The sequence below is a fragment of the Ochlerotatus camptorhynchus genome, unplaced genomic scaffold, assembly GCF_037179485.1.
Source record: "Ochlerotatus camptorhynchus isolate MF236.1 unplaced genomic scaffold, CSIRO-AGI_Acam_v1.1 ptg000498l, whole genome shotgun sequence".
Lineage (NCBI taxonomy): Eukaryota > Metazoa > Arthropoda > Insecta > Diptera > Culicidae > Ochlerotatus > Ochlerotatus camptorhynchus.
In genome coordinates, this window is record NW_027040983.1 from 468,954 (window position 1) to 743,389 (window position 274,436).

A 274,436-nucleotide genomic window follows, 5' to 3' on the forward strand; every position below is an offset into this window, starting at 1 on the left:
TGCATCATAGAGTTAAAAGTTGGAAATACGCCATGTAAGAAGAAACGTTTTTGATGATTTGAAGTGATATTTTCTTCTACATTTTCGTGTTTATCGAGTAGTTTGTGAACTATTCTCTCTATATGTGGCAAAATATGGTTTGTTTACATTTTGGCTCTTACGCCCCTTTCAAATGTTAGTCTAGATTTATAGAGTGCTCTTTTTTTTTTTGTTTATCCCAGCTAAATTCCCCCCCGCTGAAAGCCGAGTGCGAAGAGTGAAGAGGTGAAGGTTTCTAATTTGCCTACTTACCTATCATTTTCGGTAGTGTGGTGCTGCGGAAAGGCAAAAATCGAAAAGAAAAGAGTGAGCGAGTGAGCCTCCCGCGAAGAAAAGAAAGAAAGCAGTGTTTTTGGTGAGAAATTTCCGAGTGTGCCAAACGTGTTTTGTGTGACACAAATTCCGCGAATCTTCTTCCAACGTTTCGCAGCAGTAGTAGCGGGGTAGGTTGTGAGAGGGGCCCGCCCGGATTGTTGCTCAATTAAGCGGCTGAAATTGCGGAAAAAGTGTGTGCTGCAGCAGTAGTAGAAGCCTTCGACGAGAAAAACCTCCCGTTTGTCTCGGAGAGTGCGAGGGAAGAAGCGAGTGATTCAGGGAAATTGATAATTTGTAGCAAATTAAAATACGAGAAGAGTGTTTTTCTGGGTGCTGACGAAGACGAGAACCAACAACGACGACCGCGTCGGTGGGGGAATAGAAATCACCACAACAACACACACCCGACGACACAGACGACGGGACGGACGTCGCGCACCCAGGAGAAGAGCGGCAGCAAAAAAGATAACAAAAATGGCTTCCATTCGACGCGGCGGTGGCGGCGGCGTGAAGACCCTGTCGGTGGAGGAACGAGCCGAGATGAGGGAAAAATTTGAAGAAGTGAGTACCTAATACCATCCAAATCTATCCTACATTGGATGATGATGATGAAGCTGATGCCCATCACACGCCACTTGTCTCGAACTACCATGAACAACACTACTGTTTGCATTATTAACAACTGCATCATGCTCATACAAGCAGCAGCAGCAACATAGTAAGAGATAGTCGAGTCGAGTATAGACCAACAGCAACGCTGACGCTGCCGAGTGTTGTGTAGATATAGTTTATAAATAAACCCAACAAGCATAGGGAAAATCGATTTCGGCGGAGTCCCGTTTTCTTGGCTCTTGCTTTTTGTTTATGTTTCGAGAGAATTTGAACCGCCGTTAAAGAGACGAACGCTTTGCTTCCTCTTTATCGGTGCTTAAATTCCATTCAGTTCAGTTACTTCTACAAAATAATACTCCCTGCCGCGGGCTGGTCCGCTGGATGCGAATGACCACCACTCGACGGCTCTCTATCAGAGTATTGGTGACGATGGGGGTTATCCTCCTCGCATAAAAGCTGATCTCATCCCCGTTCCAAAGCTGGTCCCGTCCGTCGTCGTGCAGTTCTACTCGACTTGATTCGACTTAAAATTGATTTGAATACGCTTGCTCTGGTGGTGGATGGAGAGGCAGAATCTTTATCGCCACCGCACACACGTAAATAAAAATTAGTCGTGATAAACAACGCTTGCATCGGAAGTGGAAAGTCTGCGGGGCAGGGGAGGAGTTCTTTGCGCTTTAGCTCGACGACGACGATGACTGGTTCTGGTTTTGCTCACAGAAGGGTTCTTGAGAGAAGCGAACTATACGAGATATCGCCATATGTCTGGATTTATATGACGATTCGGGCACACATCGGTGGGTGCCTATAGCACACGGTATGGGCACATAAAAAAAGTTTTAAGTGATTCGTGACTGAGACGTAAAAAAAATGGTAGCGAGAAATGCTGTTCAAATGGTGCTTTTTCTAGCATATTTTTTACAGTCCTCACAGGCCATCATTTCGAATCAGAACCCTTAAGGAATCTCTTCTAGAAAACTCTTGGAATTCGTATTCTTGAATCATTCTGCCAGCAAACCGGTAACCGGGAAAACCGAGGAATATGGTTACCAAATTTTAAGATTGAGCCAGTATTTGAAAGGTATGACTATCTAGCTTCAAACGAAACAGACTGGGTTCCGATTGGACCTGTGGTTTGCCAGTCGCTCCGGGAAAACCCGTGAGAGGTGGTTCTGCGGAAATTCGAATTCACCGCGGGAAAATGGTCAATTCCAAAAAAGTAGACCTGGAGATCTGCGATTTTTTTCTAATTGTTATGCAATCATAAGCATAGAGGAAATATGCCATCACCATATCGATTCTGCTACCGTGTGGCCAGAAAACGGACCTCTGGATAACCGGAACCACTGGCAAAATGGTCAATTCCTGAAAGTAGACCCGCGATTTTTTTTTCTGAATTGCATACAATCATGACTTTAGAGGAAACATGTCATCAACATACCGATTCTGCTACCGCGTGGTCAGAAAACGGACCTCTGGATATTCGGAATCACCGAGAAAATGGTCAACTTCTGAAAGTAGACAGAGATTCGTGAATTTTTATAAATTGCATACAATGATGAGTATGAGTATATAAAAAATGTGCCATCACCGTTTCATCATGACCATTTTCCTGGTTATTCCGGATATCTAAAGGATCATCGGTAGTAGAATCTTTATGGTGATTGTATATTTCCTCTATGCTCATGTTTGTATGCAATTTAGGAAAAAAAAAATCGCGGATCTCCAGGTCTACTTTCAGGAATTGACTATTTCTTCGGTGGTTCCGGATATTCACAGGACTCCACCTGGTTGCAGAATCGATATGCCGATGGCATGTTTTCCCTATGCTCATGACTGCTTCCATTTTTAAAAAAAAAATCGCGGATATCTAAGCCTACTTTCAGGAATTGACCATTTTCCCGGTGAATCCGAATTTCCGCAGAGGCACCTCTCACGGGTTTTCCCGTTCCGACTGGCTAACCACAATGTCCAATCGATTTCCTGTCTGTTCCGTTCGCAAAGAGGCTCAATCTTAAAATCGACATGCCACAGGAGCATTACGGTTGTCCACAATTCGAATTGTCAAACGAGCGATTCAAATTGTCAAACGAGCGATTCAGATCTGTCAAATTAGCTGAGACACAAACCAAGACAATATAAATTATAAGTGGATTCGTGTCCTTGATCATGGTATGACGCGATCGGATGAGTGTAGATGTCAGTAGTGTTTAACGTGTTTGAAATATGGCGTCTTGAGCATGAATTTGAAAATAGCTTGTATATGCTGTCACGTCGGTTCGTCGGTGACAAAATTGCCGAGAACCAGTCATGTCTACATGAATCGACACGCATTTTGCTAGGGACTTTTTCGGATTTTTACGTTCCGACTGGCTCAACTCCCGATCGTTGTAATCTTCGAACCAATTCTCCAAAGCGTTCTTTTGCAATTCGAGCTTCTTCTGAAAGTTCTGATATTCCTGGGTCAGCTTGGCCTGGGCTTGAGCCCGTGGGACTTCCTCCTTGGTCTGTCCGGGAACATGCTGCGACGAGGTAAGGAATTCAACGGGTTCATTTTCAATCTGTCGCTTTTGAAATCAATGCAATAAATCATAGCTTCTTACAACTGTGCCATAACAACGGTATACGTCTAATGCAAAAGATGCAAGCGGTGGTCACTCTACACACTTATTTTGCGCCAACATTTTTCTAAGTATGCCTCACGTGTGCCGGCAGTGCCGAGAGTGTCATCGGACTGATTTTTTTGTTTGTATAATGCTAAGAGGAAGAGGAGACAACTGGCTTCTTACTCTTTTATCTATCTCTATCTCTATCTTACGTACTTCAAATCGGCCAATCACGAGCTGGTTCGCGTTTGACAGGGTATTGTCTCCTCTTCCTCTTAGGTATAATGGTATGTTTGGCAACCCGGTTAATTTGAAATATGCAGTGGAATCCTATCCTAGATCCTAACTGTCGTGGAATACACTGAACCTAATAAGCAATGAACTCGGCCACCGAATCGAAGCTTCGAGCGAGAACGTTCTCCGGGAGAGGCACTTCCAATTTCCGACAGGACAATAACTTCTACTGGATTGGAGTATGAACCACAGAAGAGGGTGGTAAGTAGACGAAGCGAGCGTGCCCTTCAGATTCTGATGAACCCGAGTGGGTGTTTCAACCGGAATCAGACTTCCCTGGTAAAGGTAGGGTTTAATATGTCCACACGGTCAGACAGTCCAACGATCGGACAAATGGAGAGAAGTATGATGTCTCTGGTGGAAAGCAGTGCCGGCCAGAGAACAGTTGTAAAAGCAGCTGGGGCACTGTCGATGGTAGGAAAGCAAACACCGGTGAAGATTCTACCGCCGAACATGGTGCGAGTGTAACGATGAGGAACGAATCATGGAACTGAATGTCGGTTGAAAGGTCAACGAAGTGGTGAAGCGTTATAGAATCAAATATGGTAAACGGCCACTGATAAAACTACTACGGCCAGATGGTGGCTTTTGTATGGATTCCATAATTAACTCGTACCTCATAGAGTTCGAAAAGCTGCGTTCGTATCCGTTCTACGAGGATTATTGCAAGCATCGCGATAAGGAAATTCTTACCGAATTGCTGGGCACCATGGAAAAAAATCGGTCAGTTAACTTACACTTCGCCGGGATTTATTCTCCGCCAAGCCTGTAACTATTCTATTTCAAGCGCTGAGATTCCAGGGTCGTGTCCGAGAGCTAAGCCTATCCTTGAACCAACATCTTACAATTCTGCTTAACCTCCTTCGGTTGTGATTTTAGCTCCGTCACGAATCTCCTCGCCCCAAATCGATCCACCAACGTCTTCAACGTTCCCTTCACTTCCTCCTTCCCCACTAAACCAACTCACTAATCACATTCCGAATCGGAATTATGACCAGTAGCAGTCCCTTCATGGTCATCTTTTCAATCAGCTTCCGGAACGATGCCACCCCCTTCCCAACTTCGATCAAACTGTTCTGAAACACCAAAGCCTTCCGCACCAGATCCTTGAACAGTTCGATCGTCTTGAGTGGAGGTTCTCCGATCTCGAAGTCTTCCGGTAGCGACTCCAGCACCATCCGGAAGAATTCCAGTATCACCCCCAGATTACAGTGGTACTTGGCAAAATTGAATTGTTTCAACACCAATGATTAACATTTTAACACATGCACAGAGCAAGTGAAGATGTAGTACAGTGTTGCCAGTAACTTTGAATATCATGATAATTTCTAACCATGGGTGCCAATTTGCGATAAATTCTACGTAAAGTTGACCGATAATACAAAACCATCCATGGATCTTACAGACTGCCATAACCATTACCATTAAAGTTCTCAAACCATAAATACAATGGTTCTAATATAGTTCTCTTGAATGGTAATGGTTCTTAACAACCCATTATGTATAAGGTTCACTTCCAAAAAACCATAATACATAAGGTTAAAACTTTATATATCATCACAAAAACGTTCATGTAGAGTTCCATAACCATTTCAGTTAAAGTTTAGCAGGGATTATAAACAATATTCAACCATTTTCAGTAAGGTCAAGTTATGAAGTTTTAGTGCGACAATTTATTAGCTAGAGAAAGTCCTGAACAGGATAGATAGTCCTGAACAGGAGAGTTCCGTTAGAGTACGGCAGTGTGAAAAAAGGAACCGAAGTTGAAATTGAGCAAAGGACCATTAATGCGACAGTACTAATCAAACGCACACTCCTTTAGCTAGCTCATACATTGATGGATGAGGGGATTTGAGTTATGTCCTCAAATTCACAGGCAATAGTTCTAGTGACGTAGCAGGTATTAGCAGCAAATCTCAACGTCATTTCGTTCAGTAGCTTATACCCTACTGCTACATATAAAATTTACAGGGCCCTTGGATCCCCCTGTAAATTTTATATGTAGCAGTAGGGTATAAGATGCCTAATAAATTTTCAAAGAAAGTACCAATGTTCAATGTTTTGTTATGTTTGGTTGTTTTCATGACTGTAAGTATGTACATTAGGGTGGGTCAACTTTACAACCCCCTCACTGATTTGAACAAATTAGGTTATAATCTCGATTCGCGAGAGAATTTTAAATTTTGTATGGGAAACAGAACGATCCTATTCATTTGCTTGCCAAAAATCCGAATATTGCGTAAATTTCACCAAATCTCAGACTTAGAATAATAATACTATACCAAACAACTTTGTCAAAAACTGTAAATCGATTAGACTTCTGAGATAAAAGTTTATTATTGTATTAATTAAACAGAGAAAATCACGATATTTATTTATTCTTTAAGTCCTACAGTCTTAATGGATTATCGGACCACTAAAACTCTTCGCAATCTTAATAAATTTAAGTTTTAATTGTTTTTTTTATTGAGTTTTTCAAGTAAATGCATATTTGTAATCTGCATTAAAAAGGGAACCCAAACCCAAAATCTCATCAATTTTGGTACACTGGAACTATTTTAAATAAGAACGATTACATTTGCAAAAATCACCTTATTAGCGCCCCTCAGTGTCACTTTGTATGGGAGCGAGCTATCAGTTTGTCAGTTTAGTGTCAAACAGTTAAGTTATTATTTTTCTTTAAATCTTGATTTAAAACTCGAGATGAAATTTTCCGTGCTGATCACCAATGCTACCGACGCCAAGAAGGCTGCTTTACTGTGATCCTGAAATATTGATGATATATTGAAACACTCCCCGCCCCACCGTGTTAAAATGTGGCGATGAAGACATGTGAAGACATTTTATCGATCTTGTTACAGACTTTTGACGTAGGATTACGTCTTTCGGCAAGATATTGGGAGTGCAATTTCAAAAAACCAAAATCGACCGCGTTACGAAAAGTGGTCAGGTTTTGACCACTTATAACTCTGTCAATAGCGGATGGATATTAATTCTAAACAAGCCAATCGATTGGAATGTCATCTACGAATCTGCTAGAATAAACACTATCAATTTTCAAAAGGTCACTATTGAAAATTGCACGAAACTGCCACTGTTGCTATAATAATGAAAATTATCACCTGCGAAAAGCGGTTTCCCTAACACAGATTTAAAAATCGAATGCACTCCGGTCTCACCGAACGGTGTTTATTCAATCAGTGGTGGTGTACAGTGGTTATCATCAGCAGCAACAGCAATGCTTTCGGTGCGTGGCGTTGTAGATTGTTCTCTAGTACACGACGAAAGGCTGTCCGGAAACGCGAGCTGCAGGCCACTGAGCAGTTCATTCGCCGAAAAAGAAGGAAGAAGTTGCACCGGTACTGATCTGATTTCAGTTACTCGTCGTGAGCCGCTGTGGGCCATCTATGCCAAGCGCGTCACTGTTCTAAACAACATACAGCTTGCCAGACTTATCTGTGTAAAACACCTTAATAGCTCAGCATTCCTCAACCATCAAGTGGTCACCAAACTGTTCACTAATCGATCCAGGTACAAGGCATGTACGGCTATCATCTCCAAGCACTCGAGGAAATAATTCCACAGCATTGTTCTAAACTAGATTCCAAGCAACCCATCGATCTTTTTCAGGACCACAAATGACTGATAAAAAGAGTTAACTAAAAGCTTCAAGTAAGAGCTTGTATCCAAGACACATCGTCCAGGATTAGCTACATAGACAACGACAGAGCAGCTCATAAACAGAACTCTCAAACTGTTTCTGAATTTCAACCTATCGAACTTTTTCACTTATAACAAGATGAGAAATCAATTTAATATTTACTATATTTTTGCTGTGACATCAAAACTACCTTTCGTAATCCTACGTCAAATCTACGGTCGTGTCTTGGTTACAACCTTTTATTGCAAATTCAGAGAAAAATTAGCATTTGGCGTCAGATTATCAGCTTGAATAGCATGCTGTGCCTGTCAGTTGCGTCGAATTATTTTTACTGAAACAGCAATACTTTTTCTAAAACCTTCTGGCAACCCTGCTCAAACTTTCTGTTGAAGACCAGTAAACTAGCCTACTACGATAGACGCAGCTTACTGGTCGTCAACACTCCTCCTTAAGCTAGCATCTTCAAATATGCAATCCCATTGCTGTTTGGTTACGTTCAAACGCAGTTTAATAATTTTCCGATCCAACGCATCACGGATGTAATGGTGCCGGATATCAATGTGTTTCGTCCGGGGTGTGTATCCGCCGTTTCGTGCGCCAAACTGCGACACCAGTCCTCGCCACCATGACGCCTCTTGTACCGCAGCAGACACGGTCATCTACTCCGCTTCACATGTTGAGAATGATACAGCAGGAATACGTATCCACGCGTTGACCTTCTGTCGTCGAGATCGGGCGCCCAGTCTGCATAGGAATAACCAACGAGCTTCGAGCCGCCGGTCGCAAAATATGCTAATGTTATTTTTGATGTTGAATTCAGGAAACGGGGCAGTTGTTGAAACGACTCAACAAGTTCACGGCGAACAGTATGTCTGGACGCGTACACTATGCCAGCTACATCGAGCATCCGACAGCTTCCTGTTACGAAACATTCTTCATCCGCTCGGCGACATCACCTTTGACAGCTTTTCAGCGGTGTTCATTGGAGTGGTTACGGCCTTCGCATGCTGCATGTTGAATCAACGCAAGATAGAGTCGATGTAAGTCTCCTGGTCCAACGAAACTGAGCCTTGCGTACGGGTGATACGCATGCCCAAGCAGCTCGTCGCAGGTCCTAAATCCCTCATCCGGAATGTACTGCATAGCTTGGCCTTCAGGCCGTTCTTCACCGCGACATCGTTGGAGAATATCAGCACGTCGTCAACGTACACCGCAACGAACAAAATCTTCCCATCTTCGATCCAGTAATACAGGCACGCTACTGGATTGCTTAGAGCGCTTTGTTCAAACGACATACCAGTTGATGTCCTCCGGTTTTCACGAAACAAGGTGGTTGTTCCACGAAAATTTTCTTGCAGGAACGCGGTGATGGCATCCATCTGGTCCACCTGCAGATCGTACACCCCCATTTGCTGCGAGTATCCCTTGACCACCAAGCGAGATTTTTAGCGGTCAACCACTGGCGTCGTGCTTTGTCTTCTAGACCCACTTGAACTTGATGGCTATCCTGCCTTTCGGTAGCTCCGTCAACGTTCAAATTTTGTTGTTTATCAGCGCGTCGTACTCCTCGTTCATCGCCGTCTTCCAGCGTATGGAGTCGTCTCTGGATAGTGCCTCATGGTGTGTCACCGAATCATCATCCATCCTCCTAGCGTCGGCTTGAATTGCGAATTCTGCCATTCCGCTGAACTGACCCTGGTTGGCGGTGCTCATAGACGGTCCACCGCCATCGAGATTGGTATCAGGGGTGGTTCTCTGTGGGGGATTAATATGCGGCAGACCTTTGCTTGACAATTGAAATTTATCATACTTGCCTGGTAGCCTGTGCTCCCGTCCGCTGCGCCTCAACACCTGTGATTGAGATGGATGGGAGCACGGAAGTCACGTCAATCACGGAATCTGTGGACATGTTGCTCTCACTGCTGCTGTCTTCACTCTCGTCGGTTGCTTCACAGTCACTGAAAAAACGTCTGCTTCGGACTCATTGGGCTGTGGTTGCAACAGGGCTTCGTGTACAGACTGCGAAACGACTTCCTCGATGGCTAGCTGGACCAGCATGCGACGTCGTGTGACTTCGCTTTGTTACCTTCACAATTGACTTCTCGGCTCTTGATTATGTTTCTGGATTTTGGATCGTACGCTTTGGGGTCCTCGTCAAAACCAGTCAGAATACACTCGCGGGATTTCGGATCTCACTTCTTCCGCTTCGGCTTCGGAACGAACGCCATCGTTTTGGTTCCAAATACTCGAACGTGGAACAGGTTCGGCTTTTTCCCAGTCCAAGCCTCTTCAGGAGTGACATCGTGACCATACGTTGGAGATCGATTCTACAGATATCGTGCCAGCTCGTTCTGTTCCGGAGTGTAGTCGTTCGTCTTTTGATGCCGTATGTCGTGCTGCTTCAGATAGCCTTCGGAACCATGGCTACCATACTACTTCCCGTTGTCGGTGCGAAACACTTCAGCTTCAATCCAGATTACCGCTCAGCCATTACGTGGAATTATTTGAATGCCTTTAAAACGTTCGTTTCAAACTTCGATTTGAGGTAGTTGAATTAATAGATCTTCCTCTTAACTTCTAACCGTCAACCGAACCAGACGTTCTCATTGTCTACTCCTAATACTTTCAAATCAATTTATAACACGGAGCGGATCAACTCCAACTCTGTATCTTTTATTTTAGCTTTACACGATGCTGCTCTTTAATTTTGGATGTGTGATGTACACTGACTTTTCACATCCACGTACTTCGACGACAAAGATTTTAATCAGCCGAGCGCTCGAGGTGAGGTTCTGGATCGATTCCGGCGACGGTGGACGATGAAAAGACCTTGATAAATGGCGGTATACTATTGACTATAATGGGATGGCGGTTCGACTTATTTCGGACAGATTAGGAATCAATTTTGACTACCACCTTCTTGAAAATCGGACGACCAACACCAGAGGGATTTTCGAACATAACAATTTTCTTTCGAAGCGTCAAATGTTATTATATTATGCACCACCACCAAGAGAAAATCTCAAGCTATCGGTGGACCCCCGCACACGAAAAAAAGAGACCCAAGAAGATTACTTTCATCCCACAAAGTTCCGCCCTTTTTCTCTGCCTTCTCCGCAATCTCGACGTCGACACCAAGATCCCTCCTGACTCAGGTCATGCATATTGCAAAGTTTCTGGGCAAAAGCAGCGCGGAGAGGAGGAAGGCAGAACAATTCGTGGAAGCCAATTTGAAGGGACAAAGCTGTCAAAGTGGCCGTACTGAGGCAAACAAACTTAAGAATTTCATAAGGCATGATTTAAGAACCTGGAAAAAATTCGTTTCAAAAGACACTTATGAATGATTATCGCACTAAGAGGTGGCTCTTATACGCCTTGAGCGCCTGAATGCGCATGGTTCGAGTCCAATCTGCTGTTATATTGATTTTGTTATGTTTAATAAGCTGACTTATGAATTTAATTGTTTTTACTTATGAATTATGTTTCAAAACTCAATCTTATGATTTCCATTATAAATCCTTGTGGCGAAAAATCATAAGTGGTTCTTCTGAAATTCTTAAGTTTTTTTTTGCCTTTGTAGCTTGAATCAATATGAATAACCTTAAGAGAGGCCTTGGTCGACACTTCACATATGTTCAACTTTTTTTATCGCTTCATGCAATACTCCGTCTTTTTTCTTCTTTCCTATAGCCAGAGCGCATTCTTCAGAGTGTGACCCTTGTGGGGCGCGCGCAGCTAATTCCGTTGTTTACAGATGCCCGTCCGTCGGACTCCTCTCCGTCGTTGCTGTGACACCGTTATCGATTGATAGTCATTGTTGAACAATCCAACGATGGCCGAACGAACGGACGGACGACCGGCCGGCCGAGACACCGGACACAGAAAACAGAATCAAATCAATGCAGTTGACCTCATTTCGTTGCACGTTTTGCCACAAACGACTGACGGCCAACACCCTCCTGTGTCGCGTCGCCGTCGTCATCGGCGGTGGCGACAATGACGATTATGATGATGATGACGGAACGAGAGCCGGCTTTTACTGCTTCTTGAACGCACACAGGGCAGCACCAATACAGCCGTGTTAGGTCGGATACAACCCAAAACGGAAGCATCGTAGTACGCATGCCGTACTTGCGGGTTGTTTACATCGTACACGCCCTGCCCTGCCCAGGCAGGATCGTCGCCGGGACCGGCTTTTCCATTATTAACATTGTGGCAGTGGCAGAGACGTCGTGAGGGTTTACTACGCCCTGGGTGAATCTCGTGCAGGACGTCCTTTCCTAATTGTTTCAATCAGTTTAACAAAAAATAAAGGCAATTTTTTCAATGGATTCTCTATATTTCTAAATTTAAAATGTTAGCTGAGCCCAATGTCCCCAATTTGTTCAAAATTGTTTGACCCTGCATTTTAAAATTTGTCCTCGGTCTGGATTACCTTTATAATTTTGTTTGAGCTCTTCACAGGTTTCCTTTGAGAATTTTCTTTGAATCATCCCTCACTTTGCTCAGAGTTACTGACAAGAACTATCTTGGAATTCTATTATAAAATGCGAAATTCTCTCCTAACTCAACTTTTTCCCAAAGCTCAAGCGCTCTTGTAATTACTCGCTTCTAATGTTTCTACATTTTTTTTTTATTCTCCCGGAAAATTCCTCAGAATTCCTTTACAACCGGATCAGTAGCGAACATCAACTTTGCAGGGTTGTTGTCCGGCATTCTTGCAACATGCCTTTGGCTTTGGCCACCTTCTGGATGCTTAGTTCGCCGTAGAGTGCAGCGAGCTCGTGGTTCATTCTTCGCCGCCACTCACCGTTCTCCTGCACACCGCCGAAGATCGTCCTTAGCACACGTCGCTCGAAAACTCCGAGTGCTTGCAGGTCCTCCTCGAGCATAGTCCATGTCTCGTGTCCATAGTGAACCACCGGTCTTATTAGCGTTCTGTACATGGTACATTTGGTGCGGGGTGAATCTTTTTTGACCGTAGTTTCTTCTGGAGCCCGTAGTAAGCACGACTTCCACTGATGATGCGCCTTCGTATTTCACGGCTCACATTGTTGTCAGCCGTCAGTAAGGATCCAAGATAAACGAATTCCTCCACTACCTCGAAAGTATCCCCGTCTATCGTGACATTACTTCCTAGACGAATCCTGTCATGTTCGGTTCCGCCTACTAGCATGTACTTTGTTGTTGACGCACTCACCACCAGTCCGACCTTTGCTGCTTCGTGTTTCAGGCGGGTGTATAGTTCTGCCACCGTTCCAAATGTTCTTGCAGTAATGTCCATGTCGTCCGCAAAGCACACAAATTGGCCGGATTTCGTGAAAATCTGTGAGCCCGGCTCGTCACATTACACCTTCTAGAGCGATGTTGAAGAGTTCGCATGAGAGTCCGTCACCTTGTCGCAGTTTTGCACACCGTCCATCGTTGCTTTGATCAGTCTGATCAGCTTCCCAGGAAAGCCGTTCTCGTCCATGATTTTCCATAGCTCTGTGCGGTCGATACTGTCGTATACCGCCTTAAAGTCGATGAACAAATGATGCGTTAGGACCTGGTATTCACGGCATTTCTGGAGGATTTGCCGTGCGGTGAAGATCTGGTTCGTTGTCGATCTTCCGTCGATGAACTCACGAACTCGGTCATTTTAGGTGATAGACGACGGAAGATGATCTGGGATAGCACTTTGTAGGCGGCATTCAAAATGGTGATCGCTTTGAAGTTCTCACATTCCAAATGGTCGCCTTTCTTGTGAATTGGGCAGATTACCCCCTACTTTCACTCCTCCGGTAGCTGTTCTGCTTCCCAGATCCTGACTATCATCCGGTGCAGGCAGGTGGCCAACTTTTCTGGGCCCCTCTTGATGAGTTCGGCTGCGATACCATCGTTACGAGCTGCTTTGTTGTTTTTGAGCTGCTGAATGGCATCCTTAACTTCCCTCAGCGTGGGAGTTGGGTCAGTTCCGTCCTCTGCTGCACTGACGTAGTCGTTTCCTGGTCTCCCGTGCCTACGTTCTGCTCGCCATTCAGGTGCGCATCGAAGTGCTGCTTCCACCTTTCAATCACCTCACGTCCGTCCGTCAAGAGGCTCCCGTCCTTATCCTTGCACATTTCGGCTCGCGGCACGAAGCCGTTGCGGGATGCGTTGAGCTTCTGGTAGAATTTCCGTGTTTCTTGGGAACGGCACAGCAGTTCCATTTCCTCGCACTCCGCTTCTTCCAGGCGGCGTTTTTTCTCCTGAAAGATTCGGGTCTGCTATTTCTGCTTCTGTTTATACCGTTCCACGTTCTGTCGGGTTCCATGCTGCAGCATTGCCGCTCTCTCCTCCAAAATCGCTCTTTACTCCTCGTCGAACCATTCATTCCGTCGACTTCTTTCCACGTACCCGATGGTGCTCTCGGCTGCGTCGGTGATGGCTGCTTTTACTGTACTCCAGCAGTCCTCTAGAGGGGGCACATCGAGCTCGCCCTCCTCCTGCAACGCTGCCTCGAGATTCTGCGCGTATGCTAAGGCGACATCCGGTTGCATCAGTCGCTCTAGGTTGTACCGTGGCGGGCGTCGGTACCGCACATTGTTGATGACAGAAAGTTTTGGGCGCAGTTTGACCATCACCAGGTAGTGGTCAGAGTCGATGTTAGCGCCACGATAGATCCTGACGTCGATAATGTCAGAGAAGTGCCGTCCATCAATCAGAACATGGTCGATTTGCGATTCCGTCTGCTGTGGTGATCTCCAGGTGTAACGATAGGGGATGCTGTGTTGGAAAAAGGTATTACGTATGGCCATGTTCTTGGAAGCGGCGAAATCGATGAGTCGTAGGCCGTTCCCGTTCGTCAGCTGGTGGGCGCTGAACTTTCCAATCGTCGGTCTGAATTCCTCCTCCTGGCCTACCTGAGCGTTTAGGTCTCCTATGATGATCTTGACGTCGTGGCTTGGGCAGCGATCGTACTCGCGGTCGAGCTGCGCGTAAAATGCGTCCTTGTCATCATCAGTGCTTCCGGAGTGAGTGCTGTGCACATTGATTATTCTGAAGTTGAAGAATCGGCCCTTGATCCTCAACCTGCACATTCTTTCGTCGATCGGCCACCAACCGATCACGTGCTTCTGCATTTCGCCCATCACATCATCGCCCATTTTACGGCTGGCTCGCAGGCCCTAACTTTCCGGAGGACCAGGGTTCACAGTTGTGCTTAGAGTCCTTCACTGGCACTCGAACGTAGATCAGCCGCCCCTAACATGGGAACAGACGCTGTTGTGAGCCGCTCCTCATGGAGAACAGACGCTCAGGCGGGCCGAAGCAACCCCCCCCCCCCCCTTTCCTGACAGCCTATGACCAAAGTTCCCACCGGATTTGGTTACCCGATCTTCCCTAAGGTTGCTCACACTTCCCGGCCGGTACCACGGGGAGGTAGGGATAGGAGTTGCTGGGAAGAGGCTAGTGATCTCAATGGGATCTGTATTGCGCATTACCCAGCATTTACCGACCATCTCCCCTTGGAATAATTGAAACACAAGATTTATTGAGAGCTTATCAAACTTTTCAATATTCCTAAAATTTATTTGATACCGAATTAGAGAGGCTTCCTACTATGCCCGCTCTGTATATGTCAATGAATTAAATGACAGTGGAATGAATTTCATGGAAAATTCTCGCGTTACTTTTCAAATAGACCAATCTACGTTGGTCGATTCTCTTCATCGACTTTTTCTTTGGATCGCCACGGCCGTGTTAAGATATTTCCGGATATTTTATACACACAGTTCGATGGAAGAAGCAACGATCTAGCACGACAAAGACGACAGGAAGAGACGAAAGAGAGAGAATCGATCAATGTAGATTGGTCTATTTGAAAAGTGACACGAGAACTCATTTTCACCACCCCCTCACTACACCCCTGTGCAGTGGCGCGAAAAAAGAAAAAGGAGATGAAGAAGCGTTTACATCCTGCCGGTTAGTAGATCGCACCCAGGCCACCGTGTGATGAAAGAGGTGATAAAACAACGTGCGCCCGGCCCTGCCCTACCCTGCCCGGCGGCGACCAGACACGACTTCAGGGAGGAAATGAAATGGATTGTGGAGCACCACCTCCCAGCAGAATACAGCGGACAAAATGTAATGCAATTTGGAAAGTGGCTTATTTTTCTGCAAACAGCCTCAGCAGCCGCGCGGCAGCAAAGGAATGCGGAGGTGGTTTGGTTCAGCGGGGTTGGCTCGCAAGGAGGGCAGAGATTGTTATGCCAGGACGGCAACGAGGACGTTCAACCAGGAAGAATGTCATGAGTGCAGCGAATAGAACGACATTTCATCCTACGGAGTAGGAAGAATGGCTACATCCAAATTCTGAATGACAAAACGGCGGAAGTATGAAATGATCGGTCAAATCAAAGGAAAACCTATTGATGTCCTACAGCTCAGGCAGAAATAGATCGATAGTTGAATTGCGCTTAAAACATCAGATTAGATCTGCGCCAGAGTTCATAAGAATATGTTGCCCCGATTTGTCTCCGACGAACTTGTTCCTCGGACTTGTTTATTACTCTCTCCCAACCCATGTTCCAAGAGTCAACCAAGACAGAACGAGTATTCATTCATTGCTGTGTCCTCTAGCGCACGATGGTATGTGTGCTTATAGATTTTCCTTGTTGAAATTCGAGCGACATTTACACCCAACTAAAAACCGCAATGTGTGTCCAAATCATTCTATCGAATCGAATCTGAGGAATTTCTTCACTCCCTAAACTTCAATTTCAACATTAATCAAATCCCCCCCCCCCCCCTTTATCCCTCCCCCGCGGATTCCATCTTTACAATTCTCAATTAAACCCCTCCCGGGCGGGGTATGGTCTTTTTTTCGGATGATTTCCCAAAGTCGCGGGCCAAGTCAATCTCAATTGTAACCCGGTCTCTCTATGATGGAAGTTCGTCCGAAAAGAAGTCCCACATCCGTCCGGTTTCTGCCTCAATTTACGAGTTGTATACCTCCTCTGCCTCTTTGAAGTTTCATGATGTTTCTTCGTCGTCGGCTTGCGTTGTTGGTCGTTTGGTTTGTGTCCGGTTCACGTAATGCTTTTGTCATCTCTTTTTTTCTGGTTTGAATTTCGATTCGGATTTTCTTCTGTGGAGCTGGTTTTTTTTTTTGGTCCGCTTTTTCGCTCATTGTTGAACGCCGCGCGACTGTGGTTTGTTGGATGTCGTGCGCCGCTTTTTTTTTTCTATAGGTGTGAAAATACGGTCGTGCATGCAAAAATGGAGAATGAAGTGCCGTTTGTAAGTTCGTGGAGTGGTTATGGTTTTGAGAGGGGATTTTTTTTATTTAATCTTGTCACAACGTTAAGAGGTAGAAAACATGTTTTCTCAGCAAAGTAGCTTGAAATAATCTCAGCTAGAATTTTGCTGAAGAAAATGTTCTTCAATTAATTATGTTTGTATTACTCCATGCGTGAAGTTAACGATTTACATAGTTGAAGATGCTTAAAGGAGTTGATTAACCCGATTCGTGCCTTCCTCAATCTGAGGACGAATTTCGTGAATTTTTTGGAGTGTTCTTCAGAGAATGCCTAAACTGTTATACGAAAAGGGACTCGCAGAGAGAATCTCGAATATACTTCAGAAGAGCTCTGTGAAGAGAAATGAATTTAAGGGAAATGCTTGAGAACAATCAAATAAAATCCTGTTAAGTAATGAGCGAATTTTCATAGCCAAATTTTGAGGTCTTCGACGCAGAACCAAATTCAAGATTCAGAGAAAATGCTGCTGTCTTTACCGTTTCAATCCCAATTTTTCCAAAGACTTATTTCAGGGAACTTTTTGTGCTATGTATTTAGTAGAATTCAGCTATAATAGTACATAAAATAATGAAATAGGGGAAATGGCTCTAATGTTGGCCATGGATCTAAGATCGCTAAAAATCTCCTATTTATCAATTGTATCTAGATAAACGCGTCATTGGGACGGTACTAATGAATACTTTTGGTTGCTATTGAAAATTTAGTCGATATCTGAATTTATGTATGGGCTTAAATTAGGGACACTTAGCCTAAGTGACTTTGTGGCCAACATTACATAAATTTCCCCTATCTGAAGAAATCGCAGTAGGCCGCACTTGAAAGCTGACGTGTTTTTCTTTTGATGCGTATTTTTCCTCAGCGAATTAAACATGTTTTGCTTTGATTTGTTAATTTGTGTGCTGAAATTTAGTTTCAAGTGTTCATAAAGTTGCCATTTATATCGTGTTTTGCCTGTGTTGAGTGACTCGGTTGACGGTTGATACAGCTTCAGTTCCATTGTTCGGTGTAGGTTTTCATTGCCTCCCGGGAGCCTGGTTCTCCAAGTTCGGATGCCACACTTTCGGCGTGTAGTTCTATTGAAATATTCGTCACCGTGGGCGAATTCGAGCCAGGTCCGGTTGATGAATTAGCCAGGGAACCTGCTGGTTACGTGTCCGTCGCGAGTTTTAGTGATGATTCGGTGGCCGACGTTGCAGTGAATCAGCTAGTTTTCCGCTTGCAAAAGTGCTCGGCTGCTGGTCGCTCGCCGGTGTCGGAGATTGCGAGCAATCTGTAAGATGCCTTGCTGGATACGCACAAGACTAGACGGGTGGCTGGTGGCCGCGAACGGTTCCTGGGGAAAGCACTAATCGCGAACCTTCTCCCAGATGACCATGGCAATGCAAGAAAATTTTTTGTTCGTTGAAGGAAGTATTACGTCAAAGGTGAATCACGAAATGAGATGCAAAGCGTAGAGAAAAACAAACCTACGGAACTCATGGATTGAAGGATCAAATGAACATGGTGAGACCAGTCCAAATACTTTTTACAATTAAAAAAAAAAAACAAACTAATAAGTGCCAGGATTTAGAAGAACATTTTGAAACTGGAAGTTTGTTTGTGTAATACTAATATCCAATACATACATGCGGGGCTTATTGTCAATGAAAGTAACCTCGGAATGGGCGTGACTCTCCAGACATTCTGAAATGGGTTGCTGGATCTGCAACAGAGCTATCACCTTCTATAAGTCCCGGACTAAAGCTGACTACAATGACCATAAATGCGACATTGTAGAAAGAGTTCTTCCATAATATCACTGCCGGCCAGTGGGGGTTATAGGGAATATCAGTGCTAACATTTGAAAACGGCACAAAAGCCATTTGTAAACAAATGGTTTGTGGGCCCTTTACTCACTACTTGAAGTACACCAACGCGACACAACAGCAACATCGGGTAGGGGAAATTTTCCCCTTCCTGACGATGCTGTTGGTTTACGTGGGCGTTCTTCGGGTAGCGAATAAAGGGCCCACAAACCATTTGTTTACAAATGGCTTTTGCGCCGTTTTCAAATGTTAGCACTGATATACACACATACACACATCTCAGCAATAGTCGTTAGGAAAGTCAACCTAAAATGCTACGTCATTTATGCATTTTGTAAACCTGGTTAGCTCGGAAAATAAGCTTCTCAGTCAAGTTTTAATATTTTGATGCTGTTGAGATGGAATTAACTAACAGAATTTTAGAGGTGAAAGTGCTTTTTCGATTTCCCACCGGAGAAATCCGGCTGTGAATTGGCGTTTGGTAAAGTGCATATACTATAATTTTCATGCTCAAAGAAAAACAAAATTATAATGGGATTAAAGACAAGTGTTTCATATGCAAGATGTAGGGGAACTGAATGAATTTCTGCCCCTAGCGTGGAATTCAAATACAGTTAGAAAAGAACTTCTAAGGGTGAGAAAATGTCCAGAACTTGCTGAAAACTGTATACGATTAAGCAAGCGTTTTTTTATTAGATTGATATCGAGATGGTTGCAGTTTCCTTCACACATCGCTGTCAATCATAGTAACATCCCGGTTACTGCTTACACTTATTACCTACCAACGTACCACGTTTTAAATTTGTGAATTTAGAAAAATATGGTACCTCCCCACGTGATTTTTGTCTTTTATGCATTCCATAAAATGTATCAAACACTGTATTCAATTTGAGATTGTACTGGACCATTCTTCATGGGCTAGATGTCCATGCGCTATTTCATAAAAAAAAAATGTCCAGAAAACACTAGTACATATATGAAGAAAGCAATAGCTGATGAGTGTTGCCAAAAATTCTACTGTAAAATCAGGGAATATCAGGAATTTTGCTTATCTTCATTGATAGACACCCTGTTGATGATCTACAGGCTCATCGAAGTATTTTATGACGTTCCAGCAGACCATTCGAGTTTGTAGAGCAATGTGATTACATTACATTACATTACATATGTTTTGTCAAAACAGACTACTAACATTCGAAGGTTTTCTAAATCTTCAAAATATCGTGGAATTATCAAGACCGAATCCTCAATATAACTTGGATATCCCAAAAAAATGTCATTAGAACTACATATTCCATATTCTGAGTTCGCTTTCAGCTGTGGACACACCAGCAGTTGTATCTCGCGGTATCGATAGATCTATCGACAGTTTTTTTTTACTCGATCAGGTCGTTGTTCGGTGCGTGCAATGTCTTTACCCGTATGTCCGAAGAATATGTGCTCCATACAGTGCTGCATAACCCTGAGCAATTAAATTTTCCATTATGATGAGTCGAAGTGCGCATGTTGAATTTGGGGGAATATGCCCTATATATGCCAGTATAGGATCTTCCACCTGAAGTTCCCGGCAATGATCAAGCGTTGGTGCTTAGGAGATACGGTGAAGTAAAGCGTATTGTCCGGTTGAAATTTCCAGAAAAGCTGTGCTTCGACATGTACATTGGTGTACGCGTTGTATATATGGATGTGAAAAAGAAAATTCCTACATCACTGAATTTCCTCAATCGGAAGGGGAATTAATTCTATCAAGGGAATAAGAATGTGTGTTTTCTGTGTAAGACAGAGGGGCACTGGATGAATTCCCAAAAAAAAAATGGAATTATCTAAATGCACTGTTCACGGTGTGTTTAAATAATTTTCGGAACGTTTCACGGTCGAGAGGAAACCGAGAAATCAAGACCAGCAATTGAAATGGCCTTAACTCCATTTTGTAACAAACCTTGTAAGGCCATTTTCTCGCGAACCGAAACCTTCATTTGCAAACCTTAACCACAATCGGGTAGAGAAGAATTTCCCCTATCTGTTCATTATGTTGGTTTGACTTTGCGGACGTCGGTTCGCGAGAAAATGGCCTTACAAGGTTTGTTTTCAAAATGGAGTTAAGGCCATTTCAATTGTTGGTCTTGAAATGATTGAAACATTGGACGTGCTGATCCTGTAATGAACCGAAAGGTGGAGAGGATATTGAAGGAAACTCCGAATCTCTCTGTTCGAACGGTGGCTCGTAAAAAAAAATAGGTATGTCACCTGGTTTTGTCCAAAAATCAAAACAGCGTTTGGGACTGAAGTCATAAAAGTAAAAACAGTTCCAAATCCCAACGAAAAACAGGATTTGACAGCAAAATCACGGACTCGGCGTTTGTACACTGTACCAAACCACCGTCCTTTGTCGGATAAAACCTCAGAACATTGAAATCGAAACCTCGAAATCGCCTTTTCGAATGATAGCTGCAACCGGATGGCGGTTGTTATGAAATCAGACGATTTTCCTATTCGAGAGGAGGGCCTTCATTTGGAATGTGTAATGCTCTCTGCAGAATATAGTCATCTTAAATTGAAATTCATTCGGTATTGGTTCAACGGCGCCGGTGGTGTAGTGGTAAGCGTGATTACCTCTCACCCCAGTAGGCCTGGGTTCAATCCCAGTCGGCGCCGCCGGGATGTTCTGAGGCATAACATCTCTGATCACGCCTTCCTTCGGATGGGAAGTAAAGCCGTTGGTCCCCGGTTCATGAGTTGATGGGTCGATAGATAGGGTCCAGGTGTGGGAGCTGCCTTCCTGGCACGTCGGTCGCATTGGTGCTCAGCACGGAAAACAAGATCGACGGAAAAAACAAACCAAAGGTATTGGTTCAGTCCCTTAACGCAAATCATTCAAATCGATCATGTAAATAATTCTATCTAACGACATTTCCTGATCTGAGCAGATAAACGAGGTGGAAGCATAGCCATCGTTATCAGAGGTGGTACGAACATTGGTAAAGCGTGGAAACCGTAAATTGTCTATTTCGTGATGGAAGAAGTTTCCTCTACCAACAAGTAATTTTTGTATCCATGATGAATGGCTGTTCATGGCTATTCAATATGGAAATGTAAACAATCGAATTAATAATCTAAATAATCTAAAGCATTTTCAAGTCATCCTATCCTTAAATTGTTGTTCTCTGATCCTTGTATGTTCTACAGACAATTTTCAAATAAATATCAACCTTTATTTAAAGGACAGTCACATGGATGCCCATCAGTTGATAACGAATTCAACCATAAGGAAATCATCCAAATTTCGACAGCATATTATTGAAGGGCTCGAGCAATACAATAATCAGTCGAAGTATTGCGGATGTTTTCGTTCATGCATTGTTATGGACGATTAAACTCTTATGTCTTGGAGGATCTCAAGCAGTTTCCAGGGCTGGCTTTCTATCCTGATATGCCCAAAAATGCTACAGCTGAGTATTTCTAGACGAATAATTGCACGTGTGGCCGAAAGAGTAAATCTTTCGTCACTACAGGCGCAATCAACTAGGAGATCTACCAGAAAGAGTGCCTGCAGAAGCGATTGCTCTCCTTTCATCAAACGCCACAAAGAAAACCCTTTGTTTTTGGCCCGATTTGGCATCATGCCATTATGCTAATACCAACCGATGGAATCTAACGATTTTAAATTGGCTCACTACTTGACTAGCCTATTGGTCCCAAGCTCACTTCTTGACTAGCCTATTGGTCCCAAGGTCCATTGACGTACCCAATTCTAGTCGAAATTCTAGTACAACACTATGTTTGTTTTGATTCGCTATGAAAGTTTGACAGATAAAATGAGGTACTTGTGGATTTTTCTATGTTTCGAGGGGTGAATCGATTAGCTTGGGACCGAAGAGAGTACCAGAGTTGAGCCAAAAAGGTAAGTACGTTTCGTCGGGACCTTCTGGTCTTAGAGTTACCTCTATGCTAATACTGCGATGGAGTGATACGAAGCAAATCAAGTGAATATTGTGCCAAATTGTCCAGAGTCTCGCCCAATCGAGAGATATTGGGCTCTGATGAAGCGGAAGCTTTCTGGAAAGAAACGAGGAATCAAAGATATCAAACACTTCCAACCAATTCGAACCAAGACGGCCACCACGGTATCTGAGGGGTCTGTACAAACCCTAATGGATGGAGTTGAGCGCAAAGTTCGAAAATTGTATGCAATCATATCCCATGAATCTGAAATAAACAACTACAATTGAAATATAATGCGAAATTTGTGTTTTAATGAAGACATCATATCAATAAGACTGGCAACTCTTCCGTTTTCTTTTAAGACTACTATGAGACAGGTACAATCGCGTCATCTGTCGCTCAAAGGTAAATGCTCCAAGGGAATTTGACAGCAAAGATTCCAATCTCAGAAGAATGGTTTGTGTATTTGCTAATTTTTCTATGTGTTGCTCGAGTGTAGCGCCACTGTATCTGTCGGTTAGATTCTGGCAAAGTTGCCAGTCTTCTTGATATGATGTCTTCGTTTTTATGTGTCCGGATTATTATGGATACAGACCTTAAACATATTTCAAATTTTGGATTTGATCACTGGAGTCTCTTTTTACGCGGATTTTGGAATTTACACGGATTTCGGTGTTTACGTGGATTTCGGAATTTACGCGGTTTTTTTTTGTTTGAATTTAGTTAACTTTTAACGTTTTGATTTTTTTTTTCCCGGGGCTTCGAAAAACAAAATCCCGATTCCCGAGATTTTTTCAAACTCGAAAGCCCCTTTAGATGTATAATGTTAGGGAACGTATGTTAGTAACATAATACGTAGAACTTCCGGACTGATAGCGAGTCACTTTTTAGTGACTTGGTCACTTTTTTCAAGCAAGTCACTTTTTCTTGTAATCAGTCGCTATTTTAAACTTTTTTTTTAACATGATTGATCATTCTTCTTGCAGTGTGTAGGATAGGCCTACATTTTGTTCTAATTTTTGAACAATTCGAAGTTGACGACCTTGTATAGAGTTTTTTTTTTACGTTTAATCGTCTTTCTCTGTCTACAGGGTGTTCACTCATTCGGCTAAATAAAGTTCCCTGAGTTTTCCAGGTTTTTCCATAACTTTGGCTGATAATTTCCAGATGAGTAATAAGAATGCTATGTATGAAATGCGTTAAAAATATGATTTTTTTTTTGTAAAACAACAACAACAATTAACCCAAACGTTTTTAAGACATGACAATCAGTTTTAAAGAAACAGCTTTCCTTCATTTTAGTAAGTCTAAGAACACAACATTTTTATTAGCAAAATTGTGGAAACTTTTAAGAAGTTCTAATCATCTCATAAAAACTAGATCTAGAGATCATGAAGAATTCCAGAGATCGTAAACGGTAGTCCCCGAAATTTTATCCCAGACTATTGGATTGGTTTAAAAATCTATAAGCGTCAGTTTAGACAAATTCAGGATAATTCCGTGATGTGCTGAACGAAAATCGAGAACCCTTAAGATGTTCCGAGGGATTCAGTACAGAGACCTTCTGAAAATTTATGAAAACTTCAGAAATATTTCAGGAACTTCACAGAAAGCCACAGAAAGGGATGTTTAAAGGTGTTCACACGAGAATTCCATTTATTTTAAGGCAGAACAGAGATCTCCATTAGAATTGAGAGCTTTGGGGAAGCTCCGAGAACCACATGATGGCAAGACAGATGAGAGAATTAAAGGGCAGTTCAAAAAGTTCCAAGGAAATTGCAGAAATCGGAATTTCCGGAAACTTCGGTTCGCTCAGAGAAAATTTCTCGAGGGCAATAAAAATTATATGAACATCCGGAAAATGTGAGGGTATTTCAAGGGTGTTATATCATGGAAATTTCAATATCTGAAGATAATTCGAAAATTTAGCTAAGTTGATTAGAGAACATCAATGAAGAACTTTTAGCAAGCACCGATATTTTCAAAAAATTCCTGAGAACTTCTAAGAAATTTAGATTTTTTTTTATTGTTTCATTATATTCAGTGAAGTTCCGAGGACGATCAGATAATCACAAAATCACATTAACTTAAGGAAATTTTCAGTGACTTACAAGGTGTTCCTTAGAATTATGGGATATTCCGAGAATTCTATGATTGATCCGAAAACTTTAGAAGCTTCAGGGAATTATAAATATATATCAGAAAATTTACCGGAACATTTGATCAATTTATAGAAATTAAGGTAATCATTGAAAACTTCTTGCGGGGAAAAATAGTGATTTAAGGCAAAGTTCCGTGAGCGTTTATAAAATTTATAAAACTTAAGGAAAATTGTAGAACTTAAAGGCTATTAAATCAATTCCAGTAAAATGATGGGTTCTTTTTAAAAAAATACTAAGGCTGAACAGCCTAGAGCATTTGAAGGAAATTGAGAAATATTTTGGCAGTTTTTAAAACATCAGGAAACTCTAGACTATTGAACATGTTATGAATTAGTTTCGATAGTTTGAACTTCAGACAAATCTTGAGAACATCAGGGAAAATTATAGAACTATATTAATTATTTCGCTGCGGAAGCCTAAAAAAGGTCCTGAAATTTCAGAATAACTTCGAAATCATCAAAGAAGTACAGAGATCTTCAGAAACATTTCGAGAACTTCATAAAAGTCTACGGAACTTAAGGGAAGATCCGAGAACTTCAGGAACTTATATGGACATAAGTTTAATAAAGCTCCAGAAACAATGGGAATTTCAGGGGAGTTCAGTTCCATTAGTTTCACTAAATTAGCGGAAAATTACAAGAAAGCTTTAGAGAACAGAGAACTTTAGAGATAACATTAGTCCAGAAGCTCACGCAAGCTTAAACATTTTTAGAACAGTTCAATTAAATTCATGGTAGCACAACAAGCTTCTTGAAAACTACAAACACTTTAGAGAAGTTTCGAGCACTTGGAGGAAGATATTGATCTCGCTAATAAAACTCTAAACAAATAAAAACTTCAAGAAAGAACAGATATTCTCAGAGCAGAGATATTCCAGAGCAGCGAAATTACATAAATTTTAAAGAAGTTTAGAGAAATTCAGTGAATTGTTAAAACTTTAGAGAAGATTCATGATCGTTAGGAAAACTGTGGAAACTTTAGAAAGTCCGAAAATGTTTAGAGAAATTAAAAGCAATGATGAGAAATATTGTGAGCATCAGGCTAGTTTCTCAAACTACAAAAGAACTTCATGGCAGTTTCATTTACTTCAGGAATATTTTGGGAACTTTCAAGTTGTTCTGCAGACCTCAGAATAGTCCATTACATATTCAACGGAGATTTCTCATGAAAATTCGCTTGGAGTTCTCCTCATCATTCGCTCGTATTCTTCCGAAACTCTTATGGAATTATTTCAGAAATTCACTTGGAACGCTTCTCTGAATTCTCTAAAAAATATCACAAGAATATAGTTAGAGTACTTCTCGCAACTATCCTCCGAATCAAATTTCCTTCATTTTTTTTCTAAGAATTGCCTTGAAATTCTCCTCAGTAAGAAATCCTATGGAAAGATTCTCAGATTTTTCATTGAATTCATTTCAGATGTCTTATTTAATCTCACTCCTTTCCTTGGAATTCTACTCACATTGAAAGCCTCCTAAGAATTCATTTTCAGTCTCCTCATAAATTGCTTAGATTTCTCCCCTTAATTTGTCTGGCAATCTCTCCTGGAATTATTTTTCGAATTTCTTTGAAGATCTCCTGGAGTTATTCTCAGATTTAATTGTAATCCTCCTTTTAGCATCCCCTTCACCCCCTAAGTATTCACCAAAAAAAAATACGAGAACTTATGCTCCGATTTCAAATTTGTGAATGAAAATAACTAGGAATATATCGAATGTTTTTATTTTAAAATGCATTTTTTTTTCTTTGGAATATCCTTAGTAAAAAACATATTTAATTTCCTGAGTAATGATAAGATTTCCTGAGACTACCAGGTATTTGCAGGAGAAATAGAATTCTCTGTTAATTCGCGGTTTTTCAGCTTTTTCAGGCAGTAAACACTTGGAGGTTTAGTCATAAACTTTCTATTGAATCTTTCGCTTCAAAGGTTCCTATCGTACATATTTAAGTGTTTTTGAGATTTTAATTGAATAAATCTTGGGTCACTTCTTAGTCCCTTTTTACAACTATAAGTCTCTATTTGGTCACTTATCTCTTCAACATGGTCACTAAAATCAGCCCTGTTTCCATAACATTTTGCAGAGAATTTCAACAAAATTTCGATTGGTGTTTAACATTTATATGATTTTCAACTTTAAAACTTATTTTATTTTTAGGTTTAAGATTTTTAACTTTAAAAGGGTTAATTTCATCAGTAATGTTTATCATATCATTCAACATTATACAACACTGTTAGTTATCGAAAAAGTTTTTTATTACAAAATCCTAATGTATTTTTTTCTTGTTCGATTCATTTCAGGTATGTATCCAAGATAATACTCTCCGATCCCAAGGAAAAAAAATGTTGTTCCAATTTAAGTATTGAAATACCTTACTTGTCACTTACCATTCAGGCTAAGGTTTGGGTGGTTCTCCCAGCAGCTGGTGCGATTGAGTTTGAGTTTGGAAATCTGTCTCTGGTTCATCCAATTCACTAAGTACTTTCGAGGGACAAAGAGCGGCCACTGCAGATTTTCCTTTCCGATAACAGGGCAATGGCCTTGAACCATTAATTTCAACAAATGCTAATCATGCCCTGCTTTGAACATAATGTCGTGAATCATCCCGATTCGCTTGAATATGCGCTTTTCGCGGTACAGCTACTCGGAATAACTGTAAATTATGCCCATATCGGTCCACGCACTGTGTTTAACATCTTTTAGCACTTATGGGATTGCAAATTAGTGACCAACCATCTCCGGCTTCGAATCAATTAGCAAATGATCATAGGTGGCTAAAGTTGTTAATCAAAGGGGGGCACTATCTTAATGGAAGTGAATCGTTTATATTCCAGATTTGCTTGTTCATGGACGATGTTGATGCTGGTCGCTTAAATTTCTCTTCATAATTCTGTATAAAAAAAAATACTATATTGAAATCTGCTACTCCCTTGGAGTTGACGTGGCATTCACTTCAGAATGGTTCTTAAATCTTACCCAGAGTCAGTATTGTGAGAATTGGAAATCTTCTGCAGTTTCCCTAGAAGTTCCGCTCAACATAATTTCCGAAAATATGGCAAACAAATCCAAATGATCTTCTATTGGTACTCTTCTCGGAATTCCCTTGAAACTATTTCTTTTGACCTATCATATAGAATTCCCTAGAATTGTCTCCTGAAATTCTCCTAAACACTTCTTTCCTCTCCAGAATTTCTTTAGAGCTCTTTTCAGAGTTTGATTCTTTTAAATTTCTGCTTAAGATTAATTTAATTTATCCTCAGAATGGGATACATATATATTCCTTTTAAAATCGCATCAGAACACCTTTAAATTTGCCAATAATTCTAATCACAATCAAAATTTTCTTCAGAAGATTGAAATGTCCAAGATTCAACATCATTCCAAACCTCTGCGCCTTGATCATTTTCTAAAATCTTAAAATCTTTAAGGTATAAGTATTCCGTATTCCAATTTCAAAATTCACCGGCACTTTCGATAGCACCATCGGAAATCTCCTCCAAAAACGACTTGAATCTCCTCCGTCGAGAATTCAAAAATATCCGTTGGATATCCACTGGAACTTCCGCAGCCACATAAATCTTCATCAAAAACGACTGGAATCTCCTCCGTCGCGAACTTAGAAAACTCCGCTGAAATCCACCGGAACCAGATCTGTCATGGTGATTACTCGTGGTTACTCCTAAAGACTACAATTTTTAGTGACTAGTGTCTTGACTAAATACAACAGAAGGGGCAAGTGCCCCCCCCCCCCCTTGGAACTGCCAGTGCAGATGATGTTCCACTCTTGCTAACGAGATTGTAAGCTCACAAAAAGCTACTCATTCATCATGAATCTTTTCTCGTTTTGATGTTTATCCCAAGATCTGTAGCATATGCTACAGAAAGGCAAATCACTTCTCGATGATGCAAAACCAGTGTATATTGTACAATGAACACATAGCTCCTTCAACCCAGTATGGATCGAGAATCGTGAATAGTTTACGACTGACATCATTCCGCTAGTCGTCGTGCCGAACGGAGCCGTTAAGCCGAGCTGTTGAAGTAGTTACCTCCGCTCCGCGTTCACATTTCTCAACCCCCCCTGCCAGACCAGTGTGTTGTGGAGGATCTTTTTTTATCACCGTTAGTAGAACGAGAGAGACACATTGAGCGACCATGAGCGAGAGAAGGGCCTTTATCTAGCCTGCTTCCGCACACGTCATACGCCGAACGATCCCGGAGAAAAAATGCTGTTTGTTGAAGTTAAACAAAAGCGCCTTTATCAGTGGCAAAACAAACTTACTACTCGGAATTAGGTACGGTTTCCTATTCGCTTCAGGGTCGCCAGCCCGTATGAAATGAAAGCTAACACAATCGTCGAGGATTAGTCAGCACCTGGACAAATCGGACTTAAGCGTAGGCGGACACTGTTGAATCGAATATTGCGTGGGTCCGATCGAATGCTGAACTGGGAGGTCACCGTCGTCGCCAAGAAGATGGCGGAGGAAACGTGTGTTGGCAGAACGGAATGACACATCATCATGAGCTGACCGACCGAGAGCCGAGCATAACAAAGAACTCGTTCATAAGCAAGGGCAAAACACCGTCGTCATCAAAGCATAAGCATTATCTCCAGTTTATAAACCGCGCACCAATACTAGCCAGCAGCACACCTCGAAGACGGACGAGGGATGTTATGCGATGTTCGCTTCTCATTGAGCTCTGTTATGATCAAGCCGGTAAGCGATTATCAAATTGGGCGACTTGCTAGTGGTCTTGGTGGATGGTGGGGTCTTACACAACCGCAGAGTCAGCAATGTGTGAAGAATAAAGTCAAGAACGAATGAATCCGAGAATCATGCTGGCTGGACACAAATTCTGATCGCGCATCTGTCTGTTTTGCACCATACGCCACACTGAAATAAGTCCCTCGTGAAGTCTCAAACCAGTCAGTGGCGCCGAGTTTAGTTGGGAATTTGGGGGTTTTTTTGGGGATCCGTGATTATATTCCAATAGCAGTTCCACGCCAACTGACGAATGGATTTGGTTTTTCCCCCTCGGAATTCCATGAAATTTTGCATAATTGTTCACTAGGGGCAATGAATCATGTTTTGGGCTGCGATTGACCACGCATATTTTTTCCATAAAAAAATTATACTGAGCTGTTAAGGTGTTCAACGCGGATGAGGCTGGTGAGCTGTATTTTGTTTGGAACAAGAATGACGCGCTTGGCATAGATGGCCCACAGCGGCTCATGGCGAGCAACTGAATCCGATCAGTAGCGGTGCGGCTTCTTCCTTTTTCGCAGCCAATCGGTGGTAATTTTAATTATCAAAGCAACAGTTGAACATTCGTGCAATTTTCAAAAGTTACCTTTTGAAAATCGGTAAAATTTTAATTTGAACAGATTCGTGGAAAAATTTCTTATTAAATACGTATTATCTCTGGATCAAAATCGGACCACTTTCATGCCGTGACCGACTTTGATTTTTTAACACTTCCAATACGATGCCTCCGAAAAGTTTGCAATGGCATAGCTTAGACATTTTTTGAAGAATCTCAAAAATCGTGGTACCTCTAGAATCTTGAGGGGCTGTAGATCGAAAAATGGTTGAACATAGGGTCGTCCACTTTTTTAAAAAGCGAAAAGAGTCGTTGCACGTTTTTTTCAAAGGTGTGTTTATGGGTTTAGTAAGTGGCTTAAGATCTATAATTTACGCAATTGAGCACAAATGTTATCCAGAATACAGTCATTATTCCTACTATGGTCCTGCAAACAAAACAAAACGGTCCTCTGGAATATCCGAAACATACGTAAAAGTGGTCAATCTATGAAATTGATCCTAGAGCTCCGCGGTTTTTTTTCGAAAACATTAGGAAATGTAATATAAGAAAGAATTTGAGGTCGTGTCATAAATATGGTCCCAGATGGCCATGGAACCTAATCGTCTTCTGAAAGGTTTACATTTTTCTCTCTACCAACACCTCACATATGTCTCTGTGGCTAGATCTCCACACCACCAGGTTGCACGAATGCAAGTGTATTGCTAAATGTGCACGGACACACAAACACACAGTTAAAGTTAGCTGGTTCAATTCAAGCTTTTTGACTAAGCTTTAGCCATTTTGAAATCCTCAGCTTATGCTGAACACTTTGTTTACATTAAATGTCGAGGAATTTCGTATAAACAATCGTTGGTTGGCTGATGCCCATTGCCATCCGGGTCATGTTTATGTCACATGGCCATATGGATCCATTTTTACGTCAAAACCCAAAATTCCTTCTTATATCACAGTTCCAAGGATTTAAAAATGATCTGCGGAGCTCTATGATCAGTTTCACAGATTTAGCAATTTACGGATGTTCCGGATCTTTTGGAAGACAGTCCCATGGCCTTCCGGGCTCATGTTTATGTCACGATCCTAAATTCTATCTTTTATCAGAGTTCCAAGAGTTTTCGAAAAAACCGTGGAACTCTTGGATCAGTTTTATGGATTGACCATTTTACGGATGTTCCAGATCCTGCAGACGACGATCCCATGGTCATTCGGGTCCATGTATATGTCATGACCCCAAATTATTTCTTATATCACAGTTCCAAATGCTTTCGAAAAAAAACCGTGGAACTCTAGGATCAGTTTCGCGGATTGACCATTGTTAAGGATGTTCCAGGTCTTCCGGAGGACGGTCCCATGGTCTTCTATGTACATGTTTATGTTCCAACCCCCATTACTTTAAATATGACAGTTCCAAGTATTTTCAAAAAACGGAACTCTAGGATCAGTTCCATAGCTTGACCACTTTTACTGATGTTCCGGATCTTCCGGTGGACTGTCCGATGGCCATCTAGGTTCATGTTTATGTCACGATCCCAAATTATTTCTTATATCACAGTTCCTAATGTTTTCAAAAAAATCGCGGAGCTCTAGGATCAGTTTCGTTGATTGTCCACTTTTAATGGTGTTCCGGATCTTTCGGATGACAGTCTCCAGGCCATCAGGGTCCATGTTTATGTCACGACACTCCGGAGTTCTAGGATCAGTTTCATGAATTGACCACTTTTACGAATGTTCCGGATCTTCCGGAGGACGGTCCCATGGCCATCCAGGTCTTCCTCCTTCTTCGGACGCTATTGTGGGCTGCAGCTCGCTGCTTGCGGGCAGCCTTTCGTTGTGTACTGTTCAAAGCCACGCGCCGAAACCACCGACGGGTGATTGAACAAGCACCGTTCGGCGAGACCGGATGACATTCGATTTTGAAATCTGTGGTAGGGAAAGCGCTTTTTGCAGACAATCGGTGATAATTTTGATCAACAGTTGGACATTTTTGTAATTTTCAATAGTGACCTATTGAAAATTTATAAAGTGTTTGGATTGTTTTGTATTAAAAACCCTGGCCATTTTTCGTAACGCGGTCGATTTTCTTTTTTTTCAACTGTACCCCCAATCAGTGCTGCAAAATCTCGACAATGCACGGTGATATGGACAATTCTGCTTTGGTCTCTCATTTGAGCTAACAGTCACAGTCAAGGAAAACCATGTCAATTGTCAATGACAATGCGGCCAGTGACGAACATGTGTAGATTTTTTAATTAACTAAATTTGTAATGAAATAAAATTACTTGAGCAACACAATTACATGGAGCCGTTAATGTGAACAAGCATCTACGTCCTAAACTGCTTAGAAAACAATAATGTGACACAGAATATACACGGCGAATGAGAACGACCCAAATTTGAGTTTAGTTCAATCATAATCGCCAAAAGTGCAGGAACTCAGCGATGAGTAAATTTGCCTCATGTTTTCCCAGGTTTTTCCAGGATTTTCCAGGGAAAAATTCCCGAATTTGGGAAAAGTAAAGATTGGATTCACTCAGTCTATTGGTACTACTCCGAGATTGATTAAAATTTTCGTCAATTTCCTCATTTTCCGGCTGATTTTTTAGGTTTTCCACAGGAGACCATGAGACAAATTTAACTCATCGCTGAGTTCCTGCACTTTTGGCGATTATGAGTGAACTAAACTCAAATTTGGGTCGTTCTCATTCGCCGTGTATGAAATAACACTTGTTGTTACCAGGTGAACCTTTGTCATTGACGAAAAAATGAATGAGATTTTGATGAAGATTTTTTGATGATCAGTCTGTCAGTGACTATGTGACGAACAATTTTGTCAATATCGCGCGAAAGTCTGTCAATGACAAATCTCAGCACTGCCATATGTCGCCGTACTAAAAAAAATCCAATTTGGTCAAAAACTGCCAAAGTTATAGCTTAAAAGTTGATATTTTTATCAATATATATCTATCTATCTATATAAAAATGAATTTCTAACTGTCTGTCTGTCTGTCTGTCTGTCTGTCTGTCTGTCTGTCTGTCTGTCTGTCTGTCTGTCTGTCTGTCTGTCTGTCTGTCTGTCTGTCTGTCTGTCTGTCTGTCTGTCTGTCTGTCTGTCTGTCTGTCTGTCTGTCTGTCTGTCTGTCTGTCTGTCTGTCTGTCTGTCTGTCTGTCTGTCTGTCTGTCTGTCTGTCTGTCTGTCTGTCTGTCTGTCTGTCTGTCTGTCTGTTTTTTTTTTTTTTTTTTTTTTTTTTTTTTTTTTTTTTATAGTAAGGTTTAGGAAAGCTTCAAGAAGCCTGGCCTGTAGTGAAGGTGGCACGGTGTGGTATCCACTAGTTGCCTAGTGCAGCTCCACTAAAACCCATTCCTTACTCTCTCCTCTGCCTGGATCCCCCCGGGACCACTGTGAAGCGACTACTTCGGGGGGTGGCTGTGCTCATGCACTTGTCGTACTCTCAGCGCTAGCTGGCGTTGCTAGATCGCTGCTCTTCTCTCCATTTACGCTGCAGCTCTGACATAATCTGTGTGACTGCCCTGCTGACGGCATTCCAAGAGTCCTCCTCTCGACACATTTCATCAACGACATTCTCCACGTTAAGGACGGGCATCTCCGTTCGCACTGCCTCGAACCTTGGACAGTCAAAGACCACATGCTCCGGCGTTTCATCGACGTTGCCACACTCCGGACAGAGGGGTGACGCTGCGTGTCCGAACCGATGCAGGTATTTCCTGAAGCAGCCGTGGCCAGACAGGAACTGCGTTAGGTGGAAATTGACTTCTCCGTGTTTTCTGTTCACCCAGGTCGAAAGAATCGGTATTAGTCGATGTGTCCATCTACCGTTCTCCGTCGTGTTCCACTCCTGTTGCCACTTAGCCAATGACTCCACTCTCACAACTTTCCGTACTCTTCCGGCTTCTCTCTGCCTGTAGCACTCACTGTCCTCCGCCAGGGTGATGCCGATAGGGATCATACCGGCGATAACGCATACTGCTTCCGACGAGATGGTTCTGTACGCACTCACGACTCGCATGGCCATGAGCCGGAACGTACTGCTCAGTTTCCTTTGGTTCTGCTTCGTTTCCAGCGCTGGAACCCAGGCTGGACCTCCATATCTCAGTATCGATGATGACACGCTGGCCAGAAGACGCCTCTTGCTACTGCTGGGACCAGCGTTGTTCGGCATGATTCTAGCTATCGCGTTGATGGCCTTCGAAGCCTTCTCACAGGCATATTCGACGTGGCTGTTGAAGTTTAGCCGGTCATCGATCATCACTCCCAGGTATTTTAACACACGCTTCGAGGCTATGGTGTGCTCCCCGACGGTGATTTCCGCCCGCTGTACCGCTTTACAGTTACTGACCAATAACACTTCCGTTTTGTGGTGGGCTATTTGCAGCTTCGCTCCTTTCATCCAGTTACCAATCATGTCGATTGCCTCGGTTGACAACACTTCCACCTCTTCCAGCGTCTCGCCTGTTACCGTCAAGACGACGTCGTCCGCAAAGCCAACGATCTCAACTCCTTTGGGCAGTTTCAGCGTTAGCACGCCGTTGTACATCCCGTTCCAGAGCGTTGGACCAAGGATGGAGCCTTGTGGAACTCCCGCTGTGATCCTAATCGATCTCTGTCCCATGTCTGTCTCGTAGACCAGAAGCCGGTTCTGGAAATAACTCCTCAGGATCCTGCACAGGTAGTCAGGGACCCTCATTCTATGCAGTGCTTCGGCGATGGCCTCCCAGCTGGCGCTGTTGAACGCATTCTTGACGTCGATCGTTATGACGGCGCAATATCGATCTCCTCTCCGCTTCTGTTTGGACGCCTTTTCAGCTCTCTCGACCACTGTCCGAATTGCATCCACCGTCGATCTCCCTTTCCGGAATCCGAACTGCCTCTCCGACAATCCGTGCTCACTCTCCGTGTATTTCGTCAGCCTGTTTAGGATGATCCTCTCCAAGAGTTTTCCGAGTGTATCCAGCAGGCATATAGGCCTGTATGATGCTGGATCCCCCGGCGGTTTTCCTGGTTTCGGCAGCAACACTAGCTTCTGTATCTTCCACCTGTCAGGGAAGTGACCCTCGTTCAGGCATTTCTGCAGCACCATCCTGAACATGTCCGGGGATGACTGGATCGCCGCTTTCAACGCTACGTTGGGGATTCCATCCGGACCGGGAGCTTTCTTCACCTTCAATCCTTTCGCCACTACTACGAGCTCCTCGCTGGTGATTTCGACGTTATCTCCCTCTCTTTCTCCGTACGGTGTAGGTGGCCAGGTTGTTGGGTCGTGCTTCGGGAAAAGTCCTTCCACGATGACTTTCAGCTTCTCTGGGCACATTTCAGCGGGCATCGTTGGACCTCTGATCTTCGCCATCACGACTCGGTATGCGTCGCCCCAGGGGTTGGCATCAGCGTCTTGACACAGCTCCTTAAAACAGTTGGACTTGCTCTGCTTAATCACTCGTTTGAAAGCGGCCCTGGCCGCTCGAAACACTTCTCTTCGTTCCTCTCTGTCTGCTTCCGTTCTTGCTCTCTGAACACGTCTTCTGGCTCTGAGACAACTAGCGCGGAGAGTACTAAGTGCCTCGTTCCACCAGTAGACTGGACGCCGTCTGTTATTTGGCTCCAGTTTCCTCGGCATGGTCGTGTCACATGCTCTCACTAACGTTTCTGTCAGCTCGTCCGCATTTAGATCTACGAGACTCCCGTCCACACGAAGTGCCTCAACGAACAAATCCTTGTCGAAAGCTTTCGTCTTCCACTTTCGGTCACAAGTTCTCGTCCTCCGTACTGCCACAGTATTCCGTTGACCGATGCCATATCGTATCGCCTGATGGTCGCTATGGGTATATCCTTCGCACACTCTCCAATCCATGTTTGCCATCAGCGACGGACTGCAGAAAGTAACGTCGATAATGGATTCTCGGCCATCTCTGCGAAAAGTGCTGCTGGTGCCTTTATTGGCCAGCATAACTTCCAGTTTTGCCAGAGCTTCCAGCAGACTGTGCCCTCTTGCATTGGAACACCTGCTTCCCCACTCCACTGCCCAAGCATTGAAGTCTCCTCCGATGACTACCGGTCGTCGTCCGACCAGCTCTTCGGTAAGTCCATCAAGCATCTCGTAGAACTTCTCAATCGTCCATCTGGGGGGTGCGTAACAACTACACATGAAGATTCCGTTGATTTTGGCGATGACGAAGCCTTCGTATGAGCTCGCAACCACTTCTTGAATGGGGTATCTGCCCATAACTTGTATAGCTGCCATCCCAGCTCTATCCGCAACCCAGTTACCGTTATCGGGAGGGACTCGATACGGTTCCGCAATGATTGCAACGTCGCACTTTGTTTCTGTTGTCGACTGCCACAACAGTTGCTGAGCAATGTCGCAATGATTGAGGTTTATTTGGGTTACCTCCATTACTGTTGGCTTGCCATCGCCTTTTTGTATGCTAGGCATTTGAAGCCTCCCGTCGTATGATCGTTACCGTCCTCTTTTTTGCAGAGCATACACCTCGGATGCTTCGTGCAGCCTCTTGCAATATGGCCTTTCTCTCCGCATTTCCTGCACAGATCAGATCTGTCAGGACCATTGCAGTTCCTCGCCTGGTGACCGAATCCCATGCACTTGAAGCATCGCTCCAATTGCTTGGTAACCCGAGGAGTGGCTTTCAGCGAGCACAATGACCAGCCAACCTTGACCTTGCCCGTCTCCAACAGCTTATTCGCTGCAGCTGTCGAAAGCCGTATAACCGCCGTTTGCATGCCGCCGTACGCCTTCCTCATGCGGATTGACATCGGGACATCTCCCAGATCGCAGTGCACTCTCAACGCACTTCTTAGCTCCTCTTCTGTGGTGATCTCGTCCAGGTCCCTGCACTCGACCACTGTCTCCTGGGATAGAGCTCTTACGCTCGCCCCTTCGCCAAGAGACTTTTCGACGAGCTCCTTGAAGGCTGAGCTCTTGATAGCAGGATCCTTCTTCAGCTCAAAGAGGATCTCGCCTTTCTGGGTTCGCCTGGTTTTCACCACGTTCTCTCCTAGTTGCTTCAACTCCGGATCCTCTCGTACCTTCCGGAGGAGTGCTGCATACGACGTTTTGTCCTTAGCTTCGACGATCAGAGCATCGCCCTTACTTCGCTCCCGACGAGTCCTGGGTATCACCTTCTTCTGTTCAGCTTTCTTCTTCATGTCTTTTTCCTTCCGTTTTTTCCACTTCTCCTTTGGCTTCTCGACGGTACGCCAGCCTTCCTCCTTGTTGTCTTCTTTGTCGTTCTTGACTTTTTTCAACTCCTCTTCCTCTCCTGGAGTTTCCCTTTTCCTCTTCTCCGAGCGTGGATTTCGAGGTCCCTTTGGCGTCTCCTGTATTTCAGCTGCTGCTTTCTCCTTGGCCTCGATCAGTGCCCTTTCGGCAGTTACGGACCTCGTCCTCAGCGCATCCTGTTCACGTTCGGCAGCAATAATGGCGGATTTGATGCCCGTCACCATTTCCTTTATTGCCTTGTGGACGTTGCTCTTATCCTTGATGAAGTCATGGAGTTCATTGATCCTCCTCCTGACCTCCATCAATTTGGTCTTCCCAAGCTGCAATCCTTCTTGGGGTGTGCTACTGCTGGATTTCGGTGTGAACACCTGGCTTAGCATAAGACCTAGCTCTCCTTGGTGTCCTTGCTGCTCACCTTGGGGCTTACTGCTGCTGTTGGAACTCGCTGTTGCCTCCAGGTTCAACACTGGTGATCTCTGCAATATCCCGCTCCTTGCGAACACGTTCGCTCCTCCGTTTTCAATTTCTGGCGTCTTGCCGTCGTCCTTCATATTTTTTTGGGTTTTCTCATTTTCTTCTTTTTTGTTTTTTTCTACGTTTTTCTCCATTCTGTTGGGTCCCCCCTCCGGGCCGCTATCTCCACTCGTTGTATGTAGTCGCCTATCGTGATCCCATGGTTATCTATGCAAGCAGGGAGGCCATGCTAGGGTTGACACGGTCCTTCATGGGGGCCGTGTTCAGAGCCAGATCGGCGTAAGTCAGGAATGTTACATCTGAGTCTACTACTCACCAATCACCAATTGGTGACGAGTTTTGAACGTATCCGGAGGCCTGCCAAGGTTTTACCGGGACGGGGGCAGCCGCACTATTAGCCCACTCGCCATTTCAAGAAGGTGTCACCCTTCTTTACTTAGGGAGCAGAATAGCACGACTGTCAGCCCTGTAGCGTGGTATCCAATCCATTGTACCGTGTCGTGTCCATAGTTCCATGCCGTATCCAGTATGCCATAATAAGGATCTTACTGGCGTCGATCCTAATGTGCCGGTTGGCACTCCTGCGGGTTGACGAAGCATTTCCTCGATCGCCGTGTTATGGTTACCGCGCCAGTGTTCGCGTCGCACCCCCTCACTTTGCTATTGTCAGAAGGACAACATTGCCCAGGCTACACCACGGGGAGGTGTGAGGTAGGAACTTGTGAGGACCAGAGATAGGAAAAACGCTCTTCCCAGGTTGTCAATTCACCATTTGTAGCCCTGTCTGTCTGTCTGTCTGTCTGTCTGTCTGTCTGTCTGTCTGTCCTGTCTGTCTGTCCTGTCTGTCTGTCCTGTCTGTCTGTCCTGTCTGTCTGTCTGTCTGTCTGTCTGTCTGTCTGTCTGTCTGTCTGTCCTGTCTGTCTGTCCTGTCTGTCTGTCCTGTCTGTCTGTCCTGTCTGTCTGTCCTGTCTGTCTGTCCTGTCTGTCTGTCCTGTCTGTCTGTCCTGTCTGTCTGTCCTGTCTGTCTGTCCTGTCTGTCTGTCCTGTCTGTCTGTCCTGTCTGTCTGTCCTGTCTGTCTGTCCTGTCTGTCTGTCCTGTCTGTCTGTCCTGTCTGTCTGTCCTGTCTGTCTGTCTGTCCTGTCTGTCTGTCCTGTCTGTCTGTCTGTCCTGTCTGTCTGTCTGATCCTTATAGACTCGGAAACTGCTGAACCAATCGGCGTGAAAATTTGTATGCAAGGTTTTTTGAGGCTGGGAAAGGTTCTTATGATGGTTCGAGGCCCCTCCCATCTCTGTGGGGGAGGGCTCCCATAAAAATGAAACATAAATTTCTGCATAACTCGAGAACTAATCAAGCAAATGTAACTAAATTTGGCATGTGGAGGTATAAGGAGATGGTCATAGGGGATAGCTCCTTAGATAAGAGGGGGAGGGAGCTACATACAATATAGCATGCTTTTTCGGCGCATAAATTCAAGCTAATATTGAATCCCGTGCAAGCCGGGCACACTCACCTAGTTTCGTATAAAAAGTACTTTTTTAAGCACAACAATGTCAGAATGAATCCTCTTAAGTAAAGTCATAAAAAACGTCAAAACAAAGTAGGCCTCTGAAATAACATGTTTTTATGATTCCCCCAATCAAATAATGCGACCATATCTATCTATTTTCTGCTCAGTAAGCAAAAACGGTCGCCATCAGGCCACCGAACCCCGTATTTAAAAAGCTTGAAACATCCCGTATGTTATAATTTGGTATGCCTCCATGTCCGGGAAATTATACATATTCTTCCCATAAAACTGCCGTATTATGAAAACGGTAAAATCCAAAGATTTTCTTTTAATCGCGAAGTGATTTCAAAACTACACAATACATCGGATATTTCCCATAATTATAGCATTGTCTTGCCCTTCACTCCCTCCCCATCCCTTTCTGGTCGGCGCCAATGGAAGCCATTCAGGGAGACTCGATTTATTGAATTACAATCGCTTTAGCCTGCTAGTGCACAGGGCGTTGAATGCGAAGCTTTGTACTCGACTTATTCCCGCACACATCAGCACAAATGAGCGCGAACGTGAACGTGTATATGGGGGCCCCAAGTCTCCAGAGTCAGAGAAAGAAGCGAATAAATGCTGCCGACAAGCTTATGCGATTTGCATACCTCATCGCGATATACAACACTTACTGTCTTTTCGCAACACTCTGGAATATTCTTGCATGCATACCCACACAAACAAATCTAGCCGCACATGTGAAAAGGGCCAATGAGCCAGTCTGCTCTATCAGATAGCGTGGTAAGTTGTCATTCGTGAGCCCTTTTCGCATGTCCGACTAGAAGTATCGTGTGGCCTAACGTATAAATAGGTATAGCAGAGCAAAGTGATTGTGAAATTCTGCGGGCTTCTGGCTGGCGTGGCTGGCAATTAAACGTGTGCGACCTGAATATTGGGAAACATGTACCTTGATAGTACAGCGCAGTCACATAGAGGTAACAAATTGCCAGAAAGTTGCTTCATCGGTAGGTTCTTTCAAGGCCCCCCCCTCTGCAGTATAGCCAAGCGCTGACGATTGATGATGATAGTAGGTAATATTTGCATAAAACTTCACAACCGCGCAACATGCAGTAGAAGAGGCCCATCGAACGAAAATGTAGGTTGCATAATTACACAAATTGTGTGGACCCTAATTACTGCTATCGCAGAGACGGCTTGAGTTGAGGGTGACTCGGAATGGTCTGAAGTTTGAGATGTCAGATGCACTGCTGTTGGCACTGTTTCTTACCTCTAACTCACACTGGAATTGCCTCAGACCAGAGCGATCTCTGGAAAAACCGCTTTGTTTACTTGCGGTGAAAAGTAAACAACAACACCAACAGCTTAAATATTAGCTTTGCAAAACATATTAGGCACAATTTTTGCGCTCGGTTTATTTATTTCCATTCTATCCGTTGTTCATTCTGGTAGGTAGAGGACCGTCATCGGCAGCCACTCACACGGTTAATAGAGTGCAATTTACAGTTTTATCTTGCTTTGCGATAAAAGAAAAAAAGGCTGCACTCGTCGTGAGAGTCCATATTTGGCGCTCCACCAACTACGGCTACTGTCCTATCGCCACATTCGAGGGGGTATCTGTTTGAATGCTTTTAGTTTGTTTGTATGGCCTTATCTATCGAGCAGACGTTGTTCTCGGCCGTCCGATATTGGCATCTATTGGCAATACCGATCGATTATATGCGAAATTCGGTCTTGAATTTGACTTTGTTCAGTCTCAAACATACTATGATAAGGAATATTTGGCTCCGTAATGTGTTTTAAAGAGCCTTATCAGTGAATATTTTAGCTACCCCCTCCACCTCGTAGCGTGTTTTCAAATATGTATATTATATTAACAATATGATCCACTCTTTCACTTAGCTGACGAGTCGAATTTTTAGCGATGAAAGCGCTTTTGTGGTCAAAAAGGCTACCAATGTATTTATATTCACGAGGGGTAAACGTTGATTATTTCAAAATTTAATTCGATTTTTGACATAGGACTACGTCTGTGATTTCTCAATGGTGGTACGCTTTGTGAAAACCGGAAATGGAACATGTAACAAAATTATGAAAGATTTTGAACGTTAATAACTCAGCTGCCCCTGGACCAATTTCAATAATTTTATCACCAATCGATCGGGACAATTTCTACGCATCTGTTAAATTTAAGACTTCATCATTTTTTCAAAATTTCACTATTGAATATTGCACGAATGTGTAACTGCTGCTATGATAGTTAAAATTATCCGCCGATTGCCTGCGAAAAGCAATTTCCCTAACACAGATTTCAAAGTTGAATTCCATCCGGTCTCACCAAACAGTGTTTATTCAATCACCGCGTAATGAGTGGTGATATTCTCCAGTACACAACGAAAGGCTCCCGGCAAGCAGCGAGCTGCAGCATCCATAGAAGGAGGAAGAAGGCGCTCTTTGTGAGTCGCTGTCGCCCATCTACGCGCGTCATACTAAAGAGTATAAACAGAGAGAACCCGCTCAAATTCCTATTCCTACACAAAACACAAGCTTCTTCTGCAGTTAACAAATAAGATTTATTATATAAGACCACGTAGTCCTACGTCACCATTGCGTACAACCACATAGGGCTGTCCCTTGTAGTTATTATTAAATTTTTGGTTAATTTGTCAAGTTGATGAATTTCAAAATCTTGTACAAAATTAAGTTTTACAGGATATATTAATATTCCAGAACCAATAAAAACACTTCAAGCCTCTGAGTTTTTAAAATGTATTTAGTTACTGAATATTAAACCCCTCTGGATCTATAATTGAACACATGAATGGAATTAACAAGGAAAATTAAATGTTTGTATTTTAAAATGCACTATTTTCTAGAGAAACAACAGAAAAGGGCCTATCATCATTTCTAAACAAACTAAATTTATCACGATTTTGGCAAGTACTGCAAAGTTCAGAAGAAATCTGCAAATTTTAGGAAAAATCTGGGAGTTACAGAGAACTCTGAATTTCAAGGAAGTTTGTAAACTTTAGGAAAGTCTGGGAACTTTGAAAATATTCTGACGATTGCAGTGAAGCTAGTTGACTTCAGGAAAAAATAATGACCACTTCAGTAAATTCAGTAAAATCTCTGAACATATCAAAGTAGTTTGTGAACCTAAAAAAACTGTAAATTTCATATAAAACTGTGAACTTCTGGAACGTTCTATAAACTTCTGAAAAAAAAAATGCGAACTTCAGGAAGGTTCAGTAATCTTCAGGGAACTTTTGTAAACCTTAGTAAAATAAACGAATTTTATCTTTGGAGAAGTCTACGAACTTCATAAGAATTCTACGGGATTTCTGTAGATTTCTAAAAATTCATGGATGATTGCAAACTCCAAAATTATTCTGCCAACAATTTTGAAAAAAATCAGAAAACTGTTATTAACTCGAATAAAATTCTGCGAGCTTCAAGAAAGTTCAGCATATTTTTGGAAAGTTCTGCAAACTTTAGGAAAATTCTGAAAATTTCAGGAAAAATCTGGGAACTTCAAGGAAGTGTGTGAACTTCAAGAAAGTTTGTAAACTTCAGAAAATTGTTCCAAATTATAGAAAGTTGGAAATTTGCGAATCTATGTGAAGGCCGTGAATTTCTGGGTATTTTGCTAACTTTAAAAGTATTCGGCAAACTTCAGTAAAACCGGTAAGTTTGAGGAAAATTTTGCGAACTTCAGAAAGTTTCAATGAATTTCTGGAAAATTTTGAAAAGTTGAGGGAAATTTTACGAATTTCAGGAAAGTTCTGCAAATGTCAAGCAAATTCTGCAAACTTCAGGAAAAACTCAGGAAACTTCAGTAAAGTCTGCGAAGTTAAGGAAATTTCTGCAACTAACAGGAAAGTTTTTTTTTTACTTTATTAGCGAGATTTTTAGCTGGTTAGTTCATTTCGTAGTTAAAGGAAGGTCTGCGAGCTTTGAAAAATCTTTAAAATAATGAGGATCAGGGAGGCTATGCTCATCTGTTGTTTTTTATATAATTTCTTATCATCCTACCCAAGTAACATTGTAGGTTTTATCGAGGTTTTATAGCATTCTATAAGTCTAAATCATGGTCTACAGAACCCTCATAAAACCAAAATTGCTACTTGGGTAGTATCATGGGTGAAAATCAGAGATACTTGATTTAAATTGTTGTACAGTTGAAGATCTGTTGAAGATACCTGAAAAACCTGAAGGCTTGAAAATATATCCTGAGGGCAGGCTTGCTGAAACTCCGCAAACTCACTGGAGGTTTTTTAACACTCTTGTGCTGCGAGTTTAGCCAGCCCTCACCTCGAGTGAGTGGCGGCAGGAATATGGAAGAAGTAAACAAAAACACCTCAAGGGAGAGGAAGATTGAACTTCAGCAAGAGGATGATTTGACGTGAGGTGTGCTTTTCGAGACTCCGGATGACTGTTTTGTTCGACGCAAGAAGCTCAGAGTTCACCCAGAGTGAGGGTAAGAGCGTGTGATAGAAAACATGAACATGAATGGCAGCAAACCCCACTCTCATTTTATCCCCCTTCGCTCGCAAGCTCTGAAGCTCAGTGGAATGATTTGGCAGTAGGCATTCTACTCCTCAGAAAAATGCTACGCTTGGCTCATTTCAAACTTGCGAGCGAGGTTTCATCAAGCCTGCCTGAGGGTTTCAGAGAAATCTCTGATCATCTGTAGGTTTTTGAAATAATTTATGAAAGTACTGAATATCTGAAAGACGCTATTTGAATTCCTGGACAGCTGAAGATCTTCAGAATTACACCTAATCAACCTGAAGACTTGAAAAAATACCCTGAAATAAACTTCGGAAAAATTCTTCCCAGAACTCCAGAAAAGTTCTAACCACAACATGAGGCAAGTTTTTCTCAGAACTCCAGAGAAATTCTTCTCGGAACTTTCTTCCCAGAGTATCAAGGAAGTTCTTCCCAAAACTTCTCTTCCCAATACATCAAAGAAGCTCTTCCCAGAACATTAGGGATGTTCTTTCCAAGCATCCGAAAAGAGCTTCTCAGAACTATAGAAAAGTTCTTTCAGGAAAATTTGGTTTAAAAACGTCAGAGATGTTCTTCCCAAAACTTTAAGGAAGTTCTATCCCGAACTTGAGAAAAGTTCTTCCCTTCTATTTATTCTGCTTCTATTTCATATTTAAAGCTTATTGCTGATAGTATATTAGCGTATTGCTTGCTCTCAACTTAGTGTTCTTGATGTAATTCCACAGCTATAAATTGGGAGATTTCGATGCCTGTACCATTTTTGCATTAGTATAATTGTGTGGCAAGTACAATCATGCTCTATTGCCCAGGGTAGTCGAAAAAATGTCCATCCCGAAAAATTCTTAGATCGGATCGGGTATCGAACCCAGCCACCTCCAGCTTGGTCTTGCTTTGTAGCTGCGCCTTCACCGACTGAGCTAAGGGAAGCCAAACAAGCTCTTCTCAGAAGTTCAGAAATGTTCTTCCCAGAGTTCCAGGGAAGTTCTTTCAAGAACTTCAGTAAAATTCGTCAAAAATCTTAAGAGAGAGGGATGTTATTTCCAAAACTGTAGGAAAGTTCTTCCAAGAGCTGTAGGGAAGTTTTTTTTTTCAGAACTTAAGAAAAATTCTTCCCAGAACTTTAGGGAAGTTCTTTCTAGGACTACAGAAAAGTTTTTCTCAGAACTCCATTAAAATCTTCCCAGAACTTGAGGGCAGTTTTTCTCAAAACTTCATGGAACTTATTCCCAGTACTTTAGGGAAGTTCTTCCCAGAACCTAAGAAAGGTCCTTCCAACAAGTTTCACCATGGTCTTGCTTTGTAGCTGTGCCTTCACCGACTGAACTAAGGGAGGCCAAACAAGTTCTTCTCGGAAGTTCAAAAATGTTCTTCCCAGAGCTCCAGGGAAGTTCTTTCAAGAACTTCAGTAAAACTCGTCAAAAATCTTCAGAGAAGTTTTTCCATGAACCTGAGGGATGTCATTTCCAAAACTATAGGAAAGTTCTTCCAAGAGCTTAGGGAAGTTTTTTTTGTCCAGAACTTAAGAAAAATTCTTCCCAGAACTTTAGGGAAGTTCTTTCTAGGACTTCAGAAAAGTTTTTTCTCAGAACTCAATTGGAATCTTCCCAGAACTTGAGGGCAGTTTTTCTCAAAACTTCATGGAACTTGTCCCCAGTACTTAAGGGAAGTTCTTGCCAGAACCTAAGAAAGATCCTTCCTACAAGTTCCACCATGGTCTTGCTTTTTAGCTGCGCCTTCACCGACTGAACTAAGGGAGGCCAGAAAATTCTTCTTAGAACTTAAGAAATGCTCTTCCCAAAGCTCCAGGGAAGTTCTTTCAAGAACTTCAGTAAAATTCGTCAAAAATCTTTAGAGAAGTTTTTCCATGAACCTGAGGGATGCCATTTCCAAAACTATAGGAAAGTTCTTCCAAGAGCTGTAGGGAAGTTTTTTTTCCAAAACTTAAGAAAAATTCTTCCCAGAACATTATGGAAAGTTCTTTCTAGCACTTCAGAAAAGTTCTTCTCAGACCTCCATTAAATTCTTCCCAGAACTTGAGGGCAGTTTTTCCCAAAACTTCATGGAACTTTTTCCCAGTACTTTAGAAAAGTTCTTCCCAGAACCTCAGAAAGGTCCTTCCTACAAGTTCAGGGGACTAATTTCCACAATTTCAGGGAAGTTCTTTCCAGAACTTGAGAAGAAGTTCTTCCCAGAACTTTTTCAGTGAACTTTAAAGAAGTGCTTCCTAGGACTTAAGGAAAATTTTCTCACGTTCAGAAACCCAAACAGCACAAAGCTGTGGCAGGATTTTGCAGCAACTTGATTGTGACCAGGGCTCTACATTTTCGAAGCTCTAAAATGAACTCGAGTTTTATTTCTTTCATACAACGTGTTTTACGCCTCATTTCTTTAATGCCTAGTTAGACTATCAGCACAAATGAAAAGAAGCACGCTTAGATCATTCAATAATAGATAGTTCATCCATATATTCGTACTTTGACGCGAAGCGCTGTGGATTATGAGATGCTCGATGACCCTGAAGGGATCGATTTTGCTTACTGAGCAGAAAATCGTGGTTTTAACCCCAAGCTTATCCACAGCACAATAAATCGCCACCATCATTTGTGTATTTGATATTGAACATTAACCTCGGAAACTATTTGCATATCAAGTGAAAACGTAGTCCTGTATTGTCGCGAAGCGTTATGGTTCTGAGATGCTCGGTGGCCCTGAAGGGATAGTTTTTGCTTACTTAGCAGAAAATCATGGGTTTAATTCCAAGCTCTCCGTCATTAGCTTAGCTTAGCTTAGCTTAGTCTGACTGCACGTATCGATAGTTGCACTCCGTGATTGATCTGAACCAGTGAAATTGTACAAAGAATCAACTGAATGGGGCTTGGTAGTAACCTGCCATTCTCAGTGTACATGTTCCAGTGACTCCTACCTTTAAAGATCAATAACGTCACCGGCCACGTCCTTGCAATCAGGTGGGAGAGGGAAGGAATGTTAGTGTGTGACTTTTGTTGTTTTGGGACCGTGTTTACCTCTGCATCCCACAAAAGTCACAGGAAGGAGGTTTTGTTAGTGGGTTAGGTTCGTTGGATCAGGATTCACCTTGATAAGTGATGCGATCTTTTGTTTTGTGTAGTTATTTATAAGTGTTTTCGATTTATGCTCTAAACAGCCGGCTGTCTAGAGATGTAGATCATTATTAGATGTGTGTATACCGATTTAAACCAACAATAAGGATACTGTTGGGGCCCCTCACAAAGTGTGATGATGGTTTATTTTATTTTATCAATGACCAAAATAATTAATTATAAGCGGTTTGAACCGATTTAAACCAACAGCAAGGATGCTGTTGGGGCCACTCACAAAGTGTGATGGTGGTTTACTTGATTGAATATAAAATAATTATTAGAACCGATTTGACCCGATTTAGACCAACGGCAAGGATACTGTTGGGGCCACTCACAAAGTGTGATGGTGGTTTATTTAGTTCGGAAGAAAATGAATATGTATACTTCTTTTTTTTATATATAATAGAACGAATTTGTACTGATTCAAACCCAAAGCAAGGGTTCTATTGGGGCAACTCACAAAGTGCGATGGTGGTTTATACTATAAGGGCATAAAACAAAATCAAGAGCCATTTCGGTTTCCATAGCTTCCTAGACACTCGGCCGCAAAATAATCTTATCCGACGGAAACGTCTCGATCATCGCTGCACAATGGTTTATTATAGCATTTATAAAGTAAATTTGAATATCCCACTGTCTATTTACTATCCACCCTGACTTGACTTGGCACCGTTCAGTTTTATGATGACAAAGTTGCCTGGAGAAAAGTGACAGTTCAAAATGTTTCGGAAGGGAGTCAGCTAGTGTCGTCCAAGTTCAAGTGCGGAAAAAATGCCATTTAAAGTGGTACAAACAATTGAAAGATGCGAAACACGCCTAACCGTAACTCCTTCTGGTTGGAAAGAAGCTGGAATCCTACACTGGCCGGAAAAAAAAACGCGGTAGCGAAACTCTCTCAAGACGAGTTCTCCACGCCAAACCCAATGTGGGAACGTATCAATTGAGTGAAAAAAAGAGAGTTCAAGACTCGCTTGGAGACTGAAGCAGAACTGGAACAGATGCAGCCAGTTTCGGATACGGAGGCGAACGAAGGGAACAATCCACCACCGTCAAAGAAAGCCCGCCCCGAAGTCCACAAGTCCCCCAGTCGGAAGGGAAACACAATAAGAGACCTTAACGAAGTTTTCCCTATTCCTGGGCAGGAGGCTGACACCCGTGAAGCTGACTGTAAAATCCAGAATCAGATGAGATTATAATATATGCGACACAAATTCACTTTTTTATAGGGGAACATGTGATGTGAATAGAACCCACCATCAGTGCAAGGATTACATATGACTGCAGATACTTCACTGGTTGTAAAGTTCTGCCTGATGGTTTGTTGCAGCTGGGTGAATCAACTTCATTGAAGACCTTTGGAAGACAAACGACAAGATGTACGTCTATCAACACGTGACAAGGGACTGGCAAATCCACGAACACTTGTCCAGTCTACAAATCCATTGAAACCCTTAGGCTGCCCCCCCCCCCCAAACCCAACATATAATAATGTTTGATTGATGAAACGTATTCAAAAAAGGGATATTTAGAGAGAACAATCTTCAACTGGAACGTACTCACCAAATCAATACATCCGGGAGCGCATTCTCGATGCTTAATTTTCTCTAGTCATTTTTAAACAATTCCTCCTCCAGCGAATCCAAACACACAATAACTAAATATCACTTTTCTTCTTCATGTCACTCTGTGCACAAAAGCAATGCACACCGCAAAAACCTAATAATAGATCAGCGCGGTCGAGTCACACTGTCAACAAAGGGAGCGAGAGCACACCAGGCACCAAAGCAACAGGGGAAAAACATCAGCACAAATCATTCTAAATAGAATTATCGCGTCCGGGACATAAAACTATTCAAATGCGAGCACCGAAAAACTACACGGCAGCACAAAGATAGCCCGAGCTCTAAAAAAAAGCACGCAGCGGAGCAAAAACACACAACCGTTCTCGGACGCTTCTCAAAGCGGACTCCTTAATTCCAAGCTCTCCGTCATGACTCTTAAGTTCATGATCATTAAACAAAATTAATATTTTCTTTTGATAGTCGGCTATCGAGAGATTAAATGAAGAACAAATAAACAATATATACTTTTGGTTGCATCGCCAACTTGAGGTGAATCCTAACCGAATACCCTACCCAACCCTCCAACTCCGTAGCACTTATGAGGGTGTCGCTAAGTCGGTGGCCTCTCGTTAAGTAAGTACTACATCAACATTTCCTTCCCTATCTCTAATTATGGTAAAGTTGGGCGTGGCCGGGAATAGCGACAGTCATGCTTCTGTTACTCTTGTTTAGATTGGAACCAATGTTTACTCCCCAGCATTATTCCTGAAAGTAGTCTAACTGAGAATTTCAGAAGAGACGTGAGTGTCGCTAGTATCCAATCTACGAAGTATATCATAACAACGCTAACGCTAACGCTAAATGAAAAGAAGCACGCTTAGAACGAAAGGCTGGTCGTGGATTTTTTCGTCGTTGCTTTGCTCACCCCTTTCATTGAAAGTTTTGTCGATTTTCGAGTGAAACGAAACCTCATTATAGCTTTCAATCCCTTTCACCACTCTTTTTTTATCTAGTTCGTTTATTTGGAAGGCTCAATCACGTTAGCTTTACGGAGCCGATAATTCATTGTTCATTGTTTTTAACGACATTCACTTATTTCTATGTCTAGTAGGAGTTGGGCGTGTAACGCTTTTTCAATTTTTTATGTGTTATGTCCCGTTTTCGTTGCTTTTTTATCAATAAATATTTGGATGGATGTACATATTACGTGTCATGTTCAAGTGTTTTCACGTGAGAAATGCTTTAAATAGATGTTTTCATTTTCAACCAAAAATACGTCATGAAACCTCGGTTGATGTGTTGCATGAAAGACGAAACTATCAAAGTTGAGCGCTTTTTGACTCGTCCGCTTCACTGAAGCTTTAAAGAAAGATGAATGAAGCGACGGGAAAAAGAGAGACAAGCTATGGAACATTTGTTAATAGACGCCGACTGAGCTGCTAGAATGCTGTGAAGTTTCTCGACTTCAACAGAAAAAGAAAGCAAGCAGTCTCTTCGTCGCGTCGATTTTGTCGATTGAAGCTGATATTGTGACGGCCTGATTGTGATTTAAGTAAGTCACATACAAGTTGCCTCATCCGTTTTGTACCAAGTGTGCTGCTAGGGAAGCTTCTTCGCAGAAGCTCAGTAAAGTTCCTCACAAAACTTCTTAAAAATTGTTCTTCCCAAAATTTTATGGATGTTCTTCCCAGAACTTGAGGAGAGTTCTTTCCAGAGCTTGAGGGAACTTTTTCCCAATACTTCAGGGATGAACTTCTCTGAAGTTCCGTCAAGTTTATCCTTGAACCCTAGAAAAGTTATCCCATAAACTTCCACAAAGTTTTTCCCATGACTCCAGGGAAGTTCTTCCCAGAACTTAAGGAAGATCCAATAATTTTAGAAAAAAATCTAAAACTTCTAAAATCCTCGGAATTTTAGATAAATTTACCAAGCTTCATTGGAGCAACAAAATAACGAATTTCAGCGGAGTTCCCATGAATTGTGAAAACTTCGAAGGTTCTTCCAGTAGAGACTAACAGGTTTGAAAAAAATCTGGATTTTATTTTTCAAAATCCCGGCAACATTTCAAACTGTTTGAAACTTACTTATTCCCAAAAAAAATAATGCCTTTATGCAATATCGAAGCTTGATGAAATGTATTAAGACTACAAATTGGACATCTTTCAGTTTTCTCAAAAAAAGATTTTAAAACGCAAAAAGGATTGTTGCTACTATCGGAAAGAGATGATGTAATTTTAGAGCAAATGTTCGAGGAGTCCGATAAAAAAAAAACTCTTTAACTATCCGTTAACGTTGGCTTCATACCGGTTTATACGATTTTCAAAACCGTCTATCAAGCTTCCAATCAACTCATAGGGAGCAAGCTCCCTTTTAAAGAACTTCATCTATCGTTTATGTTTAACTAGTCCCAGCGTCATTGGATAGCTCATGTTTCGGAAAATTGATGTGGTTCTTGTTCATTTTAGCAGCTGTTTATCGGAAGTCAATGATGACAGATTTTTTATGTGAACTAGATCCAACCAACTGTCCCATCGTTCCAGCCAATCCATCCATTCTTAAATATCAGGTATCTCAGCAGAACTTAAGAAGTTATGAAGAAACATCGTTAGTGAAACCAATCTAATACAAAACTGCGCCTTTCAATTATTCCCTCCAAAACCATATTATAACAATTTTGATGAATGTGGAAGGACTTCTATTTTTACAAAAAAAAGAAAAGATGTTCAAATCACCTTCAGACTTTAATAGCTTGTCGACGCCCTCGACTTCATTAACGAATCAAATAGGCTTCAAACCATCGAAGAAGAATTAAATTATCAGCATCTTGTTTTTTGTGATATTCCAACAATTTCGCAAAAATCCCAGTATTCGGGATTGTGTTCCGGGATTTTCCGAGCAGGACTCTCTAGTTCCCAGAACCTAAACGGATTCGTCACAACTTCTTCGGTATTTACAGAACTTTTTAAACTTGAATTCTGAATTCTTTAAAACTTGAATGTAAATCAAAATTTACAGAACAAAAGCAAAAATTCTACGAATTTCAAAAATTTGTAAACGAACTTTTTGAAGTATACAGAATTGTTTTAAGAACTCTAGGAATACTCTGCAAACTTCAGGAAAGTTCTGCAAACTTTCGGTGACTTCAATTTCTGTTTACAAAAATTTATGGGCCTTTTTCAAATGTTACGCATGAAACTCCAAAATACGCGACGAACAAGTGTCACTCACGTCCCGAGCATTAGAAAATAACTAATGAATATTAAGAGCTTTGAGTGGGTTGGTTTATTTCCTTTAAATTCCGTTATAATTGCTTATCTTTTGACAGATACGCGTATTTAGTCTATTACTTGCAGACTTCATCACTGCCGAGTACTCAACACCACTGTGGTATTGAACTTGGCACTGATGAAGTCTGCTAGTAGTAGACTAAATACGCTTATCTGTCAAAAGATAAGCAATTATAACGGAATTTAAAAGAAATAAACCAACCCACTCAAAGCTCTTCATAAAGGGATTCCGTTAAGAGGTTCGACAAATTTAAAGGAACTAATGAATACCCAATTCTGACCTGATACCAAAATTTGGTATTGACCAGCATGACATAAGAGGTAAATATCAAAGAATAATACCAACAAATTACATGCAAAAAGAATACCTGGGATGTATTGTTTTGTTGAATTTTCAAAATTTGGTATGGAAATGGTGCAATGATCAATTCGTGCACTATTCCAATATTTAGGGTGTAGGAGTATACTATTAGACTGAGTGAGACCTTCTCTTAGAAATCTTGTTCCTGGAAAATCTCAATCACTTCTGAGGAAACCCACTTTTGGCTAAATTGAGTTGAATTCAACTCAATTTGAGTCGGTCTCATCGTTCATGCAGCAAGCAACTTGCCAGAAAAAGCGTTTGAGTGCTCAAACAACAAATTCAAGTGGTACCAATTGTTATGACTTCTTAAATGAACACATTCTGTTAAGTAGCGCTGGCCAGCGACCGCCTTGAACCCACCACCTCCCCCCCACTCAGCACTACTCAAATCAATCGTGCTACTCCCACGCTTGAATCACTTGAAGAACACTAAAAATCGGCGCAACCCAAACACAAACCACATTGCTCTTCTGATGGTGGTGTAGCGGCAGTTAAAAGGCCATTTGTCATCATAACAATACCCTCACTGGGTAAAATCCGAAGCGACAAACTCCCGCGGTTGCTTAATTGCTCGTTTTCAAGCAGTTTCCACTTCAAATTTCCCTTGCAACCAACGCCGACAAATAATGTCTAAGAAACTAACCGGCCGTGTAAAAGCCTCTCCTCCAAATATATGGAGCTTGAACATCAGCCATCTAAATCTGTTAGCTGATGAGATGAATCTAGGTACAACCGAAACGGCACTCTATTTGTTTGTGAGTAATCGAGCGCAGCGAACGAGAACCACTCTTGAAGTTTAGCCTACCAGGGCTCAGTGGCATGGGAAAAAATCGACTCCTCCGACGAGTAAAAAAAACATGGAGGCGTCGTGTCGTTGTCATGGTATATGCGAAGCAGGCCGGTCGGGTGTGTATTGTTGATAAACAAATGGCCAGCGTCTCACGATCGCGTTTGGTTCGGATCGCTCTGTTTTGCTTCAGCGATAAGCTAGGTGAGGTGAATGTGACCATCACTAATCACCAAGAAGGTCACGTGTTCGCTGGTAGCGATGCCTTTTGTTTTGAAAATCATATAGCTTCTCATGGACGGTACCGCGGTGAACTGCAGCTCAGACGACAGCGAGCGACCAAAGTCTTAATTGAGTCCCTCCCCCCCCTCCGTCAGTCCGGAGGCGATGAAGACGTTGATAATAATAATAATAATAAACACAGTGCAGGCACAGTTCGCTGTGTAAATACACGGATTTAAATATGTGCGCATTCCAGCGACTGGAAGCTAAGAATTTCTATTTTTACCCACAGTGAAATGTGGTGAACACGACTGACGGAATGTGCCCATTTGCTTTTCTAATCAAAACAGTCATAATAATGGTGATTGTGTTCCATTTTTCCAGGAACAGATAATCAGATATGCATTGAAGCGCCACTGCATGATGCATTGTTCGAAACAAAGGCGGATGTCCAGCCGATCCCCATGCTTGTTATTGTTTTTGTTCTCGAAGGTCTAGACGGTTGTTTTGCGCCCGGAACCAGACACTCTCTGCTGTTATTATTTTCTTAGTTTTTGTTTATGTTTTGATAAACAAAGTGGCATGGGACTAAAAGTAGAAAGATGATTCAGTCGTCGATTTTTGTTTAGAACTACTCGGTGACTACTTATCTATTGTTTCAGTTGGTGGACATTTTCGCTCAACTTTCAACTAGCTCAAAATGGATAAGTTTGAATCGATTAGAAACGCAAAGTCGGTACAACTTTGCGCACCTTCATTCTCTCGTTGCCCGGATAGCTCAGTCGGTAGAGCGTTGGACTTTTAATCCAACGGTCTAGGGTTCAAGTCCCTATTCGGGCGCAGATTATTTTTACCACAGCCATTGTATAGTGATGTCATATCTCTTCGGCAATACTCTGCCTATAATCGCATGTCAGTCAATTTTGAGATAATAACACTATCCACTATCAATTGGCATCTTCTTTCATATGATGTGAAAAATGTGATAACAACATCAGTCAAGTCCCATCAACCAAAATGATCGCATATCATATCAAATTCAGTAGTCCAGAGGTAAAGTTACAGTTGTGTTTCAATGCAACTGATTTTTAAATATTAATAAATTAATATGATTTCTCAAATATTTGCGTGGGAATCACACTTCATAACTTCGACTGTCATTTCCTCATTTCCTTTTTTTTCAATATAGTACTGATATGGGATTATAGGCAGTACTCCCCCCCACATCAGACCAGCAAAAAAATTGTCTGTCAGAAGTGGGATTTGAACCCACGCCCTCAGAGAGGACCAGAATGCTCGGTATTAACCCCTTGTGAGTGGAAGGGGCAAGATTGCTCTTGAGTCTGGCGCCTTAGACCGCTCGGCCATCCTGACATGTTGAAAGTGTTGAGCCAAAGTGCAACCAGCATCTGTTGTGCGGCAGCTTGGGGGACGTTGCCGTGGATATGTGCGAGATTGGCGGCAATTTCATAGATTAACAGGTAATGTTATTATCTACGATGTTTATTTTCAAAGAAAGCAAATAATTCAATTCAAACATTGATGATTATATGGCAACCGGAGCGTGAAGTGGTGGCGATTCAATGGCTGTGAATTTTTGGTTAGAATTGCGAAACATTGTCAATAGTCAACAAGCTGAAATGATACACTTCTAGATAGAGCTGGAATTAGGGCGTAACAGCTTTTGTAAACAATGACTTCACTCAATCATTTCTACTAAATCAAGACTCGCCCACGCAAATCAACATCACCATCGGGTAGAGGAAGACTTCCCCTACCCGATGGTTGTATTGGATGCGTGGGCGTGCCTTGAATTCCTAGAAATCTTCGAGAGAAGTCATTGTTTACAAAAGCTGTTACGCCCTAATTCCAGCTCTATATAGACTTGATCTCTTTGCAGTGTGAATCTTGATTGATATGAGTTTATTATCTTGAGTATGGCAGGATTGTATTCTCCCGTCTTATTGCAATTGCAAATTTTACAAAATATAATAGGGGTAGACGGGGCAAGACGGCCATAGTAGGGTTGACATCATTTGTATATTCAATAATACATTAAAACATTTCATACCCTAGGTCTTTCATCTCTGTTCTAGCACCTATTAATTGATACAATTGAATGTAGGAAATTTGGGATTTTTTTCAATAAATTATATAAGGTTTTTACACCGTTTTTAGACACTCTTGGGCAAGCTAAGCACAATTACGGTGTAAAACGTTCAGCCATAGCAGAAGTTGTGTTCATATGATACTAGCTGAGTGTGCCCGGCCTTGCTCGGGATCCAATATTAGCTTGAGTTTATGCACCAATTAAAAAAACATTCTATATTGTACGTAAAGGGTGTCCACGATGAAATTGCCACACTATGAAATTGCTCTAACTTTTTAACCGTTGGGTAGAATTTAATGAAAATTTGGGTGGATTTAGTTCATAGTGCATTATTTACATCCTGCAAGTTTTAAAGTCATGTGATCAAAACTCGCGGAAATGGAGTCGAAAGAACAGCTCGTGCGTGATAAAATCTTGAGCATTCATCACGAGAACAAGGATCTCTCGCATCTTTCCATCGCTAAAACGTTGGGAATCGCCAATTCCACGGTGTCGCGAGTGATTAAGCGGTTCGAGGAACGGTTGACCACCGATCGGAAGCCCAGAAGTGAAGGAAAAAGTATTCCGTACAACACCAAAAATCACAACCGCGTAGTTGGGGCCTTCAACCGAAATCCGAACGCCTCCGTTAGGGATGTGGCTAAGAAGCTGCACCTAAGCCGAAGTTTTGTCCAGAAGGCCAAAACTAAGGCTGGGCTTCGAACGTTCAAGGTACAAAAGGCCCCTAATCGCGACGAGAAGCAGAACAAGTCCGCCAAAACCTGTGCCAGGAAGTTGTACCTCAACATGCTGACGAAAGTTGAATGCTGCATCATGGACGACGAAACATATGTGAAGGCCGACTTCAAACAGATTCCCGGCAACCTGTTTTTCACGGCCAAGGATAAGTTCAGCGTTCCGGAGCATGTCCGCACTCAGAAGATGTCCAAATTTGCGAAGAAATTCCTGGTTTGGCAAGCCATCTGCACGTGCGGGAAGCGGAGTGCACCTTTCGTGACCCAGGACACGATGAACGGACAGGTGTACATAAAAGAGTGCCTCCAGAAGCGGCTGCTTCCTCTCCTGAAGGCCCACAACGTCCCAACAATCTTCTGGCCGGATTTGGCCTCATGCCACTACTCCAAGGACGTGCTGAAGTGGTATGCGGACAATAAGGTCAATTTCGTGCCGAAAATGTTCAACCCTCCCAACACTCCGGAGCTCCGCCCCATCGAGAAGTACTGGGCGATTATTAAGCAGCACCTTCTTAAACGACCTAAGGTAGTGAAGACAGTCGAGGAACTGAAGAAAGTATGGGTTTACATGCAAAAAACGGTTGATTCACAGGTTGTGCAGAATCTTATGGCCGGGGTTAAGGCCAAGGTGCGGGCATTTGCGTATGGACTGTAAATAAAATACGAGTAAAATGGTAAAATGAAGTTTAATAGTTATTTCTTAATCCCTGAAAATTTGATGGCAATCGGATGAAAACTCGAATTTTGCGAATCAATTTTGTGTGTGGCAATTTCATCGTGGACACCCTTTAGCCCCCTTCCCCTCTTATCTAAGGGACTACCCCCTATGACCTCCACATGCCAAATTTGGTTCCATTTGCTTGATTAGTTCTCGAGTTATGCAGAAATGTCTGCTTCATTTGTATCGGAGCACCCCTTTACAGAGGGGGAGGGGTCTCAAACCATCATAAGAACCTTTCCCTGCCCTTAAAAACCCCTGCATACAAATTTGCACGCCGATCGGGTCAGACAGACAAACAGATATTCATTTTTATATAGGGGAAATTGATCTAATGTTGGCAAACGGATCTAAGATTGGGCCCATCGCTAAAAATCTGCTATTTATCAATTTTATCTAGATCAACGCGTCATTGGGACGGTACAAATGGATATGAGTCCTGTGTCCGGCTGTTTGAATTTAACTTGGTACGTTTTAGAACCTTGATAACTTTTCATGTCACAGAATCTTGAAAATGTCTCCATTCCTTTCCTTCAGAATTCCCATTATGTTAACCTCAGATGTTTTATGAAATTCCTATCAGAATGATCTAGGAACTTTTTTCACAATTCTCCTGCCCATAGAATTCACTTCAGGTTTCACAAAATATTGTCCCAAAATTACCTGGAGAATCACAAAAAAATTCTCAAAATCTCGTTTAGAGAATCTCTTGGAACTTACTTGGAATTATTTTAAAACTCTCTTTAGAATTCGCTTGGAACTATTCTGAAAATTCGATTCCTTTCGGAACGTTCTACCCAACTTCCTTGGAATTCGACTCAGAATTTTCCGAAAATATGCTCAAAGTTCCCTTTGACTTTTCCTCTTTGGATTCCTCCCGAAAATGCTTTGCAGTTCACTCAAAATTCTTCAAAAGTCTTCTGAGAATTCCCTACAAAACTATCTTAAAATTCAGCAAAGAAGTGTTTTGAGTTATCGTCAGAATTAGATTCACTTCGAACTTTTCCTTGGAGTTCATCGGAATTTTTATTCATTTACTCGTTATGTGCTTGATGGGGGGGCGTCTACACAGCTTTCATTTGAAAAACAAACTGCAGGGTTGTTACAGCTGGCGTGTTGTTATAGCTCTGCTGCGCGGATTTTACGGAAAGCATACACACTTAAATTTGTCGAATTTCGGCAATGTTTGCCGAGATTTGCACGTCCCGAGCTCTCGACAATCATTACTGAGATCTTAGCATCTTAGATCTGAGATCATACTGAGATCTTAGCAAAAGTGACGTTTGGTTGCTGACCCGGGAAATTTTTCACTGAACCTCAACAAACAAACGTAATGTTTGCTGAGATCTCAGTAAAATGTGTTGCCGAGTGCTGTACCGAGTGCTCGGCTGTACAAATCTCGGAAAAATATTGCCGAGATAGGAAAGACAAAACTGAGTGTGTATAAAAGAAAATTAAACCATTGTTATCATTGTATAAATGCACATCGATATTTTGCATTTATTCAATGATACAATGATAACAATGGTTTAATTTTCTTTCTTAAATTCGGCTTAAAATAATTTTGTTAAAACTTGCTAAACGACACATTTTTAATTGTGGGTATGACCACTTAAATTGAAAGTGAATTGACAGTTGATAGAATTCACTTTTAATTTAAGTGGTCATACCAACCATTAAAAATGTGTCGTTTAGCAAGTTTATGATCGATATTGTGCGTAATAGTAATATTTAGAAGTAAATGTTAACACAATTTTTGAAAATGATTATATTAGATTAAAATTTATAATTGATTTTAATTTCTAGATACTTATTTCTTATAACTATAAATAAATCTCATCTAAATTACTTGGCTAATAACAAAAAAATTATATTGCAAAAAAATCATATAGGGTAGAGAATTACTTCGGCATAATCGCCCATTTTGGGCCTATCGAGCAGAAAACATCAAATAAATCCATGATTTCAGAGTTAACAAGTCAATTATGCGTTTGATACGATACTTTAGTTAATAAGCTACGGAATGAAGGCAATGAGAACGCGTGATATGAAGGTTTGCAGCAATTATTTCGATAAACAAAAGAAGCGCTCCGACCGAATCAATTTGTATCTTCATCCGAATAGGCCGAAGCGAATTCAATGGCGTTTCAATGCGTTAGGCCGAGTTTAGAATCCGTAGGCCGAGTTTAACGTCAAGAAGCAGTGTTAGACTTTTGACAATATTTCAACGATTGGTTTCTCTTTATCAAATCTTACGGTACATACGGAAAGGTAAATAAATTTGGAAGCCATCAGTAATAATAACATTCCGTTTGGTGCTAAACTGCGCTAGATTAAGAAAGACTAAGTGCGGGTTGTGCTTAGTAGGCCAGAAATAGGGTAGTTAACCCTAGGACTTCAAATTCTATGAATAGTGAAGTTCAAATTCTATGAATAGGGAAGGTTCTTAAATCTTGCATTTCGAAAACTCCTAAAACTTTTGTAAATTCCGGACTTATCGGAACTTAATAAATGCGAGGAACCAGTGGCGTCGCGTAATCTCACTTTTTACCTGTGCACCAACTTTAAAAACCAGATTTAATGCCATATTCATACTCGAATCGGTTGAAAAACACACTTAATCTTCTAGTTAACTCGATATCTATCCATTACAAGCAATATTTTGATAATTGTTTATGTTTTGAGAGTTGGTGCACAGGTAGATTGAGGTTAAGACGACGCCACTGCGAGGAACCTAAAGATATTCGTGAATTTTGCGACTTGAGCTCCAGAAACCCCAGTGTGGTAGACATAGTTGAGTTTTAAACAATCATTAGTAGGGGACGAGGGGGGGAAACGACCACCCTTTGGATTATTGAAATAATCAGCTCTTGAAAAAAACAAATGATGTAGAGTTCGTTGTTATAGTATAGTTGATGATGCAGAACACATTTTAGATTGATAACAGGTGAAACTTCAAAATGAACAACAAAATTAAACGTTGTGTATGGCGGCGGCCGGCACTTATTATTTTGGGCTTACGGAATTTAATGCTTTAAAGTTATTATATCATTTATCATGAGAAACAGAGAAACATATTGCAGCAGCTGTTACAGCTCGACTTGTATCGGGGTAAGATGGTCACTTTTGGATGGTATTTGTATTAAGGTTGGAACTGGATGTAGTAAATAACAATATCTCGTTTTCGAAATACATAAGGCTTTTTTGAAAACATTTGTAGATCTGTTACCAGAATGAATTCGGAATACGACGGGCCCAAGGGGATCCACCAGAAGATCCGCTATATCCGTATAAGTGATCAATTCATGAAACTAGGTTCTGGCTTTCTACGAAGTTTCTGTTTCCGGCAATTTTGATAAGATGAGCAAGGCCTACCAAATGATGATGGTGAACAGGTAAATTTGGAATTCTCTCACTACGCACTGCTAGTGTACATGTGAATTTCCTCTAGGAACTTGCTGTTTTCGCAAACTTGTTCAGTTATCAACGCTTTTTGGTAGACAAATTAGTTCAAAATTTTCTGACCATCAAGAAAGTTGCCATCATCGGCAAAGTTCGTCAGGTGACTAAGACTTTAAAGACATACAAACGCCGTGTAGTGAGAGAAATGTGAACCAATCTGTCTCTCAACCAGAAGATTTCAACGACCTGAGTAAAACTTCCAAAGGCCACAACTTTTTAGATGCCCCTTAACGTAGGTAGATCACCTTTTCGTGGTACGTTACGGGATGTAAGATCTACCACCGATTCCTAGTCTTGACTACTTCAAACTAGGGGAACAGGATTTTTCAGTAAGCAAAGGAACACATATTAGTCCTTGTTACTTTTTATGCCTTGTTGATAGTGATAAGTCCTCGGGTTGCCTGGACCGAGGATGATCTTGAAACAAAGAAAAAATGAGTTAGTTAGTCTTCATCTATGTGATTCCTAATCTTCTATTCGTTGTTCCCTAGCTTGAAGTGGTTAAGACTAGGGTTCTAATGCATGGTCATTATCGGTGTCTTTGCTTGTTTTTGTTGCTAAGGAATCCAATTTGACTGACAAAGGGGCGCGCCTTTGGAGGGTGTTCCAACACTCCGAAGGGTATAAATAGCGGGACCTTTTAATTAGAATCGATTCTTTGCGATGAAGGCAAGAATGACAACTGTATCAAAACCGAATACTTCATCATTTCTCAATAGTGATGGAGTAATACGACATGCACTAAACTAAGGACACGGGATATACTACAATAGATCAAATTACTGGTCGCAGTGGTGTTATGTCCCGAACAGAGAAAAAAAAACTTTTTAGATAATTAGAACATTAGTACACACTAGTGCCACATAGCGGGAGAATTCTGATCTAATCTGCCCACAATGTAAAAGATCTTGGCCAGCTGAGCAATAATCCCGATGACAGGAAATCAACTTGCACATTAGCTCCGCATAGTGCGAAAATTCTGAACTACTGTTCTCTAACCAAATGGGGTTGACCCACTGTACAACTTTGCTCAAGACAGTAACCGTTTATATGGCCAGGATTATGTGATATTCCATGTGGCCGTCTTACCTCTAGGGGTGGTTCGTGATAAAAAAAATCATCAAATGAAAAGAAAATTTCCTGAAAATCCATGTAACAACAGAATTTATTACCAAAATTTTACACAGCTTGGATGAATTTTACTTTAAGCTTAGGGTGGCCGTCTTACCCTTTCGTCCCCTATTTCATACTTCACCCTGTCTACCATACCCAATTTCCGAAATCCTCCACAGTGTTCCAGAAGTATCCTGATTTCTGATTTTAAAGTTTTTTTTAGCATCGAAGGCCCCTTAGGTCCCGGAAGTGTCTGCAGTTTTCGAAGTGGATGATCCTCTGGAACTTCCTAGACATTCTAAATACTTACACAAAAATTTCCGATTGTAAGGTCTGTATCCACATTAACTAACTTTTGAAATATTGCACGCAAGAGTGAAAAAATTTCACTGAGGTTTAGCTGGGAGTCATTAATGAAAAAGACTATGATTGGTGTTTACATTCCATGTTTAATGTTCAAGATGGCGACGAATCAAAAACACGTGCGCGAGCGGATTTTGTACGGACGTAATAGCAAATCCTGACGGGAACATGCAAACAAATTGGATTCACCTAAATCCACTGTTCACTGTGTGCTCAAATCATTTTCGGAACGTTTGACGGTCGAGAGGAAACCGAGAAGTGATAAAAACATTAGACATGCTGATCCTGTCATGGATTGAAGGAAAACCCTAATCCCTCTATTCGAACGGTGGCTCGTAAAATAGGACAGCAAAATCACGGGCTCGACGTTTGTACTGCAAATATTTGACGAAGTTTTTATGCGTTGCTATGAACGATGAAACTTATGACCTGGCGGATTTCAAGCAGCTTCCAGGGCTGGTTTTCTATTCTGCTATGGCCAAAAATGTTACAGCTGAGTATTTTAGGACGAAGAAGATTTACCAGAAAGAGTGCCTGCAGCAGCGATTGCTACCCTTCATCAAAAGCCATAAAGAAAACCCTTTGTTCTGGCCCGATTTGGCATCATTCCCAGTGATGCAAAATATCATGACACTCACTCGACACTCGTCAACGCATCAACCGACTATCGCTGACAGAACGTTTTGTCCCGCAGTGAGAGGTAGAGCCAGGGCAAACAACAATCACCAGTAATGGTCGCTGCTCTCAGGCCAAACGTAACACTCGCTGCTGATGATGTAAAGCACAACAAAAACAGTGAAGACTTCTGAAGATGAGAAAAAGCGCAACGAAAGAATAAAATGAAAACAATGCCTACGCATTCCAAGTTCGTCTCGGCACGTGCGATTGTATGAGTTACAAACAAAACTGTCAAAATTAAACGGAAGCTGTTGGGCTCACTCACCAACACAAGTAATTCTTCATAGGATATCTGTGGAATTTTCTCGTGAATTTCCTTAGAATCACACCAAGATGTCTTCAGAATTGCTTTCAGAATGCCCCAGAATCATCTTATATTTCCTTCTGGCATTCCCTTGAAATTTTCATCCATAACAACCTTGGACATTCTCTACATACCTCTTTAAAAATCCCCTTAGTATTCTCAATAACTCTCGCGATAATTCCTTTAAAATGCTCTCCATAATTTAATTCTCTGTAGAAGGTACCCTTAAGAAAATAAGATTTTCCTAGGTATTCATCTCAGAATTGTCTTGGATATCTAAACAGAACTAGGTTAAATTCTACAAATTATTAATGTTGATTTTTTCGTTAAGCTTATTTTCAAAATTTGTCAAAAAATCTTCCTGGAATCTTCTTGTAATCCTTTGAAAACTACGTATTTTGATCTAACAACTACAGACCGCACTCACATAGGTCAAAAGTTATTCGAGATAATAATAATCTATGTCTCAAATTACAATTTTGGTTTTATCATACTGTTTGTGGATCATGATTTAGACTTGTTCTTTAAAATTTCGTTAAAACTTGTAATGTTACTTGGGGTGTAACACCATATTTTGATGGTACCATTACTTCGGAATAACTATATTAGACAACCGGGAATTTAAATTCCTCAATGCAGAGGCCACCCTTAGGATTCAACAAGACTTACTGCAGTGGCTTGTCTGCAAAACTTAACTTTAGGCGAAGACAACAAATCAAGAAGACTGGCAACTTTGCCAGAATCCAAGCGACAGATACAATGGCGCTGCGCTTGAGTGAAGGTGGAAGCAACGCATAGAAAAATGAGCAAATACACAAACCTTTCTTCTGAATATGTCATCTTTGCTGTCAAAATCGTTCGAAGCATTTACCTTTGAGTGGCAGATGACGCGATTATACCTGTCTCATAGTGTTCGTATGAGAAAATAGAAGAGTTGCCAGTCTTCTTGATTTGTTGTCTTCGCTTTAGGACAAGTCATCGAATGATCACAATAGTTTAATTGTGGCACAAAAGGGCGACGGTGGTGGAGGTTGAGTAATAAGTGTGGCTGCAAGGTCGTCGGGATTTTCTGAGCTGAAAAATCTGCCGCCGGGAAATCGTAAATTAATTCACCTAGCGGTAACACTCGTTTTTCTCGTCCAAGGTGTATAGAAAGGGTAGAAATTGTTGTTGTTGTTGTTGTCTATAGTTAAGACAGGAAAGGTAGAAATAAAATTACACTTATTTGTTCATATATCCGGAACCAAACATCCAATCAGGATACATTTCTTCAATCAAATCGGTTTAACAATACCCGAGAAAACTGAGGGATTTACATACATATATGAACATTTCCCATTTTGTCCCATTTCCCATTGAAACACAGGTCTTAGATCTGAAAATATCCAACGCGTTAAAATGGTATAATTTTCGGAGCCAACAAAGAGCATTCTCTTCTCCACTCTCCAAGAATCAATTTGTCTTCATCAAATCCAACCGTCAACGGTGTGACGGACGGCTACGGTGACATTGGATTCTACAGATTCCATCGCCAATCACTTGAGCTGTGGAAGGGACGTTTCAATTAGTGATTGACGACACATATTGCGCTGACACTTATGAGTGTCCTCGATAATTGTCACTCTATGTGGCTGGACGGAACCCTGCTGCTATCTGTCGATGTCGACGCCGACGGCGACAATAATGTTGCAATGAATTGCACATATCCCTACCAATAAACAAACACAAAGTGCCTACCTATAGATACTTGCTACAAATTGGTACAATGTTGGGATAGTGATAAAAACGTGTGTGTGTGTTTTGCGAATCACGAATCGAACGCGTGCGTACACGCGATCGGTTCGGTGCTCAGTCGGAACAAATTGGGCGGAACAAAGTGGAATTCTTGGCTATGCTGGGTTAAACTTGTTGATTGAGTTAGGCAGAGCGAAGAACGCAATCGAAGACAACCGGCTATTGGAACCGATAGATGACACACATAACATGGTGGTGCTGCTGCTGCTGGAATTTGAGATTCGGTGCCAACCGAACTGGGTTACGCAATGCCACCGACTGTGTTTATGATGAAAACCGAGCCGGAGGAAGATTTGTGTATCTTGCATTCGATTTCCTCTCGTATGGCTAAACCGCAAACTGGTTCCAAACGGTATCGATTTTGTTTAGCCCACCACCGACCGCGGAGATATTGAATGACTTTTGATAATGATATCAAAATGGATAACCTGCGATATTGAACCGCGCTCTCCAGCAATGACTGATTGACTGTTGCGCACTACCAAAACCGCATCCAAGTTCAGAAATATGAGAATTCGGATTGGGGCTCTCTTTCCGAGGAAAACCTGTTCCCCATGGGGCTGCTCGCATTTATTCGCTAAATTTAGCACACAATTTTCACCCTATAATGAGATTATTGCTTCTGATCAAAATGAATATCCAATTGCCGAAGCACGGGCCACGTGAGTTTTACGTGCTTCGGTAATAATTTATACTCAAAGCGTCTTCATCTATCAGCCACAGCCTCTGTACAGGGACGTAGTGAGGGGGTGGTGGAAATTCCCTTCAAGGGCGACAAGCCAAAGGGGCGTATTCAGATAGTTTCTTCATATTCACGAAATTCATTCCACTGTCATTTAATTCATTACCATATACACGACCTTCTCCGATTTGCTTGAAACTTTGCATATTTTTTTGTTATGGGCAATGACTCACATTTTTGCTAGAATTCGGCAATTTTGAAACTTTTAAATTTTTCAAAATGGCGTCTTTGACATTAAAAAAATGTCGAGAAAAATTATGTTTTTTTGGGAAAAATAAACAAAACATTGTTTTAAGTAAGTTCAAGTAAAACGAGATGAACTAGCTAATGAGCTAAAAATCTCGCTGATAAAATTTAAAAAAAAACCTTCAAAAAAAAAAAAAAACAGGTTCAAATAAAAAAAAACTTAAATATTTCAAAATGTACTTGTTCGATTTTTCTAAGCCGACGAGAAATGCAAACTTTTTAATTTTTTTTAAATGATGAACTTTTTTTAAAAATACAGAAATCGTAGAACAAAAACTTTTGGTCATTTATTTAACTTTTTTTAAATACGTTTTTTATGTAAATTGAACTCAGGTAAAATGTACAAAAAAGCGTACTAACAAAAAGTTAACAAATGGTCTTATTCTACGAATTTTGACAGTTCTCACGTGTCCATGGTTTTGAACGTTCCAAAAGTTTTCATTTTTCATAAGCTCAAGCTTTTCCGATTCGTCATTTGGCGTGGAACGGCTCATGATTTCATGGGTATTTAAGAAGAATACTCAAAAAAAGGAAATGTCAGAAATTTTAAGGAGAAGTATGGAGAGGATTCCCCAACAAAAAGTTATTCTAACTAGAATTTCACAATAATTATGGGATTTATAATTCTAAAGAATTTGAAAGGAGAACTTCAGTGCTCTTGCGCTGCGAGTTTAAGTAGCCCTCACCTCACCTCGAATGAGTGAAGAAGTAAACAAAAACTTCCCGAGGGGGGGAGGGGCAATCACAAGCGAGAGGATGATTTGACGTGAGGTGCGATTTTCGAGGCTCTGGATGACTTTTTTGTTCGAGGCAAGAAGCTCAGAGTTCATCCAGCGTGAGAGTAAGAGCGTGTAAAAGAAAACAATAAAATGAACGGCAGCAAACCTCACTCCCGTTTAATCCCCCCTCGCTAACAAGCTGTGAGGCTCGGTGGAATGATTTGTGAGTGGGAATTGTACTCATTAGAAAAATGCTACGCTCGGCTCATTTCAGACTCGCAAGTGAGGCTCCATATTTTTTTTCAAATTCTTTTTTTATAGAGATTTTTAGCCGAAGGCTAGTTTATCTCTTTGGGCTCCATCAAGCATGGAAGTCTAATGTGAGTTTCAACTCAGTTATGAGTAAAATTCCGGAGGAGAGTTCGTAGGAGCAGGGCTGTCATCTGATCACTTCATGCGCGCAATGTACTGATTTTCTGAAATAAACAAAGTGACGCAAAGTTTGTTTGACTTTCACCCTGCGTAAGTGTAAAGCAGCGGAGAATAGGAGACCGACATACATCTAGAAATAACAAAAACTCAATGTGTAGCCATCGCTCTGGCGGCTCCGACGCAAAGAGCGCCACTCAGTGTAGGGTTGCAAATAGGAAACCCAGCCAAAAGAGAAAACTCTTCTTCGTGATGCACTTCTTCATCTCTTATGCATGCAGTCGTGATAAGCAAAGTCTGCAAACCCTGATAAACAAATACGATAAACAAACTGTATCCCGGATGGGTAAACTATCCCACAAATGGTTTGGATGATACCCCGAACACGTCGTTAAGCTCTCTTTTATGGTTGTTTTTTATTAGGGAAGAACTCAATGAAGACAGTAACGCATGTTGTATTATATTCGCTCCCTGTGCCGCACGGAGTGTACCGCTCATTGTGTGGATCGCTTCCCCAAAGATTAGTTGGCAAAGAGTGTGCGAAGGAAATGGGAATAACCACACACTCTTTGTCGAGTGTTGTGAGATGCATGCACAAAGTTGCTTTGCAAACGCTCTGAGGTGCTTTCCAGCCCTGCGTAGGAGAGTTTCAAAATAGATTTCAGTATTCCCATGCAATTCCTATCAGAATTCAGGGTGGCCAACGAAATGGGAAAATCGGGAATTTGAAAATTAGGGGAAAATCTGAGATCTTGGGAATTTTCCAAAATTCCTAATTTTTTATATTTGTTTCAGTCCCAAGTATTCAGTTCTAAGTTGCTTAGGGACATTATCTAAGAATTATGTTGAAATCATGGTCAGAACTTCCTTAGGATTCTTACTAGAATTAATTTGAATAGCAATTCTGCTCAGCATTTCTTTGAATTAACACTTTTAATCCTTTTAAATTCTCCTGAAAATTCCATCAGTATTTTCCTCCGAATTCTATAAATAAAAAATTAGGAACTCTGCACATTCTTGCAGAGCTTTGAAATTTTACCATGATCTAAATAATATTTTTGTTTTTAATCTGTGGTCTTGGAAATTTTCCAAAATTCCTCATTTTGATTTTTTTTTTCCAGTCCCAGGAGCTCCGTTCAGAGTTCCTTAGAAGATTATCCCAGAATTATCTCGAAATCCTGGCCAGAATTTATTTTGGGATTTTTACCAGAATTAATTTTAATAGCAATTCTCCTCACCATTTCTTTGGAATTAACACTTGTATTCCTTATAATTTCTCCTAAAAATGTCATCGGAATTCTCCTCTGAATCCTGTAAAACAAAATTTGTAGGAACTTTAGACATTTTTCGTGGACATAAGAATTCCTTAGGACATTATCCCAGAATTGTCTTGAAATCCTGGTCAGAACTTCTTTTTTATCATAGTTAATTTGAATAGCAATTCTCCTCAGCATTCCTTCAGAATTAACACTTTTATTTCTTTTAAATTCTCCAAAAAAATCCATCAGTATTGTCCTCAGAATTTTATTAAGAAAAAAATACAGGAACTCTGGACATTCTTCTAAGTTGTAGAGCCTTGATTTTTTTCCAGGACCATAATAATATTTTTTTATATCTGGGATCTTGGAAATTTTCCAAAATTTCTCATTATTCCAGAATTACCTTAAAATCCTGGTCATAACTTCGTTAGGATTGTTGCCATAATTAATTTGAATAGCAATTCTCCTGAATATTTCTTTGGAATTAACACTTTTATTCATTTTAAATTCTTTTACATAGGGTAAATTATGGCTTCGGCACCCATTGACTATTTTCGGCAACCGAAATTGAAACGTTAATTTCACTGTATTTTCCCATCAAAACTCTTCACTGAATGTATTAAGCCGATTCCTTACCTTTTCAACTTCAATCTGATTACATTTTTACGACTGTGCAATCCTGTTATGCCATATTTTTCTTTAAATTAAATATACACAGTACAAAATACGGCTGATTTTGAATTGCCGATAATAGAACAGCTGGTTAACACGCAGTTCAAATGGAAAGGGTGCCGAAGAAAAAGAGACTGCCGACAATAGTCACACTCACCTGAGAAGTTTGGAGCGATGTAAAAACATGTTCAACCCGTTTTGATCAATTCTGTCGATTGGAATTGGTAGAACAGCAAGCAGTAGATAAATGTCAACAAACAAACCTGTCATGTATGTGTGTGACGCTGAGAAATCGCTAATAGAAGTTCGGCCGCTGCTTAGATTGACGAGAATACGTAAATTCCCCTATTTAAGTTAACTCCTCAGAATTCTTTAAAAATAATTTGGAACTCTGGACATTATTTCAAGTTGTAGGGCCTTGAAATTTTTCCAGGACCATAATAATGATGTTTTTTTTAATATGGGATCTTGGAAATTTTCCAAAATTCCTCATTTTTGATATTTTTCAGTCCCAAGAATTCAGTTCTGAGTTCCTTAGGGACATTATCTCAGAATTGACCAGGATTAATTTGTATAGTAATTTTGGATATTGTTTACAGTCCCAGAAATTCAGTTCAGAGTTATCTGGAAATCCTGGTCAGAACTTTTTTTTAATCAGAATTAATTTGAATTGCATTTTTTTTCAGCATTTCTGTGGAACTAACACTTTAATTCCTTTTGAATTCTCCTAAAAATCCCTATTGGTATTCTCCTCAGAATCCTAAAAAAATCAGGATATCTGATTTTTTTCCAAGACGCACCCCTTGAAAATTTCCCAGGTCCATCATAATGATTTTTTTTTAATCTTCCAACATTCCTCATTTTGAATATTTTCTAATTTCCCAATTTCGTTTTTTTCTAAATCTAGTATCTTGAAGATTTCAAGCATTCGGCTTGAAGACCTTAAAAATATTTCATGACTCAGCTTCTCAGTAAGTTTTGGGAAACCATTGATCTTCACAATGTTTTGATCGTTTTTCAGTCATCCCACAATTATGGGTTAGCTAATAATAATTATAAACCCTTCAGTCCAGCGTGTAACTGAAGGATTCATAATTATTATTAGCTGACCCATAATTGTTTCCAGTAGCTTTGCAAGGGACGATAATTTTCCTACAAATACATAGGGCTTAGAACTGATATTGAACCTAATCAGCACAACCCGCACTTCAGGTTGCTTGTGTAGTATTTTGTAGAACTATACAAATAAAAATTGGAAAATTTGTTCCTGTGTGTTTGTGAATTAAAGTTGCGGTCTATCACAATCACAATAGTCAAACAGCTGATGGTAGGAACGCTTGGCACATTCCTATCAATGTGCTAGTCGAAGCTCTCTCCATGACCGTCCATCAATTTGACGAAAGAAGTAAAAGGCAACTGGTGAATGTCGTCTTCGGTGGTGATCCATCACCGATCTGGTCATTCCCTACAATCACGATACTCATTTGTGCTCGTTTTGAAGCAGTTGCTGCTATGCTTGCTTATGTGAGTGTGTTGGTGAGTGAGCCCAACAGCTTCCGTTTCATTTTGTCAGCTTTGTTTGTAACTCACGCAGTCGCGAGTGCCGAGAAGAACTTGTATTGCGTAGGCATTGTATTCATTTTCTTCTGTCGTTTCGCTTTTCCTCATAATCGTACTGTAGAAGTCTTCACTGTATTCGTTGTGCTTTACATCATCTGGTGATTGTTGTTTGCCATGGCTCTACCTCTCACTGCGTTCTGTCAGCGATAGTTGGTTGATGCGTTGACGAGTGTCGAGTGAGTGTCATGATATTTTGCATCACTGCATGGAATATTGTGAACAGTAGATGCTGTAAAAGAAGCATATATGAGCAAGAGGAGAAGGACGATGGCGTCTGTAATACCTTGAGACGGAATCTATCGACGATGAGGTTGGTCCATATTATTTTACTCAGTAATTCATTATATATTATATATACCTATGTGCGATTTGGATGGGGAGAGTGAAATTAAAAACTCCCTGTTGTTAACATTTCGTGGATAAAGGGTGGGCTCTTCTCCACACTCATTGGGGCATCGTTCTGTTCGACGGCTTGTTTGTTGACCAATTGGATGGTCATGCTGCTGGAAGAAGATTCTTTACTTTCCCGTGGAGGCGTATAGATGACTTTGCCTATCGATCCACCCAACCCGTTTTCGCCCTTCATATAGTGACATGTTGAGGCCAATCAGAGGCTATTAAGTTTGATCAAATCAAATAGTGAGAAGAGGCCACTCACTGCTATCTGATTTAGTTTCCGTGCTGCAATGAGTGGTAGACAATTATCATCATCCTCATCACCACCAAGCACAACCCGCACTTTACCTCTTTTTTTCGAGCGGATTTTAACACAAAATAAGATGTCGACAGAAGCAGGCCACACTCGATGTGTGTCACGTGATCGCCTGTTTACTCAGCAGCAACTATTGTGTGGTCCTCCTCATTGTTCTTCATCAGCAGTTCTTTCGGTCGATGCGTCGTCGACTTTGGAAAGCAACCGTTTCGTGATCAGTGTGTGAGTGATGACCACGTTTTGCGTCCATTGCTATAATGGAAGCGCTCTGCCCCCCGTTGGCGATACTGTCGTAATTGTACGTGGATCCTATTCTGATGGAGGAGGCTTATTGGATAGCGGAAGATAAAGTGTTTATTGTGTTGTACCTTGTGACTACAGTTTTAAGATTGTATAGTAAACAAGAATCCTCGGGTCTGTAAAGTTAATTATATTGAGCCTTATCAAATAAATTATTTCTAAATGTATGTAGCTTGATGGAGAGTTTGATAGAGAGTCACACATTTTTGAGACATTGTTAAAAATCCACCACTCCTTCTTGATTCCAAATTCGTCCTACCAGTTTCAATTCCGTCGCAACACATTGAAACGCCATTGGATTTCCTTCGTCCTACGGATGAAGGTAAAAATGGATTCGCTTGGAGTGCGTCTTTTGTTTTTGAGAAAAAAAAGGTGTAAATATTCATAGCTTTTGAACTAAGGTGTCGTATCAAACATATAATTAACTCGTTAATGGGATGATGTAAAAGTATCATATTCTTTTCATCACCGCTGGCCATTGGCCAGCGGGGCAAACGACTGGGTAATGCGTACCACCAGTACCGCGGGTACTTGAAGGATAAAATAGACCCCATTAGTGGTCCATTAGCCTCTTACCCAGTAACTCCTATCCCTACCTCCTCGTGGTGTCTCCTGGGATATGAGCAACCTTAGCGAAGATCGGGTAACCAACCCCGGTGGGAGCTTTGGTCATATGCTGACAGGGAAGGGGGCCCCTAGCGGGTTCGGCCTACACGGCCTGAGCGTCTGTTCACCATGGAGGTGCGGCTCAAACAGCGTCTGACTGGCATCCAGCGGCTGAATAAGAAATGCTGTATTGTGTCAGCTAAATCTAAGATGGCAGCCCCATCTACACAATAACTGAGCGTCTGTCCACCATGGAGGTGCGGCTCAAACAGCGTCTGCCTGGCATCCAGCGGCTGAAACAAGAAATGCTTATCCCCGAAAGCTATACCCAAGATGGCAGCCCCATCACGGCGGATAGGAGACCTTAGGCTAACTACCTACTGTCCCCGAAACTTTACAACTGTTACAGAAACCAATAGAGAAAGATCACGGACTGATATTACGGCAACGACTTTTAGCGCAAAACAACGGACAAGAATTGGAACATGGAATGTACTAACGCTAGCCCAACAGGGGAAGCTGGCACAACTCGCCAGCGAGGCTCGACGCATGAAGCTCGAAATCCTGGGACTAAGCGAAGTCCGTTGGCCAAACTTTGGAGAACACAAGCTGCCGTCGGGACAGGTACTACTCTATTCTGGTATTCGAGGTGAAAACGCTCCCCGCCACCGTGGAGTTGGTTTCCTGCTTAGCGCCCAAGCAAATGCGGCGCTCATCAAGTGGGAACCTATCAATGAGAGGATAATCGTTGCCAGATTCAGAACGCGGGTTCGTAACCTAACCATAATCCAATGTTATGCGCCAACCGATGCTGCCGAGTTACAGGACAAAGAGAACTTTTACAGTCAACTGAATGCAGTCGTGGATAAAATTCCGAGAGGTGACATCAAGATCTACATCGGCGACTTCAATGCGAAGATCGGCTCCGACAACACGGATTATGAGCGTGTCATGGGGCGCCATGGTCTTGGCGAAATGAGCGAAAACGGTGAGCTGTTGGCAGAGTTTTGTGGCAATAACGACATGGTGATCGGGGGTTCGCTCTTCCCCCATCGACCAGTGCACAAAGTCACGTGGGTTTCCCGTGATGGACATACCGAAAATCAAATCGACCACATCTGCATCAGCCGAAAATGGAGAAGGAGCCTTCTTGACGTTCGGAACAAACGCAGTGCCGACATCGCGTCTGACCACCATCTCCTCGTTGGAGAGATCCGCCTTCGTATCGCGCGGGTCCAGCGGCGGGAGGAGCGGCTCGGACGGCGATTCAACACACGCCGATTGGAAGATCCAGCAGTAAAAAGGTCATTCGTCGAGGAACTGGAGACCAGAGCTGCGGATATTCCTGATGGTGGCAGCGTAGAAGAGCAATGGACGGCGATCAAGGATGCCTTTACTGAAACGAGTGAAAACAACCTGGGCGAGCTGCGCGCTCAGAGAAAGGAGTGGATCACGGATGACACCTGGAGGAAGATAGAGGAGCGGAGAAATGCAAAAGCCGCGATAGAGCGGGCGAGAACCAGAGGAGCGAAGAACCAGGCCCGCCAACTGTATTCGGCTCTCGAGAAGGAAGTGAAGCGCTCGTGTAGGCGGGATAAGCGAGCGTGGGTGGACTCCCTAGCCGATGAAGGTGAGAAAGCCGCAGCAACAGGCGATATCCGTCTCCTCTACGATATCTCACGACGCCTGAGTGGAGCAAGGATGAATCCTAGGATGCCAGTGAAGGACGCGACTGGTCAGTTGCTCACCGACCCCACTGATCAGCTGAAACGCTGGTTTGAACACTTCGAACAGCTTCTACAAGTTTCGTCGGTCAACCAGCCATCAACATCTCGGCATGAACCGCCAAGAGTGCGACGCATCACTCGCGTCAATTCTGAGGCGCCATCCCTACCGGAGATCGAAGCTGCTATCCGAACCATGAAATCCAACAAGGCTCCCGGGGTCGATCGCATATCAGCAGAGATGCTCAAAGCTGACCCCATGCTATCTGCACAAATGTTGCATCAACTATTCTGCAATATCTGGGACACCGCGACTTTTCCGGCTGACTGGATGCAGGGCGTCTTAGTGAAGGTCCCAAAGAAGGGGGACCCAACTGTATGCGATAACTGGCGTGGCATTATGTTACTGTGTTGTGTTCTCAAAGTTCTATGCAAAGTTATCCTCAACCGGATACAGGAGAAGATCGACGCGACTCTCCGACGGCAGCAGGCGGGATTCCGTGCTGGAAGATCCTGTGTGGACCATATTGTCTCGCTCCGCATAATCTTGGAGCAGGTCAACGAATTCCAAGAGTCCCTTTACTTGGTTTTCATTGACTACGAAAAAGCTTTCGACCGACTCAACCACGAAAACCTGTGGGGCGCCCTAAGGCGCAAGGGAGTTCCGGATAAAATCGTCAACCTCATCGAAGCTCAGTATGAGGCTTTCACGTGCAGGGTGCTGCACAACGGAGCCCTATCTGACCCTATTCGGGTAGTCGCTGGAGTGAGGCAAGGATGTATTCTATCACCGCTACTGTTCCTCATCGTAATCGACGAGATAATGGTTGGTGCGATCGACCGTGTGCCGAACCGTGGGTTGCTCTGGCAGCCTATTACAATGGAGCATCTAAACGACCTAGATTTGGCGGATGACGTTGCTTTAGTATCACAACGGCGTTCTGACATGCAGAGTAAGCTCGACGATCTCGCCGAACGCTCCTCAGCGGCAGGTCTCAACATCAACGTCAGCAAGACTAAATCGTTGGATATCAACACGGGAAATCCATCCAATTTTACGGTAGCTGGTCAGGAAGTGGAGAAGGTTGAAAGTTTCCAATATCTTGGCAGCCAGATAGCGTCGGACGGCGGAACCAAGAGTGACATAGGTGCACGGATCAAGAAGGCAAGGGCTGCTTTTGCGAGTTTACGAAACATCTGGAAGTCAAATCAGATTAGTCTCCGCACGAAGATCCGAATTTTCAACTCTAACGTGAAATCTGTACTGCTGTACGCTAGCGAAACATGGTGCGTATCAGCGGAGATCACACAGAAGCTGCAGGTGTTCATCAACCGATGCCTGCGGTATATAATTCGTGCTTGGTGGCCTCACAACTGGATTTCGAATGCCGAGCTCCATCGACGGTGTCACCAGAAGCCGATATCGACAGAAATTCGGGAACGTAAGTGGAGGTGGGTTGGCCACACTCTACGGAAGAGCGGAAATGAAATCTGCAAACAAGCGCTGGATTGGAATCCAGCCGGACATCGCAGCAGAGGCAGACCCAGGGGCTCATGGCGGCGAAGCCTAAACAAGGAGATTAAGCAAGTCGACCGGAATTTGACCTGGGCCCAGGTCAAGGCGAAAGCAAACAATCGCCCAGGATGGAGATCTTTCACGTTGGCCCTTCGCGCCAGGGATGGCGCTCAGGACACTTAAGTAAGTAAGTAAGTTAACGCCAATATTTTAGGAGTACGTCATGTTTTCTGCGCGAGAGGCCCAAAATGAAGTTAATTTTTAACCTAACTTTAAAAATTTGCACTTGATCACTTTAAAAAAAAAGTAATTGAACAATTTTGTGCTTTGCTAAGTATTGTAAACTGAGATTTTTTTTTGATTTGAACCGGGAAATGAACTGCAGTTTCAAAAGAAAACTTTACTGGCCACCCTGCAGGTAGCTCTGATTCAGATATTTTGAAGAGTTGTTTGGATAATTCGAAAGAGAAATTTGAGGAAAAATAACGAAATTTTTGTGGAAAATTCCTAGGGAGTTTTAGGGAGAAGTTCAAAGATGATTCCAAAGAAACTTCGATACGAAATCAAAAAGAATCTGAATCGAAGCATAGTTTCAAAAGAATTTAAAGAAAAAAAATAAGGGAGCAGTATAACAAAAAACAAAACCTTCTAGGAGCTTATAAAAAAAGAGGAGAAATTATACGAGCCTCTGGGGGAAAATTTAGAGGAGGATGCCATGTGAATTTAAAGGATTACTTTGGAGAGTTCCTAGAGAGTTTACAGAAGAATTCTGAGAAGAGCTCCAAGATAATTCAGAGCAATTCTAAAGAAGAACTCCATGGATATTTGAAAGGGTTTTGCAAACAAGTTCTGAGGAATATTCCAAGAGAATAAAAAACTATATAAAAACATCCAAGATAGTAATGAACCATTTAGGCAAGCCTATTTTTCATACAGATGGCGCTGTTCCATTGGTAGTAAGTAACACGCTTTTGACGCATATTCAGGTCAAAACAAGTTGACGACAATCTTTTCCTCTTAAATTATTGTTAAACAAGCTACAATCAAATTGATTTTTACACGCTTTAGTACCAGTCTCCCGAGAGCAAAAAAAAAAATAAGAGAGAAAATTCTCTCTCACGAGCTCAATCTCACAACATGCCATGTATTTTGATTTGTGAATTCCCTTTCACAGACTTCATAATAGAGTACCTGTTGTCGGTCGGTACCCTTATTTATGCACTTAGATTAACACCCGAAATCCCTCCTTTTTCGCACAGTCGGCACAAAAGATGCTTTCTAAGCCACGCCTCATTCATAAAAACGGCGGGAAATCCTGTTTAGGGGAAAAAAGGAGGAACTTCGGATGCGAATCTAAATGCAAACAGAGGTACCAGATATATTTTGCAGTGTTAGGTACTCTATTTTGTAGTCTGTGAGATTTATAGGGTTTTTGATTGCACTGTTCTCGGTGACTAACTAACGGAAATCAGATTATACGTAATTTCCAACAGATTTCGCTACAAACAACAGCAGTGACATCTGATAGAAAATGAATGCAGATACCTGACTTAATGGTTAATTGCAAGCACGATTAAGCATTAGGAAAGAGTTGTAGAGAGAATTCCAAGAGTTTTCTGGGTAGAATACCTAAATCACAAGAACACATAAAATGTTGACAGGAAGTCTGATTAAATTAAGGGATGAATTAAAGAGAATTCTTGTAAAAAAAAACCTCTCAAATAAAACCTGTGAAGTGCTGAAATTATAATTCAGATATAGGAAAACTTCCAAAAAAGCAAATCAAACAATTTTTAAAATTGTGGGGGCTAAATTGTACAGCCCATCAATTTTAAATTTTAAAATATAGAGAATGGATAAAAAATTCTATTTTTTTTTTTCGAACTGATGTAAACAAATAGGAAAGGGTCGTCCCTTTCACGATTCGTAAAAAAGCGCAGCAAACCCTCGCTACGCCTCTGCCTCTATACTGCTTTGTCAGGGACGACCGAGAGACGAGGGTCTCGCTGTTGTTAAGGTGATCATTTGTGAAAAGGCACACGCGGTTAATGGGTCTCGATGAATTATTTATGACAATCGACTCTTCAACCGACCGAATCTAGTCGTTCGTTAGATACCCATGTATCTTCGTATCGGAAAAAAAATACAACACAGTTACACTAGCGAGCTTCAGTGCCTATTATGCGTTGTTATTGGTACTCTCAGCACCAGGAAAGGAGCGACAGCGGAGCGCGCAAGTGACTGCCAATGATGGAAGATAGGAATTTCTGACTTCTACACACTGTCTCGCTGTAGCCACCCAACTGTAGCATTGACCTTGGCGGCGACAACTGGGAAGGGTCTTTGTTTGTTTACATCGAGAACAGTTTTTGAAAAATTAATTCCACACAACCTTTGATCGCCTCTCTCGATTCTTCTGCGAGTGACACACATCCAACGACAGGTGAGGATCTCGCACAAAGAACAGGTTATGAGTCGTTATTCATTTGCTTTACTGTCAGTGACATGTCTTCCTGGTCTTTTGTTTGTTTTATTTCCATGAAGTTGTTGGTATCTCCGCTTTCCGGACTTTTGAGTTGTACCGTACTTGTTTTCCAAAAGAGGAATGACAACTCTTTTACGTATCTTTCCAATTAGACAGGTTCGGCTTCCAGAGGATCTAATCGCCACTAATTGATTAGGCTTCATATCTATTTATGTGGGGAAAACTGGTTTTCGGATGACTCGGTGACTTGTTAAAGTGCTGGAAAGCCATGTGTTGGCATACTGACCGGAATATTTACTCTGGCAACACTGATGTCGGCATCGAACCAAACCGGACCGAAACAGTAGCCGTTATTCAAATGTAGATCTGGAAGAAATTTAGCACCTTGCATAGAGGAATGTAAAGAAATGCTGAGAACTTAAGTGAGGCTTCATAGCTAAACTGCTGGGACACAAGGGAAGTTAAAATTATGAAAATATGGGGTCAAAGCCGTTCTATTAGCTTCCGGAAAAATGCAGGAACTTTTGAGAAGTTGCTAGAATTTCAGAGAACGAATTTGAAGAAAATTGTGTGAATTTTAGTAGTAGATCTTTGGGGAATTTCAGAAATCTGAAGGCTTTAGTCCAGACTTTTGGAGCAGTTAAACATCTATAAGCGTGAGTTTAGAAAAAAATCCGGATAGTTCCATGATATGCTGAAAAAAAAGATCGAGAACCCTAAAGATGTTCCGAGAATTTCAGGGAAACATTTCAAGAACTTCACAGAAGTCCAGAGAATTTCAGGGGAGTTTAAAGGTATTTATGAGAATTCCAGAGCTTGATGTAAGCTCCGAAAATATCAAGACAGATCAGAGAATCGAAGGATAGTTCAAATAATTTCATGGAAATTTCAGAAATCTTATAGCAGTTTCGAGAAACTCAGGGAATTTCCGGAAACTTCAGCAAAGCTCCGAGAGAATTTCTGGATCGCAGTAAAAATTATACGAACATCCGGAAAATGTGAGAGTATTTTAAGGGAACTAACTTGATTAGAGAACATCAACAAAGTTTCAAAAAAAAATTAAAAAAATGCGAGAATTTTTAGCAAGCGCCGGTATTTTTAAAAAAAAATCCAGAGATCTCTTAAGGAATTGAGATATTTTTAGATACATAGTTTCATGATATTCGGCGAAGTTCCGAGTACTTCGAGTACGATCAGATAACTTCAGAACAATCCCATTAACTTAAGGGAATTTTCAGCGACTTTCATGGAGTTCCTCGGAATTACGGAACTTTCCAAGAATACTATGATTGATCCAGATGCGTCAAAGAATTCTGAATATAAATCAAAAATTTTGCCGGAACATCAAACAAATTTAGAGAACTTCAGGTAAGCATCGAAAACTTCGGGCATGTCCAGATAAGTTCAGGGAAAATTACGGTGGCAATGTTCCGTGAGGGTTTATAAAGTTTATAAAACTTAAGATAAATTGAAATGCAATTAATTTCAGTAAAATTGCGGGTTCTCATAAAAAAAACTGAGAAGTTGAGGGCCGTCCACAGAACTTTAAGGAGATTCAAAAACTTTTAGGCTAAAAAACCTAGGGGTAATCATCATTATCATGAACTTAAATCTAACCGGGATAAGTCACAAATGATAATAATCTTCTTCTATTTATATAAAAATAAATTTCTGTCTGTCTGTCTGACCCTTATAGACTCGGAAACTACTGAACCGACCGGCATGAAAATTAGTATGCAGGGGTTTTTGGGGCAGCTAAAGGTTCTTATCATGGTTCGAGACCCCTCCCCCCTCTGTAAAGTGGGGCTCCCATACAAATGAAACAGAAATTTCTCCATAACTCGAGAACTAATCAAGCAAATGGAACCAAATTTGGCATCTGGAGGTCATAGGGGGCAGTCCCTTAGATAAGAGGGAGGGGAGGGGCCTACGTTCAATATACAGGGTGTCCATCCAACCGGGAAAACCGGGAAAGATCTTATATACTCATCCTAAGTAACAATTTTGATTTTATATTTGTCTTGTGACCATAATTTGGTCTTGAAGAATCCTTTAAACCTTCAAACTTGTAATGTTACTTGGAATCAACTTTCATATTATTTTTTTCTCTCACTCGCAATCTGTTCGCGCCCGGATCAAGCGGTGATTTTGTCGTTTTCGATAGCAAAATTTATATAATTTCATATGGCGTCATTGCTTGAATTCTTTTGCTACAGTTTTCTGAGTGAAGTAGTTCTAGTATAAAGGCTGAGCGAGACATATCCTGTTACGAAGCTACTTCAAGATAGAGAAGCAGATTCATGCCGTCTCAAACTCCTTGCAAACTCCGATCATGCTTGGCATGCAAATGTTCAACACCGGACATAGAGATAAATTAAACTTTAATTTCTGCACTTTGTGCCTACCAGATACCAAGATTAGTACATTTTTGAATACCGAAGTTAGTCTGTAAAACATAAATATCTGAATCCATACCTCTCACTCCAAAATCATTAGATCAAATCTCACCCGGATAAAGCACGAATTATCCGAGCGTGTGAAAATATCTATAAATAAAAAAATACTCTTGGAATCCTGTAAAGATTCTTTCAAGATTATTTCAGTAATCATGATTGGAATTTCCTTGCATTTCTCTTCTCAATTCCAATCCCCAATTGAGAATAACATATTTTGACCTTACTACATATTACATACTGTATTCTTTATGGTCAATAGTTAAGCAAAATAATAATATATGCTTCAAGTAAGGATTTGGGTTTTATCGTGCGATAAAACTTGTCATGGTACTAGGGATATTTTACCATATTTTATTTTTTTTATTCAATTAAACTGGGAAAACTAGGTTAGACAACTGAAAAAAAACCGACTTTTAAATTAACATAGAATGGCCAGAGTGCATTTGTTTCAAGTCCGTTATCTCCAAGAAAAATTAGGACATACAATTCCATTGTCTATGATCTCGAGATATCACAAATTTTCTGAGATTTCGAAAAAAATAAACTCTGGTTCCGATATATCTTTGTCGTTTTTAAAGTTGTCCAAGCCTAATATGTTGAAAAATGGTCTAAGAAACTTTCCAAGCGCTAGAGATTTTTTCAAAGACATGAATTTCGATAAATCTTTGATGGTCGGAAGCATTAGCATCGGCAAACATCGAACAATGATGTAGTAGAATCTTCTTTATTCAGACGTTCTTTCCCAAGCCCATCAAATTGTATTTTCTACAAGTCCGGAATCAGCAAATTTCCAATCCCAGATTTTAGATAAATTCTTTGTTTAAAATCATTAAATATTTTTTATATTTTAGAAACATTAAATTTTTCTCGGACTGTGAACTTACATTCTAACGTATTGTAAGTTATTCTACGCTTTATTATTTGTTTGAATTGAAGATCGCGAATAACTAAGTACCAGCATAAAACAAAGAAAAAACCAATATCTTTACAATGTATACCAGAATCTTACAACATTTTCCTCGTTCCAGAATAATTATAATTATTGATACGATCCAGAACACTTGCCTAGGTTCCAGAGATATGAAAATTTGTCTATGTTTGAAGTTTTACAGAAGTCTCTATATTCGAGATCTTTAAAATTGCTTGTATTAAAATTGATGGATTTGTTCAAGACGTTGAACATTTTTCTCTGCGCCTGAATTTTCTCCAATTTCAAGATTTCTTAATAAATTTCTATGTTCAATCTTTCACATCCCGAAGTTCAACCAATTCGCGATCTGAATCTAAATTCAACTTATTCAACGGTTGATTTCCAATAAATCGTGGCAGAAATGTGAGGAAATGGAGGATACAAATTAACCTATTGATTATCCAATTAATACTGATTATACGAAAACAAATTTATAAGATCCTTCAACCATTTGTTTTATTTAAAAAAAAATCTTGTAAAATGCTCATGGTGGTTTGGAAATTTATCATATTTGTCAAAGCGGATTGCATTAAACCACAGATTTGATCCATATCTTTAATATCTTTCCGATCAATAAATGGTCACTATTTTATTGTTTTAATGTCACTATTTGGTCACTTTTTTCGTTACTTTAGTCAATACTATCGTAAAAAATACCTACTACCAGCCCTGCATATTGTAGAGGAATTCTGCTGACAAAATTTTATCATTATCTCTAAAAGGTTATATTTGAACGCCTTTTTTTGTTTAAGGTAGAGTTTTTTTAATAACCGGGAAAAAACCGGGAATTGAACAATGGAATTTGAATGGACACCCTGAATATAGTTTTTTTTTTTAATTGGCGCATAAACTCAAGCTAATATTGAATCCCGAGCAAAGCCGGGCACACTCAGCTAGTATAATATATAAATCAATAAAAAAAGAATAAAGATCTAAAGTCCAGGAATTTTGGAAAACCTAATATTCCAAACCACCCAAGCAACATTTCCAATTTTAATGTGGTCTTCAAGTCCATTCTAAGCCTATAAGGCCTCTTCAAAACCATGATAAAACCAAAATTGTTACTTGGCCACTCATATTATGGGGCTTCCCGAAGGTTTACCCATTCTATCATTAGGTCGAATCATTGTAAACCTTCTTAAGTCAGCAGAACTTCAAGAACAGATATCCGGGATGATTTGGATAATCCAACAATTGATAATCTTAAATGATATTTCGAACGGAGAATCAAAATGCTCAAAAGTGGAAATCTAACAGGATTTCTATTAACCTGTAAAATATCTCCAATAGAATTTAAATATTTTGGTAACACATCTTTGTATCCCACAAAATGTGTTAAGGCATATAGAACTTCAACATCTAAACTCCTGGATGATTTTAAGAATTTTTAGTACTGCGTATTGATTTATGCTTTTTCCAACATATCAAAACAACATTTAGGCTCATTTTTTGCAGGATACCCTTTGATTTTATACGAATTCATGCTTCCATTACTGGTTCAGAGTTGACCGCCTAAGATACTTCTATGACATCAGCGTGACCGCATCGTTTAGAAAGAACAACCCAGCTTATACTCAAGCGGAAGCAGCATTGCCTTCCCACAGACAAAAAAATATGTCAATTTTGGAAACTCCACTGATAGGAAAGTACAACACCACCACCTTCACTCAGGGTGTGACAATTGATACATCAAATGACAATCATCCCATTCGCGCACCTTTCGACGATGATGATGTCGTCACTTGCGACTGATAATGCAACCAAGCGGTGAATTCTCTTTGAATTTTAATTGGATACATTAGTCAATTGCTGGTAACGTGTCACATTGGCAAATGTTGTGGGTACGACATCGATCGACAGATGACATTGAACGCAATATTGAGTCACGCGAGCAGTACGCACCGTTGAATCAACAGACAAATTGGATAAGTTAGGACTTGTAAGTGGTGCGATCGGTCTCCATATGATTCAACACCTTTCCAGAGTATTAGCGTTACCACCTTTTTGTGCGATGTGGGCTTAGCCAATATTTGAAAATGATCAACCACATCCAGTAATAGTTCACGTTCGAAAAGATGACGTGTTCCCGGCAGTTCGTGACTCATAAATTTCGTCTCCAGTCTAGTTTGGTTGCGCTATGATTTTAAGTGTCGTGATTTTCCTCCACTTGCAATCAATCATCGCTGGCTGTGCACTTCTCTCTGACCTACGATAAGACCGAAAACTACTCAACGCTTCCAGTCGAACAAAGGACGGCACTCATTTTGAGCGACCGAAACACTATAATAGACAGAAACCATATGCGCACCCGGCTCAGAAACCATATGCGCACCCGGCTCTCCTAAGCAACAGCACCACCACAATACAATATGTAATCAAAGTCATCGTCGACGCCTCGGTTTTATTTTTTTATAGCTGTTGACTTGACGCAGCGCTGTTGTATGTCGAAAGTTATTTAAAAGCCATTTATTATAATTGACCACAACAACACGCAGCGGCGGCGGTCGGTCGCCGGTCGCCACAAAAAGATGTCTTGTCAGAAGTGGGATTTGAACCCACGCCCTCAGAGAGGACCAGAATGCTCGGTTTGAACCCACTCTGTGGTGTGGAAGTGGGCAAGATTGCTCTTGAGTCTGGCGCCTTAGACCGCTCGGCCATCCTGACATGTTGAATGCTTTGGTTGTATAACAAGTCACGTCACATTGCATTGTTATCAGTTTGTATGATCGGGTGCTACGGGAACACACAATGCTGGTATTTATTTGATTGCTGGCCGGTCGGTTTCTGCAGCTGTGTGTCGCGCTACACAAAGCTCGAGATAAGTTTTCCTCCTCAAATGAACGGTACTTGGCTGTATGTACTGCGCGCGATAATTACCGCGGCAGAGACCTCGTGCCGCGAGCGCAAGTCTCAATTAATTAGCCACAGTACTGGAATACAAACATTAAAACACTGGCTGCATACCTTCGAGGGGTAGCAGCAGCAGCAGCCTGTGCCATAACCAGTCACATCACAAATTCCATCACGAACCTGATTAACGACGCACAGTGGATCAAAGGGTTTATTTCGGTCATTGTAAGGCCAGGATTTTAAAAATAATTATTGAATAGATCTGTTTAAACACGTTAGTGTGGGTCAATTTGTAGAAATTCCCTGTGGAGTTAGGTATCCACAGGTGTGCGAGATATGGACATGAAAATGAAGATTCCTTCCCTGTTAAATATCCTCTATCGGAAGGGGAATATATTGTATGACGGTAATACAAATAAATGCTTCTTATGCATCATAGATAGGGTTGTCAGTACCGGACCCTTTTTGCGAGTACCGGTATTTCGGTACTGAAAGGTTCTTTACCGGTACCAAGGAATTTTATTAAAATAAATAGATGACAATCAGAAATGTAATTTATTTAAAGGAGTCCATCCTGGTGTACTCTCATGCTCGCTCCCATGCCTAAGATCAGTTGTTTAAATTTGTTTCCCATAAAAGTCACGATCAGGGCCCCACAAACTCACTTTCAATCGAAAATCGTCAAGTGACGATGAAGCTGTCAACCATCACTTTCAATTGGCCACTTTGTCAAGCAGTTTTGGCGTGACTTTCTACCAGCGATTCCACAAAACTGGACCAACTAATTTCTATTTTTTTTTTAATAAACAAATTTTGGCTACTTTTCTCGTGGTTCTAGAAGAAAAAATCTCTAAATAATGTTTTATTTCAAAGTTCGAGTGGTAGTACACGTCACTTTAACTGCTCGAATGAAGTATGTAGTTAATTTAAAGTCAATTTGTTTTCTCTTCGAGCAGATCCCCGTCAACATCAATTTGGACCAGATTTCATGCTGTTTATTTTGGCTTGACTCGTGTTCGTTTCTTCTTTCATTATCAAATGAACTTACTTTCGCATTGATGCAAAGCTGTTCGATCCAAATTTGCGCAGTTTTTATGACTTTTGTTGATTGTTCACTCGGTTCATTTTACCCTCCGTTACTCGCGCCAACTTTTGTAACACGAGTACTCGCGCGTTGTACTTTGTACAACAGTGTGAGTTTTTCATTGCCATTTGGCAGCCGAGCTACCAATCGGTATGAAACCAACGGGTATTCCTTAAAAAACTTGTTTTTAACTAAACAAGTTAAACTTTTATCAAAGTTAACCCCCAAAAAATGCGGATAATAGAGAAAATATGAAAGGAAACCGCGTAAACGGTATCCGTACTACGTGGGATTTGACTGAATTGGTTACAACATGAAAAATCTCGAGATCCTGACCAGCTAGAATGTTGCTGTCTTCGGCAAAGTTGTTCTAGAGATCATAACCTTTTTGCTGGTGGAGAGTACTTCAGAATTTTCTCACTACGTAGCGCTAGAATACATGTGAAATTATCGCATGTGATATATCTCGAGATCATGACCAGATAGAAAGTTACTGTCGTCGACAAAGTTTTTCATGAGATCAAAGCCTATTTCTTGGTGCACAATACTCCAAAATTTTCTCAATACGTGGCGCTAGTATACACGGGAAATTCTCACATAAAATATCTCGAGAACCTGACCAGACAGAAAGGTACTGTCTTAGGCAAAGCTGTTCAGAAGATCATAGCCTTTTTGCTGGTTAACAGTAGTTCAGAATCTTCTCGCTAGGTAGTGCTCGTATACATGTTAAGTTTTCGTATGTGCTACATCACTAGATCCTGACCAGATAGAGAGTAAATGTCTTTAGCAAAGTTGTTCAGGAAGTCAAGATCTTTTCGTTGGTGGACAGTTGTTCAGAATTTTCTCACTACTTGGTGCTAGTATACACAGCCAATTCTCGCATATACAATAGCTCGAGATCCTGAGCAGATAGAAAGTTACTATTTTCGGCAAACTTGTTCAGGGGGTCAAGACTTTTTGGCTGGTGGACAGTAGCCCAGAATTTTCTCACCACGTGGCACTAGTAAACGTGCACAATTCTCGCGTATGCTAAGCTCGATATTCTGAACAGGTAGAAAATTACTGTCTTCGAAAAGTTGTTCATAAGGTCAATGTCTATTGCTTGGTGCACAATAGTTCAGAATTTTCACACTACGTGGCGTTAGTATACACGTGAAATTCTCGCATGTAAAATATCTCGAGATTCTGATCAGATAGATTTCGCTAGTGGACAGTAGTTCAAAATTTTCTCACTACTTAGCGCTAGAATACTCGTGAAATTCTCGCATGTGGCTTGTTTCAAGATCCTGACCAGATAGAAAGTTACTGTCTTCGACAAAGTTGTTCAGGAGGTCAAAGCCTTTTTGGCTGGTAAACAATAGTTAAGAATTTTCTCACCACGTGGCGTTAGTATACATGTACACTTCTAGCATATGCTGTATCTTGAGATCCTGAGGAAAGTTACTGTCTACGACAAAGTTGTTCAGGAGGTCAAGGTATTTTGGCTGGTGAACAGTAGTTCAGAATTTTCTCACAAATTCTAGGCTTTAGCCTCCTGAACAACTTTGTTCAAGACAGTAAGTTTCTATCTGGTCAGGATCTCGAGATATATCACAGGCGAGAATTTCACATTTCACTAGCGTGATAGCGTCCATTTTACTGTCCACGAGCAAAAATTTTGTGATATCCTGAACAACTTTACCGACGACAGTAATCTTCTATCTGGTCAAGAACTTGAGATATTTTATATGCGAGAATTTAACATGTATACTAGCACCATGAAGTGAGACAATTCTGAACTACTGTCCACCAGCCAAAATACCTTGACCTCGTGAAGAACTTTGTAGCAGACAGTAACTTTCTATCTGGTCAGGATCTCGAGGTATAGCATATGCGAGAAGTGTACATGTAAAGGGTGTCCACGATGAAATTGCCACACTATGAAATTGCTCTAACTTTTTAACCGTTGGGTAGAATTTAATGAAAATTTGGGTGGATTTAGTTCATAGTGCATTATTTACATCCTGCAAGTTTTAAAGTCCTGTGATCAAAACTCGCGGAAATGAAGTCGAAAGAACAGCTCGTGCGTGATAAAATCTTGCGCATTCATCACGAGAACAAGGATCTCTCGCATCGTTCCATCGCTAAAACGTTGGGAATCGCGAATTCCACGGTGTCGCGAGTGATTAAGCGGTTCGAGGAACGGTTGACCACCGATCGGAAGTCCAGAAGTGAAGGAAAAAGTATTCCGTACAACACCAAAAATCACAACCGCGTAGTTGGGGCCTTCAACCGAAATCCGAACGCCTCCGTTAGGGATGTGGCTAAGAAGCTGCACCTAAGCCGAAGTTTTGTCCAGAAGGCCAAAACTAAGGCTGGGCTTCGAACGTTCAAGGTATAAAAGGCCCCTAATCGCGACGAGAAGCAGAACAAGTCCGCCAAAACTCGTGCCAGGAAGTTGTACCTCAACATGCTGACGAAAGTTGAATGCTGCATCATGGACGACGAAACATATGTGAAGGCCGACTTCAAACAGATCCCCGGCAACCTGTTTTTCACGGCCAAGGATAAGTTCAGCGTTCCGGAGCATGTCCGCACTCAGAAGATGTCCAAATTTGCGAAGAAATTCCTGGTTTGGCAAGCCATCTGCACGTGCGGGAAGCGGAGTGCACCTTTCGTGACCCAGGACACGATGAACGGACAGGTGTACATAAAAGAGTGCCTCCAGAAGCGGCTGCTTCCTCTCCTGAAGGCCCACAACGTCCCAACAATCTTCTGGCCGGATTTGGCCTCATGCCACTACTCCAAGGACGTGCTGAAGTGGTATGCGGACAATAAGGTCAATTTCGTGCCGAAAATGTTCAACCCTCCCAACACTCCGGAGCTCCGCCCCATCGAGAAGTACTGGGCGATTATGAAGCAGCACCTTCTTAAACAACCTAAGGTAGTGAAGACAGTCGAGGAACTGAAGAAAGTATGGGTTTACATGCAAAAAACGGTTGATTCACAGGTTGTGCAGAATCTTATGGCCGAGGTTAAGGCCAAGGTGCGGGCATTTGCGTATGGACTGTAAATAAAATACGAGTAAAATGGTAAAATGAAGTTTAATAGTTATTTCTCAATCCCTGAAAATTTGATGGCAATCGGATGAAAACTTGAATTTTGCGAATCAATTTTGTGTGTGGCAATTTCATCGTGGACACCCTTTAGTGAGAAAATTCTGAACTACTGTCTGCCTGCGACAAGGCTGGTCAGGATCTCGATATATTCCATGTTGTAACAAATTAAGTCAAATCCCACGTAGTATGGTCACGGTTTACGCGGTTTCCATTAACATTTTCCCTATTATCCGCATTTTTAGATGTTTACTGTAATCAAAGTTTAACTTTTTTGGATCAAAACAAGTTTTTTGATTTCAGATCGATTGGTAACTCAGCAACAAAATGGCAATGGAAAACTCATGTGTGTTGTACAAAGTACAACAGCGCGAGTAACGGAGGGTTAAGCGCATGCGCATAGATCATTTTCGGGTGGTTCAATATGGGTATTTTTTTAATCGTGTGACGTCTAGAGAATAAAAATTGATATGCGACGCCATTTTGAAATACAATATGGCGGCTTCTAGTTTAAGAATAAGTGGGAAATGCTGTCAAATACTTATCAATAAAGGTATTTTTCGAATCGGGATGATGTCTTGAGGATGAAAATCGATATCCAACGCCATTTTGGAATTGAAGATGGCGGTTCGCGATTTACGAATAAGTGGAAATACAGTCAAATACACATCAATATTGGTATTTTTGTAGTCGGTATGAAGTCTACAGATCAAAAATTGATATGCGACGCCATTTCAAAATCCAAGATGGCGGCTTCCGATTTCAGAACAAGTAGGAAATATTGTCAAATACCCATCAATATAGGTATTGGAATCGGGATGGCGTCTAGACGCCATTTTGAAATCCAATATGGGGGCTTCCTATTTCAGAAAAATGGGAAATGCTGATGCCGTTTCATCAATACGGATATTTTTGGAATCGGGGTGACGTCTTGAGATTAGATCAGATGCCATTTTTTAATCCAAGACGGCGGCTTCCGATTTGCGGAAAAGTGTCAAATATCCTAAAATATGATTATTTTCAGAATGGGGATGAAACATAGATGCCGAAAATTGATATCACGCGGCCTATACATCCAAGATGGCGACTTTGGTTCAGACAAACTGTGCAATACTGCCAAATACCGATCAATGTGGGTTTTTTAGGAATCGGGGTGACATCTAGAAGCCAGAAATCGATGTCCGACGCCATCTTGAAATTCAATGATGATGGTTTCAGATTTCAGAAGAAGTGTCAAATCTATCTAGGGTAAACGCTCCTATAGTTGCGGTATGTTAGAAGCGTTAGCGGTATGTTAGAAGCGTTAGGGTCCTATAGTTGTGTATGGAGATTCCGTACACAACTATAGGAACCTAACGCTTCTAACGTACCGCAACTATAGGAGCGTTTCCCCTATATATATATAAAAATGAATTTCTGTCTGTCTGTCTGTCTGTCTGTCTGTCTGTCTGTCTGTCTGTCTGTCTGTCTGTCTGTCTGTCTGTCTGTCTGTCTGTCTGTCTGTCTGTCTGTCTGTCTGTCTGTCTGTCTGTCTGTCTGTCTGTCTGTCTGTCTGTCTGTCTGTCTGTCTGTCTGTCTGTCTGTCTGTCTGTCTGTCTGTCTGTCTGTCTGTCTGTCTGTCTGTCTGTCTGTCTGTCTGTCTGTCTGTCTGTCTGTCTGTCTGTCTGTCTGTCTGTCTGTCTGTCTGTCTGTCTGTCTGTCTGTCTGTCTGTCTGTCTGTCTGTCTGTCTGTCTGTCTGTCTGTCTGTCTGTCTGTCTGTCTGTCTGTCTGTCTGTCTGTCTGTCTGTCTGTCTGTCTGTCTGTCTGTCTGTCTGTCTGTCTGTCTGTCTGTCTGTCTGTCTGTCTGTCTGTCTGTCTGTCTGTCTGTCTGTCTGTCTGTCTGTCTGTCTGTCTGTCTGTCTGTCTGTCTGTCTGTCTGTCTGTCTGTCTGTCTGTCTGTCTGTCTGTCTGTCTGTCTGTCTGTCTGTCTGTCTGTCTGTCTGTCTGTCTGTCTGTCTGTCTGTCTGTCTGTCTGTCTGTCTGTCTGTCTGTCTGTCTGTCTGTCTGTCTGTCTGTCTGTCTGTCTGTCTGTCTGTCTGTCTGTCTGTCTGTCTGTCTGTCTGTCTGTCTGTCTGTCTGTCTGTCTGTCTGTCTGTCTGTCTGTCTGTCTGTCTGACCCTTATAGACTCGGAAACTACTGAACCGATTGGCGTGAAAATTTGTATACAGGGGTTTTTAGGGCCGTGGAAGGTTCTTATGATTGTTCGAGACCCCTCCCCCTTCTGTAAGGGGGGGCTCCCATACAAATGAAACAGAAATTTCTGCATAACTCGAGAACTAATCAAGCAAATGGAACCAAATTAGGCATGTGGGGGTATAAGCAGATAATCATAGGGGGTAGCCCCTTAGATAATAGGGGGGGGGGGGTGCTACGTACAATATAGCATGCTTTTTTTTTAAATCGGCGCATAAATTCAAGCTAATATTGAATCCCGAGCAAGACCGGGAACACTCAGCTAGTAGCCTATAAATGGCATCGAATGTCTATTTTCAGCATCTACGCGTCGGCTCTGTTCCGAAAATACCCAGAGCTTAGGGTATTTGACACTTTTTGTGAAACCCGATGGCCGCCATATTGGATTCCAAAATGGCATCGGATATCGATTTTCGGCTTCTACGCGTTGTCCCTGTTCCAAAAATAGCCATATTATAGGGTATTTGACACTTTTTATGAAGCCCTATAGCCGCCGTATTGGAGTCCAACATAGATAATCCAACGGATATCGATTTTCGGCACTGTCTCCGTTTCGAAAATACCACGTCCGTATTTGACACGTTTTATGAAACTTAATGGCCACTTGGATTCCAAATTGGTGTCGAATATCGATTTTTGGCATCTACGCGTCGTCCCCGTTCTTAAAATACCCATATTGTAGGATATTTGACACTTTCTGAATCCTGATGGCCGCCATATTGGATTCCAACATAGTGTCGGATATCGATTTTTGGCATCTACGCGTTGTTCCCGTTCCGAAAATACCCATATCTTAGGGTATTTGATACTTCATAAAAAAAAATGCCACTATCTTGAATTCAAATATGCCGTCGGGATTCGATTTTTAGCATCTACGCGCCATCCCCGTTCCGAAAATACCCTATTGTAGGGTATTTAACGCTTTTTCTGAAACCCGATGGCCGCCATTTTGGATTCCAAAATGGCGTTGAATATCGATTTTCGGCACCTTCGCGTCGTCCCCGTTCCGAAAATAGCCATATTGTAGGGTATTTAAAACTTCCCTGACCCCGATGTCCGCCATCTTGGACTCGGTAATTTAATTTTCGTTTAATATAAAATATTTTATTATTATTACATACCTATAATCCGTATGCCATCTCTATCGGCAACCGATATTGTTCTGATACTATCCGGAAACTACAGGGGCTACTCAAAGTAACTAGGATAGGAAAATTTTTGGTCAACTTTGGAGCGTTGTAACTTCGTCAAATATGAGCCGATGTTAAATCTTCCAAGAGCATTTGACTGGAAAACTAATATTGTTCTACGATGTAGCCACAAAAATAATCCTGGTCACCGGATACCGGAGATATTCCGGGTTTCCGGAAAACTTGTCTAACATGCAAAATTTTTGGTGAAATTTTATATATGATGCTGGTTAAATATATATATTTTTAGTAAATACAACGAAAGAAAAACCATTTCTAAAGCGAATCCTATGCCAAGAACTAAAATCGGCCTATAATCAACCGAGATATGGCCATTTCCCTGGAATCGGTTCTGGTGGAGGGATGCGGGCAGATCCTTTAATCACTCAAAACATGCCGTGCGACAGCTCTTTCTTCATGGTTTCTCGGCAATAGACTTTCGATAAACTTTAAATGCATCATTGACCACATTGGCCACTCTCGGAACATCCAGTATGTCCCCGGGGGAACCTGGAGCAGAGGACAATTGCATTTTTACACCAAAACATGCCGTGCGACAGCTCATTATTCATGTTTTTTCAAGAATAGGCTTTCCATAAACTTCAAATTAATCATTGACCACATTGGCCGCTCTTGGAATCACGGGATACCCCCGAGGGATCCTGTAGCAGGGGTCAATTGCGTTTTTACACCAATACAAGCCGTGCGACAGCTTTTTCTGCAAGCTTTTTCATGAATTGGCTTTTGATAAACTTTAAATGGATTAGTGACCACATTGGCCGCTCTCGGGACCTCCGGTATGCCCCCGGGGGAACCTGGAGCAGAGGAGAATTGCATTTTTACACCAAAACATGCCGTGCGACAGCTCATTATTCATGGTTTTTCATGAACAGGCATTCATTAAACTTCAAATGGATCAGTGACCACACTGGTAGCGCTCGGAACCACTGGATACCCCCGGCGGAACCTGTAGCAGGGGACAATTTCGTTTCAACTCAAAAACATGCCGTGCGACAGCTCTTTCTTCATGGATTTTCATGAATATTCTTTCTATAGACTTAAAGTGAATCATTTACCACATTGGCCGCTCTCGAAACCACTGGGATGCCCCGAGAGAACCTGTAGCAGGGGACAATTTCGTTTTAACTCAAAAACATGCCGTGCGACAGCTCTTTCTTCATGGATTTTCATGAATATTCTTTCTATAGACTTAAAGTGAATCATTGACCACATTGGCCGCTCTCGGAACCACTGGATACCTCCGGGGGAACCTGTAGCAGGGGACAATTGCGCTTTTACTCGAAAACATGCCGTGCGACAGCTCTTTCTTCATGGATTTTCATGAATAGGCTTTCTATAGACTAGAAGTGGTTAATTAGTTTTCCAGTCAAATGCTCTTGGAAGATTTAAAATTGGATCATATTTGACGAAGTTACAACACTCCAAAGTTGAACAAAAATTTGCCTATCCTAGTTATTTTGAGTAACCCCTGTATATGTTGATGCCTGCGTCATCAGGTCGTGACAAGTCGAATGAGCCCCAAATTGAAGTGAACGTGGAAAAGACGAAGGAAGCAGTTTTCGAGTCATTCATTGCGTCAGTTGGGTTCTTTAGGGGTATTGAGGTAATTGCATATTCGTAATCTGCATTACAAATGGAATCGAAATACAAAACTTCATCAATTTAGGAGCACTGGAACTATTTTAAATAAGTGTGATTACATTAGTTAAAATCACCATCTTAGCACCCCTCGGTGGTACTTCGCATGGGAACGAGCTGTCAGTTTGTTAGTTTTGTGTCAAACAGTGAAGTGATTATGTTGCTTTAAATCTTGATTGAAAAATTGAGATGGAAATAAATGGGATCGAAAAAAATATCGTTGTGCTCAGAAAACGACGCCTTTTCAGATGATGTATGAAAACTGACATATTTTTTAAAATTAATGAACCCAATTGAAACAAGCCTTTGCTTCAAATGAAATGAAATGAAGCACTTGACGAACGAAACAAGCAATAGGCCAGTCATGTTTGAACAGAGGAATGTTCATCGAGACTCTATAACAAGAAACACGATGACTTACACGAACATGATATTGCTCGAAATGAAGCGATTCTGCGGAGAGTTCATTTTCTTTTCTTAGTTTCGAAAATCACGGATTACCTCAAAAATTTCAACCGACTATAACAAACACATAATTTATTTATTCCATCTCCTGAATATCCTATTATCCTGATTATTTAAATTCAAAACGCAGCGTCTCTCATATAAGTAATGAATTTTCAGACAAAGAAAAGTACAAACAGTGCTGTTATGGTAAATTTAGAGCAAGTGACTCACTGTTTTTGCATATGTGCGCCCGGCGCTCACCTCAAATCCATCCACAGTGCAATCGGCAAAACTAATGGTTTGATTATTGGATTTTTAGTTTAACGGTTGATCAAAACGCTTCTTCATGGGATATAAACTTGTATCATCTTCCGTTCAGCGCAAAAACTTTTACGATCAACTAAAACTAGCCCTGATGAAGATCTCAACGCCTGGATCGAAACCCAAACATAATTAATAATTCTTCACGATCTTTCAAGGTCTAGACTTTTCAGAAGTTTGCGATGCATCTCCGTATTTATTGGTACTGCCCTATAGATCTCTAAACGCTCCAAAAAATGTATCTAGACTTCCATGAATTTCTTTGAATATTTTAAAAGTTCCCGCAAATATCCAGAAGTTCATTGATCATCCAGAAGTTCCTAAATTTTCCAAAAGTTTTCGAAACTTAAAGTCTTCGCTTCGTAAGCTTTCGAAACTTAAGGTCAAACTTCCCTAAACTATCAAGAAGTTGTCAGAAGTTCCTTACCGTTCCAGCAATTTTCCTGATATTGATGGAATTCCCCTCCAAACCCCGAAATATTCCTAGAATGCTTGAAACATTCCTGATATTTTAGGAATTATCTATAATTTCTCGGAAATTCTTGAAAATTTCAGCAATTAATTAAAGAATCTGCTTTGAAGATCTTTGATCATCCATCATATACTATGAACATTCCAAAAAATAATGGAAGTGCCTAAAAATCTAAAAACTTCCTTAAAGTTCTCAGGACTTCTCTAAAGATCTCTTTAGAAGTTCCGTTGATTGAACTGCACTGAGTTTCTCGAAGCTAACCGAAGGCTCGTGCAGTTCTCACAAAGTTCTACACCTGAAATATTTCCCTGAAAATTTCTAGACTATTGTTGTTTCCAAAATATGTATGAAGTTTTGTAAATTTTTCAGGAGTTCACAGGACTTCAGTTTCTCGAAATTTTCCTACAATTCATGGTGCTCAATGTATAGAAATTATCATTTACAGATCTTTCCTTAAGATCTCACTAGCTTGTCTGATGGTCTTGGAATTTCTATAAAGTATCCAAAAGTTCTATAGTTTGCTCTGAAGTTGTCTTGACTTCCTTGGCGATCATGTAACTTCTTAAAAGTTGCTACAGTTTCCATGAAGCTGATAGAAACTGAAGTTCTCAGATTTTACCTTACTATACCGCAGCTTGTCCATGAAATTCTCCCGAACTCCAAAGTATTCCCTTTCATTCTTCGAATCTTCCTTAAAGTTCTTAAAAATAAGTGCACCACTCTATTCTCTAATCTATCCTGAAGTTCTCGTTATTCTTGTTTCTGGAACTGAACATCTTAACATCCCGACATTGTTTTGCAGTTCCTTGAATTTATTGGAGCTTCTGTGAAGTTTATTGCATCTTTATTAAGTTCTGAAAATCTTTAATCCGGTACGTCGTGCGCGGGCATATCGGTTCAATAGCTGTGAGTTGTGTGCAGAAAGTGATAATAGTAGAATGGCGCAGTGTGACGGTTGCGAGAGATGGTTCCACTTCTGCTGCGTGCAAGTTACTGAAGGAATAGCAGAAGTTAGTTGGAACTGCCCAGTGTGTCCAGTAGGGCAGAGCGAAGTCCAACAGTCAACCCCAGCGGAAGACGTCCAAGCAGTAGTGCAGGCTGCTAATCCACCCCCAAAAGACTCTGGCGATGCGAAATCAAGCGGAAAGAAAAGCAGCAAACGGAGTGAACAGCTGCAGAAACTCGAGGAGCAGAGGAAGCTGGAACAAAAGTTCCTGGAAGAAAAATAGAAAATCTTGGAAGAGTTGGAAGATGGCAGTGAGACGGATTTGGACGACGCGGATCTCGAGAAGATGTCTACAGTTTCGCAATGGATCAAAGATACGGAACGAGGCGGAGTAGTTCAAGACTCTGGAGTCGAAGAAGAGAATCGTTCGGAAGAACCGAGGTTTCCACCTGGACTCGCCGATCAGTCAGTAGTGGTCGACAACGACAAGTAGGACAGCAACCTCTCAGAATCCAGGATCCTACCTCTCAGCGTTTCTCTACGTTCCCGGCATCCATGTTAAGACCACAGTTTCCCCCGCGATCATCAGTGACCGGTCCAACGCTCACAGCAATGGAAACTGAACCAATTCCTGTCGAGGAGACCATATGTATCCTCAACCGAAGCCAGATGGCCGCCAGACAAGCAGTATCTAAGAACTTGCCTGAGTTCTCTGGAAACCCCGAGGACTGGCCACTTTTCTTCTCGATGTACACCTCATCAACGCAGATGTGTGGCTTTTCCAATGAGGAGAACATGCTTCGTCTACGTAAGTGCCTAAAAGCTACATCCTTCCAACGTGTCTGGTGTCCTTACAACACTGAAGATGCTCTACGACAGGCCAGAAGCGATCGTTCAAGCAGCGATAAGGAAAATTCGTTCATTACCACCCTCGGAGATCGATCGTCTAGAGAGTATGGGCAACTTTGCAACGAAAATTTGGTAGCAACGATAGAGGCCTGTGGGGTACAGGACTTCGTGTACAACGCCTCACTCAAGCTTAAGTTGGTAGATCGATTACCGTCAATGCTGAAGCTGAACTGGGCGAAATACACTAGAGGCAATGCGGCCCCTAATCTAACCAGTACCTGGTTATACTTCATGATGAAGGATGCAAGCGTGGTCATGCAGACCTCCACCAACGCTCCACGAAGTCAAATCAACAAGAAAGATGCATTCATCAACGTCCACGCTGAAACTAGCAACGATCGATCCGGATTTTCTGCAGCTCCAGCGATAGATACGCGTAGCCAATCGAGAGATGCTTCAAAGGAATGCCTTGTCCGTCAATGGTAAGTGCAAACGGTTCGTCGAGCTGAGCTCCGTAGTTGAAGCGGGCAGTAATACGGGAAGCGAAGCTGTGCCGTAAGTGTCTTCGCAAACACAATGGCACCTGCAGACAGCAAAGCAAATGTGGAGTTAGAGAATGTACTTATCTGCATCACCCTTTGCTTCACTCCGAGAGAACCGAAACCTCCAGCAACGGCTCCCGGGTAGAAGCTGCTACCAATACCAGTTGTAACGTTCATCAAGCGCAGACAAACGACGTGCTATTCCGGATTGTTCCAGTTGTGCTTCGCGGTCCGTCGAAGATGGTTCAGACGTACGCTTTCATCGATGATGGGTCCGAGCTTATCCTCATGGAACATTCTCTTGCACTGGAGCTTGGGCTAAAGGGTGATACGGTCAAAATTTGGTCAATATCAACTTGACGTATTTCTTTCAATTTTGCATTTAAAAAACCTGAACACCCCTCATTTTGAAGGTGTGTGTGTGTAGAATGTTGCTCCTATTTTGATTTTGGAATTCACTCTTCAGTTGTCAAAATGCCGTCCAAGCAAGAAGAGCAGCGTATCAAAATTTTGCTCGCGCATCGCGAAAATCCGAGCTACTCGCACGCAAAGTTGGCAAAATCGCTAAAAGTTGCCAAATCAACCGTTTCAAAAGTAATTAAAGTGTTTGGGGAACGTTTGTCGACAGTCAGGAAGTCTGGATCGGGGGGAAATCGAAAACCGGAAGCCGCTGAGACGACAAAGAGAGTTGCCGGTAGTTTCAAGCGAAACCCTAACCTCTCTCTCCGAGATGCCGCAAATAAGCTGGGTGTATCGTCTACAACCGTGCATCGAGCCAAAAAACGAGCCGGACTATCGACTTACAAGAAGGTAGTGACTCCAAATCGCGATGATAAACAAAATACGACGGCCAAAGCGCGATCCCGGAGGCTGTACACGACGATGCTGACGAAGTTTGACTGCGTGGTAATGGACGACGAAACCTACGTCAAAGCCGACTACAAGCAGCTTCCGGGACAGGAGTTTTATACGGCAAAAGGAAGGGGAAAGGTAGCAGATGTTTTCAAGCACATGAAACTGTCAAAGTTCGCAAAGAAATATCTGGTTTGGCAAGCCATCTGTACCTGTGGCTTGAAAAGCAGCATTTTCATAGCTTCCGGGACTGTCAACCAAGAAATTTACGTGAAAGAGTGTTTGAATAAACGTCTGCTGCCTTTCCTGAAGAAACACGGTTGTTCCGTACTGTTTTGGCCGGATTTGGCATCTTGCCATTACGGTAAAAAGGCCATGGAGTGGTACGCCGCTAACAACGTGCAGGTGGTTCCCAAGGACAAGAACCCTCCCAACACGCCAGAGCTCTGCCCAATTGAGAAATACTGGGCTATTATCAAGCAGAACCTAAAGAAGACCAAAAAACTGCTAAGGGCGAGCAGCAGTTCAAGGCAAACTGGCTTTCTGCGGCGAAGAAGGTGGACAAGGTGGCTGTACAAAATCTGATGGCAGGGGTCAAGCGTAAGGCCCGGCAATTCGGATTTGGAAAAGCGAAAGCCTAACTGAATATTTTTCCTGAATTTTATACTAATTGAACTTGAAAAAGAAATTTAATTTGATTTTTTAAATAAACGATTTCACCGATTTACACGCGTTTTCCCTTGACCAAATTTTGACCGTATCACCCTTTACAAGGACCTCACAAAGCACTCTGCTTGAAATGGACAGGTGGTAGCAGAATAATGGAGAACGAATCTCAAAAGGTAGAGGTGGTCATCTCTTCTGCAACAAACACATCCCAAAAGTACAAACTGGCGGATGTTCGGACTAGCTGAAACTCCGCGGAAAATCATGATAGCTTCGGAAATGCAGAGTCAGTATAGTCATCTTACTGGGATCTTCTTCGATTCCTACACTGAAGTAAGTCCACGAATCCTGATTGGACTGGATACCGCGCAACTTGGGCATGCGTTCAAGGGTCGCGAAGGAAAGCCATCCGAACCTATAGCCGTCAAAACCCGTCTAGGATGGATTGTGTACGGGAGTTGTTCGAACAATCATCTCGGAAATCATGTAAACTACCACGCTGTGTGAATGCAACGAAGCTTCTGACAAAAGTCTCCATGCAGCAATGAAAAACTACTTTACTCTCGATAGCATGGGCATCTCTTAGCCTAAGAAGCTACCGCTCTCCGTAGACGACCAGCGTGCTATGGAAATTCTGGAAGCGGGGACACTACCCAAGGCCGGCCGCTATGAATCGGGGCTTCTATGGAAGTATGAAGCAGTGCGGCTTTCCGACAGTAAAGCGATGGCTCTCAGGAGATGGAAGTGTTTAGAGCGGCGGATGAAGAAGGACGAAGGATTGGCGGTGGCACTACGCGCAAAAATGACTGAGTACGTCCAGAAAGGGTATGTCCGGAAATTGACCGGATATGAGCTGAGGCATAGTCAACCGCGTGAGTGGTATCTGCCAGTGTTTCCGGTCTGTAGCCGAACAAACCAAGAAAATTGCAGCAGCTACCGTTCAAGGAATCTCCTTGAACTCGTTTTTACTGAAAGAACCCAACCAATTGATGTCCCTACTGTCAGTCCTGATCCAGTTCCGGGATTTTCGAGTTGCGGTATGCGGAGACTTACGAGAAATGTTCCACCAGGTGTTGATGAGGGTGGAGGACCAGCATTGCCTGCGATTCTACTGGAAGGAAGATGATGACATTCGGCGCCTGCTATTCGCCTACGACAGCCCAGTACGTTAAAAATATCATTGCGAAACGATTCGAACACGAGTGCCCGCAAGCCTTCGATGCCATTGTGATGGAGCATTATGTCGACGACATGCTTGCCAATTCACCGACCGCTCTGGCGTCCCGTCTCGGAGGCAGCAGCGACTAACGAGAAGAACCTCAGTGCTGGAGAAGAAGGAAACGTCACCGAAAAGGTTTTAGGCGTTTGGTGGAATACGACTACGGACTGTTTCACTTTCAAGGTGTCTCCGAGGTACGATCTGCTATCCGGGGACCGTCGACCCACTAAGCGCGAGGTGCTTCGAACACTTATGATGATTTTCGACCCGCTTGGCTTCATTACGCACTTTCTCATGTACCTGAAAGTACTGCTGCAGAAGATTTGGAGATTTTCGGTTGATTGGGAGACACCCCCACTGAAGAACCACAGTTCCAGAAGTGGCTGACATGGTTGAAGATTCTGCCGCAGGTAACCAACGTCCTGATTTCACGGTGTTATAGAGCGTCTGTGTCACTAGGAAGCAGCTGCAAAGTTCAAATGCACACGTTCGTTGACGCGAGTGAGAACGGCTTCGTAGCGGTGGTGTATCTCAGGTTCGAAGAAGGAGGCGCAATCGAAACCGCGTTCGTGAGTGCAAAAGCGAGAGTGGCCCCGTTGAAATTCCTTCCCATTCCCCACTCCGAGCTGCAAGCCAGTGTCCTCGGAGTTCGCTTAACGAAAAGCGTCGCCCAGTCACTATCCGTTAGGGTGTCGGAACGCTTTTTCTGGACAGACTCCAGAGACGTTCTATGCTGGTTGAACTATGATCACCGAAGATACAGCCAGTTCGTAGCATTTCGCTTGAGCTTGATTGACCGCCCACGGTTGCTACTCTGTTATTTAAGTTGTACGACTTGAGAAAATGGATTCCGGATGGTTAAAAATCTTCAATGTGCCGAATTGTTAATATATTTAAACATTACGAACCCACCAAGATCTAGATCTAGCAGTTGAATTCTCAAATCACTTGCAAAATTTACTTTAAAATCTAAACTACCTTGTAGCATTTAGATATCTACCATTTTGATCACAGATATTTGAATGTATTCTGAATCTGAATCTATTATTATTTATTCATATTCATGGTCTTAAAAATTTCCAGGTATAGCTAATATTTAAAACTTATAAATCTTTAATAGATTTATATGGGGTTTTAATAGATTTCTATGGGATATGTGTTGTAGTGGATTTTCTATAACTGCGGTATGGGACTTTTGCTCGAACAATGGTGGATTTTCTTATGTGTTAAATGAAAGGTTTGATATTCGCTCGGAAACGAATAACTATCGAATGGTCGAATTTCAAAAGGCAGCACCCTAGAAGGCCAAATTCCAAAAGCCGGAAAGAGCATACGTGTGACTAATGGACCTTCGCTCGTTACGCTCGCTGCCCTTTTCGGCCTTTGATAAATGTAACTATTATATATTTTAATACAATTTCTGCCTTTTGAAGAATTCCGCCTTTTGAAGTAATCTGGCTTTGAAAATTTCGGCCTTTTAAACGTTCTTCCTTTTGAAATTCTCCCATAAGGTTTTTTCTGCCTTTTCAAATTCGGCCTCACAAAAATTCTGCCTTTCGACCGCGGCCCAAACATTCCTAACACAGACAATTCATTAGCTTTCGTGCAGACCATTTGCAAAACTATGCCATCCTATTCACCAGAACAACTTTACCAAAGACACAAACCTCTATGGCTTGAATTTGAGCAGTTATGAGCTTTTGCCCGTAAATTTCTATGGTCTGCCCACTAGTTTAAGAAGGTGGTATCGACAGGCAGATCACCGTTCAATTAACCTAAAAATGTCCACTAATTCGATCCTTCGAACCACTGTGCCGGACTGGAACCTGTTTCCCCCATTTGCTCTTGTCGTCTCTCTAACATCTATACTGTTTTCTAAGTCTCTGTCTCCTGGAATCCCGAAAAACCGACCCAAAGGCAATCATGCGAGCCTCTCGAGCTGCTGATAATGATACCTGTTTCGCCTCTGCGCTCAAGGTCGTTATGTTGTGGAATTTATGTTAGCTACCTTTCTCGCTCACGCAGTATGCAATATTTGCCAGCTTCCTAACCTCAATCGGATCTTGAAAATCCCGTTCGCGCTTGGTTTCCAGAATGTCAACCTCAATCTTGCGACGCGGCTGCTGGTAGTCTGGAGAAATCCGAAGCTATCCTCTACCAACCTTCATTAGCTTATTTTTCCTCACAAAAACAACGTCGGTTTTTCTCTTTCCACCCCACATATTTTTTTTTTCTTTCATCACTCACTCTTTTCTGTTATTGTTATTCTCCATTCGGATCGCGATTCGTGCTCTATCGGTCGCCGTCCGGAGTGTGCGAAAACGTGTTTTCCTTTTATTATGCATCATCTGTTCGACGGGCGGTTCGTCAAGCTCCGCATGGAGCTGCCGAAAGTCGATCAGTAGATCATGAACTTGTTTATGCAAAAGAAAGCTATAGGAAAAAATTCAACGCTGAGTGCGAACTGTGTATGGTGAGGAGAAGCCCGGTAACAACAGCGACAGGCAGAGAAGTTCATTGTTCTCCGATGAAGAAAAGTGTAAATTGATCGACATTTTGCGCACTGCGACGGACACACATATTTGGAAAGTGGCTGTTCGCTGCAAATCCCGAGGAAAGAACCGGTCTCAGCGATGAACTACTACTGGTGTCAAAGGACGGAAAGTGCATGACAGGCAGGGAGCAGTTACCTGCACGTCAGTCAACCTCAACTGACGGCTTAATCGAACCAAAATCAACCGTTTTCTCTACGTTGTTAAAAATGCTGAACATTTACTAAACGAATTTTTCTCTTTTCCTTTTTTTAGGTAAGCATACAGGATGGAGAATTCAAAAATATTCTTGAACAATTTACCATAAACTGGTATGTAGGTCTTGTCACGCATTTACTAAACTACTGATTTACTAGTTCGAGCAGTTTCTAAAGAATATTAATAAGGTTCATTTTTCTATTGTAATTCTACAATTAGCTTTAGATTTTGGTAAACTCTAAATGCTATGTTCAGACTAGAGAGTTGTATAGTGTTACCAAGGCCCAAAAAAAATATCAGATTCACCGCGGGATTTCAGTAACTAGGAAAATTTTGAGACAACTACCCATTACTTCTCCAAAAATCTAATTTCGATCAATTCCTTCAAACTCAGTCGAAAAACCAGTACAACTTTGCGCACCCCTGCGGCACCGTTGCCCGGGTAGCTCAGTCGGTAGAGCGTTGGACTTTTAATCCAACGGTCTAGGGTTCAAGTCCCTATTCGGGCGCAGATTCTTTTTGCCACACCTGCAATCATCCACTGGAAAATAAGTCTACCATCGTACTATTTTTCCAGCACAGATTGGAAAACTTTAGCCACCTCTTCGCCACTTCTGAGCGCCTGGTAGTCGTTACCGGTTGGGCCAAAAATATTCTTGTCAGAAGTGGGATTCGAACCCACGCCCTCAGAGAGGACCAGAATGCTCGGTATGAACCCACTGAGTGGGCAAGATTGCTCTTGAGTCTGGCGCCTTAGACCGCTCGGCCATCCTGACATGTTGGAGGGGGGCGAGCCAGAATCCAATCAGAATCGATTGTGCGATACATCGGGTGCTATAATGCTTTAAGGTCCAATGCGAAAAAAAAACGGCGGACACAGATTTGGCACAGACCAGCGAGGATTAGTCAGATGAGGTTCTTTGCTGTGGCAAAATAAATCGAATGTAAACAGCGCGCGAGCGAGAAGTGATTCATTGATTGTGAGTCATTTTCGGTGTTTTCTCCACACAAGCACCAAATTTGTATGTTTATTTGAACCGGACTTCAACGATTAACGTTGAATCATATTCAAATAGCAGAAGGGGAGTCATTGTATGATGTGTTGCTTTTATTGGCCAATCACTGATTACAACGATTGGGTATTCCTCGAAAATTTATTGCACTTCTTTTATCTATAGATAACAGATAGGCGAGCTGATTTTTCCTCTGCAGTGCATTATGCACAGCCCGGATAGCTCAGTCGGTAGAGCGTTGGACTTTTAATCCAACGGTCTAGGGTTCAAGTCCCTATTCGGGCGGGTGTATTATTTTTTGATTGTTTGTTGATGGACAGTCATCGTGTTGAATAAAAGGACTAATCGTCGTCTAGAAGATCCACAGATAACACGACGTGTCAGCTCAGCATTTGGTTATTGCGGATGTTCTCTGGGAAATGAATCACTACTTGAAAATATTCCGGAGCTATCGATGAAAAAGGCATGCTTTCTCTTTGGTTCGATTAAAATACAGAGAGGTATCGTTGTTTGCGGAAGGCGTTTTTGGCGATATTCCTTTTTCCCAATTCCAAGCTGCCTAATCTTTGGTACATATTAAAGAATACTGACCACAAATGGTATCATTGTTACCAAAAACCAGGTATCAAGTAAGCCAGAAAAAATACTGGCTAAAACTCCATCCGCAAACAACGGTACCTCTCTGCAGGGGATGGGGTCCTAGAAATTTGTGACAGTACGTGTAAAAGGGATGGGAAATAGCGTGACACATGGTGAGAGGGGGACCTGTGGACGTCATACTTGATTGAATCACCCCTTTGGTAATCATCGTTTTCATTGGAATTAAAATTCCTCGATGCAAACCAGTAAAACACTGATTCATAGGGGAAATGTTTGACACTTCCTGACACTGCACTTATGCACACTGGGGACAAAAACGTAAACATGTCTTAAAATTCAATTGGAACTGGAGAAACTTGATCAAATATAGACTAACATTTGGAAAGGGCAAAAATCACCATATGGAGAAAATCGCTTCCGAATTTTGATGACCTACAGGTTGTTACCCCCCGGATCTTCCACCCTTTGAACTGCCAACACTGGTGATACACCGTGGAAATACACAATCGGGATTTTTTGTCTGTTGATTCTTCGTTCGCAAATTTAGATTTTTTTTTTGATCTTCTTTTTGTTCGTTGTTTACACGTGAGTATCAATCAATTGCTTTTCAAATGACTCGGACGTGATTAGATACTACAGATCAGTATGTTTTGCATATTAAAACAGTATAATTCGTAGCTTTGGTGCAAGGCGTAACAACCAGATGCATCATAGAGTTGAAAATTGGAAATACGCCACATGTAAAAGGAAACGTTTTTGATGATTTGAAAAGATGTCTTCTTCTACTTTTTCGTGTTTATTGAGAAGTTTGTGTACTATATGTGGCAAAATATAGTTTGTTTACATTGTGGCTCTTCCGCCCCTTTCAAATGTTAAATTAGAAATTATTCCTTCTAGCATGAAAAAAATTCTGGAGTCGAATGGAACTGTTTTAATTTTGTGCAGGATAGTGAAAGTTGGGGTTTGACCGTTTTTTCCCCAAAATCCCTTATTTTGAAAAAAATTACTCTCATTGTTGTAACCTTCCTACGGTGTTCGGGTCAATATGACCCGAATCGCACTTTCAAAGCGTCGTAACTTTTGACGGTTATCATTGATCGCTCTCAAATTTTGTGACTTTTAATCTCTTACGGAAAACTCAATTTTTTCATGTAGTCCGAAATTTGTATACGTTTATGAACCGTAATAAGGGCCCGTTGAAATCTTATGTAATGCAAAAAAGTTGATTTTAGAATACCTCCCACCCTCTTGTCACGAACTTTTCGTATACCTAATACATGGTGCCCCTCTTGCGTTACGTAATTTTGGAATGGGCCCTGAACAAATACCATAAACGAACGGCAACCCGGATGGTAGAACTATCCCACAAATGGTTTGGATGATAGCCCGAACTCGTCGTTAAGCTCTTTCTTAAGGTTATTTTTATAAGGGCTGCACAAGGTACGTTTAAGGTGTTCTGGCCATATTGACCCGGATTTGACCCAACGATTTTGGAGCCATTTTTATTTATTTTATTTCGTCAACCAACGTAGACTAGTACAATTAATTGATACAGTTTTGTTTTCTTAAATATATATTTATATAAAAAAGTAGTGTCAGCTTTCTTGTCTTTTCTTTTATGAGTTGTTATTTCTTATGGAATAAAAATATTGCTTTAGTTTATGCCGAGACATTGTAAAGTCAATGGTTTCGCAGTGTTTATTGTAAGAGGCCATCGTGCGGTTTAATGGCCCATATTTTGCATAATTTGTGCGATGATGTTTTATGGCAAATAAATTTCGATTTCGGAGTTGCCGAGTGGGTGCATGGAAATTTAATTTTGATAAAAGTTCTGTTGAGTCAATTCGCTGCGAAACGATATCATTTACAAATGAAACCATTGCATATTCACGACGCTCTTTTAATGTTTGTATGTTTATAAGCATGCAGCGTGCTTCATATGATGGAAGAGGAAATGAAGTCCAACCTAATTTACGAAGAGCGTATAATAGAAATTGTTTTTGTACTGATTCTAATCTTTCTTCGTGCGTGATTGAAAATGGAGACCATACAATGCTGCAATATTCCAGTATTGACCTCACATAGGCAATATATAGTGTTTTAATTGTGTAAGGGTCCTGAAAGTTATAGCAAAAGCGCTTGATAAAGCCTAGCATGTTATTTGCCCTGTGAATAATTGTATTGTAATGGTCTATGAAAGTTAGCTTAGAGTCTAAGATAATTCCTAAATCCCTAACTCTTTCACATTTGTCTACAGTTTGATTTCCTAATGCAATTGAAATATTTGAAGTTGTTCTTTTTCTACTAAATGATATTAAGTTACATTTTTTTACATTCAATTCTAGTAGACTTTTTTTGCACCATATGTAGAATATGTGTATTTCATTCCGGAATATATTGATGTCTTCTTCATTTCTTATTTCCAAAAAGAGCTTCATGTCGTCGGCATAAATAAGCAATTTAAGTTTTTTGAGAATGTAAGATATGTCGTTTACGTATAGAATAAAAAGGAGAGGTCCCAAATGAGAGCCTTGGGGGACGCCTGAAGTGACTTGAATTGGGCTCGATTTCTTTCCGTTGAATTTAATTATTTGTTGGCGGTTAGTTAAATATGATTCAAGCCATTTCAGGAGCCCTGACTTAATTCCAATTTTTTGCAGTTTAAAGAGTAACATTGGTATGTCAATGCGGTCAAATGTCTTGCTAAAGTCTGTATAGAGAGCTTCTACGTGGTTTCCATTATCCATTGCATTCAATGAATAGTCTATAAATTCAAGTAAGTTGGTCGAGGTCGAACGACCCTTGAAAAAGCCGTGTTGCATGTCAGTAATTCTATTTTTGATTTGGAGAAATAATTTTTCGTTGATAATTGACTCGAAAAGCTTAGGAATGCAAGAGATAATGGCTATTCCACGATAATTACGTACGTCAGATTTTCGACCAGATTTAAAGATAGGTACTAGAAATGAGGTTTTCCAAATTTTAGGGAAGGTTCCGGATTCCAGGGACATATTAAAAAGCCAAAACAATGGAGCAGTGAGTTCCATTGCTAGACATTTAATAAATACTGGAGGAATTCCGTCAGGTCCAGGACCTTTTGAGGCATCTAAATTTTTTAAAGCCTGCAAAATGTCCTGCACTTGAAGTTGATTGAGGCCAATGTCCCTTGAAAATTCTGGATAAAATGCAAAATAATCGCGGTCACGATCTTCTTCAGAAAATGTCGTATAAATTTCTTGAAAAAATTTTGCGAATAGATTACAGTTTTTTTCCGAACTATCACCGACATTTTCGTCTAGATGCATTATTGAAGGAAAATTGTCAGATTTTAATTTCGTTTTTACGTAATTAAAGAAGTTCTTCGGACAGGACTTTATTTCACGTTCAGTTTTTGCATTATATTCTTCAAATGCAGTACTGATAGCTAAATTCAGTTGATCGCATAGATCCAAATAAATTAATAAATTATTACTACTATTGTGTTTTTTATAAATTTTATGTGCTTTTTGCTTCCGATTTTTCAAGTTTTTTATTTGTCTGTTAAACCAGACTGGATTTTGTGTGTTTCTGTTACGTCTTTTTTTCTTCAAAGGTATTTCTTCCGAAATTATTTCTGTTAAAATTTTGTAGAACACGTCTATACCAATTTCGACATTTCCTACATTCCTTAAAATTAATTGCCAATTGACACTGTTTAATTTAAATTTTATTTTTTCGTAGTCTGCTAATTTGTATTCAAAGACTTCTTCGTATTCGCAGTCGTTGGGTCTTTGGTTTTCATGCATAAATAAAGAATATTCGATTGCTGTGTGAAACGCTTCATTTTTCCACAGTGGATTTAATGATTCGGTCACACAGAAATCTTCATAAATATTCGTTAGTAAAAAGTCCAAATAGCAATTTTGTTGGTTTTTGATGTGGTTAATTTGGTTCAGTCCTAAATTAGCAGTTTTGTCAAATATGAACTGCAATGTTTCATTATCCCCAACGACTGGGAGTAAGATACATTCATTTTCAGAGTCCAGAATGAAGTCAGCATGGCGTTGATTAAAGTCTCCATAGATGTGAACTTTAACCTCAGGAGGAAGGTCAGATAGAATTTGTTCAGCACTTTGGAAGAAGGCTTCATAAGTGCTTTTATGAGCATGGTCTGGTGGAAAATACACTGAGGCGAACACGTGCGTTTCACCGGCTATGTGTGATTTCACCCAAATATGCTCAAATTCTGTAAATTTTGGTGTAATGATGAGTTCTGAGTTAAAATTGGTCGCAAGAGCTATAAGGACTCCACCGCCTGACTTCTTCTGAGTTGCATGAAAATTTCTGTCGTCTCTGAATACATTAAAGGCATTTCCAAAGATTTCTTCACTTTTTACGCTTTCGTCCCAGCTTGTTTCAGTTGCCAGAATGACCGAAAAGGATGAGCATAATAAATGTTGATAAATTTCCTTCATTTTAGCTGGGCTTTTCATGCGATTGAAATTTTGACAATAAATCAAAATTTCAGTCGCATTCTGTCTGTGTGAAGAAATTGTTGGAAATACGTCGGTTGATAAAGTATGGTCATTGTTATTATTAGTTACCTCAGTCTCATGCCGAGCATCGTTATATAGAAATAATGAGTCTTCCTCGTACTTCCTCCTTTTGAACGGGTGTGTTTTCACAATAGTGGTCGTCAAATGCATCTGCATTGCATTTAAAAAGGTAGAATCCAGGGAAAGTTAGGCTATCCGGTGACTACGGAACTGGTTCCGGAGGCACTGTAAATGTGGCCAATTTATAATGTTCATAAAATCAATCCGTGTGACAACTTAAAATTCGCAGAATTTTACGGAGAATTCATCAGCGACTATGTGTACTGTCTAATTCGACATTGGCCATCTGGCGGTCACGGACCAGGTTCCGGAGGCCACGTAGATGCTACCAGTTTATCTTTTTCATAGACCCAAGCCTTGCGGCTCCTCAAAATTCACAGAATTACATGAAGAATTCATCAGAGACCATGTCAACATGTCCGCATCTGGTGATCTTGCAACAGGTTCCGGGAACCCAGAAAAGTGGACCAATTTATCACTTCCAAAGAACCAATTCTTACGACACCTCAAAATTCGCAGAATTTCATGAAGAATTCATCAGAGAATATGTCAACATGTCCGGTCTTACAAAATGTTCTGAAATAAAGCTTGAGTCATTTAATAACTGGACACACTGTTTATTTTACTGCAGTGCTCCTAGCAGTCGGATCTGGAATGTTTTGACAGTAGTTTGTTTTGAAATGTTTCCTCTTTCAGTGCTGAAAAGTTTGTCAGGATTCATTTTGCTTGAAAGAAGTTATTGCGCATTTTGCACCCTACTGGACTCCGCACTTTGAAAGTGCGGGGATGAAATAAGTGCGGGCCATGCGTATGACAGATAGAGTTGTCAATGTGACAGTTATGCTTATCCGAAGTGAATACAAAAACATTGGCTTTTGATTGTCTGTTCGAGTCACAAAACACGATGTTTTCTACGAACTTAATATTTATTCAAATATTTGTCGTAAATTATACTTATTTACTCCCTGCCGGTAAGTAAATACGTTATCTACAGATCGACCAGTTCAATACTAAATTGGTTGTAAGTTGCTTTATTCATAAATATGTCTGTTTCAGTTGATCATGTCTAATGTTATTCTGGAAAACGTTCGTGGTCGGCGAGCCAGCTGTAATACGAAGTACCACTGCCTATATGGATACTATTTTCTGAGAATTTCAAGGACTAATATATCCGTGATTTACAAGAATAGTAAAACTACAATTTTAAGCTGGATTCTAGCTTACGAGAAGGATGGCTTGGTCACGGAGAGGCAGCGGAAAAAGATTTACAAAAAAATCCGAGCAGAGCACAGATACTGGATTGTACAGCAGTACCAGAACAATCCGGTATAATTTTTGGATGAATGCAGCAATCTATTCTATCGGAACTTCCAGGTGACAATAAGTGCAGCGAGCATATGCAGAAGTTTGCATGCGGAAGGTCTGACATGGAAAGCCCTCGAACGGCGTGCTATCCAAATAAGTGAGCACGAAATCTTTCGTTTTTTTTCGGAGCTCAATTAAATAGATTGGGATTCGTTCAATCTCGTGTTTTTAGATGAAGTGTCTATAGATAACCGCGATATGTTGCGCAACCGTGGTTATGGGGTTAAAGGAGAAAAACTGGTGTTTCGCGGTGAATTTGTTAGGCGTCCAATGAAAACCGAAACGAAAATCTATCTCATGTAGCCATATCTCAGCATTTTCTTCTTACGATTGTACTAAAATTTTCCGGCACTGTGGGTATCTACCCGGGGGAACATTCAATCCTACAGTTGGTTTGTCTAAAACCATCGAAAACCTAAATTTCGAATCTAATATGAGTGAGTAAGTGAAGTAATGTAACAGTTTATTTGGAGTAATAAAACCATGATAAAAATACAGATCCGTATTTATGCATGATCAACATCTTGCATGTCGACAATCCGATCTGCTAATGTGTGGCTTAACTCGTACTCTTCTGGGCGTAGAGTTTCGGACATTGCGGATTCTAAGCTGGCATTTATTGTTGAACGAGACCGTAGTCCATTGATTCATCGTTTTACTCTTTGTCCAACTTCAATCAGTCCTCGGCTTCCAGTTCAGCTAGTTCAGACATAAATCCATCGTTGATCGTGCTTGCTACAGACAACCCACTCCGGGTTGTTTCCATTCTAATAGCTTCTGATAATGGCGCCGATCGGAAGAATTTCAGCAAAAAATTCGGAGGCATTTCAGACATTCGGCGTTCTCGTTCATGTGGAGAAGCCGAGTGAACGTAGTTAGCCCAGAGCCTCCAGGCACTTGAATGTCCGGTGAAATGATGTCTATGAAGATCCTGAAGTTCCTTTGCCAGGTTAGTCAAGGTCTGATTGTTTGGTGCTCCTGAACGATCTGCGTTTTGAAAACGAATTAGTTGCTTGTCAGCCAAATCCCAAAGTGATCTACAAGACACTGCGTTTGAATAGATGTGCACGTGAATCCTTATTTCCTTCTCTCTCCATGATACGAGTAGTTTGCTATCAATTTGATCGATAGTAAGACGTCGCTTCTGGGCTTGATCTTGCATTATGACAAACTTGCTCATTGCACTGAAATCAGGATGATTATCAGTCCATGTCGGAACCTGCACACCGTTGTTTTCAACAAATACGATTGCCCGACACAAGACAGGTTGCAAAATCTTCCAAACACCTCGCATAATTTCCTGGACCGAATTCCCGGTAACTGTTGCAGAAGAGAATTGACTTCCCAAAGTTTCACCAACAAAACGTCGCTTGAAGAAAACTCCACGGAGAGCAAGTTGGCTGCTGGCTGGTTCACGAAGCTCAACGCGTTTTTCTGTTTTCTTCCGTTTGTTTGAAGATTTTGGACCAGAATTTTCCTTGTTGCTGACGTCACTTAGTGGATCTATAACTGTAAGGGGAATTAAATGGAAGATAATCTTGGTTTTGTTATTTCGAAAGCATTCCACTAAGAACAATTCTACAATTGTAGAAAAAATCGATCTTCAACAATTCAGTGTATGAATTAACTAGATAACTTCCAAGAATCTCTCCTTCGAATGGTTATAGATTTCCTTAAGATGTTCACTAGAATCATCCCAAAATGTCTGCAGAATTACTTTCAGAATTCCTCACAATAACCGTATGATTCCTGATTTTGACGTAGGACTACGTCTGTGATTTCTATATGGGGGTACACTTTGTGAAAACCGAAAATGGAACCTGTAACAAAATTATGAAAGATTTTGAACGTTAATAACTCAGCTGCCCCTGGACCAATTGCAATAATTTTATCACCAATCGATCAGAAATATTTCTACGCATCTGTTCAAGTTAAGACTTTATCAAAATGTCACTCTTGAAAATTGCACGAATGTACAACTGTTGCTATTAAAATGATCACCGATTACCTGCGAAAAGCGATTTCCCTAACACAGATTTCAAAGTTGAATTTCATCCGGTCTCATCAAACGGTGTTTATTCAATCACCGTGTGGTGATTGATCGGTTTCAGTTTCAATCACCGTGTGTGGTGGTGTTCGGTCGTCAGCATTAGCAGCAGCCAAATAAAATAAATCTGTATTTGCAGCATTATCTTGTTGAAAAACAAAGTCAGTATCCATCGTGCTCAATCAAACTATTCTGGGACTTCATTCCTGTTGAATTCCACGCCAATGTATGCTTTCTTTGAAAGGAAAGTGCTCTCCAAACTATCATTTTAACATCCGGTTCTTTGCATCAAGGTTGAACTTCTTTTCATCTGAAAAGAGCACGTTTTTCAATTCATTGGTCCAGGAAATATATTGTTTTACGAAATTGAAGCGAAACAGCACATACCGTTCTCGTTAAGTTGGGCTTTCCTTATCTTTAATGTCCCTCCAAGTTCTCGCTGCTTGATAAAATTGGTTCGTTGCAATTAACCACATTCTCCGTGTAAGGTGTAAGCATACTTTTCCTCCCACGTTTCTCGATGCGGCTTCAGTTATCAACATTTTTCAAGAAGCTTCCGACAACCGTGTGTGATCGGAAGAGTTTTCGACCGATTTCTCTACTAGCGAGACCTGCATCCATTGGTCCAAAGTACATCGATAAGCTTCTCCATTATCGCACTAGAATCTGTGTTTGTTTTGATTCGCCTTAGAAATGTGACAGAGTTTAACGCGGGGTTCGTCGATTTTCCTACGTTTAGAGGGGAGTTTCAATTAGCTAGTGATCGAAGGTTTGGTACTTCCTGTGCCAACAAATTGAGTATGTTTCTTCGGGACCCCCTGATCTTAGCGTTAGTCTATGGTCCTTATGAGGGTTCCTAGGAAATTCCAAGATGAACTTTGTGGTTTTCTATCCTGACTAAATAATTAAGGGGGAAATTCCAAGGAAATTTTATTGACAGTGGATTCTATAGAGAACTTTATGGGAATTCCTGGAAGAATGTCAAGGGAATTTCGAGAATAATTTGTGAGGACAACTCCAAGTGATTGTTTATAAGAATTCAGATGAGAACTCTGAGCTGAATTTCAATACATTTCAGATGAGAGCTCTAAGAAGAATTCAAGTCATTTTTTCGATATAGAATCATGAAAGGAAGCTTCAGTGAATGATATGGAGAATCATTAAAAGAGTATTCGAAGAGTGTTTCTAATATCATGGAATTCCAAAACATTTCGGATTGTTCTGCACAAAATGTTTTGATTGTGGACTGTTACGAAGAAAATTACAAGGGAATATTAAAGGGAATCGCATGTTTATTATAAGGGAATTCTGAAAAGAGTTAAGAAGAATAATTCTCAGGAAATGATTGCGAAACAATTTCGAAGCTCTAGAATGAGCTTGATTTTTGTTTCTTTCACACAACGCATCATTTCTATTACGCCTAGCTATCAGCACGAAACGAAAATGAAAAAGAAGCACACACTCGTTGAATACGAAACGTAAGCAACGTCGATTTTCGAGTTGAAACCAAACCTCATTATAGCTTTCAATACCTTTCACCAATACTCTGTCACCGTTATTTCAATTTGTTTAATATGCGTTGCGTTCCGTTTTCGTTACTTTTATTCAATACATATTGTTGTTATGTGTAATCTTCAGATGTTTTCACGTGAGAAATTCTTTAAATATATATTTCCATTTTCCGTCATATACGTCATGAAACCTCGGTTGATGTGTTTCATGAAAGACGAAACTATCAAAGTCGAGCGCTCTGTCACTCGTCCGCTTCACCGAAGCTTGAAAGAAAGACAAATGAAACGACGGGAGAAAAAGAGACAAACGATTGAAAATTGGTTTGTAGACGCCGACTTAATTGCTAGTTGAGCTGACTTCAACGGTTAGCTGAAAGTTATCAGTCTCTTCGTCGCATCGATTTTGTCGATTGAAGCTGATATTGTGACGGCCTGTTTGAGAACATTACAAATAAATTCTGTATAGAGTTCTGAGTGAATTATAAAAGTAGTTAAAACATTTTTTTTTAAGATTTTGTATGAAGAAAAGTTAGACTCCAGGACAATTGCTGCTGTCTTAATTATGACTCATTTTACCTGGAGACCTCTTTGACTCAATCGCATTCGGTTTTATGCTTAAGTATATACCCAATCGGGAAGATTTCCAAAATTCTGGGAACTAAAACGGGACAAAACCGGGAAATTTATAATCGGCAATTGCTGGTCACCCGAGGGGGGCGACTCTATCTAAGATGCAGGTCAATTTTTGCTTTGCTGTTGTGAGATGCGTGCACGCTTAATAGACAGAAAGACTTACTAAAACCCAAGAATATTTGGATAGAAATCAACAGGATCATACAACCGGTAAAAAATCAGGTCATCAAACAGGAGGATGCCCCAATGAGTGGGGAGAAGAGCCCACCCTCTTTTCACAAAATGTTAAAGACAGGGAGTTGGCATTTCCACTCTCCCCATCCCATTTGCCACAATCGGGTTCTAATGTTTCATATAATAAATGATTCAAAGAAATCCATGACATCACGCTGATTTCGAAGAACTCCTATAAATATGTTGCCGTTACTTCTTCAACCGGTGTTAAAAGCAGCTCTTTTGCCGTCACACAGCAGTGGAAACCCCAACAATCACTAAACACACTCTAGCCGTTCCGACTAGGGATCGCAGCAGAGACTTTCCATCACCAATCAATCGCACAACGGCTTCAGTTTGCCAGTACACAGTCTATAAGACCCAGCGCCAGCTCCTCACCAGCCGAATCAACTCGCGACAAACGCCAAAATCAGAAGCGACCGAAAACACTCGCTACTGATAGCGGCCACGGCACACTGCGATTGCATTTCTGAAAAACAACCTCAACGGACAAACACGACGATGACAAAATTCGACAAGCGCCTGTCGTCCGGAAGGCGGAACGCCAGCACATAGCAAGCCAGGGAAGAAAAAATGCACACACAGAGGCACGGCACGAGCTGAACTGCTAACGTTGAAGGCCGAGCGAATTTCAAAAAAAAAGTGCACTAAGGGGAATTAAATGGAAGATAATCTTGTTTTTGTTATTTCGAAAGCATTCCACTAAGAACAATTCTACAATTGTAGAAAAAATCGGTCTTCAACAATTCAGTGTATGAATTAACTAGATAACTTCTAAGAATCTCTCCTTCGAATGGTTAGAGATTTCCTTAAGATGTTCACTAGAATCATCCCAAAATGTCTGCAGAATTACTTTCAGGATTCCTCACAATAACCTTATGATTCCTGATTTTGACGTAGGACTACGTCTGTGATTTCTATACACTTTGTGAAAACCGAAAATGGAACATGTAACAAAATTATGAAAGATTTTGAACGTTAATAACTCAGCTGCCCCTGGACCAATTGCAGTAATTTTACCACCAATCGATCAGAAATATTTCTACGAATCTGTTCAAGTTAAGACTTTATCATTTTTCAAAATGTCACTCTTGAAAATTGCACGAATGTACAACTGTTGCTATGATTATTATAATGATCACCGATTACCTTCGAAAAGCGATTTCCCTAACACAGATTTCAAAGTTGAATTTCATCCGGTCTCATCAAACGGTGTTTGTTCAATCACCGTGTGGTGAGTGATCGGATTCAGTTCCAATCACCGTGTGTGGTGGTGTTCGGTCGTCAGCATTAGCAGCAGCCAGTGATGCCATATTTTATCGAAATTAAATCTGCATTTTCATCGCAAAAAATCTTTTTAAATCTGTATCTGGCTGACAAAAATCTGTATAATTTCTGTACTATGGTCTCAGTGCGGATTTACGCAAATTCTATTCTATTGAGCAAATGCATGGTTCAGAAGAAGTTTGTTCAATGTTTAGAATCATGAAAAATTACTAAAGTTTGCTTTTTAAAGAATTTTTCTATTTTAAAAATCTTGAAATCCTACAATCTTAATTTTTTTATAGTGGTTTGTATATCTTCTACTGTCTGAAAATGCAAAACATTAAGATCCAGTTGTGAGAGACAAATCTGTTTCCGACTGAAAATTTCGTTAATGAAGTAACTATCACAATTCCCTAGATTTCGATTTTTTACTGTCTGAGATTACGAAAACCTCTTAGTTGGACATTGGATATATCACAGAACTTTTACAGGAAGTTTAGTCGAATTGCATGCAGCTTTATTTCTGTAATTACGCTTTTCAAATATAAAAATATCCAGTTGACTCTGCGACTCACAAACTGTAATCAACCACTTTGTGGGTTTTCTTTAATGGCTTGTTTACCGATTTGATAAAAATATATTTAAATAACCTTCGTATCTGTCACCATGTGACATGGTTAATTAAACAAATAGAAAAGGAAACTAATATCCCTTTCAATGAGAAACCAGAACATCTGAACATCAGAAGTCCATTCAAAAGACTCCAAGTCCGTTCGAAGCTAAAACTATAATAATTTATTTACTGAAAAATACGATTTGGGTGTGATGCTCAGATTGAATTCAAGCTACTCAAAAAGGAGAAACGATTATTGATCGGAAATAATAAATACAAAAAACAATACAAAATATATTCCCTTTATTTGAAAAATCTCAAAAATCTGTATATTTTTCAAAAGTCTGTAATCTGTTTACAAAGATACCTGTATCAAAATATTAAAAAAAATCTGTATGATTACACATCTGTATTTGTGGCATCACTGGCAGCAGCAGTGCTTTCGGCACGTGGCGTTGAACATTGTTCTCCAGTACACAACGAAAGGCTGCCTGCAAGCAGCGAGCGGCAGCCCACATGAGCATCCATAGAAGGAGGAAGAAGCCGCACCGCTGATCGGAATCAGTAGCTCTTCGTGAGTCGCTGTGGGCCGTCTATGTCAATCGCGTCATACTAAAGAGTATAAACAGAGAGTACCCCACTCAAATTCATATTCCAAAACACAAAACACAATCTCCTGCTGCACAGTTAACAAATAAGATTTATTATATGAGACCACGTAGTCCTACGTCACCATTGCGTACAACCCCATAGGGCTGTCCCTTGCAGTTTTTTTTTATTCTCTCCATACCTGAAATTCTCAGTAGAACACTTTAAGCATTACTCGCTCAAATTGTTAGTGGTGGGGATGCTGTTGGTTTGGAAAAATGACGCAATTAAAAAAAATATTTTTTTATTGGAATACCAGTGACATCCTAGGAATCGATTTCCTCTAATTTCACCAAAAATAACGTTTCCCAATTCTAATGAAGCGAGTTTGATTTCCTAGGGAACAGGAATGCTAAATGTTATAAATGTTCGCGGTTAAATGCTAAAAATACCATTCTGGGAAAGTTAACTCCATGTAAAACTATCAAGCTGATGGAAACTCTATGGAGCGGTTGGTAGAAACTTCCAAAGGAAGCTGACCGGCTCTGTCGGGAGATAAACGTTCAGGACGGAAGACATTTCCGGGGCAAGTCGGAAGACTCTTTCAGTAAAAGTTTAGTTCCGGGGCAAGTCAGCAGGAATTCTGGTGGAACTCGAAAGATGAATCCATAGGAATTGGTCGGTGTTAGCCAGAAAAAACTTTCAGAAGTCTGGAGAAAAAAAAAACCGGAATAAACTTCATGGAGAAGTTGCAGGAATCTTCCGGTGTAAGTCAGCAGAAAGTTCCAGGGAAAGTCAGAAAAACCTTCCAGAGAAAGTCGTAAAAATCATTCTAATAAAACTGGAACAAGCTTCCACGGAAAGATGGAAGAAAGTTGCGGGGAAAATTCATGGAACAGTCAGAATTGAATTCCGGAAGTAGTCTCAAGGCACTTTCAGGGGATTTCAGAAAAAAATATTCAGGACAAGTTGGAAGAATCTTCCGGAGGAAGTTCAATCCAGAAAACTTCTGGGGGATGAATGAAGAATCTTTCAGAATAAAACAAAAGGTAGTCGGAAGAAACTTTTGAAGGCAGTCAGAAGAAATCGGGGGAAATTATGGAGAAGTCGGATTACACTTTCAAATTGAAATTGTCGCAAGAAACTTTTGGGGCGAATTGAAAAATATATTCCGGGATAAATCAAAATATTAAAATGAAATTGTTAAATTGATTTAATACTTTATGGATGTATAGTTACAAAAATGCTCATAATTTAACCGTTTTGTAACTAACTATCCAAAACTAAACTTATTACCTGAACAAAATATAAACGGATATTCAACCTCCTTTCCTTTCGGCTTAATTTAAACATTCCACGGTGCGTTTCTTACAGTGAACTAAATACAATAAGTCGGTATTCCAAAACAGTCAGGAAATGAAAGAAAATACTTTTTCCTGCGTTCCGGAGCCTACTACACAGAAAATTTTCATCGGGAGATCTAGAGCAAACACATTTTTCATGAATTTTTTCATACAGCATAAATCGCTTGAATTCATCCACACCAAGAACATATGAGTAAGTGTCTTGCATTACAACTCAATTTTATATTTGCCTCATGGTTCTGGGGGAAGGAGGGTTGAACCCTACCTTCCCTTCCATTCCCTGACGTATTTGTCGAATCGTTACTTCTTTAATCGAACGAACTGTATGTCGAAAATATCCGTACATGCATTTACACCGTTTGAACTGCCTACAGCTGTTTTCGTGTTGGCCACAGTGCTGTTTCATTAAAAAAAAAAAACAGTTTGCTACAATCGATAAGACCAAGAAATTTAAACTGTAAAATTAAAATACTTTATTTGTACTAGAATTTGTCTACATAGGTAAAAATATTATGTATTTGCATAAAAAAATAGTCGCTGCCCTACCAAGCTGCTCTATCGCCTATCATTCGGTCTTTCCTCGTATCTGTGACGTTGAATACATGTGATTCAACACCTGTTGAATTCTTCCGAAACATGACGCTTACACAACCAGTAGTGCTCTTAGCAACAACCTTCTTCAAGCCCGGGTAGCTCAGTCGGTAGAGCGTTGGACTTTTAATCCAACGGTCTAGGGTTCAAGTCCCTATTCGGGCGGAGATTATTTTTGCTGAATGTGAATACCCTTCGAATTTCACACGAACACATTTTGTAATTAATAAGGCTGAATCGACTAACCTTAAATCTAAAATAACGGTAACATAGTGTACTGCAGTACCAGCCCCCAAACTCCCATGACCAGGCTTCCAGGACAAGCATTTATAACTATACCTCCTACAAAGAAGTCATTCACGCGACCACTCAACCTTATGCATTATGGTACAAGCTGTATGCACCTTCAGTCTTCATTACTCACCCAATGTCTCACTGCTCACTGCAGTGAGCCGCACAAGTTCACCACTCCACTGTTGTCTGCTAGCTCTCTCTCTCTCTCGACGCTCTCGACTCCGGTATATTCAGACTCCGGATGGGGTGAGCGTGAGTTCCCTTCCTTCGTCTGTACTGCGCATGCGCGCGCTCTCGCTCTTTATGCCACGTTTGTTTCTATCGCGGTTTCCACCATCAATTGACGACCGTGGGTTGCTACTGGAGAAAGCAATTCAAGATATTGGTTGTTTGTCCCATCATTTCTCAAGCCCGGGTAGCTCAGTCGGTAGAGCGTTGGACTTTTAATCCAACGGTCTAGGGTTCAAGTCCCTATTCGGGCGGTAATTTTTTTTTGTTATTGATATTCCCGGGCTGATTCGTGATTATACATATAAATAATCAATCAATATAGATTAAAGCTCAATCTTAACAAACAAAACTATATCAAATGGCTGCTCTTTCTTGTAGCATAAAACGCTTTACGATCTAAAACTAAACCCAGCCCCGATAAAGATCCCCATCCCTGAATCGAAACGTTGGCGTTTATCATCGTAATCAGCACCTTTTCTTGAAGCCTTAAATGCCGAAACAAATTACTAATGCTTCAAGATGATTTAAGTTCCCTGAAATACTTTTCTGGAGCTTATGTGATTCTCGGAAGTTATTGGAGCTGCCCGGAAGATCAGTGTATTTCTTTGAACTTTTCAAAAGTTCCCACAATTTTGCTGATGTCAATTGAACGGTCTTGAAGTTAGTTTTTCCTGTAGTTTTCGAAACTTCTTTTAAGCTCATGGGGCTTTCCTTAAAATCTCTAGACTTCTCTAAATTTATCGCATTTCCATGAAGTTCTCTAAATTTTGAAGAAGTTCTTGGAACTTCTCTATCGTTCCAACTATTTTCCTGATATTCATGGTCTGTTCTGAAGACTACGCCATTCTCCTGTTTTTTGGAACATTCCTGAAATTGTTGGATTTTTTCAAAATTCCTCAGAAACTGCTCTGAAGTTCGCCAATCTTCCTTGAACTACTAAAAACATACCTGTAAACAATGAAACTGCCAAAAATACCAACATACAACATATAACTCAGATTCTTCGGAAATTCTCTGAGTTTATTGAAACTTCTGTAAAATTCCTGCAATTTTCTTGAAGTTAACCGAACTGCCCGGAGGATCTCTGATCTTCCTGATTCTTCTGAAGCTATTGGAACAACTACTAACTTTCCTTGAAAATGCCTGGACTTTCTTGAGATTTCCGGAGCTTTTCATCTTTAAATTTCCAGAAAGTCTGGAATTTCCTGAAGTTATTTGAAGTTATTGAAACTGCCCTTAATGCATTAGGAAAAAATCACACGGTGTTTCCAGCCCAAAAATGACCTCAATGCACTAGGAAGGTTAAGGTCTCTGAGCTTCCCGTAAGGTTTTTGGAATTTATTCAACGTTTCCACAATTTTGTTCAAGTTCTCTGAACTTATTTGAAGTTTCTTAACTTCCCTGAAATTCCCAAGATATTCCTGAAGTTCTTAGCAGTTTCCCTGAAACCGATGGAACACCCTGGAACTGCTCAAGGCTTCCCTAAAGTTCACGCAATTTTATAGAAGTTCTTGGAATTCCCCTTATTACCCCACCGCCTGTTGAACTTCTCAGTGGAATTCTCTGATCTTCTCCTAGAAAGTTCTCTGAACCACTCCTTGACAGTTCTCTGAACTTCCCTTCGGAAGTGCTCTGGACCTCTTCTCGGAAGTTCTGTGAACTTCTCTTCGGATGTTTTGTGAACTTCTCGTCGGGAGTTTTATGAATGTCAGATAATAATATTGTCCGAAGTACTAAGAGCTTCTTGTCGGAAATTCTCTGAGTTCCTCGTCAGAACTCAGAAGTTCTCAGAACTTTTCATCAGAGTTTCTCTGGACTTCTCCTCGGAAATTCTCTGGACTTCTCGTTGGAAGATCTCTGAACTTATCTTCGGAAGTTTTCAGAACCTCTTTTTGGCAATTCTTTGAACATCTCATCGGCAGTACTCTGAACTTTTCGTCGGAACTTCAAGAAATTTTACTCGTCGGAAGAACTTCAGGGAATTTAAATTAAGTTCTGTGAACTTCTCTCTGAACTTGTCGTCGGAAGTTCTCTGAACCTCTCGTCGCAAATTATCTAAACTTTTCGGTGGAACTTCCAGGAAGTTCTGTGGACTTCTTGTCGGAAGATCTCTGAACCTCTTGTTGAAAGTTCTCTAAACTTCTCTATGGCAGTTCGCTGTACTTACAGTTCTAACTTCAGGGAACTTTAATGCTCGTCTGTGAACGTTAGGGAAATTTAATGAAGTTCTGTGAATTTTGTGCTGGAAGCTCTGAACTTATTTGAATTTTTCTTAACTTCCCTGAAATTCTCAAGATATTCCTGAAGCTCTTAGCAGTTTCCCTGAAGCCGATGGAACAGCCTGGAACTGCTCAAAGCTTCCTTGAAGTTCCCGAAATTTTATGGAAGTTCTTGGAATTTCCCTTATTACCCCACCGCCTGTTAAACTTCTCAGTGGAAGATCTTTGAACTTTTCGCCGGAAGTTCTCTGATCTTCTCCTAGGAAGTTCTCTGAACTTTCCTTCGGAAGTCATCTGGACCTCTTCTCGGAAGTTCTGTGAACTTCTCTTCGGATACTTTGTGAACTTCTTGTCGGACGTACTATGAATATCCAGAGTCCAGAATGTCCAGAGAATTTCTGCTCTGAATTCCTCGTCAGAAGTTCTCAGAACTTTTAATTAGAGTTTCGCTGGACTTCTCAGAAAATCTCTGGACTTCTAGTTGCAAGATCTCTGAACTTATCTTCGGAAGTTTTCAGAACCTCTGTTTGGCAGTTCTTTTAGCATCTCATTGGCAGTACTCTGAACTTATTGTCGGATCTTCAGGAAATTTTACTGAATTTTGTGAAATTTTCGTCAAAAGTTCTGTGTACTTCTTATCGAAAGAACTTCAGTTCTCTGAACCTGAACCTCTCGTTGCAAGTTATCTAAACTTTTCGGTGGAACTTCCAGGAGGTTCTGTGAACTTCTTGTCGGAAGATCTCTGAACCTCTTGTTGAAAGTTCTCTAAACTTCTCTATGGCAGTTCGCTGTACTTACAGTTCTAACTTCAGGGAACTTTAATGCTCGTATGTGAACGTTAGGGAAATTTAATGAAGTTCTGGGAATTTTGCGCTGGAAGCTCTGGAAACTTTTTGTCGGAAGATCGCTGAACTTCGCGTCTGAAGTTCAATGAACATCTCATCGGAAATTTGCTGAACTTGTCGTTGGAAGATCTTTAAACTTCTCGACGGAAATACTTTCAGGGAACTTTAATAAAGTTCTGTTAAATTTTCGCTAAAAATTCTTTGAACTTCGGGGAAGTTCTGTGAAATATTTTTCAAAAGTTCTGCGAACTTCTTATCGGAAGTTCTCTGGACGTCTCGTTGGAAGCTATCTAAAATTTTCGTAGGAAATTCAAGGAAGTTCTGTGAATTTCTTGTTGGAAGTTCTCTGAACTTCTCATCGGAAGTTCTCTGAACTGCTCGTCGGAAGATCTCTGAACTTCTAGGACTTTGGAAGTTTTCCGAACCTTTCGTCAGAAGTTCTCTAAACTTTTCATTGGATTGTTAGACTTAAGAGTGAGGACTTGTTAGTGACTTAAGGGTGAGTGTTTTGGACTGGTAGGCATATCGCTGGTTGAGAAGTACGCAAGAGTAGTGCCACCTGACAGTGCAAACCTGTTCGATTAATAAGACTGAGATGCTCCATAGATGACGGTAAATGTCGGGACTCTGATGGTCCGGGAGGGCTTGAAGATCCTGGCGTAAATGTTCCATCTAGATCATTTATAGAGCATCTCACTCTTATTAATGGAACAGTCCTACGCTGTCACGTGGTGCCTCTCCTGCGTACTCTTCAACGTGAGCCAGTGATTTGACGACCAGTCCAAAATACTCACCCTCAAGTCCACGACAAACACTAACAAGTTCGATATCACATTCGCGATTCGTCGGATTATGCGTGATTCGTGATCAATCCACAGTACAGCATCAGCGTAAGAGTTTTTGAAAACAATAACTTCTCGCGATGATTTCTAGGAATTCAAGGCACGCCCACGCAAACCAACAAAACCATCGGGTAGGGTAAGTCTTCCCCTATCCGATGAAGATGATGGTTTGCATGGGCGAGCCTTGACTTTTTAGAAATTATCGAGAGAAGTCATTGTTTACAAAAGCTGTTACGCCTCAATTCCAGCTCTATCTAGACTTTACCCAGCAACCTAAAACACATCGGCATGATCAAAGTTAGTCACACCTCACCAACCACTCCAGAGTTTTATGTTTCTTGGATAGCATCATCGTCCTGGAATGCATTGCGGGTATGTTTTTCTTCAAATTGCACTGCCTTCGTTCAATAAGATAGAAGTAGGTTATCGAAGACGGCTTCCTCCAACGTCGACGGCAGATCCTAAAGCAGCTATGAGTAGAGTATCTAGACCAACAACTGAAATAAGCGGAACAACCAAACGTAAGAAATGGCTTTGAACGCAAATTTCTCGAGAATTAAAACACATCCACGCCATCTAACACCACCATCTGAAAGAGCAAACTCTTTTATCGAATGGTAGTGTTATTTTCCGTAGGTGAGTTTTGATTCGCGAGAAATTAGCGTTTAAAGGCATTGTTTATGTTTGGTTGTTCCGCCTATTTAAATTATTGGTCTAGTACTCTTCTTCCGCCTACTAACTGAATACACTCACACCTTGGTATTTTCTACGATGCGAGAGAGAATGGCTGCGTGCTCTCTAAGTTTTTTCCGAATGGGGTATTGAAATTTAATCTAGATTTTTGAAAATCTGGATTAAATCGCGTATTATCCTCGATGGAGCTTACCGCCATAAGTGTTTCATCATCATTCCAAAAGACCTCCAGGTCTTTGTTCGTATTATCAGCCTTCTACAAGTGTAATTAAGCCAAACGGACCTTGTCAAGCACAGGACTGCAAACAATGAGCTGGATTACCGAGGTGACGCAATCGGCTAAGTTGTGTGAGTGAAACCATTGTACGATACGAGCAATTAGTGACTCTCTGTATCTCATTGGACTGCAACGCCTGTCAGCTGCGAACAACTCGAGTGCTAAGAGGAACCGGAGGCAATTTAACTTTCTGACGTTTATAACACGCACACTTGCGTAATCCCATTTTCAAGTGCGAACTTGGTTATCCTCACTTCCGCTCCAGCCAAAAATGTTGGTTTGTTGTTGTTATCCTCACTTTCGGACCATCAGTACTCGCGCACATAGAATGGACTTGGGGGGCTTTTTTGAACCAATGTTCTGTCAAACGCGAACCAGCGTCTGATTGGTCGGGTGAACGTATAGAAACGCGAGAATTTTTACGACAGGGAATCTATTTTCTTGTATTTTGACAGTCGACTGCGTCGCTGACTGCGAAATAGTTTTTGCACGGTCGTTTCCGCGAGAGAAGAAGAACACGTCATAGACAAAAAGAAGCCAGTTGTTTCCTCTTCCCCTTAGCTTGAGTGCAGCCAAATTTCTCGCGTCACCTTTTAAACAGACCAATCTACATTGATCGATTCTCTTCATGGACTCTCTCTTTCGTTAATAACTTGGCTGCATTCATATTTAGGGCTATTAAATACATCGTCTGTTAAAAGAAAGTATTATTAAGCGTATTGGACGATAAGAACAGCTGAACATGTTTTTGGAGCCGAGTTATGAAAGAGAGAATCGATCATTGTAGATTGGTCTATTTGAAAGGTTCATTTGTCAACTTGTCACTTCCAACATAGTTTACCCATTTTTGGGTTGGTTCAGTTTTGACCGATCTGGGTGAATTCTACCCAAATTTGGGTAGTTTTGAAATAGCGTGTTCATCATGCTTAACTCGACAGTGATCATGCATAAAGGCGTAAACGCGATGATCGATTCTCTTCGTTGATTTTCTCTTTTGTTAATAGCTCGCTAGATTTAACATTTCTAGGTGCGTTTGCTGTTGCTTTTGATAGCCAATACAACCTGTTACAACTCTGCATTACAATATATTATTATACAATTGTTTCACTTAGCTATAGCAATGCAAAGAGAAAATCGATGAAGAGAATCGAGCATTGCGTATACGCCCTTATGCATGCTCACTGTCGAACTATTAGCGAATTCGTTTATTATCGGGGTTGAAACTCAAACCCAGTGCGAAACCGAACTTTTTGTCAGTGCGAACCTCAAACTGAGCCAGGTTTTAAAAACAAACAAGCAAACTGACGTTTGTCAGAAAGCAAGCAGACCCAATCTTGATACCTGATCCAGGAATAATAAACGAATTCGCTATATAACGTTATCTATAGAAAACTATGTCTATTTTCCGCAACGCAGCGCGACATGTACCAAGCTTTTTTTTTAAGGAAAAGTAGGAGCTTTCAAATTGCACCAGAGCACCAGAGAAATCTCGCGTCACTTTTCAAACAGACCAATCTACAAATGATCGATTATCTTCATCGACTCTCTCTTTCGTTAATAAATCGGCTCCAGAAACATGTTCAGCTGTTATTATCGTCCAATTCGACAGTGAGCATGCACAAGGGCGAATACGCGATGATCGATTCTCTTTGCATTGCTACAGCTAAGCGAAACAATTTTCTAGAATTTGTTCAATGCAGAGTAGTAACAGGTTGTATTGGCTATCAAAAGCAACAGTAAACGCACCGAGAAACGTCAAATCTAGCGAGTTCTAGATAAACATTCCAAAAGGTCCAATCTGCATTGATCGATTCTCTTCATCGACTTTCTCTGTTGTCAATAACTCAGCGGCAATACCTTTCCCTGTTGTATTTGACGTTTTGGACGCTAGATAAGAACCTCCTTTATCAAACTATGTGGTGGAATTAGCGCGAAATCTGTTTGCATAGCAGTGGTTATGAAAAGAGAAATTCGATAAGGAGAATCGATCAAAGCAGATAGGACCATTTGAAATGTTCATCGAGAGTTATTAACAAAAGAGAAAATCGACGAAGAGAATCGATCATCGCGTATAGGCCCTTATGCATGCTCACTGTCGAATTGACCAATGCACGGAATTAACTCACGACCAAATTTGACGTTTGAGCGGTGCCGTGTTTACTAAAAATGAACACATGATGTAATGCTCGCGTAGCTTTAGAAAAGGGCCTATCAACTTTATAAACAATTTATTAGGCCCTTTTCACGCGAACCAAAGAACGCCCACGCAAACCAAGAGCACTATCGGAAAGGGGACAATTTACCCTACCCGATGGTGTTGTTGGTTTGCGTGGGTGTACTTCGGTTCGCACGAAAAAGGATTAACAAGTTTTGTGTACAAAAGTTGATAGGCCATTTTTAAATGTTACGCGAGCATCATCATGTGTTCATTTTTTTTAGTAAACACGGCACCGCTTCAACGTCAAATTTGTTCGTGCAGTTCATTCCGTGCATTGGTCAATACGCAAATATGAATGCAGCCGAGTTATTAAAGAAAGAGAGAGTCGATGAAGAGAATCGATCAATGTAGATGGGTCTATTTGAAAAGTGACGCGAGAATTGTGCTCGTCAATTGGGTTCTTTAAGGGTATTGAGGTAAATGCATATTCGTAATCTGCATTAAAAATGGAACCCAAACCCAAAATTTCATCAATTTTGGTACACTGGAACTATTTTAAATAAGTACGATTACATTTGCAAAAATCTTCTTATTAGCGCCCCTCGGTTTCACTTTGTATGGGAGTGAGCTGTCAGTTTGTCAGTTTAGTGTCAAACAGTGCAGTTATTATTTTGCTTTAAATCTTGATTTAAAAATCGAGATGAAAGTGTGTGGGTTCGAAAAAAATATCGCTGTGCTCAGAAAACGAAGCTCTTTCAGATGATATATAAAAACCGATATATTTTTCAAAATTAAAGAACCCAATTCGGAAGCAACTAAATAAATTTGTAATTGACCATTGCGAGAAGTTAATAATGGTTTTGAGGACATTACATTTGATGCCACCTGGCCGCATTCAATGTTACATGATTGGAGCTTAAATGAAGCTTGCTGTCTAGTGTTAGTCCGTGATTCACAACCTCTTTTGACCATTCCACCACCGATCCACCATTCCACTGAGCCGATCTTATTATTAACAGACGAAACAAGTCTAGGTGATTGAGAATGTGGATACGGATATGGATCTTCCAGTTGTTGAACTACTCTCAGACAGGCCTCTAAAGCAAACTTTATAACGAACCAGAAACAAGACGAACCAGCCATGAGCTGAAAGTTTCCTTAATAAAGAAACAATAACAACATCAAAACCTCTCTGAAGTTTAGCAGTTAGAGCTCCGGTGACCATAACCTTGTAGATGATGGATGTTTCATCAGCAAACAGAGACAACGTTCCACCATCTGGAAGAGCCGGAAGGTTAACAGATTGAACAGGATGGGATCAAGGGTACTTCCTTGTGGAACGACCATTTTGGATGATCTTCACGGAGAATATTGGAAGACTATAGCAGATGTTTTAGAGATAGATTTTTTCCGTCTGAGAATATTTATTACTCGAGTCAACTGATGAACAATTGACCGACCTTTTGTAAAACCAAACTGCTCGTCGAGAAATACATATATCAACAAACCTTGAAATTACAGGCTTAACGCTTCTGCTCTTACTGTTGATAGCCACTCCATTTCGTATGTAGCTTGATGAAACAATTATCTGAAAACAACCTGTTTTGTTACAGATCCTAGCAATAGCACGATTGCCCCGTCGACAACACTAGTGTCTAATCATTCTTTCTAAAATTGTAGAAATCCATTTGAAGAATACCAGATAAAAGAACCAACCATTTAAACAATTATAGAGCTAAAATTACAGATTTTTTAACAAATAATAGAATCAAACCCAAAAACAAATGGACGGACCAATCACGGTCCTACGTCAAGTTTTCGTTCGTGTCCATAGACACAGACTCGTCTACTTTAAAAATCAAAAATCGAGCATAAACATTTTAAGATATTTAGGTTTTAACATACCCCCACCCTCTCCCCCTCTGCTCTATTTTGTATGATTTTACAACTTCCCCTCACCCTTTCGTAATTAGTGCACGGCCCCTATCTCTCCCGGTTATAAATAATTGAGTGCTCTAAGCCCTCCTCTCTAAGGCCGACAACAACAAGCAATTGGCAAAGCGAAATGAAGCGACAAGTAAAGCAACCTATGACATAGTGAAAGCGTTTTTGAAAACATTACAGTCGCGCGCGCAGTGCAAAATATTTCAGGCATAACATTTGATAACGGCACAAAAGCATTTGTAAACAAACTTTCTAAGGCCCTTTACACGCGAATCAAAGCACGCCCACGCAAACGAACAACATCATCGGATAGGGGCAACTATCACCTTTCCTAAAGTGGTATTGATTTGCGTGGGCGTACTTTGGTTCGCGTGTAAAGGGCCTTAGAAAGTTTGTTTACAAATGCTTTTGTGCCGTTATCAAATGTTATGCCTGATTTGTTCAAATTTGTTTCAATTAAGCATGAATTCATCCGATGAGGAATATTTCGCTTCCTCAAGCACGATTTATTTCGTAATGAACAACAAAAGAGAGTTTGCAGTTCACCCGATCAATCGAAATAGAAGGCGAGATGAGGAGTTCTTCAGATTGTATGAAGATCTTCGTAAATATCCAGAGAAGTTTCGGTCTTACACAAGAATGGATATGGACACATTCGATCTGATTTTGAATCTAGTGACAAACAAAGATTATCAGTCCACTTGCGTTCGCAGGCGTCAAAACACAACACGAACAGCTCTGTCGTGCTTTGCTGAACGCTGCACACACGGTTAGAAAAAAGTACCCAAAATTAAGTTTTTTTTTCACTCATCTCGGCACTATAGTGCAGGAACCCAAAAGTAGGTAAAGCGGGTCAAAGTAATTTTCATTCATTGTGAGCAGTTCGTATGGAATTTTCCACTGGCTTTTTAACCAAAAGTAAGTTAGTTGTAACAGTAGGTTAATATGATTATACTCAACGTTGGGTTCCCACACTTTACTACCCCTGTTGGGTGGTTTTGCTCCTTCTTTTTTTGACAACATTAGAAGGAGAAAAGGAGACAAAAAAGTCAAAAGTAGGTAAAGTAAACTGGCCGTTGGGTACTTTTTTCTTACCGTGCACCTCTCGCATCGCTTTCACTATGATAGGTTTGAACGATTCCTATAGAACGCTTCTACTATGTTGTCGGCCTAACGCCTAACCCTATCATTATTCTTCACTATTTTCATTAATTAAATTCACACTGATCATCATCCCCCATTCGATGCACAACCTCCTCCTGGACACAGTAAACAAAAAATTCTTGTCAGAAGTGGGATTCGAACCCACGCCCTCAGAGAGGACCAGAACGCTCGGAACACCCTCGGTGAGAGAGGGTAAGATTGCTCTTGAGTCTGGCGCCTTAGACCGCTCGGCCATCCTGACATGTTGAAGCGAGGGGTGCCAAAAGCGCTACCAAATCTGCGGGCTTCACCACCATATTAGCAAAGCATCGCTGCTATAGAGAGAGAAATATGGCGAAATGCGAGAGAGAGCGAAAAGGAACTCACCGAAACACGTGGCTCTTCTGTGGGTGAGTGAGAGCGACCACGCGCGCAAATAGTAAATAAAGCAAGGGGAACATCGCCATTTGGCGAACGTGTTTCCGATGCACCACCCGACGGTCCCGGGGTGGTAAATTTTATTGATTTCTTTTGACCGGCGTAATAAATCTGATAGGTGAATATAGGATACAGAAAAAAAAAAATCAGAGAGTGCAAGTTTTGTCGATTTCGCTTCTAAAATCCAGCGGGTACCTACCTACCATAGGACTAATGAATTAAAGATGGACGGATGATGCCCACGATGATGATGATAATTAGAGATGATTTTGATTTATAATTCTCCTTTTTATTTGCTTTTATTTATTTTTTGGCACTTTCCTTCGGTAGTCGGTAGGTAGTCGAAAGCTGCGCTCTCGTTGACGGTTCACGGTTTATAGTTTAGCCGTCCGTTCGTTGTAACCAAACGCCAGAGGGGTGCCGGTTGGTCTGCACGATTTTTAGTTGGCAATCGACCTTCGAACGGGTCAAAACGTTTTCCCCGCAGACGAGCTTTTCGAAACCTGGCGAGCAGCTGCACTGGACGTTATCACCGAAACCGTATTGCTGCAGCAGCAGCAGCAGATTTTGCGAGTGTAGTGGAGGATAGATACCAGTGTTCACCGAACTGCTATCAATTCAAGTATGAACATCATAATCGAAGTCGCGAAAATGTCGAATCGCCTCCAGCTGCGGTGTTGTGATAACGGAAAACGATTAGTGCGCTAGGTGAAGGCAAGCAGTCTTTCGTCAAAAGTGGCCCAATTTAGACACTGTCAACGTGAACGTGGTTGGAAGAATTTCTGGAAAATTGTAGTGGGTGCCCGCGAGTGACTGATTGAATTATTAAAGACTGAACCTTGAATTGTTAGTTTCGGAATTAAGACGTGAACACAATGGATATCAAGTACGCCGAGAATCACGACCACTTTGAAGAATTTCGGCGGCAGTTTACACCGGAGCTTTTCGAACAAGTAAGCGAGTGCACTCAGCATTTAGACAGTGACATGTCAAGGTTGTTGTTGTTGTTGTTGTTAATTTGAATCCGGAAATAAGCAGCGGGAGTGGCCTCAGACGTATAAACTTCATGACTCATCAAAGGCGCTGGAATTACGTAACTATCGGGTCGCATTTTGAATCATTCGTTGCGTTGCTAGTCCCTGATGGGTTGAATCATCATCGACTCCAGTAGTAGGGTGATTCGACGGTCAAGAAAGGTGCCAGTCAGTCATTTTGCCCAGAAGAGGACACGCCTCCAACTTCCTGGCTATGTGCGGAAATAGTGTGTTTGCTTGGCTTCGATCAACCTGATTTAAGTTTGACACGTACGTTTCACAACATTCATCATTCGAACGACGACGATGCGGACTCTACGTACGCGAAAGAAATGAAGAATGAAGGCGCCAAACTGGTAAAAAGTACCTTTCCGCTTTATTGATGATAATAATTGATTGAACTCGAGCGGTTTACTGCCCCGTTACAAGTCCGATAGGTTTGGCAATCGATTGATAGCGTTGCTTGTGGGGTGTTATCATTTATTTTTTCGATTCACGGCAATTCGAGTTTGATGAATTTGGTATTTGCTGCGGTTTGTATTCAATTTAAAATCTTCAATGCTGTCCCAGGTAATCAGTACGCTCGTTAATTCCTCTTTTTTTGCCACATAAGGCAGACATACGGTCAAAATGGGGCTCAAAACTTTCTATCAGCCGTATAGTGTCTGGAATGTCTAAGGTGACAAAAATGGGGATTACCGGGCGTCAATAACTTTTACGGTAAATAACATGCTTATATCAAGATCAAATTCATAAAGTACTGCTGAAGTAATCCCACCTTGAAATGTCGCTCAGCAGTTGTACAGAATGTAAACAAAACACCACACGCACGCACCACCCACCTAACCCTGAAGGCACCCCAGAGAGCAGTCAACAGCACGTATTGAAGTTTTAAGTGCGAAAACAATCTACGTGAGGCCTCCCACACTCGCCACTGACACAAGAGATGGTCAACTATTGTGGATAGTCGCAGGCCATGCATCGACAAGGAAGCATCCACCACGATCAGTTTAATACAAAATGCCATTTATTGGTCTTGTCAAGTATTGGAACGTGTCGCGCTTCCTCAAACAATTTCCATACTCACTGACATCATAATACGATTCCAGTCGTCGTTTTCGTGACCGTTTGGCTGCGCCACTCACGCTCGTTGTGTAACCAACCACACCTAATGGGTCAAGTAATTATTTACATATTTTAAAACTCCCTTCTATCTGGGTTCATTAGGAGCTTGTGATCCATGTAGCAACCGACAGGAGGCTTCAAAAAGCATTAACATCGGATTTGTTTTAAAAATACTGCCCAATTTTACCGGAATTTTGCACAAAAATATGCGGTAGATTCAATTCGAACTAGGGACTACGGAGAGAGTGTTGTCCGCTTTCCAAACGCCGCTTTGTGAACAACAAAGGGACTGAATTGGATAAAGTGGTGGCATTTCATCCATTTGACAGACTGACTTCTACTTGACTGGAACGGCATTTTCCAAAACTATAATGCAGGGTGTCTACTACCTTGAAAAACCGGGAACAGGGAACCGGGAATTTTATAAAACCTTTCACATTTTTTTTAAATAAGTATTCAAAGAAGTCCAGAGAAATTCACCAAAAATTCCGAGATCTTCAGGAAAATTTTAGGATTTTCAGTGATGTTCTATGAACATTTGGAACATTGCAGGAGCTCTATGGATTTTACCTTACATCTAATATTCAGGGTGGCCACTGAGCCGGGAAAACCGGAAATTAACCAAGAATCAAAAACAACCGGGAAATAATCGGGAATTTGATTTGTTCTTTATCGTTGGGATTTGTTGAGGTCGAGATGTACTAGCCTATGGCAAACACTCTGGTTAATGAAGACTACAAAAAATAAATTTTGGTGCCTTAATCGAATTCTGTTAAAGCCTCGACTTTGTTACTGATTTTTGGTACTGGATATCAAAAATTAACACCGAGAAAGGTCATTTTCCAGAGTCTCAAATGTCTCAAAGATTTCCTTAGAATCATTCTGTAATTTCTTTAAAATTCCCTTTACTTTCAGGATTACCCTCAATAATTCTATAATTCTGTCCGGTATTTCTTAAAAATTGTCTCCATTACAGTCTCGGCCTTCAGCGCAGAATACTTAAGCAATTTCCCAAAAAAAAACTCTCGAAATTAACTCTACATTTATCCTAATAATTCTCTCAAGCATTTGCTGTAATTTCTCCAAAATTGTATTTACAAGTCGTTTGGAATATTCATCGGAAATCTCTTGGCATGCCATTAATAATCCCAACTTTTGCTTGGATTTCGCCTCAGAATGCTTGGGAACTATCTCTGGATTTCCTTCATATTCCACTCAAAATACCGTGAGAGGATCTCATGGATTTTTCTTGGAATTGTCTGGAATATATTCATAGAGTTCCCTTGCAGATTTCATCACAATCTTCTGAAACACTGCTCAGAAAAACTTGGAAATATGTTCAAAATATCCTACCAAATCCTTCCGGAAAAATCTATCTTTAAAAATCCCTCGAAATTCTGATGAATTCTCCGAGGCAGTGGCCAGGATGTCTGTGAAAGGGGAAGGGGGAATGTTTGTAAAAAAATACGTGATTTAATTGATTCAATTTGAAATTTCAGTCTGGCAATAAACTTACGATAGTTTTTCCAAAAATCGTGTTTTAAAATTTTAGGGAAAATGTCCTGGGAAATAGGTAAAAAGGCACAAAGCATTCCTGGAAAATTTACTTCGTATGACACTATCAATAATTTTGGAGAAGTCTGGAAAAACTTCCGGAATAATCCTGATGAATGTGGGTGGTTTAGAGTAATACCAGTATAAAGAAAGGATTTGTAATTTCCATTTAATTCAACTACCTTATTTGCTTATCCTTGACAGATACGCGTCACTGAAGATGTCTGTACATTCTAGACGAAATACGCGTATCTGTCAAGGATAAGCAAATATGGTAGTGGAATTAGATGGAAATCACTAATCCTCCTCTCTTTATTCCGGAATAAGTTCCAAAGAAGCTGACTTGAATCTGTTGGGATATAAACATCCAGGAAATGTCCGGGCAAGTCCGAAGGTACTTCCAGAGAATCCTTTCTATAAATGTCCAGTGAAAGTCAGCAGACACTTCCGAGACAAGACAGTAGGAAATTCGGGGGAAATTTTGGAAGGAACTTCCATGAGAAATCTTAAGAATCGTTCGGTGACGTTCAGAAGAAACATTCAGAACAAGCACTTGTGGGAAAAAGTGGAATAAACTTCCAGGAGTAGTTTCAGGAATCATCAGGTGGACAACAGAAAAAGCTTCCACGGCAAGTCAAAAGTAGCTTCCAGAGGGAGTCATAAAAACCATCATATTTAAACTGGAACAAGCTTCCGGCAAGAGATGCAAGCAAGTTCTGGAGAAAATTCCAAGAACAGTCCACAATAAAATTCTGGAAGTAGACTTTAGACACATGCAGGATGAATCTTCCGGAGGAAGTTTAAAAAAACTTCCGGGGTTGTCTGATGAATATTCTAAACGAATTCACAGAAAAAAGCAGTCTCTTCAGCTCTAGCTTAGGATTCGCATTTAGTTTTCCTTGAAAATTTTCTTAAAATACTTCTCGAAATGGTCTGAAATTTCTCGTCAAATTCTATTGGTTATTCTATCCAGAATTTCTTCAGAATCATCCCTAGAATTCATTCAAACCTGTCATTATAGTTCAAAGTGTCAGCATCCTAAAATTTTGTTAAAATCCAAGAGCCTTGATTTTTTTAAATCTTTAACGCTACACAGTAGGCCTGGCCGCTTTATTGTTTGTTTCACATCCTTGATGTGCAGCAGGCATTAATAATGACAAGAAAAATGATAGATGTATCATTTTCCAGGATTCTTTCAAGTACTGGCTGTGTATGTGTAGACTAGACTAGAGCCTTGATTTTTTAAAATCTGAAATCTTTTAAAACCGCCGTATTGAAGTCAGAAATCTCTCAAAGTTAAACTGGCCTTACCTTAAAATATTGATGTTCACACAATTTCTTAATACGAGAATTCAAATGTCATTCCGTAGATCTCTTTATTTATTTTTTGCTCGATTTATCAATTTGGCGTAGTGCAGGGTGGTCAGTCAACCTTGAAAACCGGGAATTAACCGGGAATCGAAAACAACCGGGAAAACCGAGAAATAACCGGAAATTTGATTGAAACACTAACACATTAGTCTTGTTTTATATACATTCAAAGTCCGATATTACTTAGAATCTTGAATCTAGCTCCATAATCTTGAACAGTTTTCTAATACCAGAATCTTGACATTAGTGGTCAACCGAAGTTGCTGAATTTTGACAATTCGAACTGAACATTGCATTAGGTCCTAAGTAACATTGATCGATTCTCTTTGTCGACTTCCTCTTTCGTTAATAACTTGATAATAGAACCGTTTCCTGATGTGTTTGTCGTATTAGATGCTAAATAAAAGCTTCATTTATTTATTTGCGTGCTGAAAATACCTGGGAATGTCTTTACATAGCCGTGGGGATGCAAAGAGAAAGTCGGCGAAGATAATCTGTCAATGTTATTTAGAACCTAATGCAATGTTCAGCTTGAACTTATGTTAATCTTGAATCTTGAATTTCTAGAACCTAAAATTGAACGGAATTATTTCTTTGGAACTTATCTCAGGATATTTTTGCAAATTTCCCAAGGATTTTCTTGGGATAGTTTCAAAATATCATCAGAATTTATTTTACTTTCAGGATTCTCTCAACAATCCCTCCTATTACCGCTAGTGAGGAAATATGACTAGCTGTCACTAGTGAGGTGACTATAATCACCGCGAGTGAGGTGACTCTCCATTTGATTTGCACGGAGAGTCACCTCATTCACGGTGACAATTGTCATCTCACTTGTGAGTCTCCTCACCTCACTCGTGGTGCAGAATAAGGGGGAATTTCATGACCTCCACCGAAATCGCTCAAAACCTGTTCCTCCGAGAACGCGAGAAAACTCCGTTATCAGTATCGGATATCTCCACCAAAATCGTGCTAAAGCTTCTCCACCGTGAACGCGAGAAAACTTTGTCGAAACTACCTGAATCCTCTGCTGGCAGAATCGGAAACCTTTACCAAAATCGTGCACAACCTCCTCCACCACGAACGCAAGAAAACGCCATCGAAATTTCCTAGATTCTTTGTTGGCAGCATCTAGAATCGTCTCCGAAATTATGCAGAACCTTTTCCGCCAAGAAAAATCCTTTGAAACTTCTCGGAACCTGGCAGCATCCAAAATCACCGAAATCGCGCGGAACAGTAGCAAGACAACTGACGGTAGACTGTGGACTATCCTCGCTGTTCGACTTGATCAACCTGCCATTGTAGCGACGAGCTCCCATAGAGAGATGTTCATGCCTGGTTGTATTGGTGAGCTGTGTGAAACTGGTAGTGAAAATCCGAGGAAAATACATAGCAAACCGCTGTCAAACTCATTTTGACAGATCGAACTACATACCGTTAGTGTGCGTATGCGTTAAACGGCACTAATCTTTATACATGCTGCCGCTACTTCTTCAACCGGTGTTAAAAACAGCACTCTCGCCTTTCCTTCCTCACACAGCAGCGTAAACCCCCATCGACCAAGAAACACACTCTAGCTGCTCCAACTCTAGAGGGACCTCAGCAGAGAAAAACAAAAGGCGACCACTTTCCATAAGCAATCACTCGCGACACAACGGCTTCAGTTCACCAGAACACAGTCCGGCCGAATCAACTGGCGACCAACGTCGTCAACTCCAGTGACCGATATCGTGCGGCACCTTCTCCACAGAAACTCTCTGGAACTTCCGTTGGCAGCATCTAGATTCCCACCGAAATCGTGCGAAACCGACACCGGAAAACTTCGTAGCAAATTAACTGGAATTTCCATTTGCAGCATATCTTCAATCGCAACCGAAATCGTGCGGAACCCCGTTCGGCGAGAATGCGAGAAAATTCCGTCGAAACTTCCTGGAATTTCCGTTGGCAGCACCCAAACTCTTCGCTGGTATCGTACAGAACATCCTTCGCTGACAATGCGTGGAAACTCCGTCGAAACTCCTCGGGGACCTCCGTTGGCAGCATCCGAATTCTCTGCTCCACCAAAATCGTGTTTTGTTTCTTTATCGTCGCCTAATTGCATGTATGTATGTATAGGTGTCAACGAAAATGTGCCGGTGCATGCTTTGTTTTGACGTTTATATCCCACTGAATAGTTGATGCAAATGATGGAAATTGAATGCATTTTTTTTTTATTAAGGCCTGTATAGAGATCGAAGTGAAGTGAAAATCTCATACTAAATACGATTCGCAACTATTTCCCTTCGCTTGGAACTGTTAACAGATAGGACGCTCCATCGAAATCGTTTTTTTTTTTTTTTTTTGCTGCTCCTCTTTTCCCTGGCTAAGACCGTGTGACGGTCCTACTCGCCATCTCGAAATCGAATTTTGTGGATCGCATCTTTTTCGCTTACGGTTACTTTTTTCACGCATGCAGCTCAGCTGCTCGTGAAAAGAACAGCAGCTAAGCAAAAAGTTGACGTTCGAGAAAGAGCGTATCTGTGATTGTAAACTGATCGATTTTGTTCACTGTGAAAAGAGGAATTTGAAATATGTTCCACAACCTTTTTCCGCTAGCGAAATTTCATGATTTTTCACTTGCTTCAAATTTCACTTCGCTTTGAACTGTAAACTAGGCTTTAAAGGCAAATTCAATGGGAACTTGTGAACGGAGTGGGCAGTGGCAGAGGAACTGGAATCCATCCAACCTATACGGTGTTCAAGCAAATTCGACCCGTCCGAAAGAAACGTGTACCGAAACGAAGGTGTAACCTGATTGATGGTGGACGAAATGTTCCTTAACAAAATCAAATCCAGAACCGGAACGGGCGAAAGACTCTAGAAACAACATCCTCGAACCCGTTCATTTGATCGACTCAGAAGTACGTGACCTCGAAGACATCATCCAAGCCTATCGTGTCGCTGATAATGGTATCTCCAATTGCACACGTTCAAGCTTACCAAGTTCACGATCTTATGTAGTTGTGCTACCTTAGTACCATCGATGAAAACCATCACAATTTGATATTTAATATCGCCCTCACCCCCTCACTTCAGATCAGTCATACTTCGGAAATGGTTTGTGATCCAGATAATCTTCGCATCTGCAGTTCTACGGCAGGCAGGACCCGTGGTCGTTGTTGCTCATCTGCACGCCCATGGGCTCTTGGCAAACTGCAAGTTGCTTAGTGTCTACTGTGAACCTGTTGACCCCACCAGATTGAGCAAGGCCTTACAAAAACTGATCGGCAGACCACCCATCGCATCGGGGTCTCTTGACTCAAACTTGTTCAACCAAATTTTTCCTCAGTGTGCCTCAAGTGTGCCGACAGCTTGGCCGACAGTGCCACTCATTGAGCTAACTTTGTTTCTTTGTGAATAATTACAAGCCCGGTATTTTGACAGCTCGAATGTTTTGTTTTGCTCGCTGAAACCGAGAATAATACAGGGGGATTTGCGAAACGTTGCAACTTTCTATGCTGGCGATGGACAACCGCTGTGCAGGAAAGCAATCAGGTGAAAAATAACAGCTGAGAATCACGACGAGCAGCTTCAGTTGGATGGTAATTCTGGCTGGTCCAGTGTTTTGGTTTGGCCATTGACGTTCCGGTAATTAGTCCACAATCAGTTGTTCGTAATGTACGGATCGGATCGATGTATAGATAGAGCTCAAATGAGGAAATGTGGACGGGTTTCGATTTCGATTACGGAGCTGGATGGTATCAAGCTATTTGCCGAGGATTAGGCCGATTAGATTTCTTGGAGGATCTTTTATCTTCAAATCACAACCGGTGCTGTTTGGAATGTGGTATTGATTGAGTGTTGTTATCGTTGTATGTATGCAATGTTGATAATTCAGTGCCAACATTTCAAAGGGGTGTAATTGCATTTGTAAACAATGACTTTCGTCTTCGATTTCTCGCGAATGAAAGCTCACTCATGAAAATGAATGACACCAGCAGGTAGAGGAATGTTTCCTGTCCCAGCTAGCATTGGTAATTTGGAGGGGTGGGCTTTTATTTGCGAGAAATCGACGGCTAAAGCCATTGTTTACAAAAGCAATTACGCCCCTTTGAAATGTTGGCACTGAATTTTCAGCACAGTAGCGATTGTCCTGGTTTTGGTATACGCGGTGGTCCGAATGTGTGAACCCAGGCGGGACTTTCACGGTTGCGTTTTCCAAAAATTGATTATCAAATGTTTGGCACATGCGCACTGATAGTGCAGCGCTACCAGAAACATTAAAGATTTTAAAAAACAGTGCCAAACAGTGCCAGTGAGTGTGCCCGGGTGTGCCCATATAACTGTGCGGAGTGACCAACCCCTTGAGTTCAACAGAAGGCTGATGACAGAGATGGATCTCCAAAATGACCAGATCGTTGATGATGGGTATTAGAAATACTCAGAGGGAGAGATGGGCGGAGAGAATGTTTTGAGCCAAATGAACTGTCAAAATCAGAGCCAAACGAGCACTTACATTCTTACTAGATTAAATGTGAGGCTATTGCAATCGAACAGAAATTCAATCACCTTTATGATTCGTGTGCTTCTCAAATTCAACTAGTTTTTGGAATCAGAAGCAATATTCTAATTCTATGAATTAATTGATCTTTGTTGGTTAATTAATAGCACCAAGAAATGTGCAAAATATTGCGATGCAATCAATTATAATTTTGCACGTAAATCGAATCAAAAACACAAGTCATATGAAATGCTAGCTTCTAGCAAGGGTTGCAAGATAATTTAGGAACAAATCCCTGCAGCCGAATTGTATTTTGTTTTCTCCGCCTATCTCTCCCTCTGAGTATTTCTAATGGGTATGTGCTTGTTGTCGGACTCGCGGTATGGAATGTAATTGCACTGATCTGTTCCTATTGATCCTATAAATAGGTCCAGCTCTGATGGAACATTTTAGGTTAATACGTATCGACATCCCCTAGCAGTACATGAACTTCTATGGGCATCCCCATAAAGTCCTGTGAATTTCCCATCGAACTACACACCCAATTGAAACCAATGACTGGCAAGAATATCTGTGGAAAAACGCAGAGGAAAACGAGAAAATGTCCATCCCGAAAGATCCTTTTTCAATACTAGGATTTGAACCTGCAATCGGATGAGATTTGTTGGTTTTGGCGAGATTGATGGTGCAGAAAATTCTTACAGATTTTTGGAGTAATTGGAGTAATTAAAGTAGTCAACCTTAGTGGCAAAACGTCAACACTCGACAGTGATGCCGTTTTATATTATATTGTTTGTGTCCTGCTTGTCAGCGTGTGCCCTAGCGTGCCGAACATTGTACCATGCTATGTTTCGGCACAGTGTGCAGAGTTGATTACCCCTTGATGGGCACTCTAAAAGTGAGCCGTCCCTAGATTGAATGGCATTATTCACCTAAAAAATCGAGATTTCCGAGAATTGAAAAAAAAAATCATGGAAAAATGAAGCATCTAGCAGGCCGTGAGAAATGTTTCACGCAATTATGAACCGCGAGCAATGTATAAAACATATAAAAGGGTAGGGTTGGATTAAATTTGAATACTTTAGAAGTATAAACTTTTTTAATAAAATTTACACACTTTGATTTTTTTCCCGAGATGGGTACCACCAACAATCAATACGAATTTAACGATTTTAAATTGGCTCTCTACTTGACTAGCCTATCGGTCCCGAGCAAATCGATTAACGTACCCCATTCTGGTATAAATTCCAGTACTACACTATGTTTGTTTTGATTCGCTATGAAAGTTTGACAGATATAATTAGGGGTTCGTGGATTTTCCTATGTTTCGAGGGGTGCATCGATTAGATTGGGACCGAAGATAGTACTAGAGCTGAGCCAAAAAGTTGAGCTCGTTTCTTCGGGACCGTCTGGTCTTAGAGTTACCTCTATGGTACCACCGAGCAGCTCGGCATTTTATTTTGCTGGATCTCAGTTAAAAACTTGCCGAGATTCAGCTAAAAACCGGGAATTTTACAGATGACAAACATAATTTTTGCTGAATGTCGGCTAGTTTTTCACTGAGATCCAGCAAAATTAAAAAGCCGATCTGCTCGGTGGTGCCCATCTCGGCAAACAAATCTAAGTGCGTAAGCGATAGATTCAACCTCTGGTGGTGAAAAAGAGAACGTCAAAAAGAGTGTTGTGAGCAGACATTTTTACCGTGACACATAGGAAGCGGAACACTTTTTTCACATTTCCCGACAAATTGATTCACCTGAGATGCTCCAAAAATTGACCTATAGTTGAACAATTTAATTCTATAACATTTTTGCAAGGATCCTGCTGGTTCAGGAATATTTTTTTTGTGAAAAATTAAAAATTAAAATCAGTTCAGATCTGTGGAAAATCGTAAAATAAGACAATTACTGATGGAAATTGATAAGATTTTCAACGAAAAATGCTTTAATTTGCGTTGGGAAAAATCCTTATTCTGATGTAAACAAACTGTCCTGGCGCACTCTACAGTGGTGGTGCATAAAAAAAGGCCAAAAAATGTTATCGGCGCTACCTCTAAGTTTTGTTTTTCAGAGTTGCCATCTGGCATCCCTGGTCGCAAACGTCATTCGACACTAATCGGATGACTAATTCGTTATCGCTCGTATCAATGTGACATTGACATGTCTGAGAAATTAAATGGAATGCACAACGCAAGAATAAGGAGAAGAGCAAAAAAAATGAGCTTCGTCATTGCAAAACACGTTCAATTGTTTTGTTATGCTTTGTACATAATAACAGCAGCTGCATCATGAGATGCCACATGCAACTATCTTTGTTCTTTACTCCATGTCTATGTAGGAGTGTGAGTGCGTGAAAGAGTGAATGGGTGCGAGATTACGTGTCGGTACGTTGTCTCCACACCAACGGGATTGCGATAACGAAAAGCAAAATTCACATACCCTTGACAAAGTTATACATGGAATCGATAACAAATCGCAGCGGGGGGAACCGGGGCTCGATGGGTTACTCAGCTATGCGTTTAATGAATTCCGATTTCAGAGGTGACGCCGGAAACTAAGCCAGCTACTTCCGTCAGTTAGCAGTGTGAATGTGTTTTCGGTATTGGATTATAAAATTTAGGTTAATTACCATCCGGTTTGAGATCTCATTCGCTTGATCGGCCTTGGTGACGATGGGATGGGTTGTAGACACCTGAAGCTGTGATATTTCATCGAATATAAAATATTATAACACATCCCCGGGGGGGCACTGATCAATCAACCAACTCTGACTTTAATTGGAACATCCGGAGTTGTGCGAGAAAGCACTAATTTGTTGTGATCCACAGGTTCATCGGATATCGTGCCGGAATTCCGATGAATTCCAGTGGATATACAAGACATAACCTCTTTCCTACCTCTCGATTGACTGTTGTTACTTCACAGACCCGCCAACGACGTGTCTTCCGACCGAGTTTTATTGTTGTTATTTCTCGGATATCGCTTCAATTTCACCTTCTGATTTTTTTTCTCTCGAAGAGTTATATATTTTTCGGCTTTAGGTATTATATCAAAACAACGGAAAAAACGACGAAGCCATGAATAATTCATAATTCCAATGAGTCAGTCAGTCGGTTGCGGCCAATGGTTAGCCGCTGTCGTCTACCCGCGGTTGTACATCCGACTTGCTGCCGTGACCCATTCCATACCTTGAACGCCTACATACATATACAACAGTAGGTGATAGTTTCTTGTACGGTAGGTTGAACCTGTTAATCATCGCGTACTGTATTGAATTAATTGAGGTTATCAATCTGTCAATTTCATTTACGACAGGCGAAAGCAGTCAATTTCAAACACTCTTTTTGGTACAGTGTCGTAAAAGTTCTACATCAATCGATCCAGCCTACTGAGGAATAGTGAAGGCGTGCGATAGTTTGAAGTTTTGTAGTAGTTTTATTCCAGTTCAAGTTTCATTGCATTCAGTTCGGAATGACTTTCACTGCTCTAAAATGGCACACTATAGATAAAGCAAATCACTACTTATTTCGGCGCTGACTGCAGCTTTAAACTTTCGATTGAGCTGCATTCCTTAAATCTCTTCCGCCAAGCTTCGCTTTGTGTGGTTCCGAACGAATCAGTAAACAACAATAACAAATAACCCAAAACAACATGGTGTGGATAAAATATGACCGTACAGTCAAAAAGCGTGAGCAGAGCAGCAGTGAACCATCTCGAAAAAGTCCGCATGACTAAGCCTACCAACCTCTACTAAGTAGTGACGCCGGTGGTGAAAATGTGTACCAAATGTAAAAAGCCTCCGAAAACAGAGCGAGAGCGTTTTTATGTCATCGCTGCTCGGGGAACTCGGTCTTTTTTTTAAAGTAGCCTTGGATGAGCTTGTCGGATGAAAGTCGGTCCGAAATCGCAAGTGTTTTATGATGCTGCGCCGGGCTCATCGAAAGAGATGTGTGTGCTGGTGGTGGAGGTCGTAATGCCGCAAACGAACGCAATGGTCGGTGATTGATTAGATTGGATGAATCGAATTTGATCGGGCCGGGCTAACGGCACACGTTATATACGTAATGAGAGAGTTTCTGGGTTCAAGTGAAAGTGATTGTTCGAATCCGTTTTATTGTTGAACTGGATGCGAATAGAAGAGCAGAGCTTTAAGGCCCATGGAACAGATGTTGGAAGCATGCGGCCGACAGGCGTCGGGATAGAGATTGTGAGTTGGCTTTACAAGCAGTTTTACATGATAGGTTATGGTTGGAAATATGACATTTACTATTGCATGGAAACGTCCGTCTTGCGTATAAGTAACCTGGAGAAGGGCCATTAGGCCGAATTTTGACAAGTGAAAGTTGGAACTAGGAGTATTCTTTGGAGTAATTTTTCAACTTCGAAAATGTTCCAAGATCTCTGTCTGGACATACACTACCCGTCATTAGTATGAGCTCGCATAGATAATTATTTCAACATTCATTTAAATATTGCATCACCGTGAACAGTTTAGCATCACTCAATGGAAATGTGTCAAAGTGCTTGGAATTACTTCAGAAAACACTTATTTGAAATGAGTCAGTGTTTTCTGAAGTAATTTGACTAATTTTCATTGACTGTTTTTCATCACTTCGGAAAGTAATCAACCACTTTAGGAAAGGTTTGAATCATATCAAAAAAGCTCGAAATCACTTCGGAAGCACTGAACCACTTGAGAATATTTCGGAATCATTTAGAAAGGTACTGAATCGCTTCATTGCAGTTTGGAGTCACTTCGGAAAGTACTGAATCACTTAAGAAAACAGTTCGAAGTCTGATAGTTTCTGATGTGATTCTACACTTTCGGAAGTGATTTTGAACATTTCTGAAGTGATTCCGAATTTTTCATAAGCAATTCAGCGCTTCCTAAAGTGATTCTGAACATATCTGGAATGATTAAGTTCTTTTAGAAGTGATTCCAATTCAGTACTTTCCAATGTGATTTCAAAGATTTCTGAAGTGAATTAGTACTTTTCCAAGTACCAATAACGCAAGTTTTATCTTCCTCAAGCGTATTCAGCACGTTTGTCAGCTTTTTCAACATGTTTAGGTGATGCAAAACTTTTTGGGGGGTGATGCAATGTTCAAATGAGTGTTGCAATACTTTTCTATGCGAGTCCATGTATGAAAAAAATTATATGCGTTTAGAAATCCTCATCTTTGAAAAATATCAAAATCGCAATTAAAAAAAAGAGAATTTCTAAGTCTGTATCTTTGAATAATTCAAACAATCTCATCCCAAGTAACATCGCAAGTTTTATCACGGTTTTAAAGCATGCTTCAAGTCTAAATCATAGTCTGCAGAACTCTCATAAAACCCCAATTGCTACTTGGGATTCTAAGGTAATCAATATTAGATTCACACTAATTTTTTGCAGCAAATTTTCAAGCAGCTCAACTGTAATATATATTTTAATAATTTAATTATTTCATTTTGAATAAATTACTAAATTACTTACAAGAAATAGTCCCCTCTAATCCCTCGTGCTCCGACGCTGGTTATGCTGCTGGCAATTAATTTTACTTGTTTACGGAACTATTCTGGTGGTGTCTTCCACTGCTGGCTGGTAATCATCCGATTTAGAAATTTAACCGGAATTATTAGCACTAAACTAATAAACTACCACCTCCACAGAAAACTGATTCAACTTTAAATTATATATAATTTTCCAATTTTGTTAATAAACTGAACTTCTCCTTGGGTTTGTTTGTGTTTTTTTCCTAATTCCTAACTTCTGGAGTGATTTGAAATTTGGGCGTAATTGCATTTGTAAACAAATACGTCAGTCGTCGATTTCTCGCGAATAAAATCTCAATTTCGAAAACTAACAACACTATGAGGTAGAGGAATGATTCCTCTATCATTTGGTATAGTTAGTTTACGAGATTGAGCTTTTATTGACGAGAAATCGGCGATTTACGTGTTTGTTTACAAAAGCAATTACGCCCGAATCTCAAATCACTCCGGACTTCTCCACGAATCGACGTAAACATTCAACGACGGTCCTACCACTGTGGACCGGCGCGCATACATCTCGCTTATCACATCTCACTTCACGGCAGGCCGGTCTCCGGTACCCGTTCATCAGTAGTTCCGGATTTACCATCAAGAACTTCCAGCACTGCAAGGTTGGCTACTCCGCACCGGAATACGCCTTTGCTTATCCATACGTCCGGTTGCCTAACTCTGCCATCTGATCCTACCAGCAGCAACTTACGCCAGCGCCATGTCACTTCTACGTCGATCACGGGTTCTGGAAACTCCTTCACTTCATGGTGCAGCAGGTACGCTTTCATTTCCTGCTCAGTGTTTGCATCCGGCAACCTCCAGCAATCTTCTGTTTGGTACAGGAAATTTGGACCATTAAACCACTCTCCTTCTGGATCTAATGGAGGACCTTGTCCCCACTTCGTTAGTGCAGCAGCTACGTTCAGCCGAGATCTGATCCATCGCCAATCCGTTGAGCTGATTGCCTCCAAAATTTCACCAACCCTGAATGCAACGAACTGCTTATATTTTCGTTGGTCCGACCGCAACCAACTCATAACTGTTTGCGAATCCGTCCAAAGAAAACAACTGTTTGTTGGATTTGATCGTGCGCCGAGACCGAGACATCACCAAGGAGCATTTAATTTCACCGCCTACCATAGCACGAAAGTACGCTAGGCTTCCGTCTAGATGTGCAGCTCAAGCCTGTCGATTTCGGATGACCGCGTCTGGCCAACCCTCTCCACTAACGGCAATAGCTCCGTCCATTGCTTGCACTTGACCAAGCATGCATCGTCAACTTTTTGATCCCACTCGCAGCCCGTTCGCCAAAGTCCTGAACCAAGATCTTTCCATGTACGGTGAAGCATGAGAGCAGTCCCAACGGATCGAAGAACCCCATGACACAACTCAGTACAACGCGCTTCGTTGGTGTCTTATGACCCTGCAGATACTCTTGCAGATCTTCGCGATGTTCAGTCGAGAGTTGCCAGTTTGGAATCCAAGATCCAAGATTGTGCGAACCGTAGAAAAATATGAAGGTCATAGAGTAGTTCCACGCCAAATGATGAATCGATCAGACGCGACCTTCTTCGATTTGCGTTGAAATTTGTAGAATTGTTTGTTATGGGTAAATCATTCACATATGAGCTAAAATTCCGCCATTTTGAATCTCACAAAAAAACTTGCTGTTTTATTCAAAATGGCGTATTCTAAAAAAAACCATAACCAACAATGTGTAAACCACCTGCCTGAACTGTTTAGTAAAACTTACTGCAGGTCCCATTCTACCCGAAATGACTCGTAATCGACGCAATTAGAAACCGCAGACCGCAATCAGCGCGTACTTATCGTTAAAAGTCATCACACGCACGCAGCACTAAATACAGCATGTTTACACTGCTGGCCTCCGGCTGATCGCCACTGGGTGGCGGCAGCCATTAAAACCCGTCGAAAATGCAGTGTACCCTTAATACCTGAGTCCAGGTCTAGAAAACTGCTGCCCTTTGCCTAATTTGTATGTGCGCCGTACGCCGGCCGCGGAGCACGCTGATGTTGTTTTATTACTTCCTTGGACGCCCCTTTCGCCTATACACCCTACAACTTGCCTTCAAGCTTCAAATATGCATTCCGTTGCCCCTAAGTCGCACCATCCTTCGAAACGGATCCAATCAAGTCTATTAGTTACGTAAAATCTGACGTTGAGATGAGTTTGGTGGAAGGCCGCTGCGCCCCGGAGAGAGGAGATTGTGCGACGACTGACGTGGGAATTTTCGTTTCCCATCGCCCCGAAACACTCTATTGAGAAATCCAACTTAAACTCATATGCACCTGGTGGCAGGAATAAGCCCTAACCGACGGTGATAAGTCTGTGACAGCCCTTGAAAATTTCATTGATTGTTTGCAAAATTATTTAATTTCAAAGTAATTTCATGAAAATTTCTTGTCAGCATGGATGAATCTTGTACAAAATGCATAAAACTATTTTGTAATGCATTGTTCTTAAATAAAAAGCTACTTCAAGACTTATAAATTACTGAAAACATGTTAAGGTTTGAAATCATCTGCCGATTAAACAACAGACAAAGTTAACCGACTAAATCAATCGACGAAAAACTATTAAATAGGCCGATTGCTCGGTGTAGCACGAGACGAAAAACGATTTAATCTGCTGATTAATACACGGACTGAAATTAATTTTTAAATGGCAATAGATTTAGTCGGTGTATGAATCGGGTGATCTGGATGATGTTTGTTTATTTGGAAGATATTTTCGAAACAAAGCACGATAAAATTCAGAATTATATACCATCATTACGAGTACTACTTTTTTGCTCAGATCATGTTTTGACTCCCACAGAAACTCGCTAGAATAAATACAAAATAATAGTTTTTTGGTTGAAATTTCAAAAATGTATTCAGTTTGACACATTATTTCGGACTTATCACCGCTGCGATTGCAGCGCCATGGTGGCCGATTGAAACTTGGATTTGTCAATAGGCTTGAGACTTCTTTATATAGTCGTAATTAGAATTCGAAGAAACACAGACAAAAACAAACACGACTCGGCGGGGCCCGGTGGTGGTGGCGGCCAGCAAATGGAAGCAAAATGAAAACAATGAAAAGAATGGAATTATAGTAGCTAAACGCATAATTAGATTAAGAATCAATTAAATTCATCTTTCTCGCCGGGCCTGCCTGCCTGGCACACGGACAGCTGTTTCTCATTCAATAGAAGCCCCTATAGAGATAAAGAAATGCGGTTAAGTCGACGTTTTATTGGCGTTTTGCTCTGCTCCTTTTCTAAACTCCTCCCACCCCCCGGAATAGAGGAAAAAAAAATCGAATATAGGCAGTCCCGTGAGATTTTTGTAGCATGATTTGGGATTAATTCCTAGGCTGGGGATAAACGCCCGATTGTTATCGATGACAGATCAGTTTTGAGCTTTGATTAATAGCGTTATAACCGCTTCCAGCTATCAGTAATACCCATCACGCATCCGGTTGAATGACACCGCAACTAATCCGATTATACTTTTTTGCTTCTCCGCAGATTGACACAAACAAGGACGGTTTCATCGAGCTGAAGGAGCTTAAGGATGCCCTCGATCAGGTCGGATTCAAACTGGCCGGCTACCAGGTCCGGTTGATGATCGACGAATACAGCAACAAGCAACGCTCTCAGCATGTAGGCAAACTGTCCTACGATGAATTCGAAGCCCTCTGCATGGACCTTAAGGCAAAGGACGTGGCCAGCACGTTCAAAACGGCCGTATCGAAAAAGGAAAACCTGGAAACCCTGGGTGGTATGTCGGATTCGTCCGCCGCCGGGACGACACATTCGGTGCGATTCGAAGAACAGTTGGCCTTCAGCGATTGGATCAACTCCAATCTGGGCTACGATCTTGACCTGAAGCACCTGCTTCCGCTGGATCCGGAGGGAAAGCATCTGTACGACAAGATCAAGGATGGTATCCTGCTGTGCAAGATCATCAACCACTCGTGCCCGGACACGATCGACGAGCGAGCGATCAACAAGAAGAACCTCACCGTGTACACCAAATTCGAAAATCTGACACTGGCTCTGGTATCGTCGCAGGCCATCGGTTGCAACATTGTCAACATTGACGCGCACGATCTGGCCAAGGGCAAACCCCATCTGGTACTGGGTCTGCTGTGGCAAATCATCCGTATCGGTCTATTCAGCCATATTACGCTCGACAGCTGCCCGGGTTTGGCAACTCTCCTGGCCGATGGCGAACGCCTTGAAGACCTAATGAAACTCTCACCAGAAGCCATCCTGCTACGGTGGGTCAACCATCATCTGGAGCGAGCCGGAATCGCTCGTCGTTGCACCAATTTCCAGAGCGACATCTCCGACTCGGAGGTGTACAGCTATCTGCTGAACCAGATTGGCCCAAAGGATGCTGGTGTTACGCTGGAAGCACTCAGGGTAAGTTAACCCCCACATTCGCACAGCATTCAACAGAACAATCTAAGTCCCGTTTCACCCTTTCTTAGGAACAAAACGCCTTAAACCGCGCCGAGGTCATGCTGCAGCAGGCAGCCAAGCTGAACTGCCGTTCCTTCGTTACGCCACAGGACGTTGTCAACGGTGTCTACAAGCTGAACGTGGCCTTCGTTGCCAATCTGTTCAACATCCACCCAGGGCTGGACCAACCGGACGAGATCGAAGGTCTCGAAGCGATCGAGGAGACCCGCGAGGAGAAGAGTATGTATCGCATCATCCGCTAGTCTTTCCAGCTAATTCTAATCGTGTTCCCCTACCGCCACAGCATACCGCAACTGGATGAACTCGATGGGCGTCAAACCGCACGTCAACTGGCTCTACTCGGACATGGCCGATGGTCTCATCCTCTTCCAGCTGTACGACATCATCCAGCCGGGAATCGTCAACTGGAAAAAGGTCCACCAGAAGTTTACACCGCTGCGTAAGTTTATGGAGAAGCTGGAAAACTGCAACTACGCCGTCGAGCTAGGTAAAAAGCTCAAGTTCTCTCTCGTCGGCATCGCCGGGCAGGATCTGAGCGATGGAAATGCCACCCTCACACTCGGTAAGTGTCATCATGTTACCCTCCCAACCATATCCACTAACATACAACGAATGTGATTCTGTTCTGCAGCCCTCATCTGGCAACTGATGCGAGCCTACACCCTGTCCATTCTGTCCCGCCTGGCCAACACCGGAAATCCCATCATCGAGAAGGAAATCGTCCAGTGGGTCAATTCCAAGCTGCAGAACGCCGGCAAGAGCACCAGCCTGAGGAACTTCCAGGATGGGTCCATTTCCGATGGCAAAGTCGTCATCGATCTAATCGATGCCATCAAACCGGGCAGCATCAATTACGATAATGTCAAGGATGGCGGAAATGCGGAGGTGAGTTGCGATATTCTTTTTTAGGCATTTCGGCTAAAACTACTGGGGAAGAGCCAACAAAATACGAACGTAATCGAATCTATCATGCAGGAGTGATGAATCATTGCCACGCGTTCAGCCCGCCGTTTGAGAGGTGCTTTGGGTAACTCACGCTCTCGAATACGATGAGATTGAGTTACCTTCCTACAATTTTCCCCCGCTGTGAAGTGAGCTCATGCTCTCTCTCTCTCTCGCACTTCGCTCTCTACTTCTATTTTCGTCGCTCGCTTTGGTGTCGATAATGAAGAATCACTTATATCCATGCATTGTCGATTCTCGTTCGAGTGTGGCATGCTGCAGTCCATAGGGTGAGCTATAATTATCGCTTGCCTGAAGCATTCTATTTCCGTTCTTTCCTCAGCGGGAAGCAACATTTAGGAGAGCGTGGGGTGTGCAATACACGGTTGAATCAAAGTGGAGCAAATGTAGAGTTTCTTTTTGATATTCCATTCGCGTCATTTCGAATGTTCTCAAGATTAGATTATAATAGATTTCGTTATTAAAGAGGCTTTCAGCCGTGGGCTGGTTCGCCTCTAGAATGTTCTCAAGCACATCGCAAAGTGACAGTTTCTCTTTTGATTACCACGGCTATGCAAAGAGGTGCTATTTTTGGCACATAATTTGATAAAGGAAACTATATTCTAGCGCCGAAAACATCAAACGCACCTGTCATGGTAAATTTAGAACTAGTATTCACTGATTTTTTTAGAATCTATGCGCCTCCTTTCAATAATTGTGATATAGTATTGTATAGCTGCATGAATACACAATTTAGTTCCCTCTAAATAACAGTGGGAACTTGTCTACAATTAGCTCGCAAAAAGTCTTGAAAATACTAAAGCTACAGACCAGCACAGTTTATCTAGCTTCTAATGTAATCGATTAACATATCTGTGACTGCCGAACTGTGTACAGTCAAAGTGTACAGATTATCTGTGAATGTGTGATCATGGTCTGTTGACAAATTCTTGCTAACTGTACAGACAATTTTGTCTGTTTCTGCAATTGTTCTGCAGAACTTGTCTGTCGGAGATATTTTGACATTCGGCAGTTTGTTTACTTTATTTTCAGTGTTCGTTTTGGATGGTTTGGATCAGAAAGCATTTGGTTGTGTGATCAAAAGCGACGATTGAGGTGAAAATTCAAGCATTGAGTCAAAAACTGCCATGCATTATAGTCGAACATAAGTGCTCGAATGGGGAAACCTTACATTACATTACCGGAATTCTATCACTCAAATTGGAAACAAATTTTTCAAACTTAAATCGCTCTTCCGTTCACTGTCAACCATTAAACTGTTAAACTCGCAGATTGTCTTCCAATGTGATCACGGACTACATAATTTTATCTAGCCTTACAGTGTCATCAACATGCTTAAAAAGTCTGTAACATTCAAAGGAAATTACTGAAAAACATATTGTCTGCCAACTTTGACTGTGCCAGACACTAAAACCTAAAACTTGTAGGTAGTGTTCAAATTTTCAACAGCCAAATATTGACAAGTCTGAGGCAGACAAACTACGACAGAGAAACTGACTAGTCTGATCGTATCTTAACAGAGAAGAGCGCCATTCACTGCCATGCAGTTTTCCAGCTGTTCATGTAATAGTATTGAAGATCCCGGAATTTTCCTGAAGTTCTTGGAAGTACTCTGAAATTCCCGTAATTAAAAATCTCTAAAGTTTCATTAATTTCTCAAAGTTCCCACAATTTCCTGGAGTTAATAGAACTGGCTTAAAAATTCTTTCCATGTTTTCAAAACTCCCCTGATACTCACGGAACTTCCCTTAAAATTGTGTACTTCCCTGAACTTCTCTGGACTTACCTAAAGTTCCCTGAATGATCATGGATTTTCTCTAAAATTAGGAAGTTTCAGAAGCTTGATCAATTTCCAAGTAGTTCTCGAAACTTTTTCGAAATGTTTGTAATTTCCCTAAAATAATAGAACTGCCCTGGGGTCTTCCCTGAAGTACTCTGAGCTTCTCTCAAATTCTTCCTATTTTCCTGAAGCTTTTGGTACTACCCTGAATTTAATAGAAATATCCAAAGAATCCCTTATCTTCCTTGAAAATCCCTTGAAAACTTCTGTGAGGTTCTCAAAACATATCTTTACTTTTCTAAGAAGCCTCTCTGAAGTTTTCAGAATTTCTTGAAAAATTGGGAACTTGTCAGAATTTTCCGCAATTTTCCTTGAATTAACAGAACTGTAATGATCTTCCCTGAGGTTCCCATAAATCTTGAAACTACCCTGAAGCTTAGATTTGAAATGCTCTCGCATTTTTCTAATATTCATTAAACTTTCCTTGAGTTACTGATCCCCAAAATTCTGAACTTCTATGAAGTTTTCGGAGTTTTCTTGAAGTTCTTTGGTGATCTGTGAAGTTCTCAAGATTTCAAGAAATTTCAAGAACTTTCCTGGAATAATTTGGAATTCTCACAAATTTCAATGATGTAGTTTTTTGATTTTATATGAAGTTCTCGAATTATTTTCTGAAGTTCGTGGATCTGCCCTTAAATTATCGAAAGTAATTCTTGAACATTTTAAAACTTCCCCAAAGTTGTGGACATTCCTAATATTTAGCTTGCTTTCCTGATGTTATTAAAACTGCCCATAAGATCTCTGATCTTCACTAAGACTTTCCTGAACCTCACAGTATTTATTTAGAAGTTCCCGCAATTTCGCGCGATTTACCTGTAGTATTGAAAATTTATTTGAAACTCGTGGAACTTCCCCTAAAATCTCTTATTTTACCTGAACTTTTCTGGACTTCCCTGAAGTTGTTGGTACTTCTTTAAAGTTGCCTATATGTTCTAATCTTCCCTAAAAACTCTCAAATGTTCCTGAAGTTCTATGAAATTTTAATATTTCAACGGAACTTCTTGAAAGCTACAGCATTTTTTCTAAAGATAATGGGACTCCTCGGAAGTTCTCTGTGCAAGTTCTCGAAACTTCCCTGAATATAACGAAATTTAATATCTAACTTTCTTGAAAATTTAGAAACATGCTGCCTTGAAGTTCTCTAAACTTCATTGAAGTTCCCGCAATTTTTTGAAGTTCTCGAAACTGCCATGAAAATCACGGAGCGTCCCTTAAAATGATCTCACATTATCCTGATGTTCTGGTAACTTCCCACAGGTTTCTGGAACAACATCAAAGTTCCATCAATTTCCTTGAAATTAATAGAACTGCCCTTAGCGAGGTTCTCAGAGCCTCCCTGAAGTTCTCTCAATTCTGCTGAAATTTTCTCAATTCTCTTGAAGTTCTTCGTACGGTCCTGGAATAGATGGAAATATCCTGAAAACCTTCTCTGAAATGTTATGATTCCGAAATATTATTAATGATTTCTTAAGTTTTTTGGACATTCTTGAACTTCTCGAATCTTCTTGCTAATGGACCTGTATGGAATTGAGTGGAACCTACCCTTACTGATGCGGACTTTCATAAAGTCTTTGGAACTTCCATAAAAACAATGGAACCTTCTTATGATCCCTATGATATTCCTGAAATTGTCCTGAAACTAATGGATTGCCCTTAGGTTCTCTGATCTGTACTGGTGTTTTCAGAGCTTCCCTGAAGTTTTCTAAATTCTACTGAAGTTCTTCGTATAGTCCTGAAATAAATGGAACTGTTCTGAAAACCTTTAAACTACCCTGAAGTACGGAGGCGAACCAGCCTCAGGCTGAAAGCCTCTCTAATGAAGGAAACTTAATTTAAATTAAACAGAGGTTCTCTGAACTTTTGTGATTCCAAAATACTACTGACGATTTCTTAAGTTCTTTGGACATTCAGGAAATTCCCGAATTTTCCTAAGGGTTCTCGAAATTTTACAGAAGCTACAGACCTGTCATGAATTTTGTGGAAACTACCCTTCTGATGCGGAATTTCATGAAGTCTTCCCTAAAATGATTGAAACTTCTTACGATCTCTGTAAACCCCTTACGATCTCTGAAAATTCGTTAAGATATCTGCACCTTATTTGAAGATTCAACAATTTTCTTAGAACTCTCTGCATCTTTAAAATTTTCTGCATAACCCTGAAGTTCTTAAAATTTCTTCAAAGTTCCTGCAGTTTTTCAGAAGCTAATGGAAACGGCTTGAAGCTCTGAACTGCCCAAATGTTCTGAAAGTTTTCGGAACTTCCCTTATGTTCCCGTAATTTGTTTATGAAACTTCCCTAAAATTCTCGGCACTTCCTTACATTCCTCAGAACTTAAAAATTTATACAATTTTTGTGAAGTTAATAGGACTACCTTAACGATCTCTAATCTTTCTTCATACTCACGGAACTTCCCTGAAGTTCTTGGTATTCTCGTGATCATGTTCCTGAAATTGTCCTGAAACTATTGGAACTGCCCTTAGGTTCTCTGATCTGTCCTGGTGTTTTAAGAGCTTCCCTGAAGTTCTTTCACTTCTCCTGAAGTTCTTCGTATGGTCCTGAAATAAATGGAACTATTCTGAAAACCCTCAAACTAGTCTAAAGTTCTCTAGACATCTGTGATTCCGAAATGTTACTGATGATTTCCTAAGTTCTTTGGGACATTCCTAAAACTCCCGAATCTTCCTAAGGGTTCTCTACATTTTCCAGAGGCAAATGGTCCTGTCTTAAATGTAGTGGAATCTATCCTTACTGATGCGGACTTTCATAAAGTCTTTGGAACCTTCTTATGATCTCTGAAAATCCCTTACGATCCCTAGGCCTACGTTCTCTGAACAACTTGGAACTTCTTTGCAATTTTGCTAATATTCAAGCAACTGCCCCAGAGATAGGACAGTTATCCTTTTATGGCCAGTGTAGTATAAGTACAGCCTAATCACTTGAATGCTCTAGGCCAGTGTTTTTTTTACCGAACTCAGAGGACCACTAAATTGCTATGCCATATACACTATCCGTCATAAGTATGGAATGCAACACTCTTTTCAATATTACATCACCTTGAAAAGTTTAGCATCATCCAACAGGGTGGCCAGCGAACCGGGAAAACCGGGAATACCGTGAAATATCCGGGAATTTGAAAAGTAACCGGGAAAACCGGGAAAAACCCGGGAATTCGATGAGAGAACCGGGAAAAATAAATTAGACACACCATAGGAATATATTTTCACACCAGAATTTCAGAATAAACCATTAAAACAGAGTGATTTTTTACCAAATGAATGTCTTTCTCTATTTGCTACATTTTCTTCAGATTCCCGCCTTATTTTTGTTAGAATTTAATCACTCAGCAATATTTCAAATTGATTTTTGCGATTCAATTACAGATGTAAAGTGCATGAGCCTTTAAACAAAATATTGAAGATGCTGGACTTAAGAAACAAATATTTGTAAAAACTGAAACTGAACTTTTATTTCCCGGGTTTTAATTTTATTTTAAATTCTCATGAATTTCAGAATGAACTTGGAATTCTGCTCTGAATTATTATAGAGTTCTTTTAAAATTAACAAGAAAACACTCTGAGTAATAATTACCATTGAATTCTTTTTGGCATTTCCTTGAAACCCCTTCCAAGAAATTGTTTGGAATCCGTCTTAGAATTCACCTAAACCTGTTCGGAGACTTTGATATCATTGAAATCCTTTTCAAAATTTTCTTTTAACTCTAGCATAAATCTTTCGCAATTTGAAATTATTTAGAAACCTCTTGGAGTATTTTAAAGAATTTCTTTCTAATTATTAGCAATTTTTTTGCAATAAATGTTTTTGGAGCTCTTTGATGAATCATTCACACTAGGGTTGAAATTATCGCCAGAACACTCTTAGAACTCTGTTTCTTGTTGAATTCTCATCTTAATTCTCTTGGGATTCTTCAAAAATTACCTTCTCCACAGAAATCCCTCCAAATTCTTCTAACAATTTTTAAGGACTTCATGTCAGAATAATTCTGGAATTCTGCTCTGAACTTCTCCTTCGAAAACTATGTGGGATCCTCCTCAGTAGTTTTTTGAAATCAGCACTTTGAATACTTTTAAATTTTACTGAAAATTCCAGGGTTTGTCCGCAAGATTCTATCGATTGTTCTGTAATTTGTTTTAACTCTTAAAATACTTCCAAGTCTCAGAACCTTGACAATTATGACTGCACGACTGTTTAATACTTTCAAATCTGAGATCTTGGAAAATTTTCAAACTTCACATTTTAACTATTTTTTCTCTAAATCTTGCATCACGAAGATTGTCCTTCTTCTTCTTCACATTTCAAGCTTAGTGCATATTAGCTTATTGCGTGCTCTCAACTTAGTGTTCTAGATGCACTTCGACAGTTATTAATTGAGAGCTTTCGATGCCTGTAACATTTTTGCAGTAGTATAATTGTGTGTATATTGTACCATCATACTCTATGCCAAGGGAAGTCAAGAAATTTTCCAACCCGAAACATTCCTAGACCGGACCGGGAATTGAACCCGGCCACCTCCAGCATGGTCTTGCTTTGTAGCTGCGCCTTTACCGACTGAGCTAAGGGAGGCCCCCACGAAGATTGTTATTAATTCCAAATTTTTAAGAAAAGTTCTATTTTCAGACCCTACACAAATTTCAAAGCCCCAGAATCTTGGGATTCTATCTTTTAAGTAAATAATCTTTCAGTGAATACACATCTTCTCTATCCAATATCACTATCAATTTGCTCCAATTCTCATTTGTACCAAGCTCATTTTTCTGAAATATTATTTAAATTTAATCTCTTATTCTTCACAATTCACCTATTATATAACCTATTCATCCATATAGCATTTGGTCCAGTGAACTTAATCTCTATCACTCAATAAATTCTAAGGCTTTGAAATCATAAGATGTATCGATCATAAGAAGTGGTAGAATTCGATTTATCAAAGTATCTCGAAAGATCAATAAATCGTTTTGAATACATTAAGTGACTCATAGAGTTGAATTTTTCCTATAGCTTTAGAAAACACTTTCTGTAATTTGGCTTTCATTTTTCCCACAAATAACCACTGAAAATTTACAGTTGGCCACGTTTTAAAAAATGCGTACGATTTCGTTTTTTATTGAATATCAACAACCGGGAAATTTTTAAGATTTGAACCGGGAAAACCGGGAAAAAACCGGGAATTTCAAAATGAAAAGTCAGTGGCCACCCTGATCCAAAGAAAATGCTGTTTTAAGTACTTATTCACTAGGCACTGAACCGATTCAAATAAGTTTGGCATCACTTTGGCTAGTACTGACTCGCTTCAGACAAGTTCGAAAGTACTTTGGAACAAGGTTGCAAAGACTCATTTCAGCTAAAACAATGTTTTTCTAAATTATGAAATAATTAGATGCCATGATCAAATTTTGAATTGGTAGGATACAAGAAGAGGTTGCCAAGAATGTGTTTGACATATTAAACCTGTTTATTTCACTTCATGAGAGTCACAATCAGTGATTTTTCACAAACTCACTCACTCACTCACTCACTCAGCGATCAGCAAATCGCTGATTGTGACTCATAGAAAGCAAAATTTACAGGTTTTATGTTTCCAACGCATACTTTGTAACCTCTTCTTGTAAGTTACAAGTAAAACATGCCATCATACCATCTTTTGGTTTTATTATTCCGAAAAACATTATTTTAGCTGAAATGAGTCTTTGCAACCTTGCTTTGGAAGGTACTGAATCACTTCTGAAAGTACTGAATCGCTTTATAAAGCTTTGGAATCATTTCGGAAAGTACTGAATCACTTCATAAAAATTAGAATCAATACGGGAAGTACTGCATCTTTTCAGAAAAAAAAACCCTACGGAAAGTAGTGAATTACTTCGGAAGATTCTGAATCACTTCCGGAACGTACTTTACAAGGACTGAATCACTTAAGAAAAGTTCGTTATCACTTCTGATAGTACTGACTTACTTCATACAAGTTTGGAATCAATTCGGAAAAAAAAAACTGAATCACTTTAGAAAAAAAATTAATACCTTCGGAAAGTAGTGAATCACTTCGGAAAATATTGAACCACTTCAGGAAAGTACTTTGAAAAGGACTGAATCGGTTCAGAAAGTATTAAATCACTTAAGAAAAGTTCGTTATCACTTCGGAAAGTACTGAGTCACTTCAGAAAAGTTTGGAATCAATTCGGAAAGTGCTGCATCACTTTAGAAAAAATTGAATCCCTTCGGAAAGTAGTGAATCACTTCGGAAAATACTGAACCACTTCAGGAAAGTACTTTGAAGTTCATTATCATTTCAGAAAGTACTGAGTCACTTCATAAAAAATTCGAATCAATTCGGAAAGTACTGCATCTCTTCAGAGAAAAATTAAATCCCTTCGGAAAGTAGTGATTTACTTCGGAAGATTCTGAATCACTTCCGAAACGTACTTTGAAAAGGACTGAATCGCTTCAGAAAGTACTGAATCCCTTAAGAAAAGTTCGTTATCACTTCAGAAAGTACTGAGTCACTTCATAAAAAATCAGAATCAATTCGGAAAGTACTGCATAACTTTAAAAAAAAATTAATCCCTTCGGAAAGTAGTTAATTTTTTCGGAAAAATTTGAACCACTTCAGGAAAGTACTGAGTCACTTCATAAAATATTAGAATCAATTCGGAAAGAACTGCATCACTTAAGAAAAAAAAACCCCTTCGGAAAGTAGTTAATCACTTCGGAAAATTCAGAACCACTTCAGGAAAGTAATGAGTTACTTTATAAAAGTTTGGAATCAATTCGGAAAGTACTGAATCACTTTAGAAAAAATTGAATCCCTTCGGAAAGTAGTGAATCACTTCGAAAAGTACTTTGAAGAGGACTGAATCGCTTCAGAAAGTATTAAATCACTTAATAAAAGTTCGCAATCATTTCAGAAAGTACTGAGTTACTTCATACAAGTTTGGAATCAACTCGGAAAAAAAAACTGAATCACATTAGAAAAAAAAAAATGAATACCTTCGGAAAGTAGTGAATCACTTCGGAAAATACTGAACCACTTCAGGAAAGTACTTTGAAAAAGACTGAATCGCTTCAGAAAATATTAAATCACTTAGGAAAAGTTCCGGAACGTACTTTGAAAAGGACTGAATCGCTTCAGAAAGTACTGAATCACTTAAGAAATGTTCGTTATCACCGAGGTTATCACTTCAGAAAGTATTGAGTCACTTCAGAAAAGTTTGGAATCCATTCGGAAAGTGCTGCATCACATAAGAAAAAATTGAATCCCTCCGGAAAGTAGTTAATCACTTCGAAAAATTCAGAACCACTTCAGGAAAGTACTGAATTACTTCATAAAAGTTTGAAATCAATTCGGAAAGTACTGAATCACTTTAGAAAAAATTGAATCCCTTCGGAAAGTAGTGAATCACTTCGGAAAATACTGAACCACTTCAGGAAAGTACTTTGAAATGGACTGGATCGCTTCAGAAAGTACAGAGTCATTTGAGAAAAGTTCGTTATCACTTCAGAAAAGTTTGGAATCAATTTGGAAAGTACTGCATCACTTTAGAAATGTTTTCACTCACTTTGGAATTGTTTTGAATCATTTAATTTCTAAAAGTACTGATTATTTGGCATTAGATACGTTTGCGTCCCGTTGACTTAAGTTGAACAGATAAGCCGTGGGTCAACTGTCAAATCCACGCAACGTATCCATTGTGGTTGGCCGTTTACGTCAGAATTTACTGAATTACTAGAAATGTTTGGAAAGTACTGACTGAATCACTTCGGAAAGTACTGAATCAGTTAAGAAAAGTTTGGAACCACTTCATGAAATACTAAATCATTTCAGAAAACTTTGGAATCACTACCGAAAGTCCTAAATAAATTCCGAAAATTTTGGAGTCAGTTCGGAAATTACTGAATCACTTCAAAACATTTCAGAATTACTCCTGAAAAATTCACCTCCGCAAGAAATGAAATAACTGAATCACTTTAGTAAAACATCGGAATCACTAAGGAAAGTGCTGATTCAATTAATAAAAAAAATTAGATTAGTGCCACACGCACTGAGACACGTTGGATAGTACTGAATGATTTTAGAAAAGTTTGGAATAACTTTGGAAAGTACTGAATCGATTAAAAATGAATTTGGAATTACTTCGGAAAGATCTGAATCACTTTAAAAAAGTTTATAATCATTTCGGAAAGTACTTAATCAGTTCAAAAACTGTCGAAATCACTTAGAAAAGTACATCATAATTCCACTAAGTACCAAGTAGAATCACTTCAGAAAATTTCGGAATCACTTCGGAAAGTACTGAATCAGTTCATAAAAGTTCGGAATCACTTCCGCAAGTACTGACTGACACACTTTGGAAAACACTAAATCAGCTAAGAAATGTTCGGAATCACATCTGTAAGTACTGAATCACTTCATAAAAGTTGGGAATCACTTCAGAAGTAATTAAATCCAAACACGTTTCAAACTAATTCAGTACTTTCTGAAGTGATTCCAAACATTTCGGAAGTGATTCTGTTGTTTCCGAATTGATTCTGAATTTTTCTGAAATGAATCAGTAATTTCAGAAAGGATTCCGGACTTTTTCAATCAAGTGATTCAGTACTTTCCGAAGTGATTCCAATCATCACAGTAGTGGTTCAGTTCTTTCCAAAGTGCTTTCGAACATTTCTGAAGTTAATCAATACGTGAAACCGCGTTCCGAAGACGCCAATTCAATCTTCCCCAAGCGTATTCAGCACGTTTTTTCAAATATTTCAGCAATCTTTAGGTGATGCTAAACTTGTTGGGGGGTGATGCAATATTCAAATGTGTGTTGCAATATTTTTCCAAGTGATTCCATATTTATGACGGGTAGTGTAGTCGTGAGTAGGTACTCGCGGAGCACGATCTAAAAACCTAGGCTCTAGGCGTACAGCGAGTAATGGGGTGGGACGGAAGTAGAAAATCCAAGAACATTCCAAGTCAAATTGTTAGGGAGTTAGTTCAACAATGACAGAAGACTTGTCATAGAATTCTCAGATCTGTGATTTTAAAATTCTCAGAAGATTTTTCCCAAAGGAATTTTCTTATAATTTCCGATGATATTAAAAAATCAGGACTCCTACAGGAACTATCGTAAAATTTCCGGAGGAAACGTCTCCAAATTTCCAGATTAATATTCTCAAAATTCTCGAAGAAATTCTCTCTGAGCGAAAGTTTCTAAATCAATTCTATTCCGATTCGCAAATGAAGAACAAGAATCTCCGTGTGGTTCTATTCTTTCAGATCTCTGGGAAAGTACTCTAAGAATTTCTGAATGTATTCTTCAAACAAAAATATGTTTTTGGTGTACAACTTTTGGCGGAATGTTCTCTGAACTTTCAGAGGTATTCTCACAAAATTCTCAATAGCTTCCTTTTTGAAATTTTGGAGAAATTCTTGCATATTTCCATACACATTTTACCGGATTTCATGAATAAAAGAAAACAACGATTTTCATCAAACATTATAGAAACAATAATAAAAACAAATCATGATCTACGGTACAATAGTATTCTGTTTTTGGAAAAATACAAATTGAGCTGCAAAATTTAACTGAGATATTTTTGTCAAATACGTCATTTTGAATAAAATTACAAGATCCAAAATTTGGCCTGGAACTACTCATCTGTGAAGTGAATTGAAGGGGTTAGAAGGAAAGGGCGGTAAGTGACTTCGATCGATTCTCTTCATCGACTTCCTCAGAATTCTGGATGCTAGATGCGAACCTCCTTTAGCGCAAAATCTGTTTATAAAGCTGTGGCTATCAAAAGAGAAAGTCGATGAAAATAATCGATCAGTCACTTACACCCCTTTTCTTCTAACCCCCTCAATTGTAATATTTATGTACAAAGAAAAAAATTCCGTTTCTGTATCTCAAATGCAAACGCATAGTCAACTTCATCAACCCCGTTCTCCCGTACGTCAATTGATATCTCTTTTGCAAGGAATCCTATAAGAATACAGTCTAAAGTATGTGTCGATAAAGAAGAGTATTGCTCTTTTTTTGCTCTTGGAGGAGGGTAAAATGTTCTTTTACTGACATCTCACAATTAATTATGCATCAACGTTTTTAAACATTACTAAACAAATCTTCCCACTACTTCTTCCAGGAAAACCTCGAGAACGCCAAGTACGCCGTTTCGATGGCCCGCAAGATCGGCGCCCGGGTGTACGCCCTGCCGGAGGACATTGCCGAGGTGAAACCGAAGATGATCATGACCGTGTTCGCTTGCCTGATGGCCATGGACTACGTGCCCAACATGGACAGCGCGAAGAATAATGGAACCACCACCGCCGCCCCTGTCGTCGTTGCTTCGGTGCAAGCTCCGGTGTTCAAGGTGAGCCCTTCCAAGGTGGAAGTGGTGGAACCAGCTCCGCTTGCAGCGCCAACTGCACCAGAAGCCGACGACGTAGCAAAAACGGCGGTGGTTACCAATGGTGGTAGCAACAGCAACGGGGCAGTTACCACCAACGGAAACGGTGCAATCGAAACGGAAGCGTCGACGGTCGAAGTCGTGGTGGACGAGTTTGTCGATTGAAATGGCAAGTAAAAGGTGAAAAGAGGTTAATTTTTTTTTGTTGCGGAAATGCAAAAATGCGAAAGCGCATATTAGTCACAATACATGTGTAGTTGAGGGGTGTACCGACACGGGCGAGGGGAACTAGCTAGGACCATAAGCTATGTTTTTTTTAGTTTTTAAATGGAATTTATTTTCGCTATCAACTTTTTGGTTTTCCAACATGAGGATGCAGTTTCGACATGGGTGACACCTTGTTAATAGTTTTCTTGTGAAGAAAACTGGCCAAACAAGCGTGTATTCATTAGGATTTTCTTTGTGTAGAGTCAGCTACACAATCTGTGTTATCGGTTTACTTTTCTTCCAACTATCGTGTATTTATATAAACCAATAATTAACATAACACGCATTGTATTATATTTTTAAATGTTTAACAAAAATGCATTGTCTACTGGCCAAGGAGAAAAAAAAATTGTTAATTTTCTATATGTTTCGCTTAAAATGTAACGGAAAAGCAAAATTACACTACCCGTAAGCTTCCCGTTTTGCACTGTAGCTATATCGACTTATTTTCGCATATAAATTATTAGGCAAAAGTGTGCCAAAATTAAGCTAAATTTGTCTCTGGGTCAAACACCAGAGCGCGGAAATTGGAAGGGAAATTAAGAAATAAAAAGAAACAAACGAAGCAACTGCGAGTGTGCGTGTGAGTGCTTATATGTAGGTTAGTGTTGGATGTGAGAGTTCGTGATCCCCCTCCCCCTCCTTATCCACCTGGCTTCGTCACTTGTTATCATTATCAACTATACTATACTTATGTAAACGTGCGTATGTTAAAGAAAAAAAAAACAATATCTCAAAACTTTTCTCCGCAATATTGACACTCAAGAAGCGAAACACGCGTATTCATGCTTCTTCTGACCCCGCAATAAAATCGTACTATTTTCAAACGTAATCTATGTTTCCAAATATTGTATCTAAGTCGATTTCTTCTTTCCTTTCGTCGCCGATAACCGGACCGACACACATTTATAGCAGAACGATTTTTCCCGTTCCCGGTTGATGATTGTTTTCTTATTTTTTTTTCTGTTTGTAAATCAAATTTATAAATATAGGTGTAACCTATAAAGTAGCGACGTAGTGTATCTTAATTAAGTAATAACTTAGCGATCGAGGAAACATTTTAAACACCACCCTAACAATTAGATCTACAAAACGAGGAATTTTCCGCTCTGATCAATTGAACAATATACCACTGGCAAACAACCAAGTATAACTATTACTAGTAATTACAGAACAATAGCATTTTTGGAATTGAAGTTTTACTGCATTTTATGGTATCAGCCACCATGCGTCGCTCTCCAATCTCCAAGCAAAGTTAATCAGCGAAGTATTCGAAATCATAATAAAGCATTAATTTAATAACTGAGCTGCCCCACTTGAAAGGAGAGCGCGATATACCTAATCCAACCAATATCTCTGCCGCCTACCGAAAAACTGGAGACTGGGAGTGCATAACTTTACAAAACTAGTTATTGGCTAAAACGTAACGTAAACGTAACTATCGAAAGGTAATATACCGCAACAGGCTAAAAAGTGAATAAATTCAATAAAAATAACCGGAATGTGGGTGTTACTTGATCCGAACGTGTCCTTTATCCCTACTAAATAAGCTAACTGTTTAGAAGAGTTTTGAAGAATCGCTCCAACTAAGAATCCGGAAACCCAGTAACGCCTGGTAGATTACCTTTTCGTGGTGCACTACTGGCATTAAGATCTACCACCGAACCCTTGTCCGAACTACTTCAAACCTGGGGAACAAGAGTGTTTTTGTAATCAAAGGAACACACCTTAGTAATTTTTACTTTGTATGCTTTGTTGATAGTGACAAGACTCGGCTTTGTGCACCGGTGTTATTGCTTGATTTTGTTGATTCTACGAGAAGCTAAATAGTTCGCGCAAAGGCTACGTGCCCCAAGCCGATATGTGCAAGGACTTGGACGGTAACCTTCTCACGAATGAGTGTGAGGAGATTGAGAGGTGGAAGCAGTATTTGGGCCTATTCTGCGCGGCGTGTGAGGTGAGGTGACAGTGAAGTGATGGTGAAGTGACAATTGTCACCTCTGGTGAGGTGACTCTCCATTTAATTTACATGGAGAGTCACATCACCCGAGGTGACAGTTGTCACTTCACTGTCACCTCACCTCACACGCCGCGCAGAGTAGGCCTAACTATGACGAGCACCTCAACGGTGATGCAGCAGAAAACGAAAGTGGCACGGCAACAGACCTTGGAGCACGCGCAGAAGACGACAGGCTACCGGCCCCTGATCTTCAAGAAGTTGAGGAGGAGATCGGACGACTGAAGAACAACAAAGCAACTGGTGTAGATCAACTACCAAGTGAGCTATTAAAATACGGCGGTGAAACACTGGCTAGAGCGCTGCACCCAAGATTTGGTAGGAGGAGACATGGAAGGTGTCGTCAATCTACAAAAAGGGAGACAAGCTGGATTGCTGCAACTACCGCGCGATCACACTGCTGAGCGCCGCCTACAAGGTACTCTCCCAAATTCTATGCCGCCGCCTGTCACCATTTTCAAGAGAGTTCGTGGGGCAACATCAGGCGGGATTCATGGGCGCCCGCGCTACCACGTTCCAAATTTTCGCGATTCGGCAGGTTCTGCAGAAATTCCGCATATAACGTGCCAACACATCATTTGTTCATCGATTTCAAATCCGCATACGACACAATCGATCGAGATCAGCTATGGCAGATTATGCACGAGTACGGATTTCCCGATAAACTGATGTAATTGGTCAAGTCAAGTGATGTGCGTTGTTCGAGTATCGGGGACACTCTCGAGTCCCTTTGAATCTCGAAGGGGGTTACGGCAGGGTGATGGACTTTCGTGTCTGCTATTCAACGTCGCGTTAGAAGGTGTGATCAGAAGAGCTGGAATAGACACGAGTGGCACGATCTTCAGAAAGTCCATCCAGGTTCTTGGCTCACCAATGACATTGACATCATGGCACGGAACTTTGAGATGATGGCGGAAACGTACATCAGACTGAAGGCTGCAGCTAGGCGGATTGGACTTGCCATCAACGCATCGAAGACGAAATACATGAGAGGAAGAGGTTCTAGAGAAGACATTGTTAGCCTCCCACCCCACTGGTGACTGCCGAAAATCATACCAGCAGAGAAATTCAAAGACGCTGATTAGCCCGGTTTTCCTCTACGGCCAGGAGACCTATGCTCGTGGAGGAGGTGTTTTCTGTGCCGATTATTCCGATCCGTAATTCTTTCTTCGGTATTTGCAACTTTGTTTTTTTTCAGGGCCGCTTGTTGGGCCTGCCGGGGGACCATCGTGCACAGCCTCTTCTCTACTTCTCACAGAATTCTTTCGAAATCCAGTCATCGACCGAAATTTGTTTGCCTACGAACCTCTTCCGACCGGTGGAAACTAACGATTTTAAATTGGCTCACACTGGACTAGCCTATCGATGAACGTACCCCATTCTAGTCGAAATTCTAGTACTACACTATGTTTGTTTTGATTTGCTATGAAAGTTTGGGACCCAAGAGAGTACCAGCAACCGGTGGAAACTAACGATTTTAAATTGGCTCACTACTTGAGCTGAGCCAAAAAGTTGAGCACGTTTCTTCGGGACCTGCTGGTCTTATAGTACGTTCAGACTACAGAGTTATAACATGTTATAGCACTATCTTGATGGTGGTCTCTGTGTTGCGATTATTTGACAACCGTTAAAACATGTTATAACCAACAATCAATACAAAACTAACGATTTTAAATTGGCTCACTACTTGACTAGCCTATTGGTCCCAAGCAAACGATTAACGTATCCCATTCTAGTCTAAATTCTAGTACTACGCCATGTTTGTTTTGATTCGCTATGAAAGTTTGACAGATGAAATGAGGGGTTATTCGTTTTTCCTATGTTTCGAGGGGTGAATCGATTAGCTTGGGACCGAAGAGAGTACCAGAGATGAGCCAAAAAGTTGAGCACGTTATTTCGGGACCTTCTAGTCTTAGAGTTACCTCTATGTTATAACTCTCCAGTATGAACAAGGCATTAGACTTACCTCTATGGTACCAGAGCTGAGCAAAAAAGTTGAGCACGTTTCTTTGGTACCTTCTGGGTTTACCCCTATGCTACAATCATGCCTATCAAAGGTATAAGCAACAATCAATACGAAACTAACGATTTTAGACTGGCTCACTACTTGAGTAGACTATTGGTCCCAAGTACTTCTATCATAGAGGTAACATTAAGACCAGAAGGTCCCGAAGATACGTGCTCAACTTCTTGGTTCAGCTCTGGTACTTATTTCGGTCCCAAGCTCAGTTGACACCTAGCTCTTACTGTGTACGGACGAGTAATACTACGGCAGAGGAAAAAGTTGTGTTTTTTTTTACTTTCTCCGGACACCCGTCCGATGAGTTTTGCTACTCTTTTCCGAAAGGAACCAGCACACAACACAAACATGGCCAACCGCCAACTATGCGTGATTGACTTAAGTGTCATGCCAGCAAAACCCAAACCGTCCCGAGGGGACGATTTCATCGCGAAAGATGTTCAGCTTGATTGGAGCAAAGTGCGAGGATTGCAGCTCAACAACATCACATCGTACGTATTCATCAAGATGGATACAATAGAATCTGCAGAACAATTCGCTGAAGAGCACAACCTCAAGCACACGATGGAGTACAAAGACATCACCTACCGTATTCCGTTCTTCATTGCCGATGGAGCAACGGATGTTAAGCTGCATGATTTGCCGTTTGATATGCCAAACCATATTATCGCGGAACAGATGACGCAGTTTGGTGAGGTTTTGTCGATAAAAGATGACCACTGGAGGAACCTTTTCAACAAGGTTCCTAATGGAGTGAGAATAGTTCGAATGCGCATTTCTAAACCCATTCCGTCGTATGTGACTATGTGACGTATGACTATGAAGTGCTCCGAATATGCAAAATCATTGCGTGAGGGAAAAAATACTGAATTCACCGGAGGCACCAATTGAAACTGGACATCCAACAACTGCAATAAGTATTTCGAGGGACATATCGCCAAGCGAACGTTTCGTTTCGATCAAGGACGAAATTCCAATGCCAGTCCTCACTCTAGCCAAAACCGCTTTCCACACCACCGAAACTGCTGCGGACACGTGCTCCGCTGCTGCTACTGTTGTTTTTGATAATTTCGTTGCTGCTGTTACTGCTCACTCCGCTACTGCTGTTGCTCTGCCTCCCCAACGGGACAGCGGTCATCTCAACTCGTCCAAGAAGTGGTTGATGTGAGTGAGAAAATTCTCAAGTCACCTAACCGGGACCAGCGAGAGATCTCCAATGAAAATCAACGCACCCGTAACCATCATTCGGAATCTGCATTCAAACGACCGGGATCACCCAAGACTACCGAAAGCAAGAGGCCTTCCAGGTCTAAAAATCATTAAAATGGATCTAAAAAGCTACAACATTTGTGCCATCAATATAAACAATATTACAAACCCCACGAAACTCGCTGCTTTGCGAACATTTATACGATCAGCTGACCTTGACGTAATATTCCTGCAGGAGGTGGAAAATATGCTGTTGGAGTTACCTGGATTTGACATGATTTTCAATGTGGATGAGCGACGAAGGGGAACTGGAATTGCAGTCAAGCAGCTGCTCCAATACCAAAATGTGCATCGTAGTCTAGATTCCCGTTTGATTTCGTCACCTTTGTTAATGTTTACGCTCTATCTGGTTCACAAAACAGAAGTAACCGCGAAAGCTTCTTTAATTCCATCGTGCCATTTTACTTGCAACGGGCATCTAATTATATAATATTTGGAGGTGACTTCAATTGCGTGGTGAACGAAAGGGATGCAATCGGCTCCGGTAACCAGAGTCCAACGTTGAAACGATTGATGACTTCAATGAAACTCACCGATATGTGGACAAATCTGAATGGAACTCGAGTAGAATATTCATAACTGCGACACGATTGGACAGGATTCTGGTAGGCGCAACCACATGCGGGGATGGCTAAGGAATGCTTACTTCTGCACTACTGCTTTCACCGATCACAAGGCTTACATCGTACGGATAGTTTTACCGGACCTTGGCACATCAGCTGGTAGAGGTGTGTGGAGTCTTTTTACGAAAATTTTGGACGAACCTGAAGCATTCCCCGAACTTGAACGAAAATGGATATACTGGGTCCGAAACAGAAGGCATTATTCAACATGGATGGATTGGTGGATCACTTTTTGTAAACAGAAACTGATTTCCTTTCTTAAATGGAAAACATCGCTGCTCTTCAACGATTTTCGTGGAACCATGGAAATTTATCAAACTCAGCTTTCGCACGTGGTTAATCGACTTCCTGGAAATCCGCACGAACGTTCGAACATCAATCGCATCAAGGGACAAATTCTTCAACTACAGCGAAATTTCTCAACAAAGCTCCGAAGGAACAATACATCTTATATAGGTGGTGAGCAGACAAGTCTGTTACATCTAAACGAGCGGTCAACACGCAAAGCACGAACAAGCATTAACTTGCTCGAACTTCGAGATGGCAACGTTACCATGGATATAAATGAAATTCATGCTGAAGTCTCCCGTTTCTTCAATCAACTGTATGCTGCTGGTGAAACCTCTAATACCAACAATCAATACGAAACTAACGATTTTAAATTGGCTCACCACTTTAGTAGCCTATTGGTCCCAAGCAAACGATTAACGTACCCTATTCTAGTTGAAATTCTATTACTACACTATGTTTGTTTTGATTCGCTATGAAAGTTTGACAGATAACATCAGGGGTGTGTGGATTCATGCAGAACATGCAGGGGTGAGTGAAATAGCTTGGGACTGGTTGGGACCGTTGTTCTGGTACTGAGTGAGCCAAAAATAATAATGATTTTCTTCGGGACCCAGTGGTCTTAGAGTTACCTGGTTACCTCTATGCTAATACCATAGAGGTAACTCTAAGACTAGAAGGTCCCGAAATAACGTGCTCAACTTTTTGGCTCAGCTCTGGTACTCTCTTCGGTCCCAAGCTAATCGATTCACCCCTCGAAACATAGGAAAAACCAATAACCCCTCATTTTATCTGTCAAACTTTCATAGCGAATCAAAACAAACAGTGCGTAGTACTAGAATTTCGACTAGAATGGGATACGTTAATCGTTTGCTTGGGACCAATAGGCTAGTCAAGTAGTGAGCCAATTTAAAATCGTTAGTTTCGTATTGATTGTTGCTAATACTGTGAGGTTTTTGCCGACTAGAAGTATCCCAAATGATATCGAGGATAACATATCGATCATGAGAAATGCTGAGGAGGAGGAGGTCTTCGCTGCAATTAAATCGAGCTGCTCAAAAAAAAATCCCCAGGCATTGACGGATTACCCAAGGAATTTTACCTGAAATGCTGGAGGATAATTTCGAGGGAATTCACACTTGTCATAAACGACGCCTTGTTAGGTAACGCTCCCAAAAACTTTCTTGAAGGTACATTAGTTCTTGTACGGAACAGGGGTAGCAAAAAAGATATGTCCGCCTTTCGTCCCATTTCTTTGTTAAATTTTGACTTCAAGTATCCTGAAGCAACGCATGGAAAAACTTGTTCCACTGGTGCTTTTCGCTGATCAGAAGTGTTCGAATGGCTCCAAAACTATCTTCGAAGCAACGACAAAAATCTGGGATAGGATATCTGAATTGAAGCACCGGCATCAGAACGCGCTGCTAGTTTCGTTTGATCTGGACCACGCGTTTGATCGCGTTGATCATTCATTTCTTCAGCAAACAATGTTAAGAATGAATTTCAATCCGGCACTAGTAGAACTCATCAAAAAGTTCATGGAGAATTCTTTTTCGAGGATATTAGTGAATGGTCATCTAACTCCCGAAATCCACATCCAGCGTTCGGTCCGTCAAGGAGATCCCTTGTCAATGTTACTTTTTGTACTGTATATGCAACCTCTATTGGACGTATTAAGGCGAGCTTTTCCTGGTGTGATAATTAATGCTTACGCAGATGACATCTCGATGTTCCTGGAAAACGAAGAAATGTTAGTGCATGTCTCTGAGCTGTTCACAAGCTTTGGTGAAGAAGCAGGAGCAATTCTCAACCGAAGCAAAACTGTGGGTTTAATAATAGGCAACATCAACTTAACTGAAGCTTCCGAGTGGCTCTCAATTGGAACCACGTCAAGATCCTAAGTATCTTTTATTGCGAGAATACCCGAACTGCCAGAGATCTCAACTGGAATTCGATCTTATCGGGTATAAAACAGCGGATTTGGGAACAAAGTCCCAGAAACTTGCCGCTTACTCTAAGAGTGACACTACTAAACACGTATGTGTGCTCAAAAATGTGGTACGCGGCCTCTATCGTGTACTTGCCAAAAAACTACGAAGCTCGCATTATAACTGAGCTGAGAAAGTTCCTGTGGATGGGGCACCCTCAACAGTTCAAGATCTCCTTTCAAAATCTTACGCTTCCCAAAAACCGTGGTGGTTTAAACCTACACTCTCCAGCGTTTAAATCAAAAGCTCTTCTACTGAATCGATTGGTAAAGTCATTGGATCAACTTACACTGCTAGTCGATTTTCTGGAAGGATCTGGTAATCCACCGAACGTCCCAAGTATCCCTGCAGAATTTCAGCACGCTAGGTTGGCATTGCAGGAAATGTCATATCTCTCCTCCAATCTTTTGGAGAACCTGACGGCGAGTGGTTTGTACCAACATTACCTTTCGCTGCTTCCGGATCCACCGATCTTCATCGACTCGCAGATAAACTGGAAAGCGGTCTTTAAAAACATTCACTCCAGCCTGCTTCCAGCTGAGCAACGGTCAGCGTGGTATCTCATAATACATGAGAGGATTCCCCACAACCAGCTTCTTCATCGCCAAAATCCAACAATCGACCCATTATGTGCCTTATGTCCAGGAGAAATTGACACTATCGTTCATCGCATCTTCAAGTGCACAAGGAGTCGTAATGTCTGGTTCTATCAGAAGTCTTTATTAGCTCATCTAGACCCTAGGCTTTGTCGCATGGAACCAGAAAAGTTTATGTATCCAGTCTTCTCAACATTTACAAGAGCAACAAAACAATCTTTGATTAAACAGTTAGGCAAAATGTTCCTTTATTTAGTTAATACAAATTTTGCAGATGTAAGCGTCGAAAACTTTAGAATTATTATAGAATGTATGTAACTTTAATATAACTGACAATAAAACATGAAGATATTATAAAAAAAAGATAATCGATGCACCCCTCGAAACATAAGAAAACCCATGAACCCCTCATTTTATCTGTCAAACTTTCATAGCAAATCAAAACAAACATAGTGTAGTACTAGAATATTGACTAGATTGACAATAGGCTAGTCAAGTAGTGAGCCAATTTAATATCGTTAGTTTCGAATTGATTGTTGCTTCTATGGCGTATCCTATTCTTATGATTGGGTACCAGCATCTGTCAAAGACTGTTTTTGTTTTCGTTTCGCGTAGGTGCTTTGTTGTGCTGCATGCGCCGTCACTGGAGGTTTCAGCATCTGGTATTTTCTGCGGTGTGTTTCTGCCGTTTCTACCGAGGTTTCTACTGACTTCCTGCTCCAAGATACTCCCGCAGCTTGTCGGATGGTAGCGAGGTCAACTCATCCGGAATGTTAATAAGGCCTGAACCCCAATCAGAAAAAACCACAAGTCGTGGAATAGGAAGAGCAACAATAAGTATACCACATCCAGATTATATCTGAGCATAGCAAGAATTATGGAGCTGTAAACGGTGATCAGGAGGCGCTGAAGTTGGCTGAAGGAATGCGTTGCTCTGTGAGTGATGCCAACCGCTAAAAAGATCTAGCCTCCCATGGCTTCTGGGTCTGGAAATACCAAACAAAAAGCGAAAACTAACCGAGGTAAACAGAGTCAATGGTATAATAAGAGTCCCGCCAAGAGTGAGAGTATCAATCGAACTATCAAGCGGGGCACCAAACAGCGTTGCTATAATGTTTTAAAGCTTATCGGTATCAAAGGTTTTAAAAAGTCGGTATTTATCGGTATTTACTATTTTAATTAATTATATATTTTTGGCATTTTTGAAAGCGAACATTTTATCTTTTGGACTATGATCGGAAAATTCCGGAAGAAAACTCCGTAGAATGTTTGAATTAGCTTCTGGAGGAAGCTGAAAACAAGAGCCAGAGATAGAAGCTCCGCTGGAGGAAATTTGAGGAAAGTTCTGAGATAAGTCGGAAAAACATCCGCGGAACTTCCAAGACATAAATTGAGAAACTTCTGGCGAAAATTTAAAGAAACTTTCAGAAAAAAATCGGATTTCACATTCAAAGGAAAGCAGAAAAGTTTCGGAAATCGGAAATAAATTCCAGAAGTAGCCATTTCCAGGGGAAGCCAGAAGAAGCTCGGAAAAACTTTCCTATAGAAGTAAAAAAAAACAACTGGACAAAATTCCAGAACTAGACGAAAGAAATTTCCCGGAGAAGTTTTATTGAACTTCCTGGAGACACTGGCAGAAACTTCCTAAGATAGATTGGAAAATATTCTGGAGGAAGTCGAAAGCCAGAGTGCTAATAGAACAGTCGAAAGATACAATAATTCCATAAGAAAGAGCTCTTGGGGATGTTCTAATGATCCAGAAAATATTCCAAATAGTCATAAAAGATCCCTGAAGACCCCGAAATGCCCCTGAAGTTTTTGGAACATTCCTGAAATTTTTGGAAGATTCCTGAATCCCTGATTATAATGAGACTATCGGAATATCTCTAATCAACTTTGAAGGTTTCAGCATTGAAGTTCTCTGATCTTCCCGATTTTTCTAATTTTTAAAAGTTATCGACACTGCCATGATTGTCCTGATGTTCTCGGAGCTTCCTAAAGTTCTCTCAATTCTCCTGAAACTAATGGAACTGTCCTGAAAACCATTAAATTTTCCAGAAGTTCTTTGAACTTGTGAAGTATCCAAAATATTTATGATGTTTCCTTAAGTGCACTGGAGTTCGCTGGACCGGGTTTTAGAATTTTAACAGAAGTTACATTCTTTAATTTATCGAAACTTACTCAAAAGTCTGGACTTTTCTGAAGTTTCAGAACTTTTTAAAAGTTCCTGCAGCTAGTGTGGATCCGCAATCAAAATCCAGAAGCATCCCTGAAGTTCCGGGAAGAATCATTCGAACGAAGACTGAAGAAGCTTTCCAGGGAAGTCGAAGTAAGTTTCCGAGAGGAATCGTAAATAGAAAATTTCAGGGGAAAGTTGGAAGAAAATCCAGGAAGTTAAATAACGTTTAAAACGTATTTCCCGATTCCCCCGGAATTACCGGAAAGAGCCATCGACTGTTTATCGATTCATTGGTAGCTAAAAACGGTGGGGAAATTGAAACATTAATCGAGAGAGTATACATAAGACATTTTTGAAAATGAACTGATAGAACTTTAAAGACTCAAAAAATTTGAGATATTCAAAAAGATATAAGTCTCACATAAAAATTTTGATTTTGATTATTTAAAAAAATCGGTATACCTCGGTATAACACCTCAAAAATCGGTATTCTGAGGAACCTTATCTGTATATCGGTATCTAGTTCGGAAATCGGTATAAATACCGATAAATTGGTATATCTGGCAACGCTGGTACCAAACAAGCAACGTATAAATAAACATTATTGTTGCCACATCCAGTATTGCAATATCACTGACCATATTTTAGTAATGTTATATGGAAAACATGACTTCGCTTTATTTAGTACATTGTGGTATTTATAATTTATACCAAGCACACTTGTTTGAACATTTTTCAGTTTCTATAATTGTTTTTGTCTCTCAGAAGCTCCGTTATCGACATGAAAATTTTCACTTCTGAATGACAGTCATCCGATGCTAACGCAAAAAATCGGGTTGCCGTTTACTCTGACGAAAAATAAATCACAAAAAGTGCAAATTCTCTTAATAGTTCTTCAAAGTATTCTGAAAATTTAGTTCATTTCAAGGGTCTTGAAATCTTGTTTTTGCTTTGAAGAGAGGACGAAGTACCTATTTATTTTATTGATTTGTCGTCGAATTTCACGAGATTTTCGCGTTTTTTTTCTCGATGACTTTAAATTCCCGGCTGTTTCGTGATTTTCCCGATCTCCCGGCTTACTGGTCACCCTGCACACTTGCCTTTAACCCCATTGTTTTGTTTTGCTTTGAGCACATTTTTAGACACAGGTCCGCAAGAAAATTATTAACCAAACGGTAATTCACGGGTGGTTTTCTCCGGTGGAAAATCATAAAAAACAGTGCTTTTACCTCCAACATTTGTAAGTTAATTCAATCTTAATTGCGGTAGCAGCATCATCACAATACTATAACTTCACTGAGAAGTTAATTTCCCGAGCTAACCAGGTCTACAATGCAGACCTAGACTCAATAAAGTCACTCTATGCTGTCAAGAAGATGCTTGTCGACGTATCTTTGTATCATTATTCAATCTTAAAAGTGCTACCGGTGGAAACTAACGATTTAAAATTGGCACACTACTTGACTAGCCTATTGGTCCCAAGCAAATCGATTAGCGTACCCTCAATTCTAGTACTACACAATGTTTGTATTGATTCGCTATGTAAGTTTGACCGATAAAATGAGGGGTTTGTGGATTTTCCTATGTTTCGAGGGGTGCATCGATTAACTTTGGACCGAAGAGTGTACAAAGTTGAGCACGTTTCATTAACAGCTAACAACGCCTAGCGTCTACGGAAGTGGATTTTTTTTTATCAACCCTCAAGTTCTCAGTTCAACTTGCAGTAATTCTTGCTCAAGTTGCAAAAATGCTACATCAAGCATTGAAAAACCACAAGTTCACAACTCTATTTCAAATTTTAACTGAACAACCATCCTCAAGCTACACCCAGCAAAAAAGTTGTAAAACTAGCAAAATTAGCCGTATTTATTAAAAAGTTTCTGTGATTAAGAAATATTTCCCTGAATTTTAATTAAATTCCCTGAGATTTCCTGATTTTCTAGTTGCAAAAATAAATTCCCTGATTTTCCAGGTTTTCCCACCCTGGATATCCCATGAGTTTAGGAAATTTCTAATGTGCTTCTTATACTCAACAAATTTGTACATTGCATAGCATCTTAGACCAACTCTTCCAACTCAACGGGCCATGCATTAGGCGCTTTTGGGAGTTCTCTTGAATACCTTGGTGTATGAAACAAAGATTTTAAAACTAAACGCAGTATACCCTACCTAATGTGTGGCACCAATTCACAATTGCCTTACTTACTTCCATAACCCACAAAACAGTTGAAACAATTCACAGCCCGCAAATAGTATGATCTAACTCAGATCCACACGGGTCATTGAACCGGTTGAAAATCCAACTCGCTGTTGCATACACTGCAAAACTGTCCGTAGGAAAGGTGTCGATGACTATTATAATAAATGAAAAAAAAACAAAAGTGATTCAAATCAACCGAGAAGTTGCGAAAACACCCGTACCTACCAACACAATCAATTCGCTCGCTATCGAATCGAATGCAATTGATCAGCATCAATAACAGAAATAAAAGTCTATACCCTTAACGATAATAGTAGGTAATATGCAAAACAAAAAAAATAAAATAAGTGCGACCACCAGCCATCAGCTCGCGCGCGGATTTTACGCATCATTGGCCAAACAGATCACCAGACGACGACGGAGCCAGACCCCAAACTCGATCCGATCTGCATGCGCTTTAGGGAGAGGGTCCAGCGCTGCACGGGTATGTTACTGTTGTTATTATTCAAAACCTTAAATTGGAGTCACTCGGTGGCCCAGTGGGATCTGCAGTTTCCTCCGTATAAAAGTGCCACCGGGCCGGTTTCAGAGATCTAGTTCGGTGTGAAAATTCGACCATGGAAGTACAGTGTTGATCGCTTTTGAAATAGTGAAAAGACCCTTGCAGAATAAGAATAAATTATGAATCAATTGATGGTCCACCTGACGGTGGTGGTGCTAGTGGCGTCAGTGGTCCGGGCAAGTGACGCGGACTTTCGGGTGTTCGATTTCGGCGATGAAGATACGGAATTTTTCAGTTCATACGAAAAGGCCTTCAACGACCATGAATACTTCCCGTCGGATTTAAATCTAGGTGCGTTGGATTTCATTGCAGCTACGCCCAACTTTGCCAAACATTCGTCCTACGTCGATCCCAGTGAAGTGGAAGTGGCCCGGAGTAAGCGCAAAGCTGCCGCTGCCTCTAGTGAAGAGCACTCCGGTGAAGATGGGGAGGGTCCGGACGACTACGTAGACCGGTACGAACGGTTCGTGAGCCGTCACTTCCAGGATCGTGACCAGCAGCGGAAGGAGGACGACGCGAAGGGCGATGGGGCGGGTTACCAGTATAGGTTTGACTATTCTCCATCGGATGACTACGAGAGGATCAAGCAAGAGTCGGAGGCACAAAGTCGGCAACTGGCGAAGGATCCGAAAAACTGCAAAGCCTTCGAACAGGATGGGATGTTGTGCCACGTGTGTCGAGATCCAGCGACGGATACCACATCGGAGTCATGTGCTTACGCCACAGTTCCTCACCATAAGAAATTTGCCTACGTGAAGCAGAAGAACTACAACAGTAGGGATCACGAGAAGGAACCGGAGAAAGAGGAAGACGAAGCCGATGTTGAAGGCGACGACGACGACGACGACGACGGTGAAGATGAGATTGAGGAAACTACCAAAGCTCCAGTTGCCACTGTGAAGCAACGAACTCGGGCGGAGAACATTTCCAATTTGCCGCAGCAGAAGCCGAAAGTTATACCGACGAAGAAATCCGTAGTTCACGTCAAACCAGGACAGGCGGCAATCAACGGTGGTGGATATCGCTACCAGCCGGTTGATATGCGATCAAACAAACAGCGACCAGCGGCGGCAGGTCCGGTTCAGACCATTCAACCGACGTATTACGACTTTTACACACATTTCTTCCCGGCCTCGGCGGCGCCCTCGCACGGATCGGTTGGTCGTAGTCAGAAGATTCAACAACAGGCACCGGCCAACAGTGACGATGTTTATGTGCTGAGCTATCGGGACAAGGACCAGGTGGCGAAGGTGCTGGCCGATTTCGAATCGCGCGATTGGTCCAACTGTAAGAAAGGTAAGAAATGAGGTCATAGAGACTCTAAAGCTGGGTTTAAACAGGGCAAGTCAATTGATCAAGTCAGTTGAATTCAATTGGCTTGAAAAGTTGAGCCTGGTTCAACTTTTTTCATTTCAAGTGAGTTGATCAAGTCAGTTGAATTGCATGGTTTACACGTTCAATTCGCGTTCAAGTCAGTTGAATTCAACGAATTCAACTGACTTGCCCTGTCTAAGCCCAGCTTAAGACTAGTAGCATAGAGGTAACACTAGGACTAGAATGTCCCGAAATAACTTGCTCAACTTTTTTGCTCAGCTCTGGTACTCTCTTCGGTCCCAAGCTTATCGATTCACCCCTCGAAACATAGGAAAATCCAATAACCCCTCATTTTATCTGTCAAACTTTCATGGTAAAAACATAGTGTAGTACTGGAATTTATACTAGAATGGGATACGTTAATTGATTTGCTTGGGTAGTGAGTCAATTTAAAATCGATAGTTTCGTATTGATTGTTGATGAGGTTGTGATGCAAGCATAAAATGGCTATGTTTCGGTAGCTCCGTTGTTTGTAAATCGACTCAAAATTAGACAAGTACCATCAACATATACTTTACAACTGCTTCTTGTAACCTGTAAAATATCATTATAAGATTTAATGATTTGATAATTCTGAAAAATATTTTTTATAGCAAATGAGTGGAAGCAACCCTGTTCCGATGTAAGATATTGCGGTGCTCGTCATTCTCTGAATCACTTTCTCCCTGTTAACTGGGGTCACATTATAGAACCAAGTCGAAACGATCATACAAGCGTTCATACGAAAAACGCTTCGTTTCGACTTCACCAGGGATGTCGTTCCATATCGTGAAGATTTTCATTAATAATGACAAGACCAAATAGTACTTCACGTAGATACCACGTGTGTGAGGTATGCTTCTACCTAAAGAGTTAAAACAGAAAATCTGGAAATCACCAGATAATCCCGTTTAGACGCCAGGACTCAATGATTACAATGGTAACATAAGTCAAAACAAGAAACAATAATTTAAAATACAATGTGTTAAATTTTTTTACATTCATAATCCAAAGAACAATTCGACAGTGAGCATGCATAAGGGCGTAAACGCGATGATCGACTCCCTTCGTCGATTTTATCTTTTGTTAAAACTCGCTAGAATTAACGACTAACGTTTGTCGGTGCGTTTGCTGTTGCTTTTAATAGACAATACAACCTATTACAACTCTGCATTGAACAAATTCTATAAAATTGTTTCGCTTAGCTGTAGCAATGCAAAAAGAAAATCGATGAAGAGAATCGATCATCGCGTATACGCAAATATGCTTGCTCACTGTCGAATTGTTGGAAAGTAATGGTAATAATCAGCAGGGTTGTTAATCAATAAACGTCGATCACATCTATTAACGTCTAAAATGCAAATTCACCATTGCAGACGTTATCGACGGTTAACGATAACAACCCTATTCAGGAGCAGTTAATTTTATGAATCAATAAATAGGGTAGAGCACTACTTCGTCGAGGTAACTCTAAGACCAGAAGGTCCCGAAGAAACGTGCTCAACTTTTTGACTAAGCGCTGGTACTCTCTTCGGTCCCAAGCTAATCGATGCACCCCTCGAAACATGGGAAAATCCACGAGCCCCTCATTTTATCTGTCAAACTTTCATAAAGAATCAAAACAAACATTGTGTAGTACTAGAATTTCGACTATAATGGGATACGCTTATAGATGTACTTGGAACCAATAGGCTAGTCAAGAAGTGAGCCAATTTGAAATCTTTAGTTTCCACCGGTTGGTATTACACTTCGAAAATAAATTATTATGTTCGAAAATCTCTCTTTTTGTATCATATGATTTTGGATAAGGTGTTTGTCAAAATTGATTCCTTGTCTGTCAGAAATAAGTCTGGTAGAATAGCAGGTTTATTTGAAAATTTTCCATCTGTCAAATTCAAGTGAAAATTCACCAAATGGAGCACAGCCTGAGTACCGACGCCAGAGAGGCAGCTCCCACACCTGGACCCTACCTATCGACCCATCAACTCATGGACCGGGGACCAACGGCTTTACTTCCCCTACGATCAGAGATTTTAGGGCTCTTTAGGGTGAGAGGCAGTCACGCTTAAGGCCCAAACGCAATGTGGCCGAAAGCGGAACGGAAATTTTGACAGTTGTCACAAATGACATCAAGATGCCTAACCGAAGTCGATTTGGTTCTAACATGCATTAAATCCGACAAGTAGGCTTACTCATAGTCCTATTCTGCGCGGCGGGTGAGGTGAGGTGACAGTGAAGTGATAATTGTCACCTCGGATGAGGTGAGTCTCCATGCAAATCAAATGGAGAGTCACCTCACCCGAGGTGACAATTGTCACTTCACCATCACCTCACACGCCGCGCAGAATAGACCTATCAGATCGGGCTTTTCCGCTGCCGTTCCGCTTCCGCTCCTGAAATCTCAATCTCCGCACAGATGTAAACACCACATAAGCGAAGCAACCATTTCTCGATGAACATTTCAAATGGCCCTATCTGTTTTGATCGATTCTCTTCATCGACTTTCTCTTTTCATAACCACTGCTATGAAAACGGATTTCGCACTAATTCTACCACATAGTTTGATAAAGAAGGTTCTTATCTAGCGTCCAAAACGTCAAATACAACAGGGAAAGGTTTTGCAGCTGAGTTAGGGATCGTCCATTAATTATGTCACACTTTTAAGGGGGAGGGGGGGGGGGGGGGTTTGGAAACTGACGAGCCTTACAAAAACAATTAAGGTCCATATAAAAAATGTGACAAAGGGGGAGGGGTGGGGGTTGAAAATGGGCCAAATTTGCGTGACATAATTAATAGACCTTCCCTTATTGACGAAAGAGAAAGTCGATGAAGAGAATCGATCAATGCAGATAGGACCTTTTGAAATGTTTATCTAGATTTGTTCCCAACATTTTCCCTCATGACTGGGATAATGCGTAGTACCATCATAGAGGTAACTCTAAGACCACTGGGTCCCGAAGAAAATCATTATTATTTTTGGCTCACTCAGTACCAGAACAACGGTCCCAAGCAGTCCCAAGCTATTTCACTCACCCCTGCATGTTCTGCATGAATCCACACACCCCTGATGTTATCTGTCAAACTTTCATAGCGAATCAAAACAAACATAGTGTAGTAATAGAATTTCAACTAGAATAGGGTACGTTAATCGTTTGCTTGGGACCAATAGGCTAGTCAAGTAGTGAGCCAATTTAAAATCGTTAGTTCCGTATTGATTGTTGGTAGTACTTCGCGTACCTGAAGGTTATAAAATAGACCCCTCACGCAAGTGAAAGTGGTCCTTAGCCTCTTGCCCAGTAACTCCTATCCCTTCACTGAGGCAAATAGACCTAAGAATTTCATAAGGATCGACTTATGAACAACATATATGAATTTCATAAGCGTGACTTATGGTTGATTTTCGGGTAACATGAGGTAGCTCTTATACGCCTTTAACCATTTCATTTACCTAAGCGTTGAGAGGCGAGTGGTCAACACACGGGCCACCTAACCTCTACGTCCATTTTCCGGTTCCAGTCTGCTTCGATTTATTATTTTTTTGTCAACATTATTTTTCATAAGGCAAGTCAATGAAATTCACACTCATTTCTTGTGGCTAAAATTCACAAGTGTATCTTATGGAATTCTTACGTTCTTTTGCCTGCGTGTTCCTAACCGCGGCGCCGGCTGGGGTACGAGTAACCTTAGGGAAGATCGGGTAACCAACCCCGGTGGCAACTTTAGTCGTATGCTGACAGGGAAGGGGAGCTGCATTCTTTTCGGAGGATGTGGCTTACAAAACCAGAGCGCCTGTTCTCCATGTTAGGTGCGGCTCAAACAGCGTCTGACCATAGAGGTAACTCTAAGACTAGTAGGTCCCGAAGAAACGTGCTCCACTTGTTGGCACAGCTCTGGTACTATCTTCGGTCCCAAGCTAATCGATGCACCCCTCGAAACATAGGAAAATCCACGAACCCCTCATTTCATCTGTCAAATTTTCATAGCAAATCAACACAAACATTGTGTAGTACTAGAATTTCGACTAGAATGGGATACGTTAAGGTTCAATTTACTTTGATGCTTTTTGGAAAATTTCAAAAGCAGTTTTTTCCGACGCATTATTTAAGATTGCAAAAAGCTCGCACTATTCGATTCCTTTTGATATTTTACGTAAAATGACGCGAGTTTTTTACAATCTAAAATAATGCGTCGAAAAAAACTGCTTTAGAATTTTTATCAATTCTTTCAAAGTAAATTGAACCTTAATCGATTTACTTGGGACCAATAGGCTAGTCAAGTAGTGAGCCAATTTAAAATCTTTAGTTTCCACCGGTTGGGCTGACTGGCATCCAGCGGCTGAATACGAAATGCTTCTCCCCGAAAGCTATACCGAAAAAGGCAGTCCCATCACGGTGGATAGGAGAGCTAAGGCCAACCACCTACTGTCTCCGAAACCTTCAAATTGTTACAGAAACCAATAGTGAAAGATTACGAACTGATTTTATGGCAACGACTTTTAGCGCTAAACAACGGACAAGAATTGGAACATGGAATGTACTGACGCTAGCCCAACAGGGTAAACTGGCACAACTCGCCAGTGAGGCCCGCCGTATGAAGCTAGAAATCCTGGGACTTAGTGAAGTCCGCTGGCCGACAGGTACTTTTATATTCTGGTATTCGACGTGAAAACGCTCCGCGACATCGCGGAGTTGGCTTTCTGCTTAGCGCCCAAGCACAGGCTGCGTTCATCAACTGGGAACATATCAATGAGAGAATAATCGTTGCCAGATTCAGAACACGGGTTCGAAACCTTACCATAATCCAATGTTATGCGCCAACCGATGATGCCGAATTGCAGGACAAAGAGAACTTTTACAGTTAACTGAATGCTGTCGTGGATAAGACTTCGAGAGGTGATATTAAGATCTACAAAGGCGACTTCAATGCGAAGATCCACTCCGACAACTGGGACTATGAGCGCCATGGTGGGACCAACAATCAATACGAAACTAACGATTTTAAGTTGGCTCACTGCTTGACTAGCCTATTGGTCCCAAGCAAATCGATTAACGTACCTCACTCTAGTATAAATTCCAGTACTACACTATGTTTGTTTTGATTCGCTATGAAAGTTTGACAGATAAAATGAGGGGTTAGTGGATTTTCCTATGTTTCGAGGGGTGAATCGATTAGCTTGGGACCGAAGAGAGTACCAGAGCTGAGCCAAAAAGTTGAGCACGTTTCTTCGGGACCTACTAGTCTTAGAGTTACCTCTATGGTGGGACGCCATGGTCTTGACATGGTGATCGGGGGTTCGCTCTTCCCCCATCGCCCAGTGCATAAAGTCACATGGGTCTCCCGTGATGGATATACAGAGAACCAAATCGACCACATCTGCATCAGCCGAAAATGGAGACGGAGCCTTCTTGATGTTCGGAATAAACGCAGCGCTGACAACCCGTCTGACCATCATCTTCTGGTCGATGAGATCCGCCTACGCATTGCGCGGGTTCAACGGCGGGAGGAGAGACTCGGGCGGCGATTCAACACATGCCGACTGAAAGATCCAGATGTGAAGAGATCGTTCGTCGAAGAACTCGAGGCTCGCGCAGCTAATATTCCGGAAGGTGGCAGCGTACACTCACAATATTTTCAAATCTAAATAGATTAAAAGTTACGCTAAATTGCAACTCTCCTGACCGACGCATAGCTTGGTATAAAGAGAGAGAAAACACACTTAGTATAAAAATGCTTTATACGAAGGCAAGTATAAATCCTTGTTATGTGTAATTTGTATAGTTTGCATTTATGCTTACGCTGTTTAATCTGAATGGGGACGATATTGATTTTGAGTGTTTTTGTTTGTTTTTCAAATATCGCATTTCTTCAACCAGTTATCTTTATTACATGTTTGAAAAACGATACAATATATTACAACAGGAGATCTGCTAAGAAATCCAGGAACCAAACACTTCCGGAACACGTTGCAGTGAAGGATTTAGTCGTGAAATCAATTTATCGTCTCATTATGCCAACAATCTCTTCCCATTTGTTAACATGTCGCATCACAATCTTCCGGTACTCGTTGTACGCATTGATGTACATCCGGGCTGCAGATTTTCAGCATCTAGGCCATAACGTTCTTATTGGTTTGCAGCCCATGACAATCCCAACCGAACCGGCGCTACACATGGTGCCTTTGCTGGTGGACATATCGGATCATAATATCCCTCGCCGTTCCGGTTGAATATGGCGTAACAAGACAACCCGCTCTGGTTTATCTATTTCGAAAATAGAAAATTTCCATTTAATGGTTTATAAATTGCACAATTGTAAAATCGAAAGTTGCATCCAGATATTTAGCTAAAAGCTTAAAGCAGGGCTTAAATCTACTCACCTTAACTTCTTTGGATTGATTCAGAAGGTCTAAAAGACATTTTCTTATTTCCAATAGTCCAGAACATTTTCTTCCTTGTTCTTTCTTGTTTGGAATGATGATGGTCTCCGGCAATTCAGCAAAGCACAGCTGCTAGTATTAATATTTAGTATAAAATGAAAATCAACATTAGATTACTTTTTATATAAAAAGCCTCTAATCGAAAAATGTATAAATTTTATACATTCTGTGTTTAATAATATTTTTGAGTGTAGAAGAACAGTGGACGAGCATCAAGAATGCCTTTATTGGAACAAGCGAGAACAACCTGGGTGAGCTGCGCACTCAGAGGAAGGAGTAGATCACCGATGAAACCTGGAGGAAGATCGAGGAGCGGAGAGAAGCAAAAGCCGCGATAGAGCGAACAAGGACCCGAGGAGCCAAGAACGAGGCCCGTCAGCGGTATTCGGCTCTAGAGGGGGAAGTTAAGCGTTCCTGTATACGGGACAAGCGAACGAGGGTGGACTCCCTGGCTGATGAAGGGGAGAAAGCCGCAGCAACTGGCGATATCCGCCTCCTCTATGATGTTTTACGACGCATGAGCGGGGCAAGGATGAACCCAAGGATGTCTGTGAAAGACGCGACTGGACAGTTGCTCACCGACCCCACTGACCAGTTGAAACGTTGGTTTAGCACTTTGAACAACTTCTCGGAGTTTCAACGGTCAACCAACCTTTAACCTCTCGGCATGATCCACCAAGGGTGAGGCGCGTTACTCGCGTCAACACTGAAGCTCCATCATTGCAGGAGATAGAAGCAGCCATCCGAAGTATGAAGTCCAAAAAAGCCCCGGGGGTCGATCGCATATCTGCAGAGATGCTCAAAGCTGACACCATGCTATCCTCACAATTGTTGCATCAACTCTGGAACACCGCGACTTTTCCGGCCGACTGGATGCAGGGCGTCTTGGTAAAAGCATAGAATTAACTCTAAGACTAGAAGGTCCCGAAATAACGTGCTCAACTTTTTGGCTCAGCTCTGGTACTCTCTTCGGTTCCAAGCTAATCGATTCACCCCTCGAAACATAGGAAAAACCAATAACCCCTCATTTTATCTGTCAAACTTTCATAGCGAATCAAAACAAACATTGCTTAGTACTAGAATTTCGACTAGAATGGGGTACGTTAATCGTTTGCTTGGGACCAATAGGCTAGTCAAGTAGTGAGCCAATTAAAAATCGTTAGTTTCGTATTGATTGTTGGTAAAAGTCCCCAAGATGAGGGATCCTGTATGCGACAACTGGCGAGGCATCATGTTACGATGTTACTGTGTATTGTTCTCAAAGTTCTGTGTAAAGTTATCCTCAATCGGATACAGGAGAAGATCGACGCGACTCTCCGACGACAGCAGGCAGGATTCCGTGCTGGAAGATCCTGTGTGGACCATATTGTCACGCTCCGCATCATCTTGGAGCAGGTCAATGAGTTCCAAGAGTCCCTGTACTTGGTATTCATTGACTACGAAAAAGCTTTCGACCGACTAAACCACGAAAACTTGTGGGGCGCTCTGAGGCGCAAGGGAGTCCCTGATAAGATCGTCAACCTCATCGAAGCGCAGTACGAGGCTTTCTCATGTAGAGTGCTGCACAACGGAGCTTTGTCTTGTCTGACCCGATTCGGGTAATCGCGGGTGTGAGGCAAGGATGTATATTATCACCGCTACTGTTTATCATCGTAATCGACGAGATCATGGTTGGAGCCGTTGACCGTGTACCGAACCGTGGGTTGCTGTGGCAGCCTATTACCAACAATCAATACGAAACTAACGTTTTTAAATTGGCTCACCACTTGACTAGTCTATTGGTCCCAAGCAAACGATTAACGTACCCCATTTTGGTCGAAATTCTAGTACTACACAATGTTTGTTTTGATTCGCTATGAAAGTTTGACAGATAAAATGAGGGGTTAGTGGACTTTCCTATGTTTCGAGGGGTGAATCGATTAGCTGGGGACCGAAGACAGTACCAGAGCTGAGCCAAAAAGTTGAGCTAGTTTCTTCGGGACCTTCTGGTCTTAGAGTTACCTCTATGCTATTACCATGGAGCATCTCAACGACTTCGATTTGGCTGATGATGTTGCGTTATTAGCACAACGGCGCTCTGACATGCAGAGTAAGCTCGACGACCTTGTAGAACGCTCGTCTGAAGCAGGTCTAACCATCAACGTCAACAAGACCAAATCGTTGGATGTCAACACGGAACACCGTTCCAATTTCACGGTAGCTGGGCAGGCAGTGGGGAAAGTCGAAAGCTTCCAATATCTTGGCAGCCAGATAGCATCGAACGGCAGCACCAAGAGCGACATAGGTGCACGGATTAAGAAGGCGAGGGCTGCTTTTGTCAGTTTGCGAAATGTATGGAAAGCGGATCAGATCAGTCGAAGCACCAAAGTCCGAATTTTAAACTCGAACGTGAAGTCTCTGCTGTTATACCATAGAGGTAACTCTAAGACTAGTAGGTCCCGAAGAAACGTGCTCAACTTTTTGGCTCAACTCTGGTACTATCTTCGGTCCCAACCTAATCGATTCACCCCTCGAAACATAGGAAAATCCACTAACCCCTCATTTTATCTGTCAACCTTTCATAGCGAATCAAAACAAACATAGTGTAGTACTAGAATTTCGACTATAATGGGGTACGTTAATCGATTTGCTTGGGACCAATAGGCTAGTGCTAGTCAAATAGTAAGCCAATTTAAAATCGATAGTTTCGTATTGATTGTTGGTTATTCGCCAGTGAAACATGGTGTGTATCAACGGAGAACACTTAGAAGCTGCAGGTGTTTATCAATCAATTCGTGCCTGGTGGCCCCACAATTGGATCTCAAATTTCGAGCTTCATTGTTTGTGCCATCAGAAGCCGATAGAGACAGAAATTCGTGAACGGAAGTGGAGGTGGCTCGGCCACACACTACGACGGAGCGGAAACGAAATCTACAAGCATGCACTGGACTGGAATCCAGCAGGACATCGCAGCAGAGGCAGACCCAGGGGCTCGTGGCGGCGGAGCCTAAACAGTGAAATTAAGAATGTTGACCGAAATTTGACTTGGGCACAGGTCAAGGCCAAAGCTAGTAATCGCCCAGGATGGAAATCTTTCACAAAGGCCCTTTGCACCCCTGGAGGTGCGCAGGATCGTTAGGTAACGGACACCATATGGTAGATTCTCTCACTAAAAACCTGTCATGTCTAGCCTATCTGAACTAATGAAGTAATGAAATTGGGTTGTTAGCGGAATGCTAAATAAAACAGCAAAAGGGTTTATCTTCCATTTAATTCCACTTAATTAATTTTGGTATCCATGACAGATACGTATTTCGACTACAATGTGCAGTCTTCATCAGTGTCATTCCCACTAAAGAACTTATCAAAATCAAACCCCCTTAAGTACTCATCCCCTAGGTAAAAAAGTCAAGATCATGGGTATAAAAATGAAACTACAATGTGTTGAATCGGTGGCATACTTGCCTCCCCCTACCCAAATCATCCTGAAATTCAGCTCTTGGCGTTCTACAGGCTCAACGAGGTATTCCCCCCTATTCAGCGAGTCACGTGACTCTCTCTCACCGGTGAGGTGACTCTCCATTTGATTCGCACGGAGAGTCACCTCACACGAGGTGACAGTTGTCACCTCACCGGTGACAGAGAGTCACGTGACTCGCAGAATAAGGGGGATTGTACGATGTACCGATAGTTGTGTTTAGCCTGCAGAGCTTCGTGGAAAGTCTGAAAATAGTACAGAGAAGTCTGTAGAAGTCACGCCAGTGACAAGGCCTACACCAACAGCAGCGTTTGACAGTAGGCAGCATGTCCCGGGCTCAAATCGTTTATTTTGCTGTGCTGGGCCCGCTGTCACAGTATAACATGTTGCCTACGCGCCTGCCACTGGGCTGGTAGAAGTACAAGAAATTGCCTAGGAACACAGACTTTATTTTACGTTTTACAACTACCAACAACAGAAAAGAGCACATCAGCTATTGCGAACAAAACTTCGGAAACCGTTTTCACGTGACTCAAGGCTTGCCTACGCAAACTAACGCCATCTTTGGGTTGGGGAAAGTTTCCCCTATCCGATGATGCTGGTAATTGGCGAGGGAAGAAAATCAACGTTTTGTTTATAAAAAGTTGATAGTACCTTTTCAATTGTTGGTCTACAATATATTGAATTGGTTCCGCTTTTTGATAGATCGAAATTCTATCCGCCAGACTATAAATAAAGCGACACGCGTTCACCTTTCCGCTGCCACTAATTCATCTTCTTTTGCCCTCCCAAAAGGTAAGAAAAACGAACTAACCTGCTACACGTGCACCGACAAGGACGGCGTTAAACACGAGGAATGCATGTACCTTTCAGAATCGCGCCAGGTTTCCTCCCGTGTACTTCCGTCATCATCACCGGTGGCATCCCCGGCCCCAGCGACCCAGCAGCCTTCGGACTCCAAACCAACCAAGAAACCGCGCCGCAAGAAGGTCCAACCGGAGAAGAAACCCACTTCACCGAAGCTGAGGAAGCAGTCGGGCAAGTTGGTGGCGGCAAACGATCCGAACGACGAAAGTGGCGAGCAAGCTGTGACGGCGGCCAGCAACAAAGGACACGAACGGCAGACGGTCAAGCGGACCGTTTCGATCAAGAGCCACGTGGACGATTCTTCCGCGTTGGATCCCTGGCTGGATGGGGAACGGGTCGTGCACTACGAGCACCACGTGAGCCACCGGCTGTGAGCTGTCGTCGAACGAGCAAAGTAATTATTTGTAATTCTAATATCCAACTAGAATGTGTAGTGTTAAAATGTTAATATAGAAATATACGCGAAAGTCTTTCCTATTTTCCTGGTGATTTCCTAACGGGGCAGCAAATTGTAACTCTCATGGATTTCGAAGAATTTATGCACATGGTCATGTATGTTTCCAATTGAATGTTTTTTGTTCACTTTTTATTTTAGTTATTTTTTTTTCTAATGCATTTCAGTTGCTTTTTGTGTGGTTTATGTCTCAACTACAGTTATTTAACTTACTTCATAATAGTCAATATGTGTTTGCGTGTGTGTGTGTGTGTGTGTGTGTGTGTGTGTGTGTGTGTGTGTGTGTGTGTGTGTGTATGTGTACATTCCGCTTCGTGGATCGCAGCAGATCCGGCTTCCGGGAGGTTCCCTTTCATAAAGGGAACGATCTTCCGGAAACCGGTACAAGAGTGTTTCCCCTCTGTCCGCAATAATGCTGATACTTTTGTTTATCGTCCTATCGAATCAATCTTCTTGAGTTGTCAATCCTATGACTTAATTATTTATTTATATTGATAAGGAGTTTCTCTTTCACTTAATGCTTAAAACTTTCGCCTAAACCTAGTCGATTTACTGCACTTTTTTCAGAGTTGTCTTACTATTACAAGTGGTACGGGTAAGGAAAGGTTGTGACCTTTCTGTTTTGTTTGTATTGTATGTTTGTGTCTGTGTGTGTGTGTGTGATTAATAGTTTTCAATAATACCTACATTATTTAGTACTACGAATATACGGTTTCTGCCTTTTGTAAATATGAACGTTTGTTTCCAAGTTTACCTTTCTGCATTATCAATTACTTCATTGCCACTGAGTTAACGCTTTCTCTAATCTTCGATTGATTTTTTCGGCACTAATTTGATTAAATCATTCCTTCCACAAAGCAAATCACTCTTAGTTTCCTCCCTTAAAATGGGATCGCAATAATGGCCAACGGAAATCCAAACTGTTCTGGCTCAAAACTTCTCTTTTCCACCAAAAAATCACACTCTGTACGTTTAGTTTCTGCTGCTGCGTCTTCTTCCTCGCCTGCACTTTTTTTTTTCATTATTATTTAATTGCTACTACTTATTTAATTTACTGCTACTAGAATCTAGGGAAAACGTATGAAACAAACATTGACTTAATTCAAGGTAAAAAAGGGAAATGTCAGCTAAGGGTGTTCTCGGCTTTAACTGTTTTTCACCAATTTAAATAAATAAAGAGCGAAAGTTGTTGTTGTCCAGTCGCTTGGCATGGGTAGGTATGTATTTGTGTTTGAACCTCGACCCCCCTTGTCGGGGACGAAGTGATGAAATGGAAAGGTATTTTCAAGAACCCTTCGAGAAAATGCAAATTTCACTTTAAAAACAAAACTATCATTTAAAACTTCTAACTACCTATCTTGCTTCCCAGCAATGGAAGAAGGCGAGCGGTACGATTCTGAACAAAATAAAACAAGAAAATCGCGTCCAATTCCAGCGAACCCGCTAGGGGTATGTACTTTGTATCGTTCAATATATATTCTTCAAATAAATAAAAATTTACTTTTTACAAATTGAATTTTACTCTGCTCTCTCTCTCTATCTATCTCTGACTCTGTATATGTCTGACTGACGGCGCTATTGATTAGGAAGAGGAAGAGGGATCCCCCTCTTCTACTACTGTGTTATGCCCTACTAACCTACATAGTCAATGTTATTACACATGCTAGACGGAAAATGGGAGTGGTAGCTACCGTGGGGGAAATAAAAACGGAACGCAAGTTTTAAAAACGGTTCATGATTCTAAAAACGAAACATTATACACATTTGCCAGGGTAAATTTTACAATATCCCACGATTGGTGGATATCGCTACTTTCGAGCTTAGAATATGTAGGTCTCATCGGCCATGTCGATGGCCCACCGAAACTTGTCCCGTTGCGTTTTGTTGAAGATTTTTTCGATCGGGACGTTGAACTTCTTGCACCTGTGGGAAAAAAAAAGAAAATCGAGAATTAGTTCAGTTCCTACTTAGACATCCTTCCAATGACTTACCATGCTACGGAAATACGGGGATCGAGATAGTTCAACTTGGACGTGCCGAGGGCAATCGTCTTGTTCTCGTCCCTATCAGTCTCTTGTAGTTCGAGCTTCTGTAATTGCTCCTTCAGGCGTTCCAGCTGTTTCTGCTTCTTATCGCGGGCGACCTTGTCCCGAACCGAGCTCTTCTTCAGGTCCTGCATGGTGGAGAAAAGAGAGGCAAGAAGGCGAAATGATGAGTCATGGGTGTTATGCTTTCGAAACACTTGCTTTCGAAGTCATCTGAGTTCACCTGAGATTTTTTTTTTATAATATCTTCATGTTTTATTGTCAGTTATATTAAAGTTACATATCAGGCATAACATTTGATAACGGCACAAAAGCATTTGTAAACAAACTTTCTAAGGCCCTTTACACGCAAACCAACAACATCATCGGATAGGGGCAACTATCACCTTTCCGAAAGTGGTATTGGTTTGCGTGGGCGTACTTTGGTTCACGTGTAATGGGCCTTAGAAAGTTTGTTTACAAACAGGGTGCCTTCCATTCATTTTAACTAAAATTTTTTTTAAGAAATTATGGAATAATAAGATATTATGAAAATATTTTGATTATGTAAACCACAAGAAAAGATTGTTAAGTTTATGTTTGACACATAATACCTGCCAATTTTGCTACATGAGAGTCGCAATAAGCGATTTTGTAATTTATCTCACCCACTCTTCGCTCTTCACTCTTCACGAAGAGGCGATCAGAAAAACGCTCATTGTGACTCTGTCAAAGCTAAATTTGCAGGTTTGATGTGTGAAAAACAAACTTTACAGTCTTTTCTTATTACTTACACATACAAAATATCATCATAATATCCTATTATTCCATAATTTCATAAAACATTTTTTTAGTCAAAATGAATGGAAGGCACCCTGTTTACAAATGCTTTTGTGCCGTTATCAAATGTTATGCCTGATATATTCTATAAAAATTCTAAAGTTTTCGACGCTTACATCTGCAAAATTTGTATTAACTAAATAAAGGAACATTTTGCCTAACTGTTTAATCAAAGATTGATTTGTTGCTCTTGTAAATGTTGAGAAGACTGGCAGCATGAGCATGATTGACCGCCCACGGTTGCTGCTCTGTTATTACCAGATCAGCTGCAATTACACAGAGAACCAACAGATGATGTTTGGGACTAACATTCATCCTCAATGTGTAAAGAACTGGAGATCTAATATTTAGCAATACCAGCGCCGGCCGTGTCCGAATGCAGGTCAACAAGGGAATGGGAAGGAATGTGTTGACGTGGTACTCGCTGTGAAGGAAACCGAGAAATCCTCTGCGCTTCCACGAGAAATCACTGGGATGTTGGATGTGGGGAAAGGTTGCGCGCACACGCAGGGATCGTTTTTTGGTAGGGCGATTATAATACACAAACACACACACACACACGCGCGCACGCACTCACTCATCCAATTTCTATTTTTAGATCAGGACCCACACTGTGGTAAGTGATGCGATCGGCGTTAAAGAAGTATTTGTTTTCATTAAAATCTAGTGGGTATAGAATAAGGCATAGTGAAAAATTGCAAAGAAGGGGGGACGGGCCTGGGATTGAACTCCCGACCTTCTGCTAAGTAAGCAGAAACGGTAACCACTGAGGTACCGAGCCTCGTTACTCTTGTAAATGTTGAGAAGACTGGATACATAAACTTTTCTGGTTTCATGCGACGAAGCCTAGGGTCTAGATGAGCTAATAAAGACTTCTGATAGAACCAGACATTACGACTCCTTGTGCACTTGAAGATGCGATGAACGATAGTGTCAATTTCTCCTGGACATAAGGCACATAATGGGTCGATTGTTGGATTTTGGCGCTGGAAGCAGGATGGAGTGAATGTTTTTAAAGACCGTTTTCCAGTTTATCTGCGAGTCGATGAAGATCGGTGGATCCGGAAGCAGCGAAAGGTAATGTTGGTACAAACCACTCGCCGTCAGGTACTCCAAAAGATTGAGGAGAGGTATGACATTTCCTGCAATGCCAACCTAGTATGCTGAAATTCTGCAGGGATACTTGGGACGTTCGGTGGATTACCCAGATCCTTCCAGAAAATCGGCTAACAGTGTAAGTTGATCCAATGACTTTACCAATCGATTCAGTAGAAGAGCTTTTGATTTCAACGCTGGAGAGTGTAGGTTTAAACCACCACGGTTTTTAGGAAGCTTCGTAGTTTTTTGGCAAGTACACGATAGAGGCCACGTACCACATTTTTGAGCACACATACGTGTTTAGTAGTGTCACTCTTAGAGTAAGTGGCAAGTTTCTGGGACTTTGTTCCCAAATCCGCTATTTCGTAACCGATAAGATCGAATTCCAGTTGAGATCTCTGGCAGTTCGGGTATTCTCGCAATAAAAGATACCCAGGATCTTGACGTGGTTCTCAATTGAGAGACACTCGGTAGCTTCAGTTAAGTTGATGTTGCCTATCATTAAACCCACAGTTTTGCTTCGGTTGAGAATTGCTCCTGCTTCTTCTCCAAAGTTTGTGAACAGCTCAGAGACTTGCACTAACATTTCTTCGTTTTCCAGGAACATCGAGATGTCATCTGCGTAAGCATTAATTATCACACCAGGAAAAGCTCGTCTTAATACGTCCAATAGAGGTTGCATATACAGTACAAAAAGTAACATTGACAAGGGATCTCCTTGACGGACCGAACGCTGGATGTGGATTTCGGGAGTTAGATGACCATTCACTAATATCCTCGAAAAAGAATTCTCCATGAACTTTTTGATGAGTTCTACTAGTGCCGGATTGAAATTCACTCTTAACATTTGTTACGTTTAGTTAAGTTAACGTTAGTCAACAATATAGTTAATAAAACATAAAGCAAAAGTAGAAGGAAAAAGCTTTCAGTGTAGGCTGAACAGCGTAAACAGATGCTGCAGGGGTGCACCGATTGAAACCGGACTCAATGCTATGGATTATCTTGCACCCGTGAGAGTGCTAAGTGCAGCCATTCAGCTCAGTTTCCGCTGAATCCAAAAGAGGAACGAAGCAGACAAAAGGAAAAGTACACAGAGAGGCAAAATCGTTTTGGTGCTCCCACCGATTAGTCGCGTTTTCGCTGGTTATCCGTGGGAAAAAATTCGCTGCTGGTGTCCGGAAAACAGTTCCCGGAGAAAATGGAGTGAAAAAAGCAACTCGCGGGTAGTCGCTGGTAGCGACGATAGAAATTTCGGTGGCGAACAACTAGTGCTGCGAGATAACACCCGTTCCGATCGAACTCTGTGTGGCGTTGGAGATACGAATCAGGTAATAGCAGATGATTTTCTGCATGAGCGCCATGATAACCCCATTTGCATTTTCCATGCAGATCGAGGTGCTGCACTCGCACGGAGCAAAGGAAGAAAAACTCCCACAACCGGCTGGATTTTACCCCTTCCCAGACGCACACGGGGAAAAAGTGCACGGTGAGTGTAAAATATGCCTCACTCTGGATAGCCCGACTAATACAGCGTTTGTTACTGTCTTCCGATAGATCGGTGGAAGATAATATGCACCGCATCCACCTTCACGCCGTCGGAGGATACAAAACGAACCAGAGAGGGGCACACAAGGCAAATCGTTCTAGCTCCGAACAGATTTGGCACCAAGAAAGGCCTTCGAAAGAGGGAGGCCGTTAAATTTCGTGTGAGATGAGCCTAAACCTAACCCTAGTTTGCCACAGGGCCTTTCTTCTTGATTTTCATCTTTCCGTTTAGTGCGGCGGTGTCCGGTGTGCGACGCGAGGGACGAAAAACAGAGCGAGACCGTCTGTGGGCACGGTCAACATCCGGGCAGTTGCTAGCCGACCGGGAGAGGATCGGGGAAACCTTCAGACCGATACGACCACCCACTAAACAAGCTGGCACACCAGTGACGGAAGGAGGAGCTGAAACGATTGTGCATACGAGCAAGGACAGGAGTCGAGGGTCAACCTTTCGGCCAGTCGGGATCGATACGAGTGTCCTGGTTGACGATCGAAGAGAGACGCCATACGTTCGACATCCAAGTCAGGCGGTAACGGGCCGGTCGACAGAGTAGCTCAAGGAGCGGTCAGCGACGGCCGAAGCAGGCAGCGGTGTATAGGCGTAGGCAATCCGGCTGTGCTATCTGAGTGAGGATCATACGTCGAAACGGCTACCAACGACAGCAGAAGCAGTAGGCGGAAAACTCGAGCGCATACGCCCGGATTGTTGAAGATCACCGGACGGGCCCGCTCGGTCGGGCTATTGCGTGTTCGCATGAAGGGACAAGTACGCGATGCGCCTCCACGTCCGACGACAGAATGCATGCCTCCGAACGACATCGATAGCACCGGTGCACCCATAAGCAGCAGCAGCCGAACAACAATGATGGGCCCATCAGTGAGTAGTGAAACCTTTATGTAAATTATCAACAGTAGAGTAGAAAAGAAAGGTAGCAGGGAGACCTTTGAGAGTCTCATAGTTGATGGTAGTTTTAGCTCTACCCGGCCGGGAATTATGTAACACATTGTTTGCTGAAGAAATGAATGATCAACGCGATCAAACGCGTGGTCCAGATCAAACGAAACTAGCAGCGCGTTCTGATGTCGGTGCTTCAATTCAGATATCCTATCCCAGATTTTTGTCGTTGCTTCGAAGATAGTTTTGGAACACTTCTGATCAGCGGATACCACCAGTGGAAAAAGTTTTTCCACGCGTTGCTTCAGGATACGCGAGACGGGTTTGAAGTCAAAATTTAACAAAGAAATGGGACGAAAGGCGGACATATCTTTTTTGTTACCCCTGTTCCGTACAAGAACTAATATACCTTCAAGAAAGTTTTTGGGAGCGTTACCTGACAAGGCGTCGTTTATGACAAGTGTGAATTCCCACGAAATTATCCTCCAGCATTTCAGGTAAAATTCCTTGGGTAATCCGTCAATGCCTGGGGATTTTTTTTTTGAGCAGCTCGATTTAATTGCAGCGAAGACCTCCTCCTCCTCCTCAACATTTCTCATGATCGATATGTTATTCTCGATATCATTTGGGATACTTCTAGTCGGCAAAAACCTCACAGTATTATGGGTTTCACCAGCAGCATACAGTTGATTGAAGAAACGGGAGACTTCAGCATGAATTTTATTTATATCCATGGTAACGTTGCCATCTCGAAGTTCGAGCAAGTTAATGCTTGTTCGTGCTTTGCGTGTTGACCGCTCGTTTAGATGAAACAGGCTTGTCTGCTCACCACCTATATAAGATGAATCGTTCCTTCGGAGCTTTGTTGAGAAATTTCGCTGTAGTTGAAGAATTTGTCCCTTGATGCAATTGATGTTAGAACGTTCGTGCGGATTTCCAGGAAATCGATGAACCACGTGCGAAAGCTGAGTTTGATAAATTTCCATGGTTCCACGAAAATCATTGAAGAGCAGCGATGTTTTCCATTTGAGAAAGGAAATCAGTTTCGGCTTACAAAAAGTGATCCACCAATCCATCCATGTTGCATAATGCCTTCTGTTTCGGACCCAGTATATCCATTTTCGTTCAAGTTCGGGGAATGCTTCAGGTTCGTCCAAAATTTTCGTAAAAAGACTCCACACATCTCTACCAGTTGATGTGCCAAGGTCCGGTAAAACTATTCATACGATGTAAGCCTTGTGATCGGTGAAAGCAGTAGTGCAGAAGTAAGCATTCCTTAGCCATCCCCGCATGTGGTTGCGCCTACCAGAATCCTGTCCAATCGTGACGCAGTAATGAATATTCTACTCGAGTTCCATTCAGATTTGTCCACGTATCGGTGAGTTTTTAATTGAAGTCATCAATCGTTTCAACGTTGGACTCTGGTTACCGGAGCCGATTGCATCCCTTTCGTTCACCACGCAATTGAAGTCACCTCCAAATATTATATAATTAGATGCCCGTTGCAAGTAAAATGGCACGATGGAATTAAAGAAGCTTTCGCGGTTACTTCTGTTTTGTGAACCAGATAGAGCATAAACATTCACAAAGGTGACCTGCCCTATCTGGAGAGAGATCAAACGGGAATCTAGACTACGATGTACATTTTGGTATTGGAGCAGCTGCTTGACTGCAATTCCAGTTCCCCTTCGTCGCTCATCTACATTGAAAATCGTGTCAAATCCAGGTAACTCCAACAGCATATTTTCCACCTCCTGCAGGAATATCACGTCAAGTTCAGCTGATCGTATAAATGTTTGCAAAGCAGCGAGTTTCGTGGGGTTTGTAATATTGTTTATATTGATGGTTGTAGCCTTTTAGAACCATTTTAATGACGATTTTTAGACCTGGAAGGCCTCTTGCTTTCGGTAGTCTTGGGTCATATGTGAGATATCTGCGGATATTGTCACATACGACGGAATGGGTTTAGAAATGCGCATTCGAACTACTCTCACTCCATTAGGAACCTTGTTGAAAAGGTTCCTCCAGTAGTCATCTTTTATCGACAACACCTCACCAAACTGCGTCATCTGTTCCGCGATAATATGGTTTGGCATATCAAACGGCAAATCATGCAGCTTAACATCCGTTGCTCCACCGGCAATGAAGAACGGAATACGGTAGGTGATGTCTTTGTACTCCATCGTTGAGGTTGTGCTCTTCAGCGAATTGTTCTGCAGATTCTATTGTATCCATCTTGATGAATACGTACGATGTGATGTTGTTGAGCTGCAATCCTCGCACTTTGCTCCAATCAAGCTGAACATCTTTCGGAATGAAAAAGTCCACTCGGGACGGTTTGGGGTTTGCTGGCATGACACTGAAGTCAATCACGAATAGTTGGCGGTTGACCATGTTTGTGTTGTGTTCCTAGTAGCAAAACTCATCGAACGGGTGTCCGGAAAAAGTAAAAAAAAAAAAACACACCTTTTTTTCTCTGCCGTAGTATTACTCGTCCGCACACAGTAAGGGCTAGGCAACTGGCCTGAGAATGGAGCTTTTTTGGCCTTGTCGCGAAGATTTCCAGAGCTCTAATCCAGAAAATTCTCTTTGAAACTTGGTTTGGGAGCATGGTTTATTGAATTTTCTGAATTTGTTTTAGCGGGTCTAGTCCTGAAAGGCCCTTCTCGTAACTTACCATAGAAACCTTCCGATCTTACCTTGATATACACTACCGATCATAAGTTTAAGGACACCCCCAAAAAAACCATGCAAATATGTTTTGTTCAATGATCTCTCATTTTACGTTCAATATTCGATCTCAAAAGGTTATTTGAATGGTATCAATGGTATAGCATAAGTGTTCTACTACTACTTTTATTTCAAAATTTTGGCCAACCCAATTCTGAGAAAATCAGTCACGATTCTTCAGAGTAAATTTTTGAAAAATATTGTAACTATGGGTAACTTTTAGCACACAAAATTTGGAAATTATTTTGAAATAAATTGCCTACGAGGAAAGTTCCATTCAATATTTGTCATGTTTTTTTGGGGGTGTCCTTAAACTTATGATCGAGAGTGTAGCTTTCGAAACTTTGCATTTAAAATATTCCGGGAAAATTTATGATCCGCTATCAAAAACCTCACGGCTTAACCTGGAGGCCCTCATCCAAACTCTCAAAAGTTCAACAAAACAAGTTCTCTGAATGTCTCTATAACTTAACTCCATAAACTCCAGAAATAAAACAACCAGCTTTGGAATGAATTTCTGAGAAGTTTTCTAGCGGATCCTAGAAAAGTTCAGTGATTTTCCGAGCGAATTGAAAACAAGTTCAGTGAACCGCAGGGAAAATTAGCGTACTTCAAAACCCTTCCAACGAACATCAGAGATGTCCAGCGACTTCTAGAGAAGACGAGTTCGCTCTCAATGCGATCTTCTGAAAAGATTATCGAATTTCAAACAAGTTTAGTAAACTTGGGAGAAATTAAGCGAACTTTAGAGCATTCCAACTAATATCAGAGATGTCGAGTGACTTCTAGAGAAGGTCAGGAAATTTCAGAAAAGGATCACCGAATTTCAAATAAAAGATCAGTGAACTTCCAAACTATTTAGCGAGCCTCAAAGCATTTCAACGAACTTCAGACAATTTAGCTAAGGAACGTCCAGAAAAAATCAGCGATCTTCAGAAAGGATCAGTGAATTCCAAACAGGTTCAATCAACTAGAAAAAGAAGAAGATGTTGAGAGAAATTGTAAAAAAAATATGCGAGTGTCGATTAAGATTTGGAAACATTACATAACTTGCAGGAGCTTCAGAGAAAATTTGGAAACCTTAAATAGTTTCAATAACACACAAACACTGAGGCTAGCTCAAAATTGAGTCGAATTTAATTTTCTTTGACAAAAACCGGGGTTACTCATGCACTGAGCAATTTTGAGTACCGTTTAGTAAAACGTGATCAATGCCGGCCAAGACTGACCCTTGCCTGTACGTGAGGAACAAGGGTGAAAAAAAAAAATACATTTCGATCTACGTGGGTTGATGTCATAGTTAGTAATTACCACCTAGACAGAGAAGGAGTTGAAGCGGATATCCGAAAATCTGCGGAAGAACTCTTGCAGAAACTCGCATGCCTTAGTGCATGTGTATAATAGTGAAACCTTAAACAAGGAGCATCTTCAGAGAACGAAATATATGCGGCTAAACCCAAATGACTGCCATGGCAACCCTGCCCTCACATAAACCCCCGAAAACAAAGGTTACCCCCACCACTCACCTTCAATTCCCGCTCGCAGGTATCTATCGCATCGTGCTTCATACGAATCTTCTCCTTCAGATTGCTCATGCTCTTCTCGTGCGTCTTCGGTACGGCCCGTTGATGGTTACAGAGAATGGCGACGGCACGGTTCGCTCGGTTATACGCTAGCAGCATCTCCGGCACGGTCATGTCCGGATCGGTCAGCTCGGCCAGCTGATTTTGCAGCGTGAATGACGCGTTGAACGTACGGAATACCTTGGCGGTCAGTCCTGAATGTTTAAAAATCGGTTAGTTGGATTTGAAGACTGATTGATTGATAGCAGTGAACGTACCTTCCATCAGTTCTCGCAAATGCTCGTTCAGTACGGAGGTGTTTAACCGATCGAACAGATCGTCGCCCGGTTTCTTGTTCTCCTTAAACAGTTCCAGATTTTTAAAGACTCGCTTCTCGACCTCCACCTCGTTATAGTACCGAATGGAATCCTTACCGAGGAAATCGAACGCCACCACGTTCTCTTTACCGTTGAGTTCCTTGTGCAGCTCGATGTGTTCCACGCGGAGCGAACAGCAACCGACGGTATCGGCTTGATCTTCGTCCTTTTCGTTACCCGCTCTCAGCGCGAGCTTATCGATGAAGTACATAGCCACGGCGCGCTGTCGTATTCTCATCTCTTTGCTCTTCCATTCCTCGCGGTAGGTGTCTCGGATTTTGTCGATGTGCTTCAGGAGTCGTCGAGCGGTTTCGTACTTTTGCCAATCCTTCTCGCCCTTCAACTTTGAGCTGGGATTCAACATGACATACTTGACCTGACCTTGAACGTTCTCCGTCCAGGACGCCAACCACGAGACCGTATTATCATGACGGACCTCTTTCCAGCGATTTCCATCCGGTGCCTTTGGAAACGTACTTTCCTTCGAGCAGTTGATGATCACATCCCCGGGCATTACACGCCTCTTCACCATACCCATCTTCGGATGCTCACCACGGCCACGGAACAAACCCGGAGGTTCAATGCGGAAGTTGGCGATCTTCTCCTTGTGCCCATCGATGATACACGTGCCGTATTCCTTCATCAGTGCTTCGTTCTCTTCCTTGATTTTCAGCTTCTGTTCCTTGGTACGGTTCCGGTTCTGTTCGGAAATTTCGGAAAAGTGTCTATACATGTACCGGAAGTTGCATTTTTTGAGATCCTTGATCTTATCGCGCTCGGCCGAGGTCATCGACTTGCGCCAGTCTTTGAAGAAGTTGTCATTGAATATATCCTTCGAGGTGTACTCATGCTCCAACATGCGGGCGTAGAAACCGGCAATCTCCTCCGCATCCTGCGACAGCTTCATTACCTTGCCGTCGTACTCGAACTTGATGTGGTCCGGCAGGGGCTCGTACGGTGGTGCAAAAACCGGGCCCTTGTGCTCCAGTTTGTTCCACTTGACACCATCTTCGCGCTTTTCCTCCTCCCACCTGGAATCGGCGATAGGGAAGCATAGGAAATTAAGTTAGTTGCGAATGGGACGAATCGAAGTATCTCATGCAGCAGAAAAACGGACATTTTGACATTAAACATCAACTCTAGATAGAGCTGGAATTAGGGCGTGTTGTTAATTTGCGTTGGCGAACCTTAACTTTCTAGAAATTATCGAAAGAAGCCATTGTTTACAAAAGCTGTTACGCCCTAATTCCAGCTCTATCTAGAACTGACAAACTGACTGAGAAGGACTCGGCGTATTGTAAGCAACTTGAAGTAGGCATGACATCGAGATCAGAAAGTGATTCAGCTCCTAAAAGCTATCCATACATAATTTTACCCACAAACAATGACGGTGTGCAATAAACTGGTAGGTAGTTTACCTTTTCAGCGTGAGCAACACTCTTGCTGCTGTGGTGTAAATAGGCTTGGAATGTCGCCTGATCACCTCGAATCGTAGGCATGCTTCCACCGATTTTTGGCAGTAAACTGTTCGCCATGTGATGCGAACAGCAGTCCACATTAAAATGAACCCACTTTCACCGATTACATAACATAAAACTGCGAACTTTTCCACCGAAAATTTGTGCTCTCATGCAGGCAAAACCAGCGAACAACAACACATGTCAATCACTGCGCCGGTAAGACTGACATTTCAAAACGTCAAATCGCGACCGGCTGTCAAACAACTTTCATCGACTACAGCGCCACGTGCCACCAGTGGTGAGCACTGGAACTAAATCGGAAAACCATGCGCAGATTACCCAACGCAAACCTTTAAAAATGTCCACCTACGATCAGACTTTTGATCCATAGACTTCTCCAAGGTTATGCTCACGAATACTACTGCATGATCGTACGTACAAGAGTTCTTTAAAAAGTGCACTAATCCAACCGGTTTGTTAACAGCAATAAATTTGCGCCTGGAGAAAACTACTGTTGCTGCATGACTAATAAGCAAAACTGCCATACGTACCATTTCCAGACTTCCTCCACCTCTTCCACCTTCTTCTTGCGACCCTTCTGGGGACTGGAGACAGGCTCTTGCTTCACCACGGTCTTGACCTGCACGCGATACGATTCAGGTAGAATCCAAAATAGAAAACAAAACAAGAAAAGCACCCATCATTAGCATAAGGTGAATCATTTGCATGCACTCTCTCGGCTTGAGTCAGAACAAAGAGAGAGAGAGAGAGAAAAACGTAAACAAAACCGCAAAAGTTCATTCACCTTGGTCTTGGACTCCTTTTTGACTTTCTTTGCCTGCTTCTTCTTCGGAGCAACCACGTCTTCGTACTCTTCCTGCTCCTCCTCGGGTTCCTCCGCTTCGGATTCGTATGCGCGCTTCTTCTTTTTCTTATCCTTCTTGTCCTTCTTCTCGGTCTTTATCTTCTTCTTCTTGTTACCGGCATCAAAGTTGTCATCGTCGTCCTTCTTCTTGCGCTTGGACAGCGGAACATCATCTTCGGAATCCGATTCAAGCTTGACTTCCAGTTGGCTTGGCTGTTCCTCGCGCTCTGCTGGTTCCTCTTCTTCGCGATCTGGATCGGAGGCTTCCTCTTTGATGACGAACTGTGTCTCATCCTGACGGAATTGAGACATAGAATAATCGCACGAGCTAGCCTGGGATATGCATAGAGGATCCTCTGGTTTATACACTGATACATCCTGCGATGACTCATTGCTAGCGGTGCCGTTGAAAAACGTTGCCGGTTCCTCTTGCTTCACCTCCGGCACTTCCTGCTTCAGCTCTACAGGTTCCTCTTTCACCTTTTCTTTTTTCTCGCGATCCTTATCCTTCGACGACGAATGTTTGTCGCTGCGATCGCGATCCTTTCGATCCTTGTCTTTGTCCTTGCTGCTACTGCTGCTGGAATGTTTGTCTTTATCCTTGCTGCTACTGCTACTGCTCTTATGCTTATCTTTCTCGCGATCCCTGTCCTTGTCGCGGGACGACGAAGAACTGCTCTTGTGCTTGTCGCGATCCTTGTCCTTACTGCTGCTGCCGCTGCTGGACTTCTCCTTGTCGCGATCCTTCCTGTCCTTCTCGCGATCCTTGTCCTTGGATCGTTCCTTATCCTTCTCCCGCTCCCTGTCCTTGTCCCTTGACCGGTCCTTGTCCTTGTCCTTATCCTTCGAGCGTTCCTTGTCCTTGTCGCGATCCTTGTCACTTTTTGAGCTCTTGTGCGAACTGCTGTGACGGTCGCGATCCTTGTTCTTGCTGCTACTGCTGCTGGACTTGTCCTTGTCGCGATCCTTGTCCCTAAAATGAGCAAGAACATAATGTTATCTCAACGAGCGCCTGAAACGAAAGGTAAACCTACTTTGACGAGGACGAGCTGCTCTTGTGCTTGTCCCGATCGCGATCTTTATCCTTCGATCGTTCCTTGTCCTTGTCGCGATCCGAGCGGCTCCGATCCTTGTCCCGGTGTTTGTCCTTGCTGGAGCTTTTGTGACTCTTGTGGCGATCATCACTGGTGCCACCAGCCGCACCACCACCGCCACCGGAACCCTCGGAATGGCCGTTGCTTACTCCATTCTGCAGGTTGGACCCGTTCACCGATTTGGCGGAATCCTCCTGAAAAAGTAAAGATTGTTGGAAACGTTACCAGATTGTTTTGTGGATGCATATGGAAGATAAATTGGAAAAATGTTGTCATTTGGTTGTAAAACAACTATCTGCTGCATCCCTAGCACGGACTCGAAAATCGAACATCTTCTTCTTCGCATTTCAAGCTTATTGTTTATCGCATATTAGCTTATTGCGTGCTCTCAACGTGTGTTCTAGATGCACTTCCATAGTTATTATTTGAGAGCTTTCGATGCCTGTACCATTTTTGCATTGGTATAATTGTGTGGCAAGTACGATCATATCTACTACTCTATGCCCAGGGAAGTCGAGAAATTTTCCAACTCGAAACATTCCTAGTCCGGGAATGGAACTGTCACTGTGCCATGTTTTAGAATTTCTTATCTTTTGACAAATATGCGTATTTTGCCCACCTCTCAACTGTCAAGTACTCAAACTACCACTTGGTTCCAAAAGCTACTTCAAACGCTCTGCATAGTGGTTTCCCCGTTAAGAGGTTCACTTGCGATGGTCGAAAAGGGTGCTAATGTGGTGTTCACTGGAGAAATTTGCAAAATATCAAAGTCAATTATTCTGAACTGCGATTGCTGCAGGGAAGGTAAGATGACTCTGCTGCGGTTGCGGGATATTCTGACTGTCAGAAAGCGAGTACAACGTGCCCACAAATGTGTTCATCGATTTCAAATCCGCATACGACACAATCGATCGAGATCAGCTATGACAGATTATGCACGAGTACGGATTTCCGAATAAACTGAAGCGATTGGTCAACGATGGATCGAGTGATGTGCGTTGTTCGAGTATCGGGGACACTCTCGAGTCCCTTTGAATCTCGAAGGGGGTTACTGCAAGCTGATGGGCTTTCATCATGTCTGATGTGAATGGACTGTTACACTTATGCTAGTTGACTAGCTCAACCAGCTTAATCAACTAGCACGAATTTCACTTGTTCCTGAAATCTCATGCTGGCACGGTCTTCAGGAAGTCCATCCAACTTGTTGGCTTCGCCGATGACATCGACATCATGGCACGGAACTTTGAGACGATGGCGGAAACGTACATCAGACTGAAGGCAGAGGTTAGGCGGATTGGCTTGCCATCAACGCATCCGAAGACGAAATACATGAGAGGAAGAGGTTCTAGGGAAGACAATGTTAGCCTCCCACTCCGAGTTTAGATTGATGATGACGAAATCGAGATGGTCGACGAGTTCGTGTATTTGGCGCACTGGTGACCGCCGAAAATGATACCAGCAGAGACATTCATAGAAGCATTATGGCAGGGAGTCGAGCTTTCTTTGGACTCCGGAGGAATACAATTCGCCACCGCACGAAGTTGACTATCTACAAGACGCTGATTAGACCGGTGGTCCTCAACGGACTATGCAAATCAATCATTCAAATAGAATTCTAAGGAGAGCTCCAATGAAATTTCGATAATAATAATAATGATCGTATAATGAATATCAATGCAGAGCTGGAAAAAGGGCCTAAAAGCTTTTGTAAACAATGCTTCATCTAGAGAAACTCTTTCAAAGAATTCACTGGAGCTTCAATTTTTGTTAAATTCAATTGAATTCTCCGTAGAATTCCCTTTATAATTCTCGACCAACATTTGAAAAGGGCCTATCAGATTTTGTGAGCAAAACTTGTAATCCCTTTTCCCTGTCAACACGAGCAGGGGAACTTCTCCCGTCGAGAATTGTTTTCAAATTTTGCTCAGAATTATCTTGAAGTTTTCCTCCCAACAACCAACTCCATTTTGTAAACAAACCTTGTAAGGTCATTTTGTAGCGAACCAAAGTCCACCAACGCAAACCAACAAAATGAACAGGTAGGGGAAATTCTCCTCTTAACCATTGTGTTTTTAGGTTTGCGAATATAGGTTTCGGTTCGCGAGAAAATGGCCTTACAAGGTTTGTTTACAAAATGGAGTTGAGGCCTTTTCAATTGTTGGTCTTGAATTCTTGCGAAATTATTTCCGAAATGCGGCTGAAATTATCCTCAAAATTCGATTGCCTCTGTATTTTTCACAAATTCTGAAATCCTCTTCAGAATCATCATGGAATTTTCCAGAGAGCTACTTGAATGTTTTACTCTGAATTCACTCAATTGACTTGGGAGTTCTAGTCAAAACTCTTCTGGAGTTTTTCCTAAAACTTCCTAGAAGATATTCTCTGAAAAAGGGAGTTTACTTTTTTTGTGGCATCTGACAGTGATTTGTTTACATGGACTTAGAATATACGTTTGAAAAATTTTCAAATGTAAACAATGACGTCTCCCGATGATATCTAGGAATTCAAGGCACGCCCACGCAAACCAACATTACCATCGGGTAGGGGAAGTCTTACCTTACCTGATGGTGATGTTGATGTGCGTGGGCGAGCCTTGACTTTCAAGACATCATCGAAAGAAGACATTGTTTATGAAAGCTGTTACGCCCTAATTCCAGCTCTATCTTGAGTTCTTCAAAGCGACTATATCCTAGTACATCCTAAGCGTTGAAATCTGATGATTTTTTCAAAGAAAATACGAAGTATATATTTTCTCGACTAACCGCTTCACTGGTCACCCTATCCTGATGACCAACAGAACAACGAAAAAAGCATCCGAATCTACTACTACTTCAACCATCATCATCCACAGTTGCCTAGCAGACGTCAACAATGCTTGGAGTTCCAACGGAGAAATCCACATCGATTGGAGCGCCAACAGCCGAGGCATCTGTCCAAGTACGGTTGTCGCCTGAAGCATCTCCGCCATCGTGTTCCGGAAGATGAGATTCAAGCCTTCGTCAGTGGATTCATGTCTCTAGATGCGACAAACCAATTGAGCTGTCAAATAGCGAAACCAATCGAACATATCACGACCGGCAACTGGAAAGAGCATTATCAGGTATTGAGACCGCAATTCCGGAAACACTTTTCTCGCGATTCAAAGCTCACTTACGCAAAACAGCACCATAAGTGACTTGAATCCCTTTTCATTTGTTGGTCGTCAATATCTTGAATTGGTTCCCTGTCTCGCTCTCCGCCAGACCATACATTTAGCGACTATAGTAAATCTGTGTGCTGATATATGCCGATGACAGGAGGAGGAGTTTAAGGCAATTTAACAGAACTCGGCGACGCAAAGCATTTCCTAGGCATCGGAATTAATGGGATGGCAACGGTTTCAAGCTCAACCAGAAACAGTTCCTACATCCTGAAGCAGCCCAAGTCGCCAAATATAGCGTTAGATCTTGATACACGTCTGCCAAACAATACTCAATATCGGAGTCCAATCGGTGGTCTGCTGTACGTTGCAGTCCGACGCTCCTGGACTGACAAGAGACCATGAGGCACTTAAGATCTATCTGCGACCGTACATGGCAGAACTGGGCAGGCAACTTGATTCGACTGGGAGGAGGCGCTAACAGATCTGTGAGGCGTTATCCTCCACGGAAGCTGAGTTCGTGGCATTGAACAAATATGTATGCGGCCAAACGGCTTCAATTAGACAGATTACGATTCCAAATGTTGAGATGGATTGCTTCAGTGATCGATGAGGAGTGCGGGCGCTTCGAGATCACCAAACAAAACCTGGTGAACTGGTTCAGCCCGAGCAGGTGCATCCGATGAGGATGATGATTGTGAAACAGAGCACTACGAGAGGCGGGTTCGTTCCGGCGCGATCGTGGTGTTGGGTCGATGGAAAGCCACAGGATTGTTCGGCTTCGATTGGGTACGTTGCAGGGGGAGTTCAGCGGTCAGGAAGGAGGAAAGAGAGGACGATGACAATCAATCGGTCCCGGTTTGACGAGAGACATACGATAAGTGTCGGAGCAAGGCTTCTGCTGCTGATGCGTTGCCAACCGGGGAGTGGTCTTGGTAAGGATTTGCGAGGCGTGGCAGTTCCGATTCACGCAGGGGCCTGTGGTGATGGACCGGAGACAGAGGAGCGAGCAGTCGAATTTCCCAGGAGATTCCCTACGGAGTGCAAGGAGTTCGGATATGCTGACTTGCCTCCGAGGGTGGATGAGTTTCTTCTGGCGCTGGCGGTCAATTCTAACACTGAGAGGTGCATTTTTCTGGATCCTTGTAACGGTCTTGTTTTGTCCGATGTAGTTGCTAGCATTTGATCAGCTGCCACTGCCTGGGATCCACCAAGACACCACTTTTACCTTCCTGCGTGGGTCGACTTCCGCCGTCGGTGATTGGAATTGTTTGCCAGACGCCGTTCCAATAAACATGTGGATTCAGTCTGGACTGAAATATTCGGTTCAAGGATGGGGATGTGGAGTTCGGTCGGTTGTTGATTCGTGGAAAGGTGTAATGGCTAAATAGAAATTACAGGTTTTCCTCACAAAACAAAGAAGCGGCTGCACAGTGATGTGCGATCAAAAGTGACAGTGGTACACACTAAAAATTATAAGCGTGAACAGAGATAATTCTGACACATCCAGAAGTATCGACGATCAGTGGATGAAATCGAACGATATCGGCAGAACTGCAACCCAACAAGTAACAAGTATATTTTATGTAAAGACTCAATTCGAATAAAGAGTCGACATCTCTCTTTTTTTTTTAATTCAGTTTCTTCAATTTTTTGAATCTCCAACATACCAAAATTGTTACAAATCCGAACATTCTAAAGATCTCGGACAGGGAACAAAATTTCAACTACTCAAACTTTAAGTTTATTTTTTTAACAATAATTGTTTAAAAAGGGAAAATTACCCTTACAAAAAAGGTGAGTAGTTGGAATTTTGTATTTTTTTTTAAATGTATTTAATTTGTTATTCTTAAGTCAAAATGATGGAGTGATTTGTCTCAAAGTGGCATAACATATAATATATTATGATAAACAGGTAGGCAAAAAAAAGTAATTTCCTGAGGCAAACACAAAATGCACCAAGATCCATTAAAAAGACATCATTTTCTCAAAACCGAGCCACATCACATGCAGAGTGGAAAGTGTTCGAAGCCGAAATGTAACGCAGCTCGCTCGCATAAAACATCCTCCGATTTGCGATTTCAATGCGCAAAGCAAAATGATTGTTCAAGAACCTCTCAGCGATGGATGTTTTTTATTTATTTGTGCCTTCACTGACCATCGACATCCACCGACACGGTGCCACCTAATATGAACGAACGAATCGTACCAACAACCTACGACGAACGTATAATAATGTTAATGCTGGCAGGTAGGTACTGGCATCGCAATCGCAGTGCCGATACCACTGCCACCACCGCACGCCGCTACAAATATAGGACTTGTACGAAAAAAAAAAAAACGCAGCGCTGCGAAGCAAAGCGAACGACCGACGACGACCAACACTTGTGAAAATTTCGAGCCAGCTACGGCTCTTATTCCTCGCGCTATGCTAAATATAATAAAGTCCGTCTCTATACACGAAACTGAACCAGCAACGGCAAGGGAGATGTTGAACCTGAACTGAATATGCCGACGTAGTCGTCGTCGTTTCTCGTTTCATAAGCACAAAGAGAACAACCAGACAGCCCCCGATAGATGAAATCCGAAAATTTTTCTAAGTGCCGGAAAAATCGGGGACTTGTCGAAATTTTTCCACCGAAAAAGTAACCTTGCCTCAAATGGTGCACTTTTCCGCGAAACGAATTTCGGTACCATTTTCGGCCCGATCCGGGCCCTCCTAGGCGAGATATTAATTTTCAAACTTTTCCTCTTTGCTGCTTTCGACGACGTGGGACTTAGTCTCCGGACGCCATTTTCTCTTTATGCGAGTACGAACACTCTGCCTCTACATGTACTGCAGCAGCAGTTTGAAAATTTCGCTAAGTCCCAGCTCGGTCTCGGACTCAGCCTTCATTGCGAAGAGCACAGGCAGAGCTGTTTTTCGTTCGAGAATTTTCCGAAACGCAATTACTTTCCCCGCATGAAAACCTAACCCCGGTACTAACCTGCGAATTGGCCGTTTCCGCTTCGACGCTCATCGTCCGGAACCGAGAGTTTCACCACCGAAATAAGAAAATTCTGCCCGCGGTCCGAACACAAGACCAACACGGAATGAAAGCAGCAGAAATTTTTACAAGTCCAAGAGAATCACACAGTGCTCGCCTCTTTATCGCTCACAGCAGCAGAGCAGAGACGACGACGACGGCAGACTACGACTACGATGAAGACGACGGCGATGTCGACGTCAAAAAGCACTGCGGTGGTGTGTTCTGTCCTACAAAACACGCGAGTTTGTCCACACAAAATACCACCGAATTACACTGATTCCTCCGATACACCCTACTTCGGTGTATCGTACGTAGATTAACGCTTAAATTGCACTTGGGTAACACTGAAAATGGATGCAAAATGCAGACTTCTTCCGCGATTTACACACGATAAAAGCACGGGACGAACGACGGCAAAGCAGAGCACAGCCAGCAGCCAAGTCCGTCGAGACGAGACGGAATAGCCGAACAGTAGAGGACTGCCACTTTTTGATTCGACTGACAGCGGATAGAGTGACCAGCGCGATGGCCTGACAGCTAGCGGCGCTGTAAATGGTTTGTGTCCACGGTTTGCGTTTCTATGGACGAGTTGTTTTAAAATGGCCGATAAAAAAATTATTTAAAGTATTTACTACACATCAAATTTAAGTTTTAAGTATAAGTAAAACAAATGCTTTACTGAAAAACAGCAAACGATTTTTTTTACCGAGAAATTCAGCTAACATAAAAGATTGCTGGCCACCCAGTTAAGAGTAGCAATACTCAGAGGGAGAGATGGGCGGAGAGAATGTTTTGAGCCAAATGAACTGTCAAAATCTGAGCCAAACGCACATTCCAATAAGGCTGTCCACGAGACAGTTGCGATCAGCTGACTTTTTTGTTTACCAAGAACTTTTGACAGATCACAGTAGAACTGACAGTTCACTCTCATATGAATTTCTGTTTTGTTTATGTTTACATTCAGCACCATTAACACCAGATCACTCACACACTCTTGATTTCTAGCTGTCAGTTCCACTGCGAAACGTCTCTTGGATCACCTTATTAGATTTTTTCCGACGATTTCTTATTCTTACTAGAATAAATTTGAGAGTATTGCAATCGAACAGAAATTCAATCACCTTTATTTTTTGTGTGCTAAAAAAAACAATATTCTAACTCTATTGATTAATTGATCTTCGTTGGTTAATGAATGGCACCAAGAAATGTGCAAAATATTGCGATGCAATCAATTATTATTTTGCACGTAAATCGAATCAAAAATAAAAGTAATTTGAAATGCTAGCTTCTAGCAAGGGTTGCAAGACAATTTAGGAACAGATCCCTGCTGCCGAATTGTATTTTGTTTTCTCCGCCTATCTCTCCCTCTGAGTATTTCTAGTAAAAACATCACTAAAGGGGCATTTTTGATAGTTGAACAACTTTTGTTTTAAAAATATGTACCACGAATCAAAAGTAAAAGAAAAACTTTCAATTAAAAAAACTAACTTTTAGATTGAATATTTTTGCTGTTGAATCTACGAATTTTGGGAAGTTTTTAATTTGAATATGCGGTATTTTTATTAATACAATTTTCGTTGTTTGTGTCGAGCCAAAAATATCCATTCGTACCGTCCCAATGACGCGTTCATTTAGATAAAATTGATAAACAGTAGGTTTTTAGCGATGGGGCCAGTCTTAGATCCATAGGCCAACATTAGAGCCATTTCCCCTTTTAAAATGTATGTTTGTAGTATTAAATTTTATTCTTTTAGAATATTAATATATTATAAAAATTATTAATTCAACCAAAAAAGGTTAAAATTAAATCAAAAATGATTAAAATTCAATCAAATTTTGTATAATAGAATCAAACGAGATAGCTTTTAATTTAATCAACCATTATTAAACTGAGTTTAATATCAGATGATTATTTCAGGCATAACATTTGATAACGGCACAAAAGCATTTGTAAACAAACTTTCTAAGGCCCTTTACACGCGACCCAAAGTACACCCACGCAAACCAATACCACTTTCGGAAAGGTTATAGTTGCCCCTATCCGATGATGTTGTTGGTTTGCGTGGGCGGAGGACAAAGGATTTCCAGTGAAAACTAGATGTATGAGTGCTCATTGCAAGACAGCCTTTATTAACCCCGCACAACGAACGTCAATCATTAGTCAACCAGCCCTTCTGGGAGCCGGCGAAGGAAACGGATTTGCACCGCCCTAGTATCATCCGTCGGAAAACTGGAAACCAACACCGGCCAGAACACACGTCGGACTGATGAAGGACGCACCGCTGACCCGAAACGGACCAGTCAACTTCATTCAACCGGCACAGCAACAGGACGCGCAGTGATGATGGTCTACGCGTTATAATTATAATTGTTGAAGATGCTAATTTCAAATAACAGACTGTAGTGGTAATTTTTATACGATAGACGGAGTAGATGAAAGCATACACACTAACTTTAGATTACTGGAGTCAGTAAAATATTACTGGGTTTTTGAATTGCGGATCGCCCAGTAATCATCACAGAAATAATTTGCATTACCGAACTGTCCGTAAAGTCAATCTGTCAGAAATATCTGTTCATTCAGTAATTGGTTTGAGTTGCGTATACTGGAAAACCCAGTATTTTGTTTTGTTTATTTTGCTGCAATTTAACTGACAAGACAGTTATTTGGTTCATTATTGTACCGTGTTACCCAGTTATATTAAAAGTTGTGAATATGCAGTGATAAAATCACGAATCCTGGTGCAATTCACCGTTTATAATATGCCAATTAATATGACGACTTAATCCCTTGACGTACCCCGGGACAGCGCATCGGCAGTGAAAGCAAATAATGCAAACATCAATTTTATTAATCAAAATTTGTTGGAGATCAAGGAACTGCAAAAAGAGTAAATAATAATTGTTGGTACTAACGAAATAGCTCTTCAATTTCGCTGTCGAGCTTTCTCAGTTCCGTCATGATATAATTAATTAATTAATTTCTCTTTATTAGGGAGGCTTTCAGCCATGGGCTGGTTCGCCTACACACATGATATAATTCAAATTTTAACAAAACTGCGCGATTAAAGACTTGCTCCCGGATTTGACTGAAGCTAAAATGGCGGCGGGAATAAAATTGACAGGTTAGAGTTTTACAATTCGTGGTCGGTAAAACAAGGAGGCTATTTTGCTGACCAGTCGGTAAAAAATAAAAACTACTTTGTGCACAGTAATTAGTTTTACTGACTTTTCGTGAAATCACGAAGATTTGGAAATTAACGACTTTCTCAGTAAATAAATATTCTGTGTACAGTATTTTGCATCAAACGATACCGAAGTTCAGTTTGTGTTTTACAGAACGTCGGTTATTCACCTGATTTAAACTGAATTTTCAGTAAATCTTTTGTTTTACGGTGTAAGCCCAGTACAAAAAAATACCGAACAACTAAATGCTGGATTAGTGTGTAGAGTTGATAGTTCCGTTAGAGTACGGCAGTGTAAAGATTGCATATAGATATTAGAATAGCGAGCTAGGACAACTTTTAAGCAAGGTACACACAAAAAACAAAAATTGTATCAATGAAAACCATGCATTTTCAAAATAAAAGTTTCCCAGCTTTGATAGTTTTAAGCACGAAAATTCTCAAAATGAAAGTATTTGATTTGTTTTGAAAGTTTATTTTTCATTGTCAACTTCTATTTTTAAAAGTGCATATTTTTAAAATGAAAACTGTTTAACTGTCAAAAACACCTTGTCATAGCAATGTTTTTGGCAGCACTGGACATAGATTTGCCGCTAATTTTAACCTTGACGTCAAAACTTGCAAATCATGTTCTTTGTGTGGTACGAAACTCGAAGCATAAATTAAATTCGTTAGATATTCAAGGCAATATTCTTATTTGCCGGATTGCCGGTTTTGCCAGATAAGTAGTTCGCGCGCGGTGACATCAACAGTTAAAATTGTAAGTATTTAACTATCAATATTATTGCGTCAAGTAAACTTGATTTTAATTCCAGACGATGAAAATCTACCGTTGCCATCAATAGGTCCGAATCAATAATCGGCGGAAAAAATCCATCTGGGTTCCGGATTCCATCCAACTTTTGTGATATAGCAGTACAATGGCAACGATTTTATACTCGCTGAGAGCCTATGGATAATGTCTACCGAAACCGGGCATAATTAATATATTTGTTATATTTTACAATACGTATATTCTTGTGGATATGAATAAATATATTTGAGGTTATTTTTTCAATTCATAAAAAAATAATTAATTGAATTAATATTTATAAAAATTTATAATCAAAATTGATATTGTAATGTTGAAAATGCTTGAATTTAAATTGAAAATACTGTTATAGATTCAAAACGGCACATGTTATTTCAACTATACCAAACTTTCATGACAAAAGTCCACTTTTAATTATAACACTATCATGCTTTTCATTTGACAGAACTACAATTCGTTTTGAAAGTTTCAACTTTTAAAAGTAGCATGCGCGAAACTTTTGAATTGACAGTTAGCTGACTTTTGTTTTGAAAGCTAAAGACTTTCTACCAAAAAGAACCAACGAAAACTTTTAATTCTACCAATGGTTTTTTCAGTTGTACTAACGATATTTTTTTGTGAGTACACTCATAAAATTCGACACATTTTTATTAGCGAATTTCCATGTAAAATTTCACATGATTTTCATTTGTTCATACATAAACAGAATCAACTCAGAAGTACACATGAAATTTATGATTCAAATGAATAGTATGTGTGGTTACACATGAATTTTATGTGTACACATAAGAACTATGTGTGCGACACATATATATCATTTGTTTATCACATTGCAAAAATTCATGTGTGGGACTCATAAAAATAATCATTGAATTTTTATTAGTGTACAAATCGGTTTTTTTTATCTCTCTTTACCAAACTCCCCCTTTGGAGAGGGATGGTGAGGGGTGTCCCCCCCCCCGCCATCACTGGCAAAAAGAGATGAAAACCGACCCGCTCAAGTACCAACAAGGTAGAACCAACAATCAATACGAAACTAACGATTTTAAATTGGCTCACCACTTTAGTAGCCTATTGGTCCCAAGCAAACGATTAACGTACCCTATTCTAGTTGAAATTCTATTACTACACTATGTTTGTTTTGATTCGCTATGAAAGTTTGACAGATAACATCAGGGGTGTGTGGATTCATGTAGAACATGCAGGGGTGAGTGAAATAGCTTGGGACTGCTTGGGACCGTTGTTCTGGTACTGAGTGAGCCAAAAATAATAATGATTTTCTTCGGGACCCAGTGGTCTTAGAGTTACCTCTATGGTTCTACCATAGAGGTAACTCTAAGACAAGTAGGTCCCGAAGAAACGTGCTCAACTTTTTGGCTCACCTCTGGTACTATCTTCGGTCCCAAGCTTGTCGAATCACCCCTCGAAACATAGGAAAAACCAATAACCCCTCATTTTATCTGTCAAACTTTCATAGCGAATCAAAACAAACATTGCGTAGTACTAGAATTTCGACTAGAATAGGGTACGTTAATCGTTTGCTTGGGACCAATAGGCTACTAAAGTGGTGAGCCAATTTAAAATCGTTAGTTTCGTATTGATTGTTGGTTCTACCTTGTTGGTACTTGAGCGGGTCGGTTTTCATCTCTTTTTGCCAGTGGTGGCGGGTGGGGGACACCCCTCACCAGCCCTCTCCAAAGGGGGAGTTTCGTAAAGAGAGATGAAAAAACCGATTTGTACCTTCCTTAAAAGTTGTCCTAGCTCACTATTCTAATATCTATATGCAATCTTCACACTGCCGTACTCTAACGGAAACTATCAACTCTATGCTTTCATCTACTCCATCTATCGTATAAAAATTACCACTCCAGTCTGTTATTTGAAATTAGCATCTTCAACTATGTAAATCGTTGACTTCACGTAGAAGTAATACTAAAACATATACACAGCAAAAAAAGTTGTTGAATATTACATCGAAACTGCTGCAACCAGGTCAATCCATCGGTTGTGTAAAATCACATTGTACGATGTACATCGATTTTGCGAACAAAATTACATCCATTGATGTAATATTGTATCTGCGTTTTGCTATTACATGATTATTTCATGCATCAGCTTGAATTACGTTGATCGATATTACATTTTTTTTTTGCTGTGTAGTCAAAGTATTATAATTGTATTTATATAAAACCTCGTATAAAACACTAAACGCACGACACCAACGCGAAATAATTTTTTTTTTAATTTTATACACTGAATCAGATTTAGTATAATTTTGACGAAAATTTCAATCGTAACAATGTATAAATTTATAGCGGTGCCAGTGGTGTAGTGGTAAGCGTGATTGCCTCTCACCTCAGCAGGCCTGGGTTCAATCCCAGTCGGCGCCGCCGGGATGTTCTGAGGCATAACATCTCTGATCACGCCTTCCTTAGGAAGGGAAGTAAAGCCGTTGGTTCATTAGTTGATGGGTCGATAGGTAGGATCCAGGTTTGGGAGCTGCCTCCCTGGCGTTGGTAGCATTGGTACTCAGTACGGAAAACAAGATCGACGGAACACAAATCAAAGAAAAAAAAATGTATAAATTTCGATTAACAATAAAATGCATAACAATTTTAATCTTCATACGTTTTGTAATATTTTTGAGTGTAGCGCAATTCACGAAGCACCCTTCACAGCCGGCTTCCCATTTCAGCAAAGACACGGTACTGTCAAAGATTGCGTCCCGAGCCAGATCATTCATTCCAATGCTTGCAGGGTTGCTACAAATCACTAGCATTGTTATTCAAAACAAAACCGCCACGATAAACAGCGTTTCTATTTTTTTTTATCAGCAAAATACTTTCATTTTTGACGAATGTTCCTGGTAAAAGTGGACGGAAATGCAAGTACAAACGGATGCCACTTGTGTGCGGGTACTTTCCAGCGAGAAATTGCTTCTCGGTAAGTGGTGTTGCATCCAGACGACGGATGGTGCTGATTGTAATTGTTTTGATTTTTCTTTTCAGCCATCGGGAATCAGCTGGTGCTGTTGAGCGTCGATGGCAGTGGATTGACCCGGCGGGAACCGGTTCGCAGTTTGCCGCGCTTGACGGACAAGATTCATGGGATCGATTATCGTCTCATTGAAGCCGCCGAGGCAGGAGAACCGAATTGGCTGATTGTTATTCACGCCGGTCGTGACGCGTACTCGATTGTCCTTGGAAATGTTGGTTTTGGGAATTTGGGTTCTTGGCGAGTTTGATTGATACAAGGTATATTTTATTTTAGGATAACACATTTTCCCAGTTGCATCGGATTATGCTATACGACAGGGTTTCCGAATTGCTATACTATCCGGAAAATAGGATCTTAATGACACACGCTGCCCGTCGTTCAAATGATTGGATTAGCACTCTGAAATTGCTGGAGGGAAATACGGTTTGCGTGATAACGGGACACGGAGTCGCTATTCATTTCTGTCAAAATTATGTAGGAGCTTGGATCTTTTTGGACCAATGTCCGTGCGAAGACGGCTCGACTCTGTACTGCTCGCAAATCGTCGGCAGCAACTGGAAGGATTTGTTTTGCTTCAGTGGAACGGCGCTCGGACTGTTGGTCGTTTGGCGTCCGTTTGGACAGCAGAAAGGGCGGATCCTATGCAGCATATCTGCCCACAAAGGGGTGGTGTTTTCGATTGAATGCGATCTGGAGAGGAGGTTCCTGACTACTACTTCGGACGATCGGTCTGTAAAGTTCTGGAGGATGACGCTGTCGGAAGACGGTACCGGAATGAACCTGAAGGAGATAACCTATTGCTTCGGCCACACGGCAAGGGTTTTTCAAAGTCGAATCATTCGGGGGAACGATGCAATCTGGGTAGTTTCGATTGGAGAGGACTCGAATCTATGTCTGTGGGACGAATTGGGGAATTTGGTTCACAAGAGACGACTGGAAGATGGGGCAACGTTGTGGAACTTGGATTACGACGCCACAACGATGACAGTTTTTGTCTGTGCAAGCAATGGCAATGTGTCGAAATTTGGTATAGGACAGTACCTGGAAGCGAACCGAGGACAACAGGAGGCATGGGATGTCACGCCCGACTTGAACGATGATCATCTGACGAAGGTCAAATTCCAACCCAACGGGTCAATGGTAGCCGTAACCAATAGCAATCGAATACTATTGCTGGAAGATTCGCACAAACCAGAAGTCGTTGATCGTCTAGTGAATTTTGAGTGTAGCATTTTGGAGGTATCGAACGATAGGATCTTCGTTGCTGGAAATCGATTACTCAATATCTACGACCTGGACCAGCGGCTATTGAATCCATCCAGTTCCGCGAAGATACGTAAGCTGTCCGATTCCGGCGAAAGCAATTCGAGTATGACACCGACAAAGCAGATTGAGGTGGACTTTAACCGACAAGAATTCGTTCAGGGTCCGGAGGAAGTCAGATTCTGCATCATTCGATCGCTGCACGTGTGCAATAATTCCGAACTGGTCCTGTGTGACAATAACGGTCGATGTTTGATATACGACCTGAGCGTCGAAACGTTGAAATCCTGCCATCGACTGCCAAAAGCAAGCGAACGATGGCTGACGTTTGCTTTTCGGTTGGATCAATTTCTTCTACTGGCAGATCGCAACGGAAATTTGTACCTATTCAGCGAAGATCAAACGGATCCGATCTTTAAACTACCGAACGTGCACGGGAAGCTGGGCGTTACCCACATCCAGCTGGAGGAACAAACTTCGGAAGGATGCTTTCTGGCCACCACCGGCCACGATGGTCACGTGAAGTCGATATTCTTCGACCGGGACAAACTCCGGCTTCAGGTATACGAAGAGCGGAAGACGGCCATCAGTTGGATCGATCGCATCTGCATGGCGAACCGGTTGATAATGGGTTTCAATGATTCGCGTTTTGTTGTGGCACGGGACGAGCAGGATGTGCTCCTCACGGTGGACTGCGGAGGTGGCCATCGGTATTGGGATTTCCTGCTTTCGGACAACGGGAGCGGCTTTCGGTTCGTCTTCATTCAGCGTAAGCGACTGAAGCTGGTGTCTTCGGCTCGGTTGGGAGACGTTAAGTCGCTCAATGCGCTGCAAGTGCCACGGCTCAGCTGGCACACAAAAGCGTGCAACGTGGTGAGGATAGTGAGGGGGCAGCAACAGAGTGGGGACACGATGCTGTTCGTTTCCGGCGGAGAGGACAACGTGCTGCGGATAAATTGTTTCTGTGCGGCAAGCGGAACGTTGCAGGTGAGTGGTCGACTTCTTACAGGTTAAGGGATCGATGTCTCTGCCGTGTCTTCGCCTTTCTGTGGTCTGTATGATTCCGAAGAAATTACTTGATCTTCTACACGGGCAATGAGAACGACCCAAATTTGAGTTTAGTTAACTCATAAATCACATAGTGCAGGAACTCATCGATGAATAAATTTGCCTCATGTTTTTCCAGGAAAAACTTGCCGAATATGAGAAAAGTAAAGATTGTATTCACTCAGTCCATTGGTACTACTAAAAATTCTTAAACATAGAAACATCGAAAAAACCATTCACGAAACTTTCACTAATAAAAAAAAAACATTTCTTTCCCCTTAGGAATATCCCCGGAAACACCTCCACTGCCACATCTCCAGCATCAAAACCATCCTGTCCTGCGAGCAACTGGCCTACGCCGGTAAGGTGCTAATCCTTTCCGCTGGGGGTCGTGCCCAACTGTGTCTGACCACGTTGGATCCCTCCAAACCGGAACGGACAAAGCAAGAACTGTGCTACATGCTACTGTCTAGCGATAGCGATCGAGCCCGGTGGCGGACCAACCGGACGGCGTCGTTCGATCCGGAAACACGATTCATGTGCGCTGTTTTGGCGGACTCCGAATCTTCCAAGTCCTCGTCGTCGTCTCCACTGTTTATCGGTTGTTCTGATGGATTTTTGAGACAGTTTGTGGTAAGACAGGAACAGGACAGCTTTAAAGTAGATCTAGTGCGAGAAGTTTACTACGGACGATGCTTCTTGCATATAACAAAAGTGACCATCGGGACCCGAACGGTGATTGTGACGATGGCCACGGATGGGTTCGTTTGTTTTTGGGATTCGGACAGTTTGACGGAACCGTTCCACAAACTGAAACATCATGCTAGCGGGATTAATGCGTTCGATTTGAAACGTCTCGATAGTGGTGGACGTTTTCTTATCGGAACCGGTAGCGACGACCAAACGGTAGCAGTCACGCGGTTTCAGCTGTCAACTGGGAATTATGGGAAAATTTCGATTAATCAACAGGGCACCGTGCTGGGCGAAGGGTTACACGTTGGTCAAGTGACGGGAGTCAGATTCGGTGGAGACAGCACTTTGTGGAGCACAGGTGTCGATCAGCGTGTGTACTTGACGGATTTCTCAGGATGGAAAAACATGATCGTGCTGAAAAAGTTGCACACGTGCGTAGCAGATGTTAAGGGACTAGAATTGATACCGGAAAGTCAAAGTCTATTCGTGTACGGATGGGGCTTTGAGTTTATTGACCTGAGGACGTAACTACAGCGGAGGTTTTTTGCGTGACAATTTTTTTCAAAAGTTGAATGTTTGTTTAATTTACTAACGTTTCTTTAAAAAAAAATGTTAAATTAAAACTATATTTTATAGATCTTATGTTTTCCGAACTAAATTCCTTACTCAACCAAGTTTTCCGTAAAGTGAGTTTCTTTCAATAAATGTATTCTTCCTTGACCTGGTAAAAAGTGTCAACTACAGGCTAACGTATCACTAAATAAATACAAATACAAACCACGTGGTAGCCATCATAATGAAGTAATCGTGCGTTATACAGTCATGAGCTTAGGAAAGTGTGAAATGAGCTGTATTAATGGTTCGGTAGAAATGTACACGGAACTAAAGTCGACGTACACTCTATGTCGATTTGATTAAAGTAGGCTATGCTTCGAATATTGGAAAACCCAGAACTCGTGGCCTTTCATTCCCAGGAGCTCCAAGAGGTAAGTAATAATTTAGCTGCAAGCTACAGCGTTGGGGGATTCCCCTTGAACCAGCTGGAAATTCATAGTAATGAAATTGGGTTGTTAGAGCAACCGTAACGGTACGCTGCTAAACTCATTTTAGCAGCCCTCATCATAGCGCAGCTACCGTATCGGGGGCTGCCATACGAGTAACTAAAATAGCAGTCGGCTTCTCGGTGAGAAGCGCGTTACCAAATTTAGCAGCGCGATAGCAGCGCGGGAGGAAGGTTGCTATTCGTAGAAATGTCAAAATGCTCACTACCGGTACGGACTACGGCGAGTAAATTGATAACCGCGATAGCAGCGACCGGTGTGGAGAAGAGTGACTAAACTAAAATGAGAGCGCTGTGCGCTGTTAAAATAGTCGCACAAATGACAACGCCCGTTACGGTTGCTCTTAGTTGAATGCTTTGAAACAGCAAAAAACAACCCAATTTCATTACTTCATTATGATGTGTATTGGCTGAAACCTTGGACAGATTCAAACGAGGGGGAAAACGTTGTAATCTCTACTGATAGTCCGGTCATGATCTTGTCGGATAAGCGGAGGATACTGCCCTGCCCTCGCAGCAGGGCACCCTAATAAAAATAACCATAAGAAAGAGTTTAACGACGTGTTCGGGGTATCATCCACACCATTTGTGGGATTGTTCGTTTATAACCCGTACAAACTATCCAGCTTTCCATGCTCGGTAATGGCGGCTTGTTTGTATGAATAAATGTATCCTTCACTGTGCTTTTTGACACTATCTGGATGTTGTGATTTTGACCCCTCCCTTTCCCTCTCCCAGGAACAGAAGAAAATGGAACAACATACGCCCTCCAGTTAGTGTCAAAAAGCACAGTGAATGATACATTTATTCATACAAACAGGCCGCCATTACCGAGCATGGAAAGCTGGATTACCATAGATGTAACTCTAGACTAGAAGGTCCCGAAATAACGTGCTCAACTTTTTGGCTCAGCTCTGGTACTATCTTCGGTCCCAAGCTATTCGATTTACCCCTCGAAACATAGGAAAAACCAATAACCCCTCATTTTATCTGTCAAACTTTCATAGCGAATCAAAACAAACATTGCGTAGTACTAGAATTTCGGCTAGAATGGGATACGTTAATCGTTTGCTTGGGACCAATAGGCTAGTCAAGTAGTGAGCCAATTTAAAATCGTTAGTTTCGTATTGATTGTTGTTATAACTCTCCAGTCTGTACAGCGTTTATGACTTATATCATGTAATATACACGCAGAAAAATGGATTTTTGTTTCAGGGCCTAATGTATTTTGTTATTGATTCAAACATATTGTATCACTATTTCAACAAAACATGTTTTTGAATCAACAAAATGGTTTTTAGAATCAACAAACAGATTATTGACTCTACAACCGGTTTGTTGATTCAAAAATATTTTTCTTTGAATTAACCGAATAATATATTTGAAACAATATCTAAAATATATTAGGCCCTGAGTCAAAAATATATCCATTTGAACTTAAAAACCATTTCTCTGCGTGTAGGCTATCTTGCAATGAGAACTCATACATCTAGTTTTCACTGGAAATCCTTTGTATGAGTGCTCATTGCAAGATAGCCTATATCTCGGCCTATATTACATGCACATACTATTAAAGAGATTAGTGATATTTAACGGACGCACCGACCGCATTCGACCTGTCGAAATGAGTTTTACCATAGAGGTAACTCTAAGACCACTGGGTCCCGAAGAAAATCATTATTATTTTTGGCTCACTCAGTACCAGAACAACGGTCCCAACATAGAGGTAACTCTAAGACCACTGGGTCCCGAAGAAAATCATTATTATTTTTGGCTCACTCAGTACCAGAACAACGGTCCCAAGCAGTCCCAAGCTATTTCACTCACCCCTGCATGTTCTGCATGAATCCACACACCCCTGATGTTATCTGTCAAACTTTCATAGCGAATCAAAACAAACATAGTGTAGTAATAGAATTTCAACTAGAATAGGGTACGTTAATCGTTTGCTTGGGACCAATAGGCTACTAAAGTGGTGAGCCAATTTAAAATCGTTAGTTTCGTATTGATTGTTGGTCCCAAGCAGTCCCAAGCTATTTCACTTACCCCTGCATATTCTGCATGAATCCACACACCCCTGATGTTATCTGTCAAACTTTCATAGCGAATCAAAACAAACGTAGTGTAGTAATAGAATTTCAATTAGAATAGGGTACGTTAATCGTTTGCTTGGGACCAATAGGCTACTAAAGTGGTGAGCCAATTTAAAATCTATAGTTTCGTATTGATTGTTGGTTTTACAGCGATTTCAAGCTGAACATTGCATTAGGTCCTAAGTAACATTGACAGCTTCTTTTCGTCGACTTTCTCTTTGTATTCCCACGGCCATGTTAAGTCATTCCCAGGTATTTTCAGCACACAGATCGATAAAAGAATCTTTTATCTAGTACGAAAAACACAACAAGACACGGTTATGTCAACAATCAATACGAAACTAACGATTTTAAATTGGCTCACCACTTTAGTAGCCTATTGGTCCCAAGCAAACGATTAACGTACCCTATTCTAGTTGAAATTCTATTACTACACTATGTTTGTTTTGATTCGCTATGAAAGTTTGACAGATAACATCAGGGGTGTGTGGATTCATGCAGAACATGCAGGGGTGAGTGAAATAGCTTGGGACTGCTTGGGACCGTTGTTCTGGTACTGAGTGAGCCAAAAATAATAATGATTTTCTTCGGGACCCAGTGGTCTTAGAGTTACCTCTATGGTTATAACATGTTATAGCGCTATCTTTTTTTTCATTTCGTTTATTTGGCAGGCTCAAATGTTAAAAAAAAATAACTTAGCGGAGCCGAGTAACATAGAATACCAATTTTGGTACTCTAAATACAAAAAAAAATATAAAAATGTATTTTATCATATGATTTTTCTGGGTGGTGATCGAAGCGGCGACAAAGCGATCATCTCCCGTGCACGCAACTTCTTTCTTTCCCGAATTTGTTCCTCATTTTCATTGAACCCGAATCGTGATCGCTGCTGCTGCTTCTGAACGTCGTTTCCCGTTGCATGCTCTCCGCTACTCTCGTCGGTCGTCGGGGTCGTCACGTCCATTTCGTTATTTTCAATCAGCATCTCCAACCCCGAACCCGTTTGCTCGGCTTTACCTCTATGGATTAATTCCCTTTAAATTTAGATAAGATTGATTGATTTCTTTATTTATTTAAATTTAGACGATATTTAGTTTTAGTTTGTAGTTTTAAGATGACAATTGTTATACTGACTTGCGAGTATAGAAAACCTATTTAAAATACTGAATAGCCAATGCAGGATCAATGTAAGCACAATGTAAATGTAAACACAATGTATTTTTAACCTTTTGCACTATCATTTTTACACTGCGTGCTCTCAATTGCAAATTACCCTCACAACCCACCCCTTAACTGTTCGAAATTCGAACAGTCCGGAAGCGACTTTTCGGCCGCAGTGACGAATTCAAAACGTCAAAAAATCCGCCGCATCGCGCGAAGGTAAAGAAAACGAAGAACTTTTTGCCTGCGCGTATCTGTCAAAAACGAACGCAACGCAAGAAGGCGATCATCGCGTTTCGTTTCATCTCATCGCCATCAGCAAGCAAGCAGGAGGTGAAAAACGGTGGCACATTTTCGCTAGAATTCGATACAAATTGCGTCCGAAACGCACCGAAACCATCTACGATCGATGCCCGGAATATTGGTGCCGGGTTTTCCGTTTCGAAAGTAGTGAATTGGGTGCACTAGTGCGTGGAAATCGTGAATTTAATTTTTTTGGCTGACGGCGAGCGACGGAAGGTAGAAGAAAAGTCGTCGCTGTGCGCTTGTGTGTGTGCACTAGAAGGCAGCGTCGTCGGAGTTGGAATAAGGAGTTCCGAGTTTTTTTTTCGCCGCTGTGACGACTGTCGTCAAATGTTTGCCACTTCCACGTTCGCTTGGTAGGAAATTTTCGTCTTGTTTAGTCGGTTGCCGATAGCAGCCGAGAGAAATAAGGGGTTTTCTGAACCCCCCCGACACCGGAGGAAGATTCTGATCAAAGTTTTCTGTATCGTTTACTCCGGTTGCTGATATTGTAGCTTGTTGTAGAGTTTTGCGCAGGATCCGACGATGTCGTTCCCGAGTAGACCGCCGCCGACCATAGTGCCCGCGGGAATCCCGTATGGAATGGCCCCGCCAATGATGCCCGTGAGTATTTTCGGACACTGAGGGGGGATGTTCAAGTTGTGATCGGTTTGTGAATGAGTTGATTTTCTTTCGACAGCCATCAATCATACCAGCCGGAATGCCTCCTTCAATGAGTCAGCCACCGCCCGGGGGACGTTCAAACTTCCGGGGACCTCCACCGACTATCGGCTCCCGCCCGCAGATGTACAACAACTCTAACAATCACCACGACAAACGCGGCCGGGATGATCGAGGGGGAGGTGTCCAGGTTCCGAATGCGGCGCCCACGATGGATGGACCGGTGATTACCGTCTTCATCGGAAACATCAGCGACCGGGCGCCGGATCCGATGATCAAGAAGATCCTCGCATCCTGCGGTACCGTCATCAATTGGAAGCGGGTGTCCACGTTTGGTTTTTGCGAATATGAGTAAGTAGCGGTTTTTTTTTTCAATACGGTGTGAGTGGTTTAATGATTTGATTCTGTTGATTTCAGTGGTGCCGTGGCTGGAGCTCGTGCCGTTCGCCTGTTGCATGATCTGGAAATCGATGGCAAAAAGTTGGTAGCCAAGGTGGACGCCAAGAACAAAGCCCTGCTCGACAACTACAAGGAGGAGAGCAACGGTGCCGTCAGCGAGCAGTCCGAGAAGCGAGGTGACGACGATTCCATGGATCTAATCACGCGGATTCTCGATGAGTTCAGAGACGACCTGATGCCTCCGGAACAGCCAGATGACTACGGTGTTCCGCGGAAGGAAAAGAAACAACTCCAGTCGGTTGATATCGAGGAGGGAAAGAGAGACATTATCAGCAAAGAGATTGGCAAGTTCCGTAAGTATACCGAGGAGGAGGAAATCAAGAAGGAGAAGGAAAAGGAGCGCAAGAAGGCGCGTGAGGAGAAGAAGGCTGACGGAGGAGACAAGAGGAGATCGACTTCGCCTAGGAAGGAAAAGGAAAAGAAGTCCCGGCGGCGGAGTCGTTCACGTTCCAGAGATCGTGAGCGGGAACGGGAACGAGAGCGGGAAAGGGAGCGAGAACGTGAGCGGGAACGTGAAAGAGAACGAGAGAACCGAGAACGGATAGAGCGTGAAAATCGGGAAGCCCGGGAAGCCAGAGATCGTGAGAGAGAACGGGAACGTGAAAGAGAGCGGGAACGGGAGCGAGATCTTTTGAATCGTAACCCGCGGGACATTCAGAAAGAGAAAGAAATGGAAGAGGAGGCACGTGATCGGAGGAAAGCCGAGAAGAAGGCCAAGGAGAAGGAAGCCGCCTACCAGGAACGGTTGAGGAATTGGGAAGCACGTGAAAGACGGAAGGCTAAGGATTATGAAAAAGACCGGGAGAAGGATCGCTGCCGGGAGGAAGAACGCGAGAAGGAGGCGAAGCGACTGAAGGAGTTCCTGGAGGATTACGACGACGAACGGGATGATCCGAAGTACTACAAGTAAGTATTCGAGATTGGGGTGAAAGGGTGTAATGTTTTCAACCTATCTTACTTTCACAGGGGCCGTGAGCTGCAGCGGCGCTTGGCGGAACGCGTGCGCGAAGCCGACCAGGACTCCAAGGATCGCAACAAAGAACAGGAAGAGCTGGACGAGTTGAAGAACAAAATCTTCGCCGGCGAGTATGACAACCCGACGCTAGAGTTTGAAAAGGTAACATTCGGGACCCACACCTGCGACGGCACTCATTTGTGTGTCTTTTCAGGCCAAGAAGCAACGGGAGGACTTGTACCGACCCAAGATCTTGATCGACGTCAATCTGGAACAGTCGCAGCAGCGGGAGCGGGAGCTGGAACGTGAACGACAACGAGAGCTGGAACGGCAGCGGGATAAAGAACGGATCCGTGCCAACAAGGAGCGGTACGTTCTGGCACAGGCATCCCGGGAATTGGCAGCCATCGATGCGGAACCAATCGAGTCCGATTCCAGCGGGCACGAGGACAACACGTTCGCATCGCCTGATCCGGGTGTAACCAACAACCATCACGCAGCAGCTCCCCTCGGCCATCACGGTCACCATCCACAGCATGCCGGATCGGAGACGAGGGACTCGTTCGGGTTCGGTTCCGCAGGGGCGATGGGACTGGGCGGAGAAGATGAGAGTTCACGGCACTCGATGCGCTCGAATTCCAACATGATGTCGATGCATAGCCCCGGAGCGAACAGCAACAGCGAGTTGAATTCGATTCCGGAGAAACACCAGCCCATTGCGCCGACGATAAGTCTCAGCTTGAATGCCAATGCCAAGAAGAAGAAGCTAGAAATGAAGGATGTGTTTAACAGCCTGGAGGAGGACGGAGAGGAATCTAACGGTCCGAAGAAACGGAAGCTCGTTCCGTTGGGTAAGTGACCTTATCATTTAGAACATTCTTATGGGCTAAATCAAACCTTATTTCTGTTCTCAGATGACGAAAACAAACCTCAGAATTCGGCACCGCAGCCGGTCCCTGCTCCGGGAGACCGGAATGCCTCTTCCAAGAGCTCTTCCAAGAGTAAGAGTGGTGGCGGTGGAGGTGAGGACGGCACCGGTGGCAGTAGCCGATCGGGACGGGACGGCGTCAAATCGCAGGAGGAGAAACGACGGCACATCAAGAGTATTATCGACAAAATACCAACGGAGAAGGCCGATCTGTTCAACTATCCATTGGATTGGAACGAGATCGATAGTACCATCGAGAAGAAGATTCGGCCGTGGATCAACAAGAAGATTATCGAGTACATCGGCGAGCCGGAACCGACGTTGGTGGACTTTATCTGTTCGAAGGTGCTGGCCGGAAGCACACCGCAGGGGATCCTGGATGATGTTCAGATGGTAGGTGGGGACTTGCGGAGGACGGGCGGGGAATTTTGGGGGATAACATCCTGTATGAAACGGTGGTAAGATCGTGCAAGCGATGATTAGAGTTGAAGACAGAGTTAATCTGGTCGGGTCTCGCAGGTTTGTCCTTCCCATAATCGCATAATTGTCCTATGTGAATAGGAAATTAAGGACAGATAGCACTGATAAGCGATAATCGCTAAGTACATGTACTTATTGAACAGTAGTTTGTTTTTTCAACTAGATTCAGCGAACAGTGAAAGTGAGCAGAATCAGAATCTTGCCTGCCAGCGACAGACGCCAATTCTCGACCTTATTTTCGTTTTGGATCAAAACGGATTTTCAAATATGAGAACGGACTGTTTCTAGCGGCGCCGCTGGTGTAGTGGTAAGCATGATTATCTCTCACCCCAGCAGGTCTGGGTTCAATCCCGCCGGGATGTTCTGAGGCATAACATCTCTGATCACGCCATCCTTCGGAAGAGAAGTAAAACCGTTGGTCCCCGGTTCATTAGTTGATGAGTCGATAGGTAGGGTCCAGGTGTGGGAGTTGCCTCCCTGGCGTCGGTAGCATTGGTGCTCAGCACGGAAAACAAATCAAGAAAAACGGACTGTTTCCATCACATGGTTAGGTGGAACCGGTGGAACGTATGTAACATAACAGATGAATTACGTGAAGCCTGGGCCGAACTGTTCTACCCATTACTGTTTGTCAGCAATACAAGGAACTAGACGAATCTTGCAAAGTATTTGTGACGGGATAAGGATGTGAGGTATTTTGGCAGCCCGAAAAGCACAGCTTGGCAGTAATTACTAAGATTTCTGTGGAGGAGATATTCCCCCTAATTCTGCGAGTCACGTGACTCTCTGTCACCGGTGAGGTGACAATTGTCACCTCGTGTGAGGTGACTCTCCGTGTAAATCAAATGGAGAGTCACCTCACACGAGGTGACTATTGTCACCTCACCGGTGAGAGAGAGTCACGTGACTCGCAGAATAAGGGGGATTACTGGAGGAGTGGAGGATGAGGCGTACCGCGCGATCACATTACTGCAAGACTATCTCTTAAGGTTCAATTTACTTTGATGCATTTTTAAAAATTCAAAAGCAGTTTTTTTTCAACGCTTTATTTTAGATTGCAAAAAGCTCGCGTCATTTTGTGCCCTCCCCTTGGCTAGTTTTTGCACCTTGCTGTTGGTGGGCGGGCTTAATTTCATGCTAGTGGAGTGTTGGAGACGGTAGGTTTATGGTCGGCGTTGCTGGCTCATGCCGCGATAGAATGGCGCCATGGGCAGGCAATGGGGATTACTAAGCTTCCCCTCTCTGATAAACCACTGCATGAGAGAACCAAAGATCTAGTCCAGCAGTGATAGTATCACACTTGTTACTCCTTTTATTGAGAGCCGCGTCGTAGTACGCTTACGTATAGGCACTGACGTTGGGTGTGATACTGGCGGGTTTTGCCGCAAATCACTCTTATTTTATTTATTTTTTACGATAGATTTATTTGGGTTTGCAAGGGAATTATACTATTGAAGTATTTCAGAAAGTGCCCATCGGTGCTCCTTCTATTTGCGTGACAAGCTTTCATTGTTGTTTTCATTGAGGTATTACTCAGGGAACAATGTTAAACACCATTTTGGACATGGCATTGTAAATAATCTTATATGTGCTTCATTTTGATTTGGGATAAGTGTTTGAACTATGGCTCGGGATTTCCACTGTGATGTGCTTCTATTGTGACATACCCATATGTATTTTTGTGGTGCGACATAGTGGAAACGTGAGAGCGTAATTGGAACATATACCCTATATAATGTAAATATCAGCTAGGAAACTAACTTCAAAATGAAGCATTTTAGTCACATGAAGGTGTTACCTGGGTCGAACTAAGATATAATAAATAGGTATAGGCTTAAATCAAAAGTACTTGAAACACGTTTAATTTTAGATTACAAGCACAAGTGCAGGTACTTTATAAAGCATGGGTTATGATTGATTAGGTGAATTAGAGCTTTTAATAATTTATTAAATTAGACTAATGAGATATCATAGTCATCAAATGAACTTAAATAAGAAACTTCAGAAAGTCTAATGACATTAAGTAGATTAACAAAAGAATTAGGATGCGGGGGGTCCGCTTAGGAGGCAACTAACCTTTAAAGTTGTAGAATAAATCTTCTTATTTAGGTTTGAACATTAACAAGAAAACGCAGGCAGACCAATACTATTAAGCAGATTAACAAGGAGAGGAATAGTTTAGGAAATAAGTAAAAGTAAAGGTATGTGACAATTAATAGCTTTTAAACTTTTGGAGGTATTGTATTCCCCTGAGTTTGTTGTACTCGATTACTATATAATTCTCTCAATACGCGAAATCTCTTATATATGCGGTTAAAGCATTTGAGTTAACTTATTTCTTAGTGTTCAAGTACTTACATTTGTAAACAGCAGTCAATGCTAATCTATGAACTAAACCATACGTAAAATCGATCTTTCCTTATGTGGTATTGATGCATGTTTAACTTTTCGCGGCTGTCGGAATCAACGCGCCTACGTCTACGGAGCTTACGCAGAAGTGATTCGCAATGCGGTAGAGCTCACCAAAAGTTTTTTTGAGCTTCTGTAGTATAGAATTTGTTCGGTACGGTCGCGAAATCTTGAAATGATTGATACGTGCGGTAAAATAACTAAATTCAAACAAAGCTCAACAGTAAAATAAGTAGAATATTTAGGGAGGAAACCAAAATTAATCAACTTGCCAACATAGGCTATCACATTTATTTTGGTGGCACTCTTTAAGTGATAATAAGTTGTTTTTTTTTCTCTACGGTTGTTTCGCGTGGCGTTTTTAGATGTTTAGCTATAAACGGTTTCACTGACTTGAGGTCGTTCCTTAAGCGGTGTTGGTACAGGTTAAACCTTTGCCGACTGTCGGATTCAACGCGCCTACGTCTACGGAGCTTACGCAGAAGTGATACGCAATTCGGTAAAGTTTGTCAAACGCTTTTGAGCTCATAGAATTTGTTCGGTGCGGTCGCGAAATCTTGAAATAATTGATACGTTCTTTAAATTAACTAATTTGATACAAAGCTCAGCAGTAAGTAAGTAGAATATCTAGGGAGGAAACCAAAATTAATCAACTTGCCAACATAGGCTATCACATTTATTTTGGTGGCACTCTTTAAATGATAATAAGCCTTTTTTCTCGCTTCGGTTGTCTCGCACGGCTTTCGGAATTCGCGCGGTTTTCGTAACTTACATAATTTAGATATTTCGTTCGAAACGGATTTACTTATTCAATCGGTTTACTACGCGGATGTATCTACGCGCACACGTCACAGCATTTTTTCTATAACTATCTTGAAACAATACATACGGAATCCAGTGTTCAAGCGGCCAACATAGGCTAGTCCTTCTGCTGTATTGTCAAAGATAGAAGCAAAATTTATTCAAATGGGTCAAGTCTTGAAAACTAAGCTGTCACGCAGCTCCAGCTTGATACCCAATAAAAAAAAAAAAAAAAGCTCGCGTCATTTTGTGTAAAATATCAAAACGAATCGAATAGTGCGAGCTTTTTGCAATCTGAAATAATGCGTCAGAAAAAACTGCTTTTGAAATTTTCCAAAAAGCATCAAAGTAAATTGAACCTTAAATACGATGTCGCCGTTTATCATCGATAGCAAAAGAGTTCGTGGGGAAATACCAGGCAGAATTCACGGGTGCCACGGTCCAGCATTTTCGCGAATTGAACATTCGCACACATTATTTGTTCAACGATTTCAAATCAGCATACGACACAATCCATCGAGACGTGCTACGAATCCGGTTTCCGGTTAAACTGACGCGATTAGTCAAGGCGACGATGAATCTAGTGAAGAGGGTTACGGCAAGGTGATGGGCTTTCGTGTTTGCTGTTTAACGTTCCGTTGGAAAGTGTGATTGGGGCCAGTTGGACCATGCTGGATTCCCAGTCCGGCCTAGGAATTTTTCGGTTGGAAAATTTCTCGACTTCCCTAGGCATAGAAGTATGATTGGTACTTGCCACACAATTATACTAATGCAAAAATGGTACAGGCATCGAGAGCTCTCAATTAATAACTGTGGAAGTGCATCTAGAACACTAAGTTGAGAGCACGCAATAAGCTAATATGCGATAAGCAATAAGCTTGAAATGCGAGGAAGAAGAAGATGGAAGGTGTGATCAGAAGAGCGGACTATGCTCATAGAGGACCATGGTGTTTTCGAACGGAAGGTGATGTGGACCATCTACGGTAGAGTAGATGGAAGACGGAACGCAGAGATGGCTAATTAACTATGAATTACACCAGCAGGAGAACCACACATCGTCCACACCGCAAACATCGAGCGACCACGGTTTGCTGGGCATATGGTAAGAATGTCGTACGACAACCCGGTGAAAATGGTGGGGCTGGTGGTATGTGGAATGAGGACGACTTTTATGCACAGCAAAGGACAACCAAGGACTTAGCCTCAATGGTAAGGCAAGTGCCTGGAAAGCACAGATGCAGATCCGCGAAGGATAGTCCAACGCAGCCATCTCGAAGGCGACTGTGACGCAGTAAAGCATATTACGGAAAGATCGATACAGGAATTCGTTGACTTCAACTACACAGAGGCAAAACAATTTTAAGAATTCCATAAGACATGACTTATGAACCTGTACAATTTTGATGTCATAAATTCCATATGCATGAGGTTCTTATACATCTTTAACATATTCTATTTTCCAAGCGTTGATAGACGTGGGAATAAATCACGGAGTCAATAACCTGAGCGCTCAGGATTCGATTCCGGTCTGCTACATTTTATATAACTTATGAATTCTGTTTCATACGCCAATCGCCAATCTTATGATTTCCATAAGAAATCCTTTTGTCGAAATTTCATAAGTGGTTCTTACGGGATTCTAACGTTCCTTTGCCCCAGTGTAGGCCGTTCCATCTACCGGGAAATCAAACAAACTAAGAGGTGTGAAAAAGTTTACGCAGCGGCCTCAACGTTGTCAGGAGCGAGCATGCTTTCCCATTTTATGCTAGACAGCACGTCCAAGATGCTTTGATGATCGGCCTTGTCGGTGTCGTGTTGGTGAATGGAGCAGTGTCCTGAGCGCTTCTGAAACAGAGGTCAGAGCTACGATTTTTCTCGTTGATTGATTTCCTGGGTACCGCAAAATACGCAATAATGTCTATACAGTCACCTTTCGCTCGTTGGACTAAACCTTAGTGAAAGACTTCCGTTAGTAGGGCTGAGCTGTCAAGCTGAAAATTGGTTAAGGGATACACTGATTGTTTATTATCATCACAATCCTTTAGCAACTATCCAAATTGTTCATACATGAGCCCCTCGAAAAAGAAATAGCACTGTCAAAAATGACGTTTGACTTCGATTTAGGTGGGCTACAGCCCAACTAACGGGAGCCCAACTAAAACGTAACCCACCTAAACATAGCCCAATGAGCGAAATTTGGCTGTATTTCCAAGAGAAAACGGGACTACCCATTGATTGATTATTTCCCATTTATGTGTAACTGTTACTTATAAATGGAAGACTTCAGTCCAATTAGAGGAAAAATAATAAAAATGTACCTGTGGTGAATTCTACAAAATGGATTTCTTAGGAGTGTTTCAAAAGCACTCTAAGAAAAATATTAAGTTAATTGCTAGGAAAATTCCAAGGGAATTGAATTTCGAATTCCGAAGATCATTTGATGAAAATTTCAAAGGAGTTGCGAGCAGCATTTCCAGAATATGCCGGTGATAATTTTTTAAAAATTAAAAAGAGATTTCCAAGGAAATTATGAGGAGCATTTCAGAGAATTAATGGTAATTTTGAGTAGAAGTAGAAAGGAATTCCATTGGTAGGTACTTCATGAAAATATTAAGTGAAGGGCTCAAAAAGGGTACTTCCTAATCCTTATGTACTGGTACCGTCCGACGGTTAAACATTTATAATTTTTCATCCAGAAGTAAATATACATCATGCCATGCACCGACAGGTAGATCTGACCATCGGTTGCAGTAGCCCCCAGAAAGGACACTCTCAAATCCTCATGTACTGGTATCGTCCGACGGCTCAAAATTTATGATTCTTCATCCAATAGTAATTAGATATTATGCCATGGACCTACATATGGATATGGTCACATCTGTACACTCCGAATCGTTCTTAACGTACGGCACATCCATTTTTTTACACTAGTCATCCGGAGACAACAGAACGGGTTTTGATGATCTGGAATGCCCGTTGGAACTGGAAAATTTCCTTTTGCGTTAGAAACCTATCGTGGGACAAATAAAAAACCTACAAGGGACAGCCCTATGGGGTTGTACGCAATGGTGACGTAGGACTACGTGGTCTTATATAATAAATCTTATTTGTTAACTGCAGCAGGAGCTTGTGTTTTGTGTAGGAGTAGGAATTTGAGCACTCTCAAACTCTTTAGTATGACGCGTTTGGCATAGAGGGCCCACAGTAACTCACGAAGAGCTATTGATTCCGATCAATAGCGGAGCAGCTTCTTCCTCCTTCTATGGATGCTCATGTGGGCTGCCGCTCACTGCTTGCAGGCAGCCTTTCGTTATGTACTGGACAACGCCACCACCCACCACGCGGTGATTGAATAAACACCGTTCGATGAGACCGAATCGAATTCAACTTTGAAGTCTGTGTTAGGGAAATGGCTTTTCGCAGGCAATCGGTGATCATTTTAATTATCATAGCAACAGTTGAACATTCGTGCAATTTTCAATAGTGACATTTTGGAAAATGATAAAGTCTTAAATTTAACAGATGCGTAGGAATATTTCTGATCGATTGGTGATAAAATTATTGATATTGGTCCAGGGGCAGCTGAGTTATTAACGTTCAAAATATTTCATAATTTTGTTACATGTTCCTTTTTCGGTTTTCACAAAGTGCACCCCCATATAGAAATCACAGACGTAGTCCTTCGTCAAAATGCATTATTTTGTTTGTATAATAGAACCCATACGCCCATACTGTTACGTTGTTTGCCCGAAATGACACATACCTTTTGATTATCGAAGCAATAACACATGTAGTCGCGGTTATCAAAAAGTGCTAAATCTATATTTTTAAATATTTTTCAAAACTGGATTTGGGTATCCGGATGTCGCCAGATCCACCATGGTCCATGACATGATGTCTATTTACTTCCAAGTGAAAGTGTCCTTTTTAAGGCCCAGCCGCAGCCGGTTCCGGGTATCCAGATGTGGTTATATTCACGTGGCATAATGTCTGTTTAATTGTGGATGATAAATCGTAAACTTTTAGCCGTCGGACGGTACCAGTACATAAGGTTTTGGAAGTGTCCTGTTTGGGCCCTTTCGGAAAAGGTTCCGGGTATTCAGATGTTGCCAGATGCATCTGTTGGTCCATGGCATGATGGCTATTTACTTTTGGATGAAAATTCATAAATTTTTAGCCATCGGACGATACCAGTACGTGAGGTTTTGGAAGTGTCCTTTTTGGGGTCCTACTAAAATCAGTTCTGGGTATTCGAATGTCGCCAGATCCACCTGTTGGTCCATGACATGATGTCTATTTATTTCTGGATGAAAAAACATACCGTTTGAGTCGTCGGTCGGTACCAGTACATGAGGTTTTGGCAGTGTCTTGTTTGGGCAGAGTGCCATTCTAGGAGCCTTTAGCTTTCATTTGAGGCCAATAGATCAAGAATTGGTTAAAAAATGTGCCACTCCTAGAGCTCGCTGAAAGCTTCTTTTGAGAGCAAAATGTTCCTTTCCGAATGGTAGGAAAAGTCAGAAAATGTCAGGTCTCTCTCATATTTCGTTACAAAGTTACAGCTTTTTTAAGGGATGCCGGATCGAAAATGACCATAATGTACTAGGAAGGTTAAACAAATTAAACATGGATACATTTTTGGGAGTCAGGAACAAAATTAAATATTCAAGGTGTCCACTTAAGATTAAAAAAAAATCAAGATTATGCTTTATGAATGAAATTGATGATAATTTTCATGGAACTTTAGGGGTGATTTCAATAAAATTCACATTAGAATTCGAAGGGAGTTCTGGGGAGAAATGTGAGGAAAATTTCAAGGGACAACTAAGGATTGCTTTCAACGTAGTTCTGAGGAACTTCAAATTCCGGGTGAAATCTATTTTACGTAGAATTCCAAGGTAGTACTGAGTATCAATCAATGGAAAGAATTCTGATGATAATTTCACGATAATTATGAGGAGAATTACAAGAAATTTCTGGGACTATAGAAAAAGAATTATAAGCGACATTCCGTGGGACTTTTAGAAGTTTACTAACGGTATTCTAAGGAGGTTTACATTTAAATGATAGCAGAATTACAGGATAACGTCAAAATTCGGAGGAGGATTCGAAAGGAGTTTTAACTTGAACTAATTTGAGCAGAATTGCAAGTTTATTCTATAGAGAATTTGTTGTGAGTAGAATACCAAGGCAAGGAGCAGAATTCAAAGGGGAGTCCCAAAGAAATTCTAAGTAGAATATGAAAGGATTTGCGAGCAAAATTTAATTACGAGGAAAATCCAGATGAATTTCTAAAACTAGTGAAACTGGTGAAACTTGTCTACAAGACACTGGAGAAATTTGCACGTTGTAGACTACTGGACTTTCGTGTCTGCTGTTCAACATCGCGTTAGAAGGTGTGATCAGAAGAGCTGGGATAGACACGAGTGGCACGATATTCAGGAAGTCCATCCACCTCCTTGGCTTCGCCGATGATATTGACATTATGGCATGGAACTTTGAGATGATGGCGGAAACGTACATCAGACTGAAGGCTGAAGCTAGGCGGATTGGACTTGCCATCAACGCATCAAAGACAAAATTCATGAAAGGAAGAGGTTCTAGGGAAGACAATGTTAGCCTCCCACCCCGAGTTCAGATTGACGGTGACGAAATCGAGGTGGTCAATGAGTTCGTGTATTTGGGCTCACTGGTGACCGCCGAAAATGATACCAGCAGAGAAATTCAAAGACGGATTATGGGAGGGAATCGTGCCTACTTTGGACTCCGGAGGACGCTCCGGTCGAATAAAATTCGCCGACTGTCTACAAGACGCTGATTAGACCGGTGGTCCTCTACGGCCACGAGACCTGGACTATGCTCGTGGAGGACCAACGCGCCCTTGGTGTTTTCGGACGGAAGGTGTTGCGTACCATTTACGGTGGAGTGCAGATGGATGACGGAACGTGGAGGAGGCGAATGAACCACGAATTGCACCAGCTGCTGGGAGAACCATCCATCGCCCACATTGCAAAAATTGGGCGACTACGGTGGGCTGGGCACGTCGTAAGAATGTCGCACGACGACCCAGTGAAAATGGTTCTAGAAAGCGACCCAACAGGAACAAGAAGAAGAGGCGCCCAGCGGGCAAGGTGGATCGACCAAGTAGAAGGTGACCTGCGGACCCTTCGACCCAACATCACATTATAAAATGTTTCTGGATAATTATTATCTTCCCTGATAATACATTTTCCTTTTACTTTTGACGACTTTCCTTCTCCATAACTCTAACCTAACCTAACTTAACCTAACTTACATTCTAATGTTAGAAAACCGTTTACCCGCGGTTGACTCGGGAATTATTTTAACACACTCACTCGCTCTCTCATTCATCCACACACACATAAATTTGTATATCATATTCACAATGTACAAACATAGATTTATTTTCGAATTCCTGGACTCTGCAAAAAAAAAACAAGATCCAGGATTTGGCCTAAACATATAAGTTATGAGTCTCATTTTTTTTCATTTATCGTGCTAAGAAAAGTTTTGATGAATCTGAATTCAGAAAAATCGTCAAGATTCAGCGAATTTATAGTCACTTTAACGCTCTTGGGTCATTCGTGACTTGTCTCGGGGTGAGATTTGACCTCGTAACTTCGGCGTAAAAGGTATGGATTTTAACCACTACGCCGGGGTCGCCCCCTACACACTGAAATTATGGAGAACTTACTGGAAGCTTTAAGATCGGTTCTTTTAACATCCGAATATTTTCAGGAACTTTTATGAAGTTCCTAGAATTTCAGAGCACATCACAGGTGTTAAGCGAACCTTGAGAGGTATTTTGTAATTTTTTAAGAAGTTCTAAGCACCACAGAAAAGCTAGATCTAGAGATCTTTGGGGAATTTCAGATCTTAAGAGCAGTTCCCATGACTTAAGTTCAGACTTTTTGGAGTAGTTTAAATATCTATAATTGTAAATTTAGAAAAATTGAAGTACAGAGACCATCAAAGAATCTATGTAAACTTCAGAAATATTTCAGGAACTTCACACAAGTCCAAAGAATTTCAGGGAAATTTATCTTCAATAGAATTAAAAGCTTTAGGGAAGCTTCGAAAACATCAAGACAGATCAGAGAATCAAATGGTAGTACAAATAATTTCAAGAAAATTGTAGAAACCTTAAATAAGTTCCTTAGGACTTCTGGAACGTGATAAAAATTATTTGAACATTCGGAAAACTTGAGAGTATTTTAAGGGTGTTATATCATGGAAATTTCAAGAACTTTAAAAAAAATTCAAAAAAGTTAGAAATCTATGGAGCTTAGATCCATAGGAGATCCGCGAACTTCAGGAATTTTTATGAACATTAGCAAAATGCGGGAGCATTTGAAAGAAGTTTAGTAAGCTCCGAAAATTGGAGGAATTTCAAGGAGAGATCAGTTCCATTAGATTCAGAAAATTAGTGGAAAATTTAAAGCAGTTCCCAGATTTTCAGATAACCTCAGAGACGTTAAAAATTTAATTGAGGTCTTCGCATGAGTTCAGAATTTCACTGAAGCTTAAACATTTTAAGGACGCTTCAATTAAATTCAGCGCAGTACAACAAGCTTCATGAGAACTGCAAAAACGTTAGAGCAGTTATGAGAACTTCAGAAAAGAACAGAGAACCTTAGAGCAGTTCCGTTAACATTGTAGAGAAGAAGTTTAGAGAACTTCAGTGAATTGTTAAACCTTTACAAAAGATTCATGATCGTTAGAAAAATTAAGGAAATTTTAGGAAGTCCTATAGATTTCAGGGAAGTTCATCAGGCTAGTTTCTCAAACTACAAAAGAACTTTCAGAAACGATAAGGCGACACACAAAATGAGATGCAAAGCGTAGAGAACAGCAACCCTAGGGAACCCATGGATTGGAGCAGTAAATTAATATGGTGAGACCATTCCAAATACCTTTCACAATAACAAAAAAAAAACTAAATACGTGCCAGGTTCAAAAGAACATTTTGAAACTGGAAGTGTGTGTGTAATACTAATATCCTATTGATAGAGGTAATACATACATGCGGGGCTTATTGCAAGTGAAAGTAACCTCGGAATGGGCGTGACTCTCTAGACATTCTGAAATGGGTTGCTGGATCTGCAATAAAGGGTGTCCACGATGAAATTGCCACACTATGAAATTGCTCTAACTTTTTAACCGTTGGGTAGAATTTAATGAAAATTTGGGTGGATTTAGTTCATAGTGCATTATTTACATCCTGCAAGTTTTAAAGTCCTGTGATCAAAACTCGCGGATGGGCCCATGTGTGTTGAATGGGTGCGATATCCTACGCAGGTGTGGAAGCTGCCTTCCTGCACATTCGATTGCCGTCAATGGATGGCAATCGATGTCCGTCGGTGATTGGCACTAGATTGCGGAACAGAGACCGACGTTAAATAAAGGAAAGAAGAAGAAGAAGAAGAAAACTCGCGGAAATGGAGTCGAAAGAACAGCTCGTGCGTGATAAAATCTTGCGCATTCATCACGAGAACAAGGATCTCTCGCATCGTTCCATCGCTAAAACGTTGGGAATCGCGAATTCCACGGTGTCGCGAGTGATTAAGCGGTTCGAGGAACGGTTGACCACCGATCGGAAGCCCAGAAGTGAAGGAAAAAGTATTCCGTACAACACCAAAAATCACAACCATGTAGTTGGGGCCTTCAACCGAAATCCGAACGCCTCCGTTAGGGATGTGGCTAAGAAGCTGCACCTAAGCCGAAGTTTTGTCCAGAAGGCCAAAACTAAGGCTGGGCTTCGAACGTTCAAGGTACAAAAGGCCCCTAATCGCGACGAGAAGCAGAACAAGTCCGCCAAAACCCGTGCCAGGAAGTTGTACCTCAACATGCTGACGAAAGTTGAATGCTGCATCATGGACGACGAAACATATGTGAAGGTCGACTTCAAACAGATCCCCGGCAACCTGTTTTTCACGGCCAAGGATAAGTTCAGCGTTCCGGAGCATGTCCGCACTCAGAAGATGTCCAAATTTGCGAAGAAATTCCTGGTTAGGCAAGCCATCTGCACGTGCGGGAAGCGGAGTGCACCTTTCGTGACCCAGGACACGATGAACGGACAGGTGTACATAAAAGAGTGCCTCCAGAAGCGGCTGCTTCCTCTCCTGAAGGCCCACAACGTCCCAACAATCTTCTGGCCGGATTTGGCCTCATGCCACTACTCCAAGGACGTGCTGAAGTGGTATGCGGACAATAAGGTCAATTTCGTGCCGAAAATGTTCAACCCTCCCAACACTCCGGAGCTCCGCCCCATCGAGAAGTACTAGGCGATTATGAAGCAGCACCTTCTTAAACGACCTAATAGTGAAGACAGTCGAGGAACTGAAGAAAGTATGGGTTTACATGCAAAAAACGGTTGATTCACAGGTTGTGCAGAATCTTATGGCCGGGGTTAAGGCCAAGGTGCGGGCATTTGCGTATGGACTGTAAATAAAATACGAGTAAAATGGTAAAATGAAGTTTAATAGTTATTTCTCAATCCCTGAAAATTTGATGGCAATCGGATGAAAACTCGAATTTTGCGAATTAATTTTGTGTGTGGCAATTTCATCGTGAACACCCTTTAGAGCTATCACCTTCTAACTCCCGGACTAAAGCTGTCTACAATGACCATAAATGCGACATTGTAGGGAGAGTTCTTCCATAATACCACTGCCGGCCAGTGGGGGGTTTGATGGAATACACACACACACACACACACACACACACACACACACACACACACACACACACACACACACACACACACACACACACACACACACACACACACACACACACACACACACACACACACACACACACACACACACACACACACACACACACACACACACACACACACACACACACACACACACACACACACACACACAAACGTTATGAAATTATCCTCAGAATGCCCTTGGCATTTTCCTTTGAAGTTCACAGGAGTTGTGTTCCTCAGAAATTCTTAATAGTTTTCAATAAAATTTATTTTTAATTAAATTCAGGGTAACTTTTTAGTCACTTTTTTTTTACAATTATAAGTCACTATTTGGTCACTTAACATGGTCACTACAATCACAATTTCTGACAGCATTGATCGCTACCAGCCCTGCATCCGTGAAGGTATTTTTGTCAGTTCTGTCTTGACGTTTCCTCCTCAATTGTGTTCCTATTATCCTAGAGTTCCCTTTACAAACTGCTACCGTAACGCTTCGTAACATTTTCTCGCTTCTATTAATGAACGTAATGTATCGTCCTATACAGGTCCTCGACGAGGAAGCCGAGGTGTTCGTCGTCAAGATGTGGCGCCTGCTGATCTACGAGGTCGAAGCGAAGAAGGTCGGACTCACGAAGTAAGCGAACAAATTGCGTTACTTCACTCCCCAGGACCGCGACTGGCTCCCAGGTATATTCCCCGTTTGTTGACAGTTCAGAAAGACAGCCCACAGATAAGTGTGCGCAAGTGTGAATAGGGAATGTCCTCCGTATTTTAAGAAAACACTGAACACCCACACGTTCGCGTGTTTATTTTTTCGTCATCGAATTCACGCTAAGGAAATGGACTTTTTAGATTTTTCATTTTACCCCCAGTAGGATGTAGCATAAAATGTAGAAATATAACTAATAATCTACGAAGAATAATTGAATTGACGTATTATATGGTGTAGAAGCAAAATAGTGGTTATCGAACAGTAATATCATGAAAAGGACTCTAGTTTTACTCTGAAAATAGACGTGTGTGTTTTCGTTTTTCAATCAATATCGAGATCAGCAACTACCACACAACTACTACCGTTTACTCGCACCAGTAGATTTACCCGTAAATTTCACATACACAGGCATCGATGAACGAACGATCGAACCAGAGAGCTAGTGACGAACGTTTCGTGCGCCGACCTGACCAAAAGGATCACTCCAACCACACCATCGACGACGGTCCCGCAGCAGCAGACATGAAACTGATTGATAAGTGAGTAGAAATCAGCTAATTACTCTTGATAAAAAAATGAATCAAATTATACACACACACAAAAATATTAAGATAATGATACTGGAAAAAAGATATCTTGCTAAACAGTAAGCATATAGGCAGAATAATGAAATAAACAAAAAACAAGCAACAGTTTCAACAGAAGACGATTGCTTCTTTCGGGTTTCTGTGTGATTCGAAAGAAACTAGCAAACCACTTCTTCTCCAAACTGTTACGTTTTCTTGAGTTTCCAACCTATAAAAAACAAAAAATCGATGTAGACGTCCAGTAAATATCACCTCCTCCTTAGCGTACCACTCATATTGATCCTTTTTAGAAAAAAAAACTCTAAATGCTAAATAGACAATACATTCCTAATGCGGTTGCTTTCCCTCTTCCGGTGGTGCGTGCCCTTCCAATCTTCGCAATAGTACAAGCCCGGCATTGGTGGCGGCAGCGGCGGCGATCTGATCGATTAGATCCTCAAGACGCCATCACCCGTCACCGGTTTTTCTTGCTGACAGTCCGATACGGTGGCGGTGATTCGATTTTCCATACTTCTGATTTGAGTTCTCTGAAGCGGTTCGTTGCTGCAAGTGTCCCCGGATCGGATGACTCGGTAAGTACTGCCTCTTCAGTTTGATTCGATTTCTTAAAGCTGTGTGCTCTTCTGCTCGATGAGGCATAAGGTAAGATGCCGTACGATTCTTACCGTTTATTCGTTTGTCGCTTCTGAATGGTGGGCAGTGTCTTGACTAATTGTTGGTTTCTAAATTTTGCGCAGGAGATCGACGGGAGGAGATGAAGGGCATCAATGAGCGAACAAGATTGTAAGTATTGCATTTTTATTTTAAATTAGATAAGGGGATGTTCTTAGTTAGGTACCATCTAAGAAAGACTGAGTAGGATGCTGGCTGTAAAAGACACTGTAAAAGGGACACACGACCAAACTGGACCATCAGCGGTAGCAGGAAATTCCAAGAAAACGGTGAGTAAACATTTTTGTTCTTACTTGAGTAGTTTACTGCGACATGGTGAATGAAGCTGGAAAATATATTGCTTATATTATCGTACTGTCAAGCTACACCTTACTCGCCAAGTGCTTTTATCACATTGTCCAAATTGTGAGGTTTCTATATGAAATATTCTAGATTGTTATGGACCATCCATAAATGCCGTAGTATGATTTTGACCATCTATAGATCCGTTTTTCTCATACTGTTTTAACGAATGGCACTGTTATGTCGAAAGGGCAGTTAGCAGTTCCTTTATTTTCCCATATAGAGCATTTTTTTCAGTATGCAGAGTGCTTTCTGAACCGGGAAAGCCGGGAGAACCGGGAATTTTATTGGAACCTTAAAATATATTTGTTTACAGCTATGTTACTTAGTGTCTGTTATTAAAAACTCTCGAATTTGTTATTAATCTTGAACAGCTAGTTAAGAATTATGAACTGTTCCTTAGCATGGGAAACCAAAAATTAAGTCAAAGATCTAAAATAAATAGTCATGTCTCGGAGTAGCAAACATTATTTGTTAATGACGAACCGTAGTAAAAACTCGACCTTCGCTGATTTGCTTAACACTTTGCATGATTGTGTTATGGGCAATCATTCACGGCCATTTTGGATTTTGGATTTTCTTTCAAAATGGCGTCTGTCATTTTTTAAATAATTGTAGCACGAAAATGTCACTTCTGATCGAAATTACGTCTGAGATAAAGTTGTAGAGAAAAATAAAGTCTTTATGTGAAAAATATACTCGGTATTTTTTTTAGTATTTTTGAATAATTTTTTCTTGATTTTTTTTCCGTCGATTTTGTTTTTGTACTGAGTACCAATGCTACCGACGCAAGGGAGGCAGCTCCCACACCTGGACCCTAGATATCGACCCATCAACTCCCAAAGGAAGGCGTGATCAGAGATGTTGTGCCTCTGAAAATCCCGGCGGCTCCGACTGGGATTGAACCCATGCCTTTTGGGGTGAGAGACAATCACGCTTACCACTAAACCACCAAAAACTTAAATATATTAAAAAGTATGTATTCAATTTTTATATTTAAAAAAAGCTCACGAAAAATGCACACTTTTGGAATATTTAAATTCATGGACTCTTGAAAATTAACAAAGTTCGCTAACAAGAAGTTTAAAAATATTATCAAAAGTTGAATTACTGCTAGGGGCATCCCACTCTAAACTATAGTTCTGGTTGAAATTAAATATTCTGAAATATCTGATAAGTATCCTTAAGTATTTTTAAGTATTTGAAATTCTTGCTTATTTCCATCGTAGTGACCGGTTGCTCGTGTAGTTGTGTGTTGTTGTTTGCTACGTCCAGCCATTTCTAGATATTTGTCACGTATTTAATCAGGAACTCGACAAGGATCTGAACGGATATATTTCTGGCATTAAGCGAGGTTTTGGTCTCCTCTGCTTCCGGAACGAAACCAATATTAAACGATTAATGTTGTTAGTAGCAATAGTGCTATAATAACTAGTACAAACTACCGGGCGAAACTCGATCACATCCTGCAGTCAACAAGCCACATCACCTGATACCACCTCCGTTGGTTAATTTGTACGAGACCAGCGTGGAGAATAAGAGTCTGTCGAGATGTGTTCGACCCCGAAAGAGACCGAATTTTGCGAGCATGTTGGCTTCGGGCAGATAGGAAGAGTGATATTGGTGACGAACGGCGGATACTTGAATTTCCTGAATCGAGTTCCACAGTGTGCGAATTGTGTCGGACGGCCAAGAGGTGTTTCAAAACTACATTCGGGACATTCCGTGCAAGCTCTACCACAAACCGCATTACCCCGTGAAGCGAACCGTCTACAATTGCGACTTCCCCTCTAACACATCAGGCCAGCTTGTTGGGTTCACTACAAATATTTCCAACTCATTAAATACGCGTCAATCAAGCAATACAGCTTGATTGAAAGTTCCAGTACATTATTAATGATTGCCACATTGAAATATATTGAAGCTTATCGTATACGAAAATAGCTTCGGAATGCTTGTGTTCTTGAAATGAGCTTTTGGAGATGCGATAGAGCTGTTACCTTCTAACTCCCGGATTTGCAAAAGGATTCTATCCATAATGCCACTGCCAGTCAGTGGGAGTTAGATTGGCTTCGGGCAAATAGAGATGGTAAATCTGTTGAATTAAGTATTCTAGACTAATTTTTAATCCGATTCTTCCAGCACGAAAAGGCACTCGGCCAGCACGATTGTATCGAACTGTACCAAAATTCCACAAACTGTTATAACAACGGTGATGGAAGGCAACCAAAATACCAAATAAAGGGTGTCCACGATGAAATTGCCACACACAAAATTGATTCGCAAAATTCGAGTTTTCATCCGATTGCCATCAAATTTTCAGGGATTGAAAAAATAACTATTAAACTTCATTTTACCATTTTACTCGTATTTTATTTACAGTCCATACGCAAATGCCCGCACCTTGGCCTTAACCCCGGCCATAAGATTCTGCACAACCTGTGAATCAACCGTTTTTTGCATGTAAACCCATACTTTCTTCAGTTCCTCGACTGTCTTCACTACCTTAGGTCGTTTAAGAAGGTACTGCTTCATAATCGCCCAGTACTTCTCGATGGGGCGGAGCTCCGGAGTGTTGGGAGGGTTGAACATTTTCGGCACGAAATTGACCTTATTGTCCGCATACCACTTTAGCACGTCCTTGGAGTAGTGGCATGAGGCCAAATCCGGCCAGAAGATTGTTGGGACGTTGTGGGCCTTCAGGAGAGGAAGCAGCCGCTTCTGGAGGCACTCTTTTATGTACACCTGTTCGTTCATCGTGTCCTGGGTCACGAAAGGTGCACTCCGCTTCCCGCACGTGCAGATGGCTTGCCAAACCAGGAATTTCTTCGCAAATTTGGACATCTTCTGAGTGCGGACATGCTCCGGAATACTGAACTTATCCTTGGCCGTGAAAAACAGGTTGCCGGGGATCTGTTTGAACTCGGCCTTCACATATGTTTCGTCGTCCATGATGCAGCATTCAACTTTCGTCAGCATGTTGAGGTACAACTTCCTGGCACGGGTTTTGGCGGACTTGTTCTGCTTCTCGTCGCGATTAGGGGCCTTTTGTACCTTGAACGTTCGAAGCCCAGCCTTAGTTTTGGCCTTCTGGACAAAACTTCGGCTTAGGTGCAGCTTCTTAGCCACATCCCTAACGGAGGCGTTCGGATTTCGGTTGAAGGCCCCAACTACGCGGTTGTGATTTTTGGTGTTGTACGGAATACTTTTTCCTTCACTTCTGGGCTTCCGATCGGTGGTCAACCGTTCCTCGAACCGCTTAATCACTCGCGACACCGTGGAATTCGCGATTCCCAACGTTTTAGCGATGGAACGATGCAAGAGATCCTTGTTCTCGTGATGAATGCGCAAGATTTTATCACGCACGAGCTGTTCTTTCGACTCCATTTCCGCGAGTTTTGATCACAGGACTTTAAAACTTGCAGGATGTAAATAATGCACTATGAACTAAATCCACCCAAATTTTCATTAAATTCTACCCAACGGTTAAAAAGTTAGAGCAATTTCATAGTGTGCCAATTTCATCGTGGACACCCTTTATCAAGACATGACCAGATGACCAACAATCTAATCTAATAATATGGTTTTGACAGACGAAGAGATCCTTAAAAACCTTGCAAAGAAGAAGAACCATTCCGCCCCCGGGGAAGACGGGATGTCCTACGCCATACTGAAAGCTCTAAGGCCTGAAATGTAGCTCAAAGTAGCGGAGATGGTAAGCAGAGTATTCGTCCTCGAGGAAATCCCGGAGAGATGCAGAATCACCAACATTAAACCAATACGGAAACAGAACGGAAACCCCGCAGAACCATCAAGTTGGAGGCCAATTGCTCTAATGAACGTCAACCTCAAACTGTTAAACGTAGCAGTCAAGGATAGAATAGTAGAAATAATTGACCTAGAAGACCTCTTACCGCCTCTCTCATTCGGTTTTAGGAAACACTGCTCAGCAACAACGTGCGTTAAATACGTGGTAAACAGGGTTAATGAGACTACGGCAAAAAGGAAAATTTTAATGGCGATCTTCCTCGACCTTTCCCAAGCATTTGACTCGGTTAGCCTACAAATTCTGCTCAAAACTCTAGCCAGTCAAAACATTCCAGTCAAATTAATATCCTGGTTACATGAATGTCTGCACAGAAGAATCTTGAAAGTCCAGATCAGCGAGGGGACAGTGGAAGTGGTGGTAAGCGAGGGACACTGCCCCAAGGATGCCCACTTTCCCCAATACTATTCAACCTGTACACCGCTGCGTTGCATGATATGCAACAGGAAGAAGGGGAATTAGTCCAGTTTGCGGATGATTTCGCTCTACTCATCACAGGAGTCAGTCGAAGAAACAGGTATAAATATGTTAGAGAAAGTGAAAAACGGTCTGCAGAGCCTCAACCTGAAACTAAACACCAGCAAGTGCGCGGCGATAGTCTTCTCCAGGAAAGACATATCGGGAGTTAGGTTGAAACTGGGGCAGGAAAGAATCGAAATAAACAACACACACAAATACCTGTACCAACCGATGGAAACTAACGATTTTAAATTGGCTCACTACTTGACTAGCCTATTGGTCCCAAGCAAATCGATTAACGTACTCCATTCTAGTCGAAATTCTAGTACTACACTATGTTTGTTTTGATTCGCTATGAAAGTTTGACAGATAAAATGAGGGGCTCGTGGATTTTCCTATGTTTCGAGTGGTGCATCGATTAGCTTGGGACCAAAGATTATATCAGAGCTGAACCAAAAAGTTGAGAACGTTTCTTCGGGACCTATAGTAACTAGTCTTAAACGCTGTCCAGACTGGAGAGTTATAACATGTTATAACGGTTGTCAAAGTGAGTGAGTGTGTGAAAAATCGCTGATTGTGACTCTCATGAAGTTAAATAAACAGGTTTAATATGTCAAACACATTCTTTGCAACCTCTTCTTGTATCTTACCTATTCAAAATATGACCATAGCATCTAATTATTTCATAATTAAAAAACATTGTTTTAGCTGAAATGAGTATTTGCAACCTTGGAGCGCTGCGTTATTTTGTAAAAAAATCGATGAAGTGAGTCATTCTAAACCGATCCACTTTCACCTTAAGCTTCATGTTAGATACTCCATGGCACGTATTACCCTACCTTAGCCTATAACGATTTCATTATTCTGCAATGGCGTTTCCTTAACCTAAATCTACCTGTGCACCAGCTCTCAAAACATAAACAATTATCAAAATATTGCTTGCAATGGATTGATATCGAGTAAACTAGAAGATTAAGTGTATTTTTCAACCGATTCGAGTATGAATATGGCATTAAATCTGATTTTGAAAGTTGGTGCACAGGTAAAAAGTGAGGTTACGGGACGCCACTGATTAGAACCAGCAAGTTGATATTTTAAGACGTTTCTGAGATTCACGTAATTTCAAATTATTTTTAAACTTAATTTACCCCATTTTGAAAATGTTGCTCGCAGTTTTAACCTCAAATGTTGTATTGGGTGTGTTCCTTGAAAAGCCGTATCAAGAATAAAATTATCTATCCAACTACATGAGAATTTAACAATAGAATTTTAGAATAACAGACTGAAGTGGTAATTTTTATACGATAGATGAGGAGGAGATTCTTTTTTTTTCCATTATTTAACGTCGGTCTCTGTTCCGCAATCTAGTGCCAATCACCGACGGACATCGATTGCCATCCATTGACGGTAATCGAATGTGCAGGAAGGCAGCTTCCACCACACCTGCGTAGGATATCGCACCCATTATTCAAACACACATATGGGCCGGGACCAACGGCTTTACTTCCCCTTCCGAAGGAAGACGTGCAGAGATTTTTATGCCTCAGAAAAATCCCACCGACCTCGGCTGGGGATTGAGCCCAGACCCATTGGGGTGTTAGAAAGCAGTCACGCTTACCACTACACCACCGGCGCACGCTATGTCTAAAGGCACTTTTTTTGCAACTTTCATGTACCTCAGTTTTTTCTTCACAGGATGTTAGTATTGATCCTTACAATCAACTCTGTGATGGTTTGAAAATATTTCATCTTGGGTTTTTTGAGAAAAGGTGTTTTGAAGTTTACAACGCCGATAACGAAGGCGTATATTCAACTATTGGGGATACAAAACTATTGCGAATTGAACGTTAAATCAGGTTTAAAAGTTGATTGAATTAATCCAAATGGCATTAGAGTTCTCTTTGACTCTCAAGCAAGATGCAATTGCTTACGTCGACTTTGCGCAAAATCAATTAATATTTGTTGCTAGAACAACTTCTTGTTTAATTTCTCTTCCCTCATATAAGTAAAAGAGAAATAAACGAGCAGGACAGTCCGAGACAGCCACGTAATCATAGTTGGCATTGATTTTCTGCCTGTTTCGAGTGTTTTTTGAATCTCTCGTAGAAAATAGAGAGTTCGCTTGTTGTGCTTCAAAAAAGCAATTCTGTCAAAAACAAAAAAAAAAAAAAAATCACGCCACGCCAGCGACGTTTGTTGAAAGATTTTTATCGGAGATCAATAAAGGAGTTAGTAGTTATCTGAAATGTTTGTGTCCCGTACTCAGCTGGTGACGAAGGTGGCATTGGGCCGTATGAATAAAAAGAGTTTACTTTACTTTCCCGTGCTTTTCTTATGGGAAAAGTAAAGTAAACGCTTTTATTCATACGACCTATTAACAACCCTGAGGGATAGAAAATTAGTTTGGATTTTTGGAACCCATGACGAAGTTGTTTGAAAATCGGTTAACAGATAATGCCAATAATACAGGAATGAAACTCACGTGATGTTAGTTGCTCTTGCAAAGTGAGTTTAGGTAGCCTTCACCTTTAATTACTTAGGAAAGTTTAAGACGTTCCTCAAAAGAATCAGAGAAGTTTAACAACTTTCAGAGAAGTTCATAGATCTCAGTTCAGAAAAATTCTTCAAACTTTAAAGATGTGCTTCGATCTTCGGAGAAGCTCTATACACTTCAGGAAAATTCTGCCAACTTCAGGGACGTTTTGTGAGCTTCAGAGGAGTTCAATGTCCTTCTGATAAGTTCTACGACTCACAAGACTCAGAGTCGTTCTGAGAACTTAAAAAAAGTTCTAAGAACATCAGAAAAAATTGAAGAATTTCATCGAAGTTCAACGAAATCACGGAAAAACCAAAAAGCTGTCTCATCGAGTCGTTGGTGGAACAACTCCCACTCCATGTCTTAGAAAACAGGTTTAAGAGAGAGAATTTGTTGCGATATCTCTTTCGCTTTTACACTTCCTTTATGAAATGCGATCAACGGCATGAGCAAGGTGGCAGCAGGGGTGGGATGTGCTGTCAAATCGGCCTACTGAAAGTCCATCAAAGAGATGTAAATATGTAAGGCTCAGTGAATTTGTTATCTCTTTCGTTCTCCCGCTGTTTAAACGGTTGAAGGAGTGTGACGTCAAACTAACTTCATCCATTTAATCAGCCGGAGAACGAAAGAGACGACAAATTTACTGGGCCTCACCTGCTCATGGATTTGCCATATGAGAATTTGGTTCCAAATATCAACAATCCATCGTTGCTTATGACTTTGTTGTCGTTTGGAACCAGTTATGCGAGGTAGGCGATGATTGTTCGTATTTGACAGTCACCTCCCCCCAGTGTGGAAGGGCGTAAAAATGAGAGTTCGCCACCTACAAAATATCCTGAGTGCGGCTCACGCATGTTACATTGCCGTTAACCTGAATAAACAAATTGATCAGTTTATGAAAATTGAGGTTCACAAATATCCAGTAAAAGATGTTGTCTTGTTGTTCAAACCATGTTGACTGTCGAATTGTGCGAATGTGTGGATATTTATAAGAAAAAAGCACAAAATAAAAGAAAAACAAATTCATAAAAATGTGTAAATCATGCAAGGGGTAGGTCACAGCAATCTTGGGTCATCATTTTTGTCAGTGTGCCGCAGGTGTGCCGATTGTACCGGTAACCCGGTATTTTGACGCCTTGAATGTTTTGGTTTGAAATCGCAAGGATAAATCGGATTGAGGATGACCCGCGGGAAGAGGCGGGTGTGTGAAATGTTGGTGTTTTGTGTGCATAGGATGATAAAAGTCCTGAGTGACCTACCTGCAAAAATCTATTACCGAAGAGGAAATCTTACTGTACCACTGAAACGAAGTATTTTTACTACTTTAATCTCCAACAATCATATTCAGCTGTATTTGTTTCGATCCGTAACAGTTTAGTATCGTCTATAGTCCATACACGCCTTGATAAACCACTAAGTATACTTCAAAATACTTTTGCTAAAAAAACCCAAGATGAAATATTTTCAAACCATCACTGATTTGATTGTTAAGATCCATTCTAACTTCCTGTGATGAAAAAACTGAGGTACATGAAAGTTGCAAAAAAAGTGCCCTCAGACATAGCGTGCGGCGCCGGCTGAGGAGATGAAAGTATAGAATTGATAGTTTGTGTGCATTAGAGTGATGCAAAATTTGAAATTTTCGCTCCACAATACTTAAACGATTCCAAATCGGATTCTGACTAACCTCTCAAAATTTGAACCCATTTGGTGAGAAACTGAGATGGCACAAACCATTTGAAGTTTGTATGGGAATTATTATGGTAAAACCAAGATTTTTGTTCATGGCTATCTAATAATTCACCATATCGGTCTGCTTCAAAAACTTTCAACTGTACTTGTAGGAAAATTTCCCAGCTACAACTTTGCTCAAGACCATTTTTTGATTAAATGCAGGGATCGAAAGTTATCAATGGTTCAATGCGATGATGCCTTATGATCATGCTCAATCAACTGCTCAGCAGGCAACATTGGTGTTTCTGGGGTGTTGAATAGGACACGAAAATCATGGCTACTATGCCACTCTGCAAAATACAGTGTTGCCTACAGAGCAGCTGCTTGATCATGTCATAAGTTTACCAATCTCTTAAATAATTAATATTTTTTCCTGCCTCGTTTTCCATAGAAACGGTTTTCTATAAGAATGGCTATTGAACTGTTTCGCAGCTCAATATGGAAAAGACTAAAAGGCAATGAACAAAAAGTTGAGATTTTCCATAGTAATTTACATGTAAACTTCAAATGGCTTGTGCGAAGTCTGTTTCTAACCAAATGAGTTGTAACTTTGAGAGGCTAATCAGGACCCGATTTGAAACCACTGCACTAAGCACTGTGGAGCGAAAAAGTCAAATTTTGCATCAGTCTAGTGTGCATATAGAAAGTAGATAGCGAGCTAGGACAACTTTTAAGGAAGGTACAAATCGGTTTTATCATCTCTCTCTTCACCAAACTTCCCCTTTGGAGATGGATGGTGAGGGGTGTCCCCCCCGCCACCACTGTGTGGGTGTGGAGTGGAGTGTGGGGGGTGTGTCCCCCGCAAAAAGAGATGATCGCCGACCGCTCAAGTACCAACGATGTGTTTGAAACAGTTCTACCGATTTTTACCGCACTTCAGTTGTTATTCGAAGGAAGGCATCCAGTCGTAGGTTTGGAAATTGCAGCTATTGTTTACCCCTACCACGATATGTGCTCCTGTCATCGTCGACTGTACCTACCTGATTGATGGTATGCTCCCATCCAGAGTTATGTACTTTGACTATATGTTTAGTATTAATTCTGCGTGAAGTCAACGATTTACATAGTTGAAGATAAAAAAGATACCACTTCAGTCTGTTATTCGAAATAGCATCTTCAACTATGTAAATCGTTGACTTCACGCAGAAGTAATACTAAACATATAGTCAAAGAACATATCAATACTGATATTTTTAGGGGCAACCTAATTTTAAGCAACAAAATAGCTAGGTAGACATATGAAGAGCTAGGCAAATGGAATTCTCAGCAAAGTTGCCTGAAATAATTTATCCTACTATTTTGCTTCAGAATGTAACTAGAGTTAACTACCCCATTTTCGGCCTATTAAGCACTACCCGTACTTAGTCTTTCTTAATCTAGCGTAGTTTAGCACCAAATGGAATGTTATTATTACTGATGGCTTCCAAATTTATGTAGCTTTCCGTACGATTTTCTAGAGATAAACAAATTGTTGAGATATTTTTAAAAGTCTAACACTGCTTATTGACGCCAAACTTGGCCTACGGATTCTAAATTGGGCCTAACGCATTGAAACGCCAAAGAATTCACTTCGGCCTATCGGATGAAAATAACGATTGATTCGGTCGGAGCGTTTGTTAATTTGTTTTTGAGAATATTGGGTGCAAACATTTACCCTGCGCTTTGGTCAGAGAGCGTATAGGGCGTCGTTGTGCCAATTTGGTCGTGGCACATTTCGAGTATGAGAGAGGGATTGCAGTTTGCTCAAAAGTGCCTGAGTAAAATGCAAGTATTTTCGATGATTACCCGTAGTTGCTACAGTGAAGATATACACCCATATTCTCGTTTACGTCTGGACGTGTTTGCCATACAGAAACATTTTTATTTGATGTGTGGTGGATGGGTTTCGGGCGTGGACGGGCATATGTGCGATAATATTAAGTTTACGTTAGGATAACGTTGTTGGCAGGTGTTGGCAGGGTCCAATATTGGACAGTTTGATGTTTATAAAGTACCATCAGTTAAAACTGTATTTTTGAACGTTATTTCTATACATTCTTATATTTTTTTAGTAGATTATCATGTTGGTGTAAGCTGATTCAAAGAGTAAACGGTATTAACATTGAGTTGTCCATAGTTGGTCGTTGTTGAACTTGTGGTACTTGCACAACATTTCATGTGAGTACCAATGTAACCATATAATCACAAAATAGCTTTAGGTGTGGGTTCAGAGTGGGACAATGTCACTGAGATATGGTTAGTTGGGTATTCAGATGAAACTATTACTTTAAAAAACTAATCCTGGTTGTATCTCTTTTTCGTTTTCATTCCGGGTGGTGAGCGAACCTGAAGAAGAAGAAGAAGACCATAAGCCCCTTCTCGGAACGAGTGTTTTGTTAGTGGACCTGGTCTGCGATTCAAGGTTGGACTCTGTGATGATAAATATCACATAACAGGTAAAGTAGGCAGGGTAATCTTTATCGAAATGTAAGTATTATTGACAATGATCATAACTAGATTATATGCAAATTTATATGATAGGTACCTGGATCAACGTTGTTTAAACATGCGCATTCAATCGTGACGGCATCTAATTCTGCATTTTAAACCTACCCAACCCTTTTCCTTTCTACAATCCCTGAGCCGCTGGTTCACCATAAGTGTACCTCGCAGAACTTTTTTAACCCCCATGGGTAAAGATGCTGTGTTGCTCACTCCTCTCCCCTTCCCTGGTGTATTATGGATGGTGTGAATATTCACATCGGTGACATGGCCCCTGACCCCCTTGTACATCATAAAATGAAAATGAAAATGAAAATGAGAATATTGGGTGCAAACATTTATATCACGCGTTCTTATTGACTTCGTTCGGTAGCTTTTGAACTAAAGTATCGTAAATGAGAACCATCTTAGTAGGCCCATTTAATCTAAACAACTTCTACGAAGATACTTACCCCATAAAATCAATAGAAACGGAGTAAATATTGTTTTCATGCTAAATTGCCGTTTCGGACCACGAATGCGATGCACCAAGCTTAGGGAAGAAATGCATTTTAAGATTCTGGGATTAGAAAATAATGTTTTCAAAACATACTACTGGGCATTCGAAATTGTGCCCCCCCCCCCCTTTTTAAAACCTGCTTACGCCTGCTTGGTGTTGGACGGTAAAAGAAGGGATCTGCACAACAATAGTCAACTATTTTTACCAATAATTTTATTTTTATTTCAATAACTACAATTGAAAAAAAGTACGCCCTAGCAAAAAGCATATAATAATAATAATAATAATAATCGATAATATAATAATAGTCATGTACCATATAATTTGTATTCGTTTGCATGATCTACAACAATGGATTAAGCTGCCAATAAAAGTATGCCCCCTAATTTGTAATGTAGCTTGCGTTTTTTTTGTCATCGGTTGACAGCAACAAGAATGGAATGTTTCGATTTGTCATGCTCCAATAGTAGGTAATTGTCTTTGCATAAATACGCGCGTTTTGAGGATCAATAAGTTTTAAGCACAATACTACCTTGCGTTTGAATACGTGATGGAAATATGACTTCACACACACACTAGAGTTCACAGTTATTTAAAGATTTCCGTCTTAAAAGTTTTGATGATAACGACGACGAGTAGTAAGAGTGGTGTTAAATCAACGGGGAAGCTTTGAACAGGGATATTGACTTTCAGTTTTCAGTGAGTTTGGAAGACAAACTAGAATGTCTTTTGAAGAGCAGCTTTTCTGCTGTAACCGATAATCTATCATACAGAGCGGTTTGGCAGTGTGCGTAGTAATTTTCACCACACTTAAGCTTCTTCAAGTTCAATTTCCTAAAATTTTAAATGCAATTCTCACATCCTTCAGTAAATGGGATAATATTTGTTGCGCATCGGTTTTTCGATAAGTTTCCAGCCAGCGGTTAAAATGCTATAGTTTGTCCACTACGGTTAGCTTAGCTTGTTTAGATAATTAGCTATTTATGCCATGTACTGATACGTGGCGCAAACTGGTTCCACGATCCGGCCGTGCATGTCCTGCAGGGAAATTTTCTGTATGTGACACGAACGACACATCAGTCTGCCCTCGTATGGATAGCATCGCTTGTCCGGTTCGTCGGTCAGCTGCATTCCGCACTCCTCGCAGATGTAGCAATCGACGTGGAAGTCTTTGTCCATGGCGACTACCCGAACCGTTTCCTCGGTTCCTTCCACCGGGGTGATTCCTGAGGGAAAACCAGAAATAATCAAACCCATACAGAAGATTATTGCAAACGTACCTTTTCCACAGCTGGCACATTTTGGCGCAAACATGCTGTGATAATCGTTGACGCAGTAGATCTTGTTATCCACGTCCACTGTGAACGGTACCCCGTCGAGGCATTCGTTGCAAACGCAGCACCGGAAACAGCCCGGGTGGTAGGATTTTCCCATCGCCTGCAGGATCATTTCCATGATGAGATGCCCGCAGATTGCACACTTTTCCGCCGTCTGTTGGAACCCGGAGTACTGGATTTGGAGATTAAGGGTAGGTTAGAAGGTTGCCCGATATACTTCCCATAAACGCATGATAGTCCCAACAGAATAGGAAATCAAGCAAAGATGTGACTGTTATGTTTTTGTGGGCAGTATAGGGAACGGCAGTGCCGAATTACCATGTAGTCCTCCTCGCAGTAGACTCGGCCATGCACGTTGTAGAAGGCCTTTCCCCGTAGTGCGCGTCCGCATGAACAGCAGATGAAACAGTTGGTGTGATACAGGTTACCCATGGCTTGACAGGCCGCTCCTGCTCCGGTTACCTTCTCCTTGCAGGTGTGGCAGATGCCTGGAAATGGGCGAAGGGAATGTGTTTTCAAATTGTGAAAATCATAAGGGTAGAGAACTACTTCGGCATAAGCGCCCATTTCCGTCTTATCGAGCAGAAACGGCAAATATATCAATGATTTCGATATGAACCAATTATGATTGATTGGTACGGTAGTTTAGTTCAAAATCATAAGAACGCATAATATGAATATTGAGCTAACTCTAAGACCAGAAGGTCCCGACGAAACGTGCTCAACTTTTTGGCTCAGCTCTGGTACTATCTTCGGTCCTAAGCTAATCGATGCACCCCTTGAAACATAGGAAAATCCACTAACCCCTCATTTTATCTGTCAAACTTTCATAGCGAATCAAAACAAACATTGTGTAGTACTAGACTTTTGGTTAGAATGGGGTACGTTAATCGTTTGCTTGGGACCAATAGGCTAGTCAAGTAGTGAGCCAATTTAAAATAGTTAGTTTCGTATTGATTGTTGCTGGTACTTTCTTCGGTCCCAAGCTAATCGATTCACCCCTCGAAACATAGAAAAATCCACTAACCCCTCATTTTATCTGTCAAACATTCATAGCGAATCAAAACAAACATTGTGTAGTAGTAGAATTTCGACTAGAATGGGGCACGCTAATCGTTTGCTTGGGACCAATAGGCTAGTCAAGTAGTGAGCCAATTTAAAATCGTTAGTTTCGTATTGATTGTTGGTAAAGCCGTTGGACCCCGGTTCATGAGTTGATGGGTCGATAGGTAGGGTCCAGGTGTGGGAACTGCCTCCCTGGCGTCGGTAGCATTGGTGCTCAGCACGGAAAACAAATCAAGAAAAAAAAAAACTGTCTGTGCTCCCGTCCCGTCATCGTCAACTTAACGATCTCACGGAGACATGGATAGGGGAGGTTCTGCTGCTCTACCTTTCGACCAATGACAGCATGATTGATGGTAGGCTTCTATCACCGCCCCTCACCAACGTGTGGTGGTAAAAGGAATCCTCGATCCGATTCGCACCTTCCTCAAAACTGTCCTTTGCTCACTTTCTACTATCTAATATACAATTTTCACACTTTCATTTCCTGATATATGTTCACTTTAAGTCTGTTGACGTTAAGTATCTCCAACTATGTAATCGTTCACGTTCTTTCTGATGTTAATGGAACTCAATCCCAGTACTCACCGAAATACTCTCCCTGCTCTTCGTTCTTCTCCATCTCCTCCTCCAACTGCCGAGTAAGCTCCTCGATTTTCCGCTCCGCTTCGGTCGGTCCGGTAGGTCGCGGTGGTGTTACGTTGTACGGCAGTAGGTTCTTTGTCAGACCTTGAATTAAGATTTGCCAATTGAAGAATCGTTTCGAATTCGACGCAACTGGAGCCATGGAGGATACTCACGTTTCCCAGAGCCGCTTCCGGTGCTGAGCTGCGACGGTGTCGGTGACACCGCTGATGGGGCTCGACTTTGCGTCGTCGTCGGTAGTCCGGAGAAGGAACTTTGTGCACTGTTGGGTTTGCTATTGCCTTGTGCCGCCGTGGTTGTCGGAGGAGGACCGGGGGAAGGTCTACCGGTTTGCTGTCGCTCGGCACTCGTGCCGGGTGGTGTGATAGCCATTGATCCGGATACTGTCGTCGTAGGTGGCTTAACGGAGTAGTGCTGCTGCTGCTGGGCTTGACCGGAAGTGGAATACTGCTGTTGGTGTTGGTATTTGCTTCCGCCGGTCATGCAGACGTAGTCGGAACCGTTGATGTCTTCGATGAAGGATTTGCTCAGCGAGCTGGAACCCGATATAGAGCTGCTACGTGATGGGGAGTTAGCTTTGCCCTGTTGGTACTTGATGGCATCGGCTGATTTTGGTGGCTGTGGGAGATTGGGTTTACGTGAATGATGAGGAAGTGAGAAAGTGTTACGAGGTGTGGCACTTACCAGTGAGGGCGCTGTGGCGTGGTTCGGTGAAGTTTGGTAGTCGTTGGGAATAGCTGCAGCGACCGGAACACCAGTGGCTTGATATTTGACATTGGGCAAGTGAACGGGCTGTGGTTGTTGGGGCATTTTGAGTGAAATATTACTGTTGCTCGGTGAGTGGTGGTACGTTCCGGTGGGTGGTCCTTGTCCTGCGGAAACGTACCTGGAGTTCGCACTGGGATTAACGACAGTCGATTCGTAGATGGGTAGCTCTGCTGCATGATACTGTGGATGGTGAGGAACCTGTGGACTGCTGGTGTCATTCCGATGGTAGTAGATTTGTGCGGAAGCCTTGGTTGCTTGAGGTTGTGCCTGTTGACCGGTTGCCGTTTGGAGGTTCTCGTAGATGGGAAGTTGTTCATGCATTTCTGGCGGTTGAGGAGTGTGAGCATAGCGACAAGCACTTCCATTGGACGCTAGATGTGCCATCCCAGATCCGACCGGGACCTGTGGTTGAGCTTTGACATTGTTCGATTCAAATTTTCTCTCGTACATCAGAGTGTCTATCTGTTGTGGTTGAGCAGGGGGGTAGTAGTCTATATTCTCGTATACGGCTTGGTAGCGAGGATCATAGTACTGTGGTGGTTGTTGCAGTTGTCCACTGGCCCGTGGACTGCCGCCACCGGAATGATGGGATGAACCTCCGAGCGAATGGGTGGGGCTATTGCTAACTCGATAGTATCCCACATGCGCAATGTCTCCAGGCATTCGACCAGCTGTCGCAGCCATCATCTGCCCTTGATACATACGGGGATCGTTCATTATCACAACATTACTGGGCCCGATTGCAGTCGACACGGGGACATAGTGGCTCTCCATCTGCATTTGCGTAAGATGTTGTTGACCGCCTCTGGACATACCGTCCAGCATCATCGACTGTGGGGGAGGTACCATCCTTGGTTGGCCTGATCCGGAGCCATCGGCATCCAGTCTCATCTGATGCATTCGTGCTATCAACGCTGCATCGGAAGCTGCTTGCGAATGGATGTGATTGGACATGATTCCTGGTGTGCTGGGAAAATCGATACTAGTATAGCCTCTCTCTGGTTCCTTCTTTCTGATTATGTCTTTTGTTGTTTTTTAGAATACTGATAAATCGACTATCACAAAGGCCTTCAACTGCAGCAGATAGCTACTCACTATCTACTGCATGCTACAGCTTTCTTCCCGTAAATCTCGCAACTCACTCAGCTAGTCATGGTTAAATTTACAACATTCTCGTAGACCGAAAAAGACTTTTAACAGTACTGCTGGAATCTCGAAAATAATTCCTTTAATGAGGATGCTTTCACTGATTTCGCACCAACACACACTGGCACACTTCCGAAAAGCACCTTCCCAATAATATGTGACCATTCACATCGACGATGAAACAACACCCATCGGACGAGGTAAGTACGGCGAGAGCGGAAGAAGAGGGCAATTTTGTTTTCCCTTGACCTCTCTCACTCGTCCGTTTCTTTCCTTACACTGCAGTACTAACAGACCTTTTTGCCTCCGCGATGTGTATACCTACATACACCATGTAAGTTACAGAGTTGCCTTACGCCTTATTACCGGAGAAGACACCTCTTTCGGATCTCCGTTTTCTATCGTCCTTCCTACTCCCGCTCCTATGGCCGCTTAGACTCCCCCGTATGCATCCGTCCCGTTCTGGCACTTTCGGTTCGCTTCTTCGCAATATGAATGAATCAGTCTTTGTTGAGCTCACAGGAACGGGGATCTAATGCGGATTTAAAATCGCGGAAAATATCACCTCAATCGATCCGTGGCGAAATTCCCGCACTCTTCCAGGAATCCAACGGGCTGCGGTAATCCTCTGCTCCCGGTTTGGGTTGGATTTTGTGTGAAAATTTGCACGGGAAATGGGAAGTTTTTCCGCTAAGGGTGGAGAAATCTACTCTGGACTCGTTTTCAATTTTCGGATCAACACGACGGGAGGTACATATAGAGCTGTGGGCCTGCACCCACACGCATACAGCGCATACAGATAGACAAACCGACAGACGTGAGAAGTGCTGGAAGTGCTTCTGGAATTTCGAATGACAGATACCGTGACAGAACGGCGCCAAAGGTCAGTGGTTGGGAAGGTTTAGAAGAAAAGGAACTGCATGTGTATGTGTAGGTGAGTGAAGAACGTATATAGGTTAACTTGCTAAATGCGTGGTGATGATGTGAACCTAGGAGGCAGAGGAGACTACCAACAATCAATACGAAACTAATACCTTGTACAGACATACAAAGTTCACTGTTGTACTACCGTTGTACTGCTTTAAGCTAGTACCACAAATTGTACGTTTTGAGGTACTTGATTAAAGGAGTACAACGGTACTAATTTGTATGTCTGTCTGTGGTATAACGATTTTAAATTGGCTCACCACTTTAGTAGCCTATTGGTCCCAAGCAAACGATTAACGTACCCTATTCTAGTCGAAATTCTAGTACTACGCAATGTTTGTTTTGATTAGCTATGAAAGTTTGACAGATAAAATGAGGGGTTATTGGTTTTACCTATGTTTTGAGGGGTGAATCGACAAGCTTGGGACCGAAGATAGTACCAGAGGTGAGCCAAAAAGTTGAGCACGTTTCTTCGGGACCTACTTGTCTTAGAGTTACCTCTATGAGACTACTGGCTTCTTTTTGTTTGTGACGTGTTCTTCTCTCGCGGACACGACTGTGCAAAATTTATTTCATTGGGGGCGACGCAGTCGACTGTCAAAATACAAGAAAATAGATTGCCTGTTGTACAAATTCTCGAGGGGCACGTAATTGCCTTTTTGACTGCGTTGGATTTAAAGTACAAGGTGTTCAACCATAGAGGTAACTCTAAGACCACTGGGTCCCGAAGAAAATCATTATTATTTTTGGCTCACTCAGTACCAGAACAACGGTCCCAAGCTATGTCACTCACCCCTGCATGTTCTGCATGAATCCACACACCCCTGATGTTATCTGTCAAACTTTCACAGCGAATCAAAACAAACATAGTGTAGTAATAGAATTTCAACTAGAATAGGGTACGTTAATCGTTTGCTTGGGACCAATAGGCTACTAAAGTGGTGAGCCAATTTAATATCGTTAGTTTCGTATTGATTGTTGGTTCAACTATGTAATTAAGTAATTAAAAATGAAAATTAGGTATTTCATGTTATTAAATTTAATTTCGCGTAATCAAAGCAGTGCCAGTGTAATTACTGCAATTAAAACACGTACTTCAATTTGATTACGTAATTAATGTAATTAAAAATGTATTTTCTGTAATTAATGTAATTAAAGTTACACAAATGTAATTAAAAACGTACCCAAATCCTTATTCTTGAACTACTTAAAAAAATTGAAGAAAACCCTTAACACATACTCGAATGAATCAATTTATTCAAAAAATCTTCTTATACCCGAAATAATATATGATTAATGTTTTACTAGACTACAAACATGACCAATTCTGCGAATACTTCTACTAAATTTCTTGAAGCACCATGCTAGAGTTGGAAACTGAAATAATCCACTCGCGACAATCGATTTCACTCTTGTTTTGTACGTTCAACATAATGTCGTATCTAGTGCACTGTATTCGTTGAATAATGCGTTTTAATGCAGAACTAGAATAAAATCGATTGTCACGAGTGGGCTATATCGGTTTACAACTCTAGCGACAATATACAGTGAAAAGGAAGTGATACTCATAATGAGGACCGTGATTGCCGTACAAATGAAATGGGAATCACTTAGTTGTGACGACAAGTCTTCAAATTTTACATTTCCTTAAATTCAAGCAAATCCTCGAGCAAATTTCCTCCCGATTAAAAAATGTTTGAATTTAAGGCCGTTTGAACACGCAGCACAGTTCGACAGACGATGATATTAGCTTGTGCCTGAATTAACAGATTCAATGTAAGATGTGTTTGCATTTGCATTAATTTCCTGATGTTACGCGTGAATTCTTCGATTATTTCAATATTTCTTTCAAACTTAATATTATTATACTAATAATAATTAACAGATTTAAGGCAGAGTTCATTAAAAAAATATAATCAGGTTTTGGTTGCAGACACTAAGATGATTCAAACCAATTGTGTGCTTTTATTTGTATTATCGCCGTCATATGATCACATCCGTATTCAGAATTGACGCGATAGCACTTATGAAATTCGCCTCCCCATTATTCGCCGTTCTGACCCACAAAACAATACTATGTGCAGAACTCCAAACCGATAGGAAACGATGAGTCCCATGTGCACAGGACACGAAATGGTCGTTACCGATCAACTTGACACACTCAAGTTATCCGTGCTGGGAAGACAATTACATACCTACTTGCTGCGATTTTTTCCCGGAAGTAGCGCAGCGTGTGAATGTCCAGCTCTTTCTCTTAGGGGCTGTTCATGAACTACGTAGACAGTTTAATGGGGGGGGGGGGGTTGACAATTATGCACGGCCCATACAAATTATAAAAATTTGGTATGGACAATTGTCTACGCAGGGGGAGGGGGGTCAATAATAAAAAAAAATGTCTACGTAGTTTATGAACAGCCTCTTATCGGCCTCAAAAAAAAACTTCTGATCCTGCGAAATGGCCAGCGAAAGAACTATCAACAATCAATACGAAACTAACGATTTTAAATTGGCTCACTACTTGACTAGCCTATTGGTCCCAAGCAAACGATTAACGTACCCCATTCTAGTTAAAATTCTAGTACTACGCAATGTTTGTTTTGATTCGGTATGAATGTTTGACAGATAAAATGAGGGGTTATTGGTTTTTCCTATGTTTCGAGGGGTGAATCGATTAGCTTGGGACCGAAGAGAGTACCAGAGCTGAGCCAAAAAGTTGAGCACGTTATTTCGGGACCTTCTAGTTTTTGAGTTACCTCTATGGAACTTCCGCCTTTGTCACCGTTCCCGCTTGAAGCCTGGTACGCAGCTAAAAAGAAAACGGAAAAGTAATTTTTGAGGATTTTTCCCAAAAGAAAATTTGACAGCTATAGTCTGCTAAATTTTGAGATTATAGGGAGATGTCGTCAAATTGTAAAATCAACACTTATTAGTGTTTATGTTGTTTAAATGCATCCAAAACATCAGTTTTGCAATAAACGCCAACATTACCTAACGGAATAATTGATCAGACCATTATTCCGCAAGGAAAGTGAAATTGCATTCAGAATGCGCCACCTTCATGTCGATCACGATACTAATGTAATCGATCTTTCCTTTACCGATTTCTTTTGAACTGCGTACTGGGTCAAGCCTGGTACGCAGCTGAAAAGAAAACGGAAGAGTAATTTTTGAGGAATATTCCCAAAAGTAAATTTGACAGCTATAGGGAGGTGTCTTTTGCTAAATTTTGAGATCATAGGTAGGTGTCGTCTAATTTTAAAATCAACAATTATCAATTTTTATGTTGTTAAAATGCATCCAAAACATCATTTTTACAACAAACGTTAAAATTACCTAACGGAATAATTGGTCAGACCATTATTCCGCAAGGAAAATGAAATTGCATTCAGAATGCGCCACTTTCATATCGATCACGATACTAATGTAATCGATCTTTCCTTTACCGATTTCTTTTGAACTGCGTACTGGGTCAAGAAATGCTAATTAAAAGAAATTTCTTTAGCATTGATCAGTTCACGAAGATTTGCCGCACTCTTCTCTCCCCCGTAAGTTTTGACAGTTTTGGGTGGTTTGTTTTGGCTCCCATTCGTTGCTATCTCTTTTACTCAGAAGCAAAATGATAGGGAGCAAAAAGTGAGGTTAGGGACCGTGCACTGATCTATTCCGTGTCCTATCCCGTGTCCTATCCCGTAGCACGTAAAAACGTCATTACTTTTCAGCTGCGTACCAGGCTTCAAGAAATGCTGAGGAAAAGTAATTTCTTTTGCATTCCGTGTCCTATTCGGTAGCACATAAAAACGTCATTACTTTTCAGCTGCGCACCAGGCTTGAACAGGTGCCAGGTACAGAAACCGATCATCGCCAGTCAAACACAGACACATCGGTGAGGTGACAGATGCTTTCAAATACGATTGATTTCTATATTGCTGAAAAAACATGCTTTTGAATTTAATTCAAAATACATATTTTAGTTTTCAACATGTTTTCAATTTACTTTGAATTCATATGTTTAGAGTATAAACAGATTTATTTTTGATATGAATGAACAAAATTCGTATCCGTGGAGAAATAAATAATATTTTTACATGTAAATTTTGTTAATAATCTAATAAAAAACTGATTTTCTTGAATTTTTGATAATTTTTCCCATTATTAAAAAAAAACCGTTTCGAAAAAACTATATTTTCGGGGCGGTAAGCTTCCATACATTTTGGTGTTAAATACAAAGAGGACGTGCTTAACATAATTTTCTATTGTAATTCTGTTTTCGTTCACATCCACCAAATTAAATTCGTTATTTCTTAGGTTGAACCAGTTAGCACAAACAAACATTCCTTTCATTGTCGCATTCTCCGGTGCTTTGACAGAGGCGTATAGGCTTTTTCCCTGCCAACACCTCGGCAGTATTGAAATCCGACTACATTTCCAATCACGAACCGATCGTTGCATGTGAATTGGCACCACAGATTTCCTCGTAGGTCCTGGGAGATGTATGTGACGAAAACGAAAGTAACAGGCTCGAAAACTTTGGTGTCTAACCTGCTATTTCAATTTTTCAGTGTACCACATGCCAACACCACTACTACTAGATTGTACCACATGGCAACACTACTACTGAATTGTACTAGCATTTTCACCAAATGTATTAGAATGTTTTGGTTCTATTTCTTTCACTCTACTCAAAACTGAAATGCATAAAAAATGACAAAATGATACACTCTTTGCACACTGTCAAAGAATCATTGTACACAAAATCAACTTTGTTCAAATCAAAACAAAAAAACTAACCCATCTGGTGGATGATGGCACAAGCTTCCAATAAAATTCTATTACAGTGAACCACATTATTTAAATGGATTTCTTCGCCAGTTAGTCGTCTGTCACTTCGTTTGTGGTCTAACGGTACGCTGGGGGTAATTTTTCGCTGTACATTAATGGAGTTAATGTACTTAATTTATGCGAAATTAATTAATTGTAATTAAAGCTGAAATTTGTACTTAAAAGTAATTAAATCAAAAAAATTCCGACGCTCTTAATTAAAGTAATTAATCATGTAGTTAACTGTAATTATTGTACTTAAAAAGGCTTGCGTAGGAGTTAAAGGTTATTGCGTGCCCCTCGCAAATTCTCGTGATTCTATACGTTCGACCGACCAATCGTCAGGCGCTGGTTCGAGTTTGACAGAAAATAAAAGTCCCCCTATTGTATCCTCTTCCTCTTAGATGTGAACAAACTTGCTTTTCGGCAACGTATCACAAAATCGACATGCATTTTGCAGCTTCGGTATTAAAGCTGGCGCACAATATATAAGTTTCCCGTTTTTTTTTGACAGATAATGCATGGGCTAACTGTCAAAAAACCTGAAAACTTATCCATTGTGCGCCGGCCTTTATAACAGTTAAGGGGGGAAATACAAGTAACACGGCAAAAACTCGACGATTTTCGGATTTTTTTTGTTAGCAAATGAAACAACGCAAACGTTTGGAGTTTTTTTTGCATTAAATTGCTTAAATCTTCCTCTACATTTGAGATTTTTTTTCATTGGTGTGTGACCTCTGTGGCTCCTTGGGGTCACATCGGAAGGAGGTCGCCTCCGGTGGGGATTGGTTATTGGCGGGCGTTATAGAGACCTGAAAAATGGACAAAACTTACTTTTATCAATTGGACCTTATTCAGAAAAGATTTTTGTTCTATGTGAATCTCTAAAACCCAAAAAAAAAACGATTTAAAAAATTTAGAAAAAAATATCTGTTTTTTCGACTTTAGGCAGACCTAAAAATTATTTATTGTTTATTGTCACACATTTAAAAAAAAATTAAAGTAAAATATAAAAAAATCGATAAAAAAAATTTACTTGTATTTCCCCCCTTAAGTTTGCCTTGAGATTAATTCACTTTGAATCCTCTTCCGAATTCCCTTAGAATGCTCCTTGACATTCCTCCCTAGAAATCTACTCATAATGTGCATAATAACTCTTCAGAACTACCTTAGAAATCATCTAAAAATAAAATACGTTGTTGTCTTCTAGATGCACACCCACAGCTATTAATTGAGAGCTTTCGATGCCGATGCTAGTGAATCAGTATACCGAAGAGAGTACCAGAGCTGAGCCAAAAAGTTGAGCACGTTTCTTCGAACCTTCTGGTCTTAGAGTTACCTCTACGGTATAATCATAGAGTATACACACAATTGCATGATGATGCATGATAGTGGTTTACCACCCATTGTAGCACGGAAACTAAGTCCGACAGCAGTGGGCTCTCTTCTCTGTTTGTCTTGATCAAGCTTAATAACCTCTGATTGTCCTCAACATGTCGCTGTATGAAGGGCCAAAAACGGATTGGGTAGATCGATAGGCAAAGTCGCCTATACGCATCTACGGAACAAGAGAATCTCCTTCCAGCAACTTGATCAGCCAATTGGTCAAAAAGACAAGCCCCCAAACAGGAAGATGCCCCAATGAGTGGAGAGAAGAGCTCGCCCTTTATCCACGAAATGTTATCAACAGGGAGTTGGCATTCCCACTCTCCCCGTCCAAATCGCTTCAATCGGATGCCCTGTTGGACCGTCCCTTCCCTTTCATTTATGTATTTCAATGTATATACGAGTTGATTGTAATGATTATTGTCAATAATACTTACATTACGATGAAAATCGTGATACTTATCATTACAGAAATCAATTTTGAATAGTAGACCATGTCGTTCAACAATCCACTCGTTCCGCTCCACTCGTTCCACTCGTTCCACAGACGGGGCTCTGTGATAAAAACATCTTCTTCATCATGTTCGCTCGTCACCCGGAATGCATGCAAATGGAAAAGAGATACAACCAGGATTAGTTTTTTTTTTCAATAATCCTTGTTACACATTCTCTATCTTATCCTTTCTTTTCCAGTGTTTATAATTTCTTTTCCTCGATCTTCTTCCTCTGTCGATACACCATCTGAAATTTCGCTATCCTCATTATTATAAATTTCTTCCACTTTCTTTTTTTTAATTTTTCTTTGTCCTTAGCTAGTTCTTCCCATTCTTCTATATTAAGTTCTTCATATCTATCTGATTTAATGATTTTCTCCAAGTAAGGCTTGGTCTACCCTCTTTTTTCTTGTTGAATTTGAATCTATACGCTTGCAGTGCAGTGGATGATTCATCTCTCTTCTTCTGATATGTCCAAAATAACTTATTCTGCCTACCCTAACCCGTCTATTTATTGTTTTTCCTGCTAAAATTTTTCTTGCATTAAATTTCATATTACTTGGTTTTTTACAGCTATTAAAAATGTTCCTTAGAATAATTTTTTCGTAGTTTGCTAGTGCCACCCTGTTTTTCTTTGTTAATACCGCTACCTTAGTATAATAACGCTGGTGCCAAAACTGTATTATATATAAGCTTTCCTAATTCCCAGCTCGGATGAAATCTTGTACAAAAATCTACTACTAATCTTGAAGTTTTCAGAGCGTTTGTAGATCTATGCCTATTGGTTAATTTCCTGTTTAAGGTTGCTGTCAGACAAACTCCTAAATACTTAATATATTCACTAGTTTTAAAAGCAGTTCCATTAAGCATTAATTCGTTTGGCTGTACTGCTTTGTCATTTGGGTATCTGACTAAAATTTGACTTTTCTCCCTATTGATTTTAAGACCTACTTTGGATAGCTCCTCTTCTAGTACTTTAAGAATATTCTCTAACTCATTTATACTTCTTGCAATTATTAATATATCATCGGCAAATGCTAAAATTATCGGCAGTTTTAAGCAATCTACATCTATCAATTCTTATTCAGGAATATCATAGAGTATACACACAATTGTACAATCATACTACTCTCAGGGAAGTCAAGAAATTTCCCAACCCGAAAAATTCCTAGACCGAATGGGGAATCGAACCTAGCCACCTCCAGCATGGTCTTGCTTTGTAACTGCGTCTTTACCGACTGAGTTAAGGGTGCCCCTGATAATGCATTGGCAATTTGCAAAAAAGTCATCTTGCACCGGGGGTGCATATTATCCCATCTTAAGGCCCAAGCACATTAGATTCGGATCGGACGCGTTGCGGCAAAGTGACAGCTAAATCTATTGTCTAACTGTCAAATTTACGTCAACGCAACGCAAACGGATCTAATGTGGGTGGCCCTTTACACTATTAACTTACTGCATTGCAGCAATAACAATATTTTGAGCGCTTAGTATTCCGCTTTGTTTACTACTACAGTAGGCTGTGAAATTTGAAAAAAAAAACATACGCAAAAGTCACGTTGTGGTGATGTGACTCTCCATTTGATTTGCACAGAGAGTCACGTCACCACGACGTGACTTTTCTCACTTCTCTAGTAACAAAAGTCACTTCGACTCTCGGAATAACCCCCAGGGTATCGGCGAACACATCAGAAACGCTGCAAACAATATATGCTTTATAAAGCGGCTGTTGGAAATTTTACCGAGCTAGATTAAGTGTATATACACTCTGTATGAATTGTTCAAGGTTTTCAAGCGTTTAGAAGCATAGGTGCTATTCGTGGTGCATGTCGTTTGTTTAATATAGGGATAATTCAAGTACCTAACACTCTTCAAGTGCGTGGCATTAAGTACTGAAATGTTTAACTATTGAGCAGTTTCACGCCAAATGTCAGAATCAGAAAAACTCGACCTTCTCCGATGTGTTTTAAGGTTCAATTTACTTTGATGCTTTTTGGAAAATTTCAAAAGCAGTTTTTTTCCGACGCATTATTTCAGAGCTTTTGCACTATTCGATTCCTTTTGATATTTTACACAAAATGACGCAAGCTTTTTGCAATCTAAAATAATGCGTCAAAAAGAAAACTGCTCTTGAATTTTTAAAAAATGCATCAAAGTAAATTGAACCTTAAATGAAAATTTCTTTTTCTATTTATGTTTTCATCATTTCCTAATTTTGGCAGTTAGTTGCAAACATTATGAACTTCACTGCTACAAAAAATAAAATTTTAAAAAATGAGGTTTTTGAGAAATTATATTTTTTATAACTAATCTAATTTTTTCATCGAAATAAACAAACATTATCACAGTGTATATTTTCAGAATTGCCAAATTAATATCTTCAACTTTGCTCAAGACACCATATCAATCGAACAAACCGTTTCGATGATATTTATATTTTAACTCATTAGTACTATTTTTACACAGGAGAAAATCGAGGAAGATAATCGTTAATCACAGTTAGGCGCCTATGATTCAGGAGTCCAGGAATCGGGACTCTAGAAATTTAAATAATAAATAATGGAGAACGAGCAGAGCGAGCAATGGGCACCGGTAGCCTAATTGAATAATTTTGTAACACTTCAATGAGGGGGAAAAGTTTCCTTCGAAAGCGTGTGAAGCGATGGCATCAGAGCATTCCACGCATCAAACCAATCCATTAATCATATCAATTAAGGCGGCAAAGGTGTAATAATTGCAATTAATGGTCGCCGCAGGGCAATTAATCCTTCACTAATGGAGCCAACTCCATTATGCATTTGAGAATCACCGGTAGGTTATCAACCTGCACGCGTTCCGTTCGGAGGTGTCAAATAACAATCAAATTGTGAATCGATTGCCTCGCATAATCTATTACGTGTGCGATAGATTTATGAAATTGTTACATTGGTGGATTGGCGGATCAGGCGGTGTTTTGACGTGTGAAACACTTCTTCGAGAGCTTTTGCGCTTCTGTAGGGAGCGTTTTGCCGGCTCTCAGCTTAGTGTTCTAGATGCACTTCCACAGTTACTAATTGAGAGCTTTCTATGCCAACCAATGCTTGAATTAACAATGTTACTATATGCAATGGCAATCACACTGATACTCCTTGTCCAGGGAACAACATGTCATAAGCGCCCTACTAGAAAATATTGACAATGACAGGGCAAACAGCCTTGCGTGGGTGTGTTATGATTTACGGGAAATCGACGTCATTGTTTACATTTTTGATTTGGACCCATCACATCGTAATATCGTGGAAGATGAAGCAGCCTGCGGTTGAAGTAAATTACCACGCACAATTAACCATTTAGTCAAGCTTCTGTCACTGCTGTTCTTTGTGACGACATCTAATTACGTATAAACTGATTTCCGTTAGTTGTTATCAGAGGCAGTCAAAAAACCTAGCAATCTCCTTCACAGATTTTAAAATCACATACAAACATGTCTGGTACCTTTATATAGGGAAAATGGATGTAATGTCGGCCAAAATGCCCCTAATTTGAGTTCATACATAAATTCAGCAATCGACTAAATTTTCAATAGCGACCAAAAATATCCAATGATGCGTTCATCTACATAAAATTGACAAATAGCAGATTTTGAGCGATTGGCCCAATCTTAGATCTATAGGCCAACATTAGATTCACATCCGTATTCTCTCATTTTAAGCATAAGGAAAGGAAAAAAAAGAGGCTTTTAGGAATGCAAAAAAGGAGGGACTTCGGATGTCAATCCTTAATGCATGAATAAGGCTACTAACAGCTGGAGATTTTTTTTTTTAAATTGTCGGACAAATTGGGCCGAAGGGTCTTCGATCTCTATGAAACTTCGCCCATAGGTAGAGTTCATAGGTATATCAACAAAAGAAAATTAAAAAAAAATCAGAGTTGCCAATTTTTCCGGAAAACTTTAGTTTAAGTTTTCCGATTTTCTCGGACACCATCAACCAAGGCTGCTTCCACTCACTAGCTATAAAAAAATGTTTTTCGGAACTATACAATCATTAGATGATATAATGGTATATTGTACTTATAAGTAACAAGAAGAGGATGTAAAGCATATGTTTGACTCATTAAACCTGGCAATTTCGCTTTCAGAGCGTCACAATCAGCGATCTTATGATTCGTAAGCGATCACTCAGAGTGAGCGCTCACGAGTCGTAAAATCGCTGATTGTGACGCACTGAAAGCAATATTGACAGATTTATGTGTCAAACATATACTTCACGACCTCTTCTTGTAGCTTACAAGTACTAATTATCATTATACCATCTCATGATTTCATAATTCTGAATAACATTTTTTTATAGCAAGTGAGTGGAAGTAACCCTGCCACCATCTTAAAAAAATCATAGCTTTTGTACTAAGCATTGCACAGCCAAAGTCAATTGACCAAACATACTTGTAATTTGGTCAGCTATTGATAAAAAAATACAGCTTGAAACAATATTCTCATGAAAACTTTCACCATTAACGAAAATCCAAAAGAAAATCTGTGGGAATTATCGTCTGTATGATGGATTTTCATCAAAAACATGTTTTCATGTTTAGCGGCACCGGTGGTGTAGTGGTAAGCGTGATTACCTCTCACCCCAGCAGGCCTGGGTTCAATCCCAGTCGGCGCCGCCGGGATGTTCTGAGGCATAACATCTCTGATCACGCCTTCCTTCGGAAGGGAAGTAAAGCCGTTGGTCCCCTGTTCATGAGTTGATGGGTCGATAGGTAGGGTCCAGGTGTGGGAGCTGCCTCCCTTGGCATAATAGCATTGGTGCTCAGCACGGAAAACAAGATCGACGGAAAACAAACCAAAGAAAAAAATGTTTTCATGTTTGGAAATTTGTAAGCTTTTTTTCGGTGAACAGTTCTCGTTCCTGTGTGACAGCTTTAGCCGACAAGACAACAATCAATATGAAACTAACGATTTTAAATTGGCTCACTACTTGACTAGCCTATTGGTCCCAAGCAAATCGACTAGCGTACCCCCTTCTAGTATAAATTTCAGTACTAAACTATGTTTGTTTTGATTCACTATGAAAGTTTGACAGATAAAATGAGGGGTTAGTGGATTTTCTTATGTTTCGAGGGGTGAATCAATTAGCTTGGGACCGAAGATAGTACCAGAGCTGAGCCAAAAAGTTGAGCTAGTTTCTTCGGGACCTTCTGGTCTTAGAGTTACCTCTATGGACAAAATGTACACAGTTTCATTTTATCCGTTACCAATTGCATGCCTTTCGAATGTAACTCAAACATATTGTTCTGAGTAACGCATTGCAAAGATTTCCTCACTCCTTTGTGGCCATCTATTTTGACGGTATTACAGCAATATGCTTGAACGTTGTAGTACGCTACATTATAGTCCTGTGGAAGTATAAAATTTGTTTTAGTGTTAAATGTCTTGGAACTGATTAATTGAAATTTGGAGTAATTAAGAACTTACGTAAATTTGGCCTCGAATTTGGCTTCCTGCAGAATAAACAAGGTGAATACACTTGCGTCCGATTGTTAACACACTATTTGATAAATTTGATGATGAATTCCTATATAACAGTCAGTAACTGTTGGGACTGATACTTCAACGAGCTTTAGCAACTCTCTTTATTCAAATCAGGTAATATCTATATCTATACCTAAAAACGGGTTTTAACGGTGTGGCGACGATCACCCGAACGATCTGTTTCATAATGTCGACCAGATCGTTTGACTTAGACGTTTCAACTCGGCCGACCCCTTGATTTTAATACAATTTAATTTGATTTTAGATAGATACCATCTTGAAGTGTTCACCGACAAAAAGCCAATGATTTTTTTTAAATAAAAATCCATGATACAGACGATAATTTCCACAGCTTTTATTTTGAATTTTTTCTAATGGCGAAAATTTTCATGAGAATATTGTATCAAACTGTATTTTTTTTTATCAATAGCTGACCAAATTTCAAGTAATTTTTGCTAATTAACTTTGACTGTGTAATGCTTGGTTCAAAAGTTATGATTTTTTGAAGTTAATGGTGTCCGAGAAAATCGGAAAACTTTAACAAAGATTTTCCTGAAAAATTGGCAACCCTGATTTTTTTTAAATTTACTTTTTAAAATACCTATGAACTCTACCTATGGGCGAAGATTCGTAGAAATCGAAGACCTGTTCGGTAATTTAAAAAAAAATCCCCAGCTTTTTCAGTGCCAGATACTCTATTCTGAAGTCTGTGAGAGAGAAATCATAAATCGTGTTTCATCATGTTAAGAGATTGAGCTCGTGAGAGAGAATTTTCTCTCTGAAATATGATTTTTTTGGCTCTCTGGAGACTGGTAGGAAAGCGGGTAAAGAATGCATGGGAAAACACGTTTTTATTCAATTGTAGCTTGTTTAACAATAATTCCCGGAAAAATAAACTGAACAACAAAGAACACTAATGATTTCTTTAGGTTGTCGTTCACTTTTTTGGACCATAAATGCTTCAAAAGCGTACTATTTCCACTTTTACAAATTGCTATATGAGTCATTCCATCTCAAGTGACCGAGCAAATGCATCGACCCTCTCCGATTTGAACCAACATTGGTGAGTCTACTTATTTCAGGCCAAAATTAAAAAAAAAACTAAAGTTTTGGGCCAATCGGCCAACTCCTCGGCTCAGGGAACTGCCCCCCTTTTTGTCGATTTTTAATAGACACAAATTGTCATTTTTACGTTTCTCTGTAATCAATAAAGATACAAACGACATTGGGTACCCCTTTTCGAGAATTTGTCGTTATTGTTTGTGATTCGGGAGTGCACCAATTGGTCGTTTAAGTCATAGTGTGATTTATTGGGATTTCGCGAGAATAGACAGCGTTTCCGATTAAGACTCGCAGATCTGGCCGGATGGAGATGTGCTACTAATTGAACGGTGAAAGGTTAGGGGAGACAAAGAGAAAGAATAAAAACATGTCTTTGGTGAGAGATTTCCTGGAGAACAAGGTGGGATTGAAGAAGGAGAATAATGCAGAGAAAAACGAACAGTGAACCTTCCGGATATCAGTGCATGGTGGCCGGAAAAAAATGTTTACGATAGCTGCTTAGATCACCGCGGGCACCTGGTGGCATTGCGGAGGCAGAGTTTGGTGAGATCAATCTGATTATAAATCAATTTTATCTATTTCCATATACCTACTACTAAATACGTGCCAGTTTGGTAAACTTCTCGTTTCAAAATCTGGAAGTGTGTTTGCAGTACCATTATCCATATGATAGCGGTAGTGTTTACATGCGGGGCTTGTTGTAAGTGAAAGTAACCTCGGAATGGGCGTGACTCTCCAGACATTCTGAAATAGGTCGCTGGATCTGCAATAAAGCTATCACCTTCTAACTCCCGGACTAAAGCTGCCTACTATGACCATAAAT

General features: G+C 41.3%; 6 protein-coding genes and 9 non-coding genes across 19 annotated transcripts; 9 read left to right on the forward strand and 6 right to left on the reverse strand.

Annotated features, from left to right (window-relative positions):
• Nucleotides 1–208: 208 nt before the first annotated feature.
• On the forward strand, nucleotides 209–164,087 carry Fim (plastin-2 Fim). Of its 2 annotated transcripts, none has more exons than XM_065235574.1 (6): nucleotides 209–915; nucleotides 148,160–149,059; nucleotides 149,128–149,338; nucleotides 149,403–149,681; nucleotides 149,751–150,004; nucleotides 162,061–164,087. In XM_065235574.1, exons 1-6 carry the CDS (start codon nucleotides 829–831, stop codon nucleotides 162,487–162,489), a joined length of 2,160 nt encoding a protein of 719 aa, XP_065091646.1. In that variant the 5' UTR covers nucleotides 209–828; the 3' UTR covers nucleotides 162,490–164,087. The 2 variants fall into 2 exon arrangements, with proteins under 2 accessions (XP_065091646.1, XP_065091647.1); XM_065235575.1 differs by lacking the exon at nucleotides 209–915 and adding an exon at nucleotides 130,362–130,486.
• On the forward strand, nucleotides 53,889–53,961 carry TRNAK-UUU (transfer RNA lysine (anticodon UUU)). The gene has a single exon. It is a non-coding gene; the product is annotated as a tRNA-Lys (tRNA).
• TRNAL-CAA (transfer RNA leucine (anticodon CAA)) lies at nucleotides 54,370–54,495 on the reverse strand. Its single transcript has 2 exons — nucleotides 54,458–54,495; nucleotides 54,370–54,414 (listed from the first exon to the last, which is right to left on the reverse strand). It is a non-coding gene; the product is annotated as a tRNA-Leu (tRNA).
• On the reverse strand, nucleotides 83,388–83,517 carry TRNAL-CAA (transfer RNA leucine (anticodon CAA)). Its single transcript has 2 exons — nucleotides 83,480–83,517; nucleotides 83,388–83,432 (listed from the first exon to the last, which is right to left on the reverse strand). It is a non-coding gene; the product is annotated as a tRNA-Leu (tRNA).
• TRNAK-UUU (transfer RNA lysine (anticodon UUU)) lies at nucleotides 102,466–102,538 on the forward strand. Its single transcript has one exon. It is a non-coding gene; the product is annotated as a tRNA-Lys (tRNA).
• On the reverse strand, nucleotides 102,687–102,805 carry TRNAL-CAA (transfer RNA leucine (anticodon CAA)). The gene is made up of 2 exons: nucleotides 102,768–102,805; nucleotides 102,687–102,731 (listed from the first exon to the last, which is right to left on the reverse strand). It is a non-coding gene; the product is annotated as a tRNA-Leu (tRNA).
• On the forward strand, nucleotides 103,255–103,327 carry TRNAK-UUU (transfer RNA lysine (anticodon UUU)). Its single transcript has one exon. It is a non-coding gene; the product is annotated as a tRNA-Lys (tRNA).
• Nucleotides 118,542–118,614, forward strand: TRNAK-UUU (transfer RNA lysine (anticodon UUU)). The gene has a single exon. It is a non-coding gene; the product is annotated as a tRNA-Lys (tRNA).
• TRNAK-UUU (transfer RNA lysine (anticodon UUU)) lies at nucleotides 119,153–119,225 on the forward strand. Its single transcript has one exon. It is a non-coding gene; the product is annotated as a tRNA-Lys (tRNA).
• Nucleotides 129,237–129,357, reverse strand: TRNAL-CAA (transfer RNA leucine (anticodon CAA)). Its single transcript has 2 exons — nucleotides 129,320–129,357; nucleotides 129,237–129,281 (listed from the first exon to the last, which is right to left on the reverse strand). It is a non-coding gene; the product is annotated as a tRNA-Leu (tRNA).
• Nucleotides 164,088–176,382: 12,295 nt separating the features above from the next.
• On the forward strand, nucleotides 176,383–188,836 carry LOC135712627 (uncharacterized). The gene is made up of 2 exons (XM_065235580.1): nucleotides 176,383–177,629; nucleotides 188,375–188,836. The coding sequence occupies exons 1-2, from the start codon at nucleotides 176,453–176,455 to the stop codon at nucleotides 188,818–188,820; spliced, it is 1,623 nt and encodes a 540-aa protein (XP_065091652.1). The 5' UTR covers nucleotides 176,383–176,452; the 3' UTR covers nucleotides 188,821–188,836.
• A 293-nt stretch (nucleotides 188,837–189,129) lies between these two features.
• On the reverse strand, nucleotides 189,130–210,012 carry LOC135712619 (DNA topoisomerase 1-like). Of its 3 annotated transcripts, none has more exons than XM_065235567.1 (9): nucleotides 209,743–210,012; nucleotides 209,517–209,683; nucleotides 203,331–203,584; nucleotides 202,237–203,269; nucleotides 201,983–202,071; nucleotides 199,873–201,002; nucleotides 199,559–199,809; nucleotides 190,892–191,073; nucleotides 189,130–190,823 (listed from the first exon to the last, which is right to left on the reverse strand). In XM_065235567.1, the coding sequence occupies exons 2-9, from the start codon at nucleotides 209,547–209,549 to the stop codon at nucleotides 190,721–190,723; spliced, it is 3,075 nt and encodes a 1,024-aa protein (XP_065091639.1). In that variant the 5' UTR covers nucleotides 209,550–209,683; nucleotides 209,743–210,012; the 3' UTR covers nucleotides 189,130–190,720. The 3 variants fall into 3 exon arrangements, with proteins under 3 accessions (XP_065091639.1, XP_065091640.1, XP_065091641.1); XM_065235568.1 differs by having other exon boundaries at nucleotides 209,740–210,012; XM_065235569.1 differs by lacking the exons at nucleotides 201,983–202,071; nucleotides 202,237–203,269; nucleotides 203,331–203,584; nucleotides 209,517–209,683; nucleotides 209,743–210,012 and adding an exon at nucleotides 201,390–201,548.
• A 6,351-nt stretch (nucleotides 210,013–216,363) lies between these two features.
• LOC135712620 (tRNA (34-2'-O)-methyltransferase regulator WDR6) lies at nucleotides 216,364–220,171 on the forward strand. The gene is made up of 4 exons (XM_065235570.1): nucleotides 216,364–216,497; nucleotides 216,563–216,762; nucleotides 216,825–218,801; nucleotides 219,144–220,171. Exons 1-4 carry the CDS (start codon nucleotides 216,437–216,439, stop codon nucleotides 220,080–220,082), a joined length of 3,177 nt encoding a protein of 1,058 aa, XP_065091642.1. The 5' UTR covers nucleotides 216,364–216,436; the 3' UTR covers nucleotides 220,083–220,171.
• A 3,971-nt stretch (nucleotides 220,172–224,142) lies between these two features.
• LOC135712621 (RNA-binding protein 25) lies at nucleotides 224,143–242,021 on the forward strand. 2 transcript variants are annotated; one of them, XM_065235573.1, is made up of 9 exons: nucleotides 224,143–224,527; nucleotides 224,666–224,774; nucleotides 224,851–225,182; nucleotides 225,249–226,196; nucleotides 226,257–226,407; nucleotides 226,460–227,096; nucleotides 227,160–227,566; nucleotides 241,151–241,292; nucleotides 241,699–242,021. In XM_065235573.1, exons 2-8 carry the CDS (start codon nucleotides 224,697–224,699, stop codon nucleotides 241,241–241,243), a joined length of 2,646 nt encoding a protein of 881 aa, XP_065091645.1. In that variant the 5' UTR covers nucleotides 224,143–224,527; nucleotides 224,666–224,696; the 3' UTR covers nucleotides 241,244–241,292; nucleotides 241,699–242,021. The 2 variants fall into 2 exon arrangements, with proteins under 2 accessions (XP_065091645.1, XP_065091644.1); XM_065235572.1 differs by having other exon boundaries at nucleotides 224,144–224,527; nucleotides 241,726–242,021.
• Nucleotides 242,022–255,283: 13,262 nt separating this feature from the next.
• On the reverse strand, nucleotides 255,284–260,158 carry jub (LIM domain-containing protein jub). Its single transcript, XM_065235592.1, has 6 exons — nucleotides 258,182–260,158; nucleotides 257,653–258,115; nucleotides 257,441–257,581; nucleotides 256,109–256,278; nucleotides 255,734–255,962; nucleotides 255,284–255,679 (listed from the first exon to the last, which is right to left on the reverse strand). Exons 1-6 carry the CDS (start codon nucleotides 259,217–259,219, stop codon nucleotides 255,435–255,437), a joined length of 2,286 nt encoding a protein of 761 aa, XP_065091664.1. The 5' UTR covers nucleotides 259,220–260,158; the 3' UTR covers nucleotides 255,284–255,434.
• Nucleotides 260,159–274,436: the final 14,278 nt, after the last annotated feature.

What these genes read in the sequence shown, in the direction of transcription:
- Fim (XM_065235574.1), top strand. Translation starts at nt 829, where the DNA reads ATGGCTTCCATTCGACGCGGCGGTGGCGGCGGCGTGAAGACCCTGTCG. An exon ending in TGAGGGAAAAATTTGAAGAA is followed by an intron (nt 916 to 148,159) that starts GTGAGTACCTAA and finishes GCTTCTCCGCAG; the next exon opens with ATTGACACAAACAAGGACGG. An exon ending in AAATGCCACCCTCACACTCG is followed by an intron (nt 149,682 to 149,750) that starts GTAAGTGTCATC and finishes TCTGTTCTGCAG; the next exon opens with CCCTCATCTGGCAACTGATG.
- LOC135712619 (XM_065235567.1), bottom strand. Translation starts at nt 209,549, where the DNA reads ATGAGCGTCGAAGCGGAAACGGCCAATTCGCAG. An exon ending in AGCAGCTCGTCCTCGTCAAA is followed by an intron (nt 203,270 to 203,330) that starts GTAGGTTTACCT and finishes TGCTCATTTTAG; the next exon opens with GGACAAGGATCGCGACAAGG. An exon ending in CCTGCGAGCGGGAATTGAAG is followed by an intron (nt 191,074 to 199,558) that starts GTGAGTGGTGGG and finishes TCCACCATGCAG; the next exon opens with GACCTGAAGAAGAGCTCGGT.
- LOC135712620 (XM_065235570.1), top strand. Translation starts at nt 216,437, where the DNA reads ATGCAAGTACAAACGGATGCCACTTGTGTGCGGGTACTTTCCAGCGAG. An exon ending in CAGCGAGAAATTGCTTCTCG is followed by an intron (nt 216,498 to 216,562) that starts GTAAGTGGTGTT and finishes TTTTCTTTTCAG; the next exon opens with CCATCGGGAATCAGCTGGTG. An exon ending in ACTCGATTGTCCTTGGAAAT is followed by an intron (nt 216,763 to 216,824) that starts GTTGGTTTTGGG and finishes ATTTTATTTTAG; the next exon opens with GATAACACATTTTCCCAGTT.
- jub (XM_065235592.1), bottom strand. Translation starts at nt 259,219, where the DNA reads ATGTCCAATCACATCCATTCGCAAGCAGCTTCCGATGCAGCGTTGATA. An exon ending in ACGCCACAGCGCCCTCACTG is followed by an intron (nt 258,116 to 258,181) that starts GTAAGTGCCACA and finishes AATCTCCCACAG; the next exon opens with CCACCAAAATCAGCCGATGC. An exon ending in ATGTGCCAGCTGTGGAAAAG is followed by an intron (nt 255,680 to 255,733) that starts GTACGTTTGCAA and finishes GTTTTCCCTCAG; the next exon opens with GAATCACCCCGGTGGAAGGA.
- LOC135712621 (XM_065235573.1), top strand. Translation starts at nt 224,697, where the DNA reads ATGTCGTTCCCGAGTAGACCGCCGCCGACCATAGTGCCCGCGGGAATC. An exon ending in TGGCCCCGCCAATGATGCCC is followed by an intron (nt 224,775 to 224,850) that starts GTGAGTATTTTC and finishes TTCTTTCGACAG; the next exon opens with CCATCAATCATACCAGCCGG. An exon ending in GATGATCCGAAGTACTACAA is followed by an intron (nt 226,197 to 226,256) that starts GTAAGTATTCGA and finishes TTACTTTCACAG; the next exon opens with GGGCCGTGAGCTGCAGCGGC.
- LOC135712627 (XM_065235580.1), top strand. Translation starts at nt 176,453, where the DNA reads ATGAATCAATTGATGGTCCACCTGACGGTGGTGGTGCTAGTGGCGTCA. An exon ending in TTGGTCCAACTGTAAGAAAG is followed by an intron (nt 177,630 to 188,374) that starts GTAAGAAATGAG and finishes CCCTCCCAAAAG; the next exon opens with GTAAGAAAAACGAACTAACC.